At 40.4% G+C, this 288,358-nt stretch overlaps 1 protein-coding gene, 1 non-coding gene and 2 pseudogenes across 13 annotated transcripts; 3 read left to right on the top strand and 1 right to left on the bottom strand.

Annotated features, from left to right (window-relative positions):
• The first annotated feature begins 3,006 nt into the window (after positions 1-3,006).
• Positions 3,007-3,908, top strand: LOC129039634 (ornithine aminotransferase, mitochondrial-like; annotated as a pseudogene).
• Positions 3,909-13,371: 9,463 nt separating this feature from the next.
• On the bottom strand, positions 13,372-13,499 carry LOC129039778 (small nucleolar RNA SNORA40). Its single transcript, XR_008503479.1, has one exon. It is a non-coding gene; the product is annotated as a small nucleolar RNA SNORA40 (small nucleolar RNA).
• Positions 13,500-48,136: 34,637 nt separating this feature from the next.
• Positions 48,137-257,497, top strand: CDK19 (cyclin dependent kinase 19). 12 transcript variants are annotated; one of them, XM_054493627.2, is made up of 15 exons: positions 48,976-49,022; positions 90,764-90,825; positions 121,824-121,917; positions 122,397-122,472; positions 194,810-194,920; positions 198,065-198,205; positions 228,028-228,085; positions 234,585-234,716; positions 239,881-240,024; positions 240,181-240,250; positions 244,113-244,185; positions 244,562-244,659; positions 245,309-245,387; positions 246,107-246,373; positions 252,807-257,497. In XM_054493627.2, the coding sequence occupies exons 4-15, from the start codon at positions 122,449-122,451 to the stop codon at positions 252,936-252,938; spliced, it is 1,329 nt and encodes a 442-aa protein (XP_054349602.1). In that variant the 5' UTR covers positions 48,976-49,022; positions 90,764-90,825; positions 121,824-121,917; positions 122,397-122,448; the 3' UTR covers positions 252,939-257,497. The 12 variants fall into 12 exon arrangements, with proteins under 12 accessions (XP_063523150.1, XP_054349593.1, XP_063523149.1 ...); XM_063667076.1 differs by lacking the exons at positions 48,976-49,022; positions 121,824-121,917 and adding exons at positions 74,182-79,178; positions 121,389-121,524; XM_063667080.1 differs by lacking the exons at positions 48,976-49,022; positions 121,824-121,917 and adding an exon at positions 48,137-48,214.
• On the top strand, positions 146,051-146,148 carry LOC129039707 (U6 spliceosomal RNA; annotated as a pseudogene).
• Positions 257,498-288,358: the final 30,861 nt, after the last annotated feature.

Here is a 288,358-nt window from a genome sequence, read left to right as displayed (position 1 = left end):
GATTTTACTTTAAATAATTCAATTTATGCACATTTTAAAAAGCGTATTGTTAAAGTGAGCTGCACTTGTTACTTATTTTTTTGCATATTCATTCACTATTCTGTGTCTAGGATATCCTTTATTTTTCTCCTGGCAAATAATGTATCTAAGATAAATGAACAATGACATTTATTAAGCACTTAATTTATGCAAGCTGGGGTGATGTTAAACACTATGTGATTAGAACCAATTTTGAGGGCCAGGTGCAGTGGCTCACACTTGTAATCCCAGCACTTTGGGAGGCAAAGGTGGGCAAATCGCTTGAGATCAGGAGTTTGAGACCAGCCTGGCCAACATGGTGAAACCCCGACTCTATTAAAAATACAAAAATTAGCTGGATGTGGTGGCCGGTGCCTGTAATCCCAGCTACTGGGGTGGCTGAGGCACAATAATCACTTGAACCTGGGAGGTGGAGGTTGCAGTGAGCCGAAATTGTACCACTGCACTCCAGCCTGAGTGACAGAGCGAGACTCTGTCTCAAACCAGCCAACCAACCAAATCAGACTTCTAGCCAGGCACAGTGGCTCATGCCTGTAATCCCAACATTTTGGGAGGCCAAGGTGGAAGAATTGCTTGAGGCAGGAGTTTGAGACCATCCTGGGCAACATAGTGAGACCCTGTCTCTACCAAAAAATTATAGAATTAGCCGGGCCTGGCGACATGCCCCCTGATCCCTATTACTCAGGAGGATGAGGCAGGAGAAGTTTGAGGCCTTTAGCATAGGAGTTCGAGGCTGCAGGGAGCTATGATCACACTGCTGCACTCCAGCCTGGGCAACAGAAACTCTGTCTCATTAAAAAACAAAATTAAAAGAATCAAACTTCTCTCTGTTGGATGAGGATGCTGACCAGACTAAGGAAGGGTTGCCCGCCTCCTCCTGATAAGGTATGAGAAGAGCTTGATTGATGCCTGTGTCAGTTTCCTCAGGCTGCTGTGACAAATTGCCACAAACTGAGTGGCTTAAAACAACAGGAACTGATTAGCTCACAGTCCTGGAGGCCAGAAGTCTGAAATCAAGATGTCTAAGGGCCATGATCTCTCTGAAGCCCACAGGGGAGAATCCTTCTGTGCAGATTCCAAGTTGGTGTTGCCTGCAAGCCTCGGCAGTCCTTGCTTTAAGGCAGCATAACTTGAGTCTCTGTCTCCACACGGCCATCTTCTCTCTGTATCTGTGTGAGCAAACTTCCCTCTTCTTATTTCACTAGTCATATGACACTAGTCATAATAGATTTAGGGCCCACCCTAGTCCAGTATAACCTCATTTTAACTTGAGTACATCTGCAAATAGCCTATTTCCAAAAAAGGTCACATTCACAGGTTCCAGGTAAACATAAATTTTACGGGAACAGCGTTTAACCCAGTGCTGTGTCCAAACTTTGATTTTGTCACCGAATGAGGGTATCTTGAATGCTATTCAGTGGGAGTTGGAGGGCATCTTTGATATCCATGGACTTTCTTATTCATATTTTTCTTTCATATCTAGGACTTTCTTATTCATATTTTTTCTTTCTTTTTCAGTTTTTTGTTTTTGTTTTTGTTTTTTTCTGAGACAGAGTCTCACTCTGTCACCCAGGCTGGAGTGCAGTGATGCCATCTCAGCTCACTGCAGCCTCCGCCTCCCGGGTTCAAGTGATTCTCGTGCCACAGCCTCCTGAGTAGCTGGGACTACAGGTGTGCACCAACACACTGAGCTAATTTTTGTATTTTTAATAGAGATGGGGTTTTGCCATGTTTGGCCAGGCTGGTCTCAAACTCTTGGCCTCAAGTGATTTGCCCACCTTGGTCTCCCAAAGTGCTGGGATTACAGGTGTGAGCTACTACACCCAGCCAATTTTTATCTTTTTTTTTTTAAGACGGGGTTTCTCTGTGTTGCCCTGGTCTCTAACTCCTGGGGTCAAGCACTCCTCTTGCTTCAGCCTCCCAAAGTGCTAAGATTACAGGCATGAGTCACTGCACCTCGTCCTCATGTTTTCTTTCTGTAAAGGAGAGTCTAACTACAAGAATGTTACTGCCGGGCGCGGTGGCTCAAGCCTGTAATCCCAGCACTTTGGGAGGCTCAGGCAGATGGATCACCCGAGGTCAGGAGTTCTAGACCAGCCTGACCAACATGGAGAAACCCCGTCTTTACTAAAATACAAAATTAGCTGGGTATGGTGGCACATGCCTGTAATTCCAGCTACTCGGGAGGCTGAGGTAGGAGAATTGATTGAACCCGGGAGGTGGAGGTTGCAGTGAGTCGAGATGGCGCCACTGCACTCCAGCCTGGGCAACAGAGTGGGACTCCGTGTCAAAAAAAAAAAAAAGAACCAACTTTGGGCCAGGTGTGGTGGCTCACACCTGTTATCCCAGCACTTTGGGAGGCTGAGGTGGGCGGATCACTTGAGATCAGGAGTTTGCGACCAGCTTGGCCAACACGGTGAAACCCCATCCCTACCGAAAATACAAAAATTAGCTGGGCAAGGTGGTGCATGCCTATAGTCCTAGCTACCCAGGAGGCCGAGGCAAGAGAATCACTTGAACTTGGGAGGCAGAGTTTGCAGTGAGCCAAGATTGCACCATTGCACTCCAGCCTTGGCAAGAGAGCAAAAAGACTTCCTCTCAAAAAAAAAAAAAAAAAACCAACTTTCAAATAAGAAAAAAACAGGCTGTGCTTCATAGCTGTCCTGTGTCCTGCGTGGTCAGGTGCTGTCATGAGATTTTGGACTTTCTGAAGGCCATCCCTACATCTTGGGTTAAAAGTCTGCGTTCTAGTCTGAACCGTAGGAAGGAAAAATAGTTGATATTTACTTATGGGATGTAGAAGGCAGAAAATATTTTGACTTCCTGAGTTCTTACAGTGCTGTCAGCCAAGGGCATTGTCACCCCAAGATTGTGAATGCTTTAAAGAGTCATGTGGACAAACCTCTAGAGCTTTCTATAGTAACATACTTAGTGAATACGAGGAGTATATTACTAAACTTTTCAACTACCACAGTTATTCCCATGAATACAAGAATGGAGGCTGCAGAGACTGCCTGTAAACTAGCTCATAGGTGGGGCTATACCATGAAGGACATTCAGAAATACAAGCAAAGTTGTTTTTGCAGCTGGAAACTTTTGGGGTAGGACGTTGTCTGCTATGTCCAGTTCCACAGACCCAACCAGTTATGATGGTTTGGGGCCGTTTATGCTGGGATTTGACATCATTCCCTATAATGATCTGCCTGCACTGGAGCATGCTTTTCAGGATCCGAATGTGGCTGCGTTCATGGTTGAACCAATTTAGGGTGAAGCGAGTGTTGTTGTTCTGGATCCAGGTTACCTAATGGGAGTGCAAGAACTCCACACCAGGCACCAGGTTCTGTTTATTGCTGATGAAATACAGACAAGATTAGCCAGAACTGGTAGACGGCTGGCTGTTGAACGTGCAAATGTCAGACCTGATATAGTCTTCCTCGGAAAGGCCCTTTCTGGGGGCTTATCCCCTATGTCTGCGGTGCTGTGTGATGATGATATATTGCTGACCATTAAGCCAGGGGAACATGGGTCCACATACGTTGGCAACCCATTAGGCTGCTGAGTGGCTATCACAGCCCTTGAGGTTTTAGACCTTGCTGAAAATGCAGAAAGAATGGGTATTGAGAAATGAACTCATGAAGCTAACTTCTGATGTTGTAATTGCCGTAAGAGGAAAAGGATTATTAAACACTGTTGTTATTAAAGAAACCAAAGATTGTGATGCTTGGAAGGTGTGTCTACAACTTCAAGATAACGAACTTTTGGCCAAGCCAACCCATGGCGACATCATCAGGGTTGTGCCTCTGCTGTTGATCAAGGAGGATGAGATTCATGAGTCCAGTGAAATCATTAAGACCATCTTGTCTTTCTGAGGGTAGCAGCTGTTTTCAGTGGTCCCTGAGAGCCAGCTGGAGACAGGTGGTCCTGTAAAAGCTCTGCTCTTAATGCGGGCACATTCTATTCCCATGTGTCTTCAAATACTTTTTTTGGAATGTATATTTTTTTCAATTGATACATAATAGAACAATATTTATGAACCTACTGTTTGCTTTGTAATGAAACTAAGAGAATGTAATGGCATCTATATTCAATGAGTGTTCTGATAGGTCTGTGTACTTTCTTTTTTTTTTTGAGACAGAGTCTCTCTCTGTAGTCCAGGCTGGAGTGCAATGGTGTGATCTTGGCTCACTGCAACCGCTGCCTCCTGGGTTCAAGCAATTCTTCTGCCTCAGCCTCTCAAGTAGCTGGGATTACAGGCGCCCGACTCTATGCCTGGCTAATTTTTTTGTATTTTTAGTACAGACAGGGTTTCACCATGTTGGCCAGGCTGGTCTCAAACTCCTGACCTCAGGTGATCCACCCGCCTTGGCCTCCCGAAGTGCTGGGATTACAGGTGTGAGCCACCGTGCCTGGCCAAATAGTACAACTCTTCCTATCAATTTCTTTCATTTTTTTTTTCTTTTTGGAGACAGATTCTTGCTTTGTTGCCCCAGGCTGGAGTACGGTGGCACAATCTCGACTCACTACAATCTCCACCTCCTGGGTTCAAGTGATTATCCTGCCTCAGCCTCCCGAGTAGCTGGGGTTATAGGCACGTGCCACTGCACTCTGCTAAGTTTTTGTATTTTTAGTAGAGACGAGATTTCACCATGTTAGCCAGGCGGGTCTTGAAGTCCTAACCTCAAGTGATCTGCCTGCCTTGACCTCCCAAAATGCTAGGATTATAGGCATGAGCCACTGCGACCAGCTGTGCACGTGTACTTTCTAAGGTGAAATGCATCTGTATACAGACAGCCTTTAAATCAAGTCCTTCAGTATAATTTATATGTTTTTTGTTGTTGTTTTGTTTTGTCTTGTTTTTTTTGGAGATGGAGTCTCGCTCTGTCACCCAGGCTGGAGTGCAGTGGCGCGATCTCAGCTCACTGCAACCTCTGCCTTCTGGGTTCAAGGGATTCTCCTGCCTCAGCCTCCCAAGTGGCTGAGATTACAGGTGTGCGCCACCACGACTGGCTAATTTTTGTATTTTTAGTAGAGATGGGGTTTCACCGTGTTAGCCAGAATGGGCTTGATCTCTTGACTTCATGGTCCGCTCGCCTTGGCCTCCCAAAGTGCTGGGATTACAGGCGTGAGCCACCATGCCTGGCCAATTTACACGTTTCTATAATTTCTTTGCTGGTATAAATTTTTTGTATTTGAAAAAGTTATCTCTGGGGTATTACATAAAAGACTTCATCTTATAAAGTCAAACCATTGTTATCATTGAATTTTAGGAAGGATTAATGCTTAAACATATATAAAATACTAATATTAAGTAAACTTCATATTGGCCAACACCAGGGTGTATTCTATGTATGTCATTATTTGGAATTAAGAGTTAACATTTAACATTACTAAATTGTTTTGAGTGCTTGACTATAATTTGAAAAAATGTTTATTTTCAATATTTCTTTAAATATAAAATAAAGCTCATATTCCAGAAAAAAAAAGAAAAAACAGAACAAAACAGAAAACAATATGTGCTTTAGCTCATTTAAACTGTAAGATGTACATACTCTCGGCTGGGAGTGGTGGCTCACGCCTGTAATCCCAGCACTTTGGGAGGCCGAAGCAGGCAGATCACATGAGGTCAGGAGTTCGAGACCAGCCTGACCAACATGGAGAAACCCCGTCTCTACTAAAAATACAAAAATTAGCCAGGTGTGGTGGCACATGCCTTTAGTCCCAGCTACTTGGGAGGCTGAGACAGGAGAATTGCTTGAACTGGGGAGGTGGAGGTTGCAGTGAGCCGGGATCACACCACTGCACTTCAGCCTGGGCAACAAAGCGAGACACTGTCTCCAAAAAAAAAAAAAAAAAGAAAAAGAAGTAGAGACTGTCATTATCTTAAGCTTATACCAAGTAATCTTGAGGTTCAGTATCTCAGCTATAGTCATGCAGCTGTCAAGCTATGGAACCAAATTAGGGCAGTTTGTCTCCAGAGCCCTCTCCATTAATCACTATGCTATACAACTGCCATGAGCTTTGTATTAGTCAGGGTTCCCTTAGAGGGACAGAACTAATAGGATATATATATGTATTTTAAATATTTGTTTATTTGTATATTTATTTATTTTATTTTTATATTTATTTATTTAATCCATATTTATATTTATTTTATATTTTATAAAATATATTTTACAAAAATATATTTATAGCCTGGCACGCTGGCTCAAACCTTTAATCCCAGCACTTTCGGAGGCCAAGGTGGGTGGATCACGAGGTCAGGAGTTCAAGACCAGCCTGGACAAGATAGTGAAACCCTGTCTCTACTAAAAATACAAAAATTAGCTGGGCGTGGTGGCGGGCGCCTGTAATCTCAGCTACTCCGGAGGTGGAGGCAGAGAATTGCTTGAATGCGGGCAGCGGAGGTTGCACTGAGCCTAGATTGTGCCACTGTATTCCAGCGTGGGCAACAGATCGAGACTCCGTATCAAAAAAAAAAAAAATATATATATATATAGAGAGAGAGAGAGAGAGAGAGAGAGAGAGAAAGAGAGAGAGAACTATGATGTCTATTAAATTGTTTGGCTTTTCATTTACTGGTAATAAAATCCACTCATATCCACAATGTGTTAATCACAAAGAAGTACTTAAAAATAGCAGCCTAAAACCTTGCCTTTTGTAGCACTGAGACATAAAATGGCTAAAATTATAAACTACATTACATTTTTTTGGGGGGGCGGGAAATGCAGTTTCACTCTTGTTGCCCAGGCTGGAGCACAATGGTGTGATCTCAGCTCACTGCAACCTCTGCCTCCTCAGTTCAAGCGATCCTCCTGCCTCAGCCTCCCAAGTAGGTGGGATTATAGGCATGCGCCACCATGCCCAGCTAATTTTGTATTTTTAGTAGAGACAGGGTTTCTCCATGTTGGTCAGACTGGTCTTGAACTCCTGACTCATGTGCTCTGCCTGCCTCGGCCTCCCAAATTGTTGGGATTATAGGCATGAGCCACCGCGCCAACTACATTACTTTTTAAGGACAAAATGAATGAATTCATATATCAGAACATAAAAGCAAGTTTGTTTCTTTGGTTTTAATCATTTTCAACACCATAATGTGAAACTAAATTTCAGTCTACATTTTTGCTGTGGTTTGAATGTGTCCCCCAAGGTCATGTGTTGGAATCTCAATGCCCCAATGCAGTGGTGTTGGGAGGTGCGCCCTTATGCGAAGTATTTGGGTCATAAGAGCACAACCCTCATGAACAGATTAATGCCATTACTGTGGGAGTGGGTTCCTTATTTAAAAAAACAATTTTTGCCCTCCTCTCTCTCTCTCTCTCTCTCTGTCCCTGAGTGTGGAAATACTCACACTGTTTTTTCTGTCCTCTCACGCCACAACACTCATCAACATGGAAGACTTTTGTGATCAAATGTGTGGAGGTTTTTTCCCACGCACCAAATAAGCAATCACTTTTGCAGCAGACACCATCTGGGTGTCCTCAAATTCAATTCTGGCACTATCTACTTGGAGATAGTTGAGATCACACAGGTTGAGGGCTGAGTCCCCAAGACTTCCTCCACTTCAGACACCGGTCACTAGTCTGGGCCTCCAGAACTTCTGACTGACCAGCTCTGGGCTCTGACAACCCTCTCTTTGAGTATGATTAATTTGCTAGAATGGGTCTCAGAACTCAGGGAAACACTTAGGTTTACCAGTTTATTATAAAGAATATTACAAAGAATACAGATGGAGAGACACATGGGTTGAGGAATGGGGGAAAGAACACACAGCCTCTGTCCCCTCCCTGAGTGCAACACCCTCCAGGAACCTCCATGTGTTCAGCTTTCTGGAAGCTCCTTAAACCCTGTCTTCTTGGACCTTTATGGAAACTTCATTGGATAGGCATGATTGACCACCATTTGGAAATGTGATTGGACAAAAAGGGTATGATCAAACACTAACAGACTGAGTAGGGAAACTCAGCAAGGCCTGTCTGTTTAGGCCTTGAGTCACAGGGACCCCAGATTCGTCTTGGGGTCCCTTGCAGCATTCCTTCTTCCAGGGTATGGGGCAGAACCACTTCTGAATTGAGGGTATAATGACCTACAATCAGACCAGGTAGGTCTGAGAATTTCTTTTTTTTTTTTTTTTTTTCAATTATTATTTTTCTTTTTTTGTTTTTAATATACTTTAAGTTCTGGGGTACATGTGCAGAACGTGCAGGTTTGTTACATAGGTATACAAGTGCCATGGGGGATTGCTATACCCATCAACTCATCATCTACATTAGGTATTTCTACTAATGCTCTCCCTCCCCAGCCCCCCACCCCCTGACAGGCCCAAGTATGTGATGTTCCCCTCCCTGTGTCCATGTGTTCTCGTTGTTCAACTCCCACTTATGAGTGAGAACATGCAGTGTTTGGTTTTCAGTTCTTGTGTTAGTTTGCTGAGAATGATGGTTTCCAGCTTCATCCATGTCCCTACAAAGGACATGAACTCATCCTTCTTTATGGCTGCATAGTGTTCCATGGTGTATATGTGCCACATTTTCTTTTTTTTTTTTTTTATATATATATTTTTTATTATTATTATTTTTTCTTTTATTATTATTATTATTATTATCATTATTATACTTTAGGTTTTATGGTACATGTGCGCAATGTGCAGGTAAGTTACATATGTATACATGTGCCATGCTGGTGCGCTGCACCCACCAACTTGTCATCTAGCATTAGATATATCTCCCAATGCTATCCCTCCCCCCTCCCCCCACCCCACAACAGTCCCCGAAGTGTGATGTTCCCCTTCCTGTGTCCATGTGTTCTCATTGTTCAATTCCCACCTATGAGTGAGAATATGCGGTGTTTGGTTTTTTGTTCTTGCGATAGTTTACTGAGAATGATGATTTCCAGTTTCATCCATGTCCCTACAAAGGACGTGAACTCATCATTTTTTATGGCTGCATAGTATTCCATGGTGTATATGTGCCACATTTTCTTAATCCAGTCTATCATTGTTGGACATTTGGGTTGGTTCCAAGTCTTTGCTATTGTGAATAATGCGGCAATAAACATACGTGTGCATGTGTCTTTATAGCAGCATGATTTATAGTCCTTTGGGTATATACCCAGTAATGGGATGGCTGGGTCAAATGGAATTTCTAGTTCTAGATCCCTGAGGAATCGCCACACTGACTTCCACAAGGGTTGAACTAGTTTACAGTCCCACCAACAGTGTAAAAGTGTTCCTATTTCTCCACATCCTCTCCAGCACCTGTTGTTTCCTGACTTTTTAATGATTGCCATTCTAACTGGTGTGAGATGGTATCTCATTGTGGTTTTGATTTGCATTAGGTCTGAGAATTTCTTTACGACCAGCTTCAAAACAGAAAGGCAAGAGAAGAGTCCTGCCTTGGGGAGAGAAAGAAGTAAGTGAAACGAGGGCAAGGGAAGGTTAGAGAGAGAGAGAGATTCTGTTTTCTGAGGCCCAAAGTGCCTCAACATTATAACAAGAGCTATGGGGGTTATGAGCCAGGAGCTTTGGATGCAAACCTACCTATTAATATATGTATATAATATCACACTCCCTCTCTTGCCCTTCCACTATGGAATGATGGAGTAAGAAACCCCTTGCCAAATGCCAGTAACTCAATCTTGTACTTCCCAGCCATCAGAGCTGTGGGCCAGTAAATTTATGTCCATGATGAGTTATCCAGTCTGTGGTATTATATTATAAGCAGCACAAAATGAACTATTAAACTGCCTTTCATGAGTTTATTTTTCAAACGGCAAAGGGGAAGTTTTCTATTAGCCCCTATGCAAGTCTCTCTTGAACCCCTGGTAATAGCTTTGTTTACCTTGATGCCAAGAAGGTTGGAAAAGCACCAAAATCCACATGTGGCATGTGCCCAGGCTGACTTCCAGGGGTTCATGCTACAAGACCTAAAGTTCTTATGAGATTGTCTAAAACAAAAAAGTGTCAGGAGGGCCGATGGTGGTTCCATGTGTGCTAAATGTGTCTATAACAGGATCAAGTTTGTTTTCCTTATCGAGGAGCAGAAAATCATGAAAGCGTTGAGAACACAAGCACAGAATCAGAAAGCTAAATTTAAAAAGTGCAGTTTTTGAGTAATAAATCAAAAGACTACAAACAATTATCAAATTTGTTCTAGCATAGTGAGAGATAAATGAACAATACCCATTATTCTTTATACTCTTTGGTAATTAAAAAAGATTTCTCAGCCAGGCAAGGTGGCTCACACCTGTAATCCCAGCACTTTGGGAGGCCATGGCGGGCAGATCACCTGAGGACGAGAGTTCAAGACCAGCCTGACCAACATGGAGAAACCCTGTCTCTACTAAAAATATAAAATTAGCTGGGCATGGTGGTGCATGCCTGTAATCCCAGCCGCTCGGGAGGCTGAGTCAGGAGAATCGCTTGAACCCGGGAGGTGGAGGTTGCCATGGGCGGAGATTGTGCCAATGGACTCCAGCCTGGGCGACAGAGTAAGATTCCGACAACAACAACAACAACAAAAACAATGACAACAACAAAAACAAACAAACAAAAAGAAACAAAAAAACCCCACAACTTTTCAAAAAAGTACTTATGGCTAGGCATGGTGGCTCACACCTGTAATCCCAATATTTTGGGAGGCCAAGGAGGGGCGATTGCTTGAGCCCAAGAGTTCAAGACCTGCCTGGGCAACACAATAAGACTCCTTCTTTATTAAAAAAGAAAAGAAAAGGCAGGGCATGGTGGCTCATGCCTGTAATCTCAGCACTTTGGGAGGCCGAGGCAGATGGATCACCTGAGGTCAGGAGTTCAAGACCACCCTGACCAACATGCTGAAACCTCGTCTCTACTAAAAAAATACAAAAATTAGCCGAGCATGGTGGCACACGCCTGTAGTCCCAGCTACTCGGGAAGCTGAGGCAGGAGAATTGCTTGAACCCGGGAGGTGGAGGTTGCAATGAACCAAGATTGCACCACTGCACTCCAGCCTAGGCGACAGAGCTGGACTCCATCTCAAAAAATAAAATAAAATAACTTCTAAATATTATATAACCTTTTATTAGTTATAATGATCATATATTACTTCTGTATTTCAAAAATCATTTCTGAATATTTAAATAATTAATCTCAAATAGAACTAGAACTAAGATGCCTTCTTTCCAAGTACTCACTACGCTCAGTCCTCAGTCTAGGCTTCAGTGAACTAATCAAGCAAATACTTAGAGCTACCTCCAGCTGCTCCGCTTTGAACATTAAACTCAGAATCTCTAGTCAAAGCCTTGTATCGGTAAAATTTGCCCAATTCAGTGTTACATTGCATATTTCTTTAACACTTCAATGCATTCCCACAAATTTCCTAGGTTCCTATTAATACCAACTTGCAAGATTTTGCAATTATTTTGGTATGTAAAGCCTTATCTACTTGGAACACATATTTTAATTTTCTCCCCAAGGCACTCTGGGAGTGAACTGGTTTATGGAGGCAGGCAGGAATGGTTGGGGTGGGTCTTCAGGAGAACGGGCATCCTCTTGCAAGGTTACTGCCTTTGGAAAGGTTTAAACAAGGGAAACCAGTTTTCTGAGACAGTGAAGGAGTTCTGTTTTCACTGGCAAGGGAGGGTCAAGGGAATTTGGGGGTATAAGATTCCCAGCTTCGCCTGAGTCCACCCAAATATTCCCAACGTCTAAGAGTTTACCTCCTTCCCAATACCCTCATCTTAACATGAAAGACTTGATGAAGTTGTATGTTGTGTTTTAATTCTATAATCTGCAAAATTAAATTCAGGGCTTTGTCTGCCAGGCAGTTGCAAGAAATCAGTTCTTTTTTTTAGTTTAATTTTATTGTAAATTAATGATTTATGGTTGTATATATGAAGAGATCGGCTCTTTTAACGTTATTGTGAAACTTCTCTGGGTCTCTATTCTTTGAACTGAGAGTTCAACTCCCTGTCATTTTCTTATTCTTTTTTTTTTTTTTTTTGACAGTGTTTTGCTCTGTCACCAGGCTAAAGTTCAGTGGCATGATCACAGCTCACTGCAGCCTCAATCTCCCAGGCTCAAGCGATTCCCCCCACCTCAGTTTCCCAAGTAGCTGGGACTACAGGTGCACGACCATGCCTGGCTAATATTTTAAATTTTTTGTAGAGAGAGGGTCTTGCCATGTTGCTCAGGCTGGTCTTGAACTCACGGGCTCAAGCAATCTTCTTGCTTTGACCTCCCAAAGTGTTAGGATTACAGGCGTTAGCCACTATGCTTGGCAACATTTTCTTATTCTTACTGAAATATTCTTCTATTCTCCAGTGCTCCTAGAAGAAATCATCTTGTCTTTTTGTTTGTTTGTTTGTTTGTTTTAGAAGCAGTGTAAAGAGGTTTTTTTTAAAAAAATTGTGTAAATGTAACGTTAGGCTAAATTATTTAAAGTCAATAAATTTTTATTCAAGGAATTCCATGTTGTGATTTGTTCCACCGTCCATCAAGGTGACTTTAGATCCTCTAAAGAGCTGGAGTCAAAAGATTTATCTTCAAGTTAGCCCTTTTTAATGAAACTAATTCTAATTTTAATCCAGTTGTCCTGTCAGCTCATAATTCTTTTATTTTGGTTTCTGTCATCTCCTTTTAATATGGATATACTGATGAAGACTTCAAAATTCACCAAGAATCTTTGGGATCTAATTTCTTCAACCAATTTAAGGTCCTTTTTACTGTAGGTGGTGGATCTGCCTGGTTCTCAATTTGACACCCTCTCTTAACATGAATGAGTTCAAATCATATTTATTCCTAAGCGATCACACTCAAGAATAGTACAGATGTGTGGAATATGCCAATACCTTTAACTCCAGACATCATGTTCTCAAGATAAAAGCCTTTAAAACAAAAAGTCATTGTCTATATCAATTGGAATGCAATTGAAATTGGAATGCAAAATTAATACTGCTGAGGATTTCCCTCATATCCCATGCTGTTTAACTATCTCTTCTACAGTTCTAGAATCAATCTTTTTTTATTAAGAGACAGTCTGTCTTTGTTACCCAGGCTGGAGTACAGTGGTGCCATCAAAGCTCAGTGCAGCCACCAACTCCTGGCTCAATCCTCTTGCCTTAGCCTCCCCTTCCTGAGTAGCTGCAACTACAGGTACATGCCCCAATATCCAGCTAATTTTTAAATTTTTGTGGAGATGAGGTGTTTGTTACGTTCTTGCCCAGGCTCATCTTGAACTCCTGGCTTCAAGCAATACTCCCACTTTGGTGTGGAGATTGCAGGCTTTAGCCACTGTGCCTGGTCTGGGACCAACCTTTATGGCTATCAATACTCCATCAGTTAACTGTCTCAGGTATCATAATATCCCTTCTTATATGTATCAAAACTCATACTGAACAATGAGTTCTGGGTTGCAAAGGAGGATTTATTTTTTGCATCTATCCATAAGTCTTTGTCCACAAGTTAAACAAAAACATACATAAGTGCAGTTTTGTTGTTGTTGTTGTTTTTTGCTAACACGGAGTCTCGCTCTGTCACCCAAGCTGGAGTGCAGTGGCATGATAGCTCACTGCAACCTCCACCTCCCAGGTTCAACTGATTCTCCTGCCTCAGCCTTCCAAATAGCTGGGATTACAGGTGCTTGCCATCACACATGGCTAATTTTTGTATTTTTAGCAGAGACGGGGTTTCACCATGTTGGCCAGGCTGGTCTCAAACCCCTGACCTCAAGTGACCTGCCTGCCTCAGCCTCCCAAAGTGCTGGGATTATAGGCATGAGCCACTGAGCCCAGCTGAAATCATCTTGTCTTTGGCTATCTTTATTATCACATTAGACAAGTTCTTGAATTCTCAAAGCCTTGCCCTTTTCAAACTCTTCATTCCAAACAAACACAGCTCATATTTTCAGGAATCATAATGTCATCATCCCATGATGTAATGGTTACTTGTGTTGACTTCACAAGGCTATAGTACCCAGTTATCAAAAACTAATTTAGGTGTTGCTAGAAGGAAATTTGCTGGCCGGGTGCGGTGGCTCATGCCTGTAATCCCAGCACTTCGGGAGGCCGAGGCAGGCGGATCACAAGGTCAGGAGTTTGAGGCCAGCCTGGCCAACATGGTGAAACCCTGTCTCTACTAAAAAAATACAAAAATTAGCTGGGCATGGTGGTGTGCACCTATAATCCCAGCTACTCAGGAGGTTAAGGCAGGAGAATTGCTTGAACCGGGGAGGTGGAGGTTGCAGTGAGCCAAGATTGTGCCACTGCACTCCAGCCTAGGTGACAGAGCAAGACTTCATCTCAAAAAAAGAAAAAAAAAATGGAAATTTGCTGAAGGAATTTTGTAGATAGAGTAAGCATCTACAGTTGACTTTAAGTAAAGGAGATTATCATCCATTAATTATCTGGGTGGACCTTATTCAATCAGTTAAATAGCCTAAGAGCAAAATGGAAGTTTCCCTAAGAAAGAAGAAATTCTTTTTTTTTTTTTTGAGATGGAGTCTTGCTCTGTCACCCAGGCTGGAGTGCAGTGGCGTGATCTCGGCTCACTGCAAGCTCCGCCTCCCGGGTTCACGCCATTCTTCTGCCTCAGCCTCCCGAGCAGCTGGGACTACAGGCACCCACCACCATACCCGGCTAATTTTTTCTATTTTTAGTAGAGAAGGGGTTTCACCGTGTTAGCCAGGATGGTCTCAATCTCCTGACCTTGTGATCCGCCTGCCTCAGCCTCCCAAAGTGCTGGGATTACAGGCGTGAGCCACCGTGCCCGGCCTTTAGAAAGAAGAAAATCTAACCTTGGGCTACAGTTTTAGCTTCTGCCTGAGTTTCCAGCCTAAGAGCCTGCCCAAGGTTTCAGACTTGCTTAGCCAGCCCCCACAATTGTGAAAGGTAACAAACAATTCCTTGCAATAAATTTATAAACTTACACACACACATACACACACACACTCCTAGTTCTTTTTCTGGTAGAATCCTAATTGATATGCATGCCATGCATTTGGAGATAGCTACATAATTTGCTTGGTGCATTGCAAAGTGAAAAATGTAAGGACCTTGTACAAAAAGCAGAAAAAAAATGCAATTAAGATACTAAAATATAAAGCATTGTTCTTTTTTTTTTTTTTTTTTTTTGAGACAGAGTCTTGCTCTGTTGCCTAGGCTGGAGAGCGGTGGCGTGATCTCAGCTCACTGTGACCTCTGCCTACTGAGTTCAAGCAATCCTCCTGCCTCAGCCTCCCAAGTAGCTGGGACTACAGGTGCACACCACCACACCCATCTAGTTTTTGTATTTTTAGTAGAGACGAGGTTTCACCATGTTGGCCAGGCTGGTCTTGAACTCCTGACTTTGTGATCTACCTGCCTCAGCCTCCCAAAGTGCTGGGATTACAGGTGTGAGCCACCACACCAAGCCTACTTGAGATAATTTTTCTAAAAAAGATTTAACTGTACATTTACATCATTTCATGTAAGTCTGAATTTAATTGTAAATGTTAATTTATACAATGGCATTTAATGTTTCCTCTGATAGTTTCTGTAACTTGTAGATATCAATCATATAGGAAATGAAAAGTAGCTTCATGTATATAATTCAGGATAGCTATTTATGCATTCTACTGTATATTCAATTAAAAGGAAAAAATTAATTTTAGATTTGTCTTCCTCATTAATGTTTTTTTCACCTGAGTTCCACATGAAAAGTGTTCTTTTCTGTTAAATGTGACAATCTTTAAATTCAGTTTTTGTTGTTGGTGTTGTTGTTTGAGACAGAGTCACGCTCTGTCACCCAGGCTGGAGTGCAGTGGCACGATCTCGGCTCACTGAAACCTCCGCCTCCTGGGTTCAAGTGATTCTCCTACCTCAGCCTCCCAAGTAGCTGGGATTACATGTGTGCACCACCACGCCGGCTAATTTTTGTATTTTTAGTAGAGACGGGGTTTCACCATGTTGGCCAGGCTGGTCTTGAACATCTGACCTCGTGATCCACCTGCCTTGGCCTCCCAAAGTGCTGGGATTACAGGCGTGAGCCACCATGCCCGGCCTAAAATCTGTTTTATTTGTATGCCTGTGAATATTTTTTTTGAAATGTTGCAGCAGGTTTCAAAACTGGTGTATTAGTCAAGGTTCTCTATAGGGACAGAACTAATAGGATAAATGTATATATGAATAGGAGTTTATTAAGGAGTATTGACTCACACTATCACAAGGTGAAGTCCCACAGTAGGCTGTCTGCAAGCTGAGGAGCAAAGAAGCCCGTCCCAAAACCTGAAAAGTATGGAAGCCGACAGTGCAGCCTTCAGTCTCTGGCTTAAGACCTGAGAACCCCTGGCACATTGCTGGTATAAGTCCAAGAGCTTAAATAGAGAAAATTATTAGGAATTTAATGACCCAACAGCAGGGTATTAAACTCAGTATGAGTCCCTTTTGAGACTAAGGCCTGGCCTGTATGCCCATGAAGCCAGCCCTGCATGAATTGCTAATATACTCATTTCACCATGTTTATGCTATGTTAGGTAAGCAACTCAATCTCCAAATTCCCTTTTTGATAGTCTGTTTACTATGTAATTGGGTTATGGGAGCAGATCTCTCATGAATGGTCTAGCACCATTCCCTTAGTGATAGGCAAGTTCTGATTGTTTAAACATCTGTGGCACCGGGCCAGGTGTGGTGGCTCATGTCTGTAATCCCAACACTTTGAGAAGCCAAGACAGGTGGGTCGGTTGAGGTCAGGAGTTGGAGACCAGCCTGGCCAACATGGTGAAACCCCGTCTCTACTAAAAATACAAAAATTAGCCAGGCATGGTGGCTCACGCCTGTAATCCCAGCTACTGGGAGGCTGAGGCAGGAGAATCTCTTGAACCCGGGAGGCAGGGTTCAATCCATAGTGGGATTATAGGCCTGCACCACTATGCCCGGCTAATTTTTTTGTATTTTTAGTAGAGGTGGGTTTCTCCATGTTGGCCAGGCTAGTCTCCAACTCCTGACCTCAGGGGATCTGCCCGCCTAGGCCTTCCAAAGTGCTGCGATTTCAGGTGTGAGCCACCACGCCCCAGCCGTTTTTTGACTTTTGACCAAAAGCATATGTTTTTAGACTTGTTTTTTTTTTTTTTTTTTTTTTTGAGAGGGAGTCTCGCTTTGTCACCCAGGCTGGAGTGCAGTGGTGCGATCTTGGCTCACTGCAACCTCTACCTCCCAGGTACAAGCGATTCTCCTGCCTCAGCCTCCTGAGTAGCTGGGACTACAGGTGCCCACCACCACGCCTGGCTAATTTTTATATTTTTAGTAGAGATGGGGTTTCACGATATTGTCCAGGCTGGTCTCGAACTCCTGACCTTGTGATCCACCCCCACCCCCACCCCCCTTGGCCTCCCAAATTGCTGGGATTACAGGTGTGAACCACCACGCCCGGTGGTTTTTTGACTTTTGACTAAAAGTTTTGGTTCAATATCTGTGGGAATTGTTTGAGGTCTAGGTTGAAGGGTGTTCTTCCAGAAAGGATTTTCTTTTCCTTATACTAGCTGTCTAGGGCACTACCAACCTAAGACCAACTTAATTTTCATCATAAAGTGTTTGGGACCACACAGACATTAAAAACTATGAAGGGTCTGAGATTCTACTCTGCCATGGTTAGCCTGCCACAGTTGCTTGAATGTTGGCAGAAAACTGCTGCTACTACTATTACTACTAAGCTACTCTTTGGTCAGAGACAAGTGACAGTTTATTACTCAAAGCAATAGCAGTAGTCAGAGTGTCAGCATTTGTGTTGGTTCTGCAAGTCCCAAACACAAAGTGGGGCAGGTGACATCTGTATATGCAGAGGGTCGTGTTATAGGAAAGGATCCCCAAATTTAGGGAACAAGAATGTTTTATAATGGACATTAAGCCTGCTGCCTTTTTCTCCCCAGCATAGGCAGTCAATTCCCCTGTCTTCCAATGCTGTAAGCATATCTGCCCCCTGGTCTGGAAGGATATACCATCTTCATCTTCCAAGCCTGCTTACTACACAACTTGGTAAAAACATAGTGTGGAACAAAGGCAGTTAGTGCTGCTGCTCACCAGATGAGCAGAAATGTGAGACTCGTGAACACTTGTCTCCTATCAATAGGTAGTTTGAGTCTGGGCTGTGAACCCAGACTTGTATTTAAGCAAATGTTTTGCCAAGCTAGATGGCTCATGCATATAATCCCAGCACTTTGGGAGGCTGAGGCGGGAGGATCACTTGAGGTTAGAATTTCGAGACCAGCCTGGCCAACATGGTGAAAACCCATCTCTACTACAAATGCAAAAATTAGCCAGGCGTGGTGGTGCACACCTGCAGTCCCAGCTACCTGGGAAGCCGAGGCAGGAGAATTGCTCAATCCCAGAAGGCAGACGTTGCAGTGAGTTGAGAGCATGCCACTGCACTCCAGCCTGGGGAACAGAGTGAGTCTCCATCTAAAAAATAAATAAATAAATAAATAAATAAATAAATAAGTAAAATAAAACAAATAAATGTTTCATGTATTCTATCCAGCATTTTAATTTTCCTTTTTTTTAATGGGGGCATAGGAAGTTTATTCTTTGTATCTAACACACCTGAATAGAGGAGGGAAGCAATTTTTATCCCTTACACAGCTTGTCTCTGCTACTGTGTCTTGTCTCCGTTGGCTGGAGCCAGACCGCACAATCTAAACTTAACCTGACTGGCTAGTAATTTAAAACTTTCTTAAATAGGTAGAGGCAATGGAGAACAAAGGAAAAGAGGAAGTTGCTTATGAAAAGATTTAGAAAAGTAATAAAAATTCCCAAATAAGGAAGGGGCATAGGCTGCGAGCTGGGACATGCCCGTGAGCACGCCCAGCACAGACATCTTGGTTAAAGTACAAGGACATTGAATGTACTTGTTCCCTTATATCTAACAGCTACATAGGTTAGGGTTTAAGAAAGAATTATTAGCACCAAGCAAGAAGGCTTGAAGGAAGTTAGTCTTTAAAAGAAACTATCATTTATAACAGTTAAGATTTATTATTTAACAAGAAGGGAAACTTTGAAGAGGAACTTTTTACTTTCTGCAATGGAGAAACCCCGTCTCTACTAAAAATACAAAATTAGCTGGGCATGGTGGCAGATGCCTGTAATCCCAGCTACTTGGGAGGCTAAGGTAGGAGAATCGCTTGAACCCAGGAGGTGGAGGTTGTGGTGAGCTGAGATCGTGCCATTGCACTCCAGCCTGGGCAATAAGAGTGAAACTCCGTCTCAAAAAAAAAAAAAAAGTAGGATTCTTATTTTGCAGGATTGTTAAGGGAATAAAAAGAAACATAAAAGAGTGCCTATGACAGTGCCTGTGGTATAATGATATATAATAGATATTGGTTTTTATCAACAGTCCCTGGTTCATAACTCCCATATTCCTCGTTATAGTTTTTGTTATAATGTTGAGTGTGTTGGGCGGGCCTCAGGAAATGGAATCTCTCTGCTCTCCTGCCCTCCTTTCACTTGCCCCCTGAAGTGGGACTCTAATCTTCCCCCACCCCCTCAACCCTTTCTGACTGTGGGTCTTAAGACCCTCACCAGAGAGGGCCCTGCTCTATACCCTGGGAGAATGAATACTGACATCATGAAGTTTCCATAAAAACCCGAGAGGACTGGTTTTCTAGAGCTTCCCAGAGCTGAACTCCTGAATGTTCCTGAAGGGTGGCAGGCCCAGGGTGAGCATGGAAGCTCTGAGCCCCTTCCCCCACACCTTGCCCTATGCGTCTCTTCATCTGTATCTTTTGGAATATCCTATATTTTATAACAAATTGGTAAACGTAAGTGTTCTGTGAGCTGCTCCAGCAAATTAATTGAACCCAAAGAGGAGGTTGTTGGAACCGCACCTTGAAGCCAGTCGATCAGAAGTTCCAAAGGCCTGGACTTGGGACTGGTGTGTGAAGGGGGTGGTGGTCTTGGGGACTGAGCCCCCAACCCGTGGGATCTGACACTATCTCCAGGTAGACAGTGTCAGAATTGAATTGGAGGACACCCAACTGGTTAATAAAATAAAATTGCCAAGAAAAAAGCAAATGTAACTCTGGAACTATGAACAACTTAGAGAATCCTGAGAATGGCCAGGTCGGTGGCTTACACCTGTAATCCCAGCTACTTGGGAGGCTGAGGCAGGAGAATCACTTGAACCCGGGAGGTGGAGGTTGCAGTGAGCTGAGATCTCACCATTGCACTTCAGACTGGGCAACAAGAGGGAAACTTCGTCTCAAAAAAAAAAAAAAAAAAGGAGAGAGAATCCTGAGAACTTACTTCCCGTGTATAACAGCCTTATATGGGGTAATATTAATCCCAAAGCAGGCACATTTTTAGGGAAATGTCCCAGTTAACTGAAAAACCTCATTTCCCAGCCATGTTGGCTAAGTACATTCTTTTCCAAATCTGATAGCCTCCTTGATAAAGAACAAAAGGTTGAACAGCCCTCAGCATTTATTCAGGTGGCTCACAATACCCTAAGCTGCAATTATAATTGTCTTCCTGCATTTCAGCCACTCTGGCAGCATGGCAGATTAGATACAAGGAATAAACTTAACATGCCCCCACTAAAAAAAAGGAAAATTAAAATACTGGCTAGAATAGATAAAACGTTTGTTTATTTTATTTATTTATTTGTTTTTTAGATGGAGACTCACTCTGTTCCCCTGGCTGGAGTGCAGTGGCATGATCTCGACTGACTGCAACCTCTGCCTCCTGGGACTGAGCGATTCTCCTGCCTCGGACTCCAGGTAGCTGGGACTACAGGTTCACACCACCATACCTGGCTAATTTTTGCATTTGTAGTAGAGACAGGTTTTCACCATGCTTGGTTTATGGGGAAAAGCACCTACACCTTTGGTCACAGAAACATGTGTTATTGTTATTGAGAGGAAAGAAAAAACATGGATTGAAGGTTTTTCTTAAGCAGTGCCTATCACATAGTAGGTAGGCAATAAATGTTAGTTGACTTTCTTTTCCCTTTTCACTCCTTGCCTAGAGAGAATAACTTTTTTTCTATCATTCAAGTGTGTAGAAAACAGTGTTTTATAAATCCATGAGAAATGTCAGATATTAACATGGTTAACATTTGCACATGAATAGAAAAGATACAAATTATAAGTTTCCTTGAAGGATGAAATACAGTTTATAATACTAGAGATATACAAAAAAAGTTTAAATTAAAACAGAAGTTAGGGGCCGGGCGTAGTGGCTCATGCCTGTAATCCCAGCACTTTTGGAGGCTGAGGCTGGTGGATCATCTCAGGTCAAGAATTTGAGACCAGCCTGGCCAGCATGGTGAAACCCCATCTCTACTAAAATACAAAATTATCTGGATGTGGTGGCGAGCGCCTATAATCCCAGCTACTTGGGAGGCTGAGGCAGGAGAATCCCTTGAACCCAGGAGACGGAGGTTTTGCTGTTTCACTCAGTCTGGAGTGCAATGATGCGATCTCAGCTCACTGCAACCTCAGCCCTCCGGGTTTAAGCGATTCTCCTGCCTCAGCCTCTCGAGTTGCTGGGATTACAGGCACCTGCCGCCATGCCAGACCAATTTTTGTATTTTCAGTAGAGACAGAGTTTCACCATGTTGGCCAGGGTGGTCTGAAACTCCTGACCTCAGGTGACCCACCCACCTTGGCCTCCCAAAGTGCCAGGATTACAGGCGTGACCCACTGCTCCCTGCTAGAAAGTAGTTGTTAACATAATAAAAATACAACTTTTAAAAGGTCCCTGGTGCCTCATACTAGTAGACTTAATATAGATGGAAGACAGGCTGATTTGTTTTCTTCTTCTTTCATTACTAAAATCCAGAGTTTGATAAGCTCTCTGGAAGTGGATTATCTCTAATTCTTAGAAAACTTTTGGTTTTTTTTTGAGATGCAGTCTCACTCTGTTGCCCAAGCTGGAATGCAGTGGCACGATCTCAGCTCACTGCAACCTCTACCTCCCGGGTTCAAGCGATTCTCCTGCCTCAGCCTCCTGAGTAGCTGGGACTATAGGCGCATGCCACCACACCTGGCTAATTTTTGTACTTTTAGTAGAGGCAGGGTTTCACCATGTTGGCAAGGCTGGTCTTGAACTCCTGACCTCATGTAATCCACCCGCCTCAGCCTCCCAAAGTGTGCTAGGATTACAGGTGTTAGTCACTGTGCCTGGCCAGAAAACTTTTATGTATCAGAGGATTTTTTTTTTTTTGAGACGGAGTCTCGCTCTTGTTGCCCAGGTTTGGAGTGCAATGATACAATCTCTGCTCACTGCCACCTCTGCCTCCCAGGTTCAAGTGATTCTCCTGCCACCTCTGCCTCCCAGGGTCAAGTGATTCTCCTGCCTCAGCCTCCTGAGTAGCTGGGATTACTGGTGTGTGCCACCACACCTAGCTAATTTTGTAGTTTTAGTAGAGACGGGGCTTCACCTTGTTGGTCAGGCTGGTCTTGAACTCCTGACCTCAAGTGATCCACCCACCTCTGCCTCCCAAAGTGCTGGGATTAGAGGTGTGAGCCACCGCCCCTAACCCAGAGGAATATATATGTACTTTTTTTTTCTAAGATGGAGTTTTGCTCTTGTCACCACGGCTGGAGTGCAAAGCCACACACTTGGCTCACTGCAACCTCCGCCTCCTGAGTTCAAGTGATTGTCCTGCCTCAGACTCCAGAATAGCTGGGATTACAGGCACCTGCCATCACGCTTGGCTAATTTTTGTATTTTTAATAGAGACAGGGTTTCACCATATTGTCCAGGCTGGTCCTGAACTCCTGACCTCAGGTGATCCATCTGCCTCGGCCTCCCAAAGTGCTGGGATCACAGGCGTGAGCCACCATGTCCATCCAAGAATATTTTATGTATCAATTATGAACCTGGTAAAACTTCAGCCAGAATTATTGTAACCTGTATAGAAAGCATGCAGACAACTGAAAGAAAATACTTCTCCTTTTTTTTTTAATTTTTATTTATTTATTTATTTTTTAGTTTTAGATAAAGATGGGACTCTAACTATGTTGCCCAGGCTGATCTCGAACTCCTGGGCTCAAGTCATCCTCCCACCTAGACCTCCCAAAGTGCTAGGATGACAGGTGTGAGTCTTTTTTTTTTTTTTTTTTAGACAGTCTTGCTCTGTTTCTCAGACTGTAGAGCAGTGGTGGTATCAGACTATAGTACAGTGGTGGTATCACAGCTCACTGCAGCATCAAACGCCTGGGCTCAAGCAATCCTCTCACCTCAGCCTCTCAAGTAGTTAGGACTACGGGCACTTGCCACCACACCTGGCTAATTTTTTAGAAAAATTTTTGTAGAGACAAGGTCTCATTATGTTGCCCAGGTTGGTCTCGAACTCTTGACCTCCAGCCATGTTCCCTTCTCAGCCTCTCAAAACATTGGGATTACAGGTGTGAGTCAATGTGCCTAGCCTGAAAACATTGTTTCACATCTATCAACAGAGACCAACGCTTCACCAGCCTATAAATAATCTCGACTTGCTATTCCCACTAGGTTCATTTCCAGTAAAATAAATAAATACAAGTACATTAAAAAACCTAACAAAACAAACAAACTTGGTCAAGACACAGAAAAGTACAGAAAGGTTTTCTTAACTAAAAAAAACCCCAAAAAACAAAAAAAAAAAAAACAAAAAAAAAACCCAAAACAGAACTTAAGCCAATTATGTCTTACTTATGTTTTATTAAGATTTTAGAAAGAAAATATTAGCATAGAAGTTTCCTGTGAATTTCCTAAGAGCTTGAAACAAAAATAAATGATCAGAAATGTTTAGGAAATATTCTAAATAAAAATATTTTGTCAAATTTTTTATATTCCAGTATTTAGTGACTCTGTTATCTATATACTGTTGTGTAGTATTTTTTTTAACTTCACAATATAAATGAACATCTTTTTCCATCAATACAAACTAGATCTACAACATTATGTTACATGGCTCCAGTGTAGTCCACTGAAAGGTTATATTATTATTTATTTGTTTCTATTTTTTATGATAAAAACAGTCATAGCCAACATCATACATAGATTTTTTTAACACCTCCAAAGATGAGCATTGATTTTTTGTTGTTGTTCGTGTATCTTTGCACACTTGTCTAATTACTTTCTTAAGAGTTCTCAAAGTGGAACTGTTAGGTCAAAAGGGATATTTTTGTATTCCTATTGCCAGATTGCCTTCAGGAAAGATGATATTACGTTATCTTCCCTTTGAGAATATATAACATTGTCCAATTTCCCAATCTTTAGTGAAAACCAAGCTAGCTTCAGTGATTTTTTTTTTTTTTTTTTGAGTCAAGGTCTTGGTCTGTTGCCCAGGCTGGAGTGCAGTGGCGCAATCACGGCTCCCTGCAGCCTCAGCCTTTCTGGGCTCAAGTGATCCTCCTGCCTCAGCCTCCCAAGTAGCTGGGACTGATTTTTTCTGGGGGGGTGGGGTGGGGGGATGGAGTCTTGCTCTTGTCACCCAGGCTGGAGTACAGTGGGATGATCTCGGCTCACTGCAACCTCTGCCTCCTGGGTTCAAGCGATTCTCCTGCCTCAGCCTCTTGAGTAGCTGGGATTACAGGCACCTGCCACCATGCCCGGCTAATTTTTGTACTTTAATAGAGACATAATTTCACTATGTTGTCCAGGCTGGTCTCGAACTCCTGACCTCAGGTGATCTGCCCGCCTTGGCCTCCCAAATTGCTAGGATTACAGGCGTGAACCGCTGCGCCCGGCCTGATTTTTTAAATAATAGAATTTGCCAAGATTTGGAAGATCTGCATGACTCAGTGAAACAAAATATTTTCCAATGACAAATGTCTGATGTCTGATGCTACGAATTAAGAAAAAGATTCTTTCAAAGTGTAGGATAGACCAATGGATTTTAAGGTAACTAAATATAAAAACTTCATTACTATAGTTTCAGATTCCACATTATAACTAACTTTTGGTAAACATAGCACTTACTGAGTTTTTATGTAGTATCATATAATAGTATCCACAGGCCGGGCGCGGTGGCTGATGCCTGTAATCCCAGCACTTTGGGAGGCCGAGGCGGGTGGATCATGAGGTCAGGAGATTGAGACCATCCTGGCTAACATGGGGAACCCCGTTTCTACTAAAAATACAAAAAATTAGCTGGGCGTGGTGGCGGGCACCTGTAGTCCCAGCTACTTGGGAGGCTGAGGCAGGAGAATGGTGTGAACCCAGGAGGCAGAACTTGCAGTGAGCCAAGATTGTGCCACTGCACTCCAGCCTGGGCGACAGAGCGAGACTCTGTCTCAAAAAAAAAAAAATAGTATCCGCATAATTATCTGAAAAGGCTATTAAAATGCCCTTCCCTTTTCTAACTATAGATTTTTTTTTTAGACGGAGTCTCTCTCTGTCACCAGGCTGGAGTGCAGTGGGGCGATCTCGGCTCACTGCAACCTCCACCTCCTGGGTTCAAGTGATTCTCCTGCCTCAGCCTCCCAAGTAGCTGGGACTACAGGCACACACCACCACACCCAACTAATTTTTGTATTTTTAGTAGAGACGGGGTTTCAGCACGTTGGCCAGGATGGTCTTGATCTCTTGACCTTGTGATCTGCCCTCCTCAGCCTCCCAAAGTGCTGGGATTACAGACATGAGCCACAGTGCCTGGCCGCCAGATTTTTTTTTTTTTTGGTAGATATGGGGATCTCACTATGTTGCCCAAACTGATTTTGAACTCCTGAGCTCAAGCAATCTTCTTGCCTTGGCCTTCCAAAGTGCTGGGAATACAGGCATAAGCCCCCACACTCAGTGAGATTTAAAAAAAATATACTTAACCAAAACAACATATTGCAATAGAATGACTGCAGAAGCAGATAAGGAAATCTACCTGTAGTCTATACATTTGATATAGAGATGTAAAACAATGACACGTTTCTCACTATTTTTATTTCTGTTTTGGAAAGCACAATTATTTTCATATAAACATGCTAGAATATTATTATTATTTTTTAGGAGATGAGGTTTTACTCTGTCACTCAGGCTGGAGTGCAGTGGCGTGATCATAGTTCACTGCAGCCTGGGACACTGGGGCACAAGCGATCCTCCCACCTCAGCCTCCCAAAGTGCTGAGATTATAGGCATGAGTTATCATGTCAGGCCTTGTTATTTCTGAATAATTAATAATTACCAAAAAAATTATCAACCAGCCTAGGCAACAAAGTGAGACTTCGTCTCTACAAAAAATCAGACAAATTGGCTGGGCATGGTGGCTGGCGCCTGTGGTCCCAGCTACACAGGAGGATTACTTGAGCCCGGGAAGTCCAGGCTGCAGTGAGCCATGTTTGCATCACTGTAAAAAAAAAAAAAAAAAATTGCTTTTCCTCATACATGAAATACTGATAACTATAACCCACATAAGCAAGAGTTCTTACGTTCCACAAGTCTTTGATATTTTATTTTTATTTATTATCATTATTTCTTTTCGTAGAGACAGGATCTCACTATGTTGCCCAGGCTGGTCTCGAACTCCTGAGCTCAAACAATCCTCCTCCCTCAGCCTCCCAAAGTGCTGGGATTATAGGTGTGAGCCTCTGTGCCCTGCCTTTATTCTTCAGCTTTTAAGAGGGTAAAGAAATGCAAAGTCCAAAGAGTTTGAGAGGAGTTAGTCTACTATGTGAGTTTTGTTTTAAAAAACAACTTTAATTAATCAAATTAATTTTTATAAAATTATATAGGTATATATGCTGAGTTATAGAGAAATAAATAATAAAGTCACTGAGAAGATTTTAAACTAAACTATTCCTGAGAATATTTAATAGGCACATTGCAATTCTTTCTCCAGACTTACTGATCATGGCTCCTGGTTTCCATTTCGGTTTAACTGGCTCTTGGAATTAGTCTACCTGAAGTGTTCTTTTTTTCCCCCTGGTACATACAATCATTTTTGTTTAATTTTTCTGGATGTATTTGCATCATCAAAACTAGTGCTATATCCCAATTCTATCACCACATTCTCTTGGCCATTGTAGAAGATAAATCAAACAGAGGAGGAAAATACTCTGGACAACTGAAGCATTCTTTTATTTCACAAATTATGAATGTCTATGGAGTACGATAAACTGCTAGGCACTATGTATTTCTTGGTGAATGAAATAGTCATAGCCTTTGCCTTTATACTGTGATTCTTGCTTCTGGTTAAAAATAGGTGGATCAGCCAGGCACGGTGGCTCACGCCTATAATCCCAGCACTTTGGGAGGATGAGGCGGGTGGATCACCTGAGGCCAGGAGTTTGAGACCAGCCTGGCCAACATGGCGAAACTCCATCTCTACTGAAAATACAAAAATTGGCCAGGCGTGGTGGTGGGCGCCTGTAATCCCAGCTACTTTGGAGGCTGAGGCAGGAGAATCACTTGAACCTGGGAGGCAGAAGTTGCAGTGAGCTGACATCGTGCCACTGCACTCCAGCCTGGGTGACAGAGTGAGTCTCTGTCTCAAAAACAAAACAAAACCTAAAAAACAAAAAGTGGATAGAACAAACATTTCCTGTGTTTCTCAATGTATCACTGAAATAGATTCAGAAGTACAAAGAGGGGTAATCTAAGAGTGAGAACACTAGAGGATGAGCTTTTAAAACTTACTATTCTGACTGGTGATAAGTTAAAATTTAAAAAGTAAATAAAAAATAAAGACAAATTATGTCTATAACACTGCTGATAGGTTTGTAATAGAGTATAGGCAGCTATAGGTCTTGTCTACAAAGTTGGAGAGACGCAGGTGGTTTGTCACAGGCCTCTGAGAAGTTCTGGGGCTATCAGAGTTGGCACAGGAGGGAGTGCAGCAATAGACTTCAGAGCTGGGACATCAATTGAAGAATTGCATGTAGGCCAGGTGTGGTGGCTCATGCCTGTTATTTCAGCACAATGGGAGGCTAAGGCGGGAGGATTACTTGAGTCCAGGAGTTTGAGACAAGCTTTGGAAACACAGTGAGACTTCATCTCTACAAAAAATTTAAAAATTAGCCAGGCATGGGCTGGGCATGGTGGCTCATGCCTGTAATCCCAGCACTTTGGGAGGCTAAAGCAGGTGGATCATGAGGTCAGGAATTCAAGACCAGCCTGGTCAATATGGTAAAACCCTGTCTCTACTAAAAATACAAAAAAATTAGCCAGATGTGGTGGCATGCGCCTGTAGTTCAGGAGGCTGAGGCAGAAGAATCCCTTGAACCCAGGGAGGCGGAGGTTGCAGTGAGCCGAGATCCCGCCACTGCACTCCAGCCTGGGTGACAGAGAGAAACTCCGTCTGAAAAAAAAAAAAAAAAAAAAAAAAAAATTAGCCAGGCATGGTGGCTTGCACCTGTAGTCCCAGCTACTTGGGAGGCTGAGGTGGGAGGATCGCTTGAGCCTGGGAGTTTGAGGTTGCAGTCAGCTGTGATAATGCTATTGCACTTCAGCCTGGGTGACAAACTGTGATCTTGTCTAAAAAAAAAATTAAATTAAAAAAAGAATTGCATATGAAACAGTTGATTTTCTCTTATCCACCCCATTTCCCCTATGGGAAAAGTGTCAAAGCAAAGCCATTAGACATTTAGCATCAAGCTGAAAACAGTAGTGGTGTTGTAAGACAAGAAATGCTAAGGTTCCCAATGCAAACATTGGCTCCTCAGAGGAAAGTGAAAGATGGAATTGACAAGAGGCCTTAAGAATCAAAGAGGTCCAACCTTCGACTAATGAAAGTCCTCAAGGCCGGGTGTGGTGGTTCATGCCTATAATCCCGGCACTTTGGAAGGTGAAAGTGGGAGGATTGCTTGAGCCCAAGAGTTAGAGACCAGTCTGGGCAACATAGTGAGAACCTGTGTCTATAAACAAAAAATAATCCTTTTTTTTTTTGAGACGGAGTCTTGCACTGTCGCCCAGGTTGGAGTACAATGCCACGATCTCGGCTCACTGCAATCTCCGCCTCCCGAGTTCAAGCCATTCTCCTGCCTCAGCCTCCTGAGTAGCTGGGATTACAGGTGCCTGCCACCACACCTGGCTAATTTTTTGTATATTTAGTAGAGATGGGGTTTCACTATGTTGGCCAGGCTGGTCTTGAACTCCTGACCTCGTGATCTGCCCACCTTGGCCTCCCAAAGTGTTGGGATTACAGGCATGAACCACTGCGCCTGGCCATAAAAATACATTTCAAAAAATAAAAACGAGAGTCCTCAAAAGAGTTGCAAAATTGAGTGGTAAAGTAATGATCATGGAGAGAAAGAAAGTAAATATCAGAGAAAATAACAGAGCAAAATGAATTAAAAATACCCGCACCCAGACACATGCTTGTGAAACATTAAGTCTCCAAGATTAAAGAATCCTCAGCCTGGGCAACATAGTGAAATGCCATCTCTACAAAAAAACTAAAAATAAAAATTAGCCAGGCATGGTGGTATGTGCCTGTACTCTCAGCTACTGGGGAGGCTGAGGTGGGAGAATTGCTTGAGCCCAGGAGGTCAAGGCTGCAACGAATTACCATCAGGCATTGATGATGCAGAGCACATGAGCCCCAAACTGGGGCTTAGCCTGGGAGAGTTCTTGTCTTTGCCCAGGAAAGAATTCGAGGGCAAGCTGGTGGTGTTAGACAGCAGCTTTTACTGAAGCGGCAGTGTATAGCAGCAGCAGAGGGACTGCTCCTTGTGGAACAGGGCTACTCCATAGACAGTGTGCCCAGAGTAGCAGCCCAGGGGCAGTTTTGCAGCCATTTTTATACCCAGTTTTAATCACATGCAAATTAAGGGGCAGGTTATTTAGAAATTTTCAGAAAAGCAGTGATAACTTCTGGGTATTGCCATGGCAATGGTAAACTACCATTGTGCTGGTAGGCATGTCTTGTGGAGGAATGCTTTTGGTACTTCTTCCCTGTTTCAGCCAGTCTTCCATCTGGTCTGGAGTAGAGTCCTTCCTCCGACCTGAGTGGTACTCCAGCTTGGGCAGCAAAGTGAGATCCTGTCTCGAAACAAACAAAAAATAGATCCTGGCCGGGCACGGTGGCTCATGCCTGTAATCCCAGCACTTTGGGAGGCTGAAGTGGGCGGATCACGAGGTCAGGCCACGAGACCATCCTGGCCAACATGGTGAAACCCCGTCTCTACTAAAAATACAAAAAAATTAGCTGGGTGTGGTGGCGTGCACCTGTAGTCCCAGCTACTCAGGAGGCTGAGGCAGGAGAATCACTTGAACCCAGGAGGTGGAGGTTGCAGTGAGCCGAGATTGCGCCACTGCACTCCAGCCTGGTGACAGAGCCAGACTCTGTCACAAAAACAAAAAAACAAATAAACAAAGTTCCTTAACATTTCTATGGGAAAAATAGGACACTTAAAGTGAAGTTAAACAGATTTACAACACGTCTGAGCCACCGAATGTTAGAAAATACTGGAGAAATGCCTTCAGGGTTCTGAGAAAAAATCATTTATTTTTAATTTTTAATTTTTTTTTTTTTTTGAGACAGAGTCTCACTCTGTCATGCAGGCTACAGTGAAGTGGCGCAATCATGACTCACCATAGCCTCAACCTCCCAGGCTCAAGTGATTCTCCTACCTCAGCCTCTCAAGTAGCTGGGACTACAGGCCCGCGCCACCATGCCTGGTTAATTTTTAATTATTATTATTATTATTTTTTGAGACAGAGTCTCCCTCTGTCGCCCAGGTTGGAGTGCAGTGGCACGATCTCGGCTCACTGCAAGCTCTGCCTCCCGGGTTCATGCCATTCTCCTGCCTTAGCCTCCCGAGTAGCTGGGACTACAGGTGCCTGCCACCGCACCTGGCTAATTTTTTTGTATTTTTAGTAGAGACATGTTAGCCAGGATGGTCTCGATCTCCTGACCTCGTGATCTGCCTGCCTCGGCCTCCCAAAGTGCTGGGATTACAGGCTTGAGCCACCGCGCCCGGCCGATGCCCGGTTAATTTTTTTTTTTTTTTTTTTTGGTAGAGATAGAGTTTTGTCATGTTGCCCAGGCTGTTCTCGAAGTCCTGGGCTCAAGGGATCCGCCTGCCTCAGCCTCCCAAAGTGTTGGGATTGCAGGTGTGAGCCACTGCACTCAGCCGAAAATTCATTTTTCACTTAGGATTCTATACTCAGGCCAGGCACAACTGTAAAGAGGTGGGCACAGGGGTTGTTTGTTTGTTTGAGACAGAGTTTTGCTCTTGTTGCCCAGGCTGGAGTGCAATGGTACGATCTCGGCTCACTGCAACCTCTGCCTGTCAGGTTCAAACGATTCTCCTGCCTCAGCCTCCCAAGTAGCTGGGATTACAGGCACCTGCCACCATGCCTGGCTAATTTTTGTATTTTTAGTAGAGACAGGGTTTCATCATGTTGGCCAGGGTGGTCTCGAACTCCTGACTTTGTTATCTGCACGCCTTGGCCTCCCAAAGTGCTGGGATTACAGGCGTGAACCACCGTGCCCAGCCAGCACAGGGTTTTAACAGCAGGATAGATGAAAGGCACCCAACCTAGTTGAGGGGAGGTAAGAGAAGACTTCCTGAAGGAGATGATCCTGAGCTCACCTTAGACCATGAGCAAACAGCTTGGTAAATCTCTTCAGTAAATTTCCCTGATCTAGATTAGACTGTGGTAAGAGAAATTTTACCTCCAGATTCAAATTTGACTTCCACATTGCTCATAAACTTATGATGAAGGGCATAAGCATTTAAATATAGTCATAATTTTGCTTACTATTCCCATCACATATGCAGTGAACCTGACTTGCAAGATTTGCAGCTCAGTTCTCCTCATGACTAATCCGTTGATGCTGGGCACACCCACCTTTCCTTTTGACATGGACAAACTGTTAAAACCATCACATTTTTCTTTTATTGCAGGTTTCTTTTTCTTTTTCTTTTCTTTTCTTTCTTTCTTTTTTTTTTTTTTTGAGACAGAGTTCCACTCTTGTGCCCCAGGCTGGAGTGCAATGACGTGATCTTAGCTCACTGCAACCTCTGCCTCTGGGTTGAAGCGATTCTCTCCTGTCTCAGCCTCCCGAGTAGCTGGAATTATAGGTGCCTGCCACCCATACCCGGCTAATTTTTGTATTTTTAGCAGAGACGGGGTTTCGCCATGTTGGCCAGGCTGGTCTTGAACTACTGGCTTCAAGTGATCTGCCCACCTTGGCCTCCCAAAGTTTTGGAATTACAGATGTGAGCCACCGGGCCTGGCCAGCCTCTTTTTTTAAAAAATCATCCCGTAGTTCACTTCAAAATCTCTTTTCTGAATAAAAATTAAAATGTCCAAGCTCTGTGAAATTAGCATCAGCTTGATAGTGGGTTAATCAACTTTGTTTTTGTTTTGTAGCTTATTGTGTTACTGTGTTTATTATACATTTGAAGACATTCAATATTTTTCGACACAGGATCTAGGAAAAAATGACAATAAAAACAAAAAAAGTTCTTATAACCTGTTGACAGAAAACATTAACCTAATGTTTAAGAATGAAATTTGTCTAACATGTTATGCTTTCACCATCAGAGTAGAGTAATACCACTAAAAGATGGAGAGGGTGTGTTTTAGCAACATTCTCGTAGTTTTTTTTTTTTTTTGAGATGGAGTTTTGCTCTTGTCTCCCAGGCTGGAGTGCAGTGGCACGATCTCAGCTCACTGCAACCTCCTCCTCCCAGGTTCGAGCGATTCTCCTGCCTCGACCTCCCAAGTAGCTGGGACTATAGGTGCCCCCCACCATGCCGGACTAGTTTTTGTATTTTAGTAGAGACGGGGGTTTCACCATGTTGGCCAGGCTGGTCTCGAACTCCTGACGCCAGGTGATCCACCCACCTTGGTCTCCCAAAGTGCTGGCATTACAGGTGTGAGCCACCACACCTGGCCTCTTGTAGTTAGACTTTCCTTTATAGAAAGAAAACATGAGGTCCCGGTGCAGTGGCTCATGCCTGTAATCTTAGCACTTTGGGAGGCTGAGGTGGGAGGCTTGCTTGAGCCCAGGAGTTAGAGACAAGCTTGGGCAACACAGTGAAACCCACCTTAAAAAACAAACAAACAAAAAAACTGAAAAAAAAAAAGAAAGAAAAATATGAATAAGAAAGTCCTGTCCATGGATATCAAAGATGCCCTCCAATTCCCACTGAATGGCTTTTTCAGGATGGTCCCTCATTCAGTGACAGAGTCAAAGTTTGGACACAGCTCTGGGTTAAATGCTGTTCCCTTAAAATTTATGTTTACCTGGAACCTGTGAATGTGACCTTTATTTTGAAACAGGCTATTTGCAGATGTACTCAAGTTAAAATGAGGTTACGCTGGGCTAGTGAGGGCCCTAAATCCATTATGACTAGTGTCTGTGGAATGAGAAGAGGAAGTCTGGGCCTGGTGCAGTGGCTCATGCCTGTAATCCCAGCACTCTGGGAGGCTGAGTCAGGTGGATCATCTGAGGTCAGGAGTTAGAGACAAGCCTGGCCAACATGGTGAAACCCTGTCCCTACTAAGAATACAAAAATTAGCCAGGTCTGGTGGCGGGCACCTGTAATCTCAGCTACACGGGAGGCTGACGCAGGAGAATCGCTTGAACCTGGGAGGCGGGGGTTGCAGTGAGCCGGGATTTCGCCACTGCACTCCAGCCTGGGCCAACAAGAGTGAAACTCCGTGTCACAAAAAAAAAAAAAAAAAAAAGAAAAGAAAAGGGAAGTTTGTTTACACAAATACAGAGGGAAGATGGCCATGTGGAGACAGAGATTCGAGTTATGCTGCCATAAAGCAAGGACTGCCGAGGCTTGCAGGCAACACCAGAACCTGGAATCTGCACAGAAGGATTCTCCCCTGTGGGCTTCAGAGAGATCATGGCCCTCCAGACATCTTGATTTCAGACTTCTGGCCTCCAGGACTGTGAGCTAATCAGTTCCTGTTGTTTAAAGCCACCCAGTTTGTGGCAATTTGTCACAGCAGCCTGAGGAAACTGACACAGGCATCAATCAAGCTCTTCTCATACCCTATCAGGAGGAGGCGGGCAACCCTTCCTTAGTCTGGGCAGCTGCATCCTCATCCTACAGAGAGAAGTTTGATTCTTTTTTTTTTTTTTTTTTTTTTTTTTTTGGGACGGTGTCTACCTCTGTTGCCCAGGCTGGAGTGCAGTGGTGCAATTTCAGCTCACTACAACCTCCACCTCCCGGGTTCAAGCGATTTTTTTTTTTTTTTTAATGAGACAGGGTCTCTGCTGTCCAGGCTGGAGGGCGGTAGTGTGATCATAGCTCCCTGCAGCCTCGAACTCCTAGGCTAAAGTGATCCTCCTACCTCAGCCTCCTGAGTAACTAGGATCACAGGGCCATTCACCATGCCTGTCTAATTTTATAATTTTTTTTGTAGAGACGGGGTCTTACTGTGTTGCCCAGGCTGGTCTCAAACTCCTGTCTCAAGCGAGTCTTCCACCTTAGTCTCCCAAAATGTTGGGATTACAGGTGTGAGCCACTGTGCCTGTCTAGATGTCTGATTTTTAATCCCACTGTCTCCCAGTCCTACTCCTCAGCTGTCCTGACAGCAGCTCTGTACTAAGTAGACCAGAATCTGTTTTCTGAACACTCTTCAAGCCTAAATCATCCTTATTTAAGGGAGCTTTGTTCTCAGACTTTTAATCAATGTTTAAGTAGTCTGAATATCACTCCTGGAAGAGTAACAGGTTTTTACTTGGCAGCAAATGCTCTGAAATCTGATTGACTAGATAACTGTTACTGGCAGACTAGAAAGCGCAAAGGCAAGGAAGCCCTCTTATACTTACTGAGGCAATGAACATGTCAATGGCAGTGGCAGTGGTACCTACACATTCTCTGCATTTCATAAGCCCCGTGACTCTTGCGTACATGGAGAAGGGGTAAAAATGACTATCAATCAAATATGGAAAAAAGAAAGCAGAAGTGGTTTAACATATACAAAGTAAGATTTAAGACAAAGAGGACGGAATGTTTCAGTGGGATCATTTGATCTTGATAAATGGCAAAATCGATATAGTAGTCTCCTCTTATCCACAGGTTTGATTTCCATGGTTTCAATTAGTTACTAGTTACCCATAATATAGAACAATAAGATGTTAAGAGAAAGAGAGAGACGAAGAGAAAGAGGACCACATTCATATAATTTCTGTTATACGACATTGTGATAATTGTATTTTATTATCAGTTACTGTTGTTTATCTCTTAACTGTTCCTAATTTATCAATTAAACCTTATAATCATAGGTATGCATGTATAGGAAAAAGCAGTGTGTGTATATGGATTTGAAGTTCAGTACTATCTGGGCTTCAGGGGGTCTTGGTGTGTATCCCCCAAGGACAAGGGGGGACTACTGTACTGGGCATTGCAGTGTTTGCCCTCTATAGTCTTACAGACCTGAGGTTAAATCCTATCACTGTCCAACTGTAAAACTACAAAATTATCCTCCTGGAGCCTCAGTTTTCATATAGGTAAAAAGGAGATAAAACATACCTTCCTCACAGGGCAGGTATGAGGCTTATATTAGCTAACGTATGCCTAGGATTCAATAAAAGTTAGCTCTCATGTTCACTCTACTTACTTTCCAAGAAACATACCAAAGTCATCGTTTCTTTCCTCAAGCCCTTTGCCCTTACCTTCAGTGCTTTTTTTGTTACCAAAAACTTTATGCTCCTTTTAAAATTTAATTTATTTTTTTTTTGCTTAAGCTATGATGTTTGAATGTTACCAAAAACTTTAAATCTATCATTTATTGAAATAATTTGGTTTCATTAAATAACTTTTTTAAAAACATACATTTTAAAAATTTCAATAGTTTTTAGGATACAAGTGGCTTTTGGTTACATTGGTGAATAGTATAGTGGAGATGTCTAAGATTTTAGTGCACTGGTCACCCAAGCAGTATGCATTGTACCCAATACGTCATTTTTTATCTCTTAATCCTCTCTCACCCTCCCTTTTCTGAGTCTCCAGTGTCCATTATATCACTCTGTATACCTTTGTGTACCCATAGCTTAGCCCTGCTTTTAAGTGGGAACATACAGTATTTTGGTTTTCCATTCCTGAGTTACTTCACTTAGAATAATGGCCTCCAGCCCCATCCAAGTTTCTGCAAAAGATAGTATTTCATTCTTTTTTATGACTGAGTGGTATTCCATGGTGTATATATACCACCTTTTCCTTATCTATTCATTGGTTGGTTGATGGGCCCTTAGGTTGGTTCCATATCTTTGCAATTGTGAATTGTGTTGTGATAGACATAGGCATGCTGGTGTCTTTTTTGATATAATGACTTATTTTCCTTTCAGTAGATACTCAGTAGAGGAATCGTTGGATTGAATGGCAAATCTACTTTTAGTTCTTTGAGAATTCTCCATACTGTTTTCCATAGAGGTTGCACTAATTTACATTCCCACCAGCAGTGTATAAGCATTCCCTTTTCACCACATCATTTTCATTATCTTGATTCTTCTGATCTGTGAGCATGATATGTATTTCCATTTGTTTGTGTCATCTATGATTTATTTCAGCAGTGTTTTGTAGTTCTGTTGTTGAGATCTCTCACTTCCTTGGTTAAATATATTCCTAGTTATTTTATTTTTTTCAGATATTGTAAAAGGGATTGAGTTCTTCTAGAAAAGAACTCAATAGGGAAAAGACACCCTATTAAATAGTTTAGTTTAGGCATTGAGTTCTCTTCTAAAACGCATCTCTAGCTCTCAAGGAACTAGAGATACAAGAATAAACCAAACCCAAAGGTAACAGAAGAAAATTCTTTTTCCTGAGTTCTTGATTTGTTCTCAGCTTGATCATTGTTGCTGTATAGCACTGCTACTGATTTGTGTACATTTATTTTGTAGCCTGAGACTTCACTGAATTCATTTATCAAACTAGGAGTCTTTTGGAGTTTTCTAGGTATACAATCATATCAATAGCAAACAGAGATAGTCTGACTTTCTCTTTTCCAATTCGGATGCCTTTTATTTCTTTCTCTTGCCTGATGGATCTGGTTAGCACTTCCAGTACTACGCTGAGTAGAAGAAGTGAAAGTGGGCATTCTTGTCTTGTTCCAGCTCTCAGGGGAAATGCTTTCAACTCTTCCCCATTCAGTGTGATGTTGGCTGTGGGTTTATCATTTATGGCTTTTATTATTTTGAGGTATGTTCCTTCTATGCCTAGTTTGTTGAGGGTTTTTATCATAAAGGGATGTTGGATTTTATAAAATGCTTCTTCTGCATCTATTGAGATAATTATATGTTTTTTTTTGAGACAGAGTTTTGCTCTTGTTGCCCAGGCTGGAGTGCAATGGTACGATCTCGGCTCACCACAACCTCCACCTCCTGGGTTCAAGTGATTTTCCTGCCTCAGCCTCCCGAGTACTGGGATTACAGGCATGCACCACTACGCCCAGCTAACTTTTGTATTTTTAGTAGAGATGGGGTTTCTCCATGTTGGTCAGGCTGGTCTTGAACTCCTGACCTCCAGGTGATCTGCCTGCCTCAGCCTCCCAAAGTTCTGGGATTACAGGCGTGAGCCACTGTGCCCAGTCTGGTTTTTGTTTTTAATTCTGTTTATGTGGTGAATCACATCTATTGACTTGTGTATACTGAACCATTCCTGCATCCCTGGGCTGAAACCCACTTGGTCATGGAGAATTATCTTTTTGATTTGCTATTAGATTTAGTTTGCTATATGTTGTTGAGGATTTTTGCATCTATGTTCATCAGGGATATTTGTCTATAGATTTCTTTTTTTTTTTTTTTTAAATAGGATAAGATTTCTTTTTTTTTAAATGTCCTTTCCTGGCTTTTGTATCAGAGTGATACTGGCTTCATAGAATGAGTTGGGGAAGATTCCTTCTTTCACAATCTTTTGGAATTGGTTCAGTAGGATTGGTACCAAGAATGTCTGCTAGAATTTGGCTGTGAATCTTTCTGGCCTGGGCTTTTTTTTTCTCGGCAATCTCACTGCTTGTTATTGGTCTGTTCAGGATTTCTATGTCTTTCTCATTCAAGCTAGGAGTGTTGTATATTTCCAGGAATTTATCTATTTCCTCTAGATTTTCTAGTTTGTGTGCACAGAGTTGTTCATAGTAGTCTCAAATGATCTTTTGTATTTCTGTGGTGTTGGTTGTAATGTCTCCATTTTCATTTCTAATTGAGCTTATTTGAATCTTCTATTTTCCTGTTTTTTTTTTTTTTTCCCCACCCAGGCTACAGTGTAGTGGTGTGATCTTGGCTCACTGCCACCTTGGCCTCCCAAAGTGCTGGGATTACAGGAGTGAGCCACTGTGCCAGGCCTTCTCTCTTATTTTCTTGGTTAATCTAGCTAATGGAATATTGATTTTGTTTATGTTTTCAAGGAATCACCTTTCTGTTTCATTGATCTTTTGTATTTTTCTTTCAATTTCATTTAGTTCTGCTCTGATCTTTGTTATTTCTTCTCTTCTGCTAGCTTCGGGTTTGGTTTATTCTTGTGTCTCTATTTCCTGGAGGTATGATGTTAGGTTGTCAATTTGTGACCTTTCAGACTTTTTGATGTAGGCATTTAGCACTAAAAACTTTCCTCTCAGAACTGCTTTTGCTGTATCCCAAAGGTTTTGATATTTGATAACTTATGTCACTATTATTCATTTCAAATAATTTTATTTTATTTTATTTTGAGACAAGGTCTCATTCCATTGCCTACACCCACCTTTCCTTTTAACTTGAACAAACTGTTAAAAGCATTACATTTTTCTTTTATTGCAGATTTTCTTTTCTTTTCTTTCTTCTTTTTTTTTTTTTAGATGGAGTTTTGTTCGTCTCTCAGGCTGGAGTGCAATGGCATGATCTTGGCTCACTGCAACCTCTGCCTCCTGGGTTCAAGTGATTCTCCTGCCTCAGTCTCCTGAGTAGCTGGGATTGCAGGCACATGCCATAATGTCCAGCTAATTTTTTATTTTATTTTTATGTTTTGAGAAGGAGTTTTGCTCTGCCACCCAGGCTGGAGTGCAGTGGTGTGATCTTGGCTCACTTCATCCTCTGCCTCCTGGGTTCAAGTGATTCTACTGCCTTAGCCTCTTGAGTAGCTGGAATTACAGGCACACACCACCATGCCCCAGTAATTTTTGTATTTTTAGTAGAGACAGGGTTTTACCATGTTGGCCAGGCTGGTCTGGAACTCCTAACCTCAAGTGATCTGCCCACCTTGGCCTCCCAAAGTGCTGGGATTACAGGTGTGAACTACTGTACCCGATCCAAGATAGACTTGAACCCCTGGCTTCAAGTGATCTCTTCACCTTGGCCTCCCAACATGGTGGGATTACACCATGCCCAGCCTCTGTCTCTTTTCTTAAGTGCGGTAGTAATTGTTCTATACAGCTGGGAGCTCCAGAGTTAAGTGCACATATATTTAGGACTGCAATATCATCTTGTTGGATTGATCCTTTTATCATTATATAACGACTTTCTTTGTCTTTTTCTTATTGTTATTGCTTTACAGTCTGTTTTATCTGATATAAGAACAGTTATTCTTCCTTGCTTTTGGTTTCCCTTTGTGTGGGATAACTTTTTCCATCCCTTTACCTTGAGTCTGTAAGAATATTTATATACTTGGTGAGTCTCTTGAAGACAGCAGATATTTGGTCTGTGACTTTTTATCCACTCTGCCAATCTATACCTTGTAAGGTTCTATTCTGGTGCATATCAACCTTTTGTTTCAAGATTTAGAACTCCTTTTAGCATTTCTTATAGGGCTGGCCTGGCAGTGACAAATTCTCTTATCATTTGCTAGTCTGAAAAAGACTTTATTTCTCCTTCATTTATGAAACATAGTTCTGCTGGATACAAGATTCTTGACTGAGAGTTATTATGTTTAAGTAGGATAAAGACAGGACCCCAATCTCTTCTGGCTTGTAAGGTTTCTGCTGAGAAGTCTGCCATTAGTCTGAAAGGTTTTCCTTTATAGGTTACCTGATGCTTTTGTGTCACTGCTCTTAGAAATCTCTCCTTCATACTGGCTTTAGATAGCTTGATGACAATATGCCTTGGTGATGTCCTTTTCTTTCAATTTGTGAAGAGTTTCTTTTTCCTATTAAAGATAAACAAAAAACAAAACTCCTCTCTTAACTGTGATAGCTATCTTTTTCTTTCTTTTCTTAGCCAAGCTCCTATATTTCTTTTCTTCTCTTTCTTTTTTTTTTCATAAGACAGGGTCTCACTGTGTCACCCAGGCTGAAGTGCAGTAGTGCAATCACAGCTCACTGCAGCCTTGACTTTCTGGTCCCATGCACTCCTCCCACCTCAGTCTCCTGAGTAGCTGGGACCACTTGTGCACACCATCATGCCTGGCTATTTTTGTAGAGATGGGATGTCCATATATTGCCCTGGCTGGTCTTGAACTCCTGGGCTCAAGCAAACCTCCCACCTCAGCCTCCAAAAGTGTTGGGATTACAGGCATGAGACATGACATCCAACCCTACATTTTTTCCATGTAAATGTTATTTATTTGAAAAGGAAACATTTCATGGAACAAAATTCAAAAAGTCATACATACAGTAAAAATTCTGCTGCCTACTCCTCATTCTCAAGTACACAGTTAACCTTTCCTGAGTAACCAGTTTCTTGTGGTCCTTTCAGGCTAAGTATTGGGGGAACCTGCCCCCAATATTTCAATGTAGGTTCTTTCTGTTTTTCCTAAGTGTCAGCCAGTCTGAGAAATAAAGAGAAAGGGTACAAAGAGAGGAATTTTACAGCTGGGCAGCTGGGGATGACATCACATATTGGTAGGTCCGTGATGCCCACCTGAGCCACAAAACCAGCAGGTTTTTATTAAGGACTTCAAAAGGGGAGGGGGTGTACGAACAGGGAGTAGGTCACAAAGATCACATGCTTCAAAGGGCAAAAAGGAGAACAAAGATCACATGCTTCTGAGGCCAATAAAGACCACAAGGCAAAGGGCAAAGCAAAGATCACAAGGCAAAGGGTAAAGTCAAAAACTCCTGATAAGGGTCTATGTTCAGCTGTGCATGTATTGTCTTGATAAACATCTTAACAGAAAACGGGGTTCGAGAGCAGAGAACTGGTCTGATCTCAAATTTACCAGGGTGGGGTTTCTTCCCCATCCTAATAAGCCTGAGGGTACTGCAGGAGACCAGGTCATATTTCAGTCCTTATCTCAACCACCTAAGACAGATACTCCCAGAGTGGCCGTTTATAGACCTTCCCTCAGGCAGGCATTCCTTTCCCAGGGTATTAATTATTAATATTCCTTGCTGGGAAAAGAATTCAGTGATATCTTCCCTGCTTGTACGTCCATTTATAGGCTCTCTGCGAGAAGAAAAATATGGCTCTATTCTGCCCAACCCCGCAGGCAGTCAGACCTTATGGTTGTCTTCCCTTGTGTCCGAAAATCACTGTCATTCTGTTCTTTTTCAAGGTGCACTGATTTCATACTGTTCAAACACACATTTTTTTACAATCAATTTGTATAGTTAGATACAATTATCACAGTTGTCCTGAGGTGACGTACATCCTCAGTTTACGAAGATAACAGGATTAAGAGATTAAAGTAAAGATAGGCATAAGAAATTATAAAAGTATTAATTTTGGGAACTGATAAATGTCCATATTAAAATGAAATCTTCACAATTTATGTTTCTCTGCTGAGACTCCAGCCGGTCCCTCCGTTCAGGGTCCCTGACTTCCTGCAACAGCTAAGTATATGTGCATACAAACAAATGTGTACATTTTCTTTTTTAAAAAAGTTAGCACTGGGTATGGTGGCTCATGCCTGTAATCCCAGCACTTTGGGAGGCTGAGGTGGGCAGATCACGAGGTCAGGAGTTCGAGACCAGCCTGGCCAACATGGTGAAACACTGTCTCTACTAAAAATACAAAAATTAGCTGGGTGTGGTGGTAGGTGCCTGTAATCCCAGCTACTTGGGAGGCTGAGGCAGGAGAATCGTTTGAACCCAGGTGACGGTTGTAGAGAGCCAAGATTGCGCCATTGCACTCCAGCCTGGGCGACAGTGCGAGACTACGTCTCAACAACAACAAAAAAGTTAGCATATCATAGACACTCTACATATTCTTGCTTTTTTCATATAAAAATATATCTTGGAGGTCTTTTCATGTCAATCAATAAATAATTTCTGCACTGTTCATGTCTTCTGAAAAACAGATGCCAAGATGGGATTAGACATGCAAGAGATTTATTGGAGGAAATAATGGGGAGCGAGCTGGAGGAACTATCAGATTGTAATGCAGCCTTGACCCCTGTGAAGGGGAGAGGGAAGGTAGGGTTGGGTAGGCAGTGACTCAGACCGTAACACAGTTCTAAGAAAGTTTCAGGGCCAGGTGTGGTGGCTCACACCTGTAATCCCAACACTTTGGGAGGCTGAGGTGGGCAGATCACTTGATCCCCAGAGTTTGAGACCAGTCTTGGCAAGACCCTGTCTCCACAAAAAAAAAAAAAAAAGAAAAAAGAAGAAGAAGAAAAGAAAAAAGTTTCAGCCAGACCCATAAATATTAAAAATTAATTTTTTTTTGAGATGGAGTCATGCCCTGTCACCCAGGCTGGAGTGCAGTGGTGCAATCTCGGCTCACTGCAACCTCTGCCTCCTGGGTTCAAGTGATTCTCCCACCTCAGCCACCCAAGTAGCTGGGATTACAGGTGCCCGCTGCCATACTTGGCTAATTTTTGTGTTTTTAGTAGAGACGGGGTTTCACCATGTTGACCAGGGTGGTCTCTTGGCCAGGCTGGTCTTGAATTCTTGACCTAGTGATCCACCCTCCTCGGCCTCCCAAAGTGCTGGGATTACAGGCGTGAGCCACTGCACCCGGCTTGTCTCAGTGTGTTTATATGTAAATGGGAAAAATAGAACATGTTGGGTCTCAGAAAACAGAACTCCAAAATATGGCACTTTGGCGTGTTGAACTAAAGAAACAGCCTCCAGCTGCTGCCTCCATGCCACAACCATTTCTCAGTCCTCTGTTCCTCCCAAAGCACAGGATGAGGCTATTCTCTGAAGTTTTCTTATCTATGTAGAAACTGAAACTGCCGTAGAAGAACACAACAACTTTTAATTTTCTCCCTGGAATTTCATTAACCAGCGAAGATTAAAACTCATATCACAAAGGAAGACACTGAAAATTAAACACCACAGTAGAGACCAGATGAACTTTGTCCCACACTATGTTCTGTTGTCTGGTCCCATTTAGTTTCTTATTTTATTTATTTATTTTTGAGACGGAGTCTTGCTCTGTTGCTGGAGTGATGTGGCACGATCTCAGCTAACTGTAACCTCTGCCTCCCGGGTTCAAGTGATTCTCCTGCCTCAGCCTTCCAAGTAGCTGGGATTATAGGCACGCACCACAATGCCCTGCTAATTTTTGTATTTTTAGTAAAGATGGGGGTTTCACCGTGTTGGCCAGGCTGGTCTCCAACTCTCGACTTCAAGTGATCTGCCCACCTTGGCCTCCCAAAGTGCTGGGATTACAGGCATGAGCCACCACGCTTGGCCAATTTAGTTTCTAATGAGAATCATTTACTAACCATTTTGTGAGCATTGGGCCCACTCATTTCCCCTAAAAACGATTTACTACCAGCTGGGTGTGGTAGCTCATGCCTGTAATCCCAGCACTTTGGGAGGCCAAGGCAGGCGGATCACCTGGAGATCGGGAGTTGGAGACCAGCCTGACGAACATGGAGAAACCCCATCTCTACTAAAAATACAAAATTAGGCGGGCATGCTAGTGCATGCCTATAATCCCAGCTACTTGGGAGGCTGAGGCAGGAGAATTGCTTGAACCTGGGTGGTGGAGGTTGTGGTGAGCCAAGATCGCACGATTGCACTCCAGCCTGGGCAACAAGAGCAAAAGTCCATCTCGAAAAAAAAAAAAAAGAAAAAAAAGAAGAATTTGGAGTGTCCATAGAGTAAAGTGAAAGCAAGTTTACAGGAGAAGTAAATAAAAGAATGGCTACTCCGTAGGCAGAGCCGAGGTATGGGCTGCTCCACTGAGTATACTTATAGTTATTTCTTGATTACATGATAAACAAGGGGTGGATTATTCACAAGTTTTCTGGGAAAGACATGGGGACTTCCCACAAGTGAGGGCTTCTCCCCTTTTTAGACTCTATAGGGTAACTTCTCAAGTTGCTATGGCATTTGTAAACTGTCATGGCACTGGTAGGATGTCTACCATAATGCATGCTAATGCATTATAACTAACATATAATGGGCAACAAGGAGACCAGAGGTCAGTGAGTAGACCAGAGGTCACCATCCTGGTTTTGGTGGGTTTTGTCTAGCTTCTTTACTGCATCTAATCAGCAGAGTCTTTATGATCTGTATCTTGTGCAGGCTTCCTATTTCACCATGTGACTAAAAACACCTAGCTTCCTGGGAATGCAGCCCAGCAGGTCTCAGCCTTATTCTACCCTGTTCAAGATGGAGTCACTGTGGTTCAAATGCCTGACAGTTATTTCTATCTTGATGCCCCCATAGGCACTTCCAATTCGACATGCCCCAACCAAGCTTATCTTTCTCTCAAAAATTGCTCCCATCCCTGTGTTTCCTAACTTTCTGAAATTTCTACCATATTGCTGAAGTCAAAATTCTCAAAGTTATCTTGGATTCTTCCCTCTCCTTTAGTCCCACATTTAATTAATTACTAAGTCTTGTTAAATTTACTCCTAAATAATTATAGTATGCGCTTTTTTCTCATAGTGCTGCTCTTCCGTGGTTCAGATCCTTGTTTTTTGTTTGTTTGTTTTGAAACAGAGTTTCGATCTTGTTGTCCAGGCTGGAGTGCAATGGTGCAATCTCGGCTCATTGCAACCTCTGCCTCCCGGGTTCAAGTGATTCTCCCGCCTCAGCCTCCTGAGTAGCTGGGATTACAGGCATGCGCCACCACGCCCGGCTCATTTTGTATTTTTAGTAGAGACGGGGTTTCTCCATGTTGGTTAGGCTGGTCTCAAACTCCTGGACTCTGGTGATCCGCCCACCTCGGCCTCCCAAAGTGGTGGGATTACAGCCGTGAGCCACTGCATCCGGCCCAGATCCTTGTTTTTACTGTACTATTGCAATAGCTTCTTTGCTAGTCTCACCTTCCTCCAATCGAACCTGAACACTTTTGTCAGAGAATTTGCTTAATACACAAGGCTGATTATAGTTCTCCTTAGCTCAAAAGTCTGTAATAGCTTCCTATTGCCTACAGAATTGAGAAAAGAAAAACTTTCATTTGAGGAATGTGAGGCCTTTTAAATTATAAGGCACAGAGAGACATTAAAATAATACAGGAATTAGGCTTGCGCCTATAATCCCAACACTTTGGGAGGCCGAGGTGGGCGGATCACTTGATGCCAGGAGTTCAAGACCAGCCTGGCCAACATGGCAAAACCCTGTCTCTACTAAAAATACAATTAGGTGGGCTTGGTGGCGCATGCCTGTAATCCCAGCTACTCAGGAGGCTGAGACAGGAGAATCACTAGAACCCAGAAGGCAGAGGCTGCAGTGAGGTGAGATCGCACCACAGCATTCCAGCCTGGGTGACAGAGTAAGACTCTGTCTCAAAATAAATAAATAAATAAATAAATAAATAAATAAATAAATAAGATACTGGAATCAGGTGGTACTTTCCCCTTGAGCTATGTATTCATCTCCTGAAACTGCTTGCTATTGCCACAAGTAGCTACAAATTAATCCAATAATGCTGCACCAGATGCTATAACCCACACCCTATATCTTAACAATGTATAGATCATTCATTAATCAATGTTATTCCTGTAAACCGATGAGAATTCCTCACAAACAACTTTGAGCCCACTTCCTATCCCCCTTTCTTTGCCTTTAAAAATCTACTTGCAACTGCTCCTGATTGGAGTATACATTCAGGGCAACTTGTACCTATACTCCTGGGTTGCAATTCTAAAACTTGGCTCAAATAAACTCTCTACTTATGTTAATTTTGCCCCAGCTTTTTCCTTTTAGTTCGACAGAATAATGAAACCTAAAACCTCTCCTTGACATAAATAGCTTTTCATAATTTGACCTCTGCTTATCTGTTTAGTATTTTCTTATCCATTACTTTTTCCTGTCTTAATCTGTAATATTCAAACTAGTTGCATTTCTCAGAATACATGCTGTTCTCTCATGATTTATGCACATGCTGTTCTACCTGAAATAATTCCTTGTTTCTTGCTCTTCGACTTGTCCTTCAAGTAAAGTCCTACTCATGCTTTAAATTTTGGCTCTCACTCAGCAGATGGGGCTGGAGTGAAAAAAAAATTGGCTCAAACCTACCAACTTCATGAAGTCTACCCTGACTCACTTAGAACCCCGCCTATTCTACCAGTGCTCTTTTAAACCACAGTTTATTTTTAATTTGCTTGCATATTTGTTTTTTCAGGTTTAATTCCCCAATGGAAAAAGACCAATTTTTTTTCCTGCTATCTCCAGCAGTTATTATAGTGCATGGCAACAACAGCAATTGAGATTTTTCTTGATTAAAGATACCATTTTTTTTTTTGAGACGGGGTCTTGCTCTGTCACCCAGGCTGGAGTGCAGTGGCATGGTCTGAGCTCACTGCAACTTCCGCCTCCCGGGTTCAAGGGATTCTCCTGCCTCAGCCTCCCGAGTAACTGGGACTACAGACACATGCTACCACACCTGGCTAATTTTTGCGTTTTAATAAGAGGCAGGGTTTCACTGTCTTGGCCAGGCTGGTCTCGAACTCCAGATCTCGTGATCCACCTGCCTCGGCCTCCCCAAGTGCTGGGATTACAGGCGTGAGCCACTGCACCCAGCCTGAAGACACTCTTAAGGTCTAAGGAAGTTTTCCAGGAGTGGGTGACCTAGCAAATAAGGTAAATCATTCCCCCTCCCACTAGTTTTCCAAGCTTCTTTCAAAACCTAGCAGGCAGTTCACTATTCTTTCCTTATCTACCACTTTGGGTTAGAATTGACAATTCCCTTCTTTGTCCTCCTAATGAATGTGTTATGTCCTATCCTAGCACCAATCATGTTTAAGTGTGTATCCCAAGCATTTGGGACATTAGGCTCACCATTACAGGGGAGGAAACCCTCCTAGGTTCTTCAGCTGGTCTATAAACTAAATTGATACCAGTCAGGTTAACAGGAGAAAAACAGTTTTAATTACGTATGTATGCACAAGAGTCCCAGAAAATATGAGACTCAAAGAAGGGCCAGATGTTTGACACTTACATTACATCCTGACCTCAGAAAGGAAGTGGGGCCCGGCATGGTGGCACGGACCTGTAATCCCAGCTACTCAGGAGTCTGAGGCAGGAGGATCCTTGAGCTCAGGAGTTGGACGCCAGCCTGGGCAACACAGCAAAGCCAGTCTCTTCAAAATAAAAGTGGGGTTTGGGGCTTCCAGGGGTGGTGGAGACAAGTTAAGGGAGGATAAGAGGAGAAAATGTAAGGTGAATAAAGGTTGACTTTTATGCAGATAAAAGTATCTCTGATACAAGTTGACTAGCAGCAGCTCTCTTTTTGGTACAGATTCCTTTAATTATGAAAATTTCCTTTAGAAATGTAAATTTCTCTTTACAAAGGAAGAGTTTTATCCTTTATTTTAGGCAGTAGTGGGATAAGTGAAGCATTTTCCTGTGTTGGTTGGATCTTAATTTATTTTGCTAAAAGACATCAATATGCCAGAGTGGCGTATTTTGGGGTGGCATATTCTGGACTCCTTCAGTTATAATTTGGGGTAGTGTGTCCTGAGCCCTAACACAATGAAATCAACGTTCACCCTAACTAAAGGGGCTTTCTTAAACATTCTAGAACCTCACCATCATGCATAGACCATAAAAAATCCTTTACAATTCAACCCAAAGGATCGTAAATGCGGCTTCCTCCAGGCACTTTTAATTGTCCTTAGACTGACGGCCAAAGCCTGGTTATCGGAACCGCATATGCTAAGAGAAAGCTGACTACAGCGCCAAGAAAATGATGATTGGCTGCCGGGGCTCAGAAGTTGCATGTTCTCCTCTGGCTAAGGCAGGCTCTAGGAAACTGCTGAAGGTTCAGTTTTTGAAATACGGTTTTTGCATCGTAAAGGAAAAAGATCAACCTATCGGGAAGAACCGAGCACATTCAATCACCAATCAAGAGCGGGAAAGAAGCCAAAGCCTGGGGATACCCACGCACCAACGAGGACGTCATTCTCCAGCCCCCGCCAATGAGCAGCGGGACGGGGGGCGGGGCAATAGGCGGACCCATTGCCCTAGAAAACAAACAAGCTGCGGTACAGCTGTCCTCACCAGCCCTCGCCTCCCAAGTCACTGCAGCCAACCCCTCAGCAAGGTGCTGATTTAATGCTTTCCATGCTTTCTGCGGGGCCTAGTTACAGTGAAGTATCCCCTTCCCACTAGAGTAAGGCACTTCTTTCCAGTGCCTCCCCGAGAACCGCAGAAAGCACACTGGAACTTCGAGCTTTCTACCTTCACAGGAACCGGGAGCAGCGCTCTACCTGGGATTGGGGGGGGGGAGGTGGGGGGCGGTGGCCCTGGTACGCAGGCGCGCATGCTTTGTGGGGGGCGAGGCTGTGGCGGCCCGAGGTAACTTGGGAGCTGTATTTCTTACGCCCGCAAAACCGCGTAGGCCGCTGAGGCCTTCGCGACTTCATTTCCCAGGAGCCTCCGCGACCATGGGGCGGGCCGGTGAGTTCGTTAATGAGCTCGAGGAAGCCACGGCGCGGCCCACCAGGTTCCAAAACAAGGAAATGAAGAGGGGAGGCGGGACTGGGGGTGCCTGCGGGAGCAGCCGCCGCCGTCGCGGAGGAGGAGGAGGAGGAAGAGGTGGAGGAGGTGGCTGCTGCGGCCGCCGAGGAGTCCCTTGCTGAAGGCGGACCGCGGAGCGGCGGGCGGCGCGCGCGCGCGCGAGGCGGCTGTTAGAGAAGTGGAGCGGCGGTCGCGGGGGGAGGAGGAGGAGGGACTGAGCGGCGGCGGCCCCCGCGTCCCGTGCCTCTATGGGGGAAGCAGACAATGGATTATGATTTCAAGGCGAAGCTGGCGGCGGAGCGGGAGCGGGTGGAGGATTTGTTTGAGTACGAAGGGTGCAAAGTGGGACGCGGCACCTACGGTCACGTCTACAAGGCGAGGCGGAAAGATGGGTAAGAGCAGGGGCGGGAGGAGTAGGCTCGCTCGGGTCCTCGCCCTGCCCGCGACCCGGCGGTATGGGTGGGTCGGATCCCAGTCGGGCGGTGCCCGAGGGGCGAGGCGGAGGGGGTCGCAGGGTTGCGTCCCGACACCGACTCCTAGGGGCGCCCGTTCCGCCCGTCTCCCCCGCGCGGCCCCGTCGCGTCCCTCGAACTCCCGCGGCGCAGCCCGGTCCGAGGCGTCGGTCCCGTCCCAGAGGGGCGCCCTCCGAGTGCTCGGAGACGGCGGGGGGACTCGAGTTGGGACCGCGGTGGAGGAGGAGTTTGTGGGGTCTGGTCTCTTGGGGGAACGCAGCGGGCAGGCAGAGCTCCGCTGCGGAGTTGCCGCTCCGGCCCTGGGTAGTGACGGTCGTTGTGGAACTTCCAATCGGCTGAGCGCCTCGCGGGGGCGGCGGTTTGAAACCTCGCCGGGGAGGCTGTCGGGCGAACGCGGCCTGGGGTCCTCGCCAGCCGCGCGGCTCTGCCCCGCTGGGCACCGCCGCCCCCAGCAGCGATCTCCGCCGCTCGGGCTGGCCTGCCCGTTGGCCTCTGTATGCAGTGCTCCCATCCCTGTTGTATGCCCGGCGTCCCGGATTTCTCATTCTCGCATTCTTAATTGCGTACCTTCCCCCTTCGAAGGAGACCTGATGGGCTAGTTGGGTTTCGCAAGCGGTAACAAGAGTTGGCTGAATTCTCTGCTACCCACCCTTTACCTCGCAGCCCCTTGGGTATCTTGGGTATTAGTCCTCCACTCTATCCTCTGCCAGATAACTGTGGGCTGAGGCTTATGGAGTACCTAGATTATCAAAAAGGGAATACGGAGTGACAGAGCTGGGCCTGAACCTTTGTTTTCCTAGGAGTTGAGGGAGAACTGTAAGAACACCTTGGGAAGCCTTTACTGGTTGTCCTCTTAAGAAGAGCTGGATAATGTACTGAGAATGCCTATCCTTCCTTGGTCCTGGAGGGCAGACAGCAGCTACAGCAGGACTGGTGGAACCAGCTTCCTGGCAGGAATTACCCTCCCCCAAGGTTAGGGACCCAGGAAGATGCACTGTCCAGCATAGACTTTAAAGAGAATCAGACTCTACGGAAGGGGATTGTAACGTAACATTTCTGAATAAAGTGATGATCAGCCACAATGACATTAGTACAATTTGAAGTGCCGCTTATCTCTGTGCGCGCTGTTATAATTTGATGTGGTTGGTATATGAACTCTAGGACTAAAGTAGGTTGTGTGCGTATGCACTAATTTCATAAAACAACTCTATAAAGTGTTTTGTCATAAGGTATCGTGAAAATTGCAAAGTACTATCCAAGTGTAAAGGATTATTATTATTATTGCAGAGTTTTTTTTTTCTCTTGTAATAACTGAACAGGCCTTAAGGTACTCAGTTGTTTCTCATAATTCCTTTAATTACCAGGTGTCCTTGAATGCTTATCATGGAATGTGAGGTACTAGAATTAACGTATTTTGGTTTTGGAATATCCACTCCACCTGTTATACTAGTGTTCTTGTGGGAATTTTATCAGATATATTTGGGGAAATCACATCCAGTTTTCCTGTTTGGAGGTTGTTAATAAATCTGAGGTGGATTTTTCCCCTACTCCTCATGCTAACTTTGTAATATACTTTAGGTTTTAAAAAATGTATCTTAGTGTTTTTTTTTTGTTAAAATAGCTTTCTTTTATTAGGGAACTTTTGAGAAGTTAAGAATTCTGCTTCTGAATTGTATTTGAATAGTATGGGCTTACAACAAAAACCAGATAATTCCTGCTTCTATTCTTTTTGAATATTTTTCCCCTCTAATAAAATACTTGATTCGAATACACTTCCTTTTTGAGTGAAATTTGTTAATTAGAATTAATAAAGCTTCTTTACTAGAGTAAGATTAGTTTGTGTGTCTTCAAAATATAATGCTCTTTTTTTCTTAAAAAAAAAAAACTCCTAGGATCTGAAAGCATTAGTTTAAATCACCATATTACGTATAAGAAAAACCATAATAAAGACTTTTTTCCTGGGTGAAAGATCTGGTTGAGATTTGCAACTTTACAGTAAACACCCACTACCCTTGTGGGTTGGTAGTGGGATTAGTTTTACGTTCATTGATACCAGCAATTTGAAAGAACAGCTGTGGCCTTTGGGTTCATGTTAAATTTTTTTTTTTTTTTTTTTTCTTTTACTGTTTTAAACTGTGGGCAGATTTGCATAGTAAAGGATTTTACACTCTGATCATGGTAGATTACAGTTTAGCTCTTTCCAGATTTTATTTTGGTTAACTCAGAAAATGCATAATGCTATTTTAGGGAGCCAGAAATCACAGAGGTTACATTAAAGAGAAATGATTCTGGTATATATAATGTAGTATATAACCAAAACATTGATCAGGTCTTTAGAAGAAACATTGGAAGAAATAAAATATCATTAGAAAAGTTTAATACTACAGTTTGCAAAATCTTGTTATTTCCCTTGAAGTATGGCTTTAGGCAATTATATCACATAAATTTATAACAAGCTGGAAATACAAGATTTGCATCTGAGTTTTTCACCTTTAATTAAAAATGTTCTTTGGGCCGGGTGTGGTGGTGGGTGCCTGTAATCCCAGCTACTGGGGAGGCTGAGGCAGGAGAATGGCGTGAACCCGGGAGGTGGAGCTTGCAGTGAGCCCAGATCGCGCCACTGCACTCCAGCCTGGGCGACAGAGCGAGACTCCATCTCAACAACAACAACAACAAAAAAGTGTTGTTTGTTCACCTTTGTTTGTTCACCTTTTTGTTTTGCAGTAAGAGAGGCTTTTGACCCAACTCTCCTTTTTATTTAATATTTATACTTTTGAATATTTTTTGTAGAGACAGGGTCTTGCTGTGTTGCCAGAGCTAGTCTTGAACTCTTGGGCTCAAGTGATCCTCCTGCCTCAGCCTCCCAAAATGCTGGGATTACAAGTGTGAGCCACCATGCTGGACCTCCAACTCTCTTTTTCTCAAAAAAAAAAAAAAAAAAAAAAAATACGGTTTAAAAGTTGTTCTTTTTTTGTTTTTTTCATTTTATAGAGACAGGGTCTTGCTGTGTTGTTCGGGTTAGTCTTGAACTCCTAGCTTCCCAAAGTGCTGGCTTTACAGGCTCCTGCCACCACACCCAGCCAAATGTTATTCTTGAAGAGAAACAAGTTCAGAATATTTCTGAACTTTTTAATACAAGCAAGAATTCATAAATTCGTTATTAAGAAGTCGCACATGACAATTTATGGTTACAAATTTCAAGACTGCATTTTTCCAGTTAGAAACATTTAAAAGTTTGATCGATAAAGGAATATTGTTAAAGAGTTCTTTTGTTGGCCGGGCACTGTGGCTCACGCCTTTAATCCCAGCACTTTGGGAAGCTGAGGCAGGTGGATCACCTGAGACCAGGAGACCAGCCTGGCCAACAAGACGAAACCCTGTCTCTTCTAAAAATACAAAAATTAGCCGGGCGTGGTGGCGTGCGTGGCTGACAGCTTACAGAGTTTGTTTTGTCAGGGTTTCAAATGAGTGGTTGATGACTACATAACTTAATGTATGTCATGAAATTCTTCACAGTAAGTACATGCAGATGCACATAGCTAATAGGTACCATAGTATTTGCCTGTGTTTGATGGGTTTTTCACAATCGGTTTGTAGTTAAATTAGATTATTGTATTTGCATTTTTATTGGACACTTACAGAAGAGTAAAGATTTGTCAGTGTCATCAGAGGATTAGAACTTTCCAGAATTTTACATCATCTAGTTCAATTTCCTCTTTTTACAAATGAGAAACCTAGAGCTTTGAGAGGTTAACTGTCATGCTCATAGTGTCACAGCAGAGATAGCCTGTAATCCACATCTAACTCAGAGTTCTTGCATTTTCCTTCCTAATACCATGGGAGGAAAAACAAAAAAAGGCCATCTTACCTCCAGTCTTGATAACTTAGTGTATAAACTTTTTTCCATGCCAAAAATGCATTTATACAAAAAAAAAAAATGGAAAAGGGAAATTATCACATATACAGGACATTTACAAAGTGGGAGTGCAGGACTGTAGATTCTACAACATGTAGCTGCTGCTTTTCTTTCTTTTTTTTTTTTTTTTGAGATGGCGTTTGCTCTTGTTGACCAGGCTGGAGTGCAATGGTGCGATCTCAGCTCACTGCAACCTCCGCCTGTTGGGTTCCAGCGATTCTCCTGCCTCAGCCTCCCGAGTAGCTGGGATCACAGGCATGCGCCACCACGCCCAGCTAATTTTCTATTTTTAGTAGAGACAGGGTTTCTCTATGTTGGTTAGGCTGCTCTCGAACTTCCGACCTCAGGCCTCCCAAAGTGCTGGGATTATAGGCGTGAGCCACCGTACCCAGTCATGCTGCTGCTTTTCATCTGTTTTTTTCTTCATCCTCACTGTCAACACTTTTGGCCATTATTTCTGATTTGGATGGTAGCTGATTGGTCTCTCAGTATAGTCCAAGATCCAAATTGCTGCTAGTGTCATTTTCCTATAAAATCAATCATGTCATATCTCTTTTTGGAAAACTATACGTTTGCTATGACTTATACTATCAGATCCAATCTCATCTCTTTCTCTCCTCTCCTTTGCGTGAATCATACTTGAGACTTAAATCAGGTCCAATCTTAATTCCTTAGTTTGGCATGTGAAGACATTTGCATTTAGACCCTGAAGTCTGTTGTCTTTATACCTGCCACCATTTCTTTTTTCCAGTTGCGTTTAAGCTATATACTTCTGTAGCATTGAACTCATATTTTCTGGTACTTAAGTCCTTTCATGTCTCATTTTCTTTGTTCTACATTCACTCTAGAATGGGTGTTGCTGTGCCATTCTTCCCTCCCCCTTTTACCTTACCCTTACAAACCTGTCAAACTGCTCATACTTCAATACCCAACTCAAATAGCTTTCCTCCTTGAAGCCTTCTCTTAGTCACTCGGTGTACTCCTCAGCTGTGTTTCTACCCCTTTGTTCTTACGTATGTAAAGTCACTGTAAGTGATACTAATATGCCTCATAAATTACTAGCTGCAAAAGGATCATCATTCCATGTCCAGTGCCTTGTACAGAGTTGGTCACATAATACACAAAATTACATTCAATTAAAAATGCCTTTAATTGGTAAAGATGCTCTACTGATTTTAAAAGCAGACCAAATTCCTTTAAAAACACAAGTTTATTTACTTTTCTTAAAAAACAATGTTTTCAGTAATTGCTTTGAAAGCCTGAAATACAGTAATGTTACATGAAATATGTGGTTAGATGTAAATATTTCTAGTGTATTTTTTCTAAGAAATGTACTGCTTTTCGAAACAGTTGATAAATTTCTTTTTTCATTTTTTTCCCTTGAGACTTTCTCACTCTTGTCACCAAAGCTGGAGTGCTGTCGTGCAGTCCTAGCTGACTGTAGCCTTGAACTCCTGGGCTCAAGTGATCCTCCTGCCTCAGCCTCCTGCGTAGCTAGGACCACAGATGCACGTGCTGGCTAATTTTTTTTGTTGTTGTTTTGTAGAGATGAGGTCTCACTGTATTCACTGTGTTACCCAGGCTGGTCTCGAACTCTTGGGCTCCAGTGATCCTTCTACTTCAGCCTCCCAAAGTGCTGGGATTACAGACAGGAGTCAATGTGCCCGGCCCATTTCTTTTTTCTTTTTTCTTTTTTTTTTTTTTTTTTTTTGAGGCGGAGTCTCACTATCTCCCAGGCTGGAGTGCAGTGGTGTGATCTCGGCTCACTGCAAGCTGCGCCTCCCGGGTTCATGCCATTCTCCTGCCTCAGCCTCCCCAGTAGCTGGGACTACAGGCGCCCACCATCATGCCTGGCTAATTTTTTTTTTGTATTTTTAGTAGAGATGGGGTTTCACCGTGTTAGCCAGGATGGTCTCGATCTCCTGACCTCGTGATCCGCCCGCCTCCACTTCCCAAAGTGCTGGGATTACAGGCATGAGCCACCACGCCCGGCTCCATTTCTTTGAACAGATATTGCTAAGGAAAATAGGCATATTTTTGAGAAATAAATATTTTCTGTTAGGCTAGCTCTTTTAGAATTGCTAGACTAGTAATCTGTCTTCTGTGCTTTTACTAGCTATTTTATAGAGATGCTTAGAAAATACCAGTATTTAAATACATTTTAGGACATCTTTCGGTTTTATGGGTTTATGGTAAAAAATTAGGTATCTTTAACACTTAGTAAATGAAGTAGACATCTGTTTATGTTTAACTGGTTTGTCATTTTTGCAATGCAAGCCTTCAAAAACTTTTTGAGGCCTAAGGGAAATTAATGTTTTCTTTTTCAATGAAATTTGATAATCCAGAGCAGTGATCAGCAAACTTTCTGGCAGATACTAAATATTTTGGGCCTTTTGGGCTATACTGTCTCTGCTGCAATTACTCAACTCTATTGTAGTGCCAAAGCATCCACAGATAATACGTAAACCAATATGGATAAGGATGGCTGTGTTCCAGTAGACCTTTATGTATACAAATAAGCGGTTGGCTGAATTTAGTCTGCAGGCTATAGTTTGCTGACTCCTGGTGTAGAGCAGTGATGTCCAATAGAATTTTCTTCAGTGATCTGAAAGTGTTTTGCATCCGTGCTGTCCAGTATGCTAGCCACAAGCCACACGTAGGTATCGATTACTGGAATGTAGTTAGTGTGATTGAGAAACTAATTAGTAGCTATCACATTGGACTGTGTAGGTTTAGAGTCTTTGGATGAGTGGCTTAGCAACAAATAATTCTCTGATCCATCAAGTGACCTTTCAATAAAAATGTTTAAATCAGGGTGTGGATAAATAGGAAAACTGTTATGTCTTCTTTCAAGTTATAGGAGAAATATTAAGGCTGAAATAGCTTGATAAAGCAAACCAATACTTGAAGAAGTATCAATTTATGAATGGAATCAAGGATATTTAACTACTTTTTCAAAAAAGTATTTTATGGCCGGATGAGGTGGGAGGATTGCTTGAGCCCAGGAGTTTGAGGCTATAGTGAGCTATGATGATGCCATTGCACTTCAGCATGGGCAACAGAACGAGACTCTCTTAAAAAAAAAAAAAAGGTATTATAAAAAAAAGTTTGTAAATAGTATATGTGCATAAAAATATACAATGTGGCTGGGCGCGGTGGCTTATGCCTATAATCCCAGCTCTTTGGGGAGGCCGAGGTGGGCAGATCACTTGAGGCAAGGAGATCAAGGCCAGCCTTGCCAACAGCGAAAACTCCGTCTCTATTAAAAATACAAAAAATTAGCCGGGTGTGGTAGTAAACACCTGTAATCCCAGCTACTCGGGAGGCTAAGGCACAATAATTGCTTGAACCTGGGAGGTGGAAGCTGCAGTGAGCTAATATTGCACCACTGCACTCCAGCCTGGGTGACAGAGTGAGACTCTGTTTCAATAAAACAAAAATAACAAAAAACCACCAGTGTAACATAAGTCATCCCTTTCCCAGCCATTCTTTCCCTTTTTTAGGGGCAATCATTTTTGGTTGTCCTTTAAAAGGATTTTCTTTTGGGGTATGTGCATGTGTGTTAACTTAAAGATGTCATTAAATATGACATGCTAGTGTGCTGCACACTTCTCTATTTTTAGATCTTGGCTCACTGCAGCTTTGGCTGCCTGGGCTCAAGCAATTCTGTCTCTTGGGCTCAAGCGATTGTTTCACCTCAGCCTTCTGAGTAACTGGGACTACAGATGTGGGCCATGCCCAGTTGTTTTTTGTTTTTGTTTTTTAAATTATTTGTAGAGATGAGGTCTTGCTACATCTCTCAGTCTGGTCTTGAACTCCTGGCCTCAAGTAATCTTCCTACCTTGACCTCCCAAAGTGCTGGGGTTACAGGCATAAGCCATCATGCCTGACCCTATTTTTATTTTTATTTTTATTTATTTAATTTATTTGTTGAGACGGCATCTTTCTCTGTCACCCAGGCCGGAGTGCAGTGGGAAGATCTTGGCTCACTGCAACCTCTACCTCCCAGGTTCAAGCAATTTTCCTGCCTCAGCCCCCTGAGTAGCTGGGATGACAGGCACATACCACTATACCTGGCTAATTTTTTGTATTTTTAGTAGAGACAGTGTTCACCGTGTTGGCCAGGCTGGTCTCGAACTCCTGACCTCGAGTGATCCATCTGCCTCAGCCTCCCAAAGGGCTGGGATTATAGGCGTGAGCCACCTTGCTTGGCCCATATTTTAAATCTTAAACATTGCTTAAACATGACATATCTATATACAGAGATGCCTTGTTTCTCTTAATAGTTTTGTTGTATCTCATTGTATTGACTTACATCATTGGCTGTCTCCAGTCTTGCTAGTACTAACACTGAAGTGAATATCCTAGTAAGCACAGCATTTTGTATCTATTAATGTGTCTGTAAGTTAAATTCCTAGAAGCCGTTTACCTTTGGAAGTAATGGCTTGGAATGGTTTACTAATATGGTGATGTATAAGATAGAAGTATCTGAAGACTGGGGATGGGGGGGGTTGGCTAAGAATAAGGAAGTGAAATGTTAAGACAATAATAATTTTTTTTTTTTTTTTTTGAGATGGAGTTTCGCTTTTCTTGCCCGGGCTGGTGTGCGATGGCATGATCTTGGCTCACCGCAACTTCTGCCTCCCGGGTTCAAGCAATTCTCTTGCCTCAGCCTCCCAAGTAGCTGGGATTACAGGAATGCACCACCATGCCCAGCTAATTTTGTATTTTTTAGTAGAGACGGGGTTTCATCATGTTGGCCAGGCTGGTCTCAAACTCTTGACCTCGGGAGATCTGTGTACCTCAGCCTCCCAAAGTGCTGGAATTTCAAGTGTGAGCCACTGCACCCAGCTGACGGTGATAATTAACACATAAAAATGAGCTATAAATCATTTATTAAAGGAAGTACAAGTTACTTACTTTCCTTTTTTTTTTTTTTTTTTTTTTTTGAGAAGTGTTATCCAGGCTGGGGTGCAGTGGCACGATCTTGGCTCACTATACCTCTGCCTCCTGGGTTTAAGCTACTTCTTATGGCTACTGTTTTAGGAGCATGGAAAAGGCATGTCTCTGAGTTTTACATAGGAAGAGTAGATCCACGGAAAGGTTTTTAATGCAGTCTATGTCAATGTTGATGAATTAAGTATTTTTATTTTTTAAAGTATATAAAATATAGTATCATATTTTTGAACTTGATATGCTAGACAAATAAGTTCATATGTGGTGTTATAAATTGTGTACAGTTGACTGTTAAACAGCAGGAGTTTGAACCGCGTGGGTCCACTTACACACAGATTTGTGAAACCTGCGTATATGAGGGCCAACTTTTTGTATAGGTGGGTTCTCCAGGGCCAACTGCAGAACCTGAGTATGTGTGGATTTTGGTATATGCAGGGGTCCCGGAACCAACCCTTCAGGTATACTGAGGGACATCTATTTGTTTTGAAAAATTATTCCATAGTGCAGGGTTAGATGACAATATAGAAGATTTTAAAGCAATATATTACAATTTGCAATTTTCTTGGTGGTAAACTATTAGAGTAAGAGTATTTGGATGTTTAAAAACTAATGTTTTTTTTAAAGATCAACTTGTTATAATGTTGTGACTATATAATATTAGTGCTACTTTGGGATTCTAAAAGGGACAAGATGAATAACTAGCATGACAATTTCTTTAAAACCAGATAGTATCTAGAACCATAAAGGAGTAGCATACAAAGCTATTTAAAGATTTTTGTCCATTTATAAATAGCTGATAGTCCAACACTTCCTGTAATAGCTGTTTTGAATGTGCACTGTACAGGATAAAAGAGAGTCTCAAGAGAGAAGACAGGATGTCATTCAGGATACAAGTGTGCAGCAGTAGTTATTTATTGAGGGTTTGAGTTCTTATCCAGAAGTGAGTGATCAAAGAGAAATAAAAACCTGTAAAGTCCTCAAATAACAGGTGTCTTTTTTTTTTTTTTTGAGACAAAGTCTTGCTCTGTCGCCCAGGTTGGAGTGCAGTGGGGCGATCTCGGCTCACTGCAAGCTCCGCCTCCCGGGTTCACGCCATTCTACTGCCTCAGCCTCCCGAGTAGCTGGGACTACAGACGCACGCCGCCACGCCCAGCTAATTTCTTTGTATTTTTAGTAGAGACGGGGTTTCACCCTGTTAGCCAGGATGGTCTCGTTCTCCTGACCTCGTGATCTGCCCGCCTCGGCCTCCCAAAGTGCTGGGTTTACAGGTGTGAGCCGCCACGCCCGGCGACAGGTCTTTATAAAATATCTTTAACTTGGCGGGGTGTGGTGGCTCACGCCTGTTATCCCAGCACTTTGGGAGACTGAGGTGGGTGGATCACGAGGTCAGGAGTTCGAGACCAGCCTCGCCAATATGGTGAAACCCCGTCTCTACTAAAAAATACTTAAATTAGCCAAGCGTGGTGGCGTGCACCTGTAGCCCCAGCTACTCAGGGGTCTGAGGCAGGAGAATCGCTTGAACCCGGGAGGCAGAGGTTTCAGTGAGCCGAGGTCGCGCCATTGCACTCCAGCCTGGGCCATAGAACTCCATCTCAAAAAAAAAAAAAAAAGAAAAAAAAATCTTTAACTTGAACTATAATAAGTCTTGCTAAAGGAAAAATACACTCTTCTTATAGAGGCTTTAAACCTATTGTGTATTTTCTGTTTAAAAACATTTTTTTCAGTGAGGGTTTGTGATGGATGATCTCAGTTACTAAGCTGAATGTGATTAGGGAATGGATTTATTTACCAAATAGGCCAGTTAACTTTGTTTTGTTCTGTAGTTATAGAACAAAACCTATTCATGGCAAAGTGTTTTGCTGATATTTGTAGATACTTAAATTTGGACAGAAAGGTAAGTCCATGGGTTTTTGTAAAACTCCCTCCCTCCCTCCCTTTCTCTCTTTCTTTCTCTCTTTTCTCTTCTTTTCTTTTTGTTCTGTATTTTCTTTCTTTCCTCTCTTTCTTTTCTTGAGACAGGGTCTTTCTCTTGTCACCCGGGCTGAAGTGAAAGTGGTGCAGTCACAGCTCGCTGTAGCCTCGACTTCCTGTGCTCAAATGATCCTCCCATCTCAGCCTCTTGAGTAGCTGGGACTACAGGCATGTACCACCATGCCTGATTAATTCTTGCATTTCTTGTAGAGACAATGGATTTTTCCATGTTGCCCAGGCTGGTCTCGAACTCCTGGGCTCAAGCCATCTACCCACTTTGGCCTCCCAAAGTGCTGGGATTACAAGTGTAAGCCACTTCACCCAACCTCAGTGTAGTTATTGTAATTGCATTTTAAGAGTGACTTAAACACTGAGTAAATCTTATTATTTTAGGATTTAGGTGCAAATTTAAAAAAGGACTTTTCTGTTTTCTGAAAGGTTTTATGTAATTTGATCTTGTCTTACTTACAAAACCAGAATTCTATTAACTGATTTTTCAGCAATCTGTTGATCTTTGTTGTATATTTGTATCAAAGTGGAAATAATTTTATGCTATTAAAATTATGAAATAATGGTTACACATGGTAAAAAACTTAGTATAGTTGTATATAAAATGAAAAGTAAAAGTCTAGGCTGGACGCGGTGGCTCACGCCTGTAATCCCAGCACTTTGGGAGGCCAAGGCGGGCAGATCACGAGGTCAGGAGATCGAGACCATCCTGGCTAACACGGTGAAACCCCGTCTCTACCAAAAATACGAAAAATTAGCCGGGCGTGGTGGCAGGCACCTGTAGTCCTAGCTACTCGGGAGGCTGAGGCAGGAGAATGGTGTGAACCCAGGAGGCGGAGGTTGCAGTGAGCCAGGATTGCGCCACTGCCCTCCATCCTGGGCGACAGAGCAAGACTCCGTCTCAAAAGTCAAAGCCTTCCTTCCTACTGTCTGTGCCAGAGACCGTCCTTGTCACATCTCAGAGGTAACCAGTGTTAACCATTTCTGTTTAAGTTTTGCTGTTGCTTACTGTTGCTTACCATTATAACTTTAAATAATATGCGTATAATTCTGCTTCTTGATTTATCAACTTTAGGCAGTTTTTGTTAAGTTTCCATCAGAGAAGCTGAGCAATTTTGTGAAATCCTACTACCCCCTTTTGTTTTCTCATCCTAACCTTCAAATTTATTACTTCTATTTTAATTTGTTTCTAGTAAATACTTTTATGGCTTTAAATTATAAACTTAAATTTCTTTTTCATTATGTATCAATTTAGATACTATCTCTGATCTCAGTGTGAATTTTTTTTCTTCTTTTAAATTTTAGATTTGGGGATACATGTGCAGGTTTGTTGCATGGGTATATTGCAGTATATATGCTGAGTTTGGGTTTCTATTGAACCCATCACCCAAATAGTGAACATAGTACCCAGTAGGTAGTTTTTCAACCCTTTCCCCTCTGTTTTTGCCCTTTTAGAGTCCCCAGTGTCTATCGTTCCCATCTTTATGTCTGTGTGTACCCATTGTTTAGCTCCCACTTGTAAGTGAGGACATGCGGTAATTAATTTTCTGTTATCTTACTTATTTCACTTAGGATAATGGCCTCCAGCCCAACCCATGTTGCTGCAAAGGACATGGTTTCACTCTTTTTTATGGCTGCATAGTATTCCGTGGTGCATCTATACCACATTTTCTTTTTAACTGTTGATAGACACCCAGGAGGATTCCATGACTTTTCTATTGTGAATAGTGTTATGATAAATATACAAGTGCAGGTGTCTTTTTGGTAGAATGATTTCTTTTCCTCTGGGTAGATACCTAGTAATGGGATTGCTGGGTCAAATGGTAATTCTATTTTTGATTCTTTGAGGAATCTCCAAACTGCTTTCCACAGGGGCTGAACTAATTTATATTCCCACCAACTGTATATAAGCGCTCCCTTTTCTCCTCAACCTTGCCAACATCTCTTGCTTTTTATTTTTGATAATAGCCATTCTGACTGGTGTAAGATGGTATCTCACTGTGGTTTTAATTTGTGTTTCTCTGATGACTAGTGATGTTAAGCATTTTCTCCCATGTTTTTTCACTACTTGTATGTCTTCTTTTGAGACGTGTCCATTCATGTCCTTCGCCCACTTTTTAATAGGGTTGTCTTTTTCTTATTTTAAAAAATTTAAAATAACTTTAAGGTTGGGTGTGGTGGCTCACGCCTGTAATCCCAGCACTTTGGGAGGCCAAGGCAGGTGGATCACAAGGTCAGGAGGGCGAGACCATCCTGGCTAACATGGTGAAACCCCTTCTCTACCAAAAATACAAAAAATTAGCCGGGCGCAGTGGCGGGCACCTGTAGTCCCAGCTACTCGGGAGGCTGAGGCAGGAGAATGTGTGAACCCGGGAGGCGGAGCTTGCAGTGAGCCGAGATGACACCACTGCACTCTAGCTTGGGCGACAGTGCAAATCCCTGTCTCAAAAAAAAAAAAAAAAACCTGTAATTTATTTTATTTTTTTGAGACAGAGTTTTGCTCTGTCACTGAGGCTGGAGTGCAGTGGCATGATCATGGCTCAGTGCAGTCTCAATCTCCTGGGCCTAAGCAATTCTCCCATCTCAGCCTCTTGAGTAGCTGAGACCACAGGTGTACACCATTAAGCCTGGCTACTTTTTAAATTTTTTGTGGAGACAGGGTCTCACTATGTTGCCATAGCTGGTCTTGAACTCCTGGGCTCAAGCAATCCTCCCACCTTGGCCTCCCAAAGTGCTGCCGATTACAGGTGTGAGCCAGCTTCTTCCCCCAGCCCCCGGCCAATATTGCATTCTTGGTTTGGTTCTCAGCTTGAATGTTACTGGTGTATAGAAATGCGATTTATTTTTATATGTTGATTTTTTATCCCGAAACTGTACTGAAGTCGTTTATCAGGTCTTGGAGTCTTTTGAAGGAATCTTTAGGGTTTTCTAGGTACAGGATCATATTATCAGTAAATAGATAATTTGACTTCCTCTTTTCCTGTTTGGATGCCTTTCATTTCTCTCTCTTGTCTGATTGCTCTGGCTAGGGCTTCCAATACTGTATTGAATAGAGGTGGTGAGAGTGGGCATTCTTGTTTCAGTTCTTGGGGGAATGCATCCAACTTTTGCTCTTTCAGTATGATGTTGGCTGTGGGTTTGTCATAGATGACTCTTATTATTTTGAGCTATGTTCCTTCAGTGCCTTGTTTGTTGAGCATTTTTGTCATGAAGGGAATGTTAGATTTGTCACATGCTTTTTCTGTGCCAATTGAGATGATCGTATGGTTTTTGTTTTTATTTCTGTTTATGTGGTGAATCACATTTCTTGATTTGTATGTGTTGAACCATCCTTGCATCCCAGGAATAAAGCCCACTTGATTGTAGTGAATTATCTTTTCAGTGTGCTGCTGGATTTGGTTTGTATTTTGTTGAGGATTTTTGCATCTATATTCATCAGGGATATTGGCCTGTAGTTTTCTTTGTTTGTTGTATCTTTGCCAGATTTTAGTATCAGGATGATACTGGTTTCGTAGAATAAATTAGGGAGGAATCCTCCCTCCTTGATTTTTTGGAATAGTTTCAGTTGGATTGGTACCAGCTCTTCTTTGTATGTCTGGCAGAATTCAACTGTGAATCCATCTGGTCCAGGGCTATTTTTGGTTGGTAGGCTTTTAATTACTGATTCCATTTCATAACTTGATATTGGTCTGTTCAGGGTTTCAGTTTCTTCCTGGTTCAATCTTCAGAGATTGTGTCTTTCTAACATGAACGTTAAAGGAAGTAATACACCTTTCCTACTGTTTATTGCTACTTCCCAATTTTTAAAGTATAATGTTTGTAATAATGTTTGTAGTATTTTGGTGTATTCAGTGCTCTTTTGTCCATGGGTTGATTCTAAAAAGTGAACACTTAAGCATTCAACAGCATTAAAATACTATGATTTTAAAATTTATTTACTGCTGAGTAGATGAGTATGTTGAGACTCGTGGAGAAGGAAATGTAATCTTTAGTACAGTCAGCCCTCTCTATGGGTTCTGCATCCACAGATTCAATCAACCGTGTGTTGAAAATATTCAAGGTCGGGTGCTGTGGTTCACCTATAATTCCAGCACTTTGGGAGGTCTAGGCGAGTGGATTGCTTGAGCTCAGGAGTTCAAGGCCAGCCTAAGCAATATAGTGAGACTTCGTCTCTACAAAAAAGTAAACAAAAAAACTAGCTGGGTATAGTGGTGCATGCCTGTGGTCCTAGCTAACTTTGGGGGCTGAGGTGGGAAGATCACTTGAGCTGGGGAGTTTGAGGCTGCAGTGAGCCGAGATTGAGCCATTCAGACTTGGCAACAGAGTGAGACCCTGTCTCCAAAAAAAAAATTAGAAAAAACTCCAAGACAATAAAAAATAATGCAAATAAACCCAGCATAACTATTTATAAAGTATTTACATTGTATTAAGTATTATAAGTAATTTAGGGATGATTTAAAGTATACGAGAGGATACATATAGGTTATACGCAAATACTGTGCCATTTTATATCAGGGACTTTGAGCATTCTTGGATTTTGGTTTGGAAGGAACTGAAACCAACCACATGGTCCACATACTCCTCCCCACACCATACTGAGGGATGACTGTATTAAATAAGTGCTACTTGAAACAGTGTTCCAGGTATTAAGGCCTAATTGTTGATGTTAATTTATTCTGCCTTTTCTTCAAGTCTTCTGGGTCATATTCAGCTAGTAGTTTTTCTTTGTATCCTATGTGTGGTTTTTCTTGGATTCTTTTTTTTTTTAATTGTTTTTAGATGAGGATGTCTTTTTTTTAAAGACAGGGTTTTACTCTTAACACCCAGTTTGGAGTGCAGTGGCATGATCACAGCTCACTGCAACCTTGACCTCCTAGCTCAGGTGATCCTCCCACCTCAGCCTCCTGAGTAGCTAGGCTTAAAGGCACCCACTACCACGCCTGGTTAATTTTTGTATTTTTTTGTAGAGACAGGGTTTTGCCATGCTGCCCAGGCTGGTCTTGAACTCTTGGGCTCAGGTGATCCGCCTGCCTCAGCCTCCCAAAGTACTAGGATTACAGGCGTGAGCCACCATGCCTGGCTGAGGATGTCTTTTTAAGTAGCATTTTCATATAGGATTTGTAGATTTTCTGAGTTCTTGCATGTCTGATGATGTATTTTGTTCTCATACTTGATTGATAGTTTGGCTGAATTAATACTTAAATATTAAGAATATTTTTTTTCTCAGCATTCAAAACTATTGCTTCATGTCTTCTAGTATATCTTGTTGTTCCTGGGAAGTTTCTTTCTTTCTTTTTTTTTTTTTTTTCTGGAGACAGAGTCTCACTCTTGTCGCCCAGGCTGGAGTGCGATGGCGCGATCTTGGCTCACTGCAACCTCTCTCTCCCGGGTTGAAGGGATTCTCCTGCGTCAGCCTCCTGAGTAGCTGGGATTACAGGTGCCTGCCATCATGCCCAGCTAATTTTTGTATTTAAGTAGAGATGGGGTTTTACCACGTTGGCCAGGCTGGTCTCAAACTCCTGACCTCAGGTGATCCACCCACCTCGGCCTCCTAAAGTGCTGGGATCACAGGCGGGAGCCATCATGCCTGGCCAGGAGGTTTCTTTTTTCAAACTTGTATTTTTCCTCTCCAGAATCTCTAGGATTTTTTACTTTTTTTGTTTTCCTGATTTTTCTTTAATACAGTTGCCATCTTACATAATGTACTATGAAGTGCGTTCTTAATAGCTTCTAATCTACCCTTCTGTTACACTGGTTGGCATCCTGGGATGGAACTCTTTTTACCACTCATGTTTGTGGAGTGCTGTTCTTCAGTACAATACACCTGACTCATATGGTCAGGCCATATAATTCATGGGTAGTGGTATTAATTTCTATAACTGAATTAATGCACACATCCAAACCACATATTCTTTCTTTCTTTTTCTTTTTTTCTTTTTTTCTGAGACGGAGTCTTGCTCTGTCGCCCAGGCTGGAGTGCAGTGGCGCAATCTCGGCTCACTGTAACCTCTGCCTCCCAGGTTCAAGTGATTCTCCTGCCTCAGCCTCCCGACTAGCTGGGATTACAGGCATGCACTACCACGCCTGGCTAATTTTTGTGTTTTTAGTAGAGATGGGGTTTCACCATGTTGGCCAGCCTGGTCTTGAACTCCTGACTTCAGGTGATTCACCCGTCTTGGCCTCCCAAAGTGTTGGGATTACAGGTGTGCACCACTGTGCCCGGCCTATATATTTTTCAACTTAGAGTTCATAAAAAGTCTGTTTCCTTTCTATAGTAGCTATTGCTCCAGATTGTGGTTTAAAAATCCAAGAAGTGGGAAGAATGTCTGTTTGTTTTCAATGCTGCTTTCTTCCTTTTTTCTTTTCTATCTTCCTTCCCTCCATTTTCTTTCTTCTGTTCATTTCCTTTCTTTTTTTCTTTCTTAAGAGGTTAACAGAAATGGGTTATTAAGGAAATGAAAGTCTAGTAAATGTTCAGAACATGAGATCAGAGTATTCACAAACTCTTCTTTGTAGTGATGTTAAATTACTGACAAATGTTTTTTGAAAACAGAAAAAGTCTTTTTTTTCTTTTTTTTTTTGAGACCAAGTCTCCCTCTGTCGCCTAGGCTGGAGTGCAGTGGCACAATCTCAGTTCACTGCAGCCTTTGCCTCCCAGGTTCAAGTGATTCTCCTGCCTCAGCCTCCTGAGTACCTGGGATTACAGGCACCTGCCACTGTGCCTGGCTAATTTTTGTATTTTTAGTAGAGACGGGGTTTCACTATCTTGGCCAGGCTGATCTTGAACTCCTGACCTCGTGATCCACCCACCTCGGCCTTCCAAAGTGGTGAGATTACAGGTGTGAGCCACCGTGCCCAGCCAAAAATCCAATTTCTTATTTCAATTTATGTGTATTTCTTTCTTTTCTTTTTTTTTTTTTTTTTTGAGATGGAGTTTTGCTCTGTTGCCTTGGCTAGAGTGCAGTGGCACAATCTTGGCTCACTGTAACCTCTGCCTCCTGGGTTCAAGCAATTCTCTTGCCTCAGTCTCCTGAGTAGTTGGGATTACAGGTGTGTGCCACCACGCCTGGCTAATTTTTTGTATTTTTAGTAGAGATGGGATTTCACCATGTTGGCCAGGCTAGTCTCGAACTCCTGACCTCAAATGATCCACCCACCTTGGCCTCCCAAAGTGCTGGGATTACAGGTGTGAGCCACCGCACTTGGCTGTTTTTTTCTTTGCTCTTCTTTTTGTTTGTTTTGAGACATGGTCTCACTCTGTTGCTCAGGCTGGACAGCAGTGATGCAGCCTCGACCTCCCTGGGCTCAGGTGATCCACCTCAGCCTCCCAAGTAGCTAGGACAACAGACATGTGCCACTATGCCTGGCCGATTTTTGTGTTTTTTTGTAGAGATGGGGTTTTGCTACGTAGCCCAGGCTGATCTTGAACTATGGAGCTCAAGTAATCCGCCCGCCTCCATCCCCCAAAAGTGCTGGGATTTTAGGCGTGAGCCACCATGCCCAACCCTCTTCACTCTTTTTTGATTTTATACTTTTTTCTTTAAATCTTTTTTGTAATTTTAAAATTATTTTTTAATTTTATTTTATATTTATTGTTCTATCTATCTAATCTATCTAATCTATCTATCTATCTATCTATCTATCTATCTATCTATCTAATCTATCTATCTATCCTATCTATCTAATTTTTTGAGGCGGAGTCTTACCCTGTCGCCCAGGCTGGAGTGCAATGGCACGATGATCTCAGCTCACTGCAACCTCTGCCTCCCGGGTTCAAACTATTCTCTTGCCTCAGCCTCCCAAGTAGCTGGGATTACGGGCACCCACCACCACACTCAGCTAATTTTTGTATTTTTAGTAGAGGCGGGGTTTTACCATGTTGGTCAGGCTGGTCTCAAAACTCCTGACCTCGTGATTCTTCTGCCTCGGCCTCCCAAAGTGCTGGGATTACAGGCATGAGCCACTGTGCCTGGCCATATATGTATATTTTTTCTCACAGCTGAGGCAAAGATCAATTTATGTGTATTTTATGTTTATTTATTTATTTATTTGAAATGGTCTCACTATATTGCTCAGGCTGGGGTGCAGTGGTACGGTCTCAGCTCACTGCAACCTCTGCCTCCTGGGCTGAAGCCATCTTCTGATTTTAGCTTTCTGAGTAGCTGGAAGGTGCATGCCACCATGCCCAGCTAATTTTTGTAGTTTTTGTAGAGATGGGGGTCTCACCATGTTGTGTTGGCTGGTCTCAAACTCCTGAGCTCAAACAGTCCACCCACCTCAGCCTCCCAAAGTGCTAGGATTACAAGCAGGTACCACCACTCCCAGCCTGTATTTTTATTTATTTATTTGTTTGTTTGTTTGTTTGACGGAATCTCACTCTGTCGCCAGGCTGGAGTGCAGTGGCACGATCTCGGCTCACTGCAGCCTCTGCCTCCTGGTTCTAGTGATTCTCCTCCCTCAGCCTCCCAAGTAGCTGGGACTACAGGCCTGCACCACCATGCCCAGCTAATTTTTTGTATTTTTAGTACAGACATGGTTTCTCCATGTTGGCCAGGATGGTCTCGATCTCTTGACCTCGTGCTCCACCTGCCTTGGCCTCCCAAAGTACTGGGATTACAGGCGTGAGCCACCATGCCCAGCAGCCTGTATTTTATTTTTCAATAATTATATGTTGTTTGGACATAAGTAGTTACTAAATTACTTTACCTAATTATGTAATAAATGGAATCATTAGGTATTTCCTTTGACCTAGGGTCCTGTGAACGAATTACTAAGATACTAAGCGTTCTGTGAATGAGTTTGAGATCCTCTAACTGTAGATATGATCAGTGTTTATCTAATATTATCAAATTTTTCTTTAAGAACTTGATTTTTAGTGAATGTTTATACTCTTATATGAATATGCAATGCTTTACTGAACTCTTTCTGCTTGTTGAACATTTAAGTTTTTCCTAATATTTTGATAATGTATGTAATACTAATAGCTGTTATTGTGTCTAAATCTTGGTCCTTATATCTAATTCTTTCCTTAAAATAGCATCTTATAAGTTAATTTGCTGTGTCAAAGGGTATTAGTTGTTTAAGGCTCTTAGTATATATAACCTAATTTTTTTCGTATATAGTTTTCTCCACTACTACTAACAATATATAAAAAGTGCCCCTCATCTCAACCTCAGTGGCTGTGAATGTTCTTTATCACAATTTGACAGTTGAAATGGTTTCTGCTTTAGCGTGATAGTAATTAGAGCTGTTTCTCTATGATTTTCCTACATCTGAGCTAAAGATCTTACCAGCCTTACAATTTACATCTCTCTTAGCTCCTAGGACCTGTAGTTCATGGTTGAGGTACCACCCCTCTTCCAACCTCAGTAGTCTTTACCCATTTTATAGTTGATAAGTATTTTTGACTTATTAAAAAGCAGGAAGTTTATGCTGGGCATGGTGACTCATACTTGTAATCCCAGCACTTTGGGAGGCCAAGGTGTGTGGATTGCTTGAGCCCAGAGTTCCAGACTAGCCTGTGCAACAAGGGGGAAACCTGTCTCCACAAAAAAGACAAAAATTAGCCAGGCATGGTGACATGCACCTGTAGTCCCAGCTACTCAGGAGGCTGAGGTGGGAGAAACACCTGAGCCAGGGAAAGTTGAGGCTACACTGAGCCATGATCACACCACTGCACTCAAGCTTTGGCGACAGACTGAGACCCTGTCACAAAAACAAAACAAAACAAGACAGCAGGAAGTTTTCCTTGGAATATTTTACATTTATGTAATCTTGTCATCCACATTTTTCTACTTTTATGTTAAAGATATGTTCTACAATATAATTTACCAGGAAGTTTTCTAGTCATCTTAATTTCCTACTCTTAATTTTTATTGGAATAATGAGTGATTTTTTTTTTCACAGATATATATATTATTCTGGAAAGTAGTGAAGAATAAACAAAGTTTCATGTTGTGTTTTGGTGTAGAAATTGTTAAAAGCATTTTAAAAAATATCAGGCCAGGCGTGGTGGCTCACCCCTGTAATCCCAGCACTTTGGGAGGCTGAGGCGGGTGGATGACGAGGTCAGGAGATCGAGACCATCCTGGCTAAGACGGTGAAACCCTGTCTCTACTAAAAATACAAAAAAAATTAGCTGGGTGTGGTGGCAGGCGCCTGTAGTCCCAGCTACTCGGGAGGCTGAGGCAGGAGAATCGCTTGAACCCGGGAGGCAGAGGTTGCAGTGAGCCAAGATGACGCTACTGCACTCCAGCCTGGTGACAGAGCGAGACCCCGTCTCAAAAAAAAAAAAAACAACAAAAACAGAAACAAAAAAAAAGTTTCAAACTACTGGAGAGAGGAGAGTGCAGATCTAGCTGTCATTTAACACTGGGAAGAACAGGCCGGGCGCGGTTGCTCACAGGTAATCCTAGCACTTTGGGAGGCCGAGGCGGGCGGATCACCTGAGGTCAGGAGTTTGAGACCAGCCTGACCAAATATGGTGAAACCCCGTCTCTACTAAAAATACAAAAGTTAGCCACGCGTGGTGGTGGATGCCCTTAGTCCCAGTTACTTGGGAGGCTGAGACAGGAGAATTGCTTGAACCCGGGAGGCAGAGGTTGCAGTGAGCTGAGATTGCGCCACTGCACTCCAGCCTGGGTGACAGAGCGAGACTCCATCTCAAAACAAACAAAAAAACTGGGAAGAACACAGCTGTGGTGTTTATCGTGTGTGGATTTGTCATTCTGGCTTTGTGCAACAGAAAAACCAATCAATATTGTACAAATAAGGTGTTTATTTTTCTCTTGTAATGAAAGGTCCAGAGATGGGGCATGCTGGGCTGGTGCAGTTGTGCCAGGATATTAACAAGTATTCACCTCCTTTCCTCTGTCTGTTCAGTGGTTTTTGTACATGTGGTCCCAAATGATTGTTATGCCTCCAGGTATTTCTTTCACATTCTAGGCAGGAAGAAGGGGAAGAGGCAAAGGCTGAAAGGCAAAAGAGACTGTGCCAGCAAAATGGTAAGCAAATGCCTTCTATGGATTAGAGGAACACAAGGGAAAACAGGCTGTGAATGGCTCTGGGGAAGCCAGTCAGTAATAGTCTCTGCTACAGTGTGGAACAAAGGGTTCAGTGAAAGGTGGGAAAGAAATCTTTGAGTTAATGGTAAGCAGTTAAAACCCACATTCTTAATGATAAGTACAATTTATGAACTATAACTGTCTCCCACACTGTGTAAAGACTTTTCATAATCAACCAAAACACATTTTGTTGACTTTCATGTCCATATAAGTATAAAGACTTAACATTTAGGATAATTTTTTTTAAGCAAAGCCTTATAACACTAATGTTGTCCTTATCTTTTTAGATAAGTGATAGCAAAACACCACAGAGAAATTTGGTATTTATAATAGTGAAGAGAACAGAGTCATATTAGATTTTACCTTTGCTCTAGGCCGATTAGCCAAGGCTCCTTCTTTAGTTTACTGTCACAAAGACATTTTCTTTTTCAGCATTTGAATAAACAGTATTTTTTGGGGACTAAATGATTTTAATAATGTTTATTCCCTCTTAACAAACTACTTGTATTTTCCGTTCTCGGGGAAGGATTTTTGCTCCTGATTCCTAGTAAATATACATACAAAGGAAAAACAAACTGTGATGTACCAAAATCTTTTGAAAACCTATTTCAAATATCAGCTAATAAATACTGTCTAGCAGTGGGATTTTGGTAGTTAAATAATCTCTCTGTATCTCAGTTTCCCCATCTGTAAGATCTGTTGGATGACAAAGTACTCCTCACTGATTGTTGCGAGGAGTAATTGAATCAAAATGTATAAAAGTCTCCAGCAAAGCATTAGTTTATTTATTCGCTAAATCTATATAGAGGGGTTTCAATGATAAATTTCCCTGAAAGTTAAGTTAGTAAATAAAAAGTGTAGATATTGAGTAAAACTTATAGTCAGTTTTTTGAGAGTGATTTTTTGAGATTAATCTGGTTAGATTCAGCAGGAAGACAGAATTTTATCCACATCTATAATGAATTGTTATAAAAAAGTATTCGCCACGAACGTCCATCCCTCACCTGTCGTGGTGGGTGGATCACCTGAGGTCAGGAGTTCGAGACCAGCCTGGCAACATGGCGAAACCCCATCTCTACTAAAAATACCAAAATTAGCTGGGCATGGTGGCACGCGTCTGTAATCCCAGCTACTCGGGAGGCTGAGGCAAGAGAATCGCTTGAACCTGGGAGGCGGAGCTTGCAGTGAGCTGAGATTGCGCCACTGCAGTGAGCCGAGATCGTGCCACTGCACTCCAGCCTGGGTAACAGAGCAAGACAACAACAACAAAAAGTTTATTATATTAGGAAAGAAAAATTGGTTTGATGATGGGCTCTTTTATTTTAGCCTTGAAAATAAAGAAAAAAGATAAAGGAGAAGACCTTATCTTTTCTCAAATTAAATTAAAAAAATAAATAAAGGGCCAGGTGCGGTGGCTCACGCCTGTAATCTCAGCACTTTGGGAGGCCGAGGTGGGTGGATCACGAGGTCAAGAGATCAAGACCATCCTGGCCAACATGGTGAAACCCCTTCTCTACTAAACATACAAAAATTAGCTGGACATAGTGGCACATGCCTATAGTCCCAGCTACTTGGGAGGGTGAGTCAGGAGAATTGCTTGAACCCGGGAGGCAGAGGTTGCAGTGAGCTGAGATCATGCCACTGCACTCCAGCCTGGCAACAGAGTGAGACTCCGTCTCAAAAAAAAAAAAAAAAAAAAAAAAATGTTTAAGAAAAAATTAGAAAACATGCTGGGTGGCTGGGCTGGGCTTTGTGGCTCATGCCTGTAATCCCAGCACTTTGGGAGGTTGAGGTGGGAGGATTGCTTGAGGCCAGGAGTTCAAGATCAGCCTAGACAACATAGCGAGACCCTATCTCTAAAAATAATAATAGTAATGATTATTATTTAAAAAATCAAGCTGGGCACAGTGTGTGTGCCTGTAGTCTCAGCTACTCAGAAGGCTGAGGCAGGAGGGTCGCTTGAACCCAGGAGTTTGAATTCAGCCTGGGTGACATAGTGAGACCTTGTCTCTATAAAAAAAATAAAAATTAGAAACAAAGATAAGCAAAAAGAAGTAAAGTTATTCATAGATAACCATTATGAATGATGTGGTATGTTTTTCTACACTTCTTTCTCAGGAAATACCAACTTTTCTCCAAAATGCGATCATATTCTACATACTTTTTAGTAGCCTGTATTTTACATTTTACAATATATAATGAATATTTTTCCATTTTACTAAACCATCTTTTCCAATAGTTGTGTTCTGTCCTTTTTTCCTAAAGAAAATCTATACCATTTACATCTATAACCCTTCCATCAATAATATCTTTAATTACATGCAGTTATTCTTATGGGTATGGATAAAAATCTGCTTTCTGACCTTCTTTCCTCCCAAAATCACTGTTCTACATTTTTCTTTTCTTTTACTTTTAAAATTTAATTCTATTTTTCTTTTTTTCCATGACAGATCAGAACCAGTGTTCTACATTTTTATTTAATTAATTAATTAATTAATTTTTTTTTTTGTTTTGGAGACGGAGTCTCACTCTGTTGCCCAGGCTGGAGTGCAGTGGTGCGATCTCAGCTCACTGCAATCTCCGCCTCCCGGGTTCACGCCATTCTCCTGCCTCAGCCTCCCGAGTAGCTGGGACTACAGGCGCCTGCCACCATGCCCGGCTAATTTTTTGTATTTTTGGTAGAGACGGGGTTTCACCGTGTTAGCCAGGTTGGTCTTGAACTCCTGACCTCGTGATCCACCTGCCTTGGCCTCCCGAAGTGCTGGGATTACTGGCGTGAGCCACCACACCCAGCCCTTGTTCTACATTTTTAATAACTATAGTCTGTATACGTGTACCTTTATTTGTCTAACCAGTTACTCTGTTGATTGATGCTTATTTATAACTTTTTATTATTATAAATAGCACTGTGATAAACAGATGTCCAGTTAAAACTTTGTTTTTCTGAGAGAGAGAACTTTCTAAAGTAGAAATATATAGAGGGATAGGAAAGAGTATGTAAATAAAAATGTACTTTAATTTATCATGATAATTATTATAAAATTTCAAAGTGAATCTGTGAATCAATATTTCTTATTACTATATTGGTTTACATAAAGTAGGAGCTTTAATAACCTATATAATTTATTTTTTATTTTTATTTTATTTTATTATTTTTTGAGACAGAGTCTTGCTCTGTCACCCAGGCTAGAGCATAATGGTGTGATCTTGGCTCACTGCAACCTCTGCCTCCCAGGTTCAAGTGATTCTCATGCCTCAGCCTCCCCAGTAGCTGGGATTACAGGCACCTGCCACCATGCTGGGCTAATTTTTCTACTTTTAGTAGAGACGGGTTTTCTCCATGTTGGCCAGGCTGGTCTTGAACTCCAGACTTCAGGTGATTTACCTGCCTCCGCCTCCCAAAGTGCTGGGATTATAGGCGTGAGCCACTATGCCCAGCCTAAGAACCTGTATAATTAAAAACTTAAAAATCTCTTCTTGGATGTACTTATGGGTAGCAGTATAAATACAACATAAGCGTTTAGAGCTATGTGGAATCTTATCTGGTTCAAATTGCTTGCCTCAGAAGAAGTCCAGAAATATACAGTGCCTTCCTTAATATCACATGATATGTTTCAGCATCTGATATATTGGTGTTGAGTACATGAATAGCTATATATTGGTTTTTCTAACTCCTATCCCAACATTTAAGTCTGTAGCAGGATTTATAAAGATAATGAGAACTATAGTTGCTCTTTGAACAAAATTTGAACTGTGCAGGTCCACTTATACAAGAACTTTTTCCAATAAGTATGTAGAAAAATTTTTTGGAGATTTGCAACAATTTGAATAAATTGGTAAATGAATTGCATTGCTTAGAAATATGGAAAAAATTAAGAAAAAATTAGGTGTGTCATGAATGTATAAAATGTTTATAGATACTAGTCTATTTTATCATTTACTACCATAAAATAGACACAAATCTATTATAAAAAGTTAAAATTTGGCCAGGCATGGTGACTCATTCCTGCAATCCCAGCACTTTGGGAGGCAAAGGTGGAAGAATTCCTTAAGCTCAGGAGTTTGAGATCAGCCTGAGCAACGTGGTTAGACCCTGTCTAAAAATAAAGTTAAAATTTGGCTGGCGTGGTGGCTCACGCCTGTAATCCCAGCACTTTGGGAGGCTGAGGCGGGTGGATCACAAGGTGAAGAGATCGAGACCATCCTGGCCAACATGCTGAAACCCTGTCTCTACTAAAAATACAAAAATTAGCTGGGTGTGGTGGCGCATGCCTGTAGTCCCAGCTACTTGAGAGGCTGAGGCAGGAGAATCTCTTGAACCCAGGAGGCGGAGGTTGCAGTGAGCCGAGATTGTGCCACTGCACTCCAGCCTGGTGACAGGGCAAGACTCCGCCTCAAAAAAAAAGAAGTTAAAATTTATCAAAACTTATGCACACAAACACTTAAAGACCACACATGATGCCATTTGCAGTCCTGAGAAATGTAAACAAATGTAAAGGTATAGTACTGAATCATAACTACTTAAAATTCACTGTTGTACATACTGTACTACTTACTATAATAATTTAATAGCCACTTCTTCTTGCTATTGCTGTGAGCTCAAGTTTTGCAGATATACGCTTAAAATGCAATGTGATGCTAATCATCTCCACATAAGCAGTTTGTCTCTCTGGTAAGTTGGATATGGCAGTAAAAAGTGATCACTTGTGGTTCTTGTGTATTTTTCATCATGTTAAGTGGAATACTGTAAAGTTTGAATAACACCATGGCACCCATATGGAGTGCCATTAATCATGCCAGAAGTGCTCCCAAGAAGCAGAGAGAAGTCATGACATTAGAAAAAAAAGTTCAATTCCTTGATATGTACTGTAGATTGAAGTCTGCAGCTGCAGTTGCTCACCATTTCAAGATAAATGAATACAGCATAAGGATCATAAAAAAAAAAAAAGAAATTTGTGAAGCCATTTCTCCAGCTATGCCAACAGGTGTAAAAACCTTGCACTTCTTGCTAAATAACTTTTTATCTTGTATTGAAAAGATACAGCTTCTCTGTGGGTGCAGGATTGCTATAAGAGAGGCATACCTATAGATTCTAATGTGATTTGAGAAAAAAAGAATTCATGTGACACCTTATAGCAAAAGAAAGGTGAAGGATCTAAAGCTGGATAATTTTATGGCAGCCAAGGATGGTTTGATAATTTTGGAAAGAGATGGCTTTAAAATTGTCAGGATAGGCTGGATGTGGTGGCTCATGCCTGTAATCCCAGCACTTAGGGAACCTGAGGCAGGAAGAGCTCTTGAGACCAGGAGTTTGAGATCAGCCTAGGCAACATAGTGAGACCCTATCTCTTAAAAAAAAAAAAAAAAAAAATTAGCCAGGCATGGTGATGCAAACCTGTAGTCCTAGATACTTGAGAAGCTGAGGCAGGAGGGTCACTTGATCCCAGGAGTTTGAGGTTATAGTGAGCTATAATCTTGTACCACTTCACTCCAGCCTGGGCAGCAGATCAGGAGCCTGTCTCAAAAACAAACAAAAAAACAAAAAACAGGACGGGTACAGTGGTTCACACCTGTAATCCCAGCAATTTGGGAGGCCGAGGTGGGCAGATCACTTGAGGTCAGGAGTTCGAGACCAGCCTGACTAACATGATGAAACCCTGTCTCTACTAAAAATACAGAAATTAGCCGGGTATGGTGGCACATTGACTGTAATCCCAGCTACTCAGGAGGCTGAGACAGGAGAATCATTTGAACCCGGGAGGCAGAAGTTACAGTGAGCCGAAATCACGCCACTACACTCCAGCCTGGGCAACAGAGCGAGACTACGTCTCATAACAAAACGAAACAAAAAAAAAAACACCCCAAAACCCAGTCAAGATAACAGTAAATGCAGCAGATAAGTTCCCAGATGCTAATAAGAAAATCATTGAATTATGGAAGCTCAAAACAATAAATTCCTGCCAGGTGTCATGGCTCACGCCTGTAAATCCTAGCACTTTGGCAGGCCAAGGCAGGAGGATCACTTGAGCCCAGGAGTTCGAGACCAGCTTGGGCAACATAGTCAGACCCTGTCGCTACAAAAATATAAAATAAAATATGGTGGCACGTTACCTAGAATCTTAGCTACTTGTGAGGCTGAGGTTGGAGAATCCCTTAAGCCTAGGAGGTAGCGGCTACAGTGAGCTGTGATTGTTCCACTGCACTCCAGCCTGGGTGACAGAGTGAGACCTTGTTCCCCCCCCCCAAAAAAAAAATCATTGAGGAGAAAGGATATCTGCTTGAATAGGTTTTTGTTTTTTTTTTTTTTTTAGACAGAGCCTTGCTCTGTCACCCGAGCTGGAATGCAGTGGCACAATCTCCACTCACTGCAAACTCTGCCTGCCAGGTTCAAACGATTCTCCTACCTGAGCCTCACAAGTAGCTGGGATTACCAGCATGCACCACCACGCCCAGCTAATTTTTATATTTTTAGTAGAGACAGGGTTTCACCATGTTGGCCAAGGCTGGTCTCGAACTCCTGACTTCAAGTGATCCGCCCATCTGGACCTCCCAAAGTGCTGGGATTACAGGTGTGAGCCACCGCACCTGGCCCTGAATAGGTTTTTAATGTGGACAAAAGGGCCTTATTCTGGAAAAAATGCCACAAGGAACATTTATTAGTAATGAAGCAAGCCCCAGGATTTAAGGCAAGAAGGGATAGAAGGATAGAATTCTACCATTGTGTGCAAATGCAGTTTGGGTTTATAATTAGGACTGCCCTTATCTATAAAGCTGCTAACCCCTGAGCCTTGGAAGGAAAAGATAAACACCAGCTGCCAGTCTTTTCATTTTACAAAAGAAAAGTTTGGACAGTGAGAACTCTTTTTCTTGATTGGTTCCATCAATGCTTTGTTCCCTAAGGAAGTACCTTGCCAATAAGGGACTGCCTTTCAAAGTTCTTTTGATATTAGACAATGCCGTGATCCCCCATAGCCCAATGAGTTCAACAGTAAAGGTGTTGAAGTAATCTATTTGCCCCCAAACACATTTCTAATTTAGCCTGTAGATCAGTGGGTTATAGGACCTTTAAGGCTCATTACACGCGGTACCCTATGGAAAGGATTGTCTACATTATGAAAGAGAAACCCAATAGGGAGAACATCGTGAAAGTCTAGAAGGATTGCACCATTTAAGATGCTATTGTTACAGCCACAGAAGCCATCAAGCTCAGAACAATACATTCCTGCTGGAGAAAACAGTGCCCAGATGTTGTGCATGACTTCACAGGGTTTATGACAGAGCCAGTTAAGGAAATCATGAAAGAAATTTGTGGGTATGGAAAAAAAGATGGGGGAGTGAAGAGTTTTAAAATACAGATCTGAGAGAATTAAAGACTTAATAGATGGCACACCAGAGGAATTAATAAATGACTTGATGGAGATGAGTGCTTCCAAACCAGTACCAGATGATGAGGAAAAAGACACACAAGAAGCAGTATCAGGAAACAAATTGATGTTAGACAAGCTGGCAAAATGGTTCTGATTATTTAGGCTGCTTTGGACTTCTTTTACAATATCTCCTCTTCTATGATACAGACACTGAAACTAAAGCAGACGGTGGAAGAAGGAATGGTACCATACCAAAACATTGCTGGAGAAATGAAAAAGCAAAAAAGTCCGGCAGAAATTATGATGTATTGCTTTTTTTTTTTTTTTTTTGAGATGGAGTTTCGCTCTTGTTGCCCAGGGTGGAGTGCAATGGCTTGATTTCGACTCACCACAATCTCTGCCTCCCCGGTTCAAGCGATTCTCCTGCTTCAGGCTCCCGAGTAGTTGGGATTACAGGCATGTGCCACCACGCCCGGCTGATTTTGTGTTTTTAGTAGAGACGGGTTTTCTCTATGTTGGTCAGGCTGGTTACCAACTCCCAACCTCAGGTGATCTGCCTGCCTTGGCCTCCCAAAGTGCTGGGATTACAGGCGTGAGCCACCACACCTGGCTTATGACGTATTTCTATAAAGTTACACTAAGTGTGCCTGCCTCTTCTGTCTCCCCTTCTACCTCCTCTGCCTCTGCCATCCTTGAGACTGCAAGACCAACTCCCCTCTTTCTTCTCAGCCGACTCAATGTGAAGACAATGAGGATGAAGAACTTTATGATGATCCACTTCTACTAATGAATAGTAAATATATTTTGTCTTTTTTATGGTTTCCTTAGCATTTTCTTTTCTGTAGCTTACTTTATTGTAAGAATACAGTGTATAATAAAAATAACATACAAAATATATGTTAATTGACTGTTTATGTTATCGGTGAGGTTTCCAGTCAACAGTAGGCTATGAGTAGTTAAGTTTGTGGGAGTCAGAAGTTGTATGTGGGTTTTTGACTGTGTGTGGGGTAAGCGCCGCTAAGCCCTGTGTTGTTCAAGGATCAACTGTTTGCCTGTGGGGCAAGCAATGATCTCTAATAAAGGGAGACTGATGAAGGCAAATTGGTTATCAAAAATTGTCAGAATGTACTTTTCTATAAACGTTCTAGGATATTGACTGATTGATGAATTAGTGCATTTTCCATTAGTTAAATGTTTGTTTAGGGCTTTCTAGCCAGGGGCTTTTTTTTTTTTTTTTTTTGACAATTCAGTGGTTTTTAGCATATGCACAGGGTTGTATAATTATCACCATTATCTAATTTTAGAACATTTCATCACCACAAACACTGTACACATTAGCAGTCACTCCTCATTTCCCTCTAATCAACTTTTCGTGGCTCGTCTATGGATTTGTCTATTCTGGACATTACGTAAAAATGAAATCATACTATATATGTTATTGTGTGTCTTGCTTTTACTCAGCATAATCAAAGTTCACCCATATTGTAGCATGTATGAGTATATCATTCTTTCAAATGACTGTGTGGATATATCACGTGTTTATCGATTCATCAACTGATGAACATTTGATTGTTTCCACTTTTAGGCTATTGTGATTAATGCTGATATAAATATTTTTGTAGAAGTTTTTGTTGGGCCATATGTTTTCAGTTCTCTTGGGTATATATCTAGGAGTGGAACTGCAGCATAATATGTTAGCTGTTATGATGTTTAACCTTTGGAAGAACTACCAGCCTCTTTCCCAAAGCAGCTGTACCATTTCACATTTTCACCTGAAATGTGTGAGGGTTTCAGTTCTCTACATCCTTGTCAGCATATGGTATTGTCTATCTTTCTGATTTTAGTCATCCTCGTGGGTGTGAAGTGGTAGCTCACTGTGGTTTTGATTTGCAGTTCCCTAATAGCTTATGATGTTGAGCATTTTTTCATGTGCTTAGCGACCATTGCATATATTCTTTGGAGAAATGCCTACTCAAATTCTTTGCTCATTTTAAAATTAGGTTGTATTTTTATTATTGTAAGAGTTCTTTTTATATTCTTAATACTATGCTCTTATGTGATGTATAATTTGCAAATATTTGTTGTTTTTTTTTTGAGTTGCCTTTTCACTTTCTTTTTTTTTTTTTTTTTTTTTTTTTTTTTGAGACGAAGTCTTGCTCTGTCACTCAGGCTGGAATGCAGTGGTGCGATCTTGGTTTGCTGCAGCCTCTGTCTCCCCGGCTCAAGCAATTCTCCTGCCTCAGCCTCCCGAGTAGCTTATGTTACAGGTGTGCACCATCATGCCAGCTAATTTTTGTATTTTTAGTAGAGACGAGGTTTCACCATGTTGGCCAGGCTGGTCTTGAACTCCTGACCTCAGGTGATCCACCCGCTTCAGCCTCCCAAAGTGCTGGGATAACAGGCGTGAGCCACCGTGCCCAGCCTGCCTTTTCAATTTCTTGATGATTCACTTCTTTGGTTTTGTGATTCACTTTGAATCACAAAAGTTTTTAATTTTGATGAAGTCCAATCCATCTCTTTTTTTTCTTTTGTTGCTTGTGCTAAGAAACCACTGCTTGATCCAAGGTTGCAAAGATTTACTCTTTTGTTTTCTTTTAAGAGTTTTGTGGTTTATGCTCTTATATTTAGGTCTGGAAGTGCTTTTTTTTTTTTTTTTTGGAGACAGAATCTTGCTCTGTTACCCAGGCTGGAGAACAATGGTGTTATCTCGGCTCACTGCAACCTCCACCTCCTGGGTTCATGTGATTCTCTTGCCTCAGCCTTTGGAGGAGCTGGGATTACAGGTGTGTGCCACCACACTCGGCTAACTTTTGTATTTTTAGTAGAGACGGAGTTTCATCATGTTGGCCAGGCTGGTCTCAAGCTCCTGACCTCAAGTGATCTGCCTGCCTTGGCCTCCCAAAGTGCTGAAATTATAGGTGTGAGCCACCGCACCCAGCTCAGATATTCTTAGTGTTTTTAAATTTAACTTTATTGTGCTTTTACTTGATGTGGAAATTTGCAACACTTCAAGTAAAGCTATTACACTCCAAAAAGTTGTGCAGCAAATTTAACGAGGGTCCTTGCCCTATATTTTGTCTGCTGTTCCTGCCCCTACCCAAAGTTAGTACTCTGCATTGTGCTGCCTCCTCCCATGTCATCTCTCAGGCTGTGGATGCAAAGTGTCATTTTATTTTATCCTTTTAAAAACATCAGTTACCCTGACCAGAAGGAAAGAATTTAGTATGTTGGTATAATGGTGGGACTGTAGGCTGCAGACTGTAGGAATAGTGTGCTGCAGGTGAGCAAGTGAAACTTCATTCTTAGATTAATAATTTATGATAGCTATTAGTGGGAGATAGATTGCTTATATGGAACAGACTCAAGATTATTGTTACATCTTTGTAGTCTATGCAGAGAAAGCAAAATATATAAAATTGTGGAGGAAAGAACAATAGCAAGTCATTCAGGATATCTAGAGCAAATACTCAGGATGGAGGTTGGAAATGCGTTTGAGAGAGAGGGAGAGCATAATCATGTGTGCCAGGCTAAAGAATTTGGCGTTTAACCTGATGGAGAAAGGGAGTAATAGATTCCAAATGGAATAAATTATTTTAGTTCCCAAAATGGAAATAGTGATTTTTTTTTTCTGATTGTAAAGAGAATACATGTTTGTTGTAACATGCAAGCAAGTAATAAAAAATAGGCAGTGAGAAGTCCCTGTAATCCCATTCACTAGAGATAACCACTGCTGAACAGTTTGCTGTATAGTTTTACAGAGGAGAATTTTGTGATCAGTTTTGCAGCAGTGTGGATGGTGGAAAGGACAAAAGTTGGATGACATTGGAAGTAGATGGCTGTTAGGTCCAAATAGAAATGATGAGGACCTGTTTCTTAGTGGTAGCTGTGGGGGTAGAAAAGGTACAGAACTGGGGAAAAGTCCAAGGGATTTTTTTAGGAGCTAGGAATCAGTGACCAGTTTGGCAACTGGGTGAAGGACTGATAAGTGGCCAGGATGAGAGTTGATTGGATTTCCCAGAACCTGGGACCAAACTGTGGCATCATTTGAGCAGGCATAAAAGGGACAAATAGCAGTTGTTGCCAGCAGCATAATTTCAGAGTGGAAAGTCTGTCCTTTTGTTCTTATTTTCCTCCTGTGTTTCTGGGTTTATTTAGAAGGGGAGGGTACAAGTAAGAATTCAATTTTGTTTGGACAGATAAAAGCTATTATATCATGCCCTTTTCTCTAACTAATTCTGTTTCTTTTATTAGTTGAGTTTAGCAGGTTTCTTTGAGAAGTTGCTTCTGTTTTGTTGTGTAATTATAGCATTAGCTTTTAAACTTCACAAAGTTTATGTCGGAATCTTTAAATTTTTATTCTGGGGAATTGGGATTGAGGTGGGGTGAGGGAGCCACTTTGGCAAGTTATTGACAGAGATTCTTTGACTCTAAGAGCTGATTGTATCTCTGAATAGGTTTTTTTTTTTTTTTTCCATTTGAGACAGGGCCTCACTTTGTCACCTAGGCAGTGACATGATCTTGGCTCACCACAGCTTCCACCTCCTGAGCTCAAGCAATCCTCCCACCTCAGCCTCCTGAGTAGGTGGGACTACCAGGATGTGGCAACACGCCTGGCTAATTTTTGTATTTTTTTTGTAGAGATGGGGTTTCACAATGTTGCCCAGACTGGTCTTGAACTCCTGAGCTCAAGCCATCTGCCCGTGTTGGCCTCCCAAAGTGCTAGGATTAGAGGTGTGAGCCACTGCACCCAGCCCGAATTGGGTCTTGCTTTCACCAGGTTCTGCTGTGTTTCTTATTACTGGGAACAGGCAACTGTCTGATATAGTTTGGATATTTGTCCCCTCCAAATCTCAGGTTGGAAATTGACCTCCAGTGTTGGAGGTGGGGCCAACTGGGAAGTGTTTGGGTCATGGGGGCAGATCCCTTAGACTGGCTTGGTGCTGTCCTAGGTAATGAGTGAATTCTTGCTCTGTCAGTTCCCAGGGAGATCTGGTTGTTCAAAAATAATCTGGGACATCCCTCCTCTCTCTCTTGCTCCCTCTGTTGCCATGTGACACACTGGCTCCCCTTCCCCTTGTGCCATGATTGAAAGCTTCCTGAGGCCCTCATCGGAAGCAGATACTGGTGCCATGTTTCTTATATGGCCTGCAGAACCATGAGCCAAATAAAATTATTTTCTTTATAAATTAGCCAGTTTGAGGTATTCCTTTATGGCAACGCAAAATGGACTGATACACTAATATCTCACACATTTTCTTTCCTTACAACTTTTTGGATGGTTAATCAAGATAATGTGCATAAAGAACTACATAATGCTATGTAGTAGGCACTAAAAGACACTGGCTTCTTCTATCTTACCTAAGAACAAACTTGAGATTATAAAAAAAATGAAAAGTTAAAATCTCTTTCTTGCAAGTTTCATTTTTCCTTTAAAAATTTTAAAAGTATATCTAAATGCCACCTCCTCTCTGCTTTCTCATCTCTGGAAGATGGGAAATCTTCCAGAGAAGAGAAATGTCCATGATACTCCTCCTTTGCACTCATAGTACCTTGGAACATTCTTCTTTCAAGCAGCTCATCATTCAGTATTTTAATTGTGCAGTACAATGCCTGGCACATAATTGATCCTCAATAAATATTTGTTGTAGAGATGTCTTGAAATGAGATAAAATGTTCTCCAGTGCCTTCTCTTGAACAGCTGAACAACCGTACTGAAAAAAAGAGGTTTGTTTATCCACTCAGGAAGCTTGGTTTGTTCTAGAAGAAAAATGGTATTTTGTAGTTAGGAAGTTTAAGTATTACCAACTGTCTTAAAATAAATTTAAATAAAAATAAATAAATAAATAAATTCTGATGTCTTCTGATATATACCTTGATAGGAGATTTTGTGTGATTTGAAATGAAGGCAACAGCATGACTTTTTTTTTTTTTTTTTTTTTTTGAGACGGAGTGTCTCTCTGTCGCCAGGCTGGAGTGCAGTGGTGCGATCTCAGCTCACTGCAACCTCTGCCTCCCAGGTTCAAGTGATTCTTCTGCCTCAGTCTCCTGAGCAGCTAGGATTACAGGTGCATGCCACCACGCCCGGCTAATTTTTGTTTTTTGTTTTTTTTTTTGAGATGGAGTCTCACTCTGTCACCCAGGCTGGAGTGCAGTGGCGCCATCTCTACTCACTGCAACCTCCATCTCCTGGGTTCAAGTGATTCTTCTGTCTCAGCTTCCCAAGTAGCTGGGATTACAGACATGTGCCACCACACCCAGCTAATTTTTATATTTTTAGTAGAGACAGGGTTTTCCCATGTTGGCCAGGATGGTCTCGATCTCTTGATCTTGTGATCTGCCTGCCTCGGCCTCCTGAAGTGCTGGGATTACAGGTGTGAGCCATCGCGCCTGGCCTAATTTTTATATTTTTGTAGAGATAGGGTTTCACCATGTTGGCTAGGCTGGTCTCAAACTCCTGACCTCAAGTAATCTGTCCACTTTAGCCTCTCAAAGTTGGGATTACAGGTGTGAGCCACAGCGCTCAGCCTCCTTTAAGTGCTTGAGAATATGAGATTTTACAAAATTTATTTTTTTGTTGTAGAGATGGGGTCTTACTGTTTTGCCCAGGCTGGCCTCAAACTCCTGAGTTCAAGTGATCCTCTTGCCTCAGCCTTCCAAAGTGCTGGGATTACAGGCGTGAGGCACTGTGCCCCGCCAAGGTTTTTGAAGTACTTAAGAATGACTGTTTCTCTGAACTTCATTTATTCATCTAACATTTATTGAGTTCTTTATGCCCTAGTCTAGACCTTGTGCTAAGGGCTATGGAAAGTCAAAGAGTTACAAATGGTTTCCTGTCCTCAAGGCCTTTCACTTTAATGACAGAGGAAGACCAAAACATCTCCACATTGCATTATAGTTTCATAGGAAAGGTAAGCACAAAGGAACATTGTCCATTCATATTTGGTGCATGAGTTTGTTGTTTATGCCTGTGTATAGGGTGAGTGCAGCAGGAAAGCTTTTTGGAGGAGCCGAGACTTGAAGGATACATGGAGAAAGACTGGGGAAAGGCATTTATTCCCAGCAAAGTGTATATACCTGTGCAAAGGCAGGGTGGTATTAGAAGTCTATAATTGGTTCTTTATGGCTGGAGGTAAGGCTGCAGATATAAGCAGAGGTCAAAGGAATCATGAAAGATAAGGAATCATGTGCCAAGATAATGATTTTGATGATTCTGATTTGTATTTTAGAAAGATCACTGATACAGCAGTGTAAAGGTGGGTATATTAGATTTAGGTTCACCTATAATACAAAACAGGTGGTCTCAACAAAATAGAGGTATATTTCTCCCACTGAAGTCCAGTTTTGGCATGATGACTCTAGGATCATCAAAGACCTGAGTTCCTTCTGTTTGACTGTCCCTTGGCACAGCTTCCATTACCCTTATTGTCCAGAATGACTGCTGGAGTGCCATCCACCATATCTGAACTACAGACACACTTCTAGCTAAGTTCCCTTTAAGTAGCTATCTTGGAAGTGTCTCATCCAGTGACTTCCACTTCTAGCTTATTGACCAGTCGTAGCAGCGAGGAAGGCTGGGAAATATACACTTTTACCTGGATACATGCCACCCAGAATAAAACCATGGTCTGTTCCTAAGGAAGAAAGGGAGAATGGGTGTATACTAGGCAGCCAGTAGTGTTTGCCACAAAGAGGATGGATAATGGAGGTAGGGAGAACAATTTAGTACAATTTACCCAAGTAGTAATACGTGTGATTGCTTACACGAGACTGGTTTGGTTAATAATGCAAGAATTGAAACTCTGTAGTAACTCTGAGTAAAAGCCATTCTGCTGGGAAACCTAGAGGACTCCAGTGGTTATTTTGATAACATAACTGTTTTAGTGGGGCAAAAATTGTACTTTAATTATTTTAATCTTTGAATTAAAAGACTTCCAATTAAACTTTTAGTAAAATTAAATGAGTACTAAAGAGAATTAATGTTTTTAAGAAAGGCATTGATAGCAATTCCTTTTTTAAAAAAGTGTGTAGTATGATTTTTAAAAACTATATGACAATATACATTAAACGGGTTTACAGTGGTTTTTTGGGAGATGAAATAATTTTATTTTTCTTTTTTGCAATTCCCTTTTTAGATTTTCTATACTTAGCACATGTTACTTTTTAAAAAACTGTGATAAACATAACAAGAAATTTGCCAACTTAACTATTTTTAGGTATACAGTTCAGTGGCATTGAGTACATTCATATTGTTGTGCTACCATCACCACCATCCATCCACAGACCTCTTTCATCTTACAAATCTGAAACTCTGGACCTATTATAGAATAAGTCCCCATTCTCCCCTTCCCCCAGCACATGGCAACCACATTCTGCTTTCTGTCTCTATGAATTTGACTACTGTACCTACCTCATGTACATGGGATCTATAGTGTTTGTCCTTTTGTGAGGGCTTATTTGACCTGGCATAATGCCTTCAAGCTTGTTGTAGCATGTGTCAGAATTTCCCTCCTTTTTATGGCTAATATTCTGTTATATGTATATGCTACCAATTGTTTATCCACTCATCCATTAAGGGAAGCTTGGATTGCTTCCACATTTTGACTACTGTGAATAATGGTACAACAAACATGGGTATAGAAGTATCTCCTTGAGTCCCTGCTTTTCGTTCTTTTGACTCCATACCCAGAAGTGGAACTGCTGGATCATATGGTAATTCTCTGTTTAACTTTTTTGATGAACCACTATACTATTTTCTATAGCAACTGCACCACTTCATGCTCCTGCCAACAGTACACAAGGGTTCCAGTTTTTCTACGTCCTCACCTTCTTATTTTATTTTATTTTTTAGTTTTTTGATAGTAGCCGTCATAAGGTATGAGGTCGTATCTTATCGTATTGAGACTTTAAAGTTTACAGAATGTTTGAGTGAGTTATGTAACCAAATGACAGCAAGTTTAAATAACTGAAATACTTAGTCTTGCTACTCTTAGACCAATATTATTTGTTATTCGGATATATTGATTTTAAATTTTAAGGCCTTTTGTTTTGAAAAAGTTCTAATTCTTCTTTTAGTTTCATATCAAACACTTCTTATTTTGTTACATATTTTATACAATATCATTTTAATTGAAATTTTCTGAGAAAATGTTGCTTATGCTGAGGAATATATAGCATGATTGAATACTTGAGAACACGTATAATTGTTTGGCTTCTTACATATAGATAGATGCCGGTTTGTATGATTTTAATTTCATAGGCTGGATGATGTGGTGACGAAGAACATGTTTCTGGGAGTGGTCTGGATTTGACTTGCCACTTCTGGCTGCATGCTTTTGGGCAAGTTTCTTAAATGTCCTGTGTCTCATTTCTTCATCTTTAAAGTATAATAGTACCTATCTCAGAGTTGTGAAGACCAAATGAGTTAGTGCTTGTACAACTCTTAGAACTGTGCCTGGCACATGAAACATTCTATGTAAGCCTTTGCTGCTATTATTGTTTTAATGGATGGGAATTTATCTCTTTGGTTTTCAGGATTATATGTAATATTCAAGTAGTCACTGTGTTTCAACATAGTATGTCAAATGCACTTAACTTAGAATGTCACAAGCACTGCTTTAGAGGAGGGTGCAGTCTAGAAGGCTGTTTTGGGAATCAAGAGAAGATACAGCTGAGGCTGGGCATATTGCTAAATTAGTAATTTGATATAATCATCTCTTGGGGACTGTGCTCTTCTGGCTGCCATTTAGCTTTGACAACTAACTATTCTAGGCTCTTTTGGCCAGCTCAAACTTTTGATTGCTTCTTCAGGCTTCCTCACACAGCTCCCCACATTATTTGGCTGGGCAAAGAATATTTTTCTCTGGTTCTTTTTTTTTTTTTTTTTTGAGACAGAGTTTCAGTCTTGTTGCCCAGGCTGGAGTGCAGTGGCGCGATCTCGGCTCACTGCAACCTCCACCTCCCAGGTTCAAGCGATTCGCCTGTCTTAGCCTCTCGAGCAGCTGGGATTACAGTTGCATGCCACCGTGCCCAGCTGATTTTTGTATTTTTAGTAGAGACGGGTTTTTGCCATGTTGGCCAGGCTGCTCTTGAACTCCTGACCTCAGGTGATCCACCTGCCTCAGTCTCGCAAAGTGCTGTGATTACAGGCATGAGCCACTGCGCCCTGCTATTTTCTCTGGTTCTTAGTTAACAACTTTTGTTAAGTCGCTAATTTAAATAGAATGCACTGGCTTAAATTTTTGCATAAAATAGCACTCTGTGATTTATAACATTTTTAAAAACCTTGTTTCACTGAAATTCAGTATAAATCTGAGAGATGGTGAAGGTGTCCTCATTGAACAACTCTGGTTATACTGAGGGATTAAGTGCCTGATATCACAAAGCAATTAAATGAGCTACCTTGGATTTGAACTCAAGTCACCTGGCTTCAGGGCCAATGTTTTAAAATACTGTTTTTTCCTTGACATGTCATCAGGTTTTAAGACAATACTTTGTTCCTTCTTTCCTAATTATTTGATGATACTTTTAAAGATTTCTAAATATTCCATAAAGATAATATGCCTCTCTCTTTTAAATTTAACAGCTGATAAAATTTATCTGATTCATTTTTCTCATACATCAGCTATATTTTGTGGTCTTTTATCCCTATTACCAGAAAATAATGAAATAAGATCTGAGATCTAAATATTTTACCTGATTAAATCCTTAATTTTTTACATGAATGTTTTCTGAAAAGCCTTTCATATTTCATGATTATTTTTATTTTGATATTGGAACAAGGTAGATTTCTCCCATACTGCCTAGCATATGTAGTACCTTGCTTATTTCAACATTACTGTCAGAATTAAATTAAATTTTGCCACTAGAATAGCTTTACAGTGCTACTTTCTCCTTTTTTCTTTTACGTTGTCCTCTTCTAGGTCTGTTTTTAATTGCTTTTCTCTGATATTCCCTATAATTTCTGGTTCTAAGAAGAGAATGTACCTTGAGCTGCAGGGTTTGCCATTCTCTATTTTGCGAAGTATATTTTTCTACCTAATTTCTTTTATTTTTTCTTTTCTTTCTTTTTTTGAGTTGGATTCTCGCCCTGTTGCCAGGCTGGAGTGCAGTGGTGTGATCTTGGCTCACTGCAACCTCCGCCTCCGGGGTTCAAGCAATTTTCCTGCCTCAGCCTCCCGAGTAGCTGGGACTACAGGTGCGTGTCACCACACGCAGCTAATTTTTGTATTTTAGTAGACACAGGGTTTCACCATGTTGGCCAGGATGGTCTCGATGTCTTGACCTTGTGATCTGCCTGCCTCGGCCTCCCAAAGTGCTGGGATTACAGGTGTGAGCCACCGTGCCCAGCCTATTTTTTATTTCTTTTGAAATAGGGTCTTGCTTTGTCGCCCAGGCTGGAGTGTAGTGGTGTGATCAGGACTCACTACAGCCCCAACCTCCTGGACTCAGGTGATCCTCCCACCTCAGCCTCCCAAGTAGCTGGGACTACAGGTGTGCACTGCCATGTCCAGCTAGTTTTTGTATTTTTAGTAGAGGTGGGGTTTCGCCCTGTTGTCCACGCTGGTCTTGAACTCCTGAGCACAAGCAATCCACCGGCCTTGGCTTCCCAAAGTGATGGGATTACAGGCATGACCCACTGTGCCCAGCCGTTAATTTGTTTTATATTCTTTATATAATTGTCCCTTTATCTGTGGTTTTGCTTTCTGCTGTTTAGTTACTGACTTGTGGTCTGAAAATATTAAATGGAAAATTCCAGAAATAAAGATTTCGTGTTTCAAATTGTACCCATTTTGAGTAGTGTGATGAAATCTTGTGCTGTTCAGCACTGTCCTCCTCTGTCCCTTTGGGGACATGAATCATCCCTTTGTCCAGTATATCTATGCTGTAGACACTACCTGTCACTTAGTAGCCATTTTAGTTATTAGATTAAAAAACAGTGTGTATAGGGTGTCTGGTACTATCCCAGATTTCAGGCAGCTACTGGGGGTCTTGGAACGTATCCCCCATGGATAAGGGGGGACTACTGCATATGTATTGGCTCTCTCACATAATTTAAAAAGTTGAATTGTTACTTTCAGTGTATATAAATTCATACTTTATTGCTGCATTAGTTTTTCCAATAGTATAAATTGGTTCTTTTGGTAAGAATATAATTAGTTAAGGCTCAACTTTTGGTCTTTTCATACAATAAGCTGCATTATATATAATTAATTGTGAATGTTACCTATATATTGTTGATATGCTCATTGTCAAATCTAAAATCTGAGTTCCTTGGCAGATATGTAGACTTGTGATAGGCATTTGGCATTTTATGTTTTGGGCAGTGTAACTTTAAATCTACATAAACTTCTCTGCCTTTTGCCTCTGCTGTGTTCATAGATTCCAGGAGGGCTTCGTGTATGGACCTCAAGCGTTGGAGGTAGCAGACTTTTCAGCAGAAGGTAAAGCAGAGTATTGCCTTCTGGTGTCATTGTGTGTGTGTGCTGGGGTGGGTATGTGACAGGTGAGAGCTTTTCACAAGTGTAATCACTAAGTAATTTATAATGATGCATTAAATGATTCACTTTCATAAAATTTAAAGCCAAGATAATACCTGTACAATTTTATTCAGTATTACTAAAATTCATTTTAAAAAGTCAGATTTAGATAGAACTAAGGACTCTAAATTTCACTTTCTTTGCCATGAAGAAATAGTAGGCGTGAGTAGGAAAGCAGAGCATTAGTATAATGTATGCTATATACTATATACCATGTAATTTTCTCAGACCTAGCTTTACTCTGATTTCTTCGTGGGAACTTGTCCAAGTCATAATTCATATGCTGCTCCTTTTACTGAAAAATTGCTTCACAACAGAGGAGGGGCAGCCTAATCCATGACTCATGACTGGAAGATAGGCATTCTTGCTATAGGTCCCATTTGCCAGAAATGTTAGTTTCCAATATGCTAGTTACCTGTCTCTTGATAACTTTTTTTTTTTGTTTTGTTTTTGTTTTTTTTTTTGAGACAGAGTCTCGCTCTGTTGCCAGGCTGGAGTGCAGTGGTGCGATCTTGGCTCACTGCAGCCTCCACCTCCTGGGTTCAAGTGATTCTCCTGCTTCAGCCTCCCAAGTAGCTGGAACTACAGACACGCACCATCACGCCCAGCTAATTTTTGTATTTTTATTAGAGATGGGGTTTCACCATGTTGGCCAGGATGGTCTTGATCTCTTGACCTCGTGATCTGCCCGCAGTTAGTTCTCATCCCACACACTTGTAAAATATGTTTTTATAGAGACCTTTTTTTTTTTTTTTTTTTTTAAAAAAGAGACGGGGTTTCCCCATGTTGCCCAGGCTGGTCTTGAGCCCTGGGCTCAAGCGATCTGCCCGCCTTAGCCTCCCAAAGTGCTAAGATTATAGGCATCAGCCACCACGCCCTGCTATGGAGACCTTCTTAATGAGTCTCTCTTTTTTTTTTTTTATTTTTTTTTGGACAGGGACTTATTGTTTCCCAGCCTTGAGTGCAGTGGTGCCATCACAACTCATTGTGGCTTTGACCTCCCAGGCCTAAGCAGTCCTCCCACTTCAGCCTCCCAAGTAGCTGGGACCACAGGCTCACGCCACCACACCTGACTACTTTTTAAGTTATTTGTAGAGACAGGGTCTTGCTTTATTGCCCAGGCTGGTCTGGAACTTGTGGCCTCAAACAACCCTCCTGCCTTGGCCTCCCAAAATGTTGGAATTACAAGTATGAGCCACTGCCTGGTGGAGTCACTTTTTATGATGTGACTCTCTGAGATCAGAAATTCTGACATATGTACTTTACCTGAGTAATGCTTCTTTTAACAAAAAAAAGAAAACATTTTGCCATTTATGTGCCAGATATTATAGATGTTACTTTCTGTGAATTTAACCATTTATGAACTTTCTTCACATGATACTTGAAGAGTTTTTTTTTTTTTTTTAGAAAGAGATCTATAGCAGCTAACAATGTACTCTTAGACATAAAGTTAGTAATGTGACTAGTTTTTAGATAGATTTTGAATGGGAATCAGAGGAATGGTTTTCTTATGGGCTTCTGGAAATTATAGTTGTTTAGGTATCAAGTAAGTGTGATATGGTTTGGCTCTGTGTCCCCACCCATATCTCCTCGTCTTGAATTGTACTCCCACAATTCCCACTTGTTGTGGGAGGGACTCGGTGGGAGATAATTTGAATTAAGGGGGCAGTTTCTCCCCTACTGCTCTCATGGTAGTGAATAAGTCTCATGAGATCTGATGGTTTTATCAGGGGTTTCCGTTTCTGGATCCTTCTCATTTTCTCTTGCTGCCGCCACATAAGAAGTGCCTTTTGCCTCCCGCTGTAATACTGAGGCCTCCCCAGCCGTGTGGAACTGTAAGTCCAATTAAACCTCTTTTTTTCCTAGTCTCAGGTATGTCTTTATCAACAGCGTGAAAACGGACTAATACAGTAAGTTGGTACCAGTAGAGTGGGGCGCTGCTTAAAAGATACCTGAAAATGTGGAAGTGACTTTGGCAGAGGTTGGAACAGTTTGAAGGGCTCAGAAGAAGATAGGAAAATGTGGCGAAGTTTGGAACTTCCTAGAGACTTGTTGAGTGGCTTTGCCCAAAATGCTGATAGCGATATGGACAAGGTCCAGGCTGAGGTGTTCTCAAATGGAGTTGAGGAACTTGTTGGGAACTGGAGCAAAGGTGACTCTTGTTATGTTTTAGCAAAGAGACTGGTGGCATTTTGCCCCTGCCCTAGAGATTTGTGGAACTTTGAACTTGAGAAAGATGATTTAGGGTATCTGGCAGAAGAAATTTATAAGCAGCAAAGCATTCGAGAGGTGACTTGGATGTTGTTAAAGGCATTCAGTTTTACAAGGGAAGCAGAACATAAGAGGTTGGAAAATTTGCAGCCTGACAATGTTATGGAAAAGAAAAACCCAGAAAATGGGAGCCAGCTGTAAAAATTTGCGTAAGTAACCAGGAGCAGAATGTTAATTCCTGAGACAATGGGGAAAATGTCTCCAGAGCATGTCAGAGATCTTCAAGGCAGCCTCTCCCATCACAGGCCTGGAGGCATAGGAGAAAATGGTTTCGTGGGCTGGGCCAGGGGTCCCTGTGCTGTATGAAGTCTAGGGACTTGGTGCCCTGCATCCCAGTCACTCCAGCTGTGACTAAAAGTGGCCAAGGTGCAGTTCAGGCTGTTGCTTCAGAGGGTGGAAGCCCCAAGCCTTGGCAGGTTCCGTGTGGTGTTGAGCCTGTGGGTGCACAGAAGTCAAGAACTGAGGTTTGGGAACCTCCGTCTAGATTTCAGAAGATGTATGGAAATGCTGGATGCCGAGGCAAAAGTTTGCTGCAGGGGCGAGGCCCTCATGGAGAACCTCTGTTAGGGCAGTGCAGAAGGGAAATGTGGGGTTGGAGCCCCCACACAGAGCCCCTAGTGGGGCACCGGCTAGTGGAGCTGTGAGAGGACCTCCAGACCCTAGAATGGTAGATCCACTGACAGCTTGCACCATGCACCTGGAAAAGCTGCAGACACTCAACACCAGCCTGTGAAAGTAGCCAGGAGGGGGGCTATACCCTGCAAAGCCACAGGGTTGGAGCTGCCCAAGACCATGGGAACCCACTTCTCACATCAGTGTGACCTGGATGTGAGACCTTGAGTCAAAGGAGATCATTTTGGAGCTTTAAAATTTGACTGCTCTGCTGGATTTTGGATTTGCGTGGGCCCGTAGCCCCTTTGTTTTGGCCAATTTCTCCCTTTGGAATGCCTGTATTTACCCAATTCCTGTACCCCATTGTATCTAAGAAGTGACTAGCTTGCTTTTGATTTTACAGGCTCATAGGTGGAAGGGACTTACCTTGTCTTGGATGAGACTTTGGACTGTGGACTTTTGGGTTAATGCTGAAATGAGTTAAGACTTTGGGGGACTGTTGGGAAGGCATGATTGGTTTTGAAATGTGAGGACATGAGATTTGGAGGGGTCAGGAGTGGAATGATATGGTTTGGCTCTGTGTCCCCACCCAAATCTCATCTTGAATTCTACAACCATAATTCCCACGTGTTGTGGGATGGAGCCAGTGGGAGATAATTTAAATCATAGGAGCAGTTTCCTCCATACTATTCTTGTGGTAGTGAATAAGTCTCATGAGATCTGATGGTTTTATCAGGGGTTTCTGCTTTTGCATCCTTCTCATTTTCTCTTGCCGCTGCCATGTAAGAAGTGCCTTTCGCCTCATGCTATGATTCTGAGGCCTCCCCAGCCATGTGGAACTGTAAGTCCAATTAAACCTCTTTTTCTTCCCAATCTCGGGTATGTCTTTATCAGCAGCATGAAAACGGACTAATACAAAGTAGCTGCATATTATATCTTATATTTAGGATATACACCTTATGTGAAGTTGGATAGTATGTATTTATGAAATCTCTACTGTGTGCCCAACACAGGAGCACACCATTTTACAATGAACCAAGTTTCACTATTCTTTCGCTTCCTCCTATTCAGAGAAGCTATTTTTCTTAACTAGAAGAGATAGGTGAATTTCAGGCTGTTTATTGGGGTAAGCTACAATTTTACTTCCCAAACCCTTTTGCCTTTATTTTACTTTTTTCAGTGGCTATTTTGAGGATGTTTTCTCTTTACCAATAATAGATTGGAAGCAATGTAAAGCCTTTCATACATTTGCAGGCTAGTTGGCCATTTTCATCACTGTTGAATTATGCATTCTTATATTTGTTTAGCTAATCTGACTGTGGTGTATTTTGCTACCAGTTGAGAATCTCAATAGATTATCTGTATCAAGACATAGGAAGACTCCTTACCCAGCTCCCAACTCCACCTCAGTTTCTATGAGATTAAATGGATGGTTATGAAAATATTAAAAAAATTAATTGACTATTTTCTTGAGCAGTTTTAGGTTTACCGAAAACCTGGAGTAGAAAGTAGAGTTCCCATATACTACCCCCTGCTCCCCAGTTTTCCCTGTTATTATTATTATTATTATTATTTGAGATGGAGGCTTGCTCTCTCACCCAGGCTAGAATGCAGTGGCGCCGTCTCAGCTCACTGCAACCTCCAGCTCCCAGGTTCAAGCAATTCTCTTGCCTCAGCCTCCCTAGTAGCTGGGATTACAGGCGTGTGCCACTATGCCCGGCTAATTTTTTTATTTTTAGTAGAGACAGGGTTTCACCATGGTGGCCAGGCTGGTCTTGAACTCCGGACCTCAGATGATCCACCTGCCTCGGCCTCCCAAAGTGCTGAGATTACAGGTGTGAGCCACGGTGCCTGGCCAATTTTCCCTATTATTAACATCTTGCTTTACTAAGACACATTTGTTACAATTGATAATTCAATATCGTTGCATTATTGTTAACTAAAGTTCATAGTTTACATTAGGGGTTTTGTTTTTTTTTTTGAGACGGAGTCTCTCTGTCACCCAGTCTGGAATGCAGTGGTACAATCTTGGCTTACTGCAACCTCTGCCTCCGGGGTTCAAGCAATTCTCCTGCCTCAGCCTCCCGAGTAGCTGAGACTACAGGTGCGTGCCACCATGCCAGGCTAATTTTTCTGTATTTTTAGTAGAGATGGGGTTTCGTCATGTTGGCCAGGCTGATCTCAAGCTCCTGACCTCAGGTGATCCACCTGCCTTGGACCCCCAAAGTGCTGGGATTACAGGCTTGAGCCACCATGCCTGGCCTTCATTAGGGTTTGCTCTCTATACATTAGGTATATTCTATGGGTTTTGATAAATGTGTAATGATCTGTATTTAACCATTACAGTATCATACGGAGTAGCTCACTGCCCTAAACATCCCCTGTGCTACACCTTTTCATCCCTGGTTCCCTCCCTGCAAGCCCCTGACAACCACTGATCTTTTTCTGTCTCTACAGTTTTGCCTTTTCCAAAATGTCGTAGAGTTGAGTATGTAGCTTTTTCAGGTTGGCTTCTTGTACTTTGTAATATGCATTTAAGATTCCTCCATGTCTTTTCATGGCTTGATAGCTCATTTCTTTTTAGTGCTGAATAATGTTCTATTTCTGGACGTATCAAGTTTATCCATTCACCTACTGAAGGATATCTTGGTTGCTTCCAGCTTTTGGCAATTATGAATAAAGCTGCTATAAATATTTGTATGCAGGTTTTTCTTTAGACATGTTTTCATCTTCTTTGGGCAAATACCAAGGAGTGCAATTGCTGGATCACATGGCACGAGTATGTTTAGTTTTGTAAGAAACTGCCAAACTGTCTTCCAAAGTGGCTGTACTACTTTGCATTCCCACCAGCAATGAACGAGCATTCCTGTTGCTCCATATCCTTGTCAGCATTTGATGTTGTCAGTGTTTTGGATTTTAGCCATGCTAATGGGTATGCAGTGGTGTTGTTTTAATTTGCAACCTCTAATGACATGAGAGTTGAGCATCTTTTCACGTGTCCTATTTCCCGTCTGCATTTCTTCTTTGGTGAGGTGTCTGTTCAGATCTTTTGCTCATTTTTTAATTGAGTTGTTTGTTTTCTTTTTCTTTTTGTTTTCTTTTCAGAGCTCCTCTCAAGAAAGGAGCGCTGTCTGTTTTCTTATTGTTGAGTTTTAAGAGTTCTTTGTTTATTTCTGATACCACTTCTTTATCAGATATTTGTTTTGTAATTATTTTCTCCCAGTCAATGGCTTGTATTTTTGCCTTCTTGAAAATATCTTTCACAAAGCAAAAGTTTTAGTTTTACTCAAGTCTAACTTCCCAAATTTAAAAAATATTTTTAACTGATGTATAATGATTTTACATATTAATGGGGTACATGTGATACTCCAGTACATGTATACAATGTGTAATGATCAAATCAGGATAATTAGCGTATTCATCGCCTCAAACATTTATCATTTATTTGTGTTGGGAACATTCAAAATTCTCTCTTCTTGGCTGGGTGCTGTGGCTCACACCAGTAATCCCAGCACTTTGGGAGGCTGAGGACCGCGGATCACCTGAGGTCAGGAGTTCAAGACCAGCCTGGCCAACATGGTGAAACCCTATCTCTACTAAAAATACAAAAAATTAGCCAGGCATGGTGACGTATGCCTGTAGTCCCAATTACTTGGGAGGCTGAAGCGAGAGAATTGCTTGAACCTGGGAGGTGGAGGTTTTTGGCCAGGCTGGTCTCGAACTCCTGACCTCAGGTCATCTGCCCACCTCAGTCTCCCAAATTGCTGGGTTTACAGGCTTGAGCCACTGCACCTGGCCAATTATTCTTAACTATAGTCACTCTACTGTGCTATGAAACACCAGAACTTATTCCTCCTATCTGTGATTTTGAACCTATTAACCAACCTCTCCTTTTCTCCCCATCCCCTGGCCCTTCCCAGCCTCTGGTAACCACTGTTCTACTTGGTACTTCCATGAGGTTAACTTTTTTTTTCCTATTTATTTATTCATTTATTTATTTTTGAGGCAGAGTCTCACTCTGTCGCCCAGGCTGGAGTGCAGTGGTGCAATCTTGGCTCACTGCAACCTCCACCTTCTGGTTCAAGTGATTCTCTTGTCTCAGCCTCCCGAGTAACTGGGACTGGAGACACGCACCACAATGCCCGGCTTATTTTTGTATTTTTAGTAGAGACAAGATTTCACCATGTTGGCCAGGCTGATCTCGAACTCCTGACCTCGGTGATCTGCCCACTTCGGCCTCCCAAAGGGCTGTGATTACAGGTGTGAGCCACCATGCCCGGCCTTATTTGTTTATTTTCTTAGAGACGGGGTCTCACTATATTGCCCAGGCTGGTCTGGAACTCCTGGGCTCAAGCAGTCTTCCTGCCTTAGCCTCCCAAAGTGCTGCGATTATAGGCATGAGCCATTGCACTCGGTAGGATCAACTTTTTGTACTCCTACACATAAGTGAAAACGTGGTATTTGTCTTTCTATACATTGCATATTTTACTTAAAATAATGCTCTACAGGGTCAATGATGCTGCAAATGACAGGATTTCTTTTTTCTTTCTTTTTTTTGAGACAGAGTCTCGCTCTGTTGCCCAGGGTGGAGTGCAGTGGTGTGATCTGGGCTCACTGGAACCTCTGCCTCCCGGTTTCAAAGGATTCTCCTGCCTCAGCCTCCTGAGTAGCTTGGATTACAGGGGCCTGCCACCACACCCAGATAATTTCTTTTGTATTTTTAGTAGAGATGGGGTTTCACCACATTGGCCAGGGTGGTCCTACACCCTGCCTTGGCCTCCCAAAGTGCTGGGATTACAGGTGTGAGCCACCATGCCTGGCCTGCAAATGACAGGATTTCATTCATTTGTAGCTGAATAATTTTCCATTATATATATATGCCACATTTTCTTTATCTGTTCATCTCTTGAAGGATGTTTAGGTTGATTCCTTATCTTCAGTATTGTGAATAGTGCTGCAATAAACATAGGAGTGTAGCTATCTCTTTGACATACTGATTCTCTTTTGTTTGGATATATACCAAGTAGTGGGATTGCTGGATCATATGGTATTTCTATTTTTAGTTTTTTGAGGAATGTTCATACTGTTTTCCATAATGGCTGTATTAATTTACATTCTCACCAACAGCGTATAAGAGTTCCCCTTTCTCTGCCTCCTTGCCAACATTTGTTATTTTCTCTTTTTGATAATAGCCATTTTAAACTGGTGTGAGATGATATGTATCATTGGGGTTTTGCATTTCTCTGATAATGAGTGATGTTGAACATTTTTCATATACCTGTTCGTCATTTGTATATCTTTCCTTGAGAAGTGTCTATTCAGATCATTTACCTATTTTTTAATTGGATTTGGGTGTTAAATTGTTCAATTCTCCCCATGTTATATTTATATATATAATATTCCCTTCCCCTCCCCTCCTTGTCTTTTTTTTTTTTTTTTTTTGAGATGGAGTCTTGCTCTATCACCAGGCTGGAGTGCAGTGGTGCGATCTCGACTCACTGCAGCCTCCGCCTCCCGGGTTCAAGCGATTCTCCTGCCTCAGCCTCCCAAGTAGCTGGGACTACAGGCACGTGCCACCACACCCAGCTAAGTTTTAGTATTTTTAGTAGAGATGGGGTTTCACCATGTTGTTGGGCAGGATGGTGTCAATCTCCTGACCTCGTGATCCACCCTCCTCGGCCTCCCAAAGTGCTGGAATTACAGGCGTGAGCCACCGCGTCTGACCTGTCCTCTTCTTTTTGTTGATATAGATTCTCACTCTGTCACCCAGGCTGGAGTGCAGTGGCGTGATCATAGCTAATTGCAGCCTCAACCTCCAGGGCTCAAGTGATCCTTCTTCCTAAAATGTCAAAAATTTTTAATTTTTTGTAGAGACATGGTCCTGCTATGTTGCCTAGGCTGGTCTCAAACTCCTGGATTCAAGCAATTCTCCCACTTCAGCCTTCCAAAGTGTTGAGATTATAGGCGTGAGCCACCATGCCTGGCTCTTTTTATTTTCTTTGAAGTGTCTTTCACAGAGCCTAAGTTTTTCATTTTAGTCAAGTCCCACTTCCCAAATTAAAAAAAAAAAATGAATTGTGTTTTAGTATTGTAAGCCCAAGGTCATCTAGGTTTTCTTCTATGTTATCCCCTAAAATTTTTACTTATTTATTTATTTATTTATTTTTGAGATGGAGTTTTGCTCTGTTGCTCAGGCTGGTGTACAGTGGCACGATCTCGGCTCACTGCAACCTCTGACTCCTGAGTTCAAGCAATTCTCCTCTCTCAGCCTCCTGAGTAGCTGGGATTACAGGTGCCCGCCACCACACCCAGCAAATTTTTGTATTTTTAGTAGAGATGAGGTTTTGCCATGTTGGCCAGGGTGCTCTTGAACTTCTGACCTCAGGTGATCCACCTGCCTCAGCCTCCCAAAGTACTGGGATTGGAGGCGTGAGCCACTGTGTCCGGCCTTCTCTAAAAATTTTATAGTTTTCCATTTTATATTAAGTCATCAGTCCATTTTGAGTTAATTTTTGTGCAGGGTGTAAGGTCTGTGTCTAGATTCTTTTTTTTAGCATATGCACGTCCAGTTGTTCTAGCACTGTATGTTGAAACAACTTCTTTCTCCATTGCTGTTCCTTGTTCCTTTGTCAACGAACACGTGAGTACATTTGTGTGAGTCTATTTCTGAGCTCTCTGTTCTGTTCCATTGATCTATTTGTCTTTTCCGTCACCAATATCACACTGTCTTTATTACTGTGGCTTTATAATAAGTCTTGAAGTTGGGTAGTATCAGTCTTCCAACTTTGTTCTTCTCCTTCAATATTGCATTGGTTATTCTGGGTCTTTTGTCTTTCCGCATGAGCTTTAGAATCAGTTTGTCAATGTCCACAAAACAATTGGCTGGGATTTTGTTTGGGAATATGTTGTATCTATAGATTAAGTTAGAAAGAATTGAGCTCTTGACAATATTGAGTCTTCTTAGACTTATATGTGGAATATCTCTCCACTTATTTAGATCTGTTTTGATTTCTTTTATCACAGTTTTGTAGTTTAAGTTTTCCTTATATATATTTTATACTTTTGTTAGATTTATACCTAATATTTCTTTTTTGGGTTGCTAATATGAATGGTATTGTATTTGTAATTTCCAACTCCAATTTTTTATTGCTGGTATATAATAAAACAATTGACTTTTTATATTAATCTTGTACCCTGCAATCTTGCTATAGTTGTTTATTAGTTCCAGGAGTTCTTTTTTGTTGATTCTTTGGGATTTTCTTCATAGACAATTATGTTGTCTTTGAACAGAGTTTTATTTTTTCCTTTCCGATCTGTATACCTCTTATTTCCTTTTCTTGTCTTATATTAGTTAAGACTTGCAGTCTATGTTGATTAAGAGTGGTGAGAGCAGGCCGGGCGTGGCGGCTCATGCCAGTAATCCCAGCACTTTGGGAGTCCGAGGCGGATGGATCACCTGAGGTCGGGAGTTTGAGACCAGCCTGACCAACATGGAGAAACCCCTTCTGTACTAAAAATACAAAATTAGCTGGGTGTGTTGGCTTATGCCTGTAATCCCAGCTACTCGGGAGGCTGAGGCAGGAGAATCGCTTGAACCCGGGAGGTGGAGGCTGCAGTGAGTCGAGATCGCACCACTGCACTCCAGCCTGGTGATAGAGCAAGACTCCATCTCAAAATAATAATAATAATAATAAGAGTGGTGAGAGCAGACATCTTTGCTTTGTTCCTGATTTTAGGGGGAACCTGTTTAGTTTCTCTCCATGAATTATAATAATCTCAATAGATTATTCTATTTGGTAGTACAAAAATTGTCAAGTACTGCTTATATCAGATTATATGAGCGCTCCATTCTCCTCCCCTCCATTCCTTCACTTTGCCTTAACTTTTATGAGAAAGATGGGATTAAATGGATGGTCATAAAAGTATTTTAAATTATGGGATTCAGGCAGTTTTAATATATAATACCTTCTATTTTCTTTAGTTTCTCTATTCTGAACTTCTGGAGGGCAAAGACTATACCTCAGTATATTGTTGCAAGCCTTGTAGTGCCCAATATGTACTACAATGCCCTGTTGAACGTAAAACCTAATTCTGGACTCTTACTGTAAACCTCTATCTTATTTGAAAAGGCACATAGCCAGTGAAGTCAGTCATCTAATCGAATTCATCAAATATTTGGTTGTTAGCTCCAAGGTATTACATTGGCTACAAAGATACGCATGATAGTGATACTTCCTCTCTGGAAACTTATTATTCATATAAGAAATGTTAATTTCAAGTGCTGTGTTCCATTTTTACTGATATGTATTTGTCAAAAAGTCATATTCCTGTATCTCTTCCCAAGTATTCTAATTGAAATGTCTATGTGTGAACTTCTTCCATAGTTCCTAAAAGGTTTACAATTTTGTTGGAGGAACTGACGTTAATGAGCCTATAATAGGTGCTGGACACTGTGCTAGGTGCTTTATGTATTCTCCTTTATCTCATTTATCTTCAAAGCTGTTGAATAAGGTAAATATTCTTAATCTACAGGTGCAAAAACTGATAATATGAGGGTATAAGTAACCTATTCGCTGTGTGACTTAGTGGGATAGGTATATGAGGTATATGAGTCCATAGCCCAAGTTCTTTATGTCACACACTATGGAAAAGTTACCATAGTGGTATATGATGAATGCTACTTGTGTAGTGCATACACATGCTTGGTGAATGCAGAGAAGAGAGCTTTGACCTCAGGCTAGGGTGTTCACAAAATTTCTGGAAAGCTTAATCTTGTCTGATAGGAAGAATAGGAGGAAAGAGAGATCAGGGAGATCAATCAGTGAGAAGACGGAGGGCCAAAAACAGTGAATATTTTGTGATTGACAATATACAAATTTCTACTGTAGCGATAAAATACACTAGAACAAATTTTATCTTTTATTTTAAATAAGGACCCTTCTTCTCCATTTTTCTCTTAAACAAAATAATTTTTTCCTAATTTGTTTATGGGGTATTGGGTATGAGAAAGTAGATCACAGAACCTTTGCATAACTCCCTAGTTATCAGTCCCCAAATTCATCTTTTTCCATTGGATTAGCACGGTCAGGGCAGCACTAATTGAGGGAGCAAAAGCCTGGGGGGAAAATGGAAGATCAAAGGAATCCTAAGAAAAGGATTTTCCTAGTGTCAAGTGTATTTTATTTATCCCTTCTCCATATCTCAGTTGGTTAAGTACCTCACAAATACCCATAAATATATGAAAAGCTGTGGAGTTACAGAGGCTTGTAGGAGGCATCATTGCTTTCAATGAACTTAGTATTTAGTTGGAAAGACAAAAGTAAAGTAAAATAATTGGTAAACCACTGAGCATACTTAAATGAAATTTAAATGAAAAACATCCTTAAATGATGTTTTTCAGGGTTCTGTCTTTTTTCCTAGTCTCACGACTTCAGTTTCTAAATACTTTCACATCTTTATCTCTAGTCCACATCTCCTGTCTAAACTATACGTGTGTCCAGACGCCTTTTGGACATCTTGGTTTAGGCAATACCACAGTCTTCTCAACTTCAACTTATTTAAAACTTGCCGAATCTGCTCTTCTTAACTCAGTGAATGGTATCACCATCACCCATTGCCCGAGCTAGACACTGGGAATCAAGTTCTTGCAGTTCTTTCTCTTGTTTCTTCACCACATGTTCTGTTGACACTGTTTCCTAATTACCTGTAGGATCCATCCACTTCTTTTTATTGCCTCTGCTACTATCCTAATTTAGACTATAGCCACCTCTCATTTAAATTGTTTGCAAAGGCCTCTTAACCAGTTGCCTATGCTATCTTCACACCTTCAGACAACAGAAAACACAGATTGTGTGCTGGGCAGGGTGGCATGTACCTGTGGTCCCTGCTACTCTGGAGGCTGAGGCAGGAGGATGACTTGAGCCAAGGCATTCGAGACCAGCCTGGGCAACAAACTGAGACCCCCCCATATCAAAAAACAAACGAAAACACCAACCCAGATTGCTTAAAATCCTTACCTGTGTTCCTACTTGTTCTGCTTCATCTGGCCCTTCTTGCTTCTCCAACTTTAACTTGCTTTCCCCTACTTGAAACCAGCCTTACTGAACTTCAGTTGTATGGTGCTGTCTTGCCTGTGAGACTGGACAGGCATATTCCCTGTCTGAGAAGGGAAATAATCACTATAGCGATTAAAGCACAGACTCTTTAGCCAGACTACTTAAGGGTGAATTCTGGATCTGCCACTTAATGAGCTTTGTGATATAGAGTGAGTTACTTAGTCTACCTGCTTTCAGTTTCCTCATCTGTATAGTGGGGATGGTTAATAGTACCTGCTTCATAGCATGTTGTAGGGATTTTAAGAGTTTTGTGTTCTTTGAGACGAGGCCTCGCCCTGTCGCCCAGGCTGGAGTACAATGATGTGATCACAGTTCACTGCAGCCTTGACCTCTCAGTTCAAGCTGTTCTCCCACCTCAGCCTCCCGAGTCACTGGGACTACAGGCATGTGCCACCATGTCCAACTTATTTTTGTATTTTTTTGTAGCAACAGGGTCTCATTGTGTTGCCCAGGCTAGTCTTGAACTCCTGGGTTCAAGTAATCCTCCCGCCTCAGCCTCCCAAAGTTTTGCATTAACGGGCATGAGCCACTGTGCCCAGCCTAAAAGAGTTAATATAGTTGAGGCTTTTTTTTTTTTTTTTTTTTTGAGACAGAGCCTTGCTCTGTGGCCCAGGCTGGAATGCAGTGGCACAATCTTGGCTCTCTGCAAACTCCACTTCTCAAGTTCAAGTGATTCTTGTGTCTCAGCCTCCTGAGTAGCTGGGACTATAGGCACGTGCCACCATGCCTGGCTAATTTTTGTAGTTTTAGTAGAGATGGGGTTTCACTATGTTGGCCAGGCTGGTCTCGAATTTCTGGCCTCAAGTGATCTGCCTGCCTCAGCCTCCCAAAGTGCTGGGATTACAAGTGTGATGCACCGCGCCTGGCCTAGTTGAGGCTTTTAGTCGGTCTCTGCCATATAGTAAGTACCATAAAAGTGTAGCTATTATTATAAATCTTATTGTAAATGTGTTGTATTGGATAGTATTACTTTTTGTTTTAATGTTGATTTAATGGTAAATGGAAAAATGCTGTTCCCCTCCATAAGTTCTCAGTTGATTGGCTCATTATTGTTGGTATTTATTCTGCTTTGGCAGTAGCTTTCTTTTCCTAACTTCTTGTTTTTCAGCTTTTTAGTGACTAGAATTTGGTCTTGGGTTGGCATTTCTATGAAATGGATCATTTAATGAGGTCAGGTTAACCTGAGCTTTCATACAGACAAATTCAGGTCAATTTATATGGAAACTTTAAAAAAAATGATTATTATACAAGTAGTTAATATTCATTATAGAAAAAATCAGAAAGTATAGATAAGCATAAAGAAGGAAATAAAATTATCTCCAGTGTTAATATTTTATTTTACTTATTTATGTATTTTTTAGAGATGAGTTTTGCTATAATGCCCAGGTTGGCCTTGAACTCCTGGGCTAGAGTGCAATGGTGTGATCATAGCTCACTGCAACTTCGAACTCCCAGGCTCAAGCGATCCTACTGCTGCAGCCTCCTGAGTAGCTGGGACTGCAGGCATGTGCTACTATGCCTGGCTAATTAATATATATATAAAATATATATATTTTAAGATGGAGTCTCGCTCTGTTGCCCAGGCTGGAGTGCAGTGGTGCCATCTCGGCTCACTGCAAGCTCCACCTCCTGGGTTCACACCATTCTCCTGCCTCAGCCTCCCGAGTAGCTGGGACTACAGGCACCCACCACCATGTCTGGCTAATTTTTTTTTTTTGTATTTTTAGCAGAGATGGGGTTTCACCATGTTAGCCAGAATGGTCTCGATCTCCTGACCTTGTGATCCGCCTGCCTTGGCCTCCTGAAGTGCTGGGATTACAGGCGTGAGCCACCATGCCCGGCGAAAATATTTTTTTAGTTTTTGTAGAGACAGGGTCTTGCTATGTTGACCAGGCTGGTCTCAAACTCCTGGGCTCAAGTGATCCTCCTGCCATGGCCTCCCTAAGTGCTAGGATTACAGGCATGAGCCATTACACCTGGCCTATCATTTTTTTTTTTTTTTGGTATTTATTTTTCATTGATATTTATATTTGAGATGATTTCATGAAGACTTAAATCTTAAAATGCACCTAAGGGGAGCAGATTTTTGATTCAGTACTGTCTGATCTGATGATCTAGCTCTATCTGATCTGACAGTGTGGGATTTAAGAATGGCAAAATATTTATATTTTTCCCCTTCCCTCCAGAAGGAGGTACTTGCTTTTAGGTGAATTTCTAGATATAATTACTTTTACAATAAAAATACTGATGTTTGATCATCACTGTCATTTTAATTTTATTTTTCAGAATATATGTATATTTATCTTTGGAGTATAGTTAAAAGACAGTTTTCTAGATTTTCTTATTACTATGAAAATATTTTTTAAAATGACCAAGACTAATGAACAAGTTTATTTTGGTAACATGTTTAGTTCCTACTGTTTGCAAAGTACTTAGTTAGCTCCTAGAGAATATACAGAAATGAGCAAGATAGTCTCCTTCCTCATTTGGGGATGGGGTAAGGGAGATGAATCAGTTCTAAGTAATTATAATAAAGTATGGTAAGGTCCTTGAGAGAGTATTAAACAAAGCACTTGCTCTACCAGTGATGCTCTCACAAATGTCATTAACTGTTAAATTCGATGAGCTCTTTTCCATTCTCTCCTATTTGACCTTGCTTCTGCATTTGACACTTTTGCCCACCTACCCTTTAATGCTTGTTTCTTTGCTTCTGTACACCCCTTTCTTATTGTTTTTCATTGTTTTTCTCTTTAACTCCTTTGTGTTGCGGGGAGGTGGGGGACAGGGTCTTGCTCTGTAGCTCAGGCTGGAGTGTGGTAGCGCAAACATGACTCACTGCAGCCTCAACCTCTTGGGCTTAAGCGGTCCCCGACCTCAACATCCTGAGTAGCTGGGACCACAGGTGAGCACCACCATGCACAGCCAATTATTATTATTATTATTATTATTATTATTATTATTATTATAATACTTTAGGCTCTATGGTACATGTGCGCAACGTGCAGGTAAGTTACATATGTATACATGTGCCATGCTGGTGCGCTGCACCCACCAACTCGTCATCTAGCATTAGGTATATCTCCCAATGCTATCCCTCCCCCCTCCCCCCACCCCACAACAGTCCCCGAAGTGTGATGTTCCCCTTCCTGTGTCCATGTGTTCTCATTGTTCAATTCCCACCTATGAGTGAGAATATGCGGTGTTTGGTTTTTTGTTCTTGCGATAGTTTACTGAGAATGATGATTTCCAATTTCATCCATGTCCCTATAAAGGACATGAACTCATCATTTTTTATGGCTGCATAGTATTCCATGGTGTATATGTGCCACATTTTCTTAATCCAGTCTATCATTGTTGGACATTTGGGTTGGTTCCAAGTCTTTGCTATTGTGAATAATGCTGCAATAAACATACGTGTGCATGTGTCTTTATAGCAGCATGATTTATAGTCCTTTGGGTATATACCCAGTAGTGGGATGGCTGGGTCAAATGGAATTTCTAGTTCTAGATCCCTGAGGAATCGCCACACTGACTTCCACAAGGGTTGAACTAGTTTACAGTCCCACCAACAGTGTAAAAGTGTTCCTATTTCTCCACATCCTCTCCAGCACCTGTTGTTTCCTGACTTTTTAATGATTGCCATTCTAACTGGTGTGAGATGGTATCTCATTGTGGTTTTGATTTGCATTTCTCTGATGGCCAGTGATGGTGAGCATTTTTTCATGTGTTTTTTGGCTGCATAAATGTCTTCTTTTGAGAAGTGTCTGTTCATGTCCTTCGCCCACTTTTTGATGGGGTTTGTTTTTTTCTTGTAAATTTGTTTGAGTTCATTGTAGATTCTGGATATTAGCCCTTTGTCAGATGAGTAGGTTGCGAAAATTTTCTCCCATTTTGTAGGTTGCTTGTTCACTCTGATGGTAGTTTCCTTTGCTGTGCAGAAGCTCTTTAGTTTAATTAGATCCCATTTGTCAATTTTGGCTTTTGTTGCCATTGCTTTTGGTGTTTTAGACATGAAGTCCTTGCCCATGCCTGTGTCCTGAATGGTAATGCCTAGGTTTTCTTCTAGGGTTTTTATGGTTTTAGGTCTAACATTTAAGTCTTTAATCCATCTTGAATTGATTTTTGTATAAGGTGTAAGGAAGGGATCCAGTTTCAGCTTTCTGCATATGGCTAGCCAGTTTTCCCAGCACCATTTATTAAATAGGGAATCCTTTCCCCATTTCTTGTTTTTGTCAGGTTTGTCAAAGATCAGATAGTTGTAGATATGTGGCATTATTTCTGATGGCTCTGTTCTGTTCCATTGATCTATATCTCTGTTTTGGTACCAGTACCATGCTGTTTTGGTTACTGTAGCCTTGTAGTATAGTTTGAAGTCAGGTAGTGTGATGCCTCCAGCTTTGTTCTTTTGGCTTAGGATTGACTTGGCAATGCGGGCTCTTTTTTGGTTCCATATGAACTTCAAAGTAGTTTTTTCCAATTCTGTGAAGAAAGTCATTGGTAACTTGATGGGGATGGCATTGAATCTGTAAATTACCTTGGGAAGGATGACCATTTTCATGATATTGATTCTTCCTACCCATGAGCATGGAATGTTCTTCCATTTGTTTGTATCCTCTTTTATTTCCTTGAGCAGTGGTTTGTAGTTCTCCTTGAAGAGGTCCTTCACATCCCTTGTAAGTTGGATTCCTAGGTATTTTATTCTCTTTGAAGCAATTGTGAATGGGAGTTCACTCATGATTTGGCTCTCTCTTTGTCTGTTATTGATGTATAAGAATGCTTGTGATTTTTGTACCTTGATTTTGTATCCTGAGACTTTGCTGAAGTTGCTTATCAGCTTAAGGAGATTTTGGGCTGAGACAATGGGGTTTTCTAGATATACTATCATGTCATCTGCAAACAGGGACAATTTGACTTCCTCTTTTCCTAATTGAATACCCTTGATTTCCTTCTCTTGCCTAATTGCCCTGGCCAGAACTTCCACCACTATGTTGAATAGAAGTGGTGAGAGAGGGCATCCCTGTCTTGTGCCAGTTTTCAAAGGGAATGCTTCCAGTTTTTGCCCATTCAGTATGATATTGGCTGTGGGTTTGTCATAAATAGCTCTTATTATTTTGAGATACATCCCATCAATACCTAATTTATTGAGAGTTTTTAGCATGAAGGGTTGTTGAATTTTGTCAAAGGCCTTTTCTGCATCTATTGAGATAATCATGTGGTTTTTGTCTTTGGTTCTGTTTATATGCTGGATTACATTTATTGATTTGTGTATATTGAACCAGCCTTGCATCCCAGGGATGAAGCCCACTTGATCATGGTGGATAAGCTTTTTGATGTGGCACAGCCAATTTTTAAATTTTTTTTAGAGATGGGGTCTTGCCATGTTCCCCAGGCTAGTCTCAAAACTCCTGGCCTCAAGCAGTTCTCCCACCTTGGCCTCCTAAAGTGCTGGGATTACAGATGTGAGCCACCATACTCGTCCTTCTCTTTAACTCTTTAACTGCTGCTTATTAGTTATTTCTCTCTTCAATTTTGTTATTAAGAAAAGTTTTGTAAAAGCAGAAAAGTTTACTTTAGAACAGTGAACACCTACCTTCAGCTGCCTTGAATGCCTAGATTCAATTGTTATTATCTTTCTATAAGTGCTTTATCTCTCTCTGTGTATATATATGAATGGTTTTTGATGTATTTGAACAATCTGAAATTAATTTGCTGTTGTCATTACATGTCACCCCCAAATAGTTGAACCTATATCTCTTAAGAATAAGAACATTTGCTTGCATTACCATACCATTATCCTATATTTGACAGTTAATAAAAATTAAAAAATAAAATTAACCATGATATCATAATGGGAATATTATGTAAATTCTGGTTCATAATTAAATTTCCCCAGGTGTCCCACAAGTAAACTTTTATAGCTATTTTTATTTGAACCACAATTTAGTCAAGTATTTCATGCATAGTATTTGATTGTTACGTGCTTTGAGTCTCTTTTAATCTAGGTTATCCTTTTTTATGGCTCTCCTTTTCTAAGCGGAGGGGAGTCAACCCAGTTTTCTTAGAGTATCCCACATCCAGATTTGCTGCTATCGGGGAATTTTAATAGTTTCCCTTTCTTCAGCCTTTTGTAGGATGGTGTTTACTGAAGAAGGGCTCCTGTGGCATGGGTGCTGTGAATGGGTTGTGGGTCCTGTTAATTAATCCTCTAAATTCTTTGGCAACCAGTGGGCTTTAGGGTAGTGGAAGCCCATGGGTCCTTTTCTCTCTGCCCGTGTGTCTTTTTGTCTGCTTCTACCCTGGTGTCCAGGGTAGAAATAATAGCATTATGTGAGTGCCATCATGTGAAAGAGGTTTGGTTGCACTGACCACCATCTTTAGCCCTTTGATTCTGTGTTCTTTCCCTTTGTGATCACAGTTACTTCTGTGGTTTTAACAGTCACCTCTGTGGAGATGTTCTCTTTTCTGAACTCCAGTTCTGTTATTTTCTTTCATTCATATTCTATTGCCTCTTCAGTTGCTACTTCAAAATCAACATGTCCAAAATGAATTTATTCTCTACTTCCAAACTAGCCCATTGTCAGTATTATTTTTTCTTTTTTGTAAATGGACTTAATTTCACTGAGACAAAACTTAGACTAGAAACCTCAGTTACCTTCAGCTGTTCTTTTGGCTGTCTGCCCAAGAAACATATATATACACATGCACACAGACACGTAAATATACACATACACATATACACAAACATGTGCACACATATGCATACATATTCGTTAAATATTTCTTGAATGCCTACAATGTACCTAAATATATTTGGCCACAGTAGATAATTTTTTTTTTTTTTTTTAAGACAGGGTCTTGCCCAGGCTGGAGTGCAGTGGTGCAATCTTGGCTCACTGCAACCTCCACTTTCCTGGCTCAAGTGATCTTCCAGCCTCAGCCTCCTGAGTAGCTGGGACCAAGGGGCGAGCCACCATACCCAGCTCATTTTTGTACCTTTTTTTTTTTTTGAGACAGAGTCTCGCTCTGTCTCCCAGGCTGGAATACAATGGTGCAGTCTCAGCTCATTGCAACCTCTGCCTACCCAGTTCAAGTGACTCTCCTGCCTTAGCCTCCTGAGTAGCTGAAACTACAGACATGTACCACCATGCCCAGCTAATTTTTGTATTTTTAGTAGAGACGGGGTTTCACTATGTTGGCCAGGCTGGTCTTGAACCTCTAACCTCAGGTGATGTGCCTGCGTCAGCCTCCTAAATTGTTGGGAGTACAGGCGTGCGCCACGCCCAGCTAATTTTGTATTTTTAGTAGAGACAGAGTTTCACCATGTGGCCCAGGCTGGTCTTGAATTCCTGATCTCAGTGATCTGCCTGCCTTGGTCTCCCAAAGTGTTGGGATCGCAGGCATGAGCCACCGCATCTGGCCATAATAGATATATTTTTTTTCTCTGAAATGCCTCTTGAGTCCATTCCCTCCATTCTGACTACATTTACTCTAATTTTGGCCCTCATCCACCCTCCTCAAACTTCTACATTGATCCCCCTACCTCTGGCTTTAAATCTTCTGACCCACCCTGCATACTATCTACTTACTGAGAATACCTGTTTGATCATGTTTCTCTTCCTGGAAAACCTCTGATGGCTTTACATAGTACAGGAAAAGTGCCAAGTTTTCAGCATACCATGCAAAACTATGCTAATTCTGTCTGCTTTGCTCTTTTCTTGTGTTTTTTCACCTCTTGTATTCTAGCTGTATTTGTCTTTGGCTAATTGCTTGGATATAGCATGGATCTTAATTTTTGGACTTTGTCCGCAGATTTCTGGTGTCTATAAGGCCCTGTCCTTTCCTCCTTTGCTCAGTGAAATCCTGCTTATCTCTCGGGACCCACTCAAATGTTCCTTTGAAAATTATTTACCTGATAGCAGTCCCTGTCTATCCCCTCAACCACAACCAAGCCCTTCTATTCACTCATTATCTGATGTTCTTTGCATGTTTTTCTGTTACAGCATTTATTAGGTTGTACCCTTTGCTTGTGTGTCTCTCTGTATAAAGACTCACAAGGGGCTAGGCATGGTGGCTCGCAACTATAATCCCAGCACTTTGGGAGGTGAGGCAGGCGGGTCACCTGAGGTCAGGAGTTCGAGACCAGCCTGGCCAACATAGTGAAACCCCATCTCTACCAAAAATACAAAAATTAGCTGAGCATGGTGGTGCATGCCCGTAGTCCCAGCTACTTAGGAGGCTGAAGCAGCAGAATAGCTTGAACCTGGGAGGCGGAGGTTGCAGTGAGTTGAGATTGTGCCACTGCACTCCAGCCTGGGCAACAAGAGTGAAACTCCATCTCAAAAAAAAACACAAAAAACCAAAAAAGATTCACAAGGGAAGGGATCAGCTCTTTCTGAAAGTCCATCTCAAAAAAAGAAAAAAAAAATCACAAGGGAAGGGATCAGCTCTTTCTTCCTCCTGTTCCTGGAACCTAGCACAGTGCTTGACACATATTATGTGCTTAGTAAAATATTTCTGAAATAAATGCTTCACATCACTTATTATATTACCTTCTGTAGCAAGTAAGTCTGACTTAAGATTCATGAATTCTCAAAGTAAGATAATGTTTTCTATAAAAAATTTAGTTTAGGCCGGGCAGGGTGGCTGACGCCTGTAATCCCAGCACTTTGGGAAGCCAAGGCGGGCGCATCATAGGTCAGGAGATCGAGACCATCCTGGCCAACATGGTGAAAACCTGTTTCTACTAAAAATGCAAAAAAATTAGCTGGGCATGGTTGTGCGTGCCTGTAATCCCAGCTACTTGGGAGGCTGAGGCACGAGAATCGCTTGAACCCAGGAGGCAGAGGTTGCATTGAGCTAAGATTGAGCCACTGCACTCCAGCCTGGTGACAGAGTGAGACTCTGTCTCAAAAAAAAAAAAATTTAGTTTAACTAAATATTTACTAATGATTGCAGTCTATTAATCATTAATGTTTTAAGCCTAAGCCTTAAAAGTAATGCCTGAAGTCTTAAGCATTACTGCAGATACATTTTTTAAAAATTCATTTCCCAGCAATAAGAATTTGCCATTTTTAGGCCAGGTGCGATGTCTCAGGCCTGTAATCCCAACACTTTGTGAGGTGGAGATGGGAGGATCACTTGAGCCCAGGAGTTTGAGATCAACCTGGGCAACATAGCGAGACCCTGTCTTACAAAATAAAAAATAAATAATTAGCTGGGTGTGATGACGTGTGCCTGTAATCCCAGCTACTTGGGAGGCTGAGGCGGGAGGATTGTTTGAGCCTGGGTGGTCGAGGCTGCAGTAAGCCATGATTACACCACTGCACTCTGAGCTGGGTGACAGAGCAAGACCCTGTCTAAAAAAAAAAAAAAAGAATTTGCCAATTTTAGAAACAAACTAAGCATTAAATATTGATGATATGTAGTAATATAGTTACTAATGCACATTGAACTTGAGATTTTAGAAGTGCACTGACAGTTCAAGTAGTTGTTGACTAAAAAGTAAGAAGCTTGGGGAAATATTATCAACATATCCTAATTAATAAGATTTGAAGCATTAGTGGGCCACTGATGAAGTATATTGATGTGCAAATTCAATTCAGTGAATTGTTGTTTTTCATTAAAACTCTCCAGGATATGGTTGCATACAGATGTCAACTAAATATGAACACCTTAAAAAAAAAGAAATTATACAATTAATTCATCAATGAAAACATTATTCTAAGCCAAGCATTGTGGTTCACCCCTCTAATCCCAGCACTTTGGGAGGCCAAGGCAGGAGGATCTCTTGAGCCTAGGAGTTTGAGACCAGCCTGGGAAACATAGTGAGACCCCATCTCTACAAAACATTAAAAAAAAAAAAATCCAGGTGTGGTGGTGCACACCTATAGTCTCAGCTACTCTGAAGCTGAGGTGAGAGGATTGCTTGAGTCTGGGAGGTCGAGGCAGTAGTGAACCATGATCGCGCCACTGCACTCCAATCTGGGTGACAGAGACCTTGTCTAAAAAAAAAGAAAAAATTATTCTAGTTGTTTTGAGAGGTTTTTTTTTTTTTGGCCAAACTAATAGGGATTTCTAAAATTTTATAATTTTAGAGCTTTTAAAATACTAAATATTTATCTGACTTGGAATGCTAAATGAAGGAAATGGTATATAATGAAGATCATTTTTAAGAGAAAGATAATTAACTAGGTGTGGTGGCTCACGCCTGTAATCCTAGCACTTTGAGAGGCCAAGGTGGGCGGATTGCTTGAGCCCAGGAATTCGAGACCAGCTTAGGTAACATGGCACAACCCTGTCTCTACAAAAAGTACAAAAAATTAGCCTGGTGTGGTGGAGCATGCCTGTAATTCCAGCTACTTGGGAGGCTGAGGTGGGAGGATCATCTGAGCCCGGGAGGTTGAGGCTGCAGTAAGTTGAGGTCGTACCACTGCCTTCCAGCCTGGGTGCCAGAGTGAAGCTCTGTCTAAACAAACAAACAAACAAAAAACCAAAAACAAACCAAAAAACCCAACATAACTAGTCAATCATTTTGTAAGAAAAAGGAGTAGGCTAGGTCAGTGGCTCATACTTGTAATTCCAGTACTTTGGGAGGCCAGGCAGGAGGATTGCTTGAGGTCAAGAGTTTGGGACCAGCTTGGGCAACGTAGTGAGACCCTGTCTCCATACATACACAAAAACAGGAGTAAATAAAGGTAGTCTTTCTAAGGAATGAAAGCAAAGACATAATCAAACTGTTGTCACATTTTCATGTTGCGAGGGAATTCTTAAGTTGAATAAAGAAGAATAGTACTGTATTTTGGTGATGTTTAGAGATTGAATAGGTGAAATATTTGGTGGATGAAAGCATAATTTCTGATGCACATTTTTGTCAGAAAAGAAAAGGAAAGCATAAAGAGGGTGCTAGTATTATCTGACATCATTCATTAATAAGAGGAAGACAAAATAATAGCAATACCTTATGTTGGAAGATTTTAAATGTTTCAGAATTACTTTAAAAGACTATTATTCAAACTAGAAAAATTCTTGATATTAAAGTGTTATGACATTGAACTATTTATGAATGAAATGGAAAGATGTCTGGGATTTGTTTCAAAATAATTAAGAAAAGTGGAGGCAGTAGAAATAAGGCTCTCCGTGAGTTGATAATTGTGTGATGGGTACATGCAGCATTACTGTCATTTATTTATTTATTTTTGAAAAATTTCATCATAAAAAATTTAAATATGTTATTATGTAATAAAGAATACTGTTTCCAAATAAGGGATCATTACTACTAGGCTGGCTGAATATTGGGCTCATGATGATACTGAATTATTCAGAATGATACCCATATGAAACAAGATGATCTTTTTTTTTGTTATTTCAAATTTTTATTCCACATTGTGTTTTAAAATTATTTTTCCATGTTGTGGAAGCCTCCTACTCGGCTAAGCCAGATCATCACATAATAAAGGAAAGGGATACAACATTGATTTATTTCATCATTCTTCTTGAAGAAAAAAATAGTTGGCTCAGATATGAAGAATGTCTTTTTTTTTTTTTAATCTGACCAATGGATGCACATCACATAGTTTGAAGAATGTCTTATTAGTAACACCTAGTTGTAAAAACTGGTAATACTGTCTTATTTTAGATACTGTATTTCTGATGATTTCATGATTTGAATTCGACTCATAAGGTTTAGAAAAAGCAAACTTCATAGAATTGTTTGTCTTCTAAGGCAGTGGTCTCCAACCTTTTTGGGACCAGGGACGGGTTTTGTGGAAGACAGTTTTTCCACAGACCCAGCAGGCTGGGGATGGTTTCGGGATGATTCAAGTGCATTACATTTATTTTGCACTTTATTTGTGTTATTATTACACTGTAGTATATAATGAAATACAACTCACCATAATGTAGAGTCAGCGGGAGTCCTGTGCTTGTTTTCCTGCAACTAGATGGTCCCATCTGGGGGTGATGGGAGACAGTGACAGAACATCAGGCATTAGATTCTCATAAGGAGCACGCAACCTATCTCTTGCACGTGCAGTTCACAGTAGGTTTTGCACTTCTATGAGAATCTAATGCTGCCACTGATCTGACGGGAGGCGGAGCTCAGGTGGTAATGGGTGTGATGGAGAGTAGCTGTAAATACAGATGAAGCATTGCTTGCTCGCCCACCACTCACCTCCAGCTGTTCAGCCCTGTTCCTAACAGGCTACCAACTGGTAGGGATCTGTGGGCCAAGTGTTGAGGACCCTGTTCTAAGGGATATGAAAGAGAAGTATTGGGCTGGGTGTGGTGGCTCATGCCTGTAATCCCAGCACTTTGGGAGTTCGAGGTGGGTGGATCGCTTGAGGCCAGGAGTCGAGACCAGCCTGGCCAACATAGTGAAACCCTATCTCTACCAAAAATACAAAAATTAGTTGGGCGTGGTGGCATGCGCCTGTAATCCCAGCTACTCCAGAGGCTGAGGCAAGAGAATTGCTTGAACCAGGAAGTGGAGGTTGCAGTGAAGCCAAAATTGCGCCACTGCACTCCAGCCTGGGTGACAGAGTGAGACTCTGTTTCAGAAAAGAAAAAGAGAAGTATCTTCAGAACTGTTTCCTTCCCTTCCTCCCTCCCTCCAGTTCTTTCCTGGGCACTCAAAAGTCTTCTTATCTATGTGCTACTTCCTCTAGGCAATATCATCACATCTATGGACTCAAACCTTTCAGTCTGAAACTCTGCTATGGTAGACCCTTAGTAAATAAATATCTTCAGGGCATCTCCTTTTTGAACTTCTGAGATATTTTCATTTTTGGTTGGGGTTTCTTTCTATGTAAAGGAATCATTTATAAGCTACAGAATCTTCTGAGATCTGATATGAACCTTGTTCTCAGTGGCATCATCCTTGCATCAGCCAGGCTCAAAACCTCAGACTCATCTTTGACTCTTCCTTCTTAATCTTTTCTGTTCATTTGGTCCCATCAATTCCTCCTTTAAAATGACTATTACAGGTGTCCCTTCTTTTCTCCTGTCTTATTACCCCTCTGTCATGAAGAATTGGAAGAGCTGGTCTTAGCTCTGCCTCTAGCTGCTGGCCTAGGTTCTTCATCACTGAAGTGAACAGATTATACAGGATTGTCTTAGATCCCTTTCAGAGCTAACATTCTGTTCTACTCATCCAGGTTTTCACCTTCTCACACTTACATCGCAGTAACTTCCTAATTGTTTTTCATCCCTTTAATTTTAGTCCTCTCTAAGAAGATTAACCTTCATATGTAATTTTCATTGCTTTTAGGATAAAATCTTAGGTTTCCAGGTCTTCATTTAGGTCATGTCATCATTTCTTTGGTTAATGGTGTGATCATTTGGCTGGGCACAGTGGCTCACGCCTATAGTCCCAGCACTTTGGGAGGCCAAGGCAGGCGGATCACCAGGTCAGGAGTTCGAGACCAGCCTGGCCAACATGGTGAAACCCTGTCTCTACTAAAAATACAAAAATTAGCTGGGTGTGATGGCGGGCGCCTGTAGTCCCAGCTACTCGGGAGGCTGAGGCAGAAGAATTGCTTGAACCTGGGAGGCGGAGGTTGCAGTGAGCTGAGATCATGCCACTGCACTCCAGCCAGGGCAACAGAGCAAGACTCTGTCTCAAAAATAATAATAATAATAATAATAATGTGGTCATTCATATGATGAGGCAAAGTGGAAACTTCATCCCTCTTCAGAGTCATCTTCTCCTTCACACAGAATCAAGTGGTTACTAAATTCTGTCAGTTCTGACTCAAATGTCTTTTGAACCTATTATTTCTTCTCTGCTGCTGATCTAGTCCTTCATCTTCTCTTATCTGGACATTTGACACACCCTACCAAATGTTTGCTGTGCCACCTGTTTTTATCTGTAGTTATCATTGTTATTTTTCTGAGCAAAGATCTGTTAATGCACCTTCTCTATTCCAAAAACCTTTGACTCTACACTGTTTACATATCAAGTACAAGCTTCTTTGTAGATCACATGGTCTCTTTCTTTACTTTTCTAACCTCATCTCTTGCCCTAGTCATAACGCACCTAGCTTTCTATTTATACTGGATACCAGCTGTTTCTTGAATATGCTTCTGTTGTTTTTCTTATGCCATACTTCTACCTGGAATTCTCTAACCTCTTGATCCCTCCTCTACCTAGGGAACTCCTCCCTCAGGCATGGCTTATGGAGTTACCTTCCTTAAAGTTCTGAATGAATTATTGGTTGCATTCTCTCTGCACTTACTGTGCATATCTTTTGTGGGTGTGGAGCACATCAGGGTTACTTGTATTATTTTCTGGTCACCCAGAATCTCTTTCCATGTGGATTGTGAACTTCCTGATACCTGACTCTAATTTGTTCATTCCAAGAGTTTGGCAGTATTGGGATACATAATATAAACTCAATAGTTGTTAGTTGATATAAAATAATAAGGCTTTTCTGTTTTTATTAGAAACAAAGAAAAAGGATTTTTATTCTGTTATTTTGAATACTTTAAAATTTTCCTTCAGCTTGCCTGATTTTGGTTTTTCTTATCTTTCTTTAAAAGATGCTTCTTCTAAATTTTTTGTCTACTGTAGGTCTTTGGGATGAACATGGCCTAGGGATGGTCTGGACATCCAGCAGTATTATTGATAGGAGTCAAAGAGCCTTGGGCCAGTCTAATTGTGACTACAACAAATGGAACTTTGGTTAAACTCTGTGTTTTTGCATGTAGGCTACTGAATTGTGCTTTACCTTGCTACAGTTGAGTGGGGGCTGGTCACCAAGTTTGGATGTTATTGAAAGGTGTAAGACTATCTTTTTCATTAAAACAGGTCCTAATATTTCATTTAGAGATGTTCCTGCTGGGCTTGCTTCCCTAGACTTGAGAAATTCTTCCCTGTATTACATGTAAATTCTACCACTGAGCTTGATTTTCTGTATGGGAGTAAGCTTTCATTTTAAGGTAATGATTTCTATTTTTTGCACAGATGTGTGCTTTTTATATTTTCTACTCTCTATAGAATTGTTTGCATCAAGAATTTTCCAGAGCCAGGAGGGCGCGGTGGTGCAGGCCTGTAATCCTAGAGCTTTGGGAGGCCGAGGTGGGCGGATCACTTGAGTTCAGGAGTTCGAGACCAGCCTGGGCAATATGGCGAAACCCCATCTTTACAAAAAATACCTGGGCGTGTGGTGTGTGCCTGCAGTCCCAGCTACTTGGGAGGGTGAAGTGGGAGGATCATCTGAGCCCATGAAGTTGACACTGCAGTGAGCCCAGATCATGCCACTGTACTTCAGCCTGGGGGACACAGTTGTCTCAAAAAAAAAAAAAAAAAAGGGAACATAGTGTCTCAGATGGAAGACCTAATAGAATCGGTCTGTGTCAAATTTATTTGTTCTATTTTGTTATGTAATGTTCACATCAAACAATTGTTTTTCATTGTGACTGCTGAGAGTGAAGTTTTCATGGTGTTGCTACATGTTATAGACATATAGAAGAAACATCTTGATATTTAAAAATTCTATATAGCATTTATCCATGTTTATAGTACAAATACATGTATTTTTAATTCTTCTGGATGCATTTAGTAAATTCCTCTGATTAATTTCAATATGCAGTTGCTCTAATCATACTATCTAATATACACAAAAATGTAGAAAACAGTTTCTCTGAAGGCTTTGGAATTGCTTTGTCTGTCTTTATGTTATTCAGAAATAAAAGTAATTTGGAAATGAAATAGTTTTAAGGAGGAACTAAGCTGCCTCTAAAAGCCGGATTATCATAGCAGTGTAGGCTAGGCAGGTTCACCTGCTTTCAGCCTTGTCATGTAAAAGAAAAAATTATTCTTTTATGATATTTAATATTACATGTGCCTGAAACATCTAAGCTGTGAGGTATGAATTCCTCTACCTGGAAGAACTCCTGGAGAGGGGCACTCACATGGGAGCTTCCCTGTCTCATGTGCCTAATCATTGAAATATTTCTGGACGTTGTGTTAAAGGATACATGTTTCGTCTTCAGACTAAGGTGTTGGCATATGCCCAAAGATTGGCATTCACGTAGTACAGTGCCAAGGAGTCCCATATGCCCTCTGGGACCTTGCAGCTTCTTCATATGGTGAACCTTAGAGATGCCGCATCATCACTTACCATCTGACAGTTAGTTTACAAAGAGAAATAGTAATGATATATGTACTTTCTTTCATTCTCAATTTAAATGTTGCAAATAAACCTTAAAATTGCAAATTTTTTAGTATTTTATTTTAACAGGTGGAAGTTATATTTAAACTTATTAAGTGAAATAATTACTGGGTTTGTTCCTTGTTCCTGTCCACATAATTTAGAGTAAAAGGCCTATGCTCAGTCTCTTCTGTTCAAGCTTTCAAATTCCTTTGACAGCCTGGATGTGAAATTCAAAAGCCATTAATTTGATGTGTTAATTTTGCACTTTTTGACTTACTGCAAAGATCTTATAGTTTCCATAGCAACTATAACCTATCCAGATTGTGTAATATTCTTTACAGTATTAAAAATAAAACTATGCAATTACATGAGCTTCTGGACTACTTTGTCTGGGGGAACTGAGGATTGAAATGTTTCTGTAGAAAAAATTATAGTTTCATGTGAAAAATTTTTCAGAAAGCTTTTATAATTTTGTTTCAAGAATACATCAAACTTAAATATTTAGCAATAGATACCTGATAGATAACTTAATTATTAAATGTATAAAATTTACATTGTAAGCATTGTGTTGAGCTTCTCAGGCACATGTGCTCTCATTCATATACCCACAAATACATTTAAGGCACAGGAGGGACACTTGGCTTTGATTACATTCTATCACCTGCAGTTTGTGCTTCTTAGTGGCTTCTGAGTGGTCTGAAAAAGTCTAGTTTTATGTCTGGGCAAAAAACAGGATGGAGAAAAAGGAAAAAATGATCATTTAAACTTTCCTTATGTTTGACTTTTCTCTTTAAAACATGCCTGAGCTATCACTTTGAAAATACTAAAGATTGTTTCAGTAGGTATTCTCAGAATATCAATTTATTTTGGCTTTTTAAAGGCAATATAATATTAGCTCTAAAGTTAGTTGACATAACTTCCTATATCTTAACGTAACTGTTGTTAATTTTTTGTATTGCCTTCAACATGTTTGTAGATGTATATTTTTATATAGTATAATTTGTGTATTTTCTCTGTAGTATATGGTAAATATTTTCCACGTTTCTAATGACCTTCTAGCCATCATTTAAAAAATTGCATCATAGTCCATCTTGTTGACATACCTAGTATGTTTTGTTTGTCAAAATACTGTTTAATTATTTCCTGAATGCTATCTGTTGGAAGAAAAATGGATATAATTTTCAAACTCATTGTGAGGGAAAGTAACCATAACTCAATTATTTGCTTATAGATGATTGTGAAAATCTTCAAAAAGGGATGTAAAATGGTGTTTTAAAATGTGGATTTTGAATAACATCCTAAACTGCTCTATCTGCAGGTAAACACAGAATGGGGAAAATGAGGAATAGCTAAGACAGATGTGGCACTACTTTGGCGCTATATTTGACAAAAACATCATGACGTGGTGATACTTTGCTGAGGCTCTAATATGATCAAAAGACAAAACTTGGAAGGCATGGATTTAACTTCTCTTACAAGAACAGCTCACAATATGAACTATAGTTATGATATTCAGCTGAGACCTTTGTGTGGCTGGTTCTGGTATCAGCACCCTTGAGAATGCTTACTGTACTTACTGTATTGTACTAGCTGCTTATCTTATACTATTAGTATTTTAACAGAATGTTTCACTTGTTTTTGAACTGCTGTATTCTCTTGGTTAAGCAACTTAGTAACTGTTGGGATTTCCCAGGATTCCTAATACTCTGTCCATTGTTTGAAAAATCCACTTTAACTACTGGGTTTCTCCTAGTGTTCCTGAGAATGACATGTTGGTGGCTAGAACTTTGAAATCTTTAAAAGGCCTTTGATTGAGGTCCTCGGGCTTTTGAATGTCCCAATCCTAGGTGAGATACAGTGTGTTTCAGTGAGTTATCATTCCTATAAAGCTTCTTATACTATGAAATTACTTTAAGTGAATCTGGGAGTTTATATCTCTCAGTTTTTTATAGCGAATGTCTATAACAGAATGCTTTTGTAGACTCCAGATAATTAAGACAGGAGTGGAATTATCTTGCAATATGTTTGAGTTTATATTTATGCTTGTTTACTCTTTGAAACTAGTGCTGTGTTTAGTATCCTGTTCTGTTTCAATTTTGAATTTTGTGTTTTGGCTCTGTCTGATGTTTTCATTGTGACATGAATTTCTTTTGGTATTTCATATTTCTGTAGTTGAAATATTATCAAAAATAATAAGCAATGCATGGTATAATGAGAGTGTTTACATATCACTGAGAAATTAAGTGCATTTCCATTGTTTTTGTAGTTATAATTTTGAATCTGAAAGTGATATATGGAAAAATAATGTTTTTTTGTTTATGTGCAGAAAAGATGAAAAGGAATATGCATTGAAGCAAATTGAAGGCACAGGAATATCCATGTCGGCTTGTAGAGAGATTGCAGTAAGTGGATACAAATACAGTTATTTATTTTATTATTGATATTGGGTGATGATTTATTTTAATATAAAAGTTTCATTTATGTATAATGAATGTTTATTTTACATATATTAGTTTAAGAATATTTTATGTAGAGTGAGAAAATCTGCATAAACTTTTTATTTTATTTTTAAATTTTGAGACAGGATCTCATTTTGTTGCCCAGGCTGGAGTCTACTGCAGCCTGGACCTCCTAAGCTCAAGCGATCTTCCTGCCTTAGCCTCTCGAGTAGCTGGGATTACAGGCATGTGCCACCACACCTGGCTAATTTTTTAATTTTTTTGTAGAGAAGAGGCCTCCTTATGTTGCCTAGGTTGGTCTCAAACTTCTGGGCTCAAATGATCCTCTCTCCTTGGCCTCCCAAAGTGCTGGAATTAAAGGTGTGAGCCACCACGTGTAGCCCATAAACTTTTCAGTTACTTCAGAGTCATCTTTGAATATCCTCTTAATGATATTTAAGATTTGTGATCTCAGAAATACTGAACAAAATGATTTAATTTATTAAAATTGTGATGGAATTTTATTTTAATTAGTAATTTAATTAATGTCTATTTTTCTGTAGCTTTAGGACTGATAAGGTCTTTATAGAGAAAGGGGTCATAGTATTAAATCTTATTCATTTTAAATACTATTTCTGAAATATATAATATAGTGAGATGTTATTAGTCACCAGAAAATAAGACCATTATAATAATAGGATAATCCCTTAAAGAAAATAGTTCTCTGTTTTGGTCTTTATGTATCATACTAGTACATTTAAGAAATGATTGTTCACAAGAATACTAAACATTTAATGAGTGTGTACTAGATACCAGGCTTACTAAGTGCTTTCAAGTATTAATTCACTTAATTTTCACAACAATCTGTGAAATAAAATTCTAATATCCCCATTTTACAGATCAGAAAACAGAGGCAAAACTAATTATAGCTCAGAAGGCTTACTATTATATTACCTTATTTTAGTTCTTCAGTAAAGATTGCTAATTAGGGCTTTACCATAATATCACATCTATTAGAGATGTTTATCTCTAAATTGTTAGATATTTATTTAAATAATTGTTACTTAATAATTGTTAAATAATTATATTGTTCATATCCATTAGGGATTTCTGTCTCTAATTTAATAACTATTACATATATTGCCCACAGTTCCATGTTTCTGCTTCACCTGCATGGAAACACTCCTTCATCGCTTTTAGTCATAAGAAGTGTGGTTCAAAGAACACATGGGGTGGGAAATCTCTAGACCTGGATATCTGTCTGCCTTAGTAGCTAAGTAGTGATGAGTTCCAGTTTCATCTGAACTATTAGGTCTCTTCTAATCATACCTTCTTTAATTCTAGAATGGGAGCCTCTCCCTGGACTGTGTGTACTTTGAGGGGCAGACCTTGTCTTTTTATCTCTAGTTCCTACCATAGTGTCTGACATAGCAAGTGTGCCATAAATGTTTCTTGAATACATAAATGAATGAACAGAATAAAAAAATTCTAGCAGTGGTCCACGATTCTAAGTTTGTGTTACTTTAATTTTTAAAATTTTTTTTAGAGACAAGGTCTTGCTCTGCCACCCAGGCTGGAGTGCAGTGGCTTAATCATAGCTCACTGTAACCTTGAACCTCTGCCGCAAGCAATCCTGCCTTGGCCTCCCAAAGTGCTGGGATTGCAGGCGTGAGCCACCATGCTTGGACCTATGTTTGCTTTAGGATGCAAATTATTTGAAAAAATTCTGATTTGGTGATTTTCCATTGATTATAAAGTGGTATTTGTGGCTGGGCACGGTGGCTCACACTTATAATCCCAGCACCTTGGGAGACTGAGGGGGGGGTGGATCACCTGAGGTCAGGAGTTTGAGACCAGCCTGACCAATATGGCGAAATCCCATCTCTACTGAAAATACAAAAATTAGCCGGGTGTGGTGGCATGCGCCTGTAGTTCCAGTTACTCAGGAGGCTGAGACAGGAGAATTGCTTGAACCTAGGAGGTTCAGTGAGCTGATATTGTGCCACTGCACTCTAGCCTGGGTGAAAGAGCAAGACTCTGTCTCAAAAAAAAAAAAAAAAATGTGCGGAGGTATTTGTAATGTTTTACCAGATAAACATTTGGTAAGTGATTTGTCACATTTTAAAATCCTTACATGTTATTATATCAACCAATATAAATATTATTGGTGGGCTGTTTTTCTATGTTAGAGTACCATAATTTAGCACAGCATTTTCAGCCCTACCTTCCATGAATTAATTGGGTAAATAGCTGAAATTTTAGGTATTGATTAATAGGAAATGATAACCCAATTATAAATGTCCTTTTTGAAACGGAGACTTATATGTGCCAAGGAATCCATGGGCATGTGTGTCTTTATATAAATTTGGAATGTGATGGAGCAACTTAACTCTTAAAATCTGTTATAGCCTTCATTCTTTTTTTTTTGTAGGAGACAGAATCTCGCTCTGTCACCCAGGCTGGGTTGCAGTAGTGCAATCTTGGCTCAGTGCAATTTCCGCCTTCTGGGTTCAAATGATTCTCCTGTCTCAGCCTCCCAAATAACTGGGATTACAGGCGTGCACCACCATGCCCAGCTCATTTTTTGTATTTTAGTAGAGACAGGGTTTCACCAAGTTGACCAGGCTGGTCTTGAACACCTGACCTCAAGTGATCCACCCGCCACAACCTCCCAAAGTGCTGTAGTTACAGGCATGAGTCACCACTCTCAGCCATAGCCTTCATATTTGTACTGAGAGTTTGCCTGATAGAACTTTAGAAAGTGTGCAGTTTCTAGATTGAATAGCATTTTATCAGTACCCTAAATACTTAACCCCAACATGATAGGGATTTTCACACAAGTTTACCATGGATGGTATTGCACAGTGACTGTGCACATACATCTTATGCATTAAGCCCACTAACACAATTTTATAATTATTGTTTTATTGGGGGAACCAGCTCCTAATATTTCAACGTAGGTTCTTTCTATTTTCCGTAAGTGTTGGCCGGTCTGAGAAATAAAGAGAAAGAGTACAAAGAGAGGAATTTTACAGCTGGGCCTCCAGGGGTAACATCACATATTGGTAGGTCTGTGATGTCCCCTGAGCCACAAAACCAGCAAGTTTTTATTAGGGATTTTAAAAGGGGAGGGGGTGTATGAACAGGGAGTAGGTCACAAAGATCACATGCTTCAAAGGGCAATAAAGATCACAAGGCAAGGGCAAAATTAGAATTACTGATGAGGGTCTATGTCCTGCTGTGCATGTATTGTCTTGATAAACATCTCAACAGAAAACAGGATTCAAGAGCAGAGATCTGGTCTAACCAAAATTTACTGGGCTGTAATTTCCCAATCCTAGTAAGCCTGAGGGTACTGCAGGAGACCAGGGCGTATTTCATTCCTTATCTCAACCGCATAAGACAGACACGCCCAGAGCGGCGATTTATAGACCTCCCCCCAGGAATGCATTCTTTCCCCAGGGTATTCCTTGCTGGGAAAAGATTTCAGCCATATCTCTCCTACTTGCACGTCCATTTATAGGCTCTGCAAGAAGAAAAATATGGCTCTGTTCTGCCCGACCCCGCAGGCAGTCAGACCTTGTGGTTATCTTCCCTTGTTCCCTGAAAATCGCTGTTATTCTGTTCTTTTTCAGGGTGCATTGATTTCATATTGTTCAGACACACATGTTTTACAATCTATTTGTACAATAGTGGTCCTGAGGTGATGTACATTCTCAGCTTACAAAGATAACGGGATTAAGAGATTAAAGTACAGACAGGCATAAGAAATTATAAGAATATTATTTGGGAACTGATAAATGTCCATGAAATCTTCACAATTTATGTTCAGAGATTGCAGTAAAGACAGGCGTAATAAATTATAAAAGTATTAATTTTGGGAACTGATAAATGTCCATGAAATCTTCACAATTTATGTTCCTCTGCTGCGGCTCCAGCCGGTCCGTCCTTTTGGGGTCCCTGACTTCCCGCAACATTGTTTTATGTATTTGTCCTTTACATCATATTGAAGAAAAGAGTTACAGACAAAAATACATTTATGCTTTCTTTTCTCTTTACCTATGTCATTATTTTTACTGGTGTTCTTAATTTTTTGTGTGGATTTGAGCTACTGTATAGAGTCCTTTCATTTTAGCTGAAAGCCTCCTGTTAGTATTTTTTGTATATCAGGTATACTAGCAATGAATTCTTTCAGTTTTTGTATCTGGGAATGCTGTAATTCTTTTTCTGTCTTACCCAGCTCTTTTTGAGTTTCGCAATATTAGTGTTGTTGGATGTAGAGTTCTCGGTTGATAGTCTTTTTCTTTCACACTTTGACTGTGTCATCTCTGCATTCTGGCCTCCGTGGTTTCTGATGAGAAATCAATTGTTAATCTTGAGAATCTCTTGTATATGAAGAGGGTTTTTTTTTTTCCCTCTTGTTGATTTCAAGATTCTGTTTTTGTCTTTGGCTTTGACAGTTTGACTATGATATGTCTTGGTGCAGCTCTCTGAGTTATCTTACTTGGAGTTTGTTGAGCTCCTTGGATGTGTAGATTAATGTTTTTCATCAAATTTGAGAAGTTTTCAGCCATCATTTCCTTTTTTTTAAATTTTATTTTATTTTATTTTGTTTGAGACAGGATCTCACTCTGTTGCCCAGGCTGGAGTACAGTGGCATAATCATGCTCGCTGCAGCCTTGACCTGCTGGGCTTAAGCAATTTTACCACCTCAGCCACCCAAGTAGCTGGGACTACAGGTATGCACCACCATGCTCAGCTAATTTTTTTTTAAAAATTTTTTGCAAAGATGAGGTCTCACTATGTTGTCCAGGCTGATCTAAAACTCCTAAGCTCAAGTGATCCTCCTGCCTCATCCTCTGAAAGTGCTAGGATTACATGTATGAGCCACTGCACCCCACCACAGTCATCATTTCTTCACATAATCTTTCTTTCCTTCCTTTTCTCTCTTCTCTTATTGCAGCTCTCATTATACATATGTTTATAGGCTTCATGGTGTCCCATGGATCTCTCTCTAAGGCTCTGTTCATTTTTCATCATTCTTTTTGTTGGTCAGACTGGATACTCTTAATTGTCTGTCTTTAAGTTTGCTGATTCTTTCTTCTGCTGTTGAGCCCCTCTGGTGAAATTTTCATTTTAGTTATTATTTGTTTAGTTTTCCTGGTGATGGAAGGACAGAATATGTAAGGGAATTGAGAGTCAGAGAGGTTAAGAGGGACTGATAGATTGGGGAGAATGGAGGCAACACCTTAAAGAGTAGATAGGGCTTGTTCTCTGTCGTCTTCCTTCTACATACCATTATATTACCTAACACCTAGTATTTTGTAGTTCATATAGGCACACATAGCTGAGAGGATTTTAAGGCGGAAATAATTAGGAATGAACATTTCACTCATTACTTTAAAACTTGGGACTATGATTGCAGAATAACTGTTGAGGATATAGTTGGATGCTGGGAAAATAAGTTAAAGAGCTTGTAATCATGGAATAAACTTGGAAGAAGTACAAGTTTACAGAAAGGAAAAAAGTTTAAGAATGAAATGTGTTATTACCTCGTCTCATTAAAAAAGAATGTCATGTCTCGTTTTAATTTCATTTGAACCTTATTGACCAAAGGCTAATTATAACCTCATACCTTTGTACAGTGCTTTACACTTTACATTATGCCACAACAGGAAGTAATTCTGGGTGATTAAAATACCAGGATCATGTGAACATCAGCATTTTTAGCCTGGGATTACAGGGAAGTTCTAATATAAAGTCTGTTACATTTGTGGCCTCTGTGATCTTCAGGTTGGTAGGTTGAAAACGTGGTAAATGCTATTAATTCAACCATTAATTTGTTTTGCGATTATGAGATTAAAATATGTTTGTCGTAAAATTAGCAGACAATATAAAAAAAGGCTGGTAAAAGTACCTGTTATGGTAACCCTCAAAAGTAATCATTATTTTTTTTTTTGTATATTCTTCTAGACTTTTTTCTTTGCAAAAAATACAGAGAATTTTTCCCCCCACAAGAGCAGAGTCCATTAATTTTCATGAAATATAATTTAATCTGGAATAATACAAGTATAAATTTCAAATTTATTAATCATTCTAGTTTTGTAGGATATAAAGATTATAAGATTATTACCCTTGAGTCTAGGTGTGGTGGTCCCCACCTGTAATCCCAGCACTTTGGGAGGCTGAGGTGGGATGATTGCTTGAGGCCAAGAGTTTGAGATCAGCCTGGACAATATTGTGAGACCCTGTCTCAATAATAATAATAATAATAATAATAATAATAATAATAATAATTAGCTGGGCATAGTGGCACTTACCTGTAGTCCTAGCTACCTGGGAGGCTGAGGTGGGAGGATTGCTTGAGTCCAGGAGTTAGAGGTTACAGTGAGTTATGATTGCACCACTACACTCCAGCCTGGGTGACAGAGTGAGACCCCCATCTCAAAAAAAAAAATGTATATATATAAAATACAATAAAATATTATTACACCTGAGTACTTCTAACAACATCGAGATATTTCCAAATGAAGTGAAGAGCGGCTGAAGGGAAAATTAGGGGGAAGTAGGATGAAGGGCATAGGTTGAGGAGGTGTCTTAGTCTGTTTGGGCTGTCATAACAAAATACCATAGACTTGGTGGCTTATAAACACCTATTTCTAGCCATTCTGGAGGCTGGCAAGTCCAGGATCAAGGCCCATTCAGTGTCTGGCCCATTCAGTGTCTGGTAAGGGTCCGCTTTCTGGTTCACAGATGGATGGCCGTCTTCTTCCTATGTCTCCACATGGTGGAAAGCCAACCATTTCTCTCGGCTCTCTTACATAAGGGAACTAATTCCATTCATGAGGGCTCTGTCCTCGTGACCTAGTCACCTTCAGAGGCCTCATGTCCTAATATCACTTTGGTTAGGGGTTAGGATTTCAACATATGAATTTGGGAGGGCAAGGGGCATAAACATTCAGTTTATTGAGGAGGGAGGAGAAATAGGGAAATACTGACTTCTTGCAGACTGCTGCCTCCCTCAGCTCTGGCTTGGGTTGCTGATTAACTCCACTCCCTCATTCACCTCTGCTCAGTTCTTTCTCAGTGTATATATCCACCAGTATCCCAGCATTGATGTTTCTGTGGTGAGAGGCAGGATCAGCTGAAAGGGGCTGTCACCTGCAGTTCTTCCACATAGTGCCCAGCAGGCAGGGTGGAGTGGAGCAGCACTTTTCTTTCTTTCTTTCTTTTCCTCTCTTGCCACCATGGTGGTGTAGCAGGCTGCTTTGTAAACTTCAGTGGAATCCTTGGAACTTTCCTCTTGGCGTAAAGGAATAAACCTTTGCTTTTTTAAATTTATGAAGTGGAATTGATAGAATGTATGTTTGCTGAGGATTCCTCTGAGAAAACCTCTAAAATGTCTATGAGCCAAGGCTCTAATTCTTTTTAATTTAATTTCTACCAAGCTTAAAATTATTTTGTTAAATTTTATGTATTGCAAGTTGAGAAATATCTATTTAGTTTTATTAAGATTATTTAATTACATCATCTCAGTTGTTTTTATGCTTTGTTTGTTTGTTATTTATTTATTTTTGAGACAGTCTTGCTCTGTCACCCAGGCTGGAGTGCAGTGGCGCGATCTCGGCTCACTGCAACCTCCGCCTCCTAGGTTCAAGTGATTTTCCTGCCTCAGTCTCCTGAGTAGCTGGGATTACAAGCATGTGCCACCATGCCTGGCTAATTTTTTTTTTTTTTTTTTTTTTTTTTTTGTATTTTTAGCAGAGATGGGGTTTCACCATGTTGGCCAGGCTGGTCTCGAACTCCTGACCTCAAGTGATCTGGTCACCTTGGCCTTCCAAAGTGCTGTGATTACAGACATGAGCCACCACACCTGGCTTGTTTTTATGTTTTACACTGAGTGCAAGTTTCTTTTTCTTTTTAAATATGCGTGCAACTTTATGAAAGTATAGATTGGTGGAAATAGATGTGTGAATCAAGTATTTTACCTTTTCTGTGAAAGGGACAAAATCAAAGTTTAGTATTGAGATTTTTGTAAAAAACACTCAAAGTAGAAAAATAATTTTTTTTTCAGACTTTTAACATGATGTTCTGTAACAGTTATTTTCTTTAAAAGTTTGGTATGGTGTTAAGAGAATAGAACTAAGTAAATTATATGTGAAATTTCCCTTGAGCAAGATCTGTTCTTTGGTGTGATCCTTGTGTTTTCCTTAAAAACAAACAAAAATTTTACTTTTGGAGTTGAAGACTCAGCATGGATATTTCCTTATGAAAAATGTGGGTTTTTTTCCTTGCAATATATGGTGATAGTTAATATTTTTCTCAAATATATATTTAGCTTCCTTGGCAAAATAAAGACTTTCCGCCAACTCCTATACTTAAAAATGAAATCTTGTAGGAGTTTGGGATTGGAATTTGCTATTATTTTAGGAGGATTCTGGGAAACTAATACAAGGTCAGTGCCTAGGGAGGAGCTACACTGTAGCATTTTTTATTTCCTTTTAAGACCTGAAAAGGTACAAGGAGCCAGCCAGCAAATAGAACCTCCAGTCCTATCGTGTATCTGTCTGTCGTCTGCTCTACTATGCCTGTGAAGTCATGAGACTCTTGGAAGATGTGTGTGTGTGTGTGTATGTATACACCTATTGGACTATTTTTCAAGCTACTGTGTTTCCTATGAGAAGACTAAGTGACATATCTTTGTATTGTCAGAAGGTGATTTAAACACCCATTATTGCCAGTAATAGAAAAGAGGTGGGCCATACAGGTTTCTGGGGTTTTGTCCCTTCTCACTTTTGTGTTACTCATTTTTGTGAGAAGGAACAGTTTGAAAAAAGATATCAGCTTTGCTCATCAGTTTCTGATGTGTGTGTGTATTTGTGTGTGTGTTATGGTAAGGGAAGATGGGATGGTGTGGTAACACAAATCATAGATGTAGCTGAAAACTTTTCCATTTCCGCCACCCTACGGCAATAGACTAGTTAGCTGTTAGCACAACCTTTAGGTTCTTGTGGTAGCTGCAAATGCTCTCCTTCTTTGAAGAATTGGTGGGTTATGATGGAAAAGTTGGCTTTCTGCTGTGTCAGTATCCCTCCCTACTGAGTACATCAGTAGAGTTATTTTAGTTCTCCTAAAAATATAAAAATTATCAATTTAATATTCTTGCTCTAAGCAGTTAGATTTAATTGGCTATTAATTCCCTATTTTTAGTGTTTATTTTTCTCTTGAATAATATTGAAGCAAAGTTGTGCTAGTGATATAAATGCAGAGTGAAAGACTGAAAATAAATCTGATACTGGTATGTGAGGGGCTTGGCTCAGAGTCTGAATATAAATGTGCAGTAAATGATGCTGGTTTTTGTTGTTGGTATTATTATTGGTAATAACTTTTTCCTATTTAAACTCTAAGCAAAGAAAATAGCTTAACTTGTTTTCACTGTGGTCAAAGTAAGTTATCCTTAAGACCATAAATTTCATTTTAGAATGTGTTCTTATAGAAGATACCAAACTATAAAATTTAACATAAACTTAGTAATTCTAGATTAAAAATAGGAGATTGAAGTGATAAAACTAAAAAAAGATATATTTTTAAATATGCCTTTGGCTTCAGATTGTAATGTGGGAAAGAACTTGAACTTTGGATTCAGATAGACTTGGGGTTGTATCTGGATTCCACTATTATCCTGTACATCTTTGGCAAGTTACTGTTAGTACCTGGACCCATTTGCTAGGTAGCAGTAGAGATGAAGATTTATTTATTTATTTATTTTGAGATGGAGTTTCGCTCTTATTGCCCAGGCTGGAGTGCAATGGCGTGATCTCGGCTCACCTCAACCTCCGCTTCCTGGATTCAAGTGATTCTCCTGTCTCAGCCTCCCGAGTAGCTGGCATTACAGGCATGCGCCAACACGCCCAGCTAATTTTGTATTTTTAGTAGAGACAGGGTTTCTCCATATTGGTCAGGCTGGTCTCGAACTCCCAACTTCAGGTGATCCACCTGCCTAGGCCTCCCAAAGTGCTGGGATTACAGGCGTGAACTACCATGCCTGGCTGAGATGAAGATTTTAAAGGGGAATCAGGTTATGTTTTGATTTGCTAGTAAGGCTGGCACTGCTGAGGGAGTATGCCGTGCAGCAGTTCACAGGTTCCTCAGATTCTCAGAATCTCTTTCCTTGCTAAACTTTCCGGTCATTCTCAGCTCCACCCTATAACCGCAGTATCAACTGAATCTCATGAAATGTTTTGGCGAAGCACTTCTTTCCAGAGATGTTCAAAAATCTTCTGAGTTACCAGGAGGAAGTGGTTGCCTGTGAGGGCAGAGTCTTACTCTTGCATATATTTTAGTGATATATACTGTATATAAACTCTTGGATTACAATATGGATGAGTTCTACTTTTATTCTAGTTTATTCTTCAGGCTACTTATTCTGCTTAATTTGGGTTTGGAATTAAATATCTCAGTCTGTGCAACCTGTTTTTTGGTTTCTTGATTTAAAAGAATTATTAATCCCATAAGCAACTGTCAATAGAATGTATCTAATTCCTGTGAATCTTAGTTTCTTCATGTCTAAAATGGGGGATTTTTGGCATAGATTCACTATGACTTCATGAAATTTAGCTCAGAGTTTGTATCTGATATATTCACTATTGAATCCTTGGAATCTGTCTATACGGTGCTTGGAACAAAGCGGGCTGTTAATAAATTGTTAAATACATGCAAGAAATTGCTTGAAATTGTTATTTTAACAATATTAGTAACATTATAAGGGAGTGGTATTTCTTCTGGTAAAGTTTTTTTTTTTTTGTAGTAGAAGATTTTAAACTTTGTGTTCAGGCATATTCTTATTTGAAATATAAAATTAAAATTTGTGTGCTGGGTGTGGTGGCTGATGCCTGTAAACCCAGCACTTTGGGAGGCTGAGGCAAGAGGATCGCTTGAGCTCAGGAGTTTGAGACCAGCCTGGGCAAAATAGCCAGACCCAGTCTCATAAAAAAAAAAAAAAAAAAAGAAGATTAAAAATTAAATTTTGTGAACTATTTATTATCTAAAATTTTTGATCCATTCTGATTTTCCTTTCCATAACCATGTATGATTTAATGAATAAGGGGTGGAAAATAATCATTTGAATATACATTACTTGAATAGGAATTTGAGGCCATTACTATTCAAGTAATTATTTGAATAATATTTACTATTGTACCAATTACTGTTCAAGTAATTTAATTTTGCATTTAATATTTGAGTATCTATTATAATCTAGGCATTGTGCTAAATGCTGAGGATATAGCAGTGAATACAGTTTTTCCCTTTCCCTCAAGAAGTTTATAGTTTTGGAGGAGACAGACAAGAAAGTCATTTTCAACACTGTATAATCAATACTGTGACAAAGTTAAGCACAGTGTGCTGGAGGAGCACCCAGCTCATACTTGGCAGTCCGGGAAGACTCTTTGGGGATTTTGTGGTAGCATAAATTTGAAAGCCTAATAGGAGCTAGCCAGGTGGAGAAGGGAGAATGTAGAAGGACATTTGGTCTGAAACAGCATGGAGGAAAGCCCAGACATGAGAGAGAGAGAGAGAGTGAGCAGTGCTCACCCTCTTAGTTTTATGAATAGTATTTGAGGAGTTGACTGCTTTAATTCCTTCAAGCCTACCAAATTGTAGTTATTAAAACAGCAATGTGTAAATTTTTGTTGTGTTCCGCAAGTAAAATTTTGGGGCTTAACTGCTGCAACTAGGGTTACCCTCACTAATGTGTGGAGAATAGAGGTACTGTTAAAAGTTGATGAAATGGCTGGGCGTGGTGGCTCACGCCTGTAATCCCAGCACTTTGGGTGGCTGAGGCGGATGGATCACTTGAGCTCAGGAGTTGGAGACCAGCCTGGGCAACATGGCAAAACCCCATCTCTACTAAAAATACAAAAATTAGCCTGACTTGGTAGTGGGTGCCTGTAATCTCAGCTACTTGAGAGGCTGAGGCACGAGAATTGCTTGAACCCGGGAGGTGGAGATCGCAGTGAGCCCCTGTCCTTCAGCCTGGGTGACAGAGGGAGACTGTCTCAAAAAAACAAACAAAAACAAAAAACCCAAAGTTGATGAAACAAAAACTTATATGAATAATAATTTTAAAGTAAACAGTAGATGAACTAAAAGTGATCAAAAGGAGAGGAATGTTGGAAATGGAAGGTAAATGAGCTACAGTTTCATCCATTGTTTCAGAAAGTCAATAATGCTTAAAGTTGGTGAGTTAAGAATAGTGGTATAAACACTTGAAGACAGAAAATACTCAAACAAAAACCAGAGAAAGTTAATAGTTGCATATGGGAAAGGTGAAGTATGGGTCAGAGGATTACTTATTTGATTATAATCTCTGCTACGTTTTTTGTGTTTTAGCGATATATATAAAATATATTAAAATAACTTAATAATTAAACTGAACTAGATTTTAAAAATATACTATACCTCCACCAGAATGGCTAAAATGAAGAAGACTGATAGTACCATTGTTAATGAAGTTATGGAGTAACTGGTACTGATGGAAGCATGAAATGGTATAGCCGCTTGGGCAAAAAGTTTGCAGTTTCTTATGAATTTATACATATACCTATTGCATGATCCAGCAATTCCATTTTTAAGTAATTTGTATCCAAGAGAAATTAATGCACATGACTACAAAAAACTTGTACAAGGATGTTCATAACAGCTTTATTCATAATAGCCCCAAACAAGGGAAAATCCAAATGTTCAGCAATAGGAGAGTGGATCAATACTTTATGGTGTAACCATAGACTGCATTACTATTAAACTCTAAAAAAGAAAATCGATGTACTTAATAACATGGATGAATCTCAGAAACATTAATTTAAATAAAAGAAGCCAGATACAAAATAACACATATGGGTATGGTTTTATTTATATGAAATTTAAGAGCAGACAGAAATACCTATTGTGATAGAAATCAGAATAGTGGTTGCCTTGGGTGGGGAGGAGGGTTGAGTGGAAAGGAGTTCACAGAAACTTTACAGGGTAATGGAAATGTTGTATGTCTTCTGTTGCCCAGGCTGGAGTGCAGTGGCGCCATCTCAGCTCACTGCAACCTCCACCTTCCTGGGTTCAAGCGATTCTCCTTTCTCAGCCTCCCAAGTAGCTGGGATTACAGGCATGCATCACCATGCCTGGCTAATTTTTGTGTTTTTAATAGAGATAGGGTTTTACCGTGTTGGCCATGCTGGTCTCAAACTCCTGACCTCAAGTGATCCACCTGCCTTGGCCCTCCACAAAGTGCTGGGATTACAGGCATGAGCTACTATGCCTGGCCCTACCTTGAATGACTTTGTAAAAACGGAGGAATTGGAGAGAAGTATTTGAGATTTAAGAGAGATTTAGGAAACAAAACTTTTAGTGATGATTTCTCTGTTAGCTAGATGGCGCAGTTTACTGAGCAAAAGAGCCAAGGTGGGTGGGATGCGGAGGGTTGGGTAAAAATGGTGACCTGAATTTCACAGATCTGATTACTTAGTTTTGGGAAAGATATAGAAGATTATATAATAGTAATATTACAACTAGAAATATAATAGTACTATCACCTTTCAAGGCATTATTATTGTGTAAATTATTGTGTGTCCCCTTCTGTTCCAGCCATTCATTATCCCTTCTCATTTGTCTTTATGAAGAGATACATGATTTGCCATTCATAGTCTATACAAAATACAACTATTGAACATTGGATCGTCTATGCAAATAGGATAGAAAAATAGTTGAATAGTTTTATTCAAGAGAATGACTGTCAGTATAAGTCTCCATATTTAATTTTAATGGCCAGTCATGTAGTATTGAAATAGCCAGTTAGACTCTTTCATGAGAGAGACTGGAAAAGACCCAGTGCTAGTATATTTTTCTTTTCTAAAAATTGAGATACAATTCACATACCATAAAATCAGTCCTTTTATATAATCCATTCATTTTTAGTGTTTTCACACATCGTGCAACTATCACCACTGTCTCATTCCAGAACATTTTCATCATCCCACAAAGAAACTCTGTACCCAGTAGTAGTCATTTCCCATTACCCCTTCCCCTCCCCAACTCAGTCCTTGGCAACCACTAATCTAAATCTACTTTCTGCCTCTATGGATTTGCCTATCCAGTATTCTTTTTCAATTAGCCTGTCTCCAGCATCATCACAGCCAGTGATCCCACACTGAAGGTTGTGAAGATTGTTTCTCCTTGAGTCATTCTATAATCCAGTGATTTTCAGATTTTATGGCCCTACGTATCACCTGGGGATCTTCTTAAAATACTAAAATGCAGATTCTCGTTCAGCAGGCCTGGGAAAGAGCCTGATATTCTAAATTTATTTATTTATTTATTTATTTATTTTTCTTTCTTTCTTTTTTTTGTTTGAGACGGAGTTTCGCTCTTGTCGCCCAAGCTGGAGTGCAATGGTGCTGTCTCAGCTCACTGCAAGCTCTGCCTCCCAGGTTCAAATGATTCTCCTGCCTCAGCCTCCCAAGTAGTTGGGATTACAGGCATGCGCCACCACGCCCGGCTAATTTTTGTATTTTTAGTAGAGATGGGGTATCACTGTGTTGGCCAGGCTGGCCTCGAACTCATTACCTCAGGTGATAGGCCTGCCTCAGCCTCCCAAAGTGCTGGGATTACAGGCGTGAGCCACTGTGCCCAGCTGATACTCTAAATTTCTAATAAACTCTTAGATAATGCTGATGCTGCTGGTCCAAAGGTGACACTTTGACTACTGAGGTTCAAATATGCCTCAGAAGCAGAAGAAATTTAATTACAAACATACATGAATTGTTGAATAGCAGCTGGTACTAATCTAGAGAAAATTATTCCAATCTATTGAGTTTAATAGTGTTTCTTTGTTAATTGCCTTTCAAAGTGATTACTTCTCCCCTACATCGTAACTATCTACATGTTATGGGACAGTTTATGGGCTTATTTGTATCCATAATTAGGTTAGTGAAATCAAATAGTAAAGAAAGCTGAGTTAGAACTTGTTCCACAAGTATAACTTTGTTGTTTAAACTTCTTCTGATATTCAGCTCTAATTCCTTTTTGAAAGAAACTTTTCTACAGATTTTGTGTTAGATTACTGGTAGTCTCAAATGAGTTCTCTAACCATCCAATTCTGCATGGCTTCCTTGCATTGTCTTTGGGTTGATTAGGATTGCCAGGAAGTAAAATAGCCACTATAGCTACTTCCTTTTTCAAGTCATTCAAGTTAAGCTTAATGTAGAAAAACTTTGTGAGATTTCATTAAAATTCTTCCCTACTCTCCAATTAGAGTGTAATAAATCCAATCAAGATAGGCTCTGGATTTGGCTGTTAGTACTCCAATGAAGGCAGAAATGGGGACATAGCAAACTACAGCAAGGCTTATTTTATACCAGTACAGAGCCTTGCTTATAACAGTGGAGGTATGTAGCTATTTAGTCTTGGGCCATCTATTGCTCTCAGTCTGAGACCCAGTTATACAACCCAGTTGTATAACTCAATGGATTAATATTTCCAAATTAAATAAAACTGAATTGGGTACAGTATTGTGCTCCTGTAGTCCTGGCTACTTGGGAGGCTAAGGCAGGAGGATTGCTTGAGCCCAGGAGTTTGAGGCTACAGTGTGCTACATTTGTGCTTGTGAATAGACACTGCACTGCAGCCTGGGCAACATAGCAAGACCTAGTCTCAAAAAATAAAAATAAAGGCTAGGCACGGTGGCTCACGCCTGTAATCCCAGCACTTTGGGAGGCAGGTGGATCACTTGAGATCAGGCGTTCAAGCCAGTCTGGCCAACATAGTGAAACCCCATCTCTACTAAAAAAAAAAAAAAAATACAAAAATTAGCCGGGCCTGGTGGCATGTGCCTGTAGTCCCAGCTACTTGGGAGGCTGAGGCATGAGACTCGCTTGAACCTGGGAGGCAGAGGTTGCAGTGAGCTGAGATTGTGCCACTGCACTACAGCCTGGGTAGCAGAGTGATACTCTGTCTCAAAAATAAATAAATAAATAAATAAACAACAAAATAACATAAACTCTGTTTAATTTTTCCACTGTTCTTTATCTTAGTGTAAAAGTGTCTTAATATTTATCATAGTATGAGTAGACAGTTTTTTTCAGTAACCTCTTGTCCAATAGAAGGTAGACATTTTAAATAATCAACACATATTTATTTAGTTCTACAAGCAATGGTTTGAGGGAGCAAATTCAGTTAACGGTAAAAAGCGTGGGTTTAGTGCCTGACAGATTTAGGTTTCTGTCCTAGCTCTTTTACTTACTAGGTCTGTGATATTGTATCCATTACTAATCTCTTTTCACCTGTAAAAATAGGGAGAATAATAATTATTTATCTGTGGAAAGCACTTAACATAGTGCCTGGCATATAGGGTTCATTAAATATTAGACTCTATTATTATTAATCATTCAGTAGGTATACATTGCCTATTCTATGTGCTAGGCACTGTAAGTCTTTCAGAAGAGATTGTTAATGAGCAAATATTCACACGAATATTCACACAAGATGATAAGAGCTAAGGAAAAGCATAGTATCATGGCAGGATAACAAGAGAAAGATTATCTAACTTTAGGGTATCAAGGAGGATTTCCCCAAGAAAGTAACATTTGTGCAGAGATTTGAAGGATAAGTGGGAGCTAATTAGGCAGAGTAGAGGGAACATTGTGTATAAGCATGAAGCAGCATGCCACATTAGTATAGGAGATGCTGGTGTGCCTGGAGTGATGAGTGAGAATGACAGTGACCTGAGAGGGGAAGACACCCTAACAGGGCCAGGTCACATGCAGCTGTGTGGGCTGTGTTAATGATCTTGGGTTTTAGCAGGGAAATGACACAGTCAAATTAGGTTTTTTTACCACTCTGACTATGGTATCAATAGATGAGAGTAAAGATGGAGGAGAAGTTGTAGGGAGAGTAGTTAGAAAACCATTGCAGCAATCAGACTAGGAAAGATAGACAGAAGTGGAAAAAAACTTAGAGATTTTTCCTGAGGGCAGATGGATAGAAATTGAGGAATTGGATACAGGCAGCAAGGGAGAGAGGTGGCAAAGATTTCCATTTTTTTCTGGCTTTGGCAGCTAATTCGACTTCTAATAGATAGCATGTGCTCTTTCTCTCTCTCTCTCTTTTTTTTTTTTTTTTTTTTGAGATGGAGTCTTGCTCTGTCACCCAGGCTGGAGTGCAATGGCGCAATCTCAGCTCACTGCAACCTCCGCTTCCCAGGTTCAAGCGATTCTGCTGCCTTAGCCTCCTGAGTAGCTAGGATTACAGGTGCACGCAACCATGCCCGGCTAATTTTTGTATTTATAGTAGAGACAGCGTTTCACCATGTTGCTCAGGCTGGTCTTGAACTCCTGACCTCGTGATCCCCCACCTTGGCCTCCCAAAGTGCTGGGATTACAGGTGTGAGCCACCGCGCCTGGCCTTTCTCATTTTTTTTTTTTTTGAGACAGTCTTGCTCAGTTGCCCAGGCTGCAGTGCGGTGGTGGGATAATAGCTCACTGCAGCCTCAATTTTCTGGCCTCCAATGATCCTCCTCAGTTTCCTGAGTAGCCAGGCTGGGACAATAGGGATTTGCCACTATGCCTGGCTAATTTTCTTTCTTTCTTTTTTTTTTTTTTTTTTAAGTAGAGATGAGGTCTCAGTATGTTGCCCAGGTTGGTCTCAAACTTCCGGGCTCAAGCAGTCTGCCCGCCTCGGCCTTCCAAAGTGCTGGGATTACAGGTGTCAGCTCCTGCACCTGGTGCAGTTACTCTTCTTGAGAGAGGAATTCTAGAAGAGAACTAAGATGGAGAGGGCAGACAGAGATTTTCTTTTAAAAAAGACATCTTGAGTTTGAGATTCCATTGAAACATTTAAGAGGAGGAAGAGACAATTATGATCTCAATAATGAAGAGGATTATACAAGAGCAATATATGACATGGTTCTTTCCATCATGAACCTTATATGCTGGTCCAGAAGATAAGACACATTTTTGAATATAATTAATACTACAAGACTGATTGAAGGCATTCTGAAAGACTAGGTACAGTAAGTGGAGTGAGGCCACTTTGGACATGGTGATCTCAAAGTTTCAAAGATAAGGAAATACTTAAGATGGGCTTTAAAGGATGAGTAGTGTGGGAGGGAGGGAAAAGCACTCTTAACAGTAAATGGAAAAATAGGTAGTTAGTGAAAAGGGTGTGGCGAGGGTCTGGGTGGTTAGTTACTAGTTATAGAGCAATTTAGTATTCATCACAGCTCAACCAAGAATCTTTTGTATGTAATAATTTGACTTTTATAATGTGTTTTCATATATCTCATGAGAGATGGTCTTATATAACCTAATTCTGTCTTATGTCTCTGTCTTTCCTACTTATTGAAAAGTTCATATTATTGAAACCCAGTATTCTATTGTTGACCTATAATAGAACTATAAATATTATTCTCTGACAGAATGTTATGAAGATGTGCCACTGAATAATAGTTGTTCTTTCCAGCTTGATTATCTTAGGGGAAAAATGGCATGTGATTTAATTTATACGAGAGTACCTTATAGACTTTATGGGATTATGAAAATGCAAAGTATTGTTATTAATCCTTCCATATATTCCATGTTACTCTTCAGAACTTAGAAGTAAATATTTTTTGCTCTGTAGCAAAATGACTGCAACCAGTGGACTTTTTTCCAGCACCTTTGTAAAGTCTGGAGTCTAAAAAGCCCAGCTCTCTGTAGGCCAGGTTCATTTTTGGAAGTGTGTAGTGATCTTTCTTTCCCACTCAATTGTGGTTTTGTTTGCTATTAACAAAAATACAGTTTTTTATTAACAGATAAAATAAGTCTAAACCACTAGTTCAAAATATTTTTCTAAATAAATTAAGATTTAAGATCCCTCCCCACCCTATTCACTTAGGTATCTATAACTGGGGCCATTTTCTAAATGGAACCTTTTCAGGCATTACTTGTATATCAATTATTACTTAATAATTCCCCCATTTTCTTTAGGCTTGAGTTGAAAGAACACTTATATTTGATTCAGATGGCTTTCTAGGACTATGACTAGAGATAGTGTTTCAGAGTTTCAACACACATCAGAGTCCTTTCCTTTCTGATTTCTTGGGACAAGGACCTGGTAACATCTGTTTATTCTTACTCAAAATGCTTGCATTAATTTACCTTTGCTAATTATCTCCTAAAGTATTCCCTAATACTTTCCTTCCCAAGTACAGAAAAAGTATGTGAAATGCTTTTGCTGCATGATTATAACATGATTATAACAGTTGCATCGTGAAATACTAGGGTTATCTTTTTTTCCCAATCAGATAAGAGTAGTTTCCCTTCATTTTTCTTTATCTTATTGTTCTTTAAAGCTACTGGTGTTTTAAAAATGGTATTAAAATGTTGTTCCCATAGCAACACCCTACTAGTTTCTTATGGAAAACATGGCATGTTTTACAAGTTGGATTGAAAAAAAAGAAATGCTTTCTGAAAGAGTTTATTTATAAAATCAAGCCAATAGAACATAATTGTTTATTTCTTTTAGAAGCATTGTTAAGCAGAATGTAACAAAGGATTTTACACTTTGATGTAAATAAAGTGCGCTTCCTATCTTGCTTATGTAAAAGTTTATCTTTGAATTTGTATTAAGTCAACATTTCCCCTCTCATAATTAGACTTGAACAATTTAAATAAAAAACTTAAGTACTGCCAAATTTTAGTGAAATAATTTCTAGGTTCTGTTTAAAGGTGCTTATTATCCATACCCAGAAGCTGATTGGCTGCTTGTGAGACTGTTAGTGCAGTGCTCATATTACCCTTGTGATGATTTCTCAGCCAATTAGGCTGCACGAGGGATGATGGATTTTGTTCAGGATCTGTTTCTCTCTCTCTCTCTCTCTCTCTCTTTCTCTCTCTCTGCCCCTCTCTCTCTGTCTACTGATTTTGTAAAATCAATGCTAAGATATTTTAAATCTTTTAGCATTTAAATTGTATAAATTATGTTACCCATTTTATGCTGTTTCTTACTATCTGTGTTTAGTAATATTCAGTTTCATCTCAACATTTGAGTCATTATTTTTCTGAAAGGGTTTAGGGAAGGTATTATAATTAAAATTATTAATCCCATGTTTTCCTCTTCTATTTGCTTAGTTCTCTCTTGCTAAATTTAGTTTAATTTCTATTACCTCAGTCTTTTGGGATTTTTTAACATCCAAAAGCATTACCTATTCCATATTCTAGTTTGGGTACCGTTCTCTATCCTTTGTTGCTGTAGTTTTTGAAAGCTACAGAGCCATAAGATATCCTTTGAAACTAACATAAATTACATTTTATGGAGATTAGATTTAATGTACTTTAATTATTTGCTCATTCAACAAATTCCACATGCTGGAGATATAATAGTGAAAAATGCATACAATAATAATTCTGTACTATTGGAGCTCACATAGTAGGTATCAGTTGGAGACACTTTGATTTTGCTCACTTGGCTGTATTCATTTCTGTATTCATAGTGCCATTTTGAAAGACTCCAATAGCTGGTACCCTTCCCATATCTGTATAATTTAGAATTCTGAGTAATTTTGTATATTTCATTTTCCACCTAGGTGTTTATATATTAATACTTCTGATATTGCACTGTAGTTTTAGACATACTTAATTCCGGCACAGAAACAATAATTTAAAAAAAAGATCTTATCTAGCTATCTAATAAATTTAGAAGAGATCTTTTATGTAATAGTTGAAGATTCACCGTACTTGATTGCCAAGTCGTCTGTTTTTTCTTTCAAAAAGCTTTTCAACTTTAGCTTTTTCATTTTTACTTGTAGTGTGCCTTTATTATCTTGTTGTGCCTAAACTTTAGTGTCTGTTCTCCTTGCCTCTCTGCCAGCCTATCCTAAACAAAGCCACTGGACTGATCTCAAATTTTAGATGCAGTTGTGTCACTATTCTGCTCCAGAACCTTTCCAGGTAGACCCTTAGAACCATACAGTAAAATTTGGGGAGGAAGATTGGACAGTCCACCTTGGTGTCCCTAAGGATGAGCAGGGCAGTGTGGTCAGTCATACTCCCTTACCACATTATGTACTTGTTTTGTTGGTATTTTTTTTTTTTAAGGTGGAATTTCACTCTTGTTGCTTAGGCTGCAGTGCAATGGCATGATCTCAGCTCACTGCAACCTCCATCTCCTGGGTTCAAGCAATTCTCCTGCCTCAGCCTTACCAAGTAGCTGGGATTACAGGCATGCGCCACCACGCCTGGCTAATTTTTGTATTTTTAGTAGAGACGGAGTTTCTCTGTGTTGGTCAGGCTGGTCTCGAACTCCTGCCCTCAGGTGATCCACCCGCCTCAGCCTCCCAAAGTGCTGGGATTACAGGTGTGAGCCACCACGACTGGCTTTGTATTTTTTCTTTCTCTGTTTTTCTTTCCAGCTGTTGAAGAGATAGAAGGGATCTTTCTGAATAGTAAAGGTAGAAAGGTTATTTTGGATCTAGTTTCTATTGCCTTGAGTCAGGGATTGCAATTTAGTAAAGTTTTATGTACTTTGTTGCATTTATAATGGCTAGTTTTTTTGTTTGTTTGTTTGTTTTTTTTGAGATGGAGTCTTGCTCTGTCGCCCAGGCTGGAGTGCAGTGGCGCGATCTCGGTTTCCTGCAAGCTCCGCCTCCCGGGTTCATGCCATTCTCCTGCTTCAGCCTCCCGTGTAGCTGGGACTACAGGCGCCCACCACCACGCCCAGCTAATTTTTTTTTGTATTTTTAGTAGAGGCGGGGTTTCACCGTGTTCGTCAGGATGGTCTCGATCTCCTGACCTTGTGATCCGCCCGCCTCGGCCTCCAATAGTGCTGGGATTACAGGCATGAGCCACTGCGCCCGGCCCTATAATGGCTAGTTTTTGAAATTTCTTTTAAACTCGTTTTTTTTTTTTTTTTTTTAAGAATGTTGGTATGTTTTCCAGTCTTGGCTTGTGCAGTAAATGATTACTATCAATTGTAGACCACATATAAAAGATATGTTCAGTATTTTTGGATTTTGTTAATCATTTTTTTCTAGATAACGGGAAGAGAATATTCTAATACTCAGCAAGGGAAGAAACATCACAATTTATATTAACAATTTAGCTAGCTAGCATTTGAGCCTGTGGGCATGGCTTTGTTCACATAATTTCTGTGAGACTTATTTAAGAGCTGAAGTATAAAAAGGCCTTTAATTGTCATTTGTGAAAATCAGGAGTGATTAAGTTTGTTTTATTTAGAACTTTTGGTGGCGGACACAAGAGAAAATCCGTATGTAATTTTTTTGCATTTACTTTGTTGGTGTTTTGTAGGTCAGGAGCCTAGCATTGTTTAGACTAAAAAATATCCAATTTTAGAGACAGGGTTAAGTTTTTCCCCTAATATATTTATTATTGTTATACTGCTGTTTAACACTCATTCCAAAACTTAGTGGCGTGAAACACTCTTTTTATTATGCACATCGATTCTGCAAGTTGTGCCCTCTGAAAGGTCACAGTGGGGATAGATTTTTCTCAGCCATGTGGTGACTAGGATCTCAGTTGGGAAGACTGGAAAGTTGAGATTGACACACTTGACTCCTGGGGGCCAAAATAGTTTGATGGCTTTTTCACCAACATGTCTGGTACCTAGGCTAGGACTGTTGTCCAGACTGCCTTCATGTGGCCTTGCTTGTGTATAACCTGGCGGCCTCAAGTGTTAAAGTGAACAAGGAGAAATCTGCATTTTTTTTTTTTGTTTGACAAAGCCTTGAAAGCTGAGCATTGTCATTTCCACAGCATTCTATTGGTTACAAGTGCACACTCAGACAGAGGAGGGGAATTAGACTTCACCTCTTGCTGAGGGAGTTGACAAGGTTTTGGAAGAGCCTGTGGTACAAAGATACTGTTGTGACCATCTTTAGAAAAGACATTCTGTCACAATAGTTAAATAGTTGGCCACTGTTGTTTGTTTTGAATGTGTATTTTATAATAACATTAGAGATAGAAGATCAGGAATCCATTTTTTTTTTTTGAGATAGGGTCTCACTCTGTCACCCAGGCTGTAGTACATTGGCACGATTGTGGTTCACTGCCACCACAACCTCCCCAGACTCAGGTGATCCTCCCACCTCAGCCTCTTTAGTAGCTGGGACTACAGGCACATGCCACCATGCCTAGCTAATTTTTGTAAGGACTGGGTCTCCTTATGTTGCCTAGGCTAGGAATTCTTTATCTTATTCCAGGACTTTGAGGAGAGGTCTGTAAACTGAAATTTGACAATATTTTTTTGAAAGTATTTTTTAAATGTATTTTCCTATTAATTTGAAAATTAAATATTTAAAACTTTTTTTTTTTAAACAAAGATGAGATCTCACTATATTGCCTAGGCTGGCCTTAAACTCCTGAGTTCAACTGATCCTCCTGCCTTGGCCTCCCAAAGTGCTAGGATTACAAGCATGAGCCACCGTACCCGGCCAAAACATTTTTTTTCAAGTCAAAATTGCTCAGGAATTTGTTTCCCATCTCTTACTTTAAATAAGTATAGGGTGCTCACTTTGGCAGCACTAAAATTGGAACGATACAGAGATTAACATGGCCCCTGTGCAAAGATGACATGCAAATTTGTGAAGAGTTCCATATTTTAAAAAAATAATAAAATTTTAAAAACCCCACAAGTGTAGGGTATTGTGGATTGCTAGCATATCCATTTAGATTATGTGCAGTTTTAATTATTGCTTTATGTGAAGACTGTATAAAAGTTTCCCATTGAGAGGAATCATTTAAAATTTGCCATGGCATATGTATTTATGCAGGTTCTAGTTTAAATATAAAAAAATCCTACACATACACAGATAAGAGAAATTATAAGAACAAAAGAAAAAGTAGGATAAACTTGTGTGTCCTTTGATCTTACTCTTTTTTTTTGAGATGGAGTCTCACTCTGTTGCCCAGGCTGGAGCGCAGTGGCATGATCTCAGCTCACTGCAACCTCTGTCTCCCTGGTTCAAGCGATTCTCCTGCCTCGGCCTCCTGAGTTGCTGGGATTACAGGCGCGCACTACCACGCCTGGCTAGTTTTTGTATTTTTTGCAGAGACGAGGTTTCACCATGTTGGTCAGGCTGATCACAAATCCTTGATGTGTGGTGCGCCTGCCTCGGCCTCCAAAAGTGCTGTGATTACAGGCGTGAGCTGCCACGCCCAGCCTGATCTTACTCTTAAGAATGAATGTGCAAGGAAACACAAGTCATGTTTTTCTTATCTGGCAAGGGTTTTATTAATGGAAGCAAGAGGCCAACAAAGCTGAAGAAACCCTTTTATGTGCCTAGCCAGAAAATATTGGGCCTTGGGAATCCTTTTATCTGATAAGAAGGTGACTTAATTTGAAAAGGCTGGGGACCTTACCTAAACTTGAATTTGTGCCCCCACAAAAGTTATCTTAGAAAATCTTGCAAGCAAAAGAAGTGATATGATTGGAGAGGCCTTGGTGAAGTCCTCCAAACTCTGGATGGTTTGTGGTTGGGTGCAGGGGAACAGTGAAGGCCTCTAACATATGATATTACTCCTCTAGAATTGTTGACTTTTTTATTTCCTTGGAGTCTCTCAAATCAAGGTTTTATTAATTAATTAATTTCTATTTTTATTTTTTGAGACAGTCTCACTCTGTCACCCAGGCTGGAGTGCAGTGGTGCAATCTTGGTTCACTGCAACCTCCACCTCCCAGGTTCAAGCGATTCTCCTGCCTCAGCCTCCTGAGTAGCTGGGACTACAGGCACCTGTCATCACGCCCAGCTAATTTTTTTGTATTTTTAGTAGAGTCGGGGTTTCACCATGTTGGTCAGGCTGGTCTTGAACTGCTGACCTCAGGTGATCCGCCCACCTTGGTCTCCCAAAGTGCTGGGATTATAGGCGTGGGCCACCACGCCTGACCCCAAATCAAGGTTTTACAGGAATTGGCAACTGTGCCATTTGACATGTATAGCATGTAACCAAATGAATTTTTTTTTTTTTTTGAGACAGAGTCTTGCTCTGTTGTTCAGGCTGGAGTGCCAGTCATGTGATCTCAGCTCACTGCAGCCTCCACTTCCTGGGTTCAAGTGATTCTCCTGTCTCAGCCTCCCAAGTAGCTGGGACTATAGGTGTGCACCACCACACCCTGCTAAGTTTTGTACTTTTAGTAGAGACAGGGTTTCACCATGTTGGCCAGACTGGTCTCGAACTCCTGACCTCAGGTAATTTGCCTGCCTTGGCCTCCCAGAGTGTTGGGATTACAGGCATGAGCCACCCTTGCCTGGCCCAAATGAAATTCTGATGTATCTTAGTGAAGCTAGCTTCTCTTTCTTGTCGTTTAAGAGCATGCTAATGTCATCAAATAATTACTGTTTTGTGAACACATTTTGGAAACTGAAAAGACCATTGAGACATAAAACAGTGAAAAGTGGCTTGCCAGCAAAACCGATTGAGTACCTGACAGCACATCTGGTTTTGCTGCTTTGGTGAAGGGAGAAGCTCCACGAGCTGCTATGAATCATTGCTTTTACATTGGCATCAAAGACTCTGCCAAAGATCATGAAAGAAGTCTTGTCTAAGGTCTCTAAAGTCACATTTTAACCTAGTCAGGGCTTTGAATCACTGCCTTGTCAAGAACTTCTCTTGAGAAATAGGAGAGGATTATGAGGTTATTTTCTATTGCAGAGCAGTTCATTGATTCTGTAAAGAACAAGTATCAAAGCACTGGGAATTCTGGTTCTCTTTGCTGCTACATAACTTCATGAATCAGGGTTTTCAGAACACTTGGGGCAATCAATTGGATTGTTAAACCCACTGCCATGGCAGAGTGCAGTGGCTCATTCCTGTAATCCCAGCATTTTGGGAGGCCGAGGTGGGTGGGGGGTGGGGGTGGGGGGGCAGATCACAAGGTCAGGAGTTCAAGACCAACCTGACCAACATGGTGAAACCCCGTCTCTACTAAAAATACAAAAATTGGCTGGGCGTGGTGGCGCATGCCTGTAATCCCAGCTACTCAGGAGGCTGAGGCAGGAGAATCGCTTGAACCTGGGAGGCAGAGGTTGCAGTGAGCCCAGATTGCGCCACTGCACCCCAGCCTGTGCGACAGAGTGAGACTCTGTCTCAAAACAAAACAAAACAAAAAAACCATACTGCTTACTATTCTAACTCTTTATTTGAGAGAAACAGTAGCAGCTTTCTAATTGAAATAGGTTTTTGTGGAATCTGTTTTTATTTTCCTTTAACTTTATTATCTTTTCTAGTCTAAGCATCTTTTTTACATTGGGAGAGTTTAATCTGTTTACATGAATGTATTTATTCATATGTTTAGATTTATGTATTTATTTTTTGAGTTGGGGTCTCACCCTGTCACCCAGGCTGGAGTGCAGTGGTAAGATCATGGCTTACTGCAGCTTCCATCTCCCATGCTAAAGTGCTCCCCTCACCTCAGCTTCCCACATAGCTGGGACTGCAGGCATAGGCACAGTGGGACCCTGTCTCTACCAAAAATTTAAAAATTATCCACCATGCCTGGTTGTTTTTAAAATTTTTTGTAGAGACAGGGTCCCACTGTGTTGTCCAGGCTGGTCTCAAACTCCTGGGCTCAAGTGATCTTCCTACCTCAGCCTCCCAAAGTGTTAGGATTACAGGCATGGGCTACCGCACCTGGCCTAGAATTATTTCTGCTGTCTTCTTGTGATGTTTTTTGTCTCATGCTTTCCCCCCACCTTCTTTTCTGACTTGTGTAATATTAATTGAATTTTTCTTATTTCTTTTTTCTCCCTGAACTAATGATTTGAAAATGACTTATACTCTTTCTAATTTAGTAGTTATGCTTGCATTTTTACAAACATATTTGACTTAAATATTCGAGTCCTCCCAGCTTCTGCCAGAGTAGTACAAGGACTTTAAACTCTTTACCTCAGATCTTTCCCTCCTGCTATTTCTTTCTATTATTTTAGCTCTACCTTGTTTTCACATAACTGCTCCACACTCTACCCCAACTTTATATATTTTAGTTCCTTTACAGTCAGGACTTGTTTGGATTGACGTATATGATTTTGCTTTTTTGCATATACTCCTTATTTTGGTATATCTTTTAGTGATTCTTTCAGCAACTATTTGTGAATGGCAAATTTTTTCACTTGTTGCCTGAAAATGTCTTTATTTTGCCCTCATTTTAAAAAATATAATTTAGCTTGATAAAGAATTAGGTTTTTTTTTTTTTTTTTTTTGGACTTTGAAGATTTCTCCATGGTTCTCTGGCTTTGGTTATTGCTGATATGATGTCAGCCATCAGTGTAATAGTCTTGCCTTTCTAGGTAAATTTTTCTCTCTGTGTGTGATTTTAAGGTTTTCTCTTTGCTTTTGTTCTACACACTATACACAACACAATCCCAGGACATACAACAAGCTTCCTTACTGCCTCCCCAGGCCAGGCCAGTTGATAGAGTTTTCCTAGTCTTGTTTTTACTGACACAGTAGCTCTTCCTAGGGCTCTGGACTCTGCAGGAGGCTAATTCCACACCTCAAATATATACACCTAAGGCGTCGTCATCTGTTTTTGAGTGGCGGTTTAGACCCCCAGCTTCTAGGGCCTATATCCAAATTTCAAATCCTCCTGGGCTTTATACATCAGCCCATTGCATTCTTTTGGCTTTCATTTGTTCCTGGCACCTGGTGTCTTAGTCCATTTGGGCTGCTCCAACAAAACACTTTGGACTGGGTAACTTACAGGCAACAGAAATTTGGGGTCAAGATCAAGGTGCCAGCAGATTGGGTGTCTGGTGAGGGCTTGCTCTCTGCATCATAAATGGAGCCTTCTCATGGTGGCCTCACGTGGCAGAAGGGACAAACAGGCTCCTTTAGGCCTCCTTTACAAAGGCACTAATCTCTGTAATCCCAGCACTTTGGGAGGCCGAGCGGGCGGATCACCTGAGGTCGGGAGTTTGAGACTAGCGTGACCAAAATGGAGAAACCCCATCTCTACTAAAAATGCAAAATTAGCCGGGCATGGTGGTACATGCCTGTAATCCCAGCTACTTGGGAGGCTGAGGTTGCAGGAGAATTGCTTGAACCCGGGAGGCAGAGGTTGCGGTGAGCCAAGATCGTGCCCTTGCATTCCAGCCTGGGCAACAAGCGCAAAACTCCACCTCAAAACAAAACAAAAGAAAAAAACAAAGGCACTAATCTCATTCATGAGGATGCCACCCTCTGAACTTAATCACCCCCGAAAGGCCCCACTTCTTAATAAAACCATAGTACCCAGGAATTTTCCTTTTCGACTTTTCACATGTACCATTTAAAATGTGTTTAATAAGGGAAATAAAGAAAATGAGACAGTCTTGAAAAGATGAGTCATAATGGAATTAGAGACCTTTGAAACATGGAGAATTTATTTCTCCATCTCATGAGATTTCTAGAGCGTTAGTATAAATGTATATACTACAAATGTATGTACTATCTGTCAGTTGAAATGTATAATATGTCCACAGCTCTAAGGGCTCATTGGCTGATTGTCTGCTTTATTCCATAAAAAGATTTAAAGTCGTATTTTGAGATATATATATATATATATCTCAAAATATATCAATGTATATACAGGGGCCCAAGTATGTCATTCATAAGGGATATATACATATGTATCTATATATGTGATATATAAATATATATCATATAAGCACTCCTGTATAAAAAAATAAAGCAAGCCACAAAACTCATACGTTCTATTTATTCATTTATTTATTATTTATTTTTGAAATAGAGTCTTGCTCTGTTGCCCAGGCTGAAGTGCAGTGGCATGATCTCAGCCCCAACCTCTGCCTCCTGGGTTCCAGCGATTCTCCTGCCTCAGCCTCCAGAGTAGCTGGGACTACAGGCACATGCCACCATGCCCGGCCAATTTTTGTATTTTTAGTAGAGACGAGGTTTCACTGTGTTGGCCAGGGTGGTCTTGAACTCCCGACCTCGTGATCCGTCCACCTCGGCCTCCCAAAGTGCTGGGATTGCAGGCGTGAGCCACTGCGCCCAGCCACATTCTATTTATTAAAAGTATCAATCACTGGACCACTGGATCACTGGACCAATATATATATTTATCGATATATCGATATACAGAGAAGAATATATAGAGAGTAGAGATACACATAGATCTCTTTCTCTCTTTCTCTTTGTTCTCTATATATCTATATCTGTATATCCCTTATGAAATTACCTGAGCACTGTTTCATGTTTAACTTGAGGAATTTTTCAAAGCCTGAGACTATTCTAGGCATGTTCAGATAATGTTTGAATATTCTAGAAAGATTATTTAATACTTCTATATTCATTCTGTAGAAAGATTCTTTGCCATGATCTAAGACAGTGGTTTTCAAAGTGTGGTTCCCGAGTCCTCAGCACCAGCATCACCTGGGATCATACAGTGTGTACTGTTCCTAAGTCATTCGTTAGGTTTTTTTTTTTCTTTGTTACGATTTTTCAATTAAAGTTTGATAAAATATTTCAACTCATAGGTGGTCCAGTGATTAATACTTTTAATAAATAGAAAGTATGAGTTTTGTGGCTTGCTTTTTTTTTTATATAGGAGTGCTTATTAATTCTACAGTGTAATACCATGCTACATACTCTAATAAAAATTATGTATGTGTTTGTATATTTATGTTTTCCTTATACTTGAGCATCCTTCATTTTTAAAAGAACATTTTTTAAAGTTAAATGTTAGATATGGAATTAAAGAAATATGTTATATCTTTAAATTAATTATCTTATTTTAAAAATAATCTGCCTACCCTAAGCTCAGAAGAGAAATTATAATATTAGTTATGTGATTCCTCTTAATGAGCCTCATGGATTTAAAATATAATTAGCATTGTTACACTTCCTTCCAGACAGAAAATGCATGCTTTCTTAGTAAATGTAGTATGCTTTTGTTCATGAAGAATGCCATTAAGTAGTGCCATACTATTTTAGGGTGCTTATAAAAGAAGGATGTTCCATTGTTTTCTGTCTGTTACTTAAATCATATAAAAATGTTTTGAAATGCAAACTGCTTGATGTTTTAGGATTCAGAGACTTTGACGATCATTTACAAAAAGTTTCTGCCGAAGATGGCAGGGTGTGATGGCTCACGCCTGTAATCCCAGCACTTTGGGAGGCCGAGGCAGGTGGATCATGTGAGGTCAGGAGTTTGAGACCAGTCTGGCCAACATGGCAAAACCCCATCCCTACTAAAAATACAAAAATTAGCCAGGCGTGTGGCGCACGCCTGTATCTCAACTACTCGGGGGGCTGAGGCAGGAGAATCGCTTGAAGCTGGGAGGCGGAGGTTGCAGTGGGCCAAGATTGCCCCATAGCACTACAGCCTGGGCAACAGAGTGACTAGTCTCAAAAAAAAAAAGTTTCTGCCAAAGAACTGAATACACAAAATGAATGACAGAGTAGTTAGTACCATTGTAAAGACCTTAAAGACTCATTTTCTGTCTGATTCTTAAGTATTTAAACAAAGCCCCATACAGCGCCTTGAATATAGGAGTGTTCAGAAAATGTTGGTTGAGTTTAAATGACCAAGTTATTTTTGACCCTATTAGTCTATTAGCATAATGTTGTCTTTTTCACTTAATGATTAAGCTACTTTTAGGTATGTTAGGTATCATGAGCTGGTCTTCAGTGTCCTAGAGAGCATTATAAGATGTAAATTCAGAAGAGGGTGAGGAAATGTTAAACGTTAGCAAAATATGGCTAAAACCAGTCTATAGACTTGAAGAATTCAAGAAAAGGTGATTGCCTAATAGATTTAAAAATGAATATTCACAAAAAAGAAACCCCATTAAAAACCAGGCAAGGGACTTGAAAAGACATTTTTCGGCCGGGCATGGTGGCTCACGCCTGTAATTCCAGCACTTTGGGAGGCCGAGGCAGGCAGACAACCTGAGGTCAGGAGTTCAAGACCAGCCTGGACAACATGGTGAAACCCCGTTTCTACTAAAAATACAGAAATTAGCCAGGCGTGGTGGCACACGCCTGTAATCCCAGCTACTTGGGAGGCTGAGGCAGGAGAATTGCTTGCACCTGAGAGGCAGAGGTTGCAGTGAGCCGAGATTGTGCCACTGTGCTCTAGCCTGGGCGACAGAGTGAGACTCCATCTCAAAAAATTAAAAAAAAAAAAAAAAAAGAAAGAAAATACATTTTTCCAAAGAAGATATATGAATCACCTTTAAGCACATGAAAAGATGCTCAACATCATTAATTATTAGGAAAAGAAATGCAAATCAAAGCCACAAGATACTACTTCACACCCATTAGAATAGTAATAATAATAACAAAAGGGAAGTAACAACTATTGGTGAGGATTTAGAGACATTGGACCCCTCATCCATTGCTGTTGGGAATGTAAAATGGTACAGCCACTGTAGAAAACATTTTGGTGGTTCCTCAAAAAGTTACCATATGACCCAGCAGTTCCACTTCTAGATGTATACCCAAGAGAATTGAAAACAGATGTTGAAACAAAAACTTGTATGTAAATGTTTATAGCAACATTATTCACAATAACAAAAAATTAGAAATAACTGTCGTATCCATCAGCTGATGAATGGATAAACAAAATGTGCTATATCCATATAAAGGAATATTATTCAGCCATACTGGCCACACATGGATGAACCTCGAGAACATTATGTGAAGTGAAAGAACCCAGACACCAAAAGCTATATATATATTGTGTAGTTTCATTTATATAAAATGTCCAGAATAAGTAAATCCATAGACATAGCAGATTATTGGTTGCCAGGGGCTGGGATGAAGGGAGAATGGGGAGTTGTTGCTTAATGGATATGCTGTTTCTTTTTGGGGGTGATAAAAATGTTCTGGAATTATATAATTGTGATTGTTATACAACATTGGGAATATACTGGAAGTCACTGAATTCCATACTTTAAAATGGTGAAGTTTATGTTATGTGAAATTTTACCTCAGTAAAAAGAAAGAATACTCAGTAAGGTTTTCTTTAAAACAAATTTTTTTAAGTTTAAAACATTTTTGAATTTTTTGTAGAGATTGGGGTCTTGCCATGTTGCCCAGGATGGTCTTGAACTCCTACCCTCAAGCAATCCTCCTGCCTCAACCTCCCAAATGCTAGGATTACAGGCCTGAGTGCCCAGCCTATAATTCTTTTCTTAGTAAAATATTACCAAAGTAAAAAATTTAAAACTAAAAGGAATTTTATTTCAATATTGTTGTTTCGTGCTTAGAAAAATTACAAAACGTTATGTTTGGTGAAAATATATGGAAGTCAGCCCGGGCAACATAGCTAGACCCCATCTCTACAAAAAATGAAAAAATTAGCTGGGTGTGGTAGTAGTCCTAGCTACTCAGGAGGCTGAGACAAGAGGATTACTTGAGCCCAGGATTTTTTTTTTTTTTTTTTTTTGAGACAGAGTCTCGCTCTGTCACCCAGGCTGGAGTGCAGTGGTGGGATCTCAGCTCACTGCAAGCACCGCCTCCCGGGTTCACGCCATTGTCCTGCCTCAGCCTCCACAGGCATGCAACATCGTACCCAGCTAGGAGTTTTGCTAGTTACAAAGAACCCTAGGATAAATCCCCACAAGGTCGTCTCATGCAGGGTATTTTATTGTGCCTAATATGTTGCTTTTTTTTTTTTTTTGAGATGGGATCTCACTCTGTCACCAGGCTGGAGTGCAGTGGCACGATCTTGGCTCACTGCAACCTCCAACTCCCTCGTTCGAGCGAGTCTCCTGTGTCAGCCTCCCAAGTAGCTGGGATTACAGGCATGTGCCACCACGCCCAGCTAATTTTTGTATTTTTGGTAGAGACGGGGTTTCACCATGTTGGCCAAGATGGTCTCAATCTCCTGACCTCATGATCTGCCTGCCTCAGCCTCCCAAAGTGCTGGGATTACAGGTGTGAGCTACCACGCCCGGCCGTATGTTGCTTTTTAACTGTGATGAACAGTATGTCTCAAACTGTTTACACTTTCCCTGCCATCTTATTCTGAATCTGCTTAGCTTCTTACCATTAGTTTCACTCATGCCTTTCTGACCTGAAACTTTCTTCTGTTCTATTGGCATTAATTTTTGACTCCCTTTAGCTAACCTACTCCTTTAATGACACGGTTTCTAGCCACTGTGGATAAACATCCTGTTTATCCTGCTTCCCCACACTACTGCTGGCTTCCCTAGATCTTTTTATGTTTCAGCATCTCTGCTTCCTCTGCCTTAGCAAGGAAACCTGGGTGGCAAGAACCCCAAAGACCAGAGTGAAGTGGGATGGGGAATGAGAATGAGATCTAATAAGGCAAAGGCCCAGTCTTCTTTTGTGAAATCCGCTAGAAGAGAAATTGTCCATAGCAGTTAGTATTATAGTTCCACAGAAGTCTGCTTTTTCTAAAGATCAAACATTATTTAATGCTGATTCAGTATCTTTATCTAGTAAATTGATGTTTCTATCCAATGTAGAACATATAGACTATCTTGAGGGTAGTGTTTCTTTCCCAAATTATGTTCCATAGAGTATTAGTACCTGGAAATGCAAAAAGAAGCTCTGCTTTGGAAGAGAGGAGAAGATTCTATGCTCAAATATATTTAGCAAAGGTTGCTTACCTGTTCTTGGAGGTCCATAACACCTTAGCCTGTTAAGTGCTGTATTACTTACTCAGTCAAGAAACCTGTTGGAGTTAGCATTTCCCAAACTTATTTGAACTCAGAACTTTTTTTACAGGGGTAGTAGCCTGTCTGTTAATGGCCTACATAACATCATTTGGGGAGAACTGTCCTAGAGCATTGTAAATTTGTGTCACTGCAGTTTAAAAAAAGGTAGCCAATCTTACTAGCTGGTACCAAAAACTACCTGAAATTCATTGTAATTTATTTATTTATTTTTTGAGACGGAGTCTCGCAGTGTTGCCCAGGCTGGAGTGCAGTGGCGCAACCTCTGCTCACTACAACCTCCAACCCCCAGCCTGGGTTCAGGCAGTTCTCCTGCCTCAGCCTCCCAAGTAGCTGGGACTGCAGGCACCCACCACCACGCCCGGCTAATTTTTGTATTTTTAGTAGAGACAGGGTTTTGCCATGTTGGCCAGGCTGGTCTCAAACTCCTGACCTCAGGTGATCCGCCCACCTTGGCCTCCCAAAGTGCTGGGATTACAGGCGTGAACCACTGTGCCCAACCCATTGTAATCTATTTAATATTCATGTTACATATATTTAGTTCATATATAAATTCTCCATCAAAGTAGACCTGATATTTTCCTTTTACTTACAAGTGTCATATTGTTGTCTTCCAGTGATTTTTTTTTCTTTTTGCTACACAAAATTATTTCTTAAGGTTTGAATAAAGTACTAGGACATTCCTGATTTTAATTGATACGTAAATTTGTTTACCTCTTTTAAAACTGTTGTATGTAAGAGTACATTTGTTGATCCTGGTATAAAATGTAAGACTTAAATAATTCAAATACCCTTTTGAAATCCAAATGTCTTCATTTACTAAGGATATTGTCAAGGCAAGCTCTTCTTTAAGAAAGTAATTAACTTTAAATGTTGAAGGTATAATTAATAAATAAGCACAATTTATTTCTTTGTTAACCCCTCTCTACAGAAAATAGCTGACATTCAGTGTCTAGCCATTCTTAACATAGAAATATGTAGACATTAATATTTTATATCACAATATATTCCTAGGAAACCTATTGTAGATATCATTCCTCTTTTCGTTAGGTTTTATTAGTGTAGGATTTTGGCTTTTTCGTGTACTTGAATTTTTTTTCTCTATAAAATAACTCATTTATTACATGCTTTTCTTGCTTTTGAGAACTTTATAGTTTTTAATGGATGTCTCTAATATTCATAAATGATTGTAAGCTCTTATTATAGACGATATGAGATTAGATCAGTTGTGGCTAACCCCTCTGCCCCTTTTGTTGTTTTTTACATGCAATACATGAATCTAATGCAGAAATGAAGTCTGTAGCCTTGTAGATTAGATTCCCCTTGTGTCTTCTATGGGAGGGAGGATATGGTCTGAATGTTTGTGTCCCTCCAAAATTCATATGTTGATATCTTAGCCTTCAAGGTGATGATATTAGGAGGTGAAGCCTTTGGGAGATGATTAAGTCACTACAGCTCCACGCTCATGAATGAGATTGGTGCCCTTATAAACAGGACCACAGAAAGACCCCTTTCCCATTCCACCATGTGAGGTTACAGTGAGAAGATGGCAGTCTCTGAGGAAGTGGCCCTCACCAGACAGCAAATCTCCTGGTGCCTTGATCTTGGACTTCCTGATCTACAGAAATGTGAGAAATAAATTTCTTTTGTTTATAAGCCAACCCGTCTATGGTAATTTGCCATAGCTGCCCAAACAGATTGAGACAAAGGGTATTATTGTATTTCCATTTAGGCTTGATATGTCTTTTGACTGATGATCCCAGGTTCTTTCATAGTTGTTTCTATGTGTTTGGCTCCCGATCCTTTAGACAAGTCAGCCAATTCTGGCAGTGATAGAACATAATGGTTTCAGAGCCTCTCCCACATAAGACAAAAATGACTCCCCGGTGAGTTGCTGAAGAGCCAGAACAGATCTTCTCTCACATGAGTCTTGACACTTCGACAAAGCATGAAGTGAAGGCTCATATAACAAAACTGTGTTTGGTTGAGTTGGCTTCAAGATTAGTTTGTTATAAATGACTACTTTTCTATTGCTTTTACTTTTTCTAGTCATAAGCCGCCTTTCTTCTTAAATGGTGTTTAGTACTTTGCATTGTTATGTGTGATCTACCAGTTATATACCATACTTTGAACTCTGTATATATTTTGTTGACTGAAAAGAGTGAGTTTGAGTATGAAATTATAATTGATACTATAATCTTTTTTGTGATGATAAATTTCTAAAGTCAAACCTATTTATTAGCTTGGGAAAATAATACATAGTGATATTCAGATGTGTCACTAACACATAGATGATTTGTGCATAAGAAGTTTTATTTTAATTTTATTAGGTTAGATTCTACCCTTGTATATATATTTTGATGGTGTGTAAACATTTCAAGAATACTACAGCTTCTTAAAGTAGGGTTTCTAGCATGATTGTGAATTAGAATTACATTAGAATTTCTATTTTTTAGTCTTTGTTCATTCCGTAATTACATGTGGGTTGTTATTTATTATCTTGCAAATGTAATTGGAAAATACATTTTTCCCTTCTACCTCAAAGAAATTGCATTTCCATGACTAAAGATCCTGTATAAAGTCTATTTGCTATTTGCATAATAAATTTGTAACAGTCTGCTATTTCTTGCTTATTACATTGCGACCCTTAACTAAGGCAAACCTTTTTTTTTTTAAATTATACTTTAAGTTCTGGGGTACATGTGTAGAATGTGCAGGTTTGTTACATAGGTATACATGTGCCATGGTGGTTTGCTGCACCCATCAACTCGTCATCTACATTAGGTATTTCTCCTAATGCCATCCCTCCCCCAGCCCCCTACCCCTCAACAGGTGTTATTTCTGAGGCTTCTGTTCTGTTCCATTCATCTGTATATCACACTGTTGAATAGGAGTGGTGAGAGAGGGCATCCTTGCCTTGTGCCGGTTTTCAAAGGGAATGCTTCCAGTTTTTGCCCATTCAGTATGATATTGGCTGTGGGTTTGTTATAAATAGCTCTTATTATTTTGAGATACCATCAATATCTATTATTTTGAGGTTCTATCAATACCTAATTTATTGAGAGTTTTTAGTATGAAGGCCTTTTCTGCATCTATTGAGATAATGATGTGGTTTTTCTCATTGGTTCTGTTTATGTGATAGATTACGTTTATTGATTTGCGTATGTTGAACCAGCCTTGCATCCCAGGGTTGAAGCCCACTTGATCATGGTGGATAAGCTTTTTGATGTGCTGCTGGATTCAGTTAGGCAAACCTTTTCTAGGTGCTTATTTCTTAAGCAGATTTCAAATGGAAAAGTAAAGAGAGCCAGTAGAGATATCAAGTTGTTATTTAAAACCATTTGAAACGCCTGTAAGCTTTAAAAGCTTTTACTTCTTAGTCCAAGGTGGTGAGTCATCTTTCACCCTCTTACCAGTTTTTTGTTGAAACACCTGAATGGTAGAATGCAGAAGAATTTACATCACCCTTGCAAAATTAAAAGAAGTTTTCACTCCCAGTGTCATGTTGAAGAGCTTTGGTACAAAACAGTAAAGTAAGAGTAGAGGGAGGATACACATCAGCCTGCCCATTGTTAGCCAGCACACTTGAGGGAAACTTGCTTAGAGGTTGGTTGGAGAGCCTGCGCTTCCATACAAACCTAGTAACATATGCAGGCTGGGAGCTGGGGCTGGAAACAAGAGTAGGAACAATGATGTCTGCAGGTAAATCTCTGTTCTTCTAGCCTAGGTGGAGCTACAGGGGGAGGGAACCAGCTCTCCAGTGCACATCCTATGTGCTGCAGCTGCAGGGTTAGCAGAAATCACTGTGGAGGGTGGCCTTCAGGAGTAGGAGGATAGAGAGGGGCTCCAATATCAGGCTGAAGTGGGAGGCCATGCCCCAAGATTCAACACTGATCTGCATGGTCTGGAACAGTGTGGACCAGCACTGTTGAATAGAACTCTTGGCAATGAGGAAAGTATCTGTACTGTCCATTGTGGTAGTCACTAGTCACAAGGGCTTTTGGACACTTGAAATGTAGCTAGAAACTGAATCAGTACCAAAAGCCTGAAAAGAGCGCTTTCCTCTTTTGGGTATTTTTATCTTAAGGAGTTAATCATGCAGATGTACACACTATTCATTATAGCATTGTTTATAATATTAAAAAAATACTATAATATTAGAGTAACATAAACATACTATTTATTTATTTTTGAGACAGAGTCTCACCCTGTCGCCCAGGCTGGAGTGCAGTGGCATGATCTCGTCTCACTGCAGCCTCTGCCTCCCGGGTTCAAGAGATTCACCTGCCTCAGCCTCCCGAGTAGCTGGGACTACAGGTGCCTGCCACCACGTCCAGCTAATTTTTGTATTTTTAGTAGACATGGGGTTTCACCATGTTGGCCAAGCTGCTCTCAAACTCCTGACCTCAGGTGATTCACCCGCCTCGGCTTCCCGAAGTGTTGGGATTACAGGCATGAGCTGCTGCGCCTGGCTGAAACATACTATTTAAAGCAATTTCATACCCTGGCAGTGGAGTACTATGCAGCTGTTCAAACTGCTGTTGTAGATACGTATTTGTTGAGAGAAAAGTTGTTTACAATATGTTAAGTGAAAAAGGGCTGGTTACAAAACTATGTGGTTAGTGTGTTCCCATTTTTTAGTGAAAATATTATACATTTGTGTGCATATACAGATAGATGATATGATCTGTATCCTGGTAAAACACATCTTTGGATACCTGGATGCCTGTTCTGCCATTTATTGGCTGTGTACTTAGCCTTCCAGCCTTCTCAGTTTTTTTGTTTTGTTTTGTTTGTTTTTGAGACAGAGTCTCCCTCTGTCACTCAGGCTGGAGTGCAGTGGTAAGATCTTGGCTCACTGTAGCCTCTGCCTTCTGTGTTCCAGTGATTCTCTTGCCTCAACCTCCCAGGTAGCTGAGATTACAGGCACGTGCGACTATGCCTGGCTGATTTTTGTATTCTTAGTAGAGACGGGGTTTCACCATCGTCTCTACTAAAAGATTGTCATTGTTTGGCCAGGCTGGTCTCGAACTCCTGACCTCAGGTGATCCGCCTGCTCCACCTCCCAAAGTGCTAGGATTACAGGTGTGAGCCACCATGCCTGGCTGCCTTCTCAGGTTTTTTTGTTTTGTTTTGTTTTGTTTTTTTTCTGTAAAAGAGAGATGTAAAAATAATGTCTTCTGGCCGGAACTGCCATCTTCCACTTTGCCAAAATGACAAAGGGAAAGAGGAGTAGCACTGCTATATTTTCTTTAAAAATATAGCCTTTTAGAAAACGAGGAGTTAGTCCTTTGGCCACATACATGTGAATCTACAAGAAAGGTGATATTGTAGACATCAAGGGTATGGGTACTGTTCAAAAATTTCAAACAGGAGTGTCCCACAATGTTACTCTGGCAAAACTGGGAGAGTCTATCAACAGCGTTACCCAGCGGGCCGGGCGCGGTGGCTCACACTTGTAATCCCAGCACTTTGGGAGGGCGAGGCGGGCGGATCACAAGGTCAGGAGATAGAGACCATCCTGGCTAACATGGTGAAACCCCGTCTCTACTAAAAATAGAAAAATTAGCTGGGTGTGGTGGCGGGCACCTGTAATCCCAGCTACTTAGGAGGCTGAGGCAGGAGAATGGCATGAATCCGGGAGGCAGAGCTTGCAGTGAGCCGAGATCATGCCACTGCACTCCAGCATGGGCCACAGAGCCAGACTCCGTCTCAAAAGAAAAAAAAAAAAACAGTGTTACCCAGCATGCTGTTGACATTGTTGTAAACAACAGGTTGGCTGGGCATGCACGGTGGCTCACGCCTGTAATCCTAGCACTTTGAGAGGCTGAGGCGGGTGTATCACCTGAGGTCAGGAGTTTGAGAGCAGCCTGGCCAACATGGTGAAACCCCGTCTCTCCTAAAAATACAAAAATTAGCTGGGTGTGGTGGTGGGCGCCTGTATTCCCAGCTACTCGGGAGGATGACACAGAAGAATCACATCAACCCAGGAGGCAGAGGTTGCAGTGAGCAGAGATCACGCCATTGCACTCCAGCCTGGGCGACAGCGAGACTCCGTCTCAAAAACAAACAAACAAACAAAAAAGAAAAGAAAACAGGTTAAGGTCCAGATTCTTTTTATTATTATTATTTTTATTTTTTATTATACTTTAAGTTCTGGGATACATGTGCAGAATGTGCAGGTTTGTTACATAGGTATACGTGTGCCATGGTGGTTTGTTGCACCCATCAACCCGTCATCTACATTTGGTATTTCTCCTAATGCTATCCCTACTCCCTACCCGCGACAGGCCCCAGTGTGTGATGTTCCCCTCCCTGTGGCCATATGTTCTCATTGTTCAACTCCCACTTATGAGTGGGAACATGTGGCATTTGGTTTCTGTTTCTGTGTTAATTTGCTGAGACATTTCTCTTAATACTGAAATTGTTATCTGTTTCTGCTTCTGGGAGGAAGGTAATCTTTCGTGGTTTTCATAACAATATCCTCTCCTGAGAGAAGGATGCTTCGCTTCTGTGAACATACCTTCGGAGTCTGTGTAATCCTGTGCCTTAAATATCTCTTTTTCAGACCCTTATAATGTTTTTATTTTCCAAAAGAGCTCTCTACTAAATGCCCTTCCCATTTGCTCCCTTACAATGCTTCTGGGCAATCTCTTCTCTATGTTAATGACTCCCAAGTTCTTTACCTGCAGTTGAGCACCCTCTCCTGAGCTTCAGAACCAGATAACCAGGATCACTAACTCTATGCCCCATGAACATCTTGAGCTCATCACATCTGATACTAAAATCTACATTTCTGGCCAGGCGCAGTGGCTCACACCTGTAATCCCAGCACTTACGGAGGCCGAGGCAGGTGGATCACCTGAGGCTGGGAGTTTGAGACCAGCCTGACCAACGTGGAGAAACCCCGTCTCTACTAAAAATACAAAATTAGCCGGGCATGGTGGCGCATGCCTGTAATCCCAGGTATTCGGGAGGCTGAGGCAGGAGAATTGCTTGAACCTGGTAGGCAGAGGCTGCGGTGAGCTAAGATTGTGCCGTTGCTCCAGCCTGGGTGACGAGAGTGAAACTCCATCTCCAAAAAAAAAAAAAAAAATCTACATTTCTTCACACTTTAAACCTGTAATGCTTTTCCTTATCTCTAAATTGTACCACCATCTTTTTTGGTTGCTTGTACCAGCCTGGGTCATTTTCCCTCAGCCTATCAATTACTAAATCCTAGTCACTCTTTTTTGCCCTCTTTTATCTAACCCCTCCTTTCTATTTTTATTGCCATTGCCCATGCCAGGTCCTATTCTCCCTCCCTCCATCTCCCTTTCATTGCTTCCAGAGTTAGCCTTGGCCTATGATCCCACAGTCCTGGGGCACATGTAGATTACCTGAATCTATTTAGTTGTAGAACACATGCCCTGAACAACTTTTGACTTCTGGGTTATATGAGAACTTAAAAAGATAACTAAAAAGATTTGTTGATATTGACTGCATTCATAACATGGAATGACTTTACACTTTACCAAATAGTTAATATAAGTGTATGTAAAAATAGGATATGTATAGAAAAGATAAATAATACAAGAGATCATTTGCTGACTTCCAAATGAGTGGTATAGATAATCCCCGTAGGGATTTGGAAGAGTGAGAGATCATTAAGAGTAATGGATTTAATGAATGGAAAGGAACAAAGGAAGTAAAAAGCAGACAAGGGTTGTTGGGGAGGAGGGGTGGAGAGTTGGATAAAAGGGAGAAAAAGATAATGTAAGGTAAGTAGTAAAGATACATGACACTGGGGTTCATGAAATTAAAAAAAGATAGGGCTTCCCAGGGCTGCTCTGACTGCATAATACACAGTACATGGTTTGGTTGCCATGTTAATGAAAGTAAAGTCTTTTGATTTCATACTCCCCTAGTCCTATGTTCCCAATCCTGGCTAGTCATTTTGGAGTTATCTGTCTTGACCAAACAGGAGATTGGGCAATTGATTGTGTTTGTAATCAGAACAAACACATCCTTTGACACCAAAAACAGCAACTTAAAATGCGTACCCTGATTATCGTTGTACGTATATTTGAACTATGTGGTCTTCTGACAATATTCTGGAATTTTCAGATAGCCTAGCATTTTAAAAATTTATTATTTTGGTGACCTCTTCATAGGTAAACACTCTAATTTCAATCTTATCTGTTCCAAAGACATGAATGTGTATAATTTATAATGTGGGACTATTCTAAATATATGTATATGGGTTCATTTTTAATTTTTATTTTTTAGAAACAGGGTCTTGCTCTATCACTGAGGCTAGAGTGCAGTGGTGTGATCATAGCTCACTGCAGCCTTAAACTTCTGGGTTCAAGCAATCCTCCCACTTCAGCCTTCCGAGTTGCTGGGACTACAGGTGCATGCCACCATACCTGGCTAATTTAAAAATTTTTTGTAGAGACAAGGTCTCCCTGTGTTGCCAAGGCTGGTTTTTAATTCCTGGGCTCAAGTAGTCCTCCTGCTTTGGCCTCGTAAAGTGCTGGGACTAGATGTGTGAACCACTGTGCCTGGCAGGTTCATTTTTTCAATTTCATTCAAATCAGTGTATGTTGTATAGCTGTCCTTCTAGAGTTTTGTCTCTGAATTTTCAGAAATTATATATTTTCTCCATTATCATTTCAATTAATAGTATTTTTTGAAATTGGTCATACTAAGAATTGACATATAAAAATTCCATTTAACATAAAATGATTCTTGGTTTTGAAATATGAATTATAACATAATTAATATATTTCCCTAAGCACCCTATTCAAAGTACTACTAACATAATATCTTAGAGCAGTGGTTTTCAAACTTTGAGTCAGCTTGCCTATTCTTGGTCTGGCTCTTTCTTGCTCATAATCTATGATGTGCACTGGTGTTTTCAATTATTTTCTATTTTAGTCCAGTTCAGGTTATTTCACTTGCCGGGGGTATGGTGGGGGAAATGCTGGTTTCAACTGAATAGACGGATTTCATGATTCACTAATGGGTCATAAGCTGCAGTTTGAAAAACAATACCCTAGAGTAGACTTCTACAAAAAATAATTTGAAAAATACAGAGCAATATAAAGTAGCAAATCAAACTTGATTCACCAGTTAACTCCTGTTGACATTTCAGAAATAGAAATATGTGCATAATAAGAATTCAAACAATATCACAATTGCTATTTGTTATATTAAAGTAGTACAGAAAGATACAAAATGAAAAATGTTAAACCTTTGTCTTCTTTAACACCTGGTCATTCTGCACAAAAGTAGCTAGTAAGAATGGCTTCTTATAATGACGTTTTTTGTGCATGTACCACTACATATGTATCTTTTAAAATTACCAAAGAGATATATATATTGTTTTCCATCTTTATCACTTAATATTATGTCTTAGTGATCTTTCCATATCGACAATACAGATCTTATTTTCTTAACCCCCCAAGTCAAAGGTCATTTTTTAAATTTATTTTTACTTTTGGTCAGAGTCTTTCTGTGTCTCCCAGGCTAAAGTGCAGTGATGCGATCATGGCTCACTGCAGCCTCAAACTCCTGGGCTGAAGCAATCTTCCCAAGCAATCTTCCCATTTTAGCCTCTCAAGTTAACTAGGACCACAGGTACGTGCCAACACACTTGGCTAATATTTTTAATTTTAATTTTTTTTTTGTAGAGATGGGGTTTTACTATGTTGCCCAGGCTGCAGTGCAGAGGCACAGTCACAACTCACTGTAGCCTGAACAACCCAGGCTCAAGCAATTGTCCAGCCTCAGCCTCCTGAGTAGCCAAGACTACAGGTGTGAGCCACCATGTCCAGCTAATTAATTTTTTATATTTTGTAGAGATGAGGTCTCACTATGTTGCAGTCTGGTCTCAAAATCCTGGGCTCAAGCAGTCCTCCTGCCTTTGCCTCCCAAAGTGCTGGAATTACAGGCATGAGCCACCTGGCCTCTTATTTATTTTTATTTTTATTTTTTTGAGACAGAATCTTGCTCAGTCACCCAGGCTGGAGTATAGTAGAACGATCTCGGCTCACTGCAACCTCCACCTCCCGGGTTCAAGTGATTCTTCTGCCTCAGCCTCCCGAGTAGCTGGGACTACAGGCGTGTGCCACCACGCCTGGCTAATTTTTGTATTTTTAGTAGAGATGGGGTTTCACTGTGTTAGCCAGGCTGGTCTCGAACTCCTGACCTTGTGATCCACCCACCCCGGCCTCCCAAAGTGCTGGGATTACAGGCATGAGCCACTGTGCCCAACCCATCCACCTGGCCTCTTATTGCATTCTTTTTAATGGCTATATAATATTTCATTGTAGGGATGGACTTTAGTTTCTTCAACCAGTTCCTTATTGATGCCGTCTAGATGCTATTAAGCTTTAAAATTTTTCCCAATCTGATCAGTGAAAAATATGTCTCCATTGCTTCAATTTGTATTCTTAAGTTGAGATAGTCATAGTGTTAGATAATTTTTGACTAATTTATATTTATTTTTGTGAAATGTCTGTTCGTATTCTCTGCCCATTGGACTCTGAAGGGTTTTCCATTTTTCTTTCTTTTTTTTTTTTTTTTGAGACAGTCTCGCTCTGTTGCCCAGGCTGGAGTGCAGTGGTGCAATCTCAGCTCACTGCAGCCTCCACTTCCCGGGTTCACACCAGTCTCCTGCCTCAGTTTCCCAAGTAGCTATAACTACTGGCGCCCGCCACCGCGCTCGGCTAATTTTTTTTTTTTTGTATTTTTAGTAGAGATGGGGTTTCACCGTGTTAGCCAGGATGGTCTTAATCTCCTGACCTCGTGATCCGCCCACTTTGGCCTCCCAAAGTGCTGGGATTACAGGCGTAAGCCACCACGCTCGGCTCCATTTTTCTTTTTCTTTTTTTTTAACAACTGGTAATTAATTTATTAAAATAGTTGACTTAAACATCTGCATTGGTGACTTCAGAATCAATTCCTGGCGCAATACTGATGGAAATAATCTGCTTGACAGTCTTGGAAGGACTGTGCAAGTCAATGAGTCACTTTTGGATTCTCATCTGGAAACCATCCCCGTGCCTTAGAACTTTGACCACAAGGAGTTTTTCTTGTAGTGATTTTCAGAGTCTTGGTAGGCATACAGACTGATCCTTTTACTTTGAGATTTTTAAACTTTTTGCCTGTGATCAAGTCAGCACACATCTTCTCCAGGGGTTTTATTCTAATTCCATGAACCACCACCCCGGCTCCACAGCTGTTTTTCTGATATCTTTAAAGGCCATGGGTGTGGCACAGCTTCCTTACTGACCTGTTCCTCAGCGAGAGTGAACAGCATTGAGTCATGAGCAGGAGTGGCAGACCAGAGCTCTCCAGCACCTATGACCACATCTTTCTCAAAAAAAGCTGAATTTTATAAGCTCTATAAGCTAGCAGTCGCCAGCCTTTTTGACACCAGGGACTGGTTTTGTGGAGACAATTTTTTCACATACCGGGGTTCGGGGGATGCTTTCTGGATGATTCAAGCACATTACATTTATTATGCACTTTATTTCTATTATTACTACATTGTAATATATAATAATTATACATCTCACCATAGTGTATAATCAGTGGGAACCCTGAACTTGTTTTCCTGCAACGAATTGATTCTATCTGGGGGTACTGGGAGACAGTGACAGATCATCAAGCATTAGATTCTCATAAGGAGTGCGCAACCCACATCCCTTGCACATGCAGTTCATAATGGGGTTCATGGTCCTGTGAGAATCTAATGCTGCTGCTTATCTGACAGGAGATAGAGCTCAGGTGGTAATGTGAGCAATGGGGAGCAGCTGTAAATACAGATGAAGTTTCGCTTACTTACCAGCTGCCCACCTCCTGCTGTGTGGCTTGTTCCTAACAGGCCATGAGCCAGTATGGGTCCATGGCCCACGGGTTGGGTACCCCTGCTGTAAATCAAGCAAATTAGCCCTCTATTTTCTTATAACTTGATGATTTCCAAACATTTTGTTAGCTTTTTGACTTTGTTCAGGATGTATTTTCTGTACAAGATAGTTCTGTAGTCAAATTTATTGACCCTTTTCTTGTGTATTATATTTTTAATATTTTAAAAATTTGAATAGCTTGTGGGGTACAAGTAGTTTTTGGTTACATGGATGAATTATATAGTGGTGAATTTTGAGATTTTTAGTGCACCTTGTACCCAAGTAGTGTACATTATAACCAATATATAGTTTTTCTTTATCTCCTCCCACCCTCCCTTCTTCTGAATCTCCAATATCCGTTATACCACTTTGAATACTTTCGTGTATCCATAGCTTAGCTCACACCATATGGTATTTGGTTTTCCATTCCTGAGTTATTTCACTTAAAATAATGGCCTCCAGCTATATCCATGCTTTTTTTTTTTTTGAGACGAAGTCTTACTCTCTTGCCCAGGCTGGAATGAAGTGGCATGATCTTGGCTCATTGCAACCTCCGCCTCCTGTGTTCAAGCAGTTCTCCTGCCTTGGCCTCCCATGTAGCTAGGATTACAGACATGCACCACCACAACCAGCTAATTTTTGTATTTTTAGTAGAGACGGGGTTTCATCATGTTGTCGAGGCTGGTCTTGAACTCCTGACCTCAGGTGATCCACCTGCCTTGGCCTCCCAGAGTGCTGGGATTACAGGCGTGAGCCACCGCGCCCAGCCCCAAGTTTCTGAAAAGACATTATTTCATTCTTTTTTATGACTGAGTAGTATTTCATGGTGTATATATACCACTTTTTTTTTTTTTTTTGAGACAGGGTCCCACTTTGTCACCCAGGCTGGAGTGCAGTGGCATGAACATGGCTCACTGCAGCCTCAACCTCCTGGGCCCAAGCAATCCTCCCACCTCAACCCCCTAACATACAGGTATGTGCCACTATGCCTGGCTAATTTTTTATAGAGATGGGGTTTTATCATCTTGCCCAGGCCAGTCCTGAGCTCCAGAAATCTGCCCACCTCGGCTTCCCAAAGTGCTCAGGTGTGAGCCACTGTGCCTGACAATTTTTTGTATCTTTAGTAGAGGCGAGGTTTTGCCATGTTGGCCAGGCTGGTCTCGAACTCCTGGCCTCAGGTGATCCGCCTGCCTCAGCTTCCCAAAGTGTTGGGATTACAGACGTGAGCCACCGCACCCGGCCTAGTGAATTTATTTATCAGATCTGGGAGCTTTTTGGGTGCATCTTTAGGGTTTTCTAGGTATACAATCATATCATCAGCAAGCAGCGACACTTTAACCTCCTCTTTACCAATGTGGATGCCCTTTATTTCTTTCTCTTTTCTAATTGCTCTGGCTGGGACTTCCAGTACTGTGTTGAATAGAAGTGGGGAAAGTGGGCATCCTTGTCTTGTTCCAGTTTTCAGCGGAAATGCTTTCAACTTTTCCTCATTCAGTATAATGTTGGCTGTGGGTTTGTCATAGATGCCTTTTATTACCTTAAGCTATGTTCCTTCTATGCTGATTTTGTTGGTGGTTTTAATCCTAAAGGGATACTGGATTTTTTCAAATGCTTTTTCTGCATCTATTGACATGATCATATCATTTTTGTTTTTAACTATGATTATGTGATGTATCACATTTATTGACTTGCGTATGTTAAACCATCCCTGTATCACTGTTATGAACCCACTTGATCATGGTGTATTATCTTTTTGATACGCTGTTAGATTTGGTTAGCTAGTATTTTGTTGAGGATGTTTGCATTTATGTTGATCACGAATATTGGTCTGTAGTTTTCTTTTTTCAATATATCCTTTCTTGGTTTTGATATTAGGGTGATATTGGCTTCATAGAATGATTTAGGGATGATTTCCTCTTTGTCTATCTTTTGGAATAGTTTCAGTAAGATTGGTACCAATTCTTTGAATGTCTGATAGAATTCAGCTGTGAATCCATCTGGTCCTGGACTTTTTTTGTTGGTAGTTTTTTTTTAAATTACTATTTTAATCTCAGTACTTGTTATTGGTCTGTTCAGAGTTTCTATTTCTTCCCAATTTAATCTAGGAGGGTTATATATTTTCAGGAATTTACCCACATCCTCTAGGTTTTCTACTTTGTGCACATAAAGGTGTTCATAGTAGCCTTGAATAATCTTTTGTATTTCTGTGGTATCGGTTTTAATATCTCCAGATTCATTTCTAATTGAGCTTATTTCGATCTTCTCTCTTCTTTTCTTGGTTAATCTTGCTAATGGTCTATCAATTTTGTTTATCTTTTCAAAGAACCAGTTATTTGTTTCATTGATCTATTGTAATTTTTTTGTTTCAATTTTATTTAGTTCTGTTCTAATCTTTATTTGTTTTCTTCTGCTAACTTTGGGTTTAGTTTGTCCTTGTTTCTCTAGCTCCTTGAGGTGTGACTTCAGGTTGTCAGTTTGTGATTTTTTCAGACATTTTTAGGCATTTAATGCTATGAACTTCCCTTTTAGCAGTACTTTTCCTGTATCCCAGAGGTTTTGCTAGGTTGTGTCACTATTATCGTTCAGTTGAAAGAATTTTTAAATTTTCATCTTGATTTCATTGTTGACCCAAAGGTCATTCAGGAGCAGATTATTTAATTTCCATGTATTGTATAGTTTTGAGGCTTCCTTTTGGAGTTAATTTCCAATTTCCTTTCTTTTTTCCTTTCCCCTTTCCTATCCTCCCCTCCCCTCCCCTCCCCCCTCCCCTCCCCTCCCCTCCCCCCTCCCCTCCCCTCCCTTCCCTTCCCTTCCCTTCCCTTCTCTCTTGCTCAGACTGCAGTGCAGTGGTGCCATCTCAGTTCACTGCAACCTCTGCGTCCTGGGTTAAAGCTATTCTGCCTCAGCCTCCTGAGTAGCTAAGATTACAGGCACCTGCCACCATGCCTGGCTAATTTTTCTCTTTTTAGTAAAGATGGGGTTTTGCCATGTTGGCCAGGCTAGTCTCGAACTCCTGACCTCAGGTGATCTGCCTGCCTCGGCCTCCCAAAGTGCTGGGATTACAGCCATAAGCCACCGTGCCCGGCCAATTTCCAATTTTGTTTTACTGTCTTCTGAGAGAGTGCTTGATTTAATTTCGATTTCCTTAAATTTACTGACACTTTTTTTGTGGCCTATCATATGGTCTGTCTTGGAGAATGTTCCATGTGCTAATGAAAAGAATGTATTCTCAGCAGTTGTTGGGTAGAATGTTCTGTAAATATCTGTTAAGTCCATTTGTTCTAGGGTATACTTTAAGTCACTTGTTTCTTTGTTGACTTTCTGTCTTGACTTGTCTAGTGCTGTCAGTGGAGTATTGAGGTCCCCCACTATTATTGTGTTGCCATCTATCTCATTTCTTAGGTCTAGTAGTAATTTTATAAATTTGGGAGCTCCAGTGTTAGGTGCATATATCTTTAGGATTGTGATACTTTTCTGTTGGACCGATCCTTTTATCATTATATAATGTCCCTCTTTGTCTTTTTAAACTGTTGTTGCTTTAAAGTCTGTGTTGTCTGATATAAGAATAGCTATTCCTGCTGGCTTCTAGTTTCCTTTTGCATGGAAACATAGTTTTCTTTTGCATATCTTTTTCTACCACTTTACTTTAAGCTTATGTGAGGCCTTATGTGTTAGGTGAGTCTCTTGAAGACAGCAGATACTTGGTTGGTGGATTTTTATGCATTCTGTCATCCTGTATCTTTTAAGTGGAGCATTTCAGCCATTTACATTCAACATTAGTATGAAGATGTGAGTTACTGTTCCATTCATCATGCTAGTTGTTGCCTGAACACCTTGGTTTTTTTTTTTTCATTGTGTTATTGTTTTATAGGCCCTGTGAGATTTATGCTATAAGGAGGTTCTATTTTGGTGTATTTTGAGGTTTTTGTTTCAAGATTTAGAACTCCTATTAGCATTTATTGTAGTGCTTGCTTGGTAGTGGCAAATTCACTCAGCAATTGCTTGTTTGAAAAATACTTTATCTCCCCTTCATTTATGGGTAAATATTCAGGTTTCTCAGGCTATGGGTGGGGCCATTGAGCTCCCAAGCATTTATGTCTTTTGTCTTCAGCTACTTGGGCAGGTAGAGAAAAACCATCAGGTGGGGGCAGGGTTAGGTGGGTCTGAGCTCAGGGCAGGGCTTGCTGTGGCCAGTATGGGGGATGGGGTGGTTCTCAAGCCAATGGGATTATGTTCCAAGGGGAATTATGGCTGCCTCTGTTGTGTCATTCAGGTCACCAGGGAAGTAGGGGAAAGCCAGCAATGACAGGCTTCACCTAGCTCCCACACAGCCAGCAAGGCCAACCTCATTCCTGTTGTGCCCCACTAACAGCACCAAGTTTATATCCAGGCAGCCAGCCTACAGGGCTGCATTCTTGCCCCAGGGCATAACTCCACTGAGAAAGCAAGCAGGGCTTTCCAGCCTTGCCCCTTCCCACCTGCTGGAGACGGGGAGAGTCTGCAGGGCTCTTTCCACTGCTTCTTCTACTTTTATATTTTGCTTAGCTCACTAAATCCATTTCGGCTCTAGGTAAAGCTAAATCCTTCTCCCATGATCTGGATTTTCAGGTTCCCCAGTGAGGATATGTGTTCGGAGGCAGACTTCTCCCTCTCTCACACTTTGGGAACTGCAGTGGCCAGCTGCTTCTTTCAAAGGGTCTGTGAATTCTTTCAGTTTTCCTGGTACGCTCCTGCAGTGAGTGGTTCTTGGAGCAAAAGTTCACAGTGTGAGTCTCCACACGCTGTTCTGTCTGTCCAAGTGGGAGTTCCACATTAGTCCTGTCTCCTGTCCATCAGATTTTAACGCTTTTGCTCACTTTTGCTTTACATTTGCGTGGAATATCTTTTTTCACCCCTTTACCTTGGGTTTATTGTTATTATTATTTTTTGAGATGGAGTCTCGCTTTGTTGCCCAGACTGGAGTGCAGTGGCACGATCCTGGCTCATTGCAACCTCTGCCTGCCGGGTTCAAGTGATTCTCCTGCCTCAGCCTCCCAAGTAGCTGGGATTACAGGTGCCCGCCAACATGTCTGGCTAATGTTTGTATTTTTAGTAGAGACAGGGTTTTGCCATGTTGGCCAGGCTAGTCTCAAACTCTTGACCTCAGGTGATCCACCCACTTTGGCCTCTCAAAGTGCTGAGATTACAGGCGTGAGCCACTGTGCCCAGTCTCATGTTAACTTTAGAGAGCCTGTTGACCGACTGACTATATGCCTTCATGATGACCTTTTTGCAATGAATTTTCCAGGAGTTCTTTGTGCTTCTTATATTTGTGTATCTAAATCTCTAGCCAAAGGCCAGGAAGTTTTCCTCAATTATTCCCTCAAATAAGTTTTCCAAACTTTTTATTGTCTCTTCTCCCTCAGGAATACCAGTTATTTTTAGCTTTGCCTATTTTACATAATCTTGTATTTCTTGGAGACTTTGTTCATTTTTCAAATTCTTTCTTTTTTCTTTCGTGATTGGGTTAGTTCAAAAGCCTTAGCTTCGAACTTGAAAGTCTTTCTTCTGCTTGTTCTAGTCTATTGTTAAAACTTTCTACTACATTACATTTTGTAATTCCGTAAGAGTGTCTTTCTTTCTTTCTTTTTTTTTTTTTTTTTTTTTTGAGACGGAGTCTCACTCTGTCGCCAGGCTGGAGTGCAGTGGCATGATCTCAGCTCACTGCAACCTCCGCCTCCCGGGTTCAAGTGATTCTCCTGCCTCAGCCTCACTGGTACCTGGGACTACAGGCGCTCACCACCATGCCCAGCTAATTTTTGTATTTTTAGTAGAGACTGGTTTCGCCATATTGGCCAGGATGGTCTTGATCTCTTGACCTTGTGATCTGCCCACCTCGGCCTCCCGAAGTGCTGGGATTACAGGTGTGAGCCACTGTGCCCAGCCAGTGTGTCTTTCATTTCCAGAAGTTCTGATTGATTTTTCTTTCTTTTTTTTTAAAATAGAGGTGGGGGGCCAGGCACAGTGGCTCAGGGGGGCCAGGCGCAGGAGGCTCATTGCAACCTCCGCCTCCTGAGTTCAAGTGATTCTCCTGCCTCAGCCTCCTGAGTAGCTGGGATTACAGGCACATGCCACCATGCTGGGCTTATTTTTGTATTTTTAGTAGAGACGGGGTTTTACCATGTTGGCCAGGCTGGTCTTGAACTCCTGACTTCATGATCTGCCTGCCTTGGCCTCCCAAAGTGCTGGGATTACAGATGTGAGCCACCCCGTCTGGCCTTGGGTTTTCTTTAAGATATCTATCTCTTAGAAAATTTTTCATTCATATCCTGGATTTTTTTTTTAAAAATTTCTCTATGTTGGTTTTCACATTTCTCTGGAATCTCCTTGAGTAGCTTAATAATTAACCTTTTGGATTCTTTATCTCATATTTCGAATATTTCATCTTGGTTTGGATCCATTGCTGGAGGGCTAGTGTAATCTTTTGTGGATGTTGTTGAGCTCTGTTTTATCGTATTACCAGAATTATTTTTCTGGTTCCTTCTCATTTGGGTAAACTATCTTTCCTAATTATTCTTGAATTTATTTTTTATTTGACTTTTTATAAATTTCTTTTTCTCTTCCTTAAGGATGTGACTTTAGTGTTTATAGTTTATTGTAGCCTAATTTGGCTTTTGGTATTTTCAGGGATGATGACTCTATATGAGTTCCTTCGTTATAGAGAGTCTTTGATGACTGTCTCAGATGCTGGTTGTAGTAGCAATGTGCTCAGTGTGTGAGCAAATTCATTGTCTCCTATAGGGTTGGAATGGCAGAGGTGTCTTGAAGCTTATCTTATTCCTTTGTGGTGGACTGACTTATTTATTTTTTCCCCAGTATTTTATTTATTAGGGTGACTATTTTAAGCTTCAGGCCAGTAGGGGAGGTGTCCTTGGGTAGAAACCCATTGTGGCTAAAGCAGTTGGGTAAATGCAATAGCCAATGGTGGGCAGAAGTCACAGCCTTGACAGAGGTGGCTGGGGAAGCTCTCAGTGGAATGTACTGAGGTCTTATCGAGGGAAAGGTGGGAGCCATCTCAGCTCGCCTGCCAGGTCAGCAGGGAAGCTATCTCCTAGACACACTTCTGACCCAGTAGTTTGGCTATTTATCAGATGGGCACTTCTTCATCTGCAGGAATGTTGATGTTCTGAGTAGAGAGGAGTTGTGACTCTACCTCTTAGGCAAGCCTGAACCTGGCAGATACTCCTCCTGTGGGGATGCAGTCACCGTGAAGTGTTCCAGAAAGGCTGTCTATAGGTGCACACATACTGAGCTCCTGTGGGAGAAGCCCTAACTGTCTGCAGTGTTGAACGAGGGGGAAAAGAAGTCCCCTTCTCCAAGACCCTTCATGAGCACCAGGGCTGCCTGACTGTTGAGGTAGAGCTGCAGACTTTCCCCACTGAGCCCAGCACTGCAACTATGCCTCTGCTGAAAGAAATTTACCACTAGTGGAAAGATCTGGGACTCAAAGCCTGCTGTCCCAATTATTTTGTCCCACGGGGTGTTCCTTTGATATGGTGCACTTCCCCTTCCCCTAGGAGTAGGAGTCCCTGAGAGCCACATTACTGTGAATGCTGTTGCTCCTCTGGGTCTAGCTGCCCAGTGGGGCTGCCACACTCCAGGCTGGTGCTGCAGAATGTCTGCAAAGAATCCAGTGATGTGACCTGTCCTCAAGTCTTTCAGCAGTGGGTACCAGCACCAAGTCTGATGGGGGTGGCCGGGGAGTGACGCAGACTCTGAGATTCCTTAGATATAGATAGCCTTAGTATGTTGGCTTTCTCAAATGCCGATTGTAATAGTAATGAACCTGTCATGTGGGCAGATTCAGGACCTCCTGGTTAGGCAGAGTGGTACAGGCAGTGGTGATGCACAAGTTTTTTCCTTCCTGGCCGCAATGTCAGTGTTATTCTACCTGGAGATGCTTTAATGGACTGTGTTGATTGGCCTCTAGCCAGGAAATGACACTTGCAAGAGAGCACCAGCTGTGGTAGTAGTGGTGGGATTTTTACTTCCCTTGTGTTACCCAGGGGAGGTACTCTGATTTCTCAGGTGATGGGTGGGGCCAAAAAGCTCCCAAAAGTTTTTGTCTTTTGTGTTAAGCTACCAGGGTAGGTGGAGGGGCAAAGCCAGGTTGGGGCTCAGTCAGGTAGGTCTGTGCTCTGATTCCCTGCATGCAGGGAAAGCAGCAGCCTCTGTGAGAGTCAGGAGGTGGTTCTCTGACCTCTGGGGTAATGTTCCAGAGAGGAACATAGCTACCTCTGCTGCACAGAAGAGTTCATGCAGGGAGTGGGGTGTAGTATGCGGCAGTAAGCCCCACCCACTTCCCATGCACTTGGCAAGGCAGATCTGACACCCACCATATTCTGCTAGCAGCAGTGAGCTAAGTTCAGGCTGTGTATGCTCAGAACTCAAAACTGCCCCAGGGTGTAAGCCTTACCTGGAGATAGCAACTGCCCCTCCCAGTGTGCTGGCAAAGCCAGGGCACCCAGCTCCTGCGCTCATGGCTGCAGCACACTTCCCACTTGTCACCTAGTTCTGGCCAAGGGAGTTTGTCCCCACTTGAGGTTATATTGTGAAATTCAGTTGAGGGCTTCTTTCAACCTGCAGCCACTGCCTGAGTTAGCTGGCCGACTTCCGCGAGGTCCCCTGTGAGGTAGAATGGCTTCCCTCAGTCTGCATTGGAGAATGCATGCAAGGCTCTTCCCACTGCTGCTTCTACCTTTCTATTCCTCACCACTCCCTAAATCAGCTCCTGTGCTGAGTGGGGTTAAGGCCCTTCTCTGTGGCCTGGATTTCCAGGTTCCCTGGTGGGGATGTATATCTTGGAGGCAGTCTCTCCTCTTCTCACACTCAGGAGACTTACAGTTTTTTGCCTGGTTCACGGTGTAGGCTGCGGCCTGCCACTTCTTTCAAAGGGTCTGTGGATTTTTTCAGGTTTCCTAAGTTCCTGCGTTGCTTCTCAGAAAAAAAGTTCCCGGAGTGAGTCTCTACACACTATTTTGTCTTTCCTAGTGGGAGAGGCATGCTAACACTGCCTCCAATGTGCCATCTTGGAAAAAAAACTTCCCTGCATTTTATATATATATATATTTTTGTTTTGTTTTGTTTTGTTTTTTTAGACATGGAGTCTTGCTCTGTTGCCCAGGCTGGAGTGCAGTGGCACGACTCCGGCTCCCAGGTTCAGGTGATTCACGCCTGGCTAATTTTTGTATTTTTAGTAGAGATGAGGTTTCGCCATGTTAGCCAGGCTGGTCTCGGACTCCTGACCTCAAGTGATCTGCCTACTTCGGCCTCCCAAAGTGCTGGGATTACAGGCATGAGCCACCGTGCCCGGCCTTCCCCGTGTATTTTATTTAAAAGAACCTTTCCCCGTTGTGGGTGTTTGTTTGAAGTGTATCAAAGTATGTGACCAGAACTTACACTGGAGAAAATTTCAAAGAGGAGAGTGTCTGTGAGATTTGACCCATCCCTGCAAAAAATATGTATATAATTTATTTTCAAGCAGCTTTGAATAGACAGTAAATGTCAAAGCTTAGAAATTCAAGGAAAGCTTACTTTCAGATTAATGTTTTCCTTATGTGCACTGTAAAACACAAAATTATCGAAAGTTATGGTGTTGTTACTTATTCTTCATTATTATAATTTATGATTTCTAGATTCTTTTTCTAGTCATTGTTTAACATTTTCATAAAAGCCACACATGTAATAATGTAGCTCTTTTAAAAAATTAAAGTTATCACTCTTAGTGGAAATACTATTTTTAGGATTTATTGATTAAAATTAGTAAATGCTTAGTATAAAAGAAATCATTTATTTCATTGTGGAAACTCATTCCCCTCTGTGTTTTCTCATAACACGTACCAAGTTTTCTTAGCAGAGTGGGAAGGAAGTGGCATTTTTGTTTAATGGAAACAATACAGTAACTATTTCATGGACTGTATTTGGGTCAGATCATTTAGCTGCTTTCCTTATTACTACTGTTAAAATTCCTGTGAGGTCTTCAGGAACTACAAATGGATAATTTGTCTGAGCCTTGACTTCACTGTGTTTATCTTCTCTAGAAGCATAGTGATCTAAAATACATTGAATCATTGGTACTGGTAATTTAGCCATTAATAATTAAAACCCTTGGCTGTAATTTGTTAAAGTTAGTACCATTTCTTGTGTCTGGGGTGGGGTGTCTGACCACTGATAATGCCCAGTGTCCTGAAAAGTGGAACTTCCAACATGTGTTAGGTAAGTTCCATCAGAAAGCTGACCTCCTCCTCTCCCTTCAGATCCTCAGCCAGTGCCATCTAGGCGGTAGAGAAAGTTATGAATTCTAGGGGGCTTTACCTGATAGCTTGTTTAGTAAAAGCAGAAAATGCAAACTATGTATTTTATTTTTAATTAATTAATTAATTTTAAATGTAGATATGAGGTCTCACCATGTTGTCCAGGCTGGTCTTGAATGCTTGGGCTCAAGCAATCCTCCTGCCTTGGCCTCCCAAAGTGCTGGGATTACAGGCACGAGCCACCGCACCTGGCCGAAACTATGTATTTTAGAAGTGTAAGTTACAAAGATATGGGTTAGGTGTAAAACCAAATAGCCCGAGTTTGCACTGACATAAAACCAAGGTTTGCTATGGCCACATAGGATAAAATTACACTTTATTATGCTTAATTAATCAAATGTCAATGTCAGATTATTTTTCAAACCTATGATTATTTCCTTGAGAAATCTATTTAATTTTTTTTGAATATTTTTGTAGGTGCTTGATAATGGCAGTTTTGAAAATAATATTTTCTCAATATGGAATAAATTTCATATAACCAACATGTTTGAAAACCAGTTCATGTACTGTTACTTTCATTTACTCATCTAAAATTTGTTGAGTGTCTACTTTGTGTTAGGTCCTGTGCTAGGTGATTTTATTAATATTCATATGGAAAGATAAGAGATACACCCTATCATGTAGTGATGGAAATCTGCCGTAGCAAATTTAGAATAAAGTAGGGATTTTATCTGATGTTTGCACCCAGAAGATGAATAGTTGAGGAGTTCTTTTAGCGTCTGTGTATTCATGATATAATGAAAATAACTGCCAGCACTCATTTCTGCTGATTAATGCTCAAATTCTCAATTTCCTCTTCTTTCCAATAAGGCACACTTCCTAAGGAGCACCTTTTCTGACTTTTGTGACTGGGTTAGGTTTCCTACATATGCACTCTGTATTTTTCCTTAATAGCCTCACCATAACTGTAATTTAAAAATTGTTCGTTTTGTCTCCTCTTCAGTTCCTTTTAGGCTGTAAAGTCCCCAGGCTCTCAGTGCCTCAAATATGCTTGGCACTCAAATGTTTTCTAATGGTAGATTTTTAGACTTTTTTTTCCCATTGCTGTCTGCTGGGTATTTTCCATCATGCTTCTGCCTCATTCCCATGTCCCAGGGCAAGGCTTCATGGGAGGTAATGGGCAGAGTTCTGTGCAGTGACGACTTAGAAGCCAATTCATGATGATTGCATATGGAGCATCCTGAAGGTAAAGGCCATACATATGCCAATTATGATATTCACTTTTCCAGGGGAAAGCCCACTTATCCTTAACTTGATCTTAGTTACCTGCCATATTTTTGGTTAAAATCTTTACAGTATAGTTTTTGCTTGAGCCTCAGGCCCTCCAAAATAAATTATTTACAGGAAAAATAGTTTTAACCTTTGGGGTGAATAGCTTTGAATGGTCTATTTAGGAATTTTAACTTTGAAGCCATCTAAAATTTCGAAGTCGGAGAGTTAACAATTAATGAGACTTTTTATCTTAGGAAGATATTCTGATGTCAATGCATAGAGTATATTAGAAGAGAGGAGATGGATTATCACTTAGCCAACATTTGTTGAAAATCACATGTATTGGCTTGTGCAAGACAATGGAAATGTATAGATGGAAGACACAGTCCCTGCATCTTACAGTCAGTTAGGGGGAGACAATTATACTATGTCATAACTTTATTTAATTAGCAGTGTGTTAAGGGTAATTCAGTATGGATGGGAACATAGAAGAGACACTTCAGAAGAAGAGTTTCAGGGAAGGCCTCTTAGAAGAAGTGATAAATGAGTTCTTTCTAAAAGGTAAGTAGGCATTTATCAGGCAAAGAAGATAGGAAATATTTTTCTGTACCTTTCTAGGCAGAGAGAAGAACACCTGTGTATATACTAGTTAAGGGTTTATTTTAATTATTAAGGTGAGAATTAATGAATGATATTTAAGAAGCAGAGTATGTAGCACTTGGTGAGTGAACACTGGTTATAAGGTTTTCTTTTCTTTTTTTTGAGACAGAGTTTCGCTGTGTCGCCCAGGCTGGAATGCAGTGGCACAATCTTGGCTCACTGCAACCTCTGCCTCCCAGGTTCAAGAGATTCTCCTACCTCAGCCTCTTGGGTAGCTGGGACTACAGGCACAAGCCACCATGCCTGGTAATTTTTGTATTTTTAGTAGAGATGGGGTTTCGCCATGTTGGCCAGCCTGGACCCTAACTCCTGACCTCAGGTGATCCACCTGCCTCAGCCTACCAAAGTGCTGGGATTACAGGTGTGAGCCACCGTGCCCAGCTGATAAGATTTTCAGCCTGCCTTGATGATTGGGAAATGTTGACATCATTGCAGGTATAGTGAACACATTAGGAGGTAAAGTTGGGCAAGTGATAACTCAGTTTTGGATCTGTGGATTTTGAGTTACAGTGGGATATTCTCTTGGTTGTATTGTATTATGCATCTTGGGAAATTGATGTCAGTTTAGATGTCATTAGGGCTAGAGATTGAGATTTGAGATTCTCCATAGAAGGAGCAGCTAAAGCTCAGGTCCATGGGTAAGATGTTAAGAAAAACTGTGGAATGGGGAAGGACAAGAAAACTAGGGACAGAATTTGGAGAATAAGTCGATACTTTTTTCTTTTAAGCCGGAATCTAAATAAGGAATTTTAGGTTAGTTTCACCCACGTCCCCCACCCCTTATTCCCCACCCCCACCCCACCATTCTATTTCAAGGAGAGAAAAGGATAAATAAGAAGGACATAAACATTTGTTAGTAGTTGATTATTGAAATCCCAAGGGACTGAAAGACTGCCTAGGGTCTTATAGCAATGCAAAATCAACAACAACAACAAAAATAAATAAAGAAGACTACATAGAGTCAAATGCAAATTTCATTTTGTTTGATTGTCAAGGTAGGAAGGTTTTTGACAAGGAGGGTTGCAAGCAAAAGTTTACTTAATGAATCAGTAAATGAGTTAGAATGCCCCTCAGAATTCCAGGTAATTAAGATTTTACTTTGTAAACTCTTTGTTTTAGTTTGTATCTGTTTCATTTTTCATATTTAAATTGTATATATTCAGAGTGCCCTTGATTTATAAGAAGCATATCCAATTTTCTCATGTGGAATATGTTAATAAACGATTAAGCCTGGGCATGGTGGCTCACACCTGTATTCTCGGCACTTTGGGAGGCTGAGGCAGGTAGATCACCTGAGGTCAGGAATTTGAGACTAGCCTGGCCAACATGGTGAAACCCCATCTCCACTAAAAAAAAAAAAAAAAAAAATACAAAAAATTAGCTAGAAATGGTGGCATGTGTCTGTGATCCCAGCTACTCAGGAGGCTGAGGCAGGAGAATCGCTTCAACCTGGGAAGTGGAGGTTGCAGTGAGCTAAGATCACGCCACTGTACTCCAGCCTGGCAACAGAGTGAGACTCTGTCTCCAAAAAAAAAAAAAAAAAGAGATTAAATACTTACACTAAAAAAGAATAGGTATGCTCTCATAGTCAAGGGAGATGTGCATTTCTTATTTATCGCAAAGCTTACTTGGTTTCAAATATCTCTCTTAGACCAAGTACATGCAGAATTTAAAAGTCAGAGAGAAGATGAAACCAGATTGTTGAAAAATGGGAAGGGAAATAACTTTCATATAGCCATTTTATTATTATAGAAACTACTAAGTGGGTGTTTCATGGACTTTGGCAAGGAAATGCTGTGGCATTTTCCAACTCAGCCTCACTCTCTGAGTATCTCTGATGTCAAAGCTAACCGGAGTGGTTAGCATTGAAATTTTCACTTAAGTACAACAACGACAACAGCCACTGTTTATCAAGAACAATGCCAGGCATTCTATATGGATTATCTGATTTACTCTTCATAACATTCTTGCAAATAGTGGTGGTTAAAAATGATAATAAAAGCTATAATTTGTCAAATGTTTAATTCATTCCAAGCATCGTGCTATGTACTTTTTTTTTTTTTTTTTTTTTTGAGACAGTCTTGCTCTGTTGCCCAGGCTGGAGTGCAGTGGCACCATCTTGACTCACTGCAACCTCTGCCTCCTGGGTTCAAGCGATTCTCCTGCCTCCGCCTCCCGAGTAGCTGGGACTACAGGCGCCCACCACCATGCCTGGCTAGTTTTTGTATTTTTAGTAGAGATTGGGTTTCACCATATTGGCCAGGCTGGTCTCGAACTCCTGACCTCAGGTGATCCACCTGCCTTGGCCTCCCAGAGTGCCAGGATTAGAGGCGTGAGCCACCGTGCCTGGCCTATTGTGCTATGTATTTAATCTGTTTATATTAATTTATTCTTTGTGGAAACTGTTTATGTTTGTAAGTAGACATCTTATTCTTCTATGAGATTCAGAAGAGTTAAGCAATTTGCCTTATGTCTTAACTGCTGCTAGTAAGACAGGATTCAAACTCAACCTCTGATTCTAAAACCTATATTTTTTGCATTTTACTTACTGCCTCACTGTCATTTCAACTGGGTAGCAATGGGGAACATTGACGTTCCTGGAGCTTATGACTGGTAACCAAGAAGTGTCACTGAAGTAAAATGAAGCAGATTTAGGGCTACCTTGAACCAGAGCTGTGTTAGTCTGTACAGACCCCTTTTCAGAGTATGAGTGCCACCTGCTGGAAGGTTATGATAAATCTCATGTGTTTATAAAGAGCAGCTTCCAAAAGGCCTGTCATAGGTGTGAAAGTGTCAACTTTCAAATACTAATTCTTAAATTACAGTTTTAGGAGTATCAGAACATTTTGGAATTAGGCAAATCTCCTATTTACCATAAAACACACTACTTCATTTACCTTCAGTTCGTTGGGAAGGGGAAAGAGGTGTTAAGACATTTTAAAAAATGATACTCAGTGCTTTCTAAAATAAAGTCGGTGATACTGTTCTCACCAAGGGGTAAGATTGATGGTCAAATGAATCACACTGTTACTTAAAAGAGATCAAACAAGAATAGAAAGTTGGATTTACTTTGAGATAAGTGAGTTATTGAAGTATAAGAAGATCTTTCCATTCAGAATACCCTTGAAAAAGGAGTCAGGGACCCATGGGGGCATCATAGACTTGGAGAACAGAAAGTGAAAAGGGAAGAAAGATGTATAGATAAAAATACAAATGGATTCTGGAATTTTTAGTCTAGTACAGACTCTCTAAATTGAGTCAGGATCCTAGAGAAAGTTTAGAATTCTAACTGTAGATTATTTTACATTTAGGACAGTGAAAAGTGGACACTTTAAAAATAGCTACTTACATGCTTTGAAAGGAGCTCAGATAAAATACTGGCATGTTCATTGAACATTCTTCATTAGGCTCCAGTGGGATCATGTTACTATGCTGTGAGTATCTGGCATGGAAGATGTTATCATGTAATATGAGACACAGGAAAATCATGGAACTTAATTGCTGTTTAAGTATGATTACACGTATTTGTAGTTGTATGATGTCATGTTGAACAAATATTTGTTAGACAAGAGATTAAAGTCCGTTGGTAAAATCTGATTTTGCCAAGAGATGGCGAAAGTACACGTATGGCCATCTCCTTCTTTCACTGTGTCCCTTCTCAGATAACCACATAAAAAGAAGCTGAGATATTATGATAGTGTCTTATTTTTGTTGGTGGATTTCTGGAAAGTTCTGTCTTTTGGTGTGTGTATGTATTTGTTTTTAAATTATAAGAGTAATGCTCATTGAAGAAAACTTGTAAAATAGAAAAAATATAAATATAAATTATGCATAATCTCACACCCAGAAATAACTATTGTTAATGTTCTGGCATATTTCTGTTTGTTTTTTGTTTTTTTGAGACAGAGTCTCACTCTGGCGCCCAGGCTGAAGTGCAGTGGTGCGATCTCGGCTCACTGCAACCTCTGTCTCCCGGGTTCAAGCGATTCTCCAGCCTTAGTCTCTCGAGTAGCTGGGACTACAGGCATGCGGTACCACCCTCGGCTGATTTTTGTATTTTTAGTAGAGACGGGGTTTCATCGTGTTGGCCAAGCCAGTCTTGAACTCCTAATCTCAAGACATCAAGTGATCTGCCTGCTTTGGCCTCCCAGAGTGCTGGCATTACAGGTGTGAGCCACCATGCCCAGCCCATTTTCTGTTATTTATATCTCTTCATATTTTATTTTATTTAATTAATTAATTTATTTATTTTGAGACAGAGTCTCACTCTGTTGCCCAGGCTGGAGTGCAGTGGGACGATCTCTGCTCACTGCAACCTCTGCTTCCCAGGTTCAAGTGATTCTCCTGCCTCAGCCTCCTGAGTAGCTGGGATTACAGGCATATACCACCACACATGGCTAATTTTTGTATTTTTAGTAGAGACGGGGTTTTGCCATATTGTCCAGGCTGGCCTCGAACTCCTGGCTTCAAGTGATCTGTCCACCTCGGCCTCCCAAAGTGCTGGGATTACAGGTGTGAGCCACTGCACCCAGCCTGTTGTCCTTTTACATTATATCACAACGTTATAGTCTTTCCTCGAGTAATTAAAATATTTTAGTATATATATTTGAGGCTACAATATGTGGCTATTTACCATAATTTACTTATCAGTTTTCTTATTATTGAACACTTAGGTTGTTTACTGTTGTTGTTCATTTGTTTCTTTCAGTAAACAGCAGTAGAAAAGTTAACTTCTTTGTTTTTCTCAGTAAATAGAGGTAGTGAATACACTCTTGTGTGATGTTTATCTAGAACCTAGCATTTTCTTAGTAAACTGGCCTTGGACATAACTACTAATAAGGTTAATGTCTGCTTCACTTGTGTTCCCCTGTGTCCCCTGTTCCTTTGTGTTATTTTCTTTAGGATTTTGTAGCACTTATTGTGCTCACATCCCTTTCAGGAAACACCCTCATTGCACTCCTTTGCTCTTCGAATTATACACCAGGTTAAAGATCCCATCCTGAGATATTCAGAGCTGTGTTGCTGCTCTTTACCTCAAGCCAGCACTCTTATTCTTCTGGTAGAGTAGGTGCTAATTGAAAGAAGTCTTCCTTTTTAAGCCTAAAGTAAGTGGAGCTTGTGGAGGGTTGGCGTCCCTGGAATAATTATTTTAGATATTGTCTATTCAATTTGTTGAAAACAAAATAATTTAAAACACCTTTTGAAAAAGAATAACTTATGAAAGGGTAGCAAAGTTTTATTAGGTTACAGGCCATTACTAGTTATTTTGTGAGTAAGAACCAGTTAAGTTCAGTAGATTTAATTTATTTGACAAATATTTATTGAATGCTTATTATGTGCTAGGTACCATTTTATGCATTGGAGATATAAAATCAACAAAAACCTTTGCCGTCATGGAGCTTATATGTTAGTGGAGAGAGACAGACAATAAATAACATATAAACAGTTTCATGTCCGTTTAATAGCTTCATGCCAGACAATAAACAGCTTCTTGTCAGTTTAAGTGACATATTTCTGTACAATGAGTATTAAATGATTGTTTTCAAAAAAGGTAAAATTATGACTGTGATACAGGTATAAGATGAACACATTTTAATGATTTTATTTAACTTTCTTTTAAAAAAATTTTTTTTTATGTTTTTAGAGACAGAGTTTTGCTCTTGTTGCCCAGGCTGGAGCGCAATGGTGTGATCTTGGCTTACTGCAACCTCCGCCTCCCAGGTTCAAGTGATTCTCCTGCCTCGGCCTCCGGAGTAGCTGGGATTATAGGCACCCACCACCACGCCTGATTAATTTTTGTATTTTAGTAGAGATGGTGTTTCACCATGTTGGCCAGTCTGGTCTCAAACTCCTGACCTCAGGTAATCTGCCCTCTTTGGCCTCCCAAAGTGCTGGGATTACAGGCATCAGGCATGAGCCACTGTACCTAGCCTTCTTTTTTTTTTTTTTTTTTTTTAAAAAACAGGGTCTCATTCTGTCACCCAGGCTGTAGGGCAGTGGTACGATCATAACTCACTGCAGCCTTGAACTCATGGGCTCAAGCAGTCCTCACACCTCACACCTCAGCCTCCCTAGTAGCTGGGACTACAGGCCTGCACCACCATGCCTGGATAATTTAATTTAATTTATTTTTTTGTAGAGATAGGGCTCTTGCTGTGTGACCAGACTAGTCTCAAACTCCTGGCCTTAAGTGATCCTCCTGCCTTGGCCTCCCAAAGTGCTGGAATTACAAGTGTGAGCCACTACATCCAGCTTATTTAACTTTTTGAATGAAGGAACCAAGCTGATATTATAGCCCATTCAAAGGAGAAACTTTAAAACAGATACATGCACAGATCAGGAATATTGAAATGGATATGCAAATTGAGGCAAAACCAGCTTCTTCCACTATTGGGGAAGGAAGTCAGTGAACCTCTACCAGACAGCACAGAATTTGTATGCTTATAGTTGAGAATTATTCTGCATCATTATCAGTTATGTGTAATGTACAGAGTTGTAAAATAGCTTCTATAGAATCAGAATCAGGTAACTGAAAGGATGTGCCCCTAACAATGCATTTTTTTCTATTGAATTACAAATAATTTTTCTACCTGAGTTACTAGAAAGCTTTTGATTTTCTACAGTTTCTTTAGAATTGTAGATAAGGGATATAGAGTTATGGTATGTTTGAAAGTGTTAGTACTTGCAGAAAGATAAAGTGCAGAATGGTGGTTACGATTTTAAATAGAAAGGCTAGGGAAGACTCACTGAGGAGGAGATATTTGGGAAAAGAGTTAAAGTAGATGAGGTTTTTGCCTGAGTAACTGCAATGATGGAGTTGCTATTAACTGAGGCGGGGGAAGAGCAGTGGGAATAGAGGGTACTGGAGGTACTGGAATAGAGGGTAGTGGAGGTAGAGAGCGCGACCTCAGTTTTGGCTTTTAGACATTCAAATGGAGCTCTTGAGGCAGCTGGATACACACAGCTGGAGTTCAGGGGAGATGGGTGGACTAGAGGTAAACATTTGGGAGTTAATGCATATGGGTGACATTTAAAGCCCGCAGACTAGATGAGATCACTTAAAGAGCTCTTTCAATGTGTCAGGCATTGTGCTAGTCCCTAGAATATAGAAATAAATTTTAAAATGTCTTTCTGGGCTAGTGTGGTGGCTCACACCTGGAATCCTAACATGTTGGGAGGCCGAGGCAGGAGGATCACTTGAAGCCAGAAGCTCAAGACTAGCCTGGACAACAAAGTGATACCCCATTTCTACAAAAAAATAAAAAAATCAGCTGGGCATGGTGGCTCACACCTGTAGTCTCAGCTACTGAGGCTAAGACAGGAGGATGGCTTGAGCCCAGGAGTTTGAGGCTGCAGTGAGCTATGATCGTGCCACTGTACTCTAGCCTAGGAGACAAAGTGAGATCTTGTCTCAAAATAAATAAGTTAGTAAGTAAAAATTGTCTTTGTCTTCAAGAACCTTATGGTCTAATGCAGGAGGAGGGCAAGGGAGAGATGCAAACAGTTAAAACATTGTAAGATACTCTAATATAATTCAGCGAGGCCAAATCTGAGAGTCATGAAACATGTACAGAAGGTAATCAAAGGGTGGTACCTTTTCTAACAGCTGGCTTCTCCACTGACCCATTTACCCTGCCATGTTGCCAGTGATACTAGAGAACCTCAATGGTGACACTTCTTCTTTTTTTTTTTTTTTTTAATGTTGAGGTGGAGTCTCTCTCTGCTGCCCAGGCTGGAGTGCAGTGGCACGATTTCGGCTCACTGCAAGCTCTGCCTCCCGGGTTCATGCCATTCTTCTGCCTCAGCCTCCTGAGTAGCTGGGACTACAGGCTCCCGCCACCATGCCTGGCTAATTTTTTTTTTTGTATTTTTAATAGAGATGGGGTTTCACCATGTTAGCCAGAATGGTCTCGATCGCCTGACCTCGTGATCCACCCGCCTTGGCCTCCCAAAGTGCTGGGATTACAGGCATGAGCCACCACACCCGGCCAATGGTGACACTTCTGCATGGCTTACAAGGCTCCTTTTATATGGTCTTTCCCTCATCTCTTGCTTTGATTCCTTAGACCTGTTCATAGTGACAGATGATCAGTTAAGGATTTTTGAAATACCACTCCTGGTTGCAGAGTGAAAGGTGAATTAGAAGAAGTAACAAAATAGATACAGGTAACATTAGTTCGCTATTTCTTTGCCTCAGTCTGCCTTCATGTGATATTTAGTGACTTATAGAAACCCATAGGGTAGAAAAAGCATAAGAGGTACACAGAAATAGAAAGTGCATATTGATGCTCTAGAAAATGCAAATTTGGGGATTAGGGAAGAATTTCTAGTAAATGCATGTAGTTGTGAACTTTACACTCTTCCCTCTTACACAGGCAGACTTTAGAGATATTGCAAGTTTGGTTCCAGACCACTGCAGTAAAGCAAATATTGTGATAAAGCAAGTCACTCAAATTTTTTGGTTTCCCAGTAAAGTCATATTTATTATACTGTAGTTTACAGTATAAACATACACTGCTGTAAGTGTCCAGTAGCATTATGTATAAAAATGTATATATCTTAATTAAAAAATACGTTATTGCTAAAAGGTGCTAATGATTATCTGAGCCTTCAGTGAGTCATAATCTTTTTGCTGGTGGATGGTCTTGCCTCAGTATTGATGGCTGCTAACTGATCAGAGTGGTGGTTGCTGAAGGCTGGGGTGGCAATTTCTTAAAATAAGACAATAATACAGTTTGCTGCATTAGTGAACTCTTCCTTTCTTGAAAGATTTCTCTGTAACATGCAATGATATTTGATAGCATTTTACTCATATTAGAACTTCTTTCAAAATTTGGGTCAGTCCTCTCAAACCCTGCCACTACTTTACCAACTAAGTTTATGTAATATTCCAAATTATTTGTTGTTATTTCAGTGGTGTTCACAGCATCTTCACCAGGAGTAGATTCCATCTTAAGAAATCACTTTCTTTGCCCATCCTTAAGAAGCAACTCCTTATCCAAACCTGTTTGATCATGAGATGGCAGCAATTCAGTTAATCCTCAAGCTCTACTGCTAATTGTTTTTCTCTTGTTATTGCTACCACATCTCATTTACTTCCTCCACTGATCTCTTGAACCCCTCAAAATTATCTATGAGGGTTGGAATCAACTTTTTCCACATTCCTGTTAATGTTGATGCCTTGACCTCCTTGAAGGGATCATGAATGTTTTTAATGGCATCTAGAATGGTGAACCCTTTCCACAAGGTTTTCAATTTACTTTGCCCAGATCCATCCTAGGAATCACAATCTATGGCAGCTATAGCTTCATGAAATGTATTTGTTAAAGAATAAGACTTGGAAGTCAAAATGACTTCTTGATTCATGGGCTGCAGAATGGATGTTACATTAGCAAACGTGAAAACAGCATTAATCTCCTTGTACATCTCAATCAGGGCTTTTGGGTGACTAGGTGCATTGTTAATGGGCAGTAATCTTTTGAAAGGAATCTTTTTTCTAGGTAGTCAGTCCCGATAGTGGGCTTAAAATGTTCGGTAAGCCATGCTGTCAACAGATGTGCTGTCATCTAGGCTTTGTTGTTACATTTATGGAGCACAGGTAGAGTAGATTTAGCATAATTCTTTTTTTTTTTTTTTTTTGAGATGGAGTCTCGTTCTTGTTGCCCAGGCTGGAGTGCAATGGCACGGTCTCGGCTCACCACAACCTCTGCCTCCCAGGTTCAAGTGATTCTCCTGCCTTAGCCTCCTGAGTAGCTGGGATTACAGGCATGTGCCACCACCCCCGGCTAGTTTTGTATTTTTAGTAGAGACAGGGTTTCTCCATGTTGGTCAGGCTGGTCTCGAACTCCCAACCTCAGGTGATTCACCCGCCTCGGCCTCTCAAAGTGCTGGGATTACAGGCGTGAGCCTCTATACCCGGCCATTTAGCATAATTCTTAAGGGTCCTAGGATTTTCAGAATGGTAAATGAGCATTGGCTTCAACTTCAAATCACCAGTTGCATTAAACCCTAGTAAGATAGTCAGTCTGTCCTTTGAAGCTTTGAAACCAGGCGTTGACTTCTCTCTAACTGTGAAAGTCCTATGTGGCATCTGTTTCCAATAGAATTCTCTTTTGTCTACATTGAACATCTGTTGTTTAGTGTAGACATCTTCATCAATGATCTTAGCTAGATCTTTTGGATAACTTGCTGTATCACCTTGCACTTTTATGTTATAGAGGTGACTTCTTTCCTTAAGCCTCATGAACCAACCTCTGTTAGCTTCAACCTTTTCTTCTGCAGCTTCTCCACCTCTCTCAGCCTTCACAGATTGAAGAGAATTAGGGCCTTGTTCTGGATTAGGCTTTATCTTTTTTTTTTTTTTTTTTGAGACAGAGTCTCGCTGTGTCGCCCGGGCTGGAGTACACTGGCATAATCTCAGCTCACTGCAACCTCCGCCTCCTGGGTTCAAGTGATTCTCCTGCCTCAGCCTCTCAAGTAGCTGGCATTACAGGTACCCGCCACTACGCCCAGCTGATTTTTTGTATTTTTAGTAGAGATGGGGTTTCACCACGTTGGTTGGGCTGGTCTTGAACTCCTGACCTCGTGATCCACCTACTTTGGCCTCCGAAAGTGCTGGGATTACAGGCGTGAGCCACCGCGCCCAGCCAGCTTAGTCTTAAGGTAATGTTGCAACTAGTTTAATCTTCTGTCTAGATCACTAAAACTTTCTCCCTATCCACAATAAGGCTGTTTTGCTTTCTTATCTTTGTGTGTTCAACAGAGTAGAACTTTTAATTTCCTTCAAGAACTTTTTCTTTGCATTCACAACTTGGCTAACTGGTGCAAGAGGCCTAGTTTTCAGCCTGTTTTAACTTTCAGTGTGCCTTCCTCAGTAAGCTCAATCATTCTAGCTTTTGATTTAAAGCAAGAGATATGTGAGATTCTTCCTTTCACTTGAACAGTTAGAGGCCATTGTAGTTTTATTAGTTGGCCTGATTTCAATATTACTGTTTCTCAGGCAATAGAGAGGCCCGAAGAGAGGGAGAAAGATGAGGGAACAGCTGGTGGGTGAGGCAATCAGAACACACACAACATTTATAGATTAAGTTTGCCATCTTATGTGGGTGCAATTTGTGATGCTTCAAAACAATTACAATAGTAACATCAAAGATGACTGATCACAGATCACTGCAACAGATATAATACTGAAAAAGTTTTAAATGTTGTAAGAATTACCAAAATGTGACACAGAGACATTAAGTGAGCATGCTGTTGGAGAAATGGTGTCAGTAGACTTGGTTGATGCAGGGTTGCCACAAACCTTCTACTTGGGAAAAACACAGTATCTGTGAAGCAACGAAGTAACTATCCGTTTGGCATATGGAAAGGAGACCTAGGCTAGGCACAGTGGTTTACACCTGTAATCTCAGCACTTTGGGAGGCTGAAGTGGGAGGATTGCTTAAGGCCAGGAGTTCGAGACTAGCCTGGACAACATAGTGAGACTCTATCTCTACAAAAAAAGTTTTTTTACAAAAATGACCTATATGGTGGTTCCTCAAAAAATTAAACATAGAATTACCATAGGATCTAGCAATTTCACTTCTGGGTATATATACAAAGGAATTGAAAGTGGGGATTCAAATAGTTATTTATACACCAATATTTAGGGAATATTATTCATAGTAACCAAAAGGTAGAAACACCCTAAATGTCTATTGAGGGGCAAATGGACAAATGAAATGTGGTCTATACATACAATGTGATAGTATTCAGCTTTAAATAGGATTGAAATTCTCATACATGCTACAACACAAATGAACCTTGAAGACATTATATTATGTGAAAAAAAGGCAGACACAAATGGGCAGACACTGTATTGTTCCACTTACATGAGCTACATACTGAGAACAGTCAAATTCATAGAGACATAAATTAGGTAATGGTTATCAGGAGCTGGGGGTAGGGGGCAACCTGGAGATATTGTTTAATGGTATAGATTTTCATTTTGGGATGAAAAAGTTCTGGAAATACACAGTGATGATGGTTGTACTTAATCCCACTGAACTAGTATAAGTAGTGGGATTAAGTAAATATACTAAGTATACCTAGTATACTTAAAAATGGTTGAAATGGTAAATTTTACATTATGTGTATATTTTACCACATTAAAAAAGGTGATCTAGAAATACCATGCTACTGTAAAAAAGAACAAGAAAGATTATTTTTATTTTTTCTTTATTTTTTTCTTTTATGCCAAATCACTTCTCACCTGAAGGAAGTATTTCTAATATTGATATTGTCCTAATATTAAGAGATTTCCAAGATAGAGTAAGGGTAAAAAAACAAACAAAGTTCAGAGCAGTGTGTATATTATGCTATCTTTTGTGTAAACAATGGAGGATAAAATGTATATTCATATTTGTTTTTATTTGCATTAAGAAACATTGCAAGGAAAATAAGCAATTAATAAAAGTTGTTACCTCCAGGGAAGCAAGAGGAGTGGTAGTGAGACATTTCAATATATATCCTTGTATATACTTTGATTTGTGAACCATGTGAATGTATTATCTAGTCAAAACAATTTTTTTAACAGAGGACTTAAAATGAATTTATTCTAGCGGGATCAACAATTGGAAGTCACAGAGAATGTAGTTTTTTAGAAGTGTTGATTAAATATTGCTACTGTGACAACCACATTCCCAGACAAGCGAGGTCCAGGAATCAGGGATCTGTGCCAATGTTGGGTGTTTCAAGAGCCTGGTTTAGATGCAGAAGTGGAGTTTTACTTTCCCATCTACTTCAGGCTGCAAAGAGAACATATTTTGCATGGGTAATGAAGGCAAACTCTCTACATTCATCAGTATCAAGGAGTCAGAAAGAAGGAGACAGTCATTGTGCCCAGGGTGAAGTCTCTTACCAGAGTCTAAGTGCTTCAAGGCTGGCCATGGCAGTGGGGTCATTAAAAACAGGGTTTGCCAGAGCCAGAGAAACTGAAGTGTTCAAAATGGCAAACTCTCTAGATTTTGGGAGGCCAAGGTGGGCAGATCACTTGAAGTCAGCAGTTCGAGACCAGCCTGGCCAACATGGTAAAACCCCATCTCTACTAAAAATACAAAAATTAGCCAGGCATGGTGGTGTGCACCTGTAATCCCAGCTACTCAGGAGGTTGAGGCAGGAGAATCGCTTGAACCTTGGAGGCAGAGGTTGCAGTGAGCTGAGATTGTGCCATTGCATTCCAGCCTGGGCAACAGAGCAAGACTCCGTCTAAAAAATAAAGTTACTAAAGTTATTAGAATGGGTAAGCAGTTTATTTTTCTCTGTCTTATTGATCTATTTATATGTCTGTCTTCCTTACCACATTGTGGGAATTGAAGACATGAACTTTGGCTGTAGTGGAAAAAGCATGGACTTTGCAATCAGGCGGATCTATTTAAGTCCAAACCCCTTCTCTTTCTAGCTATTTGACTTTGGTCAAGTTATTTTTATCACACTGAGCCTTGGATTCTGTGTGCATCATAAAATTGTTCTAAAGATTAAGTGAGAGAAAAACATTTGTATATAATCATCTTGCACATATAAAATATTCAAGGGAAGTTTTGTCTTTCCCTTTTTGCATCTTTCACAGAGCTTTACATTTAAAAGGTATTCAAAATATTTATTAAATTGAATATGTTTCTCTTTACCTATGAAATCTGAACCCTGGTTAAGGACAGCCTGAGGCAGGCGTATTTCTAAGGCTTTTACCTTGAGCAATAATGTCATTGTTGCTAAATATTTTATCAAGCAGCTGTCTGTTATGCGCAAAGTGCTGTTTCTGCTTGCTGCTCTGGTCTGTCTTTCCTACATATCATCAGAGTCCAGCTTAAAGCTTTTACTTTATGAAGTCCTGTTTCTTTTTTTCTGTTTACAGGACCTGTTCTCAACTTCAGTTTTTATAAGTGGGCATGATAGTCATTCCCTTATGCTCACTACTCTTCAAAAAAAACCCTCAACCACACACTCTAGGGATGGATAAGTACAGGGATTGTTAAATATCTTTCCTTGTTTTGTCGCATATTTCTTGAGCACCAATACAGTGCTAGGGTAGATATAAGCAGTATCAATACATGATTCCTGCCTCCCAAGGAACAGTTTCTTTAGTAAAAAAGATATGCATGTACACAAATGGAATTAATTATTTAATGATATGATATTACTTTTGTTTGCTGTTTTACATTTTACCATTTAAAATCCTATTTTTAAAAACACATTCCTGCTTGCAGTCTCTGACAAGAAAGAAAGCAAAACAAAACAAAACAAATATACCTAAGCACATAGAAAAAGGATTGGAAAGATATGCACCAAGATGTTGACAGAGCTTATCTCTGAATAGAGGTATTTTGGGTGGTATTTTTTTCTTTCATTTTGCTTACCTGGATTCTCTAGATTTTCAGAAATTTCGTTTTGAAGTTATAAGACGTTCATCGTTTCCCCCTCCTTGCTAACACAACAGTGACCCCTCTCTTTCTTTTGCATTCAGCTTTTGCGAGAATTGAAGCACCCTAATGTGATCGCATTGCAGAAGGTGTTCCTTTCTCACAGTGACAGGAAGGTATGGCTGCTGTTTGATTATGCAGAGCATGACTTGTGGGTAAGTATAATCTCACTGTATTTCTAGGATTATTTTATGTAGGTATGGAACATATTTATATAAAATACATATTGTTAATGCACAGAAAGGAAAGCTTGCTCTGTTAGCCATATTTCAAAGTCAATATAAACATAAATGTTGATTTTGAAGAATTTAAGCAATAAACTAACATTTTACTGAGAAGATAGTATTTGTAATATTTAGCAATTTTACTTCAGAAAGATTTTAATGAATGGGAGACTATACTTTTTTGGGTGGGGGGGCGAGGGGGGAAGGGAGTTTTGCTCTTGTTGCCCAGGCTGGAGTGCAATGGCACGATCTTGGCTCACCACAACCTCTGCCTCCCAGGTTCAAGCGATTCTCCTGCCTCAGCCTCTTGAGTAGCTGGGATTATAGGCATGCACCACCATGCCCGGCTAATTTTGTATTTTTAGGAGAGACGGGGTTTCTCCATGTTGATCAGGCTGGTCTTGAACTCCCAACCTCAGGTAATCCTCTTACCTCGGCCTCCCAAAGTGCTGGGATTACAGGCGTGAGCCACCACGCCTGTCAGGAGACTATACTTTTATGAAAGTAATTAATGGCAATTTACTAATATGTATAGTGAAGATTACTTTAAGGATGTTTTATCAACATATGAAAGCAAAAAATTCTAATTCCTGTCTTTTCAAATTAGGAATCAGAACATTTAAACACTTTATCTGAGGAACTGCTAAAAGTAACAAACTTCAAATCTGGCAATAAGTTCAAATTATGGATAATTAATTTAGCACCACTATGCCTGGCTAATTTTTCAAAAATGTTTTATAGAGACAATGTCTTGCCATCTTGCACAAGCTGGTCTTGAAATCCTGGACTCAAGTGATTTTCCTACTTTGGCCTCTCAAAGTGTTGAGATTATAGGCATGAGCCATTGCACCCAGCCTTTTTTGTTTGTTTGTTTGTTTGTTTGAGACAGGGTCTCGCTCTATCGCCCAGGCTGGAGTGCAATGGCACAGTTATGGTTCACTGCAGCTTTGACATCCTGGGCTCAAGCGATCCTCCTGTCTCAGCCTCCCAAGTAGCTGGGACCACAGGTGCATGACCACACCTGACTAATAAATTTTGATTTAATATAATGTGGTTTGTCATCTATATAAGTTATAAATCTTTTGAGGAATAAGTTTAACAGACTCAGGTCTTAAAGAAACTTTCAGAGTATATGCTATTATAGCAGATATGGACAAGAATTTCCAGTGTGGTTTTTTTTCAATTATTTTCATGGATATTCACAGACATTGTATTTTCCCCATTTTTCTATATTCCCCTATATGTCAACCAAGGCTTACTTGATAGTGTATGTACTTTGAACATCAGTGAGGTGGTGAAAGAAGATGATGTAGTACATTGGAATAGTCAGGTCCTGTAGAACTGTACTGTCCAATACCATATTTCAAAATAAATATAATCATAAATGTTGATTTTAAAGAATTTCAGCAATAAACTGACATTTTACTGAGAAGATAGTATTTGTAATATTTAGAAAATTCACTTCAGAAGTATCTGAAGTGCACACCTTGATTTTACCTGTTTCTTTTTTTTTTTGAGTTGGAGTTTCGCTTTTATTGTCCAGGCTGGAGTGCACTGATGCAATCTCAGCTCACTGCAGCCTCCGCCTCCTGGTTTCAAGTGATTCTCCTGCCTCAGCCTCCTGTGTAGCTGGGATTACAGGCATACGCCACTACGCCCAGCTAATTTTGTATTTTTAGTAGAGACGGGGTTTCACCATGTTGGTCAGGCTGGTCTTGAGCTCTTGACCTCAGGTGATCCACCTGCCTAGGCCTCCCAAAGTGCTGGGATTACAGGTGTGAGCCACCACACCCAGCCTCTTTTTTAAGGTAGCTGTTAAAAAGTGGAAAGTTATACATGTGGCTCCCAGTATATTTCTACTGGAAATCACTGCTATAGTATAAACTCTAATTTTCTGTTATTTCTTAAAATCAAATCAATGTTATTACTGAACAATTTATAAAAATAAGAAAGCTGTATAAATAGCTTAATAATTTTACATACCATTTGGTCATCTTAAAGTTACTGGAGCACTATTGACAATTTCATCGGTATTGTTCGCATAGGATTTTGATGGTCCTCAGTGTCCATTTTATGTTTTGGACAGAGGCAGGGATGGGGTGGGGATGGAGGTGGAGGTGGGAGCACTGCGGGAGCAGGTAGCATTTTTTCCCTTTCCGTACAGTGTTTTTATAACCCACAATATAACATGTGGATATAAAAATTTGAATACGGGGCCGGGCGCGGTGGCTCACGCCTGTAATCCCAGCACTTTGGGAGGCTGAGGTGGGCAGATCACGAGGTCAGGAGATTGAGACCATCCTGGCTAACATGGTGAAACCCCATCTCTACTAAAAATACAAAAAATTAGCCGGGCATGGTGGCAGGCGCCTGTAGTCCCAGCTACTCAGGAGGCTGAGGCAGGAGAATGGCATGAACCCAGGAGGTGGAGCTTGCAGTGAGCCGAGATCACGCCACTGCACACCAGCCTGGGCGACAGAGCGAGACTCCATCTCAAAAAAAAAAAAAAAAATTGAATATGATGACCCAGTTGTATTTATTTCAGTGGGATTGAATTTCCTATTTTTTCTCTCTCCTCCTTCTTAGCAATTTCATATTTAACATTAACTCCCAGGAATATATTCTAATTTATTCTGTGCCAAACAAAGATGAAACTTTTCCAATAATTCAGATATACACCTGATTAGTGATGTTACCCAAGTGTACTAAGTGCTAACTTTTTATAGAAAGTGAAGATTTACAATCTTTCTTTCTTTTTTTAATCTTTCATTCTGTCAGTAGAGAATATAATACTCTTCTTAGGTAGCTGTTTCAATATCAGTCCTTTTGGTCCTATTTAATGAAAATCTTAATGGTTTCAGTAAATTTAGTCACTGTAACCCCTCATTAACACGGTCACATTCACCCTCAAAATAGATTCAGTTTTGGTTGAACTTATTCAAATTATTTTTCTTTGTGTCATTATTGGCCTTTAATAAGTAATTTTAAAATATAGAGCATTTATTACAGCATTGATTGTGTTTTATTGGCATAGATATTAGCAAAGACTGTATTATTATTTTTTTTAATTTTTAGCATATTATTAAGTTTCACCGTGCATCAAAAGCAAATAAAAAGCCCATGCAGTTGCCAAGATCTATGGTTAAATCCTTACTTTACCAGATTCTTGATGGTATCCATTACCTCCATGCAAATTGGGTGCTTCACAGAGACTTGGTAAGTATTTTTCTTTTAAATTCATCAATATGTTTTTCCCTCCTCTTTTAAAAAATATATTTTCTTCTTGGTACCATTATAATAAAACATTAATTATAGAAAAATTTGAAAATATACATAAGCAAAAAAGAAGATAAAAATCACCCATAAACCTATAATCAAAAGGTTAACACTATTTAACATTTGGTGTATATCATTCCATTATATTTATGCATAGCTGTAAGATATCAGTGTGATTTTGAACAAATGATTACTGTACAATTTTACATGTGAAACATGCACATTTCAATCCAATTTGTTCTTCATATTATTGCTCATCGTTAGTAAAAATGTAATTAATACTGAGTTCTCATTTTTCTTTCTCTTAAGATCTAAACTGAAATAATGACATTGCATCTAGTAAAAAGAATGTTATCAATATTAATAAACAAATGAATAAATTAACAGGTGGTATATACTTATTAGGCAAATTAGCTGCAATTTTTACTTTTTTGTTCAGTATACATGTAACCATCATTTACTGATGTCAAATTATATTGCTAGGTATTCATCTTCACATTGTTGTTATTTTAGTTTATGTTGATGCAAGTTTCTTTTGTTTGTTCTTAAGAAGATATGGTTATGGAATAGCTGTAATCCTCATTTTCTCCTCAGTTTATCATTGGAGGTTTTATTTTGGCTTCACAACGTGATTTCATGATCTTTTGTTTCTTAGGCTTTTGGGAATTCTGGGGATATGGTAGGGATACATCTAGGTAAATTCCATTTTATTAACTGATGAGCAGTGTTTGTTGATGAAAGGATCTAGTTAGTATCCGTTGGGACCTTGTCAGTCAGGGCTACTCATCTGACTTAACCATTCTTGCTGTGACATTGTATAAATTGGGGTTAAATGATAGTAACCACAAAAGATGCATTTACCATATTAATGGAAGCATTTCTCCTTTTTTTTTTTTTTTTTTTTTTTTTTTTTTTGAGACAGAGTCTCTGTCTGTTGCCCAGGCTGGAGTGCAGTGGCGCCATCTCGGCTCACTGCAACCTCCGCCTCCTGGGTTCAAGCAGTTCTCTGCCTCAGTCTCCCAATTAACTGGGATTACAGGCACCCACCACTATGCTGGGCTAATTTTTTTTTTTTTTGTATTTTTTAGTAGAGACGGGGTTTCACCATCTTGGCCAGGCTGGTCTTGAACTCCTGACCTCATGATCCACCCTCCTCGGCCTCCCAAAGTGCTGGGATTACACGTGTGAGCCACCATGCCCAGCCTCTCCTTATAATTTTTAACTGTAAGATTCTTTGAGGCTTCCATATGTCCACTTTACTATTAGCTACGAATCAGCATGTTTTAAAATGATTATTGGGCTGGGTGTGGTGGCTTATGCCTGTAGTGCCAGCACTTTGGAAGGCCGAGGTTGGTGGATCACTTGAGCTCAGGACTTCAAGACCGGCCTGGGCAACATGGCAAAACCCCATCTCTAACAAAAAATACAAAAATTAGCTGGGGGTGGTGCGCTCCTGTGGTCCTCGCTATTTGGAAAGCTGAGGTGGGAGGATGGCTTGAGCCTGGGAGGTGGAGGTTGCAGTGAGCTGAGATCACTGCAAACTCTGCCTGGGCATCTGAGCCAGACCCTATCTCAAAACAAACAAACAAAAAGATTATTGGGTACATGATGATGTTCTAGATCATGAGAAGAACTCCTTCATAAATGGGCTTTTAGATTTTAATCTGCTGTGCACTTAATGAAACTTATTCAGGTTATATTTTTGAGGTTATGTTCATGTTTGAATCATTGATCAGAATCTTTTATTGAAGATTAATTTATCTGAGCTCCTCTCTCTTTTTCATGAAATTCTATATTTTGTTCTAAACAGCATAGCTTAACATATTTTATTCATGATATTGTCACCTGAATGTCCACTGATACCAAAATTTAGTATGCCCAGGACTCAGTTTCCTCCCATTCGGATTTGCTGCTGCTTTAGTGTCCTCTCTTTTGGTTATGGCACCACCCTCTTCCTAGCCTAGAAATTTATTTCACCTCTGCAGACCCTTCTTTGCACCCCACATTCAGAACTTGTCAAGTTCTTTCAGTGTTGTCTCTAAAATATGACTCGCGCTCATCTATTTTCATCTCTAGTCCTCATTCCTAGTTCAGGCTTTTATTACCTCTTTCTTGCATTGTGATACTAGTCTCTATACTTGTCTGTTGTCAACAGTCTGTTTCCTTTCCAATCCAGTTTGGACCTTCTGACTAATTACTCAGCTTCTGCTCAAGAACTTTGAAACAGTTCCTCATTGCTTACAGACTAAAACTCTGCTTCCTTATTTGGCTCTCAGAGTTTTACCAATTATAGCTTTAACTGCCTTTAAAATTTTTCTCTATCCTTGTCATCTTTCATGTATACTTTACTACTGAACTGTTGAGTGTTCCCTGTCTCCTCCTGGGATTTCCTGCCTTAATGGCCTTTATTTCCCTTATCTTAAAACCCCTTATCCCTGTCTCAACATATTCAAATACTATCTGTCTTTCAGGGCCCAACACAAATGTTAATTAAAACTTACCCTCATATCCATGTCTACTTGGAACCAATCTCTTCTTGTTGTTGGTTCCTGTTGTACTGCATCTTTACTTCTGTTACGGCATTTATCTATTAGTATTATAGCAGTTTTAGAGATCCCTTAGAACATCTCGTAGCCTGTGAACTTCTTGAGAGAGCAAGGTCCATGTCTGACTCTTTTTGTACACTACTGCCCCTGTACACAATAGGGGTTGAGGAAGTATTTCCTCAGTGAATGAGTATCAGGGAGAATAGTACTGACATTTTGGGGATCAGGCATTTGTATACACTATCCTCAGTGAACATTTTTTTGTTTTCTTGTATGTGTAAAGCACAGAGGGATGGGAACAACACAAATATGACCATGTCAAAGACCTTCTTCTCAAGGAGCCTTGAAGAAATATGACATACACACAAACAATTATACTATAAGATAGATGAGAGAGAATGTGATTGTAGCTACATGAGAAGTACAGACTGAATCTATGCAAGGCCAGAAGAGCTTCTGAGTGGGGGATAGGGGTAAGTTTGAAAGAGCAGGTTGCATTTGAGCTGGACTTTGAAGGATGACTAGAATTTAAATAGAGTCTTGGGTGATGAGGGTAACCTAAGGGAGTTTTAGATGAAAAATTTCTGAGGTAAAGAAGCACTTGGATTATCTCAGAAAGGATGTGCAGTTCTGGTTGGCTCAAATATGGATAAGCTGAATTGCAGTAGTGTGAGGTTGTGCTCAGAAGATATGGGTCGGAGCCTGCTAGAGTTAGAGAGTTTTTGGGGTATTTTTGTTTGTTTAAGTACTGACAGTTTGTGAGCAACAGAATGATTTTTTACCCCACTAGAAAAGCCACCACTGATTATTATTACCTCATCAGTGGCATGAACACAATGTTGAAAATGCATTCTGAATATGGTTCTTACATAGTATAGCACTGGTTTATATTTTAGCCACACATTTACTGAATGCCTCCAACTCCTCAAGTGAGTAACTCTAATAAGATTTGAAATTTTGAACTGACTGGGCATGGTGGCTCATGCTTGTAATTTCAGCACGTTCAAAGGCCAAGGCAGGAGGATCACTTGAGCCCAGGAGTTGAAGAGTAGCCTGAGCAACATAGTGAGACCCCATCTCTACAAAAAATAAAAAGTTAACTGGGTGTGGTGGTGCATGCCTGTAGTTTCAGCTACTGAGGAGGCTGAAGTGGGAGGACTGCTTTAGCCCAGGAGGTCAAAGCTGCAGTGAGCCGTGATTGTACCACTGCGCTCCACTCCAGCCTTGGGCAACAAATCGAGACCCTGTCTGAAGAAAAAGAAAAAGAAACTTTGAACCAACAGGAATCTCGTCTGTGATAGCCTCTTCAATTCTTGATTCACTAATCTTGAGTCCTGATATCTGTGCCATATTGTCATGGTTTTGCCAAAGTACTTTCAGGAGTAGATTTAAACTGTATGCTTGCTTTATAAATACATTCTGTAGTAGATACAGAAATATAAAGTATATGAAATATGAATATGGTCTTAAAAAGAGGATGATGGAGACATTTGAAAAATTATGTTTTGTGAGCTTAAGAGTTGCTGTTGTAGTCAATGACTAGTTTTGTTTTTCTTAATGCTTCATTTTCTATTGCTGTAAGAAATTTGGCTTTACACTATTTGATAGTCACAACTGAGTGCTCACCATCTCTAAATTTCATTTGATGTGAGAAACCTGGAAAATCCATATAATTAAATGTGTTAGAGTAAATATAAATTTACAGTATAATATAAAAAATTTAAAGTAAATGAAAGCCAGTGTTTTGGACATCACACACAGAGGCATTACATCATCATAAAGGTTGGTGTTTTTCATTATGATTGATTTTATATCTGAATCAATATTTTAATTATGTCATTCGAATCCTAGAATTTAATACAGAAATAGAGAATGTAAATAAAGTCACCAAAAATAACTTAAAATGAGGAATTGCTTTAAAAGGAAAGGAGAAAGAGAGCTAAATATGTTCATCTTGGCTGAGAGACAGTGAAGTAGAGGCATAAGTCTATAAATATTTGGAACTTGTAAACACCAAGGGAGAAAAGATGTATTTTAATTTTATAGCAGGATATAGCTAAGAGTAAGAAAATGAAATATAGGATGACTTATTTTTATGGGATTACTATTTGGTAGATTGGAAGAATGCCAAGATATAGTTTATCTCTTTTTCAAAATTATGAGCTTCTTGAGAGCAAGGTTCATATCTCAATAATTTTTGTAGTCCCAGCATTGGCATATTGTTTGTGCTCATAAGTTATTTGAATTGAATTTCAGCAAGGCATCTGGCAATTTCACATTATTCTTTAGCAATGATAGAGAAATGCCAGCTAAATGATAATATTATTAAGTGGATTTATGACTCCTTCATTTCAGAATCTTGCTACTAGATCAGTGATATAAACTGAACTATCAGTTAGACTATTTCTTTTTCATTATCATATCCCAGAACCTAGTACACAATAAGCACCAAGTCTTTATTGAATGAAGGATTTGAATGAATGCTTTAGGGCCCCAAACTTAGGTCTGTCTTTTAAAAAATATGTGTGGAGGCCAGGTGCGGTGGCTCATGCATGTAATCCCAGCACTTCAGGAGGCCGAGGCGGGCGGATCACCTGAGGTCGGGAGTTTGAGACCAGCCTGGCCAATATGGTGAAACCCCGTCTCTACTAAAAATACAAAAATTAGCTGGGTGTGGTGGCACATGCCTGTAATTTCAGCTACTTGGGAGGCTGAGACAGGAGAATCGCTTGAACCCAGGAGGCAGAGATTGCAGTGAGCTGAGATCATGCCACTGCACTCCAGCCTAGGCAACAGAGCGAGAGACTCAGTCCCCCCCAAAAAAATAAATAAATAAAAATAAATCAAAAAATATGTGTGGAGTTTCCATCCCAAAGCTCTTTTCACATTAGTGGGTGAATTTACAGTCTTTTGAAGTCTGTGGGCACAAATAAGTATATGATCTGCAAACATGGTACAGTATATCAAAATTTTGTGAGATCCAGTTGAGAGAGAAAATAATTTTGTATTCAGGAATCTTTTGGCTTTTGTTGTTAATTAACAGCTATTAAAATGTCTAGTAGCTGTTACTTCTGTCACAGAACTAAAAACTTATTCTATTAGAGGTCTATCAGAATGAAGTAACAAAAAACCTTGCCAATACTTTGAGTCAGATATGATTTCTTCATTTGATTAAAGGAAATGATGCAAACTGGGTAGGGTGGCACATACCTGTAGTCCCAGCTACTCCAAAGGCTGAGGTGGGAAGATTGCTTGAGGCCAGTGGTACAAGGCTGTAGTGTGCTGTTTGTATCTGTGAATAGCCACTATACTCCTGTCTGGCAACATAATGAGACCCCATCTCTAAATAAATAAATAAAATAAAATAAAAAAGAAATGTTGTAATAGATATTCTAGTTGCAGAGGAAAGTACAGATATTCCCCAATTTTTCATAGAGTTACATCTCAATAGAACCATCATAAGTTGAAAATATTATAAGGCAAAAGTATGTTTTTAACTTCTAGTATCTTCAACATACAGTGGGCTTATCCAGAAGTAACCTCTTTGTAAGTTAAGGAGCTTACTGAATGTGTATTGCTTTTGCACCATCCTAAAGTTGAAAGATCAATACATTGATCCATTGTAAGTTGGGAACCATCTATATATTATATGACTTTGGATATTTTTTCATACTAATTGGCAACAAATTGTAGTTTTGGTTTGTTGATTTTGCTTTCTTGTGACACCTGTGTATTCAGACAGAATACTTATTGGATTTTCAACAGCATTCTAGGTTATGATATGTTGGCGATGTATATTTTAATTCTGTGTCAATTATCTGTCGTGGTGTAACAGATTAACCCCAAACTTAGTGGCTTAAACAACATTTATTATTTCACAGCTTTTGTGGGTCAGGAATCCATGTGTGGCTTACCTGGGTCCTTTGTTTCAAGGTCTTTTAAGAGGAGGTAGTGATCTCAAAGCTTGACTGGAAAGAATCCCTTTCCTAGCTCGCTCATTTGGTTGTTGGCAGGATTCATTTCCTCCTGAGCTGATGGGTGGAAACCTTCATCTATCAGTTCATGAGGTGAAGTTCCTTGCCACATGAGCTTCTTCATAGAGCATCTCACAAGATGGCAGTTTTGCTCACCAGAGTGAGCGAGCAAGAAGGCAAGAGAGAGAGTATTAATAAGATGAAAGTCAGTCTTCTGTAATCTAGTAATGGAAGTGAAATTGCATTACTTTTGTTGTATTCTCTTCACTAGAAGCAAGTTATTAGGTATAGTCCACACTCAAGGAGAGGAGTTTACACAATAGTGTGTATACCAGGAGGTGGGAAAGATTGGAAACTATGTCTGAAGCTACCTATTGATAGGGACAGGAGGCAGGGAAATTCTGGGCAGAAGAGGGTGGGTCCCTGGTGAAGTTCCTACCCTCAAGCCTAAAGGCCTGATACTGTGGCCCAGAGTGAGAACTTACATCCCTGTTTTCCCACTTGAATGTTGCCTTTTCCAAAACCACCCATGACTTGCCCTGCTCCCCATCCTGTGCCCATAAAAACCTCAGGCTCAGCCGGCAGAGAGGAGGAGAAGCAGCTGGAGGTCGGAGACTGGTTGCATATTAGAGATAAGCAGCTGACTTCAGAAGGACAGCTTGATGGTGTAGCTTTGGAGAAGAGTCCAGTTGGAGATGGCTGGACTTTGGGGGAAGATTAGCTTCCTGCTCCATCCCCTTTTCAGCTCCCCTTCCTGCTGAGAGCCACTTTTATTGGCAACCAAATCCCCTACATTTACCATCTTCAGTTTGCCCAGGTGACCTCATTCCTGCTGGATGCTGGACAAGAACTCGGGTTCCATGAGTGCAGTTGCAAAAGGCTGTCACAGCAACCCTCCAGTGAGCTGTTAACACTTAAGCTGTCTACAGATGGCAAAGCTAAAAGGGCACTGTACCATCCTTCTGTGGCTTAAGGGGTCATGGGCACACCCCTTAGACACTGCCATGGGCCCCGCACAGAGTTTTGCTCCTGCTGGCACTCAAAAACACTTTCCCTAGCTCCTGTACCCACTCGCCTGCATGCTCCCCCTCCTGAGAGCAGGTCGAGTGAGTGGAGTTCGCCCCTGCTGGCACCTGTGCACTCCAGTTCCAGCCTGCAAAGGGGTCAGGGAAATATCCTGTTTCACTATCAGAGTTGAGGAAGCTTTTAAATGATATTTGGGGCTAGCTGTGATGGCACATGCCTGCAGTCCCAGCTACTCAAGAGGATAAGGTGGGAAGATACCTTGAGCCCAAGAGTTCCAGTCCAGTTTGCGTAACATAGACCCTGTCTCTGAAAAACAAAACAGAGCAAAAATTAAATGATACCTGGATCCTGTTATTGTCATTTTTTATTTAGTGAGAATTGCAATGTAGAAAATGCAAAAAGTCCCCACCTTTCATATATAATTTTTTCATGTGTAAAAGTTACATGGATGATATGATCTAGTGGCAGTTCTGGTTGGAAAGAGCTAAAAAATAGTTATAATGTACTAGTTATCTCTTCCCTTTCAGAAACATTGTTCAGTGATTTTCAGAATTCAAAATATGTGTCCTAATTTTCCCCTCCTCTCCTCTCCCCTCCTCTTCTTCCCCTCCTCTTCTTCCCCTCCCTGCTGTCGAACCACAGGTTTAATCCACTTAAGTTCAGAGGATGTATTCAATTGAGGTCCAGAATTTATTATTTTGAACATACCTAGACATTTCCATCTTTTTATGCAGTCTGAGGCCTGTGCTTATCACTAGTATTAGTACTTTCTTATTTGTATATTCTATTTTGTGTAAAGCAGAGGCAAAAATGCGAAGAACATTTTAAATAATGGCAAAACATTGTTTTCCAAGGCTGGTATTTCTGCTGAATTGTAATAGCTAGCCAAGAGGCATTGAAAGGACACTATGCAGAAACATGAAAAAGCCCTTTAGCTGAAGAGAGTGAAGATATCTCTGTATGAAAGTCTAATACTATGTATGCAAAAGTCAAAGACCACCCTCTATTTTCACTCAGCTGTAAGAAAAATGCTGTACTGTTCATCTTCCTGAACATTTGATTAAAATAAGTGCTCAGAAATCTCTGCATGCAGCATAGCTTCTCTTCATAAGTTGTCTGACAAGGAGATACAGCAGGTCTTTAATTTTGTCTCTGCTAAATAGGGCCTGATAAGGCAAAACCCTTAAAATCTTACTGTAACCATTATGCCAGCATTTTGCAGGCATTTAATATCGTTCTCTAGAGTTTTAGCCTTACTTAGTCCTTAAGATATAGAAACTTTGAGAACCTACACTTTAAAAACTTATTTCTAAGATTTTGATCCTTAAGCCTTAGTTTACTCATCTGTAAAATGGGGAATACTGGGAAGTAATTTATATGGTTGTTGACCCTCAGTTCCACCAAAGTTCCTGAATGCAGCTCCAGACTTCCTGAATATCTCATTTCCTTTCTACATTCTTTCTTGATCCTGCCAGTAATCCAAAGATGCCCTTTCTTTAACCTCTTTTTCCCCCCAGAATGCCTATCGTCTCATACTCTTCCTAGCCCCTTCAGCTTTACAAAGCAGAGATCTAGTGTAGATATGTGAAATATGCCTCCTGGTGTTAAAACAAAAAAAGTAGGCTGTGTTTTATCCTGTTTATATTTAAATATTACAAATATTTTTGCCAAGTCTTCATATTTAAAATATGGAAGTTTTTAAAAAGCTTGATTAAATGAGATCACAATTAGCAACTGCTTCAAATGTACTTTTCATTCTTCTTCTTGAATGATATATTACTAAGAGAGGCTTTGGAGGTAGCAATTCCATGCTAGTCAAATGACTTAATTATTTGTTATTTTTATTTGATTTATCAGTTAACATTCTACTTAAAGAGGATTATGACAAGAAGTAGTATTTCAATATGACTTAATCATTCTGATTTCTTTTAAAATGCATAGTTAGCAATCAAAAAGCAAAGTATGGCCTGGATATCTTCTGACCTGCTATTTTAGGTGATTTTGGACAATTGCAAATCTTGTCATGCTGAAGAATCATACCAGTGTTCCTGCCAGTGACCTCTGGTTCCTAACAAGTTCCTTAAAGCTGAGTCCTTCATAGTCTATGGCTTAGCCATTCATGTCTGCAGTCTGGAGGCCTTTGATGGTAGTGATGCCATCCATGCTCCTGTCTTGCTGCCTCTACACAGGCCTTGTGAAGATCAGACACAATGTTTCTTACAGTGCTCTGGATATGGTGACACACACCTTACATATGTAAGAAGGTAATATTGATGTGTTTTCTAGACATGGGCTATGATTTTTCTTTTTGGCATGACAGTTTTTTTAATCATCTGAGTTCATAGCCCTGTAGTTGGAGCTTTCAACAGAGTCCTGCACATCTATCTGTCAGTTTGAATTAATGCTCCACCAGTTATTCCATAGTGAGAGGGTACACACCAAGAATCCCACTTCCAAGAGGGCCAGCTTGCAAGGAGCCATGGTTTGACTCACAGTGACATACAAAGTCTCTTAAGGTTTAACTCAGGGACAGGGCTCATTTGATAATCACTGACTTAAGCATAAAGTTTTAGTGGCCTGTGCTGACAAACACATGTATTAAGAAGACTATTTACCAAACTAACTTCAAGGTCACTAAGAGGGTCTAATTAAGATACATCCCACATTGATAACAATGGCAGGAACTAGTTGAGAACCAAAGGCTACAGACAGAGCCCCAGTACTTTGAGGCCTTTGGCTATTACTGAAGAATCAATTTAGGCATGCTATTTTATTAAATTTTATTGAGGTGGAATTTATATACAGTAAGGTACACCCATTTTAATTACAAATTCATGAGTTTTGATAAATGTATACCTGGGTAATTAACACCACAGGTATTCTATTAGACTAGCAACATAGATACCTTATAAGAATAAGGGAATCTTGCATGCAAGGACTGATGATTCATTTTACCAAGAGATACATATGATAGTTATTTTGTGGGATCATATTCTCAACTAAGCACACATCGGGTAGAAGTCTTCCATAGGGAAGGCCATAATCAGTTAAGTACTATTCATTTTCCCAGAGTGCTGTGGCTCTCAAAACTCTGGCTTGGAGTGCATCTCTGAGAGAACTGGGTTTTCATCTGGACCTGCTACTCTCCGCACAGAGTGAACTTGGTCAAGTTGTAGGTCTTTCTCTTCTCTGGGCCTCTCTTTCTTCATCAGTAAAACAAGAGGGCTCAGTCTGAGAATTTCTATCTCTGACGTTCTTAATTTCTCATGATAATAAGACCAAATTATTTGATTTGGATGTGGGTATTCCAAACATAAATAGAAAGCTACTCTCTACCCGTGTTGCTTCTCTAAGGATGAATTGTGCTTGTTAATGAACAGGAATAAATCTGAATACCTTTGTAGCATTATTCCTGCCATGGATGTTAATGTGGAATATATCTTGATTATACTCACATAATGACCTTTAAGTCAATTAGGTAAATAGCCTTCTACATACATGTATTTGTTTTGCATTGAACTTTTTACAATGGTTGCTTTTTATTGGCTCTTGTTAGAGAAAAGAAAACCTTATCTCTGTTGTTAAGGCCAGTAACTACTCCTGAAAGACAAAGAAACACATTGTTAACTGTTGGCAGTGCTGGGTTGGCAAGCATTGTTTACTGTGAATACTGAAGTTTGATCAACATAGGTGTTATATTACAGATACTGTTAAACCAGTTTAAGCTAAAATGAAATTAATCATAGCGTTTAATATTGCAGGTTTCTCCTCATTTACAGATAGCCTACATATAGTTGTAAATACATAATTTCAAACTGGAATGGCATTTTCATTAGACATAACATTTTAAACAGTAGTTAGAGTCTCTGAATAGAAAGACCTATTTAGCCTACAGTATACCTAAAGTTATGACACTAATGTAATTATGGAACCTAATTGTCATTTTTAGCTATTTATTTATAACTGGATTTCTGTGGGGGGAAGTACTGGTTTACAGATAAAATACAGAATATTTGCATTACAAACATATTTGGCTTCTTAATATGTACCAGATAGTATGCTGGGTACTGGGAATACAGAGTTAATAAATACAATCCCTTCCCCCAATGAGTGCATGGTGGGGAAGAGCCAACAAACATAATCATAAAGCAACAAGATTTACAAAAGAAATTATGAGGTACATTCAAGGATCAGCTAAGCATAAGGTACTAAGTACCTTGGACAATTCATACTGAGCTGAATAGGAAAGGATTCATAGAAATTGGTAAGATGAAGAGAGGCGGGTGGGGGGAGCATTCCAGGCAGAGGAGTATGAATAAGGGCATAGAGAAGAAAGTACAAGCACTTTATATTACTGGGACAAGGCAAGAAGTAGTAAAAGAAGAGGCAGGAGAAAGAGGACCAGATTATGGTGGATCTTAGTTGTGCTGTTTAGAAGTGTGGATTTTTCCTGTGTCCAGTTTCCTGAGCTGGTCAGGTTTTTGTTAAAGAAAGAACACTCAGACAGGGCTATGGAGAGTTGGTTTGAGGACATAGGGATAGTAGCCTTATCAGGTGGTTGAAGTCAGCTGGTGGAGAAATAAGGAAGGCCTGAACTATGACAGAGGTGATCCGAATTGAGAGGAGGGGAGAAAGTTGACAAAAGTGTAGGATGTAAGTAGTCAGATCTGAGGATTGGTTAGATTTGAGGGAGAAAGGAGAGCGTCAATGCAAGTTCAGACTTCTGCTTTTGTTGACTTTGTGACTGAGAAAGGATTAACCAAAAAAAGAGGAGTTTTGACAGGGAAAAGTAAAAATTTAGTTTGGACAAGTTGAGTTTGAGGTGACTGTGGTGATGGCCACAGTCAACATATCTCTGAGATATATGGAAAGTTAGAGACCTAGAGGTATAGATTTGGGGGCCATTAGCATATAGAGGATTTTTATTTTTATTTATTTATTTTTTTTGAGATGGAGTCTTGCTCTGTTGCCCAGGCTAGAGTGCAGTGACGCGATCTCGGCTCACCACAACCTCTGCCTCCTGGGTTCAAGCAATTCTCTTGCCTCAGCCTCCCAAGTAGCTAGGACTACAGGTGCGTGCCACCATGCCCGACTGATTTTTGTATTTTTAGTAGAGACAGGGTTTCACTATGTTGGCCAAGCTGGTCTCGAACTCCTGACCTCGTGATCCAGCCACCTCAGCCTCCCAAAGTGCTGGGATTACAGGCATGAGCTACCGTGCCCGGCCTATCGAGGATTTTTGAAACCCCAGAGTAAAGTAAAATAATAACTTTTAAAAACCCTTATTCAGAAGTGAGCTTGGCATGTTTTGGGGTATTTACTCTAGTTTCCTTCAACTTCTTTTCTTTTTTTTTTTTTTTTTTTTTTTTTTTTTGAGACAGAGTTTTGTTCTTATTGCCCAGGCTGGAATGCAATGGCATGATCTTGCTCACCATAACCTCCACCTCCCGGGTTCAAGTGATTCTCCTGCCTTAGCCTCCGGAGTAGCTGGGATTACAGGCATGCACTACCATGCACAGCTAATTTTTTTGTATGTTTAGTAGAGGTGGGTTTTCTCCATGTTGGTCAGGCTGGTCTCGAACTCCTGACCTCAGGTGATCTGCCTGCCTTGGCCTCCCAAAGTTCTGGGATTACAGGCATGAGCCACTGCACGCAGCCATCTTCTTTTCAGATTGGGAACTTGCCTCTCAGAGGACACTCATACCTTACCCCATAGCTGGATGGATTATGAGTACAAACCACTGGCAATTTAGCTCATTCACTTATTTGTTTACTCATTCAACAAATATGTATTAAACACAGTATGTACCTAATTCTCAGCAGACATATAAAGTTGTGACAGAATGACTCTCCCTGCCCTCTAGGAAGTTGCAACCACAATGATCAGATTCTCCATATTTTAAATCATCTCCTATCTAATCAATGAAGTTGTTTTAAGGGGTAAGCAGTTATGATAGACTAATGCTATTAGCAAATAACTGTTTGCTTAAGAAAAAAAGAAGAAAAAGGCATAGATTTTATTCTTAGGTAGTTCTTTGCCCTATTTGTTACAGTGCAGAATCTTATTTGTTCAGGGTAAACAATGAAGAACAGTATAAAGAAAGGAGCATGAACTGAGGGTTTTTTCCTGGGAATGTACATTGGTATCAAATGTGAGGAAAGTTGTGTCACCACTAACAATATTTAAATAAAAGTATAGTTGTAGCCATTAATATCAAGCCTGCACTGTTCATTGTTTCAGAAACTACTACGATTGATATTCTGATTGTCTCTGTTCCTGTTATTCAGGATTGTAGACAATTGTGTTTGTCTTTTTCTCTCTTTATTGGTACTGATAAGAGTCATATTATGAGTTTCATATTTTTGTCCCAGATGTCTTGGGGTGGGAGAAAGCAAATGTAGTAGAAAGATTGTGTATCTTTAGGCTGTGCTACTCATAATGTGCCAATTAACTGAAATATATTTAACCCTATGAAAAAATTGATTCTATAGAAGGAAAAAGCAAATCTGGAGTACATGTAAAGTATCATGAATATAAATTCAAGCATTAAGTAAATTCTGCTAAAATGCAGATATTTCAGGAGTAGCTTCTGAGTAATCATATTACTTATCACATTATTTCCCTTACTTTTGCCTTTAAAATACAATTTAACTAAAATGAACCCTGGGCATTGGTTTATCTATCTGATTTTATTGCTGATAACTTAAATGCGAGGCCTCCAACTCTTGCCATTTCTACTGTTTCTATGGTAACCAAAGTGTGCAAACCCAGCAGTATCACTTTCTTTCACAGCTGGCATTTTGTGTTCACAGTAAGAAGAGGAGTTTTAGTAAAGCATAGTCTGTGTTAATTGGGATGTAACTAGGTCAGAACAATTTTGGTATCCTTTCTTCATCCTTTTAGGTTTTTTATGTGGGTGAAGGCGTGTATGCGTGAACTGTAGTTTTCTTTCTTTTTTTTTTTTTAAAAAAGCATATATTTTCACTAAAATTAATCACCATTAAAGTTAGTCTTTTGAAAATTAAGCATAACATCTGCAAACACAACTTAGTATAGAATCTTGAGGATTGGCTGGAGTTGCCCTGAGACTTGACCCATAGCCTTGTATACCCTTGAATATTTCCATTAAGAAAGATGAAATGATGGATGTGAAATGCTTTGAAAAATTAAACACGCTTTGATGGTGATTATATTGTTCATTTTGTTATCATTCATATTTTGAAACATCAAGTATCTTGAGACCTTAACATTTATTTACTTGTTCTAAAGGGATCAGGCAATCCCAGTAAAGAAATGCATATTTAAAAATGACTTCCCTCTGCAATTCCAGGTCTTAACTTGACTACAGGAGCCCTTCTCTGTGATTACTGCCCAAGCTTAGATTCTGTTCTCAAACTGTGCAAAAGAGCTCATAAGCTACGACTCCCCTAAATGATGTCACTGCCTCTGCCCTCATCTCAGACTTTACATGGGGAGTCCACACTTAGAGCTTCCATAGGCTTCAAGTATGTTAAATCAAAGATATTCTCTACTAACTTCAATACTAGAAAAGAGATATTCCTCTTTTCTCTCTGTGTCTTCATTCCATTGTGTTGCTCATATTCTCTGTTTCGACATAGTGTGACTGTAAGAACTTCTATCAAGAGATAGCTGAGTGATCTAAAACCACCTTCCTGTACTACTTGCATTCAGCAGCTTATAATCTATGTTCATTTCTTACATGAAGCAATTTTTGCTCTCAGATCTCATACTTCTCAGTGTTTTTATCTTACTATCTTTATTTTTAAAGGGTTTAAGCTCAAACTTAAGGAATGAAAAATAATTTAAAAAATAAAATAGCTTATTTGATAATTTTACAATTAAAAAAATTGTTATGTCCCCTAGAGATCCCATTCTCACTAAGGCTTTCAAAAGTGTATTCTAAAATGTGCCTTTACCTTTTCCCTATTTATTTGGATCTCATTTACTGTGTCTAGCTTCTGTAAATGCACAGAAATTATTTTTTTGGAATCACCTATGACCCAATTGTCCGTTCCAAAAGCCTTCTCAGCTTTCATTATGTTGCACCTGATGGCTACTTTTTAGGTTCTCTGAGCTTCGAGAACCCTGTGCTATCTAGGTTTTCTTACCTTTGTTTTCTTTTTTAGCTTAATTATTTATTTATTTTTTACTTGCTTGGTTTTCTTACCTTTGATGTTCCTTCACAGGATCTTTCTCTTTTTTTCTTTGTTTTTGTTTTTGTTGTTGTTGTTTGTTTGTTTGTTTGTTTTTTGAGACAGGATCTCGCTCTGTTGCCCAGGCTGGAGTGCAATGGCGTGATCTCAGCTCACTGCAACCTCCACGTCCTGGGTTCAAGTGATTCTCCCTTCACAGAGAATCACTTTCATTGACTCTTGTTCCTCCAACCTCCCTTTATTTTCCTTTGCTTGCTTGATTTATTTATTTATTATTGCTTTCTTAGACTGAAGAAGCTAAGAAATGCTAAATAAACTAAAACTGTAGTTAAAAATCTTTCTGAGAAAACATCAACCCCAGATGATCTTAGAGGCAGGTTCTCAAAATTTTCAACTGATTGTTTTGATATTATTCAAACATTGCCAAATAATAGAGAAAGAGGGAATGCTCCAAACATATTCTAGAAAGCCAGTATAATCTTGATAGCAAAACCAGACAAAGCATGAAAAATAAAAATTTCAGGTCAACCTCACCTATGAGTATAGTTGTAAAAATATTAAACAAAATACTAGTAAACCAAATCCAGGAATACGAATGTATTTTTTTAAGAGATGGGGTTTTCGCCATGTTGCCCAGGCTGGTTTCAAACTCCTGAGCGCAAGTGATCTGCCCTTCTTGGCCTCCCAAAGTACTGGGATTACAGAGTGTGCCATCATGCCTGGCCTATTTTTTATTATATGTTTTAAAATGCCATTTCTCTAATTATAAGCAAGACCAAAATAGACAAAATCAAACATTATAGAAATACTTAGTGTACTAGAAGTGATAGTCTCTTCAAATCCTCTGCCATCAGAAATTGGGCAGGAGGAAGATAGATAGACAGACAGATACATAGATAGGTGTTAGACGGATAGGTAGATAGTAGATCTATTTCAACTATTTAAAAATTGTGGATAAGACAGAAGGTAATATAACAAGTGATGATAATTCTAGTCATGTAAAACCCGAAGTCTCTCCAAGTTATGTGATTCTGCATAATTGACAACCCCCTTCCCAATCCTTTGCCTGACCTCTTGATTTCTGGTCCTTACTCTCCTGTTCTTACATTGACCTCTTTGCTCTTTCTCTCATTAGCCAGTCTGCTGGCTCACCCAAGTTTTTCCTAACTGCTCTAAACACCATGACCTTGCCCTTGCCCTTGCCCTCCTGCAAACCTTGTAGCAGTAGCAGTCCTCCCCAGCTGCCAAAGCACAGGCCAGAAGGTGCTCAAGAACCTGCCCAATTCTGGTACTAAAATGAAATGGATGAAAACAGAACCATTTGAAACAGCAAGCAAGCCCTTCCTTGGGTTTCCTCTCTTTATAATTACCATCGCTGTAGCACTCTATTTTTCCTGACCCATCCTATTCTCCTTAGTCTTGTCTCCAGGTATCCCCCCTTTTGCTTTGGGCCTTCCAGCTTACTCCTCCGTCTGCCAGGACTGCCCTTCCCTTAGACACCCAGATGACTCAGGTGTTATCCCAAATGTTATCTTCTCAAAGAGGTTTTCTCTGAAGAATCTAAAATAATGCTTAAATAATGCTGACAATTATACCCTCCCAACCCACTCCCAATAATGCCTGTCCCCATGCCTTGCTTTATTTTTTGTCTTTGTTATTATATGATACATATACAAGAATATTTGGAATATTTATGGATGTTATAAAGCATAAAAATACAGTGAACTGTTGAGAACCTGTCACTTTACCCAGTAAGTGGAAGATTACCAGTAGCATGCATAAGAGAACCTGTCACTTTACCCAGTAAGTGGAAGATTACCAGTAGCATGCTTATGTTTATGTTTCCCCCATTCTGTCCTCCTGACTCCTCCCAAGAGGTAACATATATCCTGGATTTTTAATCTATTACTTTCTTCTACTTAAAGATAGATTTATCACATTTTTATAAATGTCTAAACAGTATATTCCTTAGCTTTGTCTGATTTTAAGCTTTATGAAATGGCATCCTGTTCTATATAGTCTTAAATCTTGCTTTTTTTTCACCCAACATAATGCTTCTAAGATTTGAACATGGTTTTACATTTATTTGTAATTCAGTGATTTTTTTATTGCTGTTTTAAAATTCATTGTGTGACTCTACCACAATTTTTTTAAAAAATTGTAATCTGGCATTTTTAAAAATGGAATTACTGATTCAAAGGCTATATACAGTTGTTCCTTTTGCAAGGTCATGCCAAATTGTTTTCCAAAGAAGTTGTACCAATAACTATTCTGCCACCAGCTATGTACTGGAATTCTGACTGACCTACTTCCTATTCAGTAGTTCTAAATTTTGAACCCATCTAGTAGGTATAAAATGGTATGTTATTGTGATCTTAATTTATATTTCCCTCATTATTGATGAGGTTGAACTTTTTTTATATGTGTATTGGTTAAACCTGTCTGTACTTTAGTTAAATGCCTGTTCAGACATTTTGCCCATTTTTCTATTTTGTTGTTTTTCATATTGACTTGTAAGAGTTCTCTATTTTGGATACTAAATCTTTGTTGCTTATATGTGTTGCATATATTTCTGCCAGTTTGTGCTTTGTCATTTATTTTCTTTATCTTTTGATAATTGGAAGTTATTTTAATACAGCCAAATTTATCAGTCTTTTCTTTTATTATTAGGGTTTTTTTTGTATCTTGTTTAAGAAATTCTTCCCTAACTTAGGATCAAAAAGATGTTCTATATTTTTTTCCAAAAGTTTTAAAGTTTTGCTTTTTCACATTTATTTTTTTAATCTGCCTAAAATTGATGTGTTTATGGTATGAGGTGAAGATTCATTTAATTGATTTTTTCCACATTTAGATAACTTGTTGTACCAACACCATTTATTGAACAGATCCTCCTTTCTCTACTGATCTCAGGTTTCCTTTCTCTCGGTATCATGATTCCATTGAGGGTCTCTGCTCTATCCCACTGATCAATTTGTTCCATAGGAACAAAATCCCTGATGGGATTTTGATGGAAATTACTGTAAATGGAATTTACAGATAAGTATGGGGAGAATTGATTTTTTTTTACTCTATCAAATCTTATCTATATATATATATGGGTTAATTTATTTAAGACTTTCAAAATGTCATTTAAGATAAGGTTTCGGCCAGGCACAGTGGCCCATGCCTGTAATCCCAGCACTTTGGGAGGCCAAGCAGATCACAAGGTCAGGAGTTCGAGACCAGCCTGACCAACACGGTGAAACCCCGTCTCTACTAAAAATACAAAAAATTAGCCAGGCATGGCGGCGGGCACCTGTAGTCCCAGCTACTCAGGAGGCTGAAGCAGGAGAATGGCGTGAACCCGGGAGGCGGAGCTTGTAGTGAGCCGAGATCGCGCCACTGCACTCTAGCCTGGGCGACAGAGCAAGACTCCGTCTCAAAACAAAACAAAAAAACAAAAATTAGCCAGGTGTGGTAGCACACGCCTGTAATCCCAGCTACTCAGGAGGCTGAGGCAGGAGAATCGCTTGAACCTGGAAGGCAGAGATGGTAGTCATCCCAGATCGTGCCACTGCACTCCAGCCTGGGCGACAGAGCGAGACTCCTTCTCAAAAAAAAAAAAAAAAAAAAAGATAAGATTTCATGGTGTTCTGCATACCAATCTTGTACATTCTTTGATATATTTATTCGTAGGCATTGTATGGTTTTTCTTGCTATAGAAGTGTTACCTTTGAAAAATTATATTTCCTAGCTCTTTTTTTCCTGGTATATAGAAATACAATTGACTCTTTCATATTATTCAGTTAGCCAGACATCTTGCTAAGCTCTGTTACTATTGCCAACAATTTGTCTGTAAATACTTTGGTTTTCTATGTAGATAATTATAGCATCTGCAAATAACAATACTTTTGTTTCTGCCCTTCAATCTATATACCTTTAATTATTGTTTTATAGTACCAGGTTTATATTACAATGTTGATTTTAGAAGTGGTGATAGTAGGCATCCTTGTATTATTTCTGATTTTAAAGGAAATATTTCTAATGTTTCCTTCTTAGTTTTTAGTGTGTGCCTGTTGTCAGGTTAAGGTAGATTTTTTTCTAGCTTAACTTGCTGAAAATTTTTATCATAAATGGGTGTTAAATTCTATCAGCTGTTTTTTTTCCCCAGCATCTATCAAGATGATTTTATAATTTTCTTCTTTAGTATGTGCATATGGCGATAAACTTCCATAGATTTTCTCATATTAAGCCATCTGGATGGATTTGGTTTACTAATATTTTGTTTAATATTTTTACAACTATATTCATGAGTAAGGTTGGCCTGAAGTTTTTCTTTTTCATTCTTTGGTTTTGCTACCAACATTATGTTGACCTTATATGTTTGGAGCATTTAATCTTTTTCTGTTATTTGGCAGTATTTGAATCATATTGAAACAATCTGTTGAAAATTTTGAGAACTCGCCTCTAAGATCATCTGTGGTTGGTGTTTTCTCAGAAAGATTTTTAACTACAGTTTTAGTTTATTTAGCATTTCTTAGTTTCTTCAGTTTTTCTAATTCATTGTGAATCAATTTGTAGGTTACATTTTTTACTTTACATTTTCAAATTAATAGATATGAAGTTATTCATGGGATTTTTAAATTTTTCTGTCGTCTACTGGATCTAATGTAGTTTATTTGCACTTTCTCTCTTCTTGCTCCAGTCGTCCCAAAGGCTTCATAATTCTCTCTGGTTCATGGATTTCTACCCTTTATCTACCCTCTTCACAACTCCTTTGTAGTTCTAAAACACCAGAGGAAGGAGGGGCTTGGGTTTCGCTGGTTCTGCTTAAAAACATCATGGCTTTCTGTTCCATTGTTGGGGGATTTTGGTGAAGTCCCTGGTCTCTTGCTGCATAGACGAGGCTGGGGTGCAAGGAGAGAGACACCGTCGCATGCTTCGAGGTTACTGGCCGGCCGTACCCGAGCTGGACGGTGCGCTACCTCGTACCGCCACCAGGAGGCGGTTGTTCCCTCTGGCTTTTCCTTTGGGGGTGTTAGAGGGGAGTGCAGGGGTCGGGAGGCAAGAGGATGTAGACAGCGCAGAAATAGTGTGGGGTCGTGGTGGGTGAAGCAAGATCGCGAAGGCCTGGGGCCATAGGCGGAGACCCTCCTCTGTCTCTGTGGGGAGTCCTTGCGGCCACGAGGATTTCAGGATCCTGGGTTCCCTCCACAAAAGACTGGAGGTGGTCGGTCACGCGGCCCGAGGCAACAGTTACAGTGGTGGGAGATTTTCCTTCTCTCACCGCCGGGGAGCCCCTTCCTCCCGCTTGGGAGGACCAGGAAACACTGTTGCCTTCCAAGATTTGCCCGCCACCCCACGATGAGTCAGACGCCAGAACTCAACCGTGCGCAGTGGAACAGGGGAGGCAGCCGAGGTGGGTTAACCGCATCGATAGGGACGGCTCTGAGCCCCTCTCCCTAAGCCCCCAAATGAACGAGATTCCAGAAATTCCCAGAGGGACATATAGCAAAGCCAAAGGGAAAAGGGAGTAGTAAAACTAACTTTGTCTTTTCCGAATCCCCCCTCCCCGCCCCCTCCGCCGTTGGCCCGGTTGACCCCCTGCAGGTGGCCATACTCAGCACGACTTAAGCACCTGTTGCAGGTGGAGGCGCACGTCCGTTTCCCAGGGCACCACGCTGGCACAGAACGAGCTGGGCTCCGCCTTCTGGGCCTCAGGGATGAGGCGGTGCATGGGGTAGCTGCGGCGTGGGAAGGCCACGTCGCCGCCCGCCAGCAGCCCCATGGGGCAGAAGTCGTTGGCGCCGTCGCCCACATGGAAGAGGCACTCGAAGTGCACGCCGTCGTGGGCCCGTTCGCGCAGGTAGTCGCTTAGCACCTTGTGGTTGCACATGTTGGCGGGGCAGCGCACGCAACTATGTGTGTGGAACGGCCACAGAGCCATCAGCACCTGCGCGTCGGACCCCGACGAGTTGCTGAGGATGCGAAGGAACAGGCTGTGGTGGCCGGTGGCGCGCTGCGTGCTCTCCATGCCAAAGGTGTTAGCATCAGAGATGAGCATCACCTCGAAGTAGGTGCCTTGCTTAGCCACAAACTGCAGCAGGTCGCCCATGCCTGGCAACAAAGGCATAGCTTCGTAGATGGCACGCAGGTCCCGCGACCGCACACCCTGCTTGCTCAGGTACTTGAAGACGCGCTGCATGTACTCGTTGTAGAAGCCCTCGCGGTCGGTGGCTCGCAGGCTCTCCTGCAGCTGCTGGCCCGGCACAGTTCGCACGATTGAGTCGCCGCTGTTTTCGTCCACGATAGTCTCGTCGAAATCGAAGGTCAGGAGGAAGCGCGGCGCGCGGTGCGCGGCCATCCCGCAGTCCCTAGATAGGCACCAGAGGCCAGAAACTGGAAAACAGCCACTCATTGTCCATGCGTCACCGTGGACACCGCCTGTAGGGACTCTGTTGGCCTCCAGCCGTCGTCAAGAGTTCGGAAATTGGAGGGGACAAAGTGTCTTATCCACCCCTGGATTTCTGGGCTCCGGCTCATGAGTCTCTCTAGTCCCGAGGGACCGAGGATGATGTGCATCTGAACGGTCCTCTGCACTTGCCCCCACATCCTACCCTTTATCTTTCTACTTCTACTTTCTTTTGGTTTATTCTGTTGAACTTTTCTCTCTTTCTCTATTTTTTAAACTTCTTGAGCACATAACTCATTATTCTCAGCCTTTCTCTCTTACTCTCTTACTAACATAAATATTTAAGGCTATACATTTTCCTTATAAGTATTGTATTAGATGCCTTCCACAAAGTTTTGGTAGGTAGTATTTTCATTATTTCAATTCGGAGTATTTTAAATTTTTATGGTTTCTCCTTTTACTCTGAGTAATTTAGAAATATTTAAAAATTTTCAAATATATAGAGTTTTAATTGTATTGTGGTTAGAGAACATAGTCTGTTTGATAAAAAATTTCTTGAAATTTCTTGAGACCTGCTAGTATATGATCAGTATTTGTAAATGTTCCATGTGTGCTTGAGAAAAATGTGTACTCTCTAATTACTGGATAGAAAGTTGTGTATATACTCTCTAGACCATCCTAGTTAATTGTATCCTTTGGATAGTCTATATTTTACTAATCTTTTGTCTGTTTGACATGAATAATTGAGGAAAGTATGTTATCATTGGCCTTTTTACTCCCTGAAGTTATATTAATTTTGCTTCACATATATATTTTTTTAAGTACATAACAGGTTTAGGATTATTGCCTCTTCCTGGTGAATTGAACTTTGTATCATTATATAGTGATCATTTCTAGCCCTAATTTTTTTTGAAATTTTTAAATTTTTACAGGCACATAGTAGATTTCTACCCTTTATCTTCCCCCCTTGCCTCCCCTCCCCCTGGCCCCCTTCACCTCCTCTGTAGTTCTAAAACACCAGAGGAGGGAGGGGCTTGGATTTTGCTGGTTCTGCTTAAAAACATCATGGCTTTCTGTTCCATGGTTGGGGGCAAGAACTGTGCCGAGGTTCCAGCCCACGAGGGACTGGGTGTACAGTAGATGTGTATATTTATGGGTTACATGAGATATTTTGATAAAGGCATGCAGTGTGTAATAATCACAAGAGGGTAAATGGGGTATCCATCACCTCAAGCATTTATCCTTTTTGTTACAAACAATCCAATTATACTCTTTTAGTTATTTTTAAAAGTACAATTAAATTAGTATTGACTGTAGTCACCCTGTTGTGCTATCAAATACTACTTCTTATTTATTCTTTCTATTTTTTGTGCCCATTACAGCCCCACTTCCTCCTCTCTCCTGCCCCTACTACCCTTCCCAGCCTCTGGTAACTGTATTTCTACTCTCTATCTCCATAAAGTCAATTTTTTTTAATTTTTTTTTTTTTTTTTGAGATGAAGTCTCGCTCTGTCACCCAGGCTGGAGTGCAGTGGCCTCATCTCGGCTCACTGCAACCTCCGCCTCCGGGGTTAAAGCAGTTCTCCTGCCTCAGCCTCCCGAGTAGCAGGGACTACAGGCACTGGCCATCATGCCCGGCTAATTTTTGTATTTTCAGTAGAGACAGGGTTTCATCGTGTTGGCCAGGCTGGTCTCAAACTCCTGTCCTTGTGATCCGCCCGCCTTGGCCTCCCAAAGTGCTGGGATTACAGGTATGAGCCACTGCGCCTGGCCAATTGTTTTAATTTTAAAAAGTTTAATTTTTAATAATTTTTAATTTAATTTTTAAATAATTTAATTAAAATTTTAAATTTTAATAGTGAGATGGGGTCTCACTATGTTGCCCAGGCTGGTCTTGAAATCCTGGGTTCAGGTGATCCTCCTGCCTCAGCTTTGCAAAGTGCTGGGATCACTGTCCTGTCTTGGCTTTGCCTATAGAATAAATTCCAATTTGTTTAATGTGGTATTTTATTCCCAAGATAGTTTTCCAGTTGCATTTCTACACTAAACATTCACTGCTTTTGTCACATCAAAATATGTATAAACTCTCAACATGCCATGTCTGTGTTTTTATGTGACTGTGTCCTTACCTGTAGGGTTCCATGAGCCTGAAAACTTTTTTTTTGTTGTTGTTTATGCTTATCAAAATCTTAGTTATCCTTAGCTATAACCCCAAAATCTTAGTATCCGTTTTTTATTTATTGAGCCACTTCACCCAGCCAATTGTTTTAATTTTTAGCTCCCACAAATAAGTGAGAACATACAAAGTTTGTCTTTCTATGCCTGGTTTATTTAATTTAATGTTATGATCTCCAGTTCTATCCTAATAATGTTTTTGTCTTAAAAGCTATTTTGTCTGATGTTACCATAGTTGACTCAGCTTTCCTTTGGCAGTTTGCCTAATACATCTTTTAACATCCTTTTACTTTCAACTTTTATGGTTCTTACCTTTAGGTGCACCTCTTTTAAATAGCATGGATTTTGTTTTTAATCCACTATGGAAATACCTCTGTCTTTTAGCTGGAAAATGTATTGTTTTACTCGTCAGGCCTAAGTTGGTGTTTCCTCCAGAAGGGGTTTACTTTGGCTTCTACTGGTAGCATCTAGGTTTCCTTTAGTGCCCTTGAAGGTCTTAGTGATTGTGGGGTAGCAGGCTCAGCTTCCTTACCTTGCTGGTGGCCCAAGGCTTAGTGTCCTTGCTGAAGTGCATTATTGGCAGCTGCTCTCAGGACTACCTTGCCTTTCCCTAACTCTCCAGCCACAAGGATGCCTTATTTGGAGTGAGGGTAAAGTTTGTTATCTCTTGTGCAATCTGGGATGCTTCAAGGAATATTTCCTTTCTTTTTCCTTTTTCTCTCCTTTCCTTCTCCTCTGCTGTCTCTCTCCCTCTTCCCCCTTTCCTTCTCCCTTCTTCTCTTCTACCCTCCTTTCCCCTTCCTGACTCCTCCCCTTCTCCCAGCCTGGCCTTGAACTCCTGGGCTCAGGCAATCCTCCCACCTCAGCCTCTGGAGTAGCTGGGATTACAGGTGTGGACCACCATGCCTGGTTTGTTTCTTTTATAGCATATAGCTGTTCTGTTAAGGGGAGGGTCCCTCAGAGCACCTAGTCAGCCATAACAGCAGATTTGACAATCTTTTGTATTCTCTTTTTGTTTTCTTTTCCATGGTACTTATCAGTATATGATATGTTGTATACTTATTTATTTATTGCCTTTCTCTTCTCACTAGACTGTAAGCTCCACAAGGGCAAGGATTTTTCCTGTTTTTGTTTTCTGCTGCTTCTGTAGCATCGAAATCACTGCCTGTTACTTAGTTTGTGATCAAACAATATTTGTTGAATGAATGAGGGTTGAGAAGATGGTGTGAAAAGGCAATGCCACGTCTTGAACTCTTTTTTTTTTTTTTTTTTTTTTTTTTGAGACAGAGTCTCACTCTGTTGCCTAGGCTGGAGTGCAGTGGCGCAATCTTGGCTCACTGCAACCTCCGCTTTCCAGGTTCAAGCGATTCTCCTGCCTCAGCCTCCTAAGTAGCTGAGATTACAGGTGCACACCACCACGCCCAGCTAAGTTTTGTATTTTTAGTAGAGACGGGGTTTCACCATGTTGGTCAGGCTGGTCTCGAACTCCTGACCTCGTGATCCGCCCGCCTCGGCCTCCCAAAGTGTTGGGATTACAGGTGTGAGCCACCATGTCCGGCCAAGTCTTGAACTCTTACCTTGAAATGCTTTTGTATGTTCCTCTATGACCATTTTCACAAGTTAGGGTGCCCTTACTTTTCCCTAGACCATTTTACCCCACTTCTAGCTGGTCTCTCTGTCTCTATTTTGTGGTCCATCCATCCTTTCCAATCCATTCTTCATATGGCTGCCAGACTTTCTTCCTAAATATAGATATGATTATCTCACTGTCCTGTCTTGGCTTGCCTATAAAATAAATTCCAATTTTTTTTTTTTTTTTTTTTTTGAGACAGAGTTTTGCTCTTGTTGCCCAGGCTGGAGTGCAATGGTGTGATCTTGACTCACTGCAACCTCTGCCTCCTGGGTTCAAGCAGTTCTCCTGCCTTAGCCTCCCAAGTAGCTGGAATTACAGGTGTGCACCACCATGCCTGGCTAAATTCTTTTGTATTTTTAGTAGAGATGGGGTTTCACCATGTTGTTCAGGCTGGTCTCAAACTCCTGATCTCAAGTGACCCACCCACCTCGGCCTCCCAAAGTGCTGGGAGGCTGACAGGCGTCAGCCACCACGCCCAGCCTCCAATTTCCTTAATCTGGTATTTTATTCCCAATGTTGTTTTCCAGTTGCATTTCTACACCAAACATTCACTGCTCTTGTGACATCAAAATATGTCTAGGCTCTCAATATGCCATGTCTGTGTTTTTATGTCCTTACCTATAGGGTTCCATGAGCCTGAAAACTCTTTATTTTTGTTGTTCATGCTTATCCAAATCTTAGTTATCCTCACTTAAAGTCATCCAGAGTCATCTTCCTAAAGGCTATTCTGATGTTCAATGAAAAGAATCATTCATTCCATGCAATTTTTCTTTCTATATTGGTAATTTTCATAATCTGCCCTCTGCCTGCCTGCCTGCCTGCCTTCCTGCCTTCCTTCCTTCCTTCCTTCCTTCCTTCCTTCCTTCCCTCCTTCCCTCCTTCCCTCCTTCCCTCCTTCCCTCCTTCCCTCCTTCCCTCCTTCCCTCCTTCCCTCCTTCCTTCCCTCCTTCCCTCCTTTCCTCCTTTCCTCCTTTCCTCCTTTCCTCTGCTTTCTTTCTTTTTTTTTCTTTTTTTGATGGAGTCTCACTCTGTTGCCCAGGCTAGAGTACAGTGGCATGATCTCAGCTCACTGCAACATCCACCTCCTGGGTTCAAGCGATTCTCCTGCCTCAGCCTCCCAAGTAGCTGGGACTACAGGTGCACACCACCATGCCTGGCTGATTTTTGTATTTTTAGTAGAGATGAGGTTTCACCATGTTGACCAGGCCGGTCTTGAGCTCCTGACCTCAGGTGATCCACGTGCCTCGGCCTTCCAAAGTGCCTGGGATTACAGGTGTCAGCCACTGCACCCGGCCTCTTCCTTGTATTCTTAAAAGCAGTCTGTCTTTTCCTCCTGGATTTAAGCTCCTTAAAGTCAAGATCTTCATGTTTTATTTCCTGTTGTTTCCTAAAGGCCTGAAGTACAACACTTTATACATAATGGACCTTTGATAAATGGTTTTTTCTTTCTAATATGGTGAACCAATCTCATCTCATGTTTTCAGGTATCACACTCTGGTGATAATAACTTTCAAATCCAAATCTTCTTCTTCTCACTCCTCTGGCTAGTATGACTTAGGCATCTCACATTCTCAAACTCTTTCATTTTATTTATTATTTTTTGAGATGGGGTCTCACTCTGTTGCCCAGGCTTGAGTGCAATGGCATGCTCACAGCTCACTGTAGCTTTGACCTCCTGGGCTCAAGCAGTCCTCTCACCTCAGCCTCCCAAGTAGCTGGGACCACAGGCATGTACCACCATGCCTGGATAATTTTTTTTTAATTTTTTTTTTTATAGAGACTGGGTCTTTCCATGTTGCTTAGGCTGGTCTCAAACTCCTGGGCTTAAACGATCCTCCTGCTTCGACTTCCCAAAGTGCTGGGATTACAGGTTTGAGCAACAGCCTAACCATTTTTCAAACTCAATATGTTGTCGCCTTCTCTTTGTTGTTCCTTATTTTTAAACCATTACCTCTTATAACTTTTCTGTGTCCATAAAAGGCACCATTATTCTTCCAGTCACATAAACTTAAAACCTTGGTAAAATCTTTACCACCCTTTTTCTTAATCTTTTATCTTAAGCCAGTCACAAAGTCCTGTTAATTTTCTCCTCTAAAATGCTTCTCAGCTCCATACCTCCCTCGCCATTTCTGCTGACAAGACATTGGACAGAGCTCTTACCACCTCACACCCAATTTCACTCCCTCATCCTCTCCTGTAAACTCACTGACTGTAATATAACCGTCCGATTACTTCACTTGGCATTTAAGACTATCCAGAGTCTAGGTTCATCCTGCTACCCTCAACATGAGCCCTTTTCAGAATTTTTTTTTTTTTTTTTTTTGTGACAGGGTCTTGCTCTGTCACCCAGCCTGGAGTGCAGTGGCATAATCATGGCTCACGGTAGTACCCTGGCAGCCTCAATCTCCTGGACTCAAGCAATCCTTCCGCCTCAGCCTCCTGAGTAACGGGGACTCCAGGTGCATTTTAAAAAATGCAGGCTAGGCTATTTTAAAAAATTATTTGTAGAAACAGAATCTTACTATTTTGTGTTTTGCCCAGGCTGGCCTTGAACTCCTAGACTCAGGTGATTCTCCCGCCTCGGTCTCCCAAAGTCCTGGGAGAACAGGTATGAGCCACTGCACCTGGCCCAAGTCAGACTTCTGTGTCTTATGCATACCTGGTCATATCCTTTTTCCACTTCCTATGGTGTCCTTGCCCTTCCTCTGCTCTGCCATGATGGTTCCTGTTCATTTTCATATCTGTCTAATGGACACCGTTCCCACTTCCATCCCCAGTGAGCATTTCCCTTAACAATGGAATCTTTAATTCATCACTTCCTCCTTTGATTAGTTTTTTAAGTGCTTTTTGTTTTCATTGAAACATTTTTAACAGTCAGCAAATTGAAAGGGATCTTTAAAGTAATCCAGTTTAATTTTGAACCCAAGACCTCAGTCTTCTCTATAACTCACACATAGCACTAGCTTTTAATATTACACAATCCTTAGTTTTCTTTCTACTTATGTAGTAAGCGTCTGGAGGTTAGGAACTTGGTTTTTACTGTGCTTTTGTTTTCCCTCTTAAAGATTGGCATGGTTCTTTATCCTTAGAAGATGCTAAAAATACATTCATTGATTGAATAAATGAATCCAGTAAGTTAATAACACATACATTTTCCTTCAAAGACTTTGCAAAGGAGACTCACTCTCTCCCCCTTCCAAAGCCTATCTCAACAGTTTCTCTATTTCCAAGTGTCTACAGATAAGGGTGACTGAAAATATGGTAGATACATTTGCAGCCTACTCTTTTCTTTTTATAGTTCCGTATTAGCCTTGGTTTTTTCCTACATCTTGAAATTATATTTGGAATTTCCTACTTTTGCATGTATGATAGCTGATGCATGAATTTTAATAGAGTTGTTGGCTGATCATGTTTTTCTATGGTAGTTTAGAAATATTTAGGAAGGAATATTCCATTCAACTTATTCACATGAAGGTGATTATGTTGTGGTTTGAAATTTTATATAAAATTTTTCAACCACATAAACTCTATGCAGGTTTAAAAATTATTATTAGTTTTTTCTATGGGATGAATCTATTTAGAATGATAGCTTTAATTGCTTCGTAATTATTTGTATGATATAATTTTGAAAATAAGCTGTGTTTCCATAGCAAGGATGTTTATATAAAGTTAGTGCAACTTCAATTATGTCAAATGCTTAACTATGTAGAGGGTGCTTAATATTTGATTTACTTTTGATGAAAATACAGAAATGATTTTTTATATGATAAGAACTTTTCTCCATTTTAGAGCATGTCAAAAGAATAAACATGGTAATTTGAATGCTCTATTTTTATTTCTAGAAACCAGCAAATATCCTAGTAATGGGAGAAGGTCCTGAGAGGGGGAGAGTCAAAATAGGTAGGTAATTATTCCTAAAATAATTTATTTAAAAACTGAAGTTAACTGCAAAGATGGTTTCCCTTTTTAATGCCCTTATTTAGGTAGTTCATTTTAAAATTACTTTCTCATTATTTTTAGAAAAGATACTGGAAAATTGTAGACAGATAGTCTACAAAACTCCTAGGCTTTTTCCCAAAATAAGATTCTTTAGTTCTAAGTTGAGGCATCACTGGAAATTGACAAGCAAGTTCACAAACGCATTCATTCCCATACAGTAACCCAAGCATGTGTTTATGTCACCACCACTGTCCTGCACAGCCACCTTAAATATAATCCTGTAAATCTCACTTTTGTTTCAGGTTTACCAACTATTCTCTTCCTGAATATTTTCCTCCCCACCCTGAGCGAATACATTTAAACCTTCACAGGTTCTCCCTACATCACCATACCTGGCCTGCATGTCTTGCGCCAAATACTAACATATCTTTTCCAAATGGATATATATGTTTACAGACTCTCTTAACTGCCTCTCTTAGATTGAGGCACTAGCAGGATTCTTATTTGTATATTAAGATTTCCTTATAATCCTGAATGTTCTAAAAAAAGAAAAATCAGCATCATTTATACCTATTACATATTTGGGGAGAAGATGAGCTAAGAAATGCTTTATTCTAATTTCTTTTTTTGAGACGGAGTCTCACTCTGTTGCCCAGGCTGGAGTGCAGTGGCGCGATCTTGGCTCACTGCAACCTCCGCCTCCTGGGTTCAAGCAATTCTCCCTGCCTCAGTCTCCCAAGTAGCTGGGACTACAGGCTCCCGCCACCACGCCTGGCTAATTTTTTTGTGTATTTAGTAGAGATGGGGTTTCATCATGTTGGCCAGGCTGGTTTCGAACTCCTGACCTCAGGTGATCTGCCTGCCTTGGCTTCCAAAAGTGCTGGGATTACAGGCATGAGCCGCCACGCTAGGCCTATTCTAGTTTCTTTTACTAGAAATTATATTTATTGAAAGTTGAATGCTTTTTAGAAATATGTTAAAATAAAATGTGTTAATCAGCCTGGTTTCTTTGCTACTTAGAATATACCATGCTAAAGGTGATGCAAAATTGTGCTCACTTGACCCACTACAAATTCATGCTGCCCTATTTGAAGCCCACCCTGCTGTTTAGTTTTCTACTTCTTCAGTTAACTCTGTAGCCCAGTTGCTAAAGAAGCTGTTCTAAACCAACTTGCTTTTCTTTAAACACCTCTATCCTAAGTTTGCTGAGATTATCAGATTCATTCAAAAGTTTGTTGATGTTAATTAAGTAGCTGGTAGCTTTCTTTCTCTTCCCTCCCTCACTTCCACCATAATTTCTCACTTGTCTCTATTTTTATTTTACTCTTGCACTCCTTTTCTTAGAGGCATTTATTGAGTTCCTACTTTTTGCCAGATACAGGCGAAAGGGAGATAAAGGATGGTCCCTTCTGTGAGAGACAGTAAAATGAACAGTTTACTATACATTGCAATATGTACTTTCACGTTACCACATTTATTTTACACAACCACCCTCTGAAAATAAGGAAGACAAGATTTAGAGAGGTTGTAGCTTCCTCAGCCTGTCAAAGCTAGAATTTGAATTCCAAGTCCTGAGGTTCTTTCCCTACAAACATCCCTGCCTAGTGATATCAGAGCTGTCTGGTGTGACCTCACTGACCTCTACTCTTTGGCTGTACAGCCCTGCCCTTGAGAAAGCCTCTGTGAAAGAGAGACTCTCCTTTCCTGAGTCCTATCTACTAGTGCCCTTCCTAGCTTCTAAATGTCTTCCTACCTCATAGTACAATATTGCCATTTCCCCTTCTCAAGTTTCTCTTTTTCACCTTTAAACCTTCATTGTCCTTTTCCCAATTTAAAATAAATCTTATATCCATCTTGTTTTTCTTTAGCACTTGCTCTATTCATTTCCCTTTTTGTTCCTCTACTTTTAGAATGCATGATGTTCACTCTTTGGTTCCACTTACTGTAATTTGTTATAACCTGGCCTCTAATTCCATCCCTCTATCAAAAGTCCTCTCTAAAAGGACACCTGTGACCTCTGCCTTACCAAATCAAGTGGCCTGTATTAATCACCTTTCTCCTTTACTGCAGTAAACCATTTGTTCTTCTGACAGTCTGGTTTTGAGGGTGTCTTCTCTGTTGGTCTATATGGCATACCATAATTCCATTTTTCTGCCTCCCACTTTTGCTGTGACTTTGCCTTCTATTCATTTCTTGCCTCTTACTCCTACTAACCTATTGTTTCAAGGCACTGGCTTAGGACATGGCTTCCCTCTAAAATTACTTCTTTAGGAAATTGATCCTCAGGATCATGGATTTATGAAAATGATTCTAAGATCTTGATACCAGAGTCTAATCTCTCACCCTAGCGGAAGTCTTTATTTCTATTTGGATATCTTGTGGTAACTTATCCTCCATTGTCCCAAACCAAATTCATCATCATCATCTTGTATTCCCCTTGTTTGTACCATTCGTCACATTTCTCCCAGTCACCCAAATCTAATTTGTTCCTTAGTACTCCTTAGCAAAATTCTGTACTCTGGCCAGGCCAGTTAGTTACCTTACTATTAAGAGTTTTAAGATTGTAATTCTGCCAAGATTAGGGATAAAACTAGGGTTAAAAGTAAGTAATAATTAATGATAAAGATCCAATGGACAATCAAGATAGTTTATTAAATGGATTTTAAATTTTGTTTTAGTAGCCACTATTGTTTTTTAAACATGAGTAATACTGATGCCTATGCCTAATGCTTTGATACAGTGTTCTTTTTTGCTTAAAAGAAAAGGATAGTTGGGCTGGGCACAGTGGCTCATGCCTGTAATCCCAGCACTTTGGGAGGCCAAGGCAGGCAGATCATGAGGTCAAGAGATCGAGACCATCTGGCCAACATGGTGAAACCCCGTCTCTGCTAAAAATACAAAAATTAGCTGGGCGTGGTGGCACGTGCCTGTAATCCCAGCTAATCGGGAGGCTGAGGTGGGAGAAGTACTTGAACCCGGGAGGCGGAGGTTGCAGTGAGCCGAGATAGTGCCACTGCACTCCAGCCTGGGCGACAGAGCAAGACTCCATATGGGGGCGGTGGGGGAGTGGGAGTGGGTAAGAAAAGGATACTTGCATGGAAAACACATTTTGCCCTTTGCTGTATCTGAGCCTTCCTTCCCATTCTCAGCAACCTAAAAACTTCCCAGGCCTTACCTAAAATGCTTATTGCCTTCCTCTTTTGCTATTCAAAATAATTCATCCTTCAGGATCCAGCCTAAGTCCCATTTTCAATTTAGTCTGCTTTTACAAATGTTTATTATACATTGTTCCAGATAACATAATAAAGGAAAAATAGAGCTTCTCCCAGGGGACTTAGCATCTGGTAGAAACCGGTTACAACTTCCTTTATTCTCACAGTACTTATCACTTTTTTGCTTCTACTCTGTGTATTTTGTCATCTCACCTTCGTGTAAGCTCCTTAGTGGTAGACCTTGTTTGTTGCTGCTTTTCATCATTTGATACTAATTAGCACTCACACCAGAATTTTACTACCTTTATCTGTGAACTGGAACAATTTCATCCATGTGTAATTTTAGAAAGTCTACTGTTATAGTAATCTTTAGGCTAATTACCTTTTGTCTAAATTAGTAATTATTTGAGAAGTAGTTTGAAACTCTTTTAAAGTTCATAAAATAGACAGGAATTGTTTTTAAAAGTATGTATTTTTTCCTTCGGGCCTTGATTGCATCTGCGAGTGAATAGATGAGGCTTAGGTAAAACTGAGGAGGTAGAAAATAAGGAGAGAAATACTGGCTTTAGCTAACTTCACTTTAGAATGTTTTTCAATGGATGAAACAGCATTCCATCATATTACTTTGTCATCAACAACAATTGGCATCTATTAAATATATAAAACAGTGCCTTGAATATTGTGTAATATTGTAGAATAACAGGTGTAATATTGGTAGAATGAACTTGAATATTTTTATTTGCTATAGGGAAATGTAGTTTAAAAAGAGTAGGTATCAGCATAGGCTTCCTTTGGATAGCTTTAGTTTTTAAGAGTTGGATACTCCAAAGCATTCCCAAAAAAGTCTTACAAATTATTCAAAATCCAAAGAAACAAAATCACTACAGGCCGGGCTCAGTGGCTCATGCCTGTAATCCCAGCCCTTTGGGAGGCTGAGGCAGGCAGATCACTTGAGGTCAGGAGTTCATGACCAGCCTGGCCAACATGGTGAAACCCCATCTCTACTAAAAATACAAAAATTAGCCAGGCATGGTGGTGGCGTGCCTGTAATCCCATCTACTCAAGAGGCTGAGGCCGGAGAATCGCTTGAACCTAGGAGGAAGAGGTTGCAGTGAGCCAAGATGGCGCCATAGCACTCCAGCCTGGGCAACAGAGCGAGACTCCATCTCAAAACAAAAACACAACAAGACAAAAACCCAAAGTTTCTATAAATTAAAAAGATTTTTTGCCTATTCTGCTTATGTAAATGTAAATTAAAATTTTAATTTATGTTATACCGTAGCACATTAGTTTTAGATTAAATGACATTCTGTGGTTGAAAGTTTTATGTGCATTTATGCATTTTATAGTACATTGGGGCCCCTTATACAATCAAAATTTGTTATGTATATTATGTATTCAAATGATAGAGGCTTATTCTTGTGACTTTGCCTTTGTGACTTGCAATTATCATACGTATAATTTGTTGGATGTCAGATTTAGTAGTTAAGGAGGTAACTCCTAAATTATAACATGGTTTTTGTTTGAGTACTGGCATCTTTATTTACTGTCCCTGTGACCATAGGCAAGTCATTTAACTGCTTTGGGCCTTAGATTCTTCATCTCTGAAATACGGAGCAAAATACTGATTAAACCAGTGTTCTTATGAGGATTCAATGAGGTGAAATATGATGTATATGAAAGCCATTTGTAAACTGCAAAGGACTTTGTAGATAAAACGTGTTTGTTATTTATGATATCTTAAGAAAATTAGTTTCCAGGATCTTATTGCAGTAGTAATTTTTTTTACTACTTTTATATACCCCCAATATTTCAATTGATTAGCTTTGGTTTAGACCTTTGTTAAATGCTGAATTACAACAAATTATCTTTTAAGTGTTCTGTGTATGCTCTTGAAAACATGCATGTGATGTGCTGATTACCATTCAGCAACTGGCTCTCTGGAGCAAAAAATGTCCCAATTTGTAGCATTTGCTGTTTTCCATGTTGTAGATACTCCTACCATAGCCAATTCCAAATCACCAGTATGCTGTCATTGAATGCAGAATTGGGAAAAGATATGTATATATCAGCTCTTGCGAGTCTGTTGGATCTAGCTGCAGCACACGCTGAACTAAGACATAGTCAGGTTTTGTTTGTTTGTTTGTTTTGAGACAGAGTCTTGCTCTGTCTCTTGTTTGTTTGTTATGAGACAGAGTCTTGCTCTGTCACCCAGGTTGGAGTGCAGTAGCATGAACTCGGCTCACTGCAACCTCTGCCTCCTGGGTTCAAGTGATTCTCCTGCCTCAGCCTTCCTAGTGGCTGGGACTACAGGTGTGCGCCACCACGCCCAGCCAATTTTTGTATTTTTAGTAGAGACTGGGTTTCACCATGTTGGCCAGGATGGTCTTGATCTCTTGACCTCATGATCTGCCTGCCTTGGCCTCCCAAAGTGCTGGAATTACAGGTGTGAGCCACCGCGCCTGGCCATAGTCAGTTTTTAAATGGATAAGCATACAGAAGTCATCATTAATCAGGGAGACTTTTGAACTATTTTACATTTCAAAATCACTTAAGAATGTTTTTGTAACTGTCTCTGAAAGCCAGGAATCTGAAGTCAGACCTGGATTCTAATTCTGCCTCTGCACTTACTAGCTCTGTGACCTTAGGCAAATCAGAATATCTTTTTTGGGGGACAGGGGTTGGAGTCTCACTCTGTCACCCAGGCTGGAGTACAGTGGTGTGATCTCGGCTCACTGCAGCCTCCGCCTCCCGGGTTCAAGCGATTCTCCTGCCTCAGTCTCCCGAGTAGCTGGGATTACAGGGGCACACCACCATGCCCAGCTAATTTTTGTATTTTTAGTAGAGATGATATTTCACCATGTTGTGCAGGCTGGTCTCTAACTCTTGACATTAGGTGATCCGCCCACCTCGGCCTCCCAAAGTGCTGGGATTATAGGTGTGAGCCACCCCACCAGCCCAGAATATCTTTAAGCTTCAATTTCTTTATCAGTAAAACAGGCATAATAGTAGTATGTACTTCTGATGGTAGATAATAAAGGTATTATGAAGTTAATTCCTTTCTGGTACTTGTTGTAGACCTCTGGTTAAAAAGGGAGGAAAAGGATTGCTTTATAAGGTCAGCAGCTATTGTTGTCAACCTTGCATGGTTCTAATAGCATGTCAAACTGAATTTTACACTTGATCTTAGCCAAAAGGATGAGAAACAATCAAACTGAATTTTATGTTAATTTATTTTATTTTTTTAGCTGACATGGGTTTTGCCAGATTATTCAATTCTCCTCTAAAGCCACTAGCAGATTTGGATCCAGTAGTTGTGACATTTTGGTATCGGGCTCCAGAACTTTTGCTTGGCGCAAGGCATTATACAAAGGCCATTGGTAAGTTGGTCTAAAATGATTTACTATCTTGTCATCTAACGATCATAAATATAAAATGGTATAATAATAAAGCTACTTGATAAAAACCATTTTATACATTTTTGTAAAAGCCCTATTGTCTTCTATATTCCTAGATTTCTGGTAGATTTAGATTCTGGTTTTTTTTTTTCATTTTTATTTTTTTATTATTATTATTATACTTTAGGTATATCTCCCAATGCTATCCCTCCCCCCTCCCCCCACCCCACAACAGTCCCCAGAGTGTGATGATCCCCTTCCTGTGTCCATGTGTTCTCATTGTTCACTTCCCACCTATGAGTGAGAATATGTGGTGTTTGGTTTTTTGTTCTTGTGATAGTTTACTGAGAATGATGATTTCCAATTTAGATAGTTTACTGAGAATGATGATTTAGATTCTTAACTGTATAGGAGAATATGGTTATTTTAAAAGAAGAAAACATTTTCTTTCAGAGAATGGAGGTATCAGTATCTGATTCTGTTGAGTTGCTACAGAAACAATAACATGCACATTTTATTTTGTACTTAGTAGCTGTTGATCAGAAGAACTGGAGAGAAGTTTAGAATTGTTTTCTTCACAAAATGAAAAACAAAAACAGGAGTAGTGCAGTATTGGAAAGAACCCCTTCTACTTGGGGAAAAGTTAGTCACATTGTTTCCTAAGCAAGAAGCAATATAACTAATCTTTCTCTCTTGCCATTACAGTTATGAGAATGGCAGTTTCTCCGTTAAGGTAGGAAATAGAGTCTGGGTAGATTAGCTGTGCTCAGCATCTTGCCATCTCATCAAGTTAAAAAAACTGAGTAAGAAAATCTGTTATAAACACACTCTCTGTAAGATTTAAAGTCTGCCTCAGAACAGTGGCTTCAGAGATTTGCTACCTGGTGACTCCAGTATCCTCAGACGGCCCAGCTGTGAATGGAGGGAGTCAGTACGTGCTGGCCCTCCTCAAACCTAGAGATTTCTTTAAAGGAAGGAAAAGGAGAGAGTAGGGGAGAGTACATTGTAGCTGTTAGAAGGGCTAGTTCTACAAGGTATCCAAATTTCCTAAGTATATTTCTTTAAATTTTCCTTTTATTGAATTTTCTGTTTACTGGCATTAGTCTCATATCAGTTTTGGCTACCTTTAGCTGTTTTTGTTGAATTCTATTTAATAAAGGCACTGCAAGTATAAAATTATTAAAAATAGACAAGCACAATCCTTTCTCTGCTAAACAAGCTTATGAAAAACCTGGTGATACCCAAAGAGCTACAAAGGAAACTCTCACACTTGGAAAGATTAGACTGATAATTAGCCTACTCATGGGTTAAAAAAGAACACAAAAATTAAAATATAGTAAGTCCTCATTCATTAAGACGTCTGATTTCTGCAAAACTCAGACACAAGAACACATTTAGATTTTGTCCAGAGACAGAGACTCTAGCACAGTGCTGGAATATTGTAAATTATTGATAAATACTGCTGAATAGTTTTGTTAAATTAGTGAAAAAGCCTCTGAGTAGACTGGTACGTGTTTGACAGTAGAGGAATGTGAGAGTGACATAAAACCCTTACCTGTGCAGCTGGGCCTCTGGTAAGGCAGCAGATCAGAGGCTACCAAGGCCAGGTGGTCATCAGTGGATAGTGGCAGCCGTCTGCAAAAGGTGAGGAAAGAACTACAGACAGCAAATGGAAGGGATGGAGTGGCCCTGTGAGTGAGGAGCTAAAATCAGATCCTGCCTGTGTACATTCCAACCAGTGACTTTTACTATGGAGCTGTATTTTTGAGACTTTTAGAATCATAAGTTTGTTTTTTCTGTCATTTAGGTCTCCTTACCCACTATTTAAAACAGTCAAATCCCTTAGACAACCTCAGAAGGAACCAGAGGATAGGAGGAGACTGAAAGTAAGCCAGAGAAGGGAAGAGTGTTAGTTGAAAGTAACAGGTGATGCCTTAGAACAGGTTAATGACAGATAACCCAGGACACGAGGAAGGGAGAAGAGGATGCAATCTCTGTAGAAATCCATATACCTTAGACTTAATCCAAACACTAGGACAGTCTATATCTAGAAGGGAGATTTCTTTTAGGAAAAGGCACATTCAGTCAAAACCTTCTGTTAAGCTAAATGACTTCCCACCAATGTCTGTCCCACTCTCAGAGAATCTAACACAGCAGGTCCATGCCCTTAGGTAGGTGATCCTGTTGTGCAGGACCCATATAATTTGAGAGCCCACACTTTGAGAAGCACAGTTTTATGAATATTTTCTGATTTATTTTTCTCTTGTTGAAATGAAAATAGATGCTTTTTTTTAAATAAATGTAATTGGATATGAATTGAAAACCAATTATGCTTCTTATTTCCTCAGGGTAAGGAAAAATGAAATTGAATTTTAACCAGCTTGCAACTCACTTGCTTGGTAAATGAAATTTACCGCTTAAAGATAAAAACATAATCATTAATTTCTAATTTTAGTCAATTCCCAATTATCCATTCTGGATAGAAGGTAGGAGAAAGTTAAGACAGACAGAAAGAATAATCCCCAAATCAGTTATCTTAGGGCTTCAAATATGTTAATAGCAGACATTTATAAGTACATACTTACTCACTTTTTCATACTCTTCTCCATACCTGGTCCATGTTAGAAATGAGTACTTAGGGCCGGGCAAGGTGCCTCATGCCTGTAATCCCAGCACTTTGGGAGGCTGAGGCAGGTGGATCACTTGAGGTCAGGAGTTCAAGACCAGCCTGGCCAACATGGTGAATCCCCGTCTCTACCAAAAATACAAAAATTAGCCAGGCATGGTGGTGTGTGCCTATAATCCCAGCTACTCAGGAGGCTGAGGTGAGAGAACCGCTTGAACCCGGGAGGCATTTGATATCAGTGGAGGTTTGTGGAGTGACAGTTGGGGAGGGGAGTGGCAGTGATGGTGACAAGCAGTGTTGGGGCGGGCGTGTTTATGGGTGTGTCAGGAGAACAAGTCATCGATAGAGGAAAGAAACCTGAGAAGTAGCTACAGATGGTGCAGGAGCCAGATGGCCTTCTGAAATTATAGGCTAATATGAGGCAGAAAAGCTTTGAATTTACTGCCACCTGCTATCTGAGGTTTCTTATGTTAGCAGTTCACTGGGAACTCAAGACCCTGGCTCTTGTCCTTTGAATGGAGGACAAACCAGGAATTGGCATGACCAGGCACATGCAGTAGTAGTCCTGGTATACTGCATAGTAGAGGTGATAATGAGGAAGAGAGATGGGACCATCAGAAGCAGCCATATCGGGGGAAGAGTGCAACCAGTATGACATGGGAGAGAGAAAAGAATTCAGAAATGGACGCTGAGCAGTATTATTACTCTACTCTGTAGTGATGGATGTTCATAATGATGATGACCTTGCTGCATCATTAAGGAGGATTACATTTTTTATAGCCTCTTATGGTGGCAGGCAATGGTGTAATTAAAAAATGGTTGTTGAAGGAATATGTTTCCATTATCCAGAAGGCTAAATTATGTGGAAGGAAACTGTACCTGAATGTGGTCAAATAAGTAAGGCATTACTGTATGGATTTTTCCATTTGGCAATTTGTTTTAGGAGAGAGCATTCTGATACGTCTTCTAGCTAATGGATATACAGTAGTCCCCACTTATCTGCTGGGAATATGTTCCAAGACCCCCCCAGGGGATGCCTGAAACTGCAGGTAGCACCGAACCCTGTATATACTATGTTTTTTTGATCTGATAACCCAGACGACCACTAAGTGACTAACCAGCGGGTAGTGAGTATACAGTGTGGATGAACAGGGAGATGATTCACATCCCGGGAAGATGGAGAGCATAGCATGAGATTTCATCACACTGCTCAGAATGGTACACAATTTAAAACTTATAAATTGTTTATTTCTGGAATTTTCCATATAATATTTTCGAACTGCAGTGGTTGACTGCAGGTAACTGAAACTGGAGGGGCAAAAACTTAGATGAGGAAGGAATAGTGTAATTAACCTTTTTCCTTGTTTAGCTTATCGCAGAATGTGATTCACATATTTAATAGGCTAGTAAACACAGTACTTTTTTATGCTATACCATAGTTTTTTGTTTGTTTTTTCCGAGATAGTGTTTCACTCTGTTGCCCAGGCTGGAGTACGGTGGCGTGATCTTGGCTCACTGCAACCTCTGCCCTCTGGGTTCAAGAGATTCTTCTGCATCTGCCTCGTCAGTAGCTGGGACTACAGGCGTGTGCCACCACACCCGGCTAATTTTTTGTATTTTTAATAGAGACAGGTTTCACCATGTTGGTCAGGATGGTCTCGAACCTCCTGACCTCAAGTGATCCACCCACCTCGGCCTCCCAAAGTACTGGGAATACAGGTGTGAGCCACTGCACCCAGCCTCCCCAATTCTTTTATATGGTCTATACTGTCTGTCTAGACTCAAAACTTATAAATTCTACTCTATCATTGTACATTGGATGGCTTTAAAAGAATTACATCACCATGTCTGATGATGATATTGTTTCAGTATATCAGATCTGTGTATTATGCCTGGTATTAGATTATCAATTGAATAATTTAATGATTAAATTATTAACAGTGGTTAGACATGGTAAGACCTTGTCTCTACAAAACAATTTTTTAAAAAATTAGCCAGGTACAGTAGCACACACCCATAGTCTGAACTACTCTGGAGGCTGAGGCAGGAGGATTGCTTGAGCCCAGGAGGTCAAGGCTTCAGGGAGCCGTGGTTACACCACTGTACTCCAGCCTGGGTGACAGAGACCCTAAAAACAACAACAAAAAAAGTGGTTAGAAAGACCTTTGCCTAAATCTAAAGAATTTGTTGCTTGCTGAATTGACTTTCCCCATTTATTGTCATCAGAAAATTTACAAGTAAATGTTTTTTATTACTTGGCTTTCAATTTGTTACATGATGATATAGCTATTTCATGTCATGTATATATATACACATACACACACACATATATACATACTTATATATACACACATACCCACACATATGTCAAAATACAAAGTACAATAATGTTTTCTTAATGCACTTATTGTACTTTGTATATTGATTTACTGAAAAGTATTTTTATAAGTAGGCTGGGATTATATCTAGAAATTATAACCAAGGAAATATATACAAAAACTTATGTTTCTTCCTTCCCAGATATATGGGCAATAGGTTGTATATTTGCTGAATTGTTGACTTCGGAACCTATTTTTCACTGTCGTCAGGAAGATATAAAAACAAGCAATCCCTTTCATCATGATCAGCTGGATCGGATATTTAGTGTCATGGGTTTTCCTGCAGGTAATTTATTTTCCTTTTTAAAGTCATATTTTGAGTCATATTTCAAAATCATTTCTTCTCAAAAGTATATTTTAATGTATATTTATAAACTAACATAATTAGGAGATTTTAAATTAACACATTATTTTCTATAACAATATTTAATTTTTTTGTAAGATAAAGACTGGGAAGATATTAGAAAGATGCCAGAATATCCCACACTTCAAAAAGACTTTAGAAGAACAACGTAAGTAATTCCACACGGTCTTAGTCTTTTTGTGCTGCTATAAAAAAATATCTTAGAGTGGGTAATTTATAAACAACAGGAATTTGTTTTCTCCCGGTCCTTGAGGCTGGGAAGTCCAAGGTCAAGGCACTGGCATGTTTGGAATCCCATGAAGGTTGCTTTCTGCTTCCAGGGTGGCGCCTTATTGCTGTGTCCTCACATAGGTAGAAGGGCAAAAAGGGGCAGATGCTGTGTGATGCCTCTTTTACAAGGCATTAATCCCACTCTTGAAAGCAAGGCCCTCAATTCTGGAAGGCCTTATCTTCTAATACTGTTGCATTGAGAATTAAGTTTCAACATGAATTCTGGAGGGGACATAAACATTCAAACCATAGTGCACATTAATTAGAGGTAGTAATTTCAAAGAGAATAGTTAAATTAATCTTTCTAAAAAACAGATGTAGATTGTTATTTAAACTAGAAACTGAGATTTTAGTGTATTAATTATGCCTGTGATTTAAAGAAGATATTCCAGATACTGTTAACATATATAGTTCAGGTTTAGGCTGCAGTATTAAAAACTTTTAAGAATTTAAGGGTCAATAAGTAGTTTATATCTGCTCTGTTTTAGCATGAATAAAGTTCTCAGTTCTAGGTCACAGTTGTGGTTTTATCTTTATCTGAGTAATGACTGGTGACTGACATGCTGGACTAGGAAACCTGGAAGGCTGGCAGAAGGAAGAACACGTGGCCTGGAATATGAGTAAAACAAACTGATGAAGACATTTACTTTGAGCAGAAAGGAGATTAAGAGTGATGGCATGTGAGGTGTTTGTTATAAATATGCACACCTACTGAAAATTGTGGAAGAGCTTCTCTACGGACAACTTACCAGGAAAATTTCAGGACAGGATGGCTTATAGGAACAAAAGCAGACATCATAAAGAGAAATAGAGAATGGCATTGATCATTTCTGACCCCTTTTTCTCACAGTCCTTGGTGGGGTCCTTTGCCTGTATCCATCTCTTAAGGACAGTGCTGCTATCAAGGTTCTATCCTGGGCTCTTTTCTCACTCTAGATATTTTTCCAGTCAGACTCTATGATTTTGATGGCCACAATTTACCATCAGTTATGTGGATAACTCCCAATATTTATCTTACTCAGTTCACTTTTCCAAGTTTCAAAATCATTTATCTAATTGCCTTATGGAATCCCAACCTGAATGTTCTATAAATTCTGTAAACATTCAAAACCAAACTAGTTATTTTCATTTAACATTTTATTGTACCCTTGTTGGCAAGGGTACAATAAAATGGACATTCTGGCCAGGCACAGTGGCTCACTCACGCCTGTAATCCCCACACTTTGGGAGGCTGAGGTGGGAAGATCTCTTGAGCCCAGGAGTTTGAGACTAGCCTGGGCAACATAGTTAGACCCTATCTCTATTTTTATTAAAAAAAAAAATTATTACTCATATGCTACTGGTGAGGATGAGTACTTCTCAAACTTCAGTGTACCTACAAATCACCTGGAGACCTTGTTAAAAATGTAGATTCTGAGTCAGAATCAGGGGTGAGTACTGAGAACCTTCATTTCTAATGCAGGCTCTCAGGTGATGCTCAGGTTGCTGGTAAAAGCTACATTTGTGTAGCGAGATTCTAGAGCACCTAAAAAAGGCTTTAAAATATGCATGCCCTTTGACCTGATAATTCCTGGAATTTATTCTGTGGAAGTAATCAGAGCTGCCACAAATAGATGAGTACTTATTATATACCAGGGTGGTGCTAAACCCTTTATCTACATTTTTTCGTATGATCTTCCTAGCAAATCTATAGGGTAGGCATAATTATAATTTCCACTTTTCAGATTCAGAACCTAAGGCTTTCTTAGAGATTAACTAACTTGCCCAATATCATACAATTGGTGAATGACAATCAGGGTCTACTAGGGGTCTCTGAGTCTCACATGCTAGGCAGTATCGGCTCCCTGCCATGCACATCAGATTTAGCTACAAGGACTTGTATGCTACAGCTATTATGAAAGAAGTAATACCCGTACCAGTAGGAGATAGGCAGCCACTCAAAATAATAAGTTTGAAGAGTATTTGACAAGAGAAAATATTTATGGAACAATATTAAAAAGCTGAGACAATTTTTTAGTAGGATTCCAATTTTATAAAAACAAAGCAAAAATTCCTGTGTTTATACCATATATGTATATGCCACACACACACAAAACATCAAAGGGACATTATAAAAATTTTGTCAGTGGTTTTTTTGTCACTGAGTGGCTTGATTGTGAGTGATTTTAATTTTCTTCCTTATACTTTCTATATTCTGTAATTCTTTTTATCATGAACATATATTACCTATTTTTAGACCTTTTAATTTGAAATATTTCATATGTAGGAAAGAATATATAATGAAAAAATATCTAATATATTTAGAATAATAAAATGAATACCCCTTTGCTCACCTCTGAACCTAAGAATTAGAACATCACTAAGATTACTAAAGTACCCTGTATGCCCCACCTCCCTATCCACATCCCTTCCAGAGAGTAAACTCTGAGTGCTCTGCATTTGGGTTTATTATCCCCACAATTTTTATTATAGTTCTAGTCCACATGTATATGTATCTCTGAAAGTTATTGTTTGGTTTATTGTCTTTCAACTTTTTATAAATGGTAACATATTACGTGTTTTCTTCTGCAACTTGCTTTTTCTCCTCACTCAACCTTGCATATTCATTTTTACTGTTGTGTAACATTCCATTCTGTGAATGTATAAAAATGTACCCATTTTTCAGTTGATGGACATTTGGATTGTCTATATATATATAATATATAATATAATATATATTATATATAATATAATATAATATATATTATATATAATATAATATAATATATATTATATATAATATAATATAATATATATTATATATAATATAATATAATATATATTATATATAATATAATATAATATATATTATATATAATATAATATAATATATATTATATATAATATAATATAATATATATTATATATAATATAATATATATTTAAATATATAATATATATTTTATATATATATTTAAATATATATTATATATAATATAATATATATTTAAATATTTATATATATTTTATATATATATTTAAATATATATTATATATATTTTATATATATTTAAATATATATTATATATTATATATATTTAAATATATATATTTTATATATATTATATATATTATATATATATTTAAATATATTATATATATTTAAATATATATATTTTATATATATTATATATATTTTATATATATATTTAAATATATATTATATATATTTTATATATATATTTAAATATATATTATATATATTTTATATATATATTTAAATATATATTATATATATTTTATATATATATTTAAATATATATTATATATATTATATATATATATTTAAATATATATTATATATATTTTAATATATATATATATTTTGGCCATTACTAAAAGGCTGCTAAGAACATTTTTATCCCTGTATCCTGATATACATGTACAAAAGCATCTCTTTGACTCAGGTATGTGCCTAGAAATGGAGTTGCTAGGTCATAGGCTATACACATTTTCAACACTAATGGTTACTGCATAACTGTTTTCCAAAGGGATTGTAACAGTATAAACTCTCATGTTGTGTGTGACAGTTCCTATTTCTTCACACATTTGCTAATATTTGGTAATGTGTTCCTTCTTATTCAGAAAAAACAACGGCTTAAACACATACCTTATAGGAAAGCCAATCTTGGAGCTTATCATTAAAAAAAATCAGTTGGATGAGTGTTCCCAGTGATGTGTGACTGTGTGTGTCCTTGCAGGTATGCCAACAGTAGCCTGATAAAGTACATGGAGAAACACAAGGTCAAGCCTGACAGCAAAGTGTTCCTCTTGGTAGGTGCTTCTCTCCCATACTGAAATCTGATTCTCAGCACAAATCGTGCCTTCTATTACTCAACTAGTCCTCCTCTTTAGAAACAAAAGAAATTAGTGGATGCTGGGGTAAAATTAAGTATTTTTTTGTTGAGATGTCACCCTTGTCTTTCAGCCTTCACTTTAAATGATTTATCAGCAGAAAATGAACTTTATAAGGGCTTTAATGCTGATGATTTCTGCCAGTTTCACATAAAAGTATGTAGTATGCATAATCTGCAGTGAGCTATACAAAATGTATTTTATATTAATCCTGTTACACAGTAATACAAAAGACAAGGTGTTGACTTGTAAATAACTTTTTCATGTGCTGTACATTTCCTGTGTGTCACTCTAGCTTCAGAAACTCCTGACCATGGATCCAACCAAGAGAATTACCTCGGAGCAAGCTCTGCAGGATCCCTATTTTCAGGAGGACCCTTTGCCAACATTAGAGTACGTATCCCGTCTTTTCTGTGTCCTTTGCTCCAGGCTGAGGAGGCCGCATGGTGGTTGAAAGCAAGGGAAGCACTTGCTACTGAAGTATTTAACTTTTTCAGTGATACCACCTAAAGACTGCTCAAGAGCAAGCTTCCACCTTTTGAAACAGACAAAGCTGTAGAGAGGGATGAATGAAAACAAGTACTTTAGGAACGACCATTTTTCAGTTTTACAGATGAAAACTAAAGCTGAGAAGAGATAAGACCTTTACAGACCAATTGGCCAGATCAGAAATTCAGCCAAACCAGTAGGCAACAGAAGTTAATCTGTCTTCCAGAGCATGTCCACTGCACTACAAAACCTCTCTACTCCTTCATCCTTCTTACCCCCAAGTGTAGACTTTGTGTTTTCATCTATAAGAGGTACAGTTTTTCTTGTTAAGGCAAATACAAATTAAGTTATTTTTGGTGCTAATGAAGTTAGTATAGAGAAACTTCTGTGTCCTATATGTCACCTAGCTAGCAGCAGTCAAGATTTGAACACTAGCCGCAGATGAAGAGTAGGAAATAAGTGAAGAAAAACAAATTGGAATTTTAAATTAACAAGGTAATGATATTACAGATTTTTAGATCATGATATGTTTTTTCTTTTTAATGATTTTTAGTGTATTTGCCGGCTGCCAGATTCCATACCCCAAACGAGAATTCCTGAATGAAGATGATCCTGAAGAAAAAGGTGACAAGGTATAAACTGCATGGTATACTTTCACTTCCAAAGAGCGAGGGAGGCAAAAAGATAGTTTAGGTATCGTTCCATAATTCCTATACATTTAACTACCTTTTCTAATATTTAATTAAATTTGAATGTATCTTATTTTCTGTGGAAGTTTGGGGATTGTAAAGGTACCTTGAAGTTTGAAGTATGACCAGCTCACAGATAACTGAGCTTCCGGTGTGTGTCACAGCCAGTTCTACTCCTGGATTCCCACTTCTTGCTCTTTCTGTTTGTTTGGTGTCACTACCACCCCTTTATGCAGGATGGCTTTTGCTAGCATCACTCTGTTCTTTCCTCTTAACTGGATATATTGGCTCACTCTCCAGACTGCTCTGCCTTTCCAGAATCATGATTGAAAAGATTTCTTATAGCTGTTTTTTAATGAGCTATAAGAAATGTATTTCTGATGTGCCTGTGGCCTTCAGTGAGATGTCTGTGACTGATTTGGAGGATCACTGTGCAACCTAAATGAACTTCAGGGAAAGAGTCCTGTTTGGGGCTCGGCGCCTTGCCCTTTGGGAACACTGTGTTCCCTGGCTGCTGCATTCTCCAGTCCTCCCCATCACTCTAGTGTCCCACATAGATTGCTCCCCCAGGTTGGTCAGCAGCCACATGTGCATATCAAATAATTAAAGAAAGCTCCTGTTAATTTGGTTTCATACCAAGCTTGCTTTTTTCCCCTTAAAAGAATCAGCAACAGCAGCAGAACCAGCATCAGCAGCCCACAGCCCCTCCACAGCAGGCAGCAGCCCCTGCACAGGCGCCCCCGCCACAGCAGAACAGCACCCAGACCAATGGGACCACAGGTGGGGCTGGGGCCGGGGTCGGGGGCACCGGAGCAGGGTTGCAGCACAGCCAGGACTCCAGCCTGAACCAGGTGCCTCCAAACAAGAAGCCACGGCTAGGGCCTTCAGGCGCAAACTCAGGCGGACCTGTGATGCCCTCGGATTATCAGGTACTCCCCGAATGTCTAATGTTCATATGCTTTATGAAGTGGGGAAAAGATTTATCCTAGATCCTTTTAGAGTTAAGTAATACTTAATTTAACTCTTACATTTGACTCTGCAATCCTGTTTCTAGGGCATTCTATGAAGAGAAAGATTTTCATCATATTTCATGTAATTGTAAGATATCTCATATTCTGACTTGTTTATCCTGACACCCTGAGGAGAGGAAGGTAGGGAGGCCAATGCCCCCATCCTTAAAGAAAATTTCATCATTTTACCCTTACAGCTGCCTTAGCAGTTTTGGTGTATCAGAAAAAGATACGTAGATATGCAGTTGAAAAGGGAAGGGGAGTGGTGTCTTACTTTGGCCAAAATTAATTGCATTTTTTAGAAAGATATGCTCTTTCTGGGAGGAAGTAGCTACATAGATAAAGAAGAGAAGGGAGCTAAGACTGAGCCTTCTCCGAAATAACTGTTAAGTCTCATTAGAAATAATTTTGAGACTAGAAAATACTTTTTGTTATTCAGATAAAAAGAGAACACCAATTGCAGTACTAATTCAGGAAATTAAATGAGCTAAGTCTAAGGATTGGTATTTGGAGAGAGAGGTAAAGATACCCATTGTGATAACCATGGGAAATTTTGGAAAAAAAATTTTTTTCAAGGTAGTAACAAGTTAAGAAAACATCTAGGAAGAAGGGAAAACTTAAGTTTTTTGTTTGTTTGTTTTGTTTTAAGTTTAGAACCACAGTCCCTCCAGGAACTCTTGCAGATGAGTGCATAGGATAGAGATAATAGAAAACAAAACCTCTGGCAAGGGAACCATAAACTCACTGATAAGGAACTGCAATAAAGAGAAACTTTAACAAGAAAGACATAACAAATAGCTGCATAAACTGCCTTCACATTTTGAATAGCTCAACAAACTAATGTGTTTCCACACAACTACTTCTCTGAAAAACTTCTCTTCAGAATATCCCTGCAAGCAGAAGAGGACCTAATACTTCCACTTGGTTCCAATTAAACAAATTGAGGCTTCAGTTTGATCTACTAAAAACAGCTTGCTAGCTGGGTAGTAGCACGAGCATATTTGAATTTTGTTATAAAATCTGTTTCCCCTCAGTTATATGAGCAACAAATACTTACTATATACCGGTTCATCTTTGTGTGTCTGCTTGAATTATATTAACCTGTGTTAAAAAATAATAATAATTTGCCTAAACACTTGTTAAAGTTGGTAAGGCAGACTTTCTTCAAGGCGGGGCCATGGCAGTGCATAAAGGGACCACTGCAACAGGGGCTGGCAGTTGGGGAGGAAGACTGGATTCAATTCAAACTCCCATATGACAAGTGGAGAGGTATAGCCAAAGAGCAGGGTGGGGATCAGTGGATGGAAAGTTACCAAGAGGAAACATCCAGGATAAAAGGTTTCTGGCTAAACAGACTGCATAGTATTAGGCTGAAGGGAGGCCTGGGTACATAAGCTCTTAAAGGTGGGGGATTTTTGCCAAGCCAACTTAGCAAGATTCTTGCTCTAACAGGATTCTTCAAGGACAGAGGAAAGCCCAAGGTGAGGCCTAGTCAAGCAGAAGACTCACAGAGCTCCCTCCAACACAACCCTGTAAAACTTCCCTCCAGCCTCTTTGCAGACAACACCTCCTCTACTCTGCTGCCCCAGGCAACAACATGTTTTCATACCTTCTGTAATAAACCTGCCTCTCTTTACCCAAAATCATCTTGGTTAAAACCTTGACCGCCTGAGAGCAGCCTGACTGCAGTTTTTGTCAAAGGAAAGAGTCTTTGTCACCCAATTACAGTCAATTATAGACAGATTACTGTATTTCTTTTTTTTCCCCAAATTCAAAAATTCTTTGAAATGCTTTTCTATGTCCATATTGTTCTGTTGACTTAAAAATAAACCTTTCATAGCTGAGTCCCGATGTCTGTGGAAAAAAATAATAAACCTTCCAACATATCTATTAAATGAATAGATACAGCTATTCATTTAATAGAGAGACTGTCATGAGGGGCAGTCAGGTGTCCCATTACGCAGAACTTGCAACTCATACACCATCTAGGGGCCAAGGGAAAAACTTTCACTCTCTGAAAGTTCGCTGAAAAATCAACTCACAAAAGGCAGGTTAATTGGAGAAAATGTCATGGGTGCGACTAGCTAGGGCCAGTGTCTCAGGCAGTCAAGGTTTTTACTAAGACAGTTCTGCGTAAAGAAAGGCAGATTTATTACAGAATGTATGAAAACATGTTGTTGCAACAGACAGCACAACAGAGAAGGGGCTGTCTGCAAAGAGCAGGGGCTGGAAGGAAGTTTTACAGGGTCCTGCGGGAGGGAGCTATGTGCCAAATGAGTTCATTGTGCCCATCAGTTGTTTGTGACTAGCAGTGTCTCAGAACAATTGTTCATTGTTTTTCCCCACCTGGAGCCCCTTCCTCCTTGTTGCTTACTTATCAGGACAGAAAGGCATACAACTTTGATACCAGTGGGCTGAGGGAGGTCCCCAAATGCTGGTGGGACCTCGACCCCACCCTGTGTCCAGGCTCCTAACACCATCGGGAGAAGGAATTAAAGGATGAATCAAAAATAGCAAAAGTATGGAGATTTATTGCAGAGGGAAAAGTACACGACTCAAGAAAGGGGAGTGTGGGTATATGCAAGAGAGAATCTGGCTGGGGACAGTGGCTCATGCCTGTAATCTCAACACTTTGGGAGGCTGAGGCGGGTAGACCACCTGAAGTCAGGAGTTCAAGACCATCCTGGCCAACATGGCAAAACCTCGTCTCTACTAAAAATATAAAAATTAGCCGGTTGTGGTGGTGCAAGCCTGTAATCCCAGCTACTTGGGAGGCTGAGGCAGGATAATTGCTTGAACCTGGGAGGCAGAGGTGCAGTGAGCTGAGATCGCACCACGGCACTCCAGCCTGGGTGACAGAGTGAGACTCCATCTGAAAAAAAATAAATGAATAGAGAGTCATGCAGTCTGGTTTGGGTTTCTATCTTTATGGGTTTCTTTAACCAAAGGGTGGAATATTCATGAAAATTCCTGGAAAAAGGTGGAGATTTCTTGGAACTGTGGTGCCACCCATTTTTATGCCAAATATGGATGCTCTTGGAACTGTCATGGTGCTGGTGAGTGTGTGATTTAGTATGTTAATGAGCATATAGTGATGTCCTAGGTTTTTAAGCAGAAATTCAAAGTGTGTTTCATGTAGTCTTTTTTTTTTTTTTGAGACAGAGTCTCACTCTGTCACCCAGGCTGGAGTGCAGTGACGTGATCTTGGCTCACTACAACCTCCTCCTCCCGGGTTCAAGTGATTCTCATGCCTCAGCCTCCCAAGTAGCTGAGACTACAGGCATGTACCACCACTCCTGGCTAATTTGTGTGTGTGTGTGTGTGTGTGTGTGTGTGTGTGTGTGTGTGTACATATATTTTTTATTATTTTTTTTTTTAAGTAAAGACAGGGTTTCGCCATGTTGGTCAGGCTGGTCTCAAACTCCTGACCTCAAGTCATCCACCTTCCTTGGCCTCCTAAAGTGTTGGGACTACAGGCATGAGCCACTGTGCCCGGCCAGAAATTGTCCATTTTTATGGTTTAGGGTCAAGAAAGTGTGGACAGCCATGTAGAAACATGATTGGACAGAAAGGGTATGATCTGATGCTAATAGACTGAGGGGGAGACCCAGCATGGCCTGTCTAGGTTCCTGTTGGTCTCTCTGAGCATGCATTCCTGCCACTGGGTGTGGGGCAGGACCCCCTCTGGGACAGGAGTCTCATGACCTACAGTCAGACAGGGTATGCCAGATCATTTCTTCATGGCCAGTTTTTACACAGAAAGGTAGGGGGAAGTTAGAGTAATATTTTTAGGTTTCACAGCTGGTGTTGGGGAAGTGGGGTTCTGGTTTCTATAGCCTGCCTTAGGGAAGGGGAATTCTAGTTTCTATGGCTGGCTCTGGGGAGAATGGGACTGTGAGACAAGAGGGCATGAAAAGGTCAGAGAAAAACTTTTGCTCCTGAGGCCTTCATTTTGGGGTATTGTTTTCTGTGCCCCAACAGATCCATTAGTAGAGTTTCAAGGCTTTTGAGCTGTTTCATCAATGTATTGTAAGCAAGTACAATTAGCACTTTGAAAAGCGGGACATTGGCTTATTTTCTGTCTAAAAAACCCCTTGTCATTAAAAAAGCTATGTTACAGCACATTAGATTCTTACATGTTTGCATTATATTTTAGGGCAAAATTGCCCCAAATAACGTATGAGTTGAAAGAACATTTTTCATAATAAACTTCAAAATAAAACACGTAATTAAAATTTAAAGACTTCTGTAACCAGTGTAACTATTCAGTTGTGTAACTTAGGAAGGAGCAAAACTGAGTTTTGTTTTGTTTTTTTTTTTTTTTTTTTTTTGAGATGGAGTCTCCCTCTGTTGCCCAGGCTAGAGAGAAGTGGCGCCAATCTTGACTCACTACAACTTCTGCCTCCTGGGTTCAAGCAATTCTCCTGCCTCAGCCTCCCGAGTAGCTGGAATTACAGGGACCCACCACCATGCTCGGCTAATTTTTGTATTTTTAGTAGAGATGGGGTTTCACCATGTTGGCCAGACTGGTCTTGAACTCCTGACCTCAGGTGATCTGCCCAGCTCAGCCTCCCAAAGTGCTGGGATTACAGGTGTGAGCCACTGTGCCCAGCCACAACTGAGTTGCTTTTAACCAAAACTACCTTAGTGCCCTGTTATCTTGGACCAGATATTCCAAGTCCAGTTTGGCAGCCTTTGAGCACTGAGCAGGAGGACCTTGCTGATCTGTTCTTTCCTAACCCCCCAGTGCTACCTCAAGATCATTTACATTTTTAACCCAAAGTGTAACCACCCGACAGGTTCTTCTTGCCCTCTGCCCAGATAGAGCCAATTTATCAAGACAGGAATTTCAATAGAGAAAGAGTTTAATACACATAGGGCCAGCTAAATGGGACATCAGAGTTTTATTATCAGCCTCCTCAAAAATTTGGAGGCTAGGATTTTTCAAAGATACTTTGATGGGCAGGGGTCTAGGGAATGACTACTGCTGCTTGGTTGGGGATGCAATCAAAGGGGTGTGAAAAATGGTCTTCCTTTGCTGAGTCCACTTCTGGGTGGGGGCCACAGGACTGGTTGAGTCGTGAGTCTCAGTCTGGGTGGAGTCATCCGAAATGCAAAAGTCTGAAAAGCCTTCTGAAAAGGTTGACAATAGTGATGTTATTTAAGGAGTAATTGGGGAGTAGCCAATTGACCTCCAGAACAATGACTGGTAATTGTTTAACTGCACCTACATCTTAGCAGAATTCAGGCCTCTCTCATAATCCTAAACTTGTGGCCTTTTAGTAGTTTTATAAAGGCAGTTTAGTTTTGGGATGGGCTATTGTCATTTAAACTATAAACTAAATTTCTCCCAAAGTTACCTTGGCCCATGCCCAGGAGTGACCAAGAACAGTTTGGAGGTTAAAGGCAAGATCGAGTGGGTTAAATCAGATCTCTTTCACTGTCATAATTTTCTCGCTGTTTAATTTTTGCTAAGGAAGTTTAAAAAGTAATAGCTTTATTACATATATTCTTTCCCACTTTGCTTACAAGAAAAACCAGCCTTCTGAATATAGCCAAAGATACTACTTCCAGCTATGCTTGTCTCTTACATACTGTTCTTATTCTATAGATGATTTTTCCTTTTACACATTTTTTTTTTTTTTGTATTTGCGTTAGGTACTATGAAGATGAAGGTTTCATTTAATGTGATAAAAATACATTGAATTGAAATGCATTTTTTATCTTCTCTTGAGGACAATCATATGTGAAAATTGCTTTATTCTAAATGTTACCTGAAGTTTATAAAACCCACATGTTGCTGCCGCACCCCACCTAATCTTAATCTTGCCTTACTTTGTCTTGTAGGTAGAACTCCTGATACCCCTAGCTTCTACCTCTGAAAACCCTTTGCTCTAAAATAATGATTTCTTAATCACAGCTTTGTTATTTATAATGGGAAAAATAATAGCATGTCAGTATACATTATGAATACTATTGATTTCAGTATGCCAAATTGATTATTCTTGTTTGCATGTCTCAGTTATGCAAACAATTAAGTTACACCCCAGAATTGGAATAAAGAGAAGAGGGTCCACTGAAATTTCCCCTTTTCCTTTCTTTCCAGTGTAGCTTATCTCCCACAAAAATCTAGCCAAATTTCATGCCTGCCAGAATGTGTGGTTACAGTGGTGGCAAACTGTGATTTCAAATAAGCAAAATGTGTTAACAACTTAAGTTGCTGTCAGCTATGTGTGTCTGAACCAGGAGCCTAATGATGAAAACAGCTTATATCTCTATCCTACTGTGATGAGCATCTTGGGTCATCCTCTTCCTCCATCAGTAATTCCCTTTTCCTGTTTCCTTCTCCTAGCACTCCAGTTCTCGCCTGAATTACCAAAGCAGCGTTCAGGGATCCTCTCAGTCCCAGAGCACACTTGGCTACTCTTCCTCGTCTCAGCAGAGCTCACAGTACCACCCATCTCACCAGGCCCACCGGTACTGACCAGCTCCCGTTGGGCCAGGCCAGCCCAGCCCAGAGCACAGGCTCCAGCAATATGTCTGCATTGAAAAGAACCAAAAAAAATGCAAACTATGATGCCATTTAAAACTCGTACACGTGGGAGGAAAACCTTATATACTGAGCATTTTGCAGGACTGATATCTCTTCTTTATTGACTTAAAGAAGATTCTTGTGAAGTTTCCCCGGCACCCTTTCCCTGCATGTGTTCCATTGTGACTTCTCTGATAAAGCGTCTGATCTAATCCCAGCACTTCTGTAACCTTCAGCATTTTTTTGAAGGATTTCCTGGTGCACCTTTCTCATGCTGTAGCAATCACTATGGTTTATCTTTTCAAAGCTCTTTTAATAGGATTTTAATGTTTTAGAAACAGGATTCCAGTGGTGTATAGTTTTATACTTCATGAACTGATTTAGCAACACAGGTAAAAATGCACCTTTTAAAGCACTACGTTTTCACAGACAATAACTGTTCTGCTCATGGAAGTCTTAAACAGAAACTGTTGCTGTCCCAAAGTACTTTACTATTACGTTCTTATTTATCTAGTTTCAGGGAAGGTCTAATAAAAAGGCAAGCGGTGGGACAGAGGGAACCTACAACCAAAAACTGCCTAGATCTTTGCAGTTACTGTGCTTTATGCTATGAAGAACTGAAGTATGTGGTAATTTTTATATAATCATTCATATGGAACTGAGTTCCCAGCATCATCTTATTCTGAATAGCATTCAGTAATTAAGAATTATAATTTTAACCTTCATGTAGCTAAGTCTACCTTAAGGGTTTCAAGAGCTTTGATGAAATACAGTCTCGATGGCCCACACCAAAACGCTGAAGAGAGTAACAACTGTACTAGGATTTCTTGAAGGAGTAATTTTGATCAAAAGACATGTTACTTTCCTTTGAAGGAAAAGTTTTTAGTGTGTATTGTACATAAAGTCGACTTCTCTAAAGAACCATTGGTTTCTTCATATCTGGGTCTGCGTGAGTAACTTTCTTGCATAATCAAGGTTACTCAAGTAGAAGCCTGCAAATTAATCTGCTTTTAAAATAAAGAGCAGTGTTCTCCATTTGTATTTGTATTAGGTATAGAGTGACTATTTTTAAAGCATGTTAAAAATTTAGGTTTTATTCATGTTTAAAGTATGTATTATGTATGCCTAATTTTGCTGTTGTTACTGAAACTTAATTCTATCAAGAATCTTTTTCATTGCACTGAATGATTTCTTTTGCCCCTAGGAGAAAACTTAATAATTGTGCCTAAAAACTGTGGGCGGATAGTATAAGACTATACTAGACAAAGTGAATATTTGCATTTCCATGATCTATGAATTAGTGGCTGAGTTCTTTCTTAGCTGCTTTAAGGAGCCCCTCACTCCCCAGAGTCAAAAGGAAATGTAAAAACTTAGAGCTCCTATTGTAAGGTCAGGGGCAAGAAATTTGTGTTCTTCTGAATGCTACTAGCAGCACCAGCCTTGTTTTAAATGTTTTCTTGAGCTAGAAGAAATAGCTGATTATTGTATATGCAAATTACATGCATTTTTAAAAACTATTCTTTCTGAACTTATCTACCTGGTTATGATACTCTGGGTCCATACACAAGTAAAATAAGATTAGACAGAAGCCAGTATACATTTTGCACTATTGATGTGATACTGTAGCCAGCCAGGACCTTACTGATCTCAGCATAATAATGCTCACTAATAATGAAGTCTGCATAGTGACACTCATCAAGACTGAAGATGAAGCAGGTTACATGCTCCATTGGAAGGAGTTTCTGATAGTTTCCTGCTGTTTTACCCCTTCCATTTTTTAAAATAAGAAATTAGCAGCCCTCTGCATAATGTAGCTGCCTATATGCAGTTTTATCCTGTGCCCTAAAGCCTCACTGTCCAGAGCTGTTGGTCATCAGATGTTCATTGCACCCTCACCATGTGCCCAGTGCCCTGCTGGGTAGAGAACACAGAGGACAGGGCATACTTCTTGTCCTTAAGGAGCTTGTGATCTGTGACAGTAAGCCCTCCTGGGATGTCTGTGCCATGTGATTGACTTACAAGTGAAACTTTTATAATATGAAGGTCTTTTTGTTTACTTCTAAACCTACTTGGGTAGTTACTATCCCCAAATCTGTTCTGTAAATAATATTACGGAAGGGTTTCTATGTCAGTCTACCTTAGAGAAAGCCAGTGATTCAGTATCACAAAAGGCATCGATGTATCTTTGAAATGTTCACAGCAGCCTTTTAACAACTGGGTGGTCCTTGTAGGCAGAACATGCTCTCCTAAGTGGTTGTAGGAAATTGCAAGGAAAGTAGAAGCTCTGTTCATGCTCTCAAGGAGATTACCTTTAATAAAAGAAGACAAACCCAAATAGATATGTAACCCAAAATACTATGCCCCTTAATACTTTATAAGCAGCATTGTTAAATAGTTCGCTTATACATTCACAGAACTACCCTGCTTTCCTTGTATATAATGACTTTTGCTGGCAGAACTGAAATATAAACTGTAAGGGGATTTCGTCAGTTGCTCCCAGTATACAATATCCTCCAGGACATAGCCAGAAATCTCCATTCCACACGTGACTGGGTTCCTATCCCTGCACTGGTATTGGCTCTTTTCTCCTCTTTCCTTGCCTCAGGGTTAGTGCTACCCACTGATTCCCTTTACCCTTAGTAATAATTTTGGATCATTTTCTTTCTCTTTAAAGGGGAACAAAGCCTTTTTTTTTTTTTGAGACGGAGTGTTGCTCTGTCACCGAAGCTGGAGTGCAGTGGCACGATCTTGGCTCACTCCAACCTCCACCTTCCAGGTTCAAGTGATTCTCCTGCCTCAGCCTCCCAAGTAGCTGGGACTACAGGCATGCACCACCACGTCTGGCTAATTTTTGTATTTTTAGTAGAGATGGGGTTTCACCCTATTGGTCAGGCTGGTCTTGAACTCCTCACCTCAGGTGATCCGCCTGCCTCGGCCTCCCGAAGTGCTGAGATTACAGGTGTGAGCCACCGCACCCGGTTGGGAACAAAGCCTTTTTAACACAACGTAAGGGCCCTCAAACTGTGGGACCTCTAAGGAGACCTTTGAAGCTTTTTGAGGGCAAACTTTACCTTTGTGGTCCCCAAATGACTGCATTTCTCTTTCAAATTTATTAGATACTGTTGTGTCCCCCAAGGGTACAGGAGGGGCATCCCTCAGCCTATGGGAACACCCAAACTAGGAGGGGTTATTGGCAGGAAGGAATGAATCCAAGTGAAGGCTTTCTGCTCTTCGTGTTACAAACCAGTTTCAGAGTTAGCTTTCTGGGGAGGTGTGTGTTTGTGAAAGGAATTCAAGTGTTGCAGGACAGATGAACTCAAGATAAGGTAGCTTTGGCAGCAGGGCCGATACTATGAGGCTGAAACAATCCTTGTGATGAAGTAGATCATGCAGTGACATACAAAGACCAAGGATTATGTATATTTTTATATCTCTGTGGTTTTGAAACTTTAGTACTTAGAATTTTGGCCTTCTGCACTACTCTTTTGCTCTTACGAACATAATGGACTCTTAAGAATGGAAAGGGATGACATTTACCTATGTGTGCTGCCTCATTCCTGGTGAAGCAACTGCTACTTGTTCTCTATGCCTCTAAAATGATGCTGTTTTCTCTGCTAAAGGTAAAAGAAAAGAAAAAAATAGTTGGAGAATAAGACATGCAACTTGATGTGCTTTTGAGTAAATTTATGCAGCAGAAACTATAAAATGAAGGAAGAATTCTATGGAAATTACAAGTCCAAAACTCTATGATGATGTCTTCCTAGGGAGTAGAGAAAGGCAGTGAAATGGCAGTTAGACCAACAGAGGCTTGAAGGATTCAAGTACAAGTAATATTTTATATAAAACATAGCAGTTTAGGTCCCCATAATCCTCAGAAATAGTCACAAGTATCTTATAACAAAGTTCATTGTTTTAGGGTTTTTAAAATATGTGTTGTACCTAAGGCCATACTTACTCTTCTATGCTATCACTGCAAAGGGGTGATATGTATGTACTATATGAAAAAAAACCCTTAATGCACTGTTATCTCCTAAATATTTAGTAAATTAATACTATTTAATTTTTTTAAAGATTTGTCTGTGTAGACACTAAAAGTATTACACAAAATCTGGACTGAAGGTGTCCTTTTTAACAACAATTTAAAGTACTTTTTATATATGTTATGTAGTATATCCTTTCTAAACTGCCTAGTTTGTATATTCCTATAATTCCTATTTGTGAAGTGTACCTGTTCTTGTCTCTTTTTTCAGTCATTTGCTGCACGCATCCCCCTTTATATGGTTATAGAGATGACTGTAGCTTTTCGTGCTCCACTATGAGGTTTGTGCTCAGAGCCACTGCACCCCAGCGAGGCCTGCTCCATGGAGTACAGGATGAGCTACTGCTTTGGAGCAAGGGTTTCCTGCTTTTGAGTTGACCTGACTTCCTTCTTGAAATGACTGTTAAAACTAAAATAAATTACATTGCATTTATTTTATATTCTTGGTTGAAATAAAATTTAATTGACTTTGCTTCTGTGTGGATTTTTTAAATATAAAAAAATCTTATAATAAGGTTTAGTGGCTGGACACAGTGGCTCATGCCTGTAATCTCAGCACTTCGGGAGGCTGAGGTAGAAGGATTGCTTAAGGCCAGGAGTTTGAGACCTGACTGGACAACATAGCGAGACCCCATCTAGCATTAAAATTTTATCTGTGTGCCTACAAGCTTTTATAATTACACTTGTCCTGCAGAGAGATGAAGTCTTTCTGTGAGTTTTAATATGTTATTTTGTTCAGGATGCTATGATGTCATAATACTGCAAAGCAAGCAAGGCTTGCAAATACCTCATAAGTAAAATTGCAGATTTTTATACATCTTTAGGAGAAACATCTTTTTAAAAAAATGTAAATGAGAATTAGAAAAAGACTAATAAGCATTTTGTGGATGGGGTTGGATTGGGAGTTTCTTGTTTTATAAGAGCACTCTGTGGTACCTGGCTGCTCTTTCTATAATTTGTTTGATGAATCTTCTATGGTTATTACTCCAATATCCAAAGGCATCACAGAGTGAACTGAACAATGTTAAAGTGGCATAAATACAGAGCTTTCATTTCTATTTAAAATAATCACATCCCACTTGGCTGCTTCTCTTTTTGGCACAGATTTCATACTCAGTGCTGTGCTATTTGTAGGATAGATCTTCTCCTGGAAAACTGTTGTTTGGTCTCAGCTGCCTTTCTCACCAGCCATCTGGGTAAGACAAAGCAGATGACTGGACAAACCCTTTACCACTCCTGGGAGAACTGGAAAGGTGATATACATCACCTTAGCAGACTGTAAATTCTTGGGAACAGGGCCTGAGTTTTATTCCCCTCTTGCGCAGCAGCTGTCAAGATGCCCAACACAGAGCAGATGCTTAATATGGTAAGTCATAGCATCACTTGTACACTTGCATAGAATTCCTGGGTCATGTAATATTGTATGTGGATAAGGATGAACATAATTTTGTTCCATGAATAATAAAAATACTAGAAACAGGCATCACTTTGTTTTTCTTTTGGATAGATGGCATCTGTGTTGTCCAGGCTGAAGTGCAGTGGCTATTCACAGGTGTGATCATAACACTTTGTGGCCTCAAACTCCTGGCCTCGCTGGATCCTCCTTCCTCAGCCTCCCAGGCACAGGCCACTATGCCTGGCTTGCTTGTTTTTGTTTTGTTTTGTTTTGTTTTTTTAAGACAGGGTCTTTTGTTCTGTCACCCTGGCTGGAGTGCAGTGGCCTGATCATAGCTCACTGCAGCCTCAACCTTCTGGGCTCAAGCAGTCCTCTCACCTCAGCCCCCCTAGTAGCTGGGATCCAGGTGTATGCCACCACACCTGGTTATTTTTTAAAAATTTTTATAGAGATGGAGTCTCTATAAAAAGTGTTAGGATATAGGTGTGAGCCACTGCACTCGGCCTGGTTCACTTTCTTAAAATAGGTTTATTTCTATGTTTGACTGCAGAGTCATAAAATTCACCCCAAAGGGACAAACAAACAAATTGCATTTGAATAAAAGAAGTATGGCCAGGTGTTGTGACTCACACCATTTGTAATCCCAACACTTTGGGAGGCCGAGGTGGGAGAATCACTTGGACCCAGGAGTTTGAGCTCAGCCTGGGCAACATTGTGAGATCCCATCTCTGCAAAAAATAAAAAAAATTAGCCAGGCATGGTGACACATACCTGTAGTCCCAGCTACTTGGGAGGCTAGGGTGAGAGAGTCACTTGAGCCTGGGAGGTTGAGGCTGCAGTGAGCTGTAATCACACTACTGTACTCCAGCCTGGGCAACAAAATGAGGCCCTGTCTTATTAAAAAAAAAAAAAAAAAAAAAAAAAAAAAAAAAAAAAGATAAATTAGCCATACTTGCCAATCTTCTTTAGAAGCCATCTTTTTTTGAGACAGAGTCTCACTTTGTGGCCTAGGCTGGAGTGCAATGGTGCAATCTCGGCTCACTGCAACCTCTGCCTCCCAAGCAATTCTCCTGTCTCAGCCTCTCAAGTAGCTTGGACTACAGGCATGTATCACCAAGCCCGGCTAATTTTTTTGTATTTTAGTAGAGACAGGGTTTCACCACGTTGCCCCCAGGGTGCTCTCCAACTCCTGAGCTCAGGCAATCCGCCCACCTCGGCCTCTCAAAGTGCTAGGATTACAGATCTGAGCCACCACACTCAGCCAGAAGCCGTCTTTCTTTTGGCTACCTAGAGGTAGGCATTTTAAAGCCTTGTATAACATCATTTTATCTAGTAGGCAGTAGGAAACCAGCTTGGACAAGCAACATACAAACCTAAAAGGAAATTTTATTTATCTAAATGAGAGAATATAGTATCAGGGAAAGAAATGAAAATGTTGACTTAAAACGTCAAAATGTATCTGTTCAGCACATTCTTTGCTGCACAAGCTTTTTCAAAAAGTGCTGCTGAGTTCCCACAATGATGCTGCTGTGGACTGAATGCTTGTGTTTTCTCCAAATTCACACGAAGCCCTAACCCCCCATGTGTCTATATTTGGAGATAGGGCCTTTACAGAGGTAAGTAAGGTTAATAAGGGTAGGGCACTGAACTGACAGGATTGGTGCCCTTATAAGAAGAGACCCCAGGGAGCTCGTTCCCTCTCCACAACAAAAAGGTGGGCATCTTCAAGCCAGGAAGACAGCCCTCACCAGAAGCGGATTCTGCCAGACCAAATCTTGGAAGTTTCCAGCCTTCAGAACTGTGAGAAAGTAAATTTCTGTTGTTGAAGCCACCCAGTCTATAGTATTCTGTCATGGCAGCCCGAGCTGACTGATGTGGATGCTCATCTTACCTTTTAGCTAGCAAAACGAGTTACCCTTGTGATATGGTTTGGCTCTGTGTCCCCACCCAAATCTCATGTTGAATTGCAATCCCCAGTGTTAAGGGACGGACCTGGTGGGAGGTGATTGGATCGAGGGGACAGATTTCCCCCTTGCTGTTCTCGTGATAGTGAGTTCTCACGAGATCTGTTTGTTTGAAACTGTGTAGCGCTTCCCCCTTCCATCTCTTCCTCCTGCTCCAGCCATGTAGGGTGCGTTTGCTTCCCCTTCACCTTCCACTGTGATTGTATTTCCTGAGGCATCTCCAGAAACAGAAGTCTGTACAGCATGAAAAACCATGAGCTGATTAAACCTCTTTTCTTTATAAATTACCGTATCTCAGGTATGTGTAGCAGTGTGAGAATGGAGTAATACACCTTGCTCGGTCTCTGACTTCTCTCCCTCCTCTATAGAGGTCAGTTGTCCCTGAACTGGTAAGACAGTCCTTACCTTCTATTTCCTGTCTTTTCCAACATGGTTTTTGCTGACTTAATTTTAACTGAATTCTGAACCCCTCTTTTCTACCAATCTGGTGTGAATTCAAAGGGTCTCCAAGAGTCTCCTGCCCAAAGATTATCCTCACATTTGAACAGGTACATGCACCTACTACACACACTTGGAGATTATTCTTCTGTCTTCCTAAAAATTACTAACGTTCCTGGGAAGAACAACTGTAAATGTGTCCCCATCACCCCCTGTCCGGATCGTCATTCCATAAATACCTACTGTGAACCGGGCACTATGCTGGAAAATTGGAGACGCCGACATGGCCAATGTGTGTAAGACATTCCCAGCCCTGTAACTAGAGTTGAAGAAGGGCAAAGACTTAAGGCAGGTCATGAGACAAAAAGACAGTGTGATAGGGACTAAACAAGAGGGCATGGAGGAGTGGGACAGCTGCCTGGGGGGTCACAGCGTGTGTCAAAGACAGATGTTTGACAGAGTGAACCAGAGGGTAAGGACTCCAGGCAAAGAAAGAAGCATGAACGAGTGAGGTGTATATGAGAACAGCAAGAACTTGAGAATGATGTGTGTGTGTGTGTGTGTCTGGATGGGGGAGAGAAGAAAGGCTGGAGATGAATCTGGAAAGACCACATGAATTTCAAATTTGCATCTTAGGAAGATCTCTTTCGTGGTGGTGGGGAGGATAGGCTGAATAGGTCCAACTCACAGCATATCAGAAGGCAGACTGGAGACTAGGCAGAAAAGGTACATTTCAGACTTGTACCTTCCTCCAGCCTTGTCCTCTGCATTTATTCTCTTACATGAATTCACTGGTCCTGGGAAAATCCTCTTTTAAAAAAAGATCTGGGCCCATAGGCTGCATACAGTGGCTCACACCTGCAATCCCAGTGCTTTGGGAGGCCAAGGCGGGAGGATTGCGTGAGGCCAGAGTTCTAGACTGCAGTGAGCTATGATTGCACCACTGCACTTCAGCCTGGGTGACAGAGCAAGATTCAGTCTCGAATGAATGAATGAATGAATGAAAGATCTGGGTCCTCCAAGCAAATACTATCCTATACTGAGCTTTCCTCTTTGGCTGCAAGATTAACCTACATTAATTAAAACTTGTAGGCCTTACGTTATAAACCAGATGGTGCCAGATTTCACTGAATTCAGCTGCAGATGCCGTGTTTGGGTTGTAAACGTCTGATTAAATTTTTCTTTTTTCTTTATGGATATATTTTATAAGTAGTAAAATGCACAGATCTTAAGTGTACAGTTCAAAGAATTTTGATGAATGTGCACACCCATATAACCAAAATCCAAATCAAGAAATAGAATCTTTTCATTACCATCCCCTCAAATTCCTTCATTTTCATTTGTAGTCAATACCTCCTCACCCACAGAGGCAACCACTGTTCTGATGTCTACCATCGTATTTTAATTTTGCCTTTTAAGAATTTCATACAAATGGAATCACATAGTTTGTACTCATTTTATCTAGGTTCTTTTGTACAAAATATTGTTTTTAACAGTTATCTATGTTGAGTATATTAGTGATTTGTTTCTTTTTATTGCTGTATAATATTCCATTACATAAATATACCACAATTTGTTTAATCGTTTATCTATTACTGGACATTTGGGTTGTCTCCAGTTTGGGGCTATTATGAATAAAGCTGCTGTGAACATTTTTGTATAAATTTTGTGGACAAATGTTTCCATTTCTCTTGGGTATACTTAGAATTGTTGAGTTATAGGACAGCTGTATATTTCATCTTTAAAAAATGTCTAGCATTTTCCAATATTATTATTGTATCCTTTTATACTCTATGAGCAGTGCATAAGAATTTCAATTGTTTTACATTTTTAATAACATTTAATGTTGTCAATGTTTTTAGTTTCGGCAATTCAAATGGGTCTCTAATGGTATGTCATTATAGCTTTAATTTACATTTCCCAACTAACTAATGAGGTTGAGCACTTTTCCATGTGCTTTTTCGCCATTTGTATTATCTTTTTTTTTCTGTAGTGTCTAAGACTTTTTCCACTTTTAAAAGTTTTATTATTGATTTGTAAGCATTCTTTATATGTTTTGAATATAAGTCCTATGTCAGATACATGCAACGTAAAGTTTTTTTTGTTTTAATAATGTCAATTTTAACATCAAAATGTTAATTTTGATGAGGTAGAGTTCATCCCTTTTTTCTGTGTGTGTGTGTATTCTGAGAAACCCTTGACTATCATATGAAGATACCTTTACTTTCTTCTAGATCTATGGTTTTAGCATTTATGTTTAGGTCTCAGATCCATTTCAAAATAATTTTTGTGTAATATTTGAGGTGGAGGTCAGGGATCATTTTTTTCATATGAATACTCAGTTATCCAGCTACTATTTGATAAAAAGACATTCCTTTCTGCATTAGTCCATTTTTGCGTTACTATAAAGGAAAACCTGGGACTGGGTAATTTATAAAGAAAAGAGGTTTAATCGGCTCATGGTTCTGCAGGCCATACAAACATGGCACCAACAACTGCTCGGCTTCTGGTGAGGGCCTCAGGAAGCTTACAATCATGGCGGAAGGCAAAGTGGGAGCAGGCACATTACATGGCGAGAGTGGGAGCAAGAAAGAAAGGAGGGAGATCCCAGGCTTTTAAACAACCAGGTCTCACATGAACTCACTTATCACCATGGGGATGGTGCTAAATCATTCATGAGGGATTGGTCCCCATGATCCAATCTCCTCCCACCAGGTCCCACCTCCAACACTGGGAATCACATTTCAACATGAGATTTGGAGGAGACAAATACCCAAACTATGTCATTTTGCCTCACTGAATTGCATTTGTGTCTTTGTTGAAAAATTGACTGTATGTGTGTGAATCTATTTGCGGACTTCTTATTCTGTTCCATTTAACTGTTGTCTATCCTAAGCTACTATTATTATTATTATTATTATTATTATTATTATTATTATTATTGAGACAAGCTCTCACTCTGTTGCCCAGGCTGGAGTGCAGTGGTGTGATCACAGCTCACTGCAGCCTCAACTTCCCAGGCTCAAGTGATCCTCTCACCTCAGCCTCTGAAGTAGCTGTGACTACAGGCATGTGCCACCACACCCAGCTAATTTTATTTTATTTTTTGTAGAGATGAAGTCTTGCCATGTTCCTCAGCCTGATTTGAAACTCCTGGGCTCAAGCGAAACTTCTGCCTTGGCCTCCCAAACTGTTGGGATTACAACCATGAGCCACCATGTCTGGCCTCACTATTTTAAGTATTGGAATTTTAAAATAAGTCTTAAAACAAGATAGGGTAAGCTTTATAACTTTGTTCTTATTTGTAGGATTATTTTGGTTACTCTAGAGTCTGCACATTTCCATATACATTTTAAAATCAGCTTGTCAATTTCTACAAATAAAACCTGCTATGTTTTGATTGGAATTTCCTTGTACCTATAAATCAACTTGGAGAGAACTGGTATCTTAATAATATAGAGTTTCCTGGTCCATGAACATGATGTATCTCTCCATTTATTTAGGTCTTCTTCAATGTTTCTTAGCAATGTTTTGCAAATTTCAGTGTAGAGGTCTGCAGATCTTTTGTTAAATTTATTCCTAGATGTCGATGCTACTAGAAATGGCACTTTTAAAATTTCATTTTCTACTTATTTGTTGCCAGTAAATAGAAATACAATCGTTTTTTGCATTTTGCCTTTATAGCCTGTAACCTTGCTAAATTCACTGTTCTAGAAGTGTTTATGTGTGTGTGAGGAAGGATTCCTTTAGTTTTCTACATACACAAACAGGTCATCTGTGAAAAAAGACACTGGTACTTCTCCCTTTCCAATCTGTATAACTTTTATTTATTTATTTATTTATTTATTTATTTTCCCTAAATGCATGGGCTAATACTCCTAATACAATATCAAAAGAATTGGTGTGAGTGAATACCTTGTAATGTTCTGAATCTTGGAGGGAAAGTGTTTCATATTTCACCATTAGGTATGGTGTTCGGTAAAAGTTTTTTGGTCGGGCGAGGTGGCTCACACCTGTAATCCCAGCACTTTGGGAGGCCAAGGCGGATGGATCAAGGTCAGGAGTTCGAGACCAGCCTGGCCAACATGGTGAAACCCCGTCTCTACTAAAAATACAAAAATTGGCTGGGCATGGTGGCAGGTGCCTGTAATCCCAGCTACTTGGGAAGCTGAGGCAGGAGAATTGTTTGAACTCGGGAGGTGGAGGTTGCAGTGAGCCGAGATTGTGCCATTGCACTCCAGCCTGGGTGACAGGGCAAGACTTCATCTCAAAAAAAAAAAAAAAAAAAAAAAAATTTCATAGATGCCCTTTATTGAATTGAATAAGTTTTTTTCTACTCCTATTTTGATAAGAGTTCTCATCATGAACTGATGCTAACTTTTGTTAAATGCCTTTTCTACATATGAAATGATCATGACTTTTTTCTCTTTTATGTTGTTAATGTAATGAATCACATTGATTTTTGAATGCTGGAAGAACCTTGCATTCATTCCTGGGGGAAACACAGAGGATAAGGCAATGGTAAGGTGGAGGCAGAGATTGGAATGATGAGACCACAAGGCAAGGAATACCTTCATCTATGTTGTAATATAAATATTTCTCATAAGATATATACTTAGATATGAAATTACCAACTGAAAGGCAATGAGCACCTTTAATTATGATAACATTTATGGAGCTAACATTTATTGAGCACTTCTGATATGCACTTCATATATATTAATTCATTTCATTCTCACAAGTGTATGAAGTAGACACTATTATTATCCCCATTTCTTAAAAATTTAATTCAATTATTTTTTGTTTTTAGAGATGGGGTTCTTGCTATTGCCCAGGTTATCCCCATTTAAAAATTTTTAATTTATTATTATTATTATTATTGTTTTTAGAGATGGGGGTCTTGCCCCTGTTGCCAAGGCTGGAGTGCAGTGGGATGATCACCGTTCACTGCAACCTCTAATTCCTGGGCACAAGTTATCCTCCTATCTCAGTCTCCCAAGTCTCTAGGACTGCAGGTGTGTGCCACTATGCCTGGCTAATTTTTTTTTTTTTAAATACTTTAAGTTCTAGGGTACAAGGGCACAACATGCAGGTTTGTTACATATGTATACATGTGCCATGTTGGTGTGCTGCACCCATTAACTCGTCATTTACATAAGGTATATCTCCTAATGCTATCCCTCCCCCCTCCCCCCACCCCACAACACGCCCCGGTGTGTGATGTTCCCCTTCCTGTGTCCAAGTGTTCTCATTGTTCAATTCCCACCTATAAGTGAGAACATGCAGTGTTTGGTTTTTTGTCCTTGCAATAGTTTGCTGAGAATGATGGTTTCCAGCTTCATCCATGCCCCTACAAAGGACATGAACTCATCATTTTTTATGGCCGCATAGTATTCCATGGTGTATATGTGCCACATTTTCTTAATCCAATCTATCATTGATGGACATTTGGGTTGGTTCCAAGTCTTTGCTATTGTAAATAGTGCTGCAATAAACATACGTGTGCTTGTGTCTTTATAGCAGCATGATGTATAATCCTTTGGGTATATACCCAGTAATGGGATGGCTGGGTCAAATGGTATTTCTAGTTCTAGATCCTTGAGGAATCGCCACACTGTCTTCCACAATGGTTGAACTAGTTTACAGTCCCACCAACAGTGTAAAAGTGTTCCTACTTCTCCACATCCTCTCCAGCACCTGTTGTTTCCTGACTTTTTAATGATCGCCATTCTAACTGGTGTGAGATGATATCTCATTGTGGTTTTGGTTTGCATTTCTCTGATGGCCAGTGACGATGAGCATTTTTTCATGTGTCTTTTGGCTGCATAAATGTCTTCTTTTGCAAAGTGTCTGTTCATATCCTTCGCCCACTTGTTGATGGGGTTGTTTGTTTTTTTCTTGTAAATTTGTTTGAGTTCTTTGTAGATTCTGGATATTAGCCCTTTGTCAGATGAGTAGATTGCAAAAATTTTCTCCCATTCTGTAGGTTGCCTGTTCACTCTGATGGTAGTTTCTTTTGCTGGGCAGAAGCTCTTTAGTTTAATTAGATCCCATTTGTCAATTTTGGCTTTTGTTGCCATTGCTTTTGGTGTTTTAGACATGAAGTCCTTGCCCATGCCTATGTCCTGAATGGTATTGCCTAGGTTTTCTTCTAGGGTTTTTATGGTTTTAGGTCTAACATTTAAGTCTTTAATCCATCTTGAATTAATTTTTATATAAGGTGTAAGGAAGGGATCCAGTTTCAGCTCTCTACATATGGCTAGCCTGTTTTCCCAGCACCATTTATTAAATAGGGAATCCTTTCCCCATTTCTTGTTTTTGTCAGGTTTGTCAAAGATCAGATGGTTGTAGATGTGTGATATTATTTCTGAGGGCTCTGTTGTGTTCCACTGGTCTATATCTCTGTCTGGGTACCAGTACCATGCTGCTTTGGTTACTGTAGCCCTGTAGTATAGTTTGAAGTCAGGTAGTGTGATGCCTCCAGCTTTGTTCTTTTGGCTTAGGATTGACTTGGCAATGCGGGCTCTTTTTTGGTTCCATATGAACTTTAAAGTAGTTTTTTCCAATTCTGTGAACAAACTCATTGGTAGCTTGATGGGGATGGCATTGAATCTATAAATTACTTTGGGCGGTATGGCCATTTTCACGATATTGATTCTTCCTACCCATGAGCATGGAATGTTCTTCCATTTGTTTGTGTCCTCTTTTATTTCGTTGAGCAGTGGTTTATAGTTCTCCTTGAAGAGGTCCTTTGCATCCCTTGTAAATTGGATTTCTAGGTATTTTATTCTCTTTGAAGCAACTGTGAATGAGAGTTCGGTCATGATTTGGCTCTCTGTTTGTCTGTTTGTCTGTTATTGGTGTATAAGAATTCTTGTGATTTTTGCACATTGATTTTGTATCCTGAGACTTTGCTGAAGTTGCTTATCAACTTAAGGTGATTTTGGGCTGAGATGATGGGGTTTTCTAGATATACAATCATGTCATCTGCAAATAGGGACAATTTGACTTCCTCTTTTCCTAACTGAATACCCTTTATTTCTTTCTCCTGCCTGAATGCCCTGGCCAGAACTTCCAACACTATGTTGACTAAGAGTGGTGAGAAAGGGCATCCCTGTCTTGTGCCAGTTTTCAAAGGGAATGCTTCCAGTTTTTGCCCACTTAGTATGATATTGGCTGTGGGTTTGTCATAAATAGCTCTTATTATTTTGAGATACATCCCATCAATACCTAATTTATTGAGAGTTTTTAGCATGAAGGGCTGCTGAATTTTGTCAAAGGCCTTTTCTGCATCTATTGAGATAATCATGTGGTTTTTGTCTTTGGTTCTGTTTATATGCTGGATTACATTTATTGATTTTTGTATGTTGAACCAGCCTTGCATCCCAGAGATGAAGCCCACTTGGTCATGGTGGATAAGCTTTTTGATGTGCTGCTGGATTCGGTTTGCCAGTATTTTATTGAGGATTTTTGCATTGATGTTCATCAAGGATATTGGTCTAAAATTCTCTTTTTTGGTTGTGTCTCTGCCAGGCTTTGGTATCAGGATGATGCTGGCCTCATAAAATGAGTTAGGGAGGATTCCCTCTTTTTCTATTGATTGGAATAGTTTCAGAAGGAATGGTACCAGCTCCTCCTTGACCGTTAGAAGAAAAACTAACAAACAGAAAGGACATCCACACCAAAACCCCATCTGTACATCACCATCATCGAAGACCAAAGGTAGATAAAACCACAAAGATGGGGAAAAAACAGAGCAGAAAAGCTGAAAATTCTAAAAATCAGAATGCTTCTCCCCCTCCAAAGGAACACAGCTCCTCACCAGCAAGGGAACAAAGCTGGACAGAGAATGACTTTGACGAGTTGAGAGAAGAAGGCTTCAGACGATCAAACTTCTCCAAGCTAAAGGAGGAAGTTCAAACCCATCGCAAAGAAGATAAAAACCTTGAAAAAAGATTAGATGAATGGCTAACTAGAATAAACAGTGTAGAGAAGTCCTTAAATGACCTGATGGAGCTGGAAACCATGGCACGAGAACTACATGATGAATGCACAAGCTTCAGTAGCCAATTCGATCAACTGGAAGAAAGGGTATCAGTGATTGAAGATCAAATGAATGAAATGAAGCGAGAAGAGAAGTTTAGAGAAAAAAGAGTAAAAAGAAACAAACAAAGCCTCCAAGAAATATGGGACTATGTGAAAAGACCAAATCTACGTCTGATTGGTGTACCTGAAAGTGATGGGGAGAATGGAACCAAGTTGGAAAGCACTCTGCAGGATATTATCCAGGAGAACTTCCCCAACCTAGCAAGGCAGGCCAACATTCAAATTCAGGAAATACAGAGAATGCCACAAAGATACTCCTCAAGAAGAGCAACTCCAAGACATATACTTGTCAGATTCACCAAAGTTGAAATGAAGGAAAAAATGTTAAGGGCAGCCAGAGAGAAAGGTCGGGTTACCCTCAAAGGGAAGCCCATCAGACTAACAGCAGATCTCTCGGCAGAAACTCTACAAGCCAGAAGAGAGTGGGGGCCAATATTCAACATTCTTAAAGAAAAGAATTTTCAACACAGAATTTCATATCCAGCCACACTAAGCTTCGTAAGTGAAGGAGAAATAAAATCCTTTACAGACAAGCAAATGCTGAGGGATTTTCTCACCACCAGGCCTGCCCTACAAAAGCTCCTGAAAGAAGCACTAAACACGGAAAGGAACAACCAGTACCAGCCACTGCAAAAACATGCCAAATTGTAAAGACCATCGATGCTTGGAAGAAACTGCATCAACTAATGAGCAAAATAACCAGCTAACATCATAATGACAGGATCAAATTCACACATAACAATATTAACTTTAAATGTAAATGGGCTAAATGCTCCAATTAAAAGACAGACTGGTAAATTGGGTAAAGAGTCAAGACCAATCAGTGTGCTGTATTCAGGAGACCCATTTCACGTGCAGAGACACACATAGGCTCAAAATAAAGGGATGGAGGAAGATCTACCAAGCAAATGGAAAACAAAAAAAGGCAGAGGTTGCAATCCTAGTCTCTGATAAAACAGACTTTAAACCAACGAAGATCAAAAGAGCCAAAGAAGGCCATTACATAATGGTAAAGGGATCAATTCAACAAGAAGAGTTAACTATCCTAAATATATATGCACCCAATACAGGAACACCCAGATTCATAAAGCAAGTCCTTAGTGACCTACAAAGAGACTTAGACTCCCACACAATAATAATGGGAGACTTTAACACCCCACTGTCAACAGTAGACAGATCAACGAGACAGAAAGTTAACAAGGATATCCAGGAATTGAACTCAGCTCTGCACCAAGCAGACCTAACAGATATCTACAGAACTCTCCACCCCAAATCTGGGGTGGAGACGTCTACAGAACTCTCCACTCCAAAGAATATACATTCTTCTCAGCACCATATCGCACTTATTCCAAAATCAACCACATAGTTGAAGTAAAGCACTCTTCAGCAAATGTAAAACAGGAATTATAACAAACTGTCTCTCAGACCACAGTGCAATCAAACTAGAACTCAGGATTAAGAAACTCACTCAAAACCGCTCAACTACATGGAAACTGAACAACCTGCTCCTGAATGACTACTGGGTACATAACGAAATGAAGGCTGAAATAAAGATGTTCTTTGAAACCAATGAGAACAAAGACACAACATATACCAGAATCTCTGGGACACATTTAAAGCAGTGCATAGAGGGAAATTTATAGCACTAAATGCCCACAAGAGAAAGCAGGAAAGATCTAAAATTGCACCCTAACATCACAATGAAAAGAACTAGAGAAGCAAGAGCAAACACATTCAAAAGCTAGCAGAAGGCAAGAAATAAGATCAGAGCAGAACTGAAGGAGATAGAGATACAAAAAACCCTTCAAAAAAATCAATGAATCCAGGAGCTGGTTTTTTGAAAAGATCAACAAAATTGATAGACCTCTAGCAAGACTAACAAAGAAGAAAAGAGAGAAGAATCAAATAGACGCAATAAAAAATGATAAACGGGATATCACCACCGATCCCCCAGAAATACAAACTACCATCAGAGAATACTATAAACACCTCTACGTGAATAAACTAGAAAATCTAGAAGAAATGGATAAATTCCTTGACACATACACCCTCCCAAGACTAAACCAGGAAGAAGCTAAATCTCTGAATAGACCAATAATAGGCTCTGAAATTGAGGCAATAATTAATAGCTTACCAATCAAAAAAAAGTCCAGGACCAGACGGATTCACAGCTGAATTCCGGCTAATTTTTTAAATGTTTGTAGAAATAGTACTCACTTTGTTCTCCAGAGTGGTCTTCAACTCCCAGACTCAAGCGATCCTCCTGCCTCAGCCTCCCAAACTCTTGGGATTACAAGCATGAGTCACTGTGCGCAGCCTGTCCCCATTTTTAACAAATAAAAAAAAAAACTAAGAGAGATTAAATAACTTGTATAAGTCACACAGCTGAAAAGCATCAGAGCCAGCCTCCTAACCATTTCTACCAGTGGTTCACAAAGTGTTCTCCCTGGACCAGCAGCATCAGTATCACCTGGGAACTTTTTAGAAATACATCTTCTCAGACCCCACTCTAAACCATTGAATCTGAAACTCTGGGGGTGGGACTCAACAATCTGCTTTAATGAGCCTCCAGGTGATTCTGATGCATGCTGGAGTTTAAGAACCACTGACTTATGTGTACTCTTCTCACACATTCTCCCAAATTACTTTCGAAAATGGCTGTACTAATTACACCCCCACTAACAGTGTATGAGAATGCCCATATCCTTTGGCCTTACCAAAACTCACTGTGAGCAATCTTTAAATTATGAACCAATCTGATTGGCAAAAAGTAGTGTGTCTTGTGCCTTAAAAAAAAATTTTGGTCCTTCTTCTAATGAGAGAGTCAGGTTCTGTCCCTTCTCCTGCCTCTGCTTGGGCCTCCTTTCCTTCCTAGTCTCTGGCTCCACTGAGGATTCTCAATTTTAACACTACTAACCGTGACAGGCAACTGTGGGTGCTTGAGCACTAAATTAATCTTAGTCTTTGGGAGTAGGGAGAAGAAAATAGGTGATCTTACATAAATACAAAAATCTCATTTTGTTTGCTGAGCATAAAATACAACATCTTTTTTAGTTCAACTTCTGTCAATGAAAGTCTTTTTCTAAATTGTACATTTTTCTTAGATCTTTGTGTACTTATTGGTGCCAGCTACTGAACATGAATGAGGAACTTAGGTAGAGGAGCAGAGGAGTTTTGTAGTCATCCCAAGTGTCTTAGTCCATTTTGTGCTGCTATAACAGAATATCACAGACTGGGTAATTTATAAAGAAAAGAAATTTATTTCTCACAGTCTGGAGGCTGGGAAGTCCAAGATCAAGGTGCTGGCATCTGACAAGGGCCTTCATGCTGCATCATCCCATGGCAGACTGCAGAAAGGCCAGAGAGAGTGAGAGAGCAAGAGGGAACAGAATTTGCTTTGATAACAAAGCCAGTCTTGTGGTAACAAACCCATGCTGCAATAAAGACATTAGTCTATTCATTCCTGAGAGCAGAGACTTCATGACCTAATCACTTCTTATCTCACCTCTCAACACTGTTGCATTGGAGGTTAAGTTTCCAACACATGAAATTTGAGGGATACATTCCAACCATAGCACCAAGGGATAACCTTTCAAGTATTTGGGGAAAACTACTCCCTGATCCCAACATTTTTTTCAGGGTGGTTACCTTTCTTATGACCAAGAACAGGAATAAGTTGATTGACCCACGGCCCTTATCAGTTGATTTCATGACATTTCCCATTGTATTTTTCCCAAATTGCAGAAAAGACCATAAACATTGAGCTGGTTAAATCTCACAGGGATGATTTCTACTTATACTTCCTAGTAATGATTGAGTTGTGATATTCACCTCTGCCTCAGCTGTATCAACACAGCATGACAAAAATTACACGGGTTTTGGAGACTAGACAAACTTAGGCTTGATGCCCAGCCCTTCTATACACAGGGCTCTGAGCTGTGTGACCTTAGATAAGTTACTGAACCTCTGTGATCTTGTTTTAGTTTTTGTCAAATGCCAAAAATATTATTTACCTCACAGAGTTTAAAGAATAAATGAGATGAGTGCTGACCAGAGTGCCTGCCCCAAAGTAGATTCTGAATAAATGTGATTTCCTTTGGTTTGCACTTTCCTCTCCAACTTCTGTGTTTGAATCTGTGTTTCTAGTATAAATACAAAGTTCAATGTTCTTTATCTCCTTCATTTGATGATCACTCTTTTGACAGAGGATGACATCTGTATCTGTACAGATGTCTGGGTTAGCCATTTTGCATGAGTGAATGCCAAGAAGGGCACCACTCCTCGTGCCTGGAGGCATTCCCACAAGCAGCGGGCTGTCCAACAAGCACCAGGGCCTGGCTTCATTAACGAAACTCTTGAAAAAATGAGGCATTCTTTCGTTGTGTTTTGGTGACATCACCCATCACCTCCTTTTGTTCCTCCTACATCAGCAAGGAAAAGTTCACTAAATTGTATTTCTATACCATTTATAACTGTGGTTCTACCAAGGAGCAACTTATCTTTTCTGAATGTTCAATTGCAACATTAAAAAGAAGCCACCCAGCTAGTCTGGATCCACCTGCATCTGAGATTCTAAAGGGAACATAATTCCTCTATTTCTATACTGTGGTTCTCATAAATTACCATCTGTACTCCCAACTCCTAAGTGATCATATCTTATAAGGCATGGCCTAGAGATTCACAAAACTTCTCAGTTGCCAATACTTTTGTATCGTTTATATGAGAAAGACAGCCAGGAACAAAAATAACTTGTGAATTTTGAGAGAAAAAGAGATCATCCATCTGCAAGTAGACAGCACAAGGGGTCCCTCTGATTACAGCAGCCCCTAGTGCATGAGTGGGTGGGAGTAGGAGCGCTCAGATTCCAGTTAGTTTGGTAAGCACCACTCGGTGAGGCCTGATGGAGTTGCAGCAGTCAAGGTCCATAAACTCTAAACCAATAAAACAGGGCTCCCTTCCAAAGTCCTGCCCTTAGGAAAAACTGCTGGAAGCATCATCCCAATTGAGCAGGGCAAAGGAAAGAGAAGGTTCAAATGCAAGTGGAAAAGGGAGAAGAGGTGGATCCAGAAAACCCAAAGGCATATTTCTCCCTAGAGAATTTGTAGAAACTTTCTAAGTTTTTCTAAACAGGAGCATTTCAATTCTACCCACATATCTAAACATCTTCTAAAAAACACTTTCTCAATTTTCCAATGGCTTAAAAAAATCCACACATATTTTCACATAGGCAAGGAATAGATTTGTATTTGCTTTTCTGCTCATACTATGTATATAAAAGCTTTTTTGACTTGAGCAAGGAGCTTAGCATTAATTGTAATATATGTGTATACATATTTTCATATATAATTACTTATTTGCTTAATAGGAACTTGAACAAGATGACTCCAAAAAGAATTACAGGCCAAATGGAGGCTTCTACCAACTAAATTGTATGAAAAATTATCCTACAATTGTTTGTAACATGTTCTTTTTTTTTTTCTAGCAAGTTCTCAATGAGGAAGAATAGGTTTTGAAGCAGAAATTCTTGTGTGTGTTTCATGTAGTCTTTTTTTTTTTTTTTTTTGAGACACAGTCTCGCTCTGTCACCCAGGCTGGAGTGCAGTGACACCATCTTGGCTCAGCAGTGACACCATCTTGGCTCACTGCAACCTCCACAAGCCCGGGTTCAAGTGATTCTCATGCCTCAGCCTCCCCAGTAGTTGGGATTACAGGCGCCGATCACCAGGCCTGGCTAATCTTTATATTTTTAGTACAGATGGAATTTCACTATATTGGCCAGGCTGGTTTCAAACTCCTGACCTCAAGTGATCTGCCCACCTCAGCCTCCCAAAGTGCTGGGATTATAGGCGTGAGCCACTGTGCCCAGCCTCATGTGGTCCTAAAACTGCCTGGTGACTTTTCTCGTGTAATTGCCCTGCATTATTTAGTTGTTCTATTCTCATTTAACATTTAGGCTTTTATCTTGACATGAACTAAATAGTGTACTTGTTAGAGCAAGTACCATATTTCTGTTTTTGTTCACCTTTGAATCTCCCCAGGGCCCTGTACATATAATGAATGTCCAATTACACTGTTTAAGTGAGCTATAGAAGATTAAGTTTGGGCATATGGAATATGAATAACTTATGGAATTTAGAATAACTTCCTAAATTGAAACCTTTCTAATTGGTTACTAATCTACACAAGGCCATGTAACCTCACTGTTGGAAACCATCAACCATTCCGTTGCCCTTGAGGTGGTTTACATACTACGTGGCTTTTGACAGGCTCTTTGTATTTTTCCTGTCCCTATGTTCTGTGGGAAAAAAAGTAATAGAAAGGCTGAACATCTTATCTGGGACTTGCCCTGGCCAACAGAATGAACTTTTGTTTGCTCCCAAGGCTAAGGAATAAAAACAATGGCTCTAGAATCTAGATCTTTTCACCAGATCTAGTTTCAGCAAACAAGCCAATCTCTAGCCTGCCACGGCCACCACACCCTTTCTAATTCAGAGAAAGCAGCAAATGGATTCTGCAACATTTTACGCTGTTTTAAAAAATCAGCAAAACATTTCAAGTTAAAACTACCTAAAATCCTCCTTATCAATGTATCTGCACATAAAACTTATTAACATCTAAATGCAACTTAAAATATTGTTCAGAAAGCCAAAAAAAATTCAATATCCATCCTAGTGTGTCACAAATGAATGTTTCATGAAACACTACTTTTAATGTCTTGTTCACAGCTTTTTCACAAGCAAAAAATTACATGGCCAAATACATCTGGAAAATTGTGGGTTAACACCATTAAAAAGAACAGGACCAGGCCAGCATGGTGGCTCACGCCTGTAATCCCAGTACTTTAGGAGGCTGACCTGGGAGGATTGCTTGAACCCAGGAGTTTGAGACCAGCCTGACCAAAGCGAGACCCCATTTCTACAAAAAGTTAAAAAAAAATTAACCAGGCATGGTGGCTCATGCCTGTAGTCCCAGCTACTCTGAAGGCTGAGGCAGGAGAATCCCTTGAGCCTAGAAGTTAAGGCTGCAGTGAGTTGTGATAGCACCACTGCACTCTAGCCTATATAACAGAGCAAGACCCAGTTTCAAAACAAACAAAAAGAATAGGACTTCATCAGAGCCTTTTTTTTTTTTTTTTTTTTGAGACAGAGTCTTGCTCTATTATGCAGGCTGGAGTATACTGGCATGATCTTGGCTCCCTGCAACCTCTGCCCACCAGGCTCAAGTGATCCTCCCACCTCAGCCTCCCAAGTAGCTGGGACTACAGGTGTGTGCCACCACACCAAGCTAATTTTTGTTTTTTTTGTAGAGACGGGGTTTCACCACGTTGCCCAGGCTGGTCTTCGACTCCTGAGCTCAAGTGATCCACCCGTTTCAGCCTCCCAAAATGGTGGGATTACAGGCATGAGCCGTGGTGCCCGGACAAGCCTTTAATATGCTGATAACATTGTGAATTTCCAGGAAGGTGATATAGTGCAACCTTTCTAAGCTTACTTGGCCAAAGAACTGTTTTTTTCTTGCACCTCCAAAGAATGCTCTGATGAAACAATTTAGAAATCCCTGGTTGCAACAGATGCTGTTGTTGCCTCCTGCCCAGCCATCCTTTGCTTCCTCCTTGCTGTCAGAAGCTTGATTTGTTCACTCTGCCCAGAGTGGCCATATCCTTCTGAGAAGGGTGGGCCCCTTCCTCAGCTCCAGATAAATACTGATTGGACCTAACCAAATACACTGAACTCTGTCATAGTCCATTTTCTGTGCTATAGTAGAATAGTGCAGTCTGGGTAATTTATTTGGCTCATGGTTCTAAATGATAGGAAGTTCACAATCAAACAGCCATGTTTGGTGAGGGCCTTCTTGCTGTATCATAACATCGTAGAAGGCATCACATGGCCAAAGAGGGCAAGAGTGCGTGAGACAGAGAGAGGAAACAGGGTGAACTCATCCTTTTATTAAGAGCCCACTCGTGCCATAACTAACCCGCTTCTGTGAAGATGGCATTAGTCCATTCATGAAGTCAGAGCCCTCATAATCTGATCACCTCTTAAAAGGTCCCATCTCTCTTTTTTTTTTTTTTTTTGAAATGGAGTCTTTCTCTGTCACCCAGGCTGGAGTGCAGTGGCACTGTCTCGGCTCACTGCAAGCTCTGCCTCCCAAGTTCACACCATTCTCCTCCCTCAGCCTCCTGAGTAGCTGGGACTACAAGTGCCCGCCACCACTCCCGGCTAATTTTTGTATTTTTAGTAGAGATGGGATTTCACTGTGTTAGCCAGGATGGTCTCGATCTGCTGAACTCGTGATCCGCCCACCTCGGCCTCCCAAAGTGCTGGGATTACAGGCATAAGCCACCGTGCCTGGCCAACCCATCTCTTAATATTATCACAATGGCAATTAAATGTCAACATGAGTTTTGGAATGGACATTCAAACTGTAGTATCTTGTTTTCTTTGCCAAGCTATTGGTTTAAGTATGGTGTGTTAGTCCATTTGCATTGCTATTAAAAAATACCTGACTGGTTAATTTATAAAGAAAAGAGGTTTATTTTGGCTCACTGTGTTAGTCCATTTTCACACTGCTATAAAGACACTACCTGAGACTGGGTAATTTATAAACAAAAGAGGTTTAATTGACTTATAGTTCTGCATGGCTGGGGAGGCCTCAGGAAACTTACAATCACGGTGGAAGGGGAAGCAGGTGTCTTCTTCACAAGGTGGCAGGAGAGAGAGAGAGCACAGAGGAAAATGCCACATTTAAACCTTGAGATCTCATGAGAACTCCCTCCCTGTCACAAGAACACCACAGGGGAAACTGCCCCCATGACCCAATCACCTCCTACCAGGTCCTCCCTGAACATATAGGGATTACAATTTGATATGAGATTTGGGTGGGGACACAGAGCCAAACTATACCACTCATGGTTCTGCAGGCTGTACAAGAAGCATGGCACTGGCATCTGCTTCTGGGGAGGTCTCAGGAAGCTTTCAATCATGGCAGAAGGTGAAGGAGGAGCAGTTGTGTCACATGACTAGGGAGAGAGAGGGAGAGAAAGAAGGCAATGTCCAAGGCTCTTTAAACAACCAGCTCTTGTGTGAACTAATGTCCATGGGGAGCGCACCAAGCCATTCATGAAGGACCCACCCCCATCACCCAAATACCTCCCACTAGGCCCCTCTTCTCCAACACTGAGGGTCACTTCAACATGAGATTTAGAGGGGGCAAGCCTCCTAACCATATCACAGGGAATGTAATACAATTCTGGCCAATAAAATTTGAGGGAAAATCTTCTAGGGGGGTTCTAGTAGGATCTGTTTCAGCTTAAAAAGATAACCAAGACACCAAAATTCCCTTTTCTACCTGTGGACATCTGTAAATGAGCTAGGAACTGTGACAGCCATGTCAGGGCCATGAAGGGAGCTAGCCTTAAAGGCCAAGCTGAAACGCGAGAACCAACGAGAACAAAGGTGGAAAGAGCTGGGATCCTTAAGAACAGCATTGAATCTGTGATCTAATCAGTCCTGGAACTGCCCTATCTCTGGATTTCCTTTCTGGGAGATTATAAATGACCTTATTTTAAAAATAAATTTTATTTAGATTTTCTGATATTAGCAGTCAAAATCATTCAGATACGGGGAGTTTAACCAGTCAGAGACTTATTTAATGCCATTAGCATGATTACAGAACATTCAAAGCATTTTGTTTGGAAATCTTTATTGTTACAAAGCAGTGGCTGATTACAAACTGAGTGTCTCCTGCTATTATTACTAAGGGCTGCAATCTTTATGTTTAGATGAATGACTCTAATATTACTATTTCTAGTGCCTCTGAATTAGGAAATTAAACATTTATTCCTTAGCAGGCTATAATGATAAACAGTTCTCAAATCACTGCAACAGTGAAATCCATAACTAAGTGCTGAATTCCCTTGGAGCCTCTGAGGAGGCAGAACACGTTTAGCAGCCCTGTGCCCCTGCATGGCTGTCTGTTCGCGTGCTGCAGTGCCTAGGCTAAGACTATTCTCCCCTTCACCTTCAACAAATTTGCATTGAGTCCTTCCTATTTGCAAGGCACTAGAAGAGGTTCCTCTCTTCTGTCCTCCAAACCCTAATCCCCCACCCCAAAAGTCCTGCTTAAGCCTCATCTCCATGAAGACTCCCTAATTACTCCAGCTCCCACTGAGCAAACTTTTTCAAGAATTTATCCTAGATACCCAGGCTGAACCATGTGGTTTGGCATTTAATTGTATACACCTATATTTTTCTCATATCAGCTCATGTTTTCTCTACCCCATCCCATTGAAAGAAAGTAGTAGAGATAGTGGAAATGATAAGAGTACTGTTTAAGTCCGTAGTTCTCTGTCAGACCTTCCTCCCCTTTTTACAAGAAATATTTTTGTTATGCCCTTTATCTATCATGAAAATCATAGATAATATAATTGGCCTCCACATGCAATTTCCAAATACATCGATACAATACTCTAGGTGTTAATATTTTAAGAGAGAATAAAAGGAAAGTAACATGATAAAGTGCTGATGCTCCCCAGCTTATGACAGGGTTACATCCCTCACAAATCTAGGAGCTACTGAGTAAATATCACTTTTACGGCATCATAAAGTTGAAAAATTGTAAGTCAAACTGTCATAAGTTGGAGACCATCTACAATGTGTATTTCATTGTATAGATGTTTCGCATGACTGCATTAGAAGCCACTACAAACTAGTAAGAAAATGCAGATTGATATGAGGTATTGTATTGGCCACTCAGATGCCACAAGCCATGGTACTATCAGTGATGTGGCTTTATTATTTATTATTATTTTCCTGTAGATCTCTTCTGTGGTCATGGTGCAACTTTCTGAAACGAGGAACAACTTTTGGTGATGTTAAAGAAAAAAAGAAGCCAATCAGCTTAGCTTGATTTATGTGGTAGTCTTATTTCTAGCAATTCAGCATATATTAAAACTATGCAAAAAGTATATTTTGTTTATATGAAAAGTGAGTTAGGTTCACTTTTATTAGTTTATATAATTATAAACAGATTTCAGGACATTCAAAAGTTGTAAAGGCTGCAGGATAATTCATTGCGGGGCACAGTCTGGCATAGTTTGGCACACCCAGCAACTCTGGCCCTCACCCCCTACAGGCCAACACTAAACCCCTATTTTTAGATAACCTCAAAAGTCCCTACAAATTTCTAGAAAGGCTCCTGGGATGTAATGGTTATAGTAAGATCCACTGACCTAAACCAAGACCCCCTGGAGATAGGATTATTACCATATAATCCAGCTTTACCCTGAGGGCCTAAGGTGAACCCCCAAATGCCAGTTTACTGGTTCACTGCCCTGGTTCTCAAGGGGGTGCTGAGACCCATCAAAGGAGACAGCAGGTCAAACTAGGGGAGAAGGATGGTGTCCTTCCCCCTCAGGTTTCCATTTGTTTCATGCACCAGTTGAGTTCCCATGCATACTTATGTTTGAACAAAGGGTTCCTCCATTTTAAGAAGTGTTACATACGTTTTGGCAGTTGTGTTCAGCTTTATAATTGCCTTTCTGGGAGGGGACTTGTTTATCTTCTCACCCCATCATGCCAGAAGTGAATGTTCCATTCAATTCTTGTTTATAGTTTCCACCTCTCTATTGAGACTCCCTGTCTATTGAGTCATTGTCATTATAGTTTTCTTTAATTCTTTGAACATATATGTAATAACTGCTTTGAAGTCTTTGCTGAAACTAACTTCTGGGCCCATGCAGGGTCAATGAGTACTGCTGGTCCCTCATCTGAACCTCACATCTCAGGGTTCAGTCAGCACATTCACTTCCTGTGGTCAAAACTTTATGGGAGACCACATCATTGTTCATAATCACTTTTCAAATTCATCATGAGAAATCCCTGTCCAAGGAGAGAAACCTCTGATGATGGAACAGCTGAGGAGAGATGACTCTGGGCTGAGAAAGAAGTATTAAGCAGGGCTGGGTGGCCTAGCTTGGTGGTCCGGGCCTTCTGGAGGCACTGCAATGCTGGGCATCTCCAGGAAGAAAGAAGACCCCTCCCACTAGCACTTCTTCCTCTTGCTGGCAGAGAGAGAGGATGCAGTGGGCCTGGACTCAGAACATAGGAGCTGGAAAGACACAAGACTCTCTGGCTTCAAGCTCAAGAGCTGATGAATTCGTCCCACAGTCGGGATGCCGTGGGGGCCTGGGATGGATGTTAGACATACCTAACTCCTCAGCCAGCTTCTGGTCCCCTGTTGTGCTTGTGTCCACCTTGCATACATCTGCCTCGGCCTTTCCTTTCCTGTCCTTTCATGGCTGACCCCCACCACTCCCCCATCTAACAACTCTGTTTAGTTAAACACTGCCTATATTCTATCTGTTTATAGTAGAGGCCCTGAGCCTGGGAGCTACTTGTAAATATCTTCTCTTTGATCTATTGACAGCATAACCCTCAGAGAGTCATGTTATTTCTCACATTTCCAGCTCCTGAGGGCCTGTGTTTGCGTATCTAGGTACAGAGAAACTCCCCATCTTGATGGCGAGCTCTGGAGGGCACAGCACAGCTCTGGTCAGGAAGATCTGGGTCCCAGCCCCTCCCTGGTGCATGGTGTGTATGCCCCTTGGTGAGCTCTTTGGAGCCCAGTGTATTAAACTGTGAAAGGAAGACCACAGGGCTCATGCCAGGGCAAAATAAGCTAAGGATCATCCAGCATCCGGCTAAGATGTTATTGACAAACAAATTAACAAAATTAGCCTTTTCCTGTCTCTTCACGGCAGGGGCCTTATTTCCCATGCACCCCCTACATCATCTAGCTCAGTTCCTGCTTCTCAGTTGCTGCTTAGTAAATATTTATTAGGGGAATTACCTGATGCTGGTCTCTTCTGCTTTTTTAATTGGTGGATTTCACATTGTGTTCAGTGCAGTTTTAGGAATTCTGACAAGGTGCCTGAGGGCCCAGGTGGGCCAGGGTGGGTGAAGCCAGCAAGGGTAGGTGAGAACTGATAAGAGTGGACAGTGGGGGCTGGGATGAGTTGGGCTCTAGGCCTGCCCCTATGTTCACACTGCTAGTTTGCATTTAAATTGGTATAGGAATAATATTTTCTTCCTTGAAGAAGGAATTCTGTGATTTAAAGTTTGAAAATAGGCTGGACATGGTGGCTCACGCCTATAATTCCAGCACTCTGGGAGGCCGAGGTGGGTAGATCACCTGAGGTCAGGAGTTCGAGACCAGCCTGACCAACATGGTGAAACCCTGTCTCTACTAAAAATACACACAAAAAATTAGCTGGGCATGGTGGCGCACGCCCGTGATCCCAACTACCCAGGAGGCTGAGGCAGGAGAATCACTTGAACCCAGGAGGCTGAGGTTGCGGTGAGCCAAGATCACACCACTGCACTCCAGCCTGGGTGACAGAGCAAGACTCTGTCTCAAAAAAAAAAAAAAAAGTTTGAAAATAACTGCCTACGCTTTGAATAGTTTAGAGGAGGAATTTAATTTTACGAATGATGTAAATGTCTATCTCCGTCTTCATTGTCCCAAACATTAGCCATTACAATTAAATTAAAAACTCAGTTCTAAGTTCTTCAGCCACACTGGCTGGTCATATTTCAAGTACTCAGCAGCCAATGTGGCTACTGGCTACCACTTTGGGCAGCACAGATATGAACATTCTTATCATTAGGTAACTGTTCAATGTGTTCATCTTGTCTACTACCCAGAGAGAGCAGATTTTTCAAGACAGGGGAATGGCAAAAGAGAAGGAGTTTAATACATAGAGAACTGGCTAAAGGGGAGACGGGAGTTTTATTATTACTCAAATCATCCTCCTCGAAAATGTGGAAGCTAGGGTTTTGCCAGGATAGTTTGGCAGACAGAGGACTAGGGAATTGGTGCTGCTGATTGGTTGGGGATGCAACCATCGGGGTGTGGAAGCTGGTCCTGGTGCACTCAGTTGGCTTCTGGGTGGGAGCCACAGAAGAGTTGCTGGTCCCGGTGGGTCCATCTGGTCAGAAAGGCAAAAGCTTGAAAAGACATCTCTAAAGGCCAATCTTAGGTTCTACAATAGTGGTGTTATTTACAGGAGTAATTGGGGAAGCTGCAAATCTTGTAACCTCTGGAATAATGGCTAGTAATCATCTAGCTATGCCTACATGGTAGCAGAGTTCAGGCCCCTCTCATTCTCCTAACCTGGTGAGCTGCCATTAGTTTTACAAAGATGGTTTAGTTTTGAGGACTATTATCATTTAAACTATAAATTTCTCCCAAAGTTAGCTTGCCCCACACCCAGGAATGACCAAGGGCAGTTTGAAGAGTAAAGGCAAGATGGAATTGGTTAGGTCAGATCTCTTTCACTGTCATAATTTTCTGTTATAATTTTTGCAAAGGCAGCTTCAGTTACAGAAAGTTCTGTTAGACATTGCTGGGTCTGTATTTTCTATTGTTTCAGTCATAGGACTTAGTAGACAGACAGTGGCTGTATCCCTGTGCTGTAATATATTTGTGGGCTTAAAGGGTATGTTGAGTTGTCCATAGATGTAGGTTTGAATCCTATTTATTAACTTGCTATTGGCCTACCTGACTGGCTTTACATTCCCTCCTCTGTACCAGGGAGGTTCAGTCACATCAGAGGTTTCCATCTACTTTATCTCCAAGGGTCCCTGTGATTGTGTCTTTGTTCTCTTGGACCCACACCCATGATGGAAATGAACTGCTTTATTAGGTAATGATTGGCTTACCCTCCCACTTTTGTTAACGAAGGCTATTTATAACTACCAACAAAAACCCTTGATCAGCATACGATTATCAGAATTCTTACAGTGAATTGAAGTAGTTCCAACCCAAACTTAGAAACAGGACATTATGGTTAGCTTAGCACCTTATCTCTAGTAATTGTACAGTTTCCATGTGGCATCTTTCAAATATTGAAAATAACTTATTAGTGTTGTTCCCTGTCTCTGTTACTACCTTCTCCCACCCTTAAGTCTTGTTAGGATTGCTTAAAGTTTTTTTCAGGTTTTTAAAGAGATTCTAGGTCCAGGGAGTGAAAAATGTTTGACAAAATAAAGTTAACAGAGTTTATCTGAGTGAAGAACAATTTATGAATCAGGTGGCACTCACAACCAGAAGACGTCCAGAGAGCTCAGCTCTATAATATGGGCAGTGAGTATTTAAGACAGGAAAATGCTTGAAGAAAGCAGAAACAAGGAACAAAAAGTGCATTGGTTGTTTCAAAGTTACTCTCCTTGTAAGGGTTAAAGCAGAGGGGACTTCCTTATCATGCTGGCTAAAGCTGGCCAGTTTGGAGATTTGGCATTAATTATGTTTCTCTCCTGATTTCTTGTTTCAGTTTGGTGACATGAAACTTTAGCATGAGTGACTCCATTTTGGTTTGGTCTGATGGGGCCTAGTGCAGGAGCTCAGTCCAAATCAATGGCCTCCTATAAATGTTATGTAACAATATTCTCCCATTTTGGTCAGGCTATCACCTAGATGAGTGTGACCAAAACTTAGGGCATCAGTGTTACTCTCTTTCACCATCATTCCCAGTTCTTGACCTCAACATGTCACTCATAGGTCCTGGTGACCTTGATATCATGCTTTTCTTTGATTTTTAAAAATCATTCCAATCATATAGAGACCATTTGCCATTCAACTAATGCTGCATGCAAATGTTTTAGACCTTTTGAGAGGGAGACTACTATTATGACTGTCAGGAGGATAATACCAAGAGTGTGGTGTATGCTCCTTAGCCAGGGCTCCCATGCACCAAACCAACTAAAACAGACAAAGTGAAAACAAAGGTTGATGGCTAGAAACATGGTCTCTGAGTCCAGAGGGCAATCAGTCAAGAAGATTACAAGATGTTGGATTTGAAGCATCTTATATTTTTTAACCTTTTTTTTCAGAGACAGGATCTTGTTATGTTGCCCAGGCTGGTCTTGAACTTCTAGGTTCAAGGGATCCTCCTGCCTCAACTTTCTGAGTAGCTGGGGCTATAGGCACATGCCACCATGCCTAGCTATTTATTTCTTCTTCTTCTTCTTATTTTTGGATATGGGTTTTCACTATGTTACCCAGGCTGGTCTTGAATTTCTGGCCTCAAGTGATTCTCCCACCTCAGCATCCTGAGTACCTGGGACTATAGGCATGAGTCATCATACCTGACTTTGAAGCATCTTTTGCAGTTTGAATGTTTCCAGTGATGTCTGAGCAGCTCACAGCAACAGGCACAAAAGTTGTCCATATGTAAGCTGCGGTGGTGAGTTCTCTTTAAGTCTAGATCAAGTTGTCCAGCTTCAGCTTTCAGGGTTTCCAGAAAAGGGCAGTTTTTGTTCTTAGTGATTCCAAGTCAGAAAGATAGGAGAAAATTGGAAATGTTAGTTTGAAGAGTTACAACCAGATATTGAAGGAAACTAAAAGAATCCAGGATCCAGTCCAGTTTACAAGTAAAAGCTTTACAAAATGAACAGAGCTAGAATCTAATAACGGGTGCACAATAGTTTTTCTCCTGAAACATAGTTATTCTCTCAATCATCCCCATCCCCACCAAAGTCAATTACGGGAAGCTCAATCAGCCTGCAAAACAAGTCTAATCTCATTAACATCGGCTGATCACCTATACAAGTGTAACAAGAATAGTGATTGACCACACAAGCGATTGACCACACACTGACCTGATTTGGTCAGGAATCTCAGATTAGACTTTTAAAAGCCTTTTGTCTAGTCTGTTTTGCATGGCTCTAAAGGAATACGTGAGGCTGGGTAATTTACACAGAAAAGAGGTTTATTTGGCTTACAGTTCTGCAGGGTATACACAAATCATGGTGCAAGCATCCACTTGGCTTCTGGTGAGGGCCTCAGGAAGCTTTAATTCATGGTGAAAGGCAAGGGGAACTGATGTGTCACATAGCAAGAGAGGGAGCAAGAGAAAAGAGAGGAGGAGGCGCCAGGCTCTTTTAAACAACCAGCTCTTGTATGAACTAATAGAATGAGACTCACTCATTACTTCAGGGAGGGCATCAAGCCATTCATGAGGGATCCACTCCCATAAACCAAACACCTCCCACTAGGCCCCACCTCCAACACTGGGGATAATATTTCAACATAAGGTGTGGAAGGGACAAATATCCAAACTATATCACCTTTCCAGACTAGGAAGCCAAGCCACAGACTCATCTCTCATGCCATCATACCTGTAATGCCAATAGGTTTGGGTGAATTCTTCTCTTCTTCAGATCTTTAAAATATATTTAAAGTTTCTGGGCCTTCTTTTCATAAGGCTAAAAAACCCAGTAGTCTATGCACATTTTCAAATATGATGCTCCAGCCAAAGCCTTGGTAAAATAACCAATGTTTCCAATTGTATTCTGTTATAAAGAGAACAAATTTTTATTGAATTTATGTAGATAACTATATTGTCATAAAATAAGAATATTCAGCCAGGTGTGGTGGCTCACACCTGTAATCCCAGCACTTTGGGAGGCCGAGGTGGGAGGATTTATTTTTAATTAATTAATTAATTAATTATTATTATTATTATAATACTTTAAGTTCTAGGGTACATGTGCACAATGTGCAGGTTTTTTAGGTAGGTATACATGTGCCATGTTGGTTTGCTGTACTCATCAACTTATCATTTACATTAGGTAATTCTCCTCATGCTATCCCTTCCCCAGCCCCCCACCCCACAACAGGCCCCGGTGTGTGATATTCCCCTCCCTGTGTCCATGTGTTCTCATTAAATTCCCACCTATGAGTGAGAACATGCAGTGTTTGCTTTTCTGTCCTTCTGATAGTTTGCTGAGAATGATGGTTTCCAGCTTCATCCATGTCCCTGCAAAGGACATGAACTCATCCTTTTTTATGGCTACATAGTATTTCATGGTGTATATGTGCCACATTTTCTTAATTCAGCCTATCATTGATGGACATTTGGGTTGGTTCCAAGTTTTTGCTATTGTGAACAGTACCACAATAAACATGCATGTGCATGTTCTTTATAGTAGCATGATTTATAATTCTTTGGGTATATACCCAGTAATGGGATGGCTGGGTCAAATGGTATTTCTAGTTCTAGATCTTTGAGGAATCACCACACTGTCTTCCACAATGGTTGAACTAGTTTACACTCAGTGGGAGGATTTCTAGAGCCCAGGAGTTCAAGACCAGCCTGGGCAACATAGTGAGACCCTGTCTCTACAAAAAACAAACAAATCAGCTGGGTATCATGTTACATGCCTGCAGTCCCATCTACCTGGGGCTGAGGTAAGAGGATCACTTGAGCTTGGGAGGTCGACACTGCAGGAGGCCATGATGATGGCACTGTATTCTGTCCTGGGCGACAGAGCAAAACACTTTCTCACTAACAGTTTCTGAATTATGGAGAGATCAACTAGGGAGAAAAAAGGAATTGGTCAATTACGTTACAAAGGTATAATTTACCAAATTCTTGTAAGCTATAGATAGATTTTAAAAATCCCTTAAATCTGAAATGCAAATATGAAAACGATAATTTAAAAAAATTACTGCTGGATGTGGTGGCATATGCCTGTAGTCCCAGCTACTCAGGAGGCTGAGATGGAAGGACTGCTTGAGCCGAAGAGTTTGAGTCGAGCCAGCTTGGGCAACATGTCTCTGAAACAAAGACAAAACAAAACAAACCAAAACAAAAACTGAATTATTTCTCTCTCTCTCTCTCTTTTTGAGACAGTCTTGCCCTGTCACCCAGGCTGGAGTGCAGTGGCACAATCGTGGCTCACTGCAACCTCCGCCTTGGGGATTTAAGTGGTTCTTATGCCTCAGCCTCCTGAGTAACTGGGATTACAGGCATGCGCTAGCATTCTCAGCTAATTTTTTGTATTTTTAGTAGAGACAGGGTTTTGCTGTGTTGGCCAGGCTGGTCTTGAACTCCTGGGCTCAAGTGATCTGCCTGCCTCAGCTTCCCAAAATGCTGGGATTACAGGCATGAGCCACTGCGCCCAGCCTGATTCTTTTTCATCAGTTCATTTAGTTCCACATAATTAATTCTCATTTTGCTTGATGTTGGGCTAGCAACTTATGAACCAATTTGTTTCTTCATTAGAGTTCTGGAAGTTCTTACACAGTCCAATAGTATATTCCTATGTTACCAGAAACCTGTACTTGTCAGAGTTCTTTCCATACATTTCCTTGGAGATACACTATTTTAGGATTATAGTTGCTTAAAAACCTTTCAGGAGAGCATCAGAGTAAAACAATTTACTGTCTATGGATGACAAGACTTAAAATGGTCATGGTTGTGATGGCTCATGCCTGTAATCCCAGTACTTTGGGGGCCGAGGCAGGCGGATCACGAGGTCAGGAGATTGAGACCATCCTGGCTAACATGGTGAAACCCCGTCTCTACTAAAAATACAAAAAATTAGCCGGGCGTGGTGGTGGGCGCCTGTAATCCCAGCTACTGCAG

This window comes from Pongo pygmaeus, chromosome 5, assembly GCF_028885625.2.
Source record: "Pongo pygmaeus isolate AG05252 chromosome 5, NHGRI_mPonPyg2-v2.0_pri, whole genome shotgun sequence".
NCBI classification, from domain to species: Eukaryota; Metazoa; Chordata; class Mammalia; order Primates; family Hominidae; genus Pongo; species Pongo pygmaeus.
Note: the sequence above shows the minus strand (reverse complement) of the source record. Positions and strands in the feature narration are given on the sequence as shown.

Bases quoted from the DNA above. Each gene is read 5' to 3' on its own strand.
- CDK19 (XM_054493618.2), top strand. From the start codon at position 48,895: ATGGATTATGATTTCAAGGCGAAGCTGGCGGCGGAGCGGGAGCGGGTG. The intron at 49,023-122,396 runs GTAAGAGCAGGG...GTTTATGTGCAG, and splicing joins AAGGCGAGGCGGAAAGATGG to AAAAGATGAAAAGGAATATG. The intron at 194,921-198,064 runs GTAAGTATAATC...TTTAATTTTTAG, and splicing joins ATGCAGAGCATGACTTGTGG to CATATTATTAAGTTTCACCG.